Consider the following 241113-nt stretch of genomic DNA (forward strand, 5'->3'; position numbering starts at 1 on the left):
GCTAAGGCAGGAGGATGGAGACCAGCCTCAACAACTTTGAGAGTCTGTCTCAAATAAAGAAAAAGAGCTGGGAATGTAGCTCAGTAGTAAAGCACCCCTGGGTCCAATCCCCAGTGCCAAAAAAAGAAAAAAGTTATTTTCCTTTTTCACCGTGTTGACATTTGCAAAATGATGATGCAGAAGCAATAATGAGTAAAACTGCTGGCAGTTTGCATGAATCAAGTTGGTACCAAAGGGGTAGTTGTTGAGTTGTTTTGTTTATGTTGTTGAGGATAAAATACAGGGCCTCAGACATGCTAGACAAGTGCTCCACCACTGAGCTATACCCCCCGCCCAGTTGTATTTTTTAGTACATGTTCAGGAAAAATAATCCACTTACACTTAAGAAAACACCCTTGATGAAGCAAGAAAAATTAGTAATGTTGCTGAAAGCTATGTCCTTGTCCCGATGCCAATTCAATAATAAGGACAGGGTTTTGAGAAAAAGGAAAAAGAAGGTTTACTGCCTTGCTAGCAAAGGAGAAACACAGGGGACTCCTGTCCCAAAGGCTCTGATTCTGTCCATCCACAGGAACAGGGGACTTTTAAAGAGATGATTCAGAGAAAATGAGATTAGAGAGGAGAGTTCAGGAAGAAAAAGATCAGGAAAAGTAGATCAGGGAGGATAAGGTTAGGGAAAGAAGATCAGGGAAAAGGTTAGGAGAAGAAGATCAGAGAGGAAAGGGTCAGGGAGAAGAAGGTTGGGAAAAAGAAAAAAAAAATGTAAGTTTCAAAGCCACAAGGGATATAGTCAAAGTGAACCCCTCTTACAGTAACTGTATTATATCATGCTCATTATAAACAAATCATTCAATATTCTTACAATTAAGTGGGAAGTATTTCTGCTATATTGCAAAATATAATGGTTGTCTCAAGGAAAAGCATTTTTGAAATTGTTTGAATTGTTAGCTAAATGAATCACTTTTTCCATTGAATGCATTTGGGGGAGATGGGAGGGATGGTACTGGGAATTGAAACAGGGGACACTTTACCACTGATATAGATCTTCAGCCCTTCTTATTTTTTATTTTGAGATAGTGTATCACTAAGTTGCTGAGAGCCTCACTAAATTGCCTCGAACTGGTGATCCTTCTCAGTCTCTCTCGAGTAGCTGGAATTACAGGCACATGCCACCGAATCCGGCCATTGAATGCATTTTTGATGAAGCAAAAAATTGACAACATTTGCTTATTCAGACTTGGAATTTAGCAGACATTTTTTCAAAAATGAACACTAAGCTTGTCGTTCCAAAGAAAAAAACTGATATAGTTTGTTGCCAATGATAAAATGTGAGCTTTCAAGCTAAAATTAGAAATTTGGAAAATGTGCATCTGCCACTCTGAGCTTGACGGTTCCCAATACTGGTAAAATTGATGATGATATTAACAAATGTGATTTTTTTATTGATCGTGTATAAGAAATGTGTCAACATTCAGAATATCTGTATTACTCCGTCACGAATATTTTCTAGTGACTCATGCATGAGTTTACAAAATCATACATAGGTAAAAGATCCATTCAAAGTGCAAGATAGATCAAGGGACTTAAATATCACGGACTAACAAAAAGTTTATTGGAAATGGTTTCAAATTTCATATTACAAATAATTGTTAAGAAACTACCACTTGTTCGATTTTGATATCAAAAATAATAACCACAATTATCTGAAAAAGTCTACTAAAAAAGTTTCTTCCTTTTCTAATTACAGATCTGTGTAAAGTTAGATTTTCTTCCACTAAAACAACTTATCACAATATATTGAATGCAGAAATAGGAGTATCCAAATGTCTTCCATTAAACCAGACATTAAAGAGATTTGCAAAAATGTTCAAATAATGTCTCTCTTCTCGCTGATTTTTTTTTTCCCAAATACTGAGGATTGAACCTAGGGGCACTCTACTACATCTGTAGCCCTTTATATTTTTTATTTTGAGACAGGGTCTCACTAAGTTGCTAAGGGTCTTGCAAAGTTGCTAGGATTGGCCTTGAATTTATGATCCTCCTTCCTCAGTCTCCAAGTTGCTGGGATTACAAGTGTATGCTACTGCACCTGGCTTCTTATTAAATTTTTTGTATTTTTTTCCCTAATAAAAAGTTGTTATTTAGGGGACAGAGTTATGGGTCAGCAGTAGAGCACTTGCCTAGCATGATTGAGGCCCTGGGTTTGATCCCTAGCAACACACACACACACACACACACACACACAAATAATTATACGTCTTGCATTAATATGCCATGGATTTGATGTCATTTTAAATGATTTTTTAAATAAATATTGCAAAAATTTTTAATTTTTAATTCTAGTATTGATGATAATAGCAATAGATTTAATGTACATAGAAGTTCTTAAGGGTCCTCAGTTAGTTTATAGAAGTATAAAAGACTCCTAAAACCAACAAGGATAGAACTGCTGCCCAAGAGTTCTTTTTTAATCTGTTTAATTACCTACTTAACAACTTAGTGCCTAGTTAACAAATATCTTTTAAATATTTATTTAGTTGTAGATGAACACAGAGTATCTTTATTTATTTTCATGTGGTGCTGAGGATTGAACCCAGTGCCTCACACATGTGAGGCAAGCACTTTACCACTGAGCTACAGCCTCAGCCCCTTAACAAATAGTTACATTAAATTCTCTCCGTTAAAAATAACTTTTGTCCCCTTATTAGCCACTGACAGATACTAAAATGTAGTTTAAATAACCATGTGGAAGGGGTAGGGGATAAATAATCCAAGTAATTTTTAAACACAACATTTCAAATATATACAGTCTAGAGGGGGGAAAACTGCAACAACAACAAAAAAAAAGAAGAAGAACTTTTTTAATACATCTATTTTTTTATAATAGTATAGATGTATAAATTCTGTAACTATTGGGTAAATGAGTAAATACACTCATGTTAGGAGCCGGTTTCTTACTGTGAAGAGGGGAGACATGATAATTATGGATATCTTGGATTAGAACAGGATGAATTAATATAAACTAATAGTTTCTAAAGTCAAAATTACTATCATTGCTGTCAAGACATAGGACACTTTCATCACCCCAAAAAGTCCTTTTGTATCCTTTTTCAGTTAATCCTCCTCCTTCCAAGGCAACCTCTAATGTCCTTCCTTCCTTCCTTCCTTCCTTCCTTCCTTTCTTTCTTTCTTGTGTTAGGGATCAAACCCAGGGCCTTGTGCATTTAAGCCAAGCACTCTACCAACTGAGCTACATGCCCAGCCCTTTCTCTATTTTAATTACTTTCTCTGTGTCATTGGTTTTCAGTGATCTAACTACCCTGATTTTTCTTTGCAAATATCCTGTAGAGATCATTAAATTTCTTGAATCTGTGATTGAGATTGAAAAGGATTTCTGCCTTTAAATATTTTTTTGCCTCTTACCTGATTTTAGTACTTTCAATACAAGTATGTCAGACCTCGTGATGTCCCATGCACCACTGAAAATTTGGTCACTTTTGTTTATTGTTTTTCTTTGTGGGCTTCACTGAATAATTTCTATTGGTCTTTCTTTGCAGTGTGTAATTTGTTATTTCAGAGTATTTTTCGGTTCTAAAAGTTCTATTTCTTCATTATGTTTATTCTTGAGCATATTATCACAGCTGTTGTTACTTACCTGCTAAAGGTGTTCTCTCTCTCATTTCTTAACTTTTCTCTTGAAAAGTTAAGAAATGATGTTTATCAAGAACTTTGCCACATAGCTCCATCCCTAGTCTTTTTAAAATTTTTCTATTTTGAGACAAGTTGTAGCTAAGTTGCTGAGTCTGGCCTCAAACTTACAATCCTCCTGCCTCAGCCTCCCAAATTACTGATATTATAGGTATGTACCAGTGTGTCTAGCTCTATCAAGAAACTTTTTAAATGAATATTGGTCATTATAAATATTACACTGTTGAGGGTCTGATCTCTTTTGTTTTCCTTTAGAGTGTTGAATTTTTGTTTTGTTTTGTGGTACCAGGGATTGAACCCAGGTACTTAACCACTGAGCCACATCCCCAGCCCTTTTTGTATTTTATTGAGAGAGAGGGTCTCACTCAGTTGCTTAGGGCCTTGCTAAGTTGCCCAGGCTGGCTTTGAACTTGAGAGCCTCATGCCTCAGCCTCCCAATCCACAGGAATTTTACAAGCATGTGCCACCATGCCTGGCTGAATTTTTTTTTTTTTTTTTTTTAGTAGGGTTTCTGGTGATTTATCTTGATCCTTTTGAAGCAAGCTTTGTTAGGGCAGGTCTAGAGTGACCTACATTCTAGGGCTACTTCAGCATCACTTCTAAGGCCTGACTTTTCTGGAGTCTCTACTGAATGTTCCAGATGTTCAGTGAGGTATCTTTATAGTAGCTGATTAGAACTAAAAAAAAAAAAAAAAAAAAAAAAACTTCCAACTATTTATAAACTTTTGGCAGTATCCAGTTTATAGCTCCCCAATACTTATTCTTTCTCCCATGACTGTTTTTGTATTTTCACAGAAACTTACCCTGGGATCCTGCACATGTATAGCCTAACATGTAGCCAAATCCTCCTGTAAGGGTGTCTAGAGGTCTTTGTGTGTGTGAATCCTCCTCCTAATACTCTGCCTGACAAATTCCAGCCACCTCAGCCTCCCCCAGCCTCTGTCTCCTCAACTCAGCAAGTCTGCTGTGTTCTGCTTGATTTTCCGTCCCTGGGCTGTGTTCTGGAATGTGCTTCTCGGCAGAAAGCTAGGGCAATCTAGGGATCACCTCATTTGTTTCCTTCTCTCAGTGAACATCTGTAATGTGCAAAAACAGTTGTTTCATAGACTTTGTCTGGTTTTCTAGATGTTTGCCATGGGAGGGCTTGCCCATAATCTGCCTGCTTGCTTGTTTAGATCATTACCATTACGTGTACTCTTTCTCTCTTCCTGGGCAGTTCCACCTATCCCTTTTTCTCTGTGTACCTAAATTAAAATAAATGCTTAAAACCAAAGATCCTGGATTTCAACCACCACTAGATCCTGCTCCCTCTTAGCCTCATAAAACTTACCCTCTGAGGATTTCAGAGTCCTACTCTCAAATCCCAATGCTAAAGGACATATCACTGCCCCTCTCACCGCCACACACATCCGAAAAATTCAAGGGCACTCTTGCATTTTTTTAATCAAAAGCCCCATTTTTCATAAATGGGCAAAGTAGAAATTGGAGTAAGATAAAAGTAGAAAATACACTAAAATGTTAAGAGTGATTATCTCTGAGAAATGAACTTTTGAGTGTTTTTTTTTTTCCTTTCTGCTTTTCTGGAGTTTCTAAATTTTAGAATAATGTGCATGTGAGGCTCTTTATAAAAAAAAGAAAAAAGAAAGAATAATGCCATATGTTTGTGTACCCCTCCCGCTGGATGGCATCTCATTGTGCCTTGGTACAAATATACAGGCCAGGGGTGTAACTGATGGTTGACGATATGGAGCTCTCCTGGGTGATGGCCAAACTCTGCTCCTGCTCTTCAGAACAGTCCTATTCAATTCTGACACCCTCCCTTCTCCAAACAAAAGATTATTTGAAGAGTTTCCTTGTTCTTTAAGCAACTGACATGGGCCCAGAAAAACATGTCTTTCTCAGAAGCTTTTCCAGAAGGTTCTGAAAAAGTCAAGCCTCCCAGAGGAGTGTGAGTCAAAGAGCCAGGAGAAGAAGGAGAGACTGCAAGTTGCCACATAGGCCTGGGGGCAGGGGCGAATGCACAAGCCAGGGACAGCCTTTCTGCTAATGGAAGCTCAGAGCTACTGGCCCCTCCACTCCTGCTTCCCCTTTAAAAACAAAACGCCAATGCTCCTTGGAATCCAGACCAGGAACTCTGGAGACATTAGCATATTCTGGCACACAGCCGGATGGATAATAGATAACAGGTTATCCAGGAAATAATTAGAAACCCGCGCCCACACGGATCAGTTGCAGACATTGACCCCTGTCACTCAGGATGTGGCCCTGAAAGTAAAGAACTCTTTCTTCTTTCACTTTCAGGGGTTGGGAAAACGTCAGGCCTCTCTCCCTTCTTTCAGACGGTGACAAGTTAACAAGTGCTGAGTTTTCCAATAGGCAGTGAAGCCTTCCTAAGCACCGCGGTTCTCAGGGAGTCGGAGGGCTTCTCTTCCGTGCGTCCCTGGGGCTGGGTGGGGCAGGGAGTGAGCTCTGGGTAGCAGGCCAGTGACAACTTTCTTTTTCACTGTTTTCTGCTTCTCCTCCCCCACCCCCCACCCCTTCCCTGCCCTATTCCTTTCAGATTCCGCGCCTGGCTGGGGAGCCACCTAAGGAGCCTAGCTGTCTCCTGTAGACTCAGGAATAGCTTTTGTTTATATTTAAAGAATTCAATGTGTCTTCACTGGTACAGATGATATCTTTTGTGTTACGTCATTGTTGATAATGGCTTCCAAAATGATTTTCTCTTCCAGCCCTCTTTCTCCCTCTCTGGTAAGATGTGAGGAATTTGAATGTAAATGTAAACAGGAATGCAGTGACATATCCAGGTCTTCCTGCTTCCTCTTGAATAGATGAAGAATCTTCTTAAGTCAGTCAAATCCATTTTCCCTTTTTATGTCTTTGGATGGGGCTCCTATTTTTTCTCCCATGAAATCAACAGTCATTGACCTCCTGTAGTTTGAGTACTAACACTGTTGTGCTGTGCTAACCCTTTATGTGCATTGTCTTTAACTTTTTCCACAGTCCTGTCTTATTGTCCCCATTTAAGGTGACAAAACTGAGGCCTTGAAGAGATTAATAATGTGCTAATTTTTTTTTTTTTTTGTGTGTGTGTGTGTGCTGAGAATTGAACCCATCAGACACTTTGTCACTGAGCTTCATCCCCCTTTTTATTTTTCATTTTGACACAGGGTCTAACTAATTTGCTAAGGCTGGCCTTGAACTTGTGATCCTCCTGCCTCAGCCTCCCAGGTCGTTGGGATGATGGGCATGTGCCATGGCACCTAGCTTTATTTCGTTTTTTCAAAGGTAGACATAGCAGAGCTGGAATTCAAATCCCTATCAGATTCCAAAGTTCCATCATTATACTACACCTACATCATGTTAACACTTTCTAGGAAGCGACAGGTGAGGGCCTATGCCCTAGAAGACAGGCTAAAGGGATGGCACTCTGTAGAGGAGGAAGTCGGGAGCCTGCAGTGGATGGCATTGCATCCAAAATCATCCATCATGTTTAAAGGCTGCCAAGGACTCCACAAGCTTCACCTCATTTGAACCTCGTCAAAACCCTCATGACTCACCACATTATTTTCCACCTCTACCCTGGGTTACACAGAAGGTTTAAACTGTGGGTCAGAAAAGAAGTGATTTGTCTGAGGTCATTTGGTTGGTAAATAGTGGTGGTAGGTAGTTTTGATTTTAGGTTTATAATTCTCAAATTTACATACTTCTACCCCCCCCTCCCCAGTCTCTCAACAATCCCTGTTGTAGGCCTCTCAAAATAATGCAATGAACCATGCCCAGCTTCCTGGCTTGTTTGGAAGTCAATAGTTTGAAAAGTATCCTGCAGGAGATGGGTAATAGAACTAAATTTCCATGGTCAAATCCCAGCTCCAGAACCTACAATTTATGTGACCTTGGGCAACACTCAGTACCTCAATTTCCTTTCCTCGTGTACAAAATAAGGGATCACCATGTCTAAGATCTCCATGAATGAGGTATTGGGGAAAGTGCTTAGGAGCATGTCTGGGATGACAATAGCTGTCAATGAATGTGAGTTTATTGTGAGATACAATTTCTACTATCATATGGTAGCTAGATTACAGAGAAGTGTTCATTTCAGTTACTTTAATTTATATTTTTCTGCCAAAGACAGGCTCTCCTGACTTCTCTGATTCTCCCTTTGCCCGGGGCCAAGATATGAGGTCAAGTAGTTGCCTTGGTCAGGGATCCCAGAAAGCTCTCAGGAGGAATGGGGAAGTCAGGCAGGCAAGGAATGAGCTAGATGCACCTTACAGGAGGCCACTGTTTTGGACGAAGCCCTGCACTAGGTCCCAGCAGACCAGACAAAGACTCAAAATGGAGTCTCTCATACTCAATTGCCACATCACCAAATCAAACCTCCGTGGTTGTCTGGCTTTCCTGGAAGTCAGGAGAGATAGCAGCCAATTTTTCCAAAAAGGCCAGCTTTATTTTGTTTTGTTTTTACCGGGGATTGAACCCAGGGGCACTTAACCACACAGCCACATCCCCAGTCTTTTTTTATATTTTATTTAGAGACAGAGTCTCACTAAATTGCTGAGACTGGCTTTGAACTTCTGATCCTCCTGCCTCAGCCTCTGGAGCTACTGGGATTACTGGGTGGTTAGGGGCCACCTTTAATTGTCATAATAATGAAGTTCCCCCTGCTTTATTCTTTTCCAAAAGAAGTAACCTGAAGCGAGCCAGGCACAGTGGCACACACTTGTAATCCCAGGGGCTTGCAAGACTGAGACAGGAGGATCATGAATTCAAAACCAGCCTCAGCAAAAGCGAGGCACTAAGCAATTCAGTGAGACCCTATCTTTAAATAAAATACAAAATAGGACTGGAATGTGGCTCAGTGGTCAAGTGCCCCTGAATTCAATCCCCATACCAAAAAAAAAAGGAGTGACCTGAAGCCCAGAGTGGTGATGCTCAGTGCCTGTAATCCCAGCAACTCAGGAGGCTAAAGCAAGAAGATGGCAAGTTCAAGGCCAGCCTGGGCAACTTAATGAGACCTTCAGAAACTTATGATCCTGTCTCAAAATTTAATTTGAAAAAAAAAAAAAAAGAACTTGGGATGTAGTTTAGAGATAAGTAACAGTGGGCTCAATTCTCAGTACAAAAAAAAAAAAAAAAAAGATATCTGAAGCTACCTGTTAATCCATCAGTTCTTTTTCTATTGAAATGTGTGTCTCCCACCTTACAAGAAAAATAACTCTGAAATAAACAGTCCACTCTTTGTTCTTTGTTTCTGTTTTCTTCAGCCCTTTTCTGACTATAAAATTAATTAGCCTCTTTTACTCACTCATTGGCACACTTATTTTATCGGATAAGGTGTTGGCTGACTCTAGAATTGCAAATAAAGTCAATTAGGATCTGTCAACTAAATTTGTTGTAATTCTGTCTTTTGACAGAGGCAAGTCAATAAAGGTGTCAGTGAATAGGTTAGCATCAGAGAAAGGTGCTCAATCCCTCTGAGATCCTCAGAAAAATTATTTGGAATACACCTGGGAAAGGTCCCTGGGAACCTTTGCACCCATCCCCCATTGGTAATGGTTGCCCCTGGGAAATTCACTACCTTTCCTCCTCAAGGGCAGGCATTCAAAAGACTCCAAAGGCCAGAGCTCACCCTCATGCAAAGAAGCAAGAAGAAGCAAGAAGAAGCACAGGGTGTGGTGGCACATGCCTGAAATTCCAACAGCTAAGGAGGCTTAGGCAGAAGGTTTGCAAGTTCAAAGCCAGCCTCAGCCACTTAGTGAGGCTCTGTTTCAAAATAAAAAATAAAAGAGCTGGGGATACGGCTCAGTGGTTAAGCAATATCCATATTTTATTAAAATAAAAATAAAAGTGCTGGGGATATGGCTCAGTGGTTAAGCAATATCCATATTTTATTAAAATAAAAATAAAAATGCTGGGGATATGGCTAAGTGTTAAATCCCTGGGAAGAAGAAGAAGAAAGAAGAAGAAGAAAGCTGTTGGAGCAATGGGAACAGCATGCAGGTGACCTTGGGATAGGCCATCTATGTAGGGTGGAACCTTGGCTATCAGTAATGATCAATGCCCAATGTAGTTAATATACACTCTTCTCAAAAAGACTTTCCACCAAATAGCTCTGTTGTTTATGTCTGGATCTATTTTGTTTTGATTTGTTGTTTTGTAGTGGGAATTGAACCTAGGGTCTCTTTGCCCACTAAGCTACATCTAAGCCTTTTTATTTTTTATTTTGAGACAGGGTCTTGCTAAATTGCTGAAATTGGACTTGAACTTGGCGATTATCCTGCCTCAGCCTCTCCCCCCAGTGGCTGGGATTACAAGCATGTGCCTACATTCTCAGCTGGATCTAGTTTTAAAGAACAAAATTTTCTCTGTAAATACCTGCTTAGTGCTGTCTTTAGAAATTCTAGATAACAAGGCTGGGGACATAGCTCAGTGGAATATGTATATGTTTAGTGTGTACAAGGCTGTGGTTTCAAATCCAAGCATCAAAAAAACAACAACAAAAAAAAAACTAGATCATCAATACCCCTTTAAAGTACTGATAGTCATGATAGATCCATATGTGTCTGTGCTTTGTGCCTTCTAGTTTACAAAATTATGAAATTCACTTCTGTATATTATCCTGTTTAATGCTCATGGTAAACCAGTGAGGTGGATGAAAGTCTTCTGAAGCAACCCAGAGCTTTCAGTTGTTCTGGAAGGGATTAGAAACAGTTTGGTGATTTTAGCTGAGAGTTGAGGAAAGTTTTGCACCATCTCTCTTCTATCTGAACAGTCAATATAGGACCTAAAATGTCCTATTTGGCTATAGTACTAATGTTTGGAAGCTTTCCAAATAATGTTACTTTTAGAATAATAAAGTAGTGCAGTTACTTGACAAATTTTTTTCTCAATGTACACATATAACATGGTGTTAAAATAGAAATTCTGCTAAGGCCTGAAGACAACAAATAACACATTCAAAAATGAGGTACCAAACCACCAAGCAGAATTGAGAAGGAAGGACGAGCAGGGCGTAATGGCACATGCCTATAATCCCAGCTACTCAGGGGGATGATGCAGGAGAATCCTAAATTCCAGACCAGACAGGACAATTTAGCAAGTTGCTGTCTCAGAACAAAATATATTTTTAAAAAGGGCTGAGGATGTAACTTAATGTTAGACTTCTTTCCCAGCATGCCCAGGTCCCTATGTTCTACCCCAGTACTGAGGGTGGGAGGTGGGAGGAGGGATTTAGTGCTGGGGATAAGGATCAACAGTAGAGCAGTTGGTTAGCATGGGCCTGGGTTTTAATTCCTATGCACACACACTCACGCACACACATGCAAGGTTTATTTAGTTCATGATTTTGGAAACTAAAAGTCCAAATAGCATAGCACTGACTCTAGAGAGGGGTCCCTTAGCTACATCACATCCTGGTGGACAGCATCATGGTGGGAACATGCATGCAAGAGGGAAAGATTAGAGGGAAATGGGAAGTTAAAATGTGGGGAAAGGCCAGTCTTGTAACCTATCATTAAGCTCCACCTTTTAAAGGTCCCCCCTCCTCTCAACTTTGCCACACTGAGGACCAAGCTCCAACACGTGAACCTTTAGGGGACACACTCAAACCATAGCAGAGACTAAATAATTTGTTACTTAATTCATTTTACCAGGTGACTTAAAGCGACTGGAAGATTATTGGTATTACTGACTGTTATGGTTTGGATATGCGCTGTTCTCCCAAAAGCTCCTGTTAATGCAGAAATATTCCAAAGTAAAATGATTAGGTTGTGAGAGCTGTAACCTAATCAGTCCCTCCTAGTTCGAATGGACTGATTGGGTGGTAACTATAGGCAGGTGGGGTGTGGCTGGAGGAGGTGGGTCGCTGGGGGCTGTTCTGGCAGAGTACATTTTTCCTGTGCCCCACAACATCCCCTGCTTCCTTGACACCATGAGGGTAGCAGCTCTCCCACCCTACTGGGCCCTTTCCCCTTGATGTGCTGCCTCATCGTGGGCCCAGAGCAATGGAGTCAGCCATCGATGGACTGAGATCTCAGAAACTGTGAGCCCCAAATAAACTTTTTCTCCTCTAAGTTGTTCTTGTTGGGTACTTTGGACATAGCAATGAAATGCTAAAACACTGTGACAGGAAGTCATGTGGCTTGCTCTATATTTCATCTGGGGCAAGGGAAGAGCTCATTTCCTCAAACAGATAAGAAAAGGATAAGAAACCAAAATATATTTTACTTTCTCTTTTTTTGCAGTTCCAGGGATCCAATACAGCATCTCATGTATGCTAGGTAAGTGCTCTACCACTGAGCCAAATTTTGCTTTTTTTTTTCCCCCCACAGTTCTGGGGCAGATTTTGCTTTTTGATTATACCCTGTGAGTCACATTTCTTCAGTATGATGAACATCCACATTTCCAAAACTGAGATTTACTAATGCCCAAGAAAAGAATGGTTTGAGTCAGAGTCCCAAAAGATTTCACTAGCAAGGTAAGACCAACTAAATATCTGGGGCTTGATCAAGAAGTCTCCATTGCTCCCCACCAGATTAGGAGACCATCTTGACCTGAAATTGAAAATGATAATTAATGCATGCCTATAATTCCAGCAATTTGGGAAGCATGAGGATTTCATATTTGAGGCCAGCCTTGGCAACTTACTGAGACCCTGTCTCAATATAAAATTTTTAAAAAGGGCTGGGGGTAAGGCTCAGTGGTAGAGGGCCCCTGAATTTAATCCCAGCAACACACACACACACACACACACACAAAGATTAGATTAAATTCACTGCTACTCTCATTGCTATAAGACTCTGAAAGCAGATGGATGCTACTGCCTTACCTCTGGGAATTCCAAACTTGGCTAGAAATCCACTAGATATGCCCCCAGAGAGTGCCCTATGATAAACCTATCAAGAGTGTGGATCCCTTTGCATGTAGAGATTGTGAATGTTGCAGTAAACAAACGTTTTGGGAGACCTTCTTAACTCATTGTCTCACTCCAAACCTACCCCTCTGTACTTGGCTTCATGATGCTGGAGCTGGGGCTCTGCCAGCCACGCTTCCGCTTTGCCAGTTGGCTCCATGCTTCTGATAGAAGTCACTAGAAGGAGCAGCATGGGTGGAGGAGAAAGAAAGGACTTGTCCCATCCTGTCTGCTTCCCAGGGGGTTTCTGTTTCTCTCAGTGTCACTCTAGTCTCATTTCTTCACCTTGGCAGTGGCAGTTCCTTCTTGTGGCAGCTGTTGAGTGTCATTTTTAGTTTCCCCAACACTTTCAGAACAAACCTCATCATGCCCCATTTCCAGGAGACATCAGGTCCTCCCAGGTCCCTCTCTGGCTCAGAGACACCAGCCCCACCAAGCCAAGACTCCTTCTGAGAGTTTTAGATTCAGGTTTCTAAGTTTTAATAATTCCCACCCATCCCCATCACCAGCTTTTGGGGTGGTAACTGCTTCCTGCAGTTGCCACTACTATGATACCTTAGTGTCTCTTTTGTGCCTTATCTAGTTAACAACATCATTTTTAGTTAATACTTCTATTATCCTCTGTGTTCAAATAACTGTAATGTTTTCTACCTCCTGACTGGTCCCTGATCAAAACACTTCCTTTGAAAAATGGAGAACCAGAGTATCTCAGGGCACTGTTTGGAGGTAAAAATCAGTAAGGCTGCTGGTAAAAATGCTTTTCCTTTCTTTTTATTTTTCCTCCATTGCTGGCCACGCTAGGCAAGTGCTCTAACACTGAACTACACCCCAGCCCATAAGGTAGCCATTCTTAAGACACAAATCCCTCTAAGAAAGAGAGGGAACTAAGCTTTTCTCGCTGGGAAGTGTGACCATTTATCTATCAGCACATCACCCAACCCTTGTACACAATGTGACATAGTTATAAGGGTGAGTGGAACCCAAAGCCCAAGTAATCATTATCATGGCAGAAAGCTGACTAGGTTGAGTCTTCATCTTAGAGAAAATCTACTTGGCTCTCAGAGGCAACAGCCCAGGGAAAGTTGAACAAAAGGTCTGTTGCCAAGGAGCCGTCCTAGATTTTCAGACTCCCTAAATTTGAGATAAATATCCTGACTTAGACCTGCCAACCATTCTGGACTTGTGGTTCTCTTGCATCTGAAGTCTCAAAAATGTATGGTTTTCAGCAAGCACATTTCACCAGTGAGGACCCAGCCAACAAGACCGAGGCATTCTGAGGCAGAATCCTGCTTTCTGGGCTTTCCTCCCTAAGAGGGCCCAGGGCCCAACCTTCTCTCTGTCCTTACATGCTGCCTAGAGTGTAGTCTTCCTGGAGAGAGAAGCGGGTCGCCATCTCCTGGCCACTACTATTATTGCATGGCCGTTTTCCAGAAAGCAATTCCGGTGTTCCAGTCCTAAGCACAAGAACTTTTCCTTTACTGTGAGTTAGTAATCTGATGGGTTGTATGGAAGATGGTGCCCTAGACCATTAGATGGATGGACACAGGGTTGGGGAAAACATTACTTTTGGGCCTCAGTCTTTGCAATGTCTAAGGTGAGGCTGTTATCTAAATGCTGGGAGAGTCTATGATATGTTTTCCTTTCTTCAACTACCCTGTTGAGCATTCCACATTAAAAGGAAGTACACCCACCTGTAATTCCAGTGAACAGGGAACTGAGGCAGGAAGATTGCAAGTTTGAGGCCAGCCTCAGCAACTTAGCAAGACTCTCAGCAATTTAGTGAGCCCTGTCTCAAAATAAAATATAAAAAGGACTGGGGATTTGGTCTGGTGTTGTAGCCCAGTGGTAGAGAGCTCACCTAGCATGCACAAGCATTGGGTTTGATCCTCAGTACGACATAAATGTAAAATAAAGATACTGTGTCCACCTAAAACTAAAAAATAAATGTTTTTTTTTAAAAAAAAGGACTGGGTATGTGCCCCTGGTTCAATCCCCAGTGTCTCCCTTCCCTCAAAAAAAGGCTGTGCTAGAGAATGAAAGAGAATTCTTTTCCCACATACTTACACAGTTAAATAGCCACCACATACCCCTAGAGAGCTGTCTTGTGTATATTGGTTTCTTGGTTGAATATTGATCTTGTAAGTTATTTAGACATTGCTCAAAATCTATGTTAGTGGCAGCCAAGCCAGGGAGCCTGCCTGGATCCTGGCTGACTAAATTCGGTTGCCTACCCACATAAGAAATAAACAAGCAGTGTTAAAAGGAAAAATGAATTTAACTGCAGATTGGCCGGAACTGGGGAGAAGCAGCTAATCTCTCCCCCAGTCCTATAGAAGTGGTTACAATTATAGGAACAAAAGCCAGGAAATATACATATGTAGATTTAGCTAGGCTATGCTAATCAGAGATACTGTCCTAATTTCAGCTTCCTTGTGCTTGCTTAGGCCAGGGGGTAGCTTCTCAGGATGAGGAAATTCTGGATGCAGAAAAGCAGTTACTAAGAAGTTGGGAAGCAAAAACACTTTGGGACTTTTTAATTTCAAAGGGGGCTCTGTTACATATAGAATGATGGTTTTCTCTGTTAGTACAAGAAGGCTTTGCTGTTTCATTCATTCATTCTACAAAGTGACTCAAGAACTTGATTGAACAGAATTCTAAGCCAAAAGAACAGGAAGTTCAAGACTGGGGGGGGGGGAAGAGCTTGACCCATTTATGCACCTGAGAGGAGGTGAGGCTGCTGGAGGGTAGTAATCAAGGAAGGTGAAGCATGATATGAGGTTGCAGAACTTGGTCACTGAATGGTTTTTTTCAAGAGCTAATAAATTTTATGGGCAAATCTGTAGATAATGCAAGGCTAGAGAGCACAGATAACACTGTTCAAAGGCAAAGGCAGAATTTTAAAACTCCCATCGATAGCATATAACCAATCTCAGTGTCATATTTTGCATTTTACGCTCAAAAAAATCAATTGCAAGAGAATGGTAAGATCAAGTACACCACTAGTTTTGGTTTTTGTTTGTTTGTTTTTTCCATACCAGGGATTGAACGAACTCAAAGGCACTTAACCACTGAGCTACATCCCCAGTTGTTTTTGGTATTTTATTTAGAGACAGCATCTCACTGAGTTGCTTAGCACCTCCCTTTTGCTGAAACCGGCTTCGATCCTCCTGCCTCAGCCTCTGGAGCTGCTGGGATTACAGGCATAAACCACCATGCCTGGCTACCATTAGTTTTTATGAAAAGTATTTTGGGGTTTTGCAGAGTGCAGAGCCTAAGAAAGTAAAAAAGCAAACTAATAAATTAGGTGTGGTAATTGTGGTTTGGGGTACATGCTATGCAAGCCCTCTGCTGGGAAACATGATCATAAGAACAGAAGAAGGGAGTCAGAGAGGTTAGAGGAAGGAAAAGTAAAAAAAAAAAAAATACAGAATTTTGTTGTTGAGGTGGCCAGGTACACAGCTTACTGTGTACATGCCATCTTACAGTACGAACTGCCTCAGTGCCAACTACAAGGCAAAAAAATGGAGCAGTATTGCTCTACTGCACCATAGAGCCCTGGTCAATCCCCATGATGTCTGTGTCCCCCACATGTGAGTGCCAAGCAGGCTACCATGATGGTCCCACCCACATTGTCACTCAGCCCAAAGGCAGAAAGTAAGGGGCAGGAACCTAGACAGGTTATGGTCAACTGCACCTGTGGGAATTGGTTGGGGCCTCACAGAAATGGACCTAGCTGGAATAAAAGACAGGCAAGTCACATACCTCTGATGTGATTCATGAGAAGTATAGGTATGATGAAGAAAGGCAATTTCTCTTCTTTTAACATTTTACCTCCAAGTCTTTTTAGACTTTTCTTACAGATGCAAGTTTTGTAAGTAATTTTCATTGGCAATGCTTTTATAAAATTTGGGCCCTAGAAGTAAAAAGGATCCCCAAATTCTGACTGTGAAGCCATAATAACCCCCTGTTTAAAAATTCTCTGATCTACAAAGGAGTCTTGATTACATATTATCCAGGACTTCTAAATCATCCTCATTTATATAAATTATTTACTCCCCCGATAAACCCAGAGCTATCATGGTAGGAAGGAAGTGAAGGATTGGAGAAGCCATTTATCCCAGGCCAAGCAAGGTCCTTAAATTTAAAATTTCGAGTCATCTCCAAATGAGGTTATGCAAAGAAGCTTCAGAGTCACACTAACAACAGTGAAAGATGATAACCTTTATATAACTAGAGCTTGTGTCCCTACAACCAGATCAGACTGCCTGTGATATGTTAAGGATAAATATTTTCCCAAAAGTCTTCTTGTGACTAGCTCAGTGCCTTTGGTGACATGTACCATTTTTTTTTTAGAGAGAGAGAGAGACAGAATTTTAATATTTATTTATTGTCGTTTTCGGCAGATACAACATCTTTGTTTGTATGTGGTGTTGAGGATCGAACCCGGGCCGCACGCATGCCAGGCGAGCGCGCTACCGCTTGAGCCATATCCCCTGCCCGACATGTACCAATTTATGCAATATAAAGTTTCAAACAATATCATGACTTTTTTATTCTATTTTAACATTTCTCTCCCTCTTTCTCCCTCTCCCTCTCCCCCTCTTTCCTTCACTCTCTCCCTCTCTTTCTCTCTCTCTAATATACCAGAAGCCTTAAAAACAATGACAGTAGCTCATGCATTTCTTGACCTCTCTGACACCCTGGCTAATCCCTGCCAACTTGCACAAAGTACCGCTTCTGGATATTCCATTTCTCCCCATTCTGAGAGTTTATTAGCCCTGCCACTTGTGTTTGCACAGGGAATGCAAAGGAGAACTAGCTAGAGAGTGAGTGGGGAAAGTTTGCTTCTTGTCCCAGCTCTGAAGATGTTTGTAAATGTCATCCAAGGCACTCTGGTGTTGCATTGGAGCTTGGTTTATTTTTCATCTCACAAGGAGTTAGGAATTCCTTTGTGAAATTGTTGCTGTGTGGAATCATTGCTTCTAGATCTGCCTCTGCTGAATCCCTGAAGGATTGCCTTCTCTCAGAGTTTCTTCAATCTATTTATTCTCTAGGCAGCAGAGCCTTCAAGTTCAAAGCTCAGAGTTGCATTCTGCTCTGTTATATTCCTGTCAGCTTTCCATTGTGCCTTTGGGGAGCCCCATTGTAAGTAGAGGCCCTGTAAAAGTCAGGGGTGCTTTATCTCTTCCCTGCAGGCGCTACACTGGCTAGCTACCACTGTGGCATACCATAGCTCACCTCCTTGGAGCGTACCAGGGTTTCCTCTCCCCTGCCCTTGGATTCTAGATAAGGGCCAACATATAGCATGCATTAAAGAAATATCAACCAGAACAGAAAGGCCCATACAGAGAGCAATCTCTGTGACATCGGGGCCAAAATGTCTCCCTTTGAAGAAGCAGGAACGTAGGGCCAGATTTCAGTTTTATTATTCCTAACATGATGGGTTGTCCTTGGTCTGTATGTGGCAGTCCCTGCATGATGTTTCAGATTATTTATTCTGGCTGGAGGCATTTCCAGTTTGTGGCCATCTCCTTTTATGGTCCAGGAGCCTCTCCCTAATCACCCTGCAATATATCTCCATGTTCATCTCCCTTCTTAAGTATGGGTTAGAGAATAAAACAGGGGCAGTAGGAGGAACAGAAATGGTTCCAATAATCTGTTTGCCAGACAGGTAACTGTTGAAAACCAAGAATATAAAACGTGATTTAGGGGGAGCTCCCAGCCCTGAAGGAAAGCCACAAGAAAATCAAGAAGGTGGTGTCATTGTTCCTCCTCCCAGCACAGATCCCAATCTGTCTCAGCTATCAGGTTTGACTGGGACTCAGATCTCTCAGATGGAAACTTTCTGAGACCCATTTGGCACTGGGGTGGCCACTTCTCTGGGAACAGCCTGAAGAGGCCAGAAACTGATCCAAGCCTGGGCCCAGAGCAGGTCCAGCTATTCCCCTTCATTGTCACAGAAACTCAGTCTGCCGGTGACACTCCTCCTTACCAGTGGGGCATGGGCATCCCGGGAAGATTGCAGAGGTAGGAGCCCACAGGACACCTGGGTTCCAGGAACTGAGCAATAGGCACAGTCTTGACAGAGAAAGAGTAGGTAGAATGGGAGCAAAGAACGCTCAAACCTCAGCAGGGCGCCGGGTCTGCAGATTCAGCAAAACTGGATTCATCTAGTGGTTGTAGAGCACATTGCTGTGCTCCCTTCCCACTTGTGAGAAATGCACGTGTGGTTGGGGAGACAGAGCTTGGCCCTGACAGAGGCTCCATGGGACAGGAGTCAGTCCTCTGACTTGGTCCCCACAAGAGGCAAGGGTGGCAGGTTCAGGGAAGGAAAGAGCCCAATGGTGGGATGTGGAGGGCAGGCTGTGCCCTGTTGAGCTGCTCCATGTTGTAGGGAACAGCAGCTTTCATGCAGTGCCCAGCCCCAAGCTACTCCATGTTGAGTACAAGTGCTAAGGTAGAATGACTCAGTAAGTTGTCTGGGAAAACAGAAAACCACCAGGTGCTGGGCATACAGAACGTATCAAAAAGAACAACTCCTAGCAGGACAGCACACCATCAAGCAAATGATCAATAAATGAATCATTGTCATAAAGATGGCCCTCTGTGAACTTATTGATTTAAATCAGAAGGACGTGAATGCATGGGTGTGTCAACCCCTATCAGGGAAACCAGGCCCGTGAGCTTATCCAACACCAGACCACAGAACAATGGAACCTTCACCTGAAACTCATAATGGGAGAGGCACCTAAGGGGTGGCAGGGCAGCACGTGGTAGGCAGCTCATACCCACCTGTCCTCTTATCAGACCATCCTATAAATGTGCCAGGATGTCACTTGAGGTCAGTAGGCAACAGACTGCAGACTCTGTCCATGGGACTTCAGCTCAGCTCATTTCCTTCTTGGCCCACTTCAAAACTGCCTGCCAGGAGGATCTCAGCCAGGACAAGTGCTGTACCCAACAGCTCTGTGCCTTGAACAGGTTCCTCTGACTGGCTGGATTCATCATCTAATTGGACCATCTGCAGGGACTCTTTTACATCTGCTCTCTGCCAGAGCTCAGCTTCTTAAAACCCTGTGACCACTGTTAACCCTTTCTTAGCCTTTTCGTAACATATAATGGTAAATTATGGTATGTGACTTGTATTGATATTAGTAATTAAGATCAGAATGAAATAAAATAATTTGTGATTGCCTCAACTCTGACACCAAGTGAACCATGAGTGTTTGGATGAATTAAAACTGATGAAAGTGATGTAGCTTGTGAACTTATTGTTATTCAATAAATTGTGACATTGTGGAAAGACACAAATGTGTCCCGTCTATGTTAATGGTATAGTTTGCTCATGACACAGGAGCCTGAATGGGCTCCAGAAGGAAGGAGGGAGGGCTGAGGGTGCGCTCTGGGACTGAGAAGACAAAGGAAGAATGTGGACCTCCATGAAGCACATTCAAATTTTGGAAATAATTCCCTGTGAGATCTCCTTCAGGATAGAGAATTTCTTCTTGCCCTTCATCCGTTCCCCCAAGCAAGGGGAATGAGGAATCAGAGTATCTCTAAATTTGGTGGTAATCTGAAAACTGTTCCTACCACCACTCATAGTGATCACTTCCTCAGTGTTTTCTGTGTGTCAAGTACTGTGCCAAGGGCTTTCCAAACATTAGTTTCATTTAATCTTTACCGCTACTTTTCCATATAGGTACTATTATTAGGTACTACTACTATTAACACTTTTATTAGGAGTATTAATATTACTGTAGGATTGATAATACTATTATTACTAAGAACTATTATCAAGTACTATCATTATCTCTGTTTTATGGATGAGGAGATTAAGACTTGCAGATGTAATATTACTTGCCCATATAGATAATAATTGGAGAGCTTAGACTTAAACCCAATCATTGATTCCAGAGCTCTCACATTTTACCAGTCTGTATCTTACCTGACTGTTCTTGAGTGTTTCTGCTTCCAATTACACAGTAGATGCTACATTTCTAGGAGATGGATTTATTCATCTGACGCCCCTCTGTTCTTTCTTGAATTTGGGAAGCCTAGTTCAAGTTTCAGCTTTTCTCTGAGACCCTCCCCATCCCTTCCAGCTGTCATAGAGCACCCTTTGTAAGGAATTCTACAGCACTTATAAAGTGTGCCCCTGACTTGACTCTTTTTTGAGGTGGGGGGGGTTATCTGGGGATTGAACCCAAAACCTTGTGCATGCTAGGTGAGCACTCTACCATTGAGCTACATCCCAGCCCCTGGCTTGGCATTTCATCCCCAAGGACTGAGGTCATTATCTTGTTCAAATGGGAACATCTTGTCTCTCCTGCCAGTCCACAGTAACCCTGGATAAGGACAGGCCTTCTGGAGGCAAGAGAGAGGCTTGGTGAATGGGGTTGAATGACTCCTCCTCCAGGCCCTTCCTGTTGGCACAAAGGCAGGCTGCAGCGTGTCCTCTGAAGGCCCTGCTCCACACTTCAAGGCCAGCGTGCTGGCTGCTGTTATCTTGGCTGCCTGCCCCTCGGCAGCCACCCCTCCTTCCTCACCCTGTGTTGATATTCTCTTTCTCTTTGCATTTTCTTAACCTGGCAAAGACAAATCTGGCAGCTCCCCACAACTTTCCTGGGGACAGTCTGGCTCTCTGCTGTCCAGAGAGGACACTGCAGCCTATTCTCAGAGAATTCCTGGCCCACTCCCAGATCCCTCACCTGGGCAGGGAAGCGGCTTCCCTAGTGCACTGCCCTTGAATGTCATTGTACAATGCAAAGGGACAGACTAGCCTCAGCATGGGACAGCATCTACTGTCCCGACCCCCTCAGTGATTTCTCCATAAACTGCCATCTCTGTGGAGGAATCAATCCACTCAGTAATCATTCTCTTGGGGGGTCTGGAGACTGATTGATGAGTCTGGTTGTTTTATTATTAGTCAGTGTAAGTTAAGTAAGTCAAATCAATAAACTTTATAGGTCTCCCCAGATTGCTCCAGAGGTGAGACCCAGTAGCTTTCACCTCCATAGCTTTAGACCCCTGCCTAAATAAAAAGCAACAGTCACTTGGAGAAACAGTTTGATTTCTTTTTGAGAGATCCTCTTAGTGCCCTTAAGCCTGTTGTGACTTAAATCAATAACCTTAACAGTTTCTAAGAAGAAATCAGTTGCCTTTGGAGTGTCTCCATGCCACCACCTGTTCCCCCAGGCACATGACAATCTTAGATGCCCTGAATGAACCAAGTACACTGGTAAGGACCAAAACCTCTGCCTATCCCATCCCTGGGCATCTGGTACTGCACCCAGCCCTGGTAACCTGGCAATCCAGACCTTTCTCACACTCTTAGTGCTTGCTTCATGAGTGTGTGTGTTCTCTCTCTCTCTCTCTCTCTCAAACTTTCCCTGTGCTGGGGATTGAACCCATGTCTCATGCATGCTAGACAAGTGCTCCACCACTGAGCCATACCCCCAGCACCCCCAGTGCCCTTAAATCTGTCCCAGATTTCCCCTTACCCAAGATTCCCCATTACTCCATTCCTGCTCTGCATCCCTGACCTCCAGGGATGGCCACAGTAGGGCCCAGCCTCCCCCTGTCTGGCTGATTTAGGGGTCATTCTCACAATGTAGCTCAGCCCCTATCTTCACTTCCCCATTCTGTGAATGGTAAACACAATGGAGCCTGCAGTAAAATGATCTGGCTCAGGGCCAGGGGCCAGCAGAAGAGCAAATCATCTCTATTCCTTTGCCCCATATGAAGTCATTGTGCCAGCGAAAACCCCCAAGTCACTCATCTGGGAAGGTGGACAGAAAGATCCCCACAATATTTTTATTCTCAAGTGGGACCAAGACTCAACATTCCTTGTACATGTAATCTAACTCGTGAATATGGAGTTTCTGTAGTTGGTCCAAAATTTCTTCTGTACTACCATGATGGACTCTCAAACCAGGCACAATCATGTGCAAGCATCAAGTGGTCAGGGTCAGGGTGTCTCAAAACTGTTCCTGCAAGAGCTGAGCAGGGTGGCTCACACCTGTAATCCCAAGGCCTGAGGCAGAAGGTTTACAAGTTCAAGATCAGCCTCAGCAATTTAGTGAGGTCCTAAGTGACTTTGTGAGATCCTGTCGCAAAATAAAAACTGAAAAGGGCTGGGGATGTGGCTCAGTGGTTAAGCATCCCTGGACTCAACCCCCAATACCAAAAATAAAAAAATAAAAGCAAACAGCAATAACAACATAAAAAAAAAAAAAAACTGTTCCTACGATGGATAAAATTTTAAATAAAATGTTGCAGAGAAACCCATTGCAACACTAGAGAGCCATCAGGGGTTCCTCCCCTTGATTTTCACCAGCCTAAGGCTGTTGGGCCTGAGAAGTAAAGGCAAGCCCCAGAGGAGGGCACACCAGGGCCATGGGTCACAGATGGTTCTCAACAGCCCCCCTCTACTATGGGACACTTTGCAGCAGTTATCATGCAATGAAACAAATAATAATCATGGTCAGAAAAGGAAGCATATAACTATGTCAGTAAAAATAAAGATTAAAATACAAAAAAGAAAAAAGTAATGGATTGATGTTATAATTACATCAGTATTTTCAAAACCTGGAACAAACATACCTATATATTGATATCACAGCAATGAACAATATTAGTTTCCATTTTTTATTTTTAATGAATACAAATGGGTGAATGTCTGTCAAAATTGATCTTTACAAACTCATGTTCAGTAGACAGTTTGTGGATCTGTCTTTACTCACAGTTATTATTAGAAAATTTTCTTTTGGATGAATCTACAGATGTACAAATAGATAGGAAGCTTTAAACATAAGGATAGGTTTGTTGGAGAGTTATAAAAATCCTACCTTATAATTAATTTCAGAAGTTCAAGACTGTCCGAGTATGTATTTCTTTAGGATTGATTGTAACTGCTTTCAAGTATCTCCATGGTCAAAATTTTTCCCAATAAAACACCTTCACCAGCAAATTTACCATAAATTTGTATTGTAGTGGTGAACTTTTGAAGTTTTGCTTCTGTCAAAATCCGAGAAAATGACTGAGTGGCAGGAAATATTGGCATTATTGAATCTGTTGATTTAGAACAAGCATCCCATTCTTGAGGAATACAATCAAACCATTGAAACACTGCCCTTCTGGGTTCTGGCAGTGATCACAGGGAACAAGAGAATTGAAAGGAACTAGGATTCTGTTTCTTTGCTTTACAATCATGTGCAAGCATTGTTTACTTGGAATCTATTGTTTAGCCATGGGAATATGTGTTTCCACAAGATTTGGAACCAAGGGCTTCCAAACAATTAGCTACCAACTCTGGGGACAAATACTTGTGGATGAAATCTCTTGAGTTGGGGGTTAGTTCTCCAAATGAACCTCCATGTAGAAAACCGTGTTAATCAACAGGTAAGTTATTTAACTGTGTCCATGAAGCTTACATGTATGTATATCATTAAGATTGACAACAGTCGTAACAATGATGTAGAACTTGGACCAACAAAAGATTTTTCTCAAGGAGGAACATTTTTATCAGAATTGCAAGCACATGGTGTTAATAAAAAGCAGACTAAATTGTGCTTTGTCTTATTATTATTTTAAAATTTGCTACAAACAATGCACCCCTTATTGCCTGCACCTGGGATGGATGAATCCCAGTATTGGACCCACTGCTGGGACCCCAGTGCCTCAGATAAGGAGTGGAAGCAACTGCTGTTGGTGGCCACTCATAGGCTAACCTAGGGCTTCAAGATCTTTCGAGGAGGTTCATAACAATTCATAAAAAGACCTGCATTCAGATTGCGTCTATAATATTTTTAAAAAGAAAAAAGCCAGGTGCAATAGTGCATTCCTTTTATCCCAGCAGCTAAGGAAGCTGAGGCAGGAGGATCACAAGTTCAAAGTCAGCCTCAGCAACTTAGTGAGGTCCTAAGTAACTCAATGAGACCCTGTCAGGGGATATGGCTCAGTGGTTAAGCACCCCTGGGTTCAATCTCTGGTACAAAAAAAAAAAAAAAAAAACTTTAAAAGCTTTCACTGTCTTCTAGCACAGCCGTGCTTTGCAGTACCTCATCTCCACCACTGCCTATTCTATCAGCCTGTCTAATATCCCCCTGGTCCATGTAGGCATCTGAGTTTGGCCCTTGCTTCACAACTTTGCTTGGAGCTGTCCTTAGGGGAACCTATGTGTTTTCCATTTACTTCACTTTTTGGGCTTTCTCTCTTCTCTGCCTTCATTGGCCACTAGCCTCTTCCTGGCCCTCAGTCAGCCTACTTCAGCAGCCCTCTTCTCTCTTGTTTAAGCTGGTAGTTTTTCTCCCCTTACATCTCATTATTTCACTGCTGCCACTAAGTGCCCATTCTCGAGCATGAGTCAGGCAACTGTGTGGGCACTGTGGTCTTCAGCTTTTTTTTGTGGCACAAAGAGGGGCCAGGGGAGGGTGGAGAGCATGCACTCCCCTCCCCAGGGCCCATCATGGGGCGCCTTCCCCAGTTGGCAAATGGGGAGCCAGAGGGGAGGAATCCATTTCCAAGCCCTGAACCCACATGCTAAGTCATGTCCACAGCAGACTTAATGTAGTATCATGCAAATTATGTACCCGGCCAAAATGCCCCACATCATCTTGGATGGTTAACGTCAGTAGGTGGTATGCTGGGGCAACCGCTAAACGCTCAAGAATTTTACCAGCAGATTGGTAGAAATATTTACACCAAATCAATTGGCAAATGTTATAAACCAGGGCATTTTGTGGGGAGAAGAGTCAGTTATTCAGTGTACTACTGCCATGGGCCAACCTAACATTTCCTTCTGACCAGAGCAATGACTAGGAACTCTCAACATTACTTGATCTATTTTCCTCTTGTATGCTCTAAGAGAAACCATATGGCACAGTTAAAAAGGGGGAGTATGTCTAAAGCCACACATTCTGGGTTCAAGTCTACATTCTACTTGTGGGACCCCATGCATATTGCTTAATCTCTCAGTGCCTCATTGCTGCTTTTTCTAAGGCAGAGAGAGAGCCACAGACTTTTCAGAGGATTTTCATGGAGTTAAGTGAGTTAAAACAGGGTAAGCTACCCAGAGCAGCACCTGTGCATAAAAAAGTGATCCACAGCTGCTTGCCTAACGTACATGAGGCCCTGGGTTCCTTCCCTAGCATTGCAATTAAAAAAAAAAAGTGTTCCACAAACTATTACTATCCTAAAACTGAAATATCATTGAATTCTCTTATTCCAGCTGGGTGGTTAGAAGATGCAAACATCAGTTGGGTGTGGTGGCACTCACCTGTAGTCCCAGCTACTCCACAGGTCTCAGCAACTTGGTGAGCCCCTATCTCAAACTAAAAAAAAAATAAAATAAAAGGTAGGGGTGTTGCTCAGTGGTACGGTGCTTGCCTAGCATGTATGAGGCCCTGAGTTCAATCCCCAGAACTCCTCCCGCACAAAAAAAAAAGCAAATATGTACTAACCAATCAATTTAAACCCTGCAGTTCTTGCAGGATTTGGTGATATAAATATTATTAGTTACCACACTTCTGGGTATTTATCAGTTCAATTCTTGTCCTCTTTTTTCCCCAAATAGCAGCTACATATGGTAAAAGGACTAGTAATATTATTGTTCCAAAAAGTGAGTATTCATTTTGCATCTCATTCCCAGGATTAGAGATAGTTTCTTCATATTTAGTCTTTCTAAATTCTGCTTCTTTAAAAAACTGTATCTCAGATTTTCAGAGGCATTGTATTTTTCACATTTTAATGGCCCAAGGACAGGTGTTTCAGCTGATGTGTGTGTTCCATGTGGCTGTATTTCTTTTTCATGTCCCCTTAAAAGCAGGTATTAAATTGATGGTGCATCTTACAATCAATGGTGATTTAAAATCCAGAAACACTGTAATAATAGTCAATGGCAAAATAGAATTAGGACTCAAGGTACCAGGCTCCATGTCCAGGATCCTGTTCCCAAGATCACCATGTTCTGGGGGAGGCGTTGTCACCCCTCTCTTCCTTTAGTCTCGGCTTTAGTAGGAACTTGGCCTAGGATTGGACATTTTTTTTTTTGTTGTTTTTTGTGCTGTTGGGGATTGAACCCAGTATCTCTGTGTGTTAGGTAAGTGCTCCACTACTGAGCTAAAACAATCCCCCTTTTTAAACTTTATTTTGAGACAGTATCTCACTAAGACTTGGCCTCAAACTCAAAATCCTCCTACCTCAGCCTTCCCAGTTGCAGGAACTACAGGCGCGTGCCTGAAAGCAAAGTTGAAAATAGGAACCAGTCTCCAAAATGAGAGGCAAACCCAAGTATGCGGTTCAAAAAACCCACATGTGTGGACACACACTCGTACCCAACTAGTTCTGGCAGTCTGTTCTGAGTCATCCGTCACCTTCCTGGTTCCACATCACTGGTCTACCCTTGACACTTTCTCTACCTTCTCAGTTTCTCCCACTTAACTTCTGGCTCAAGCCGTTTGTTGGAGGTCAAGGAGAAATCTATAAAGGCCTGGAAATATCTGTGCCAGGAAGGAGCCCAGAAAAGCAGCTCTGGCTCTGGCCACTCCCCTGGGTGGCTTCTCCCCAGCTCCCTCCCAGCACAGAGGAGAGGAGCCACTCCTCCTGGCTGTCATTCAGGATGTGTAGAACACTCCAGTGTGGGAGACCTTGCCCCTTAGGCACCACATATGTGGGAACTCTCCTGAGTGATGCTGAGGCAAAGCTGCATGGAGTCCCAAGAGAAGAGCCACCCAAGCAGAAGCCACAGCAGAGCCACCCCCACCCACAGCAGTAGCCCATCTGTCACCCACACCCCAGCTTCTGTTGTTCTTGCTTTGTTCTTACCCTGTATGCATTGCCCCAGATTACCAACAACACAGCACCAGCGGTGCACATAGGGTCCAGGGTCTGCCCAGCCCTGGCATGGCTATATTTGGCAGCCATGGGTCAGAAGAAGAGGAGAGTCATCCCAGGCAAAGGAGACAGGTAGCCAGGCATAGTAGTGCACACCTGTAATCCCAATGACTCTGGAGGTTGAAGCAGGAGGATTGCAAGTTCAAGGCCAGCCTGGGCAATTTAACAGGACCTTCAGCAACTTATCGAGGCCCTGTCTCAAAATAAAAGATAAAAGGGCTGGGGATGTGGCTCAGTGGTAAAGCATCCTTGGGTTCAGTCCCCAGAACCAAAAAAACAACCAACCAACCAACCAAGGAGCTGGGCAGGGCATTGCAGCAGAAAGGCTAACAGACCCCCACTGCAGCCGCATTGCCCTTCCCAGCTCTGATGGCACAACAGCCACGATACTGCACCACTCAGCTCTCCCGCTCCTGAGCTTGACTGGAAGACCCAACTGCTACTGCTCTGGATCCACCTTCACCCATCCACCCTGAAGCCTCTCCCTCAGCCTTCTCCTAGCCCATGCACCAAGCTTAGGAGGTACTGTGGTTTGATTAGAGTGCATAGCCCCACCCCTGGCTCAGGCTGAATTGTAAGGTATGATGGAGGTGGAGAATGTGGTGTTTAAAGATGGGGCATTTGGGAACTAATTAGGATTAAAGTCACTAGAGGCCAGTCCCCATGATTGAATCCTGGTGGCTTTATAAGAAAAGGGAGACAGGCCAGAAGAGACACACATACATATCCATCCCTGACTTTTGCTCTGTGATGCCCTGTGCTGCTGTCTGAGGATTCTGCCAGTGGGGAGGCCATCACCCAGTGCAGCCCCTGGTACCTGCAGAGCTGTCAACCACAATAAATCCCTGTTCTTTCTCAAGTAGACTGCCTCAGGTATCTCATTACTATAATGAAAATTAACTAACACAGGGGGTGAGCAGGACTAATGTGGACCACTCCCGCAAGACCCAGGACTCCTCCAAAGGGTAATCTAGGCTAAACAGCTCCACACCCACCTGGCTGAGCCTTTTTCAGAGCTATGCTGCCACCTGTGGTATTCCTACTCCTGCAGCAAAGAATTTAACCTTGCCCCAGGAGAGGTCTGGCCTTTAGCCCTGGCTTGTGGGAGATGATCTTTGTTTGCCTGGAGGCCTTGGACTGGCCAGATATAACCAAGGCGACTGGAGGTGAGTGCTGACCACACCAGAAAAACCAACAATGTGATTTAGGGTGGGGCGTCAGGTCACAAGGTACCAACAGGGCTCGCTTCCCTGTTTGGCAGTATTCCATGAACGCTGTCACACACCAGTGCCAGGAAAGCAGCACATGGGACTCCATGGGGAAGGGACCATGGAAGCTCCTGTTTAGATACTTCCCTGGACCCCACCCTATGCGGTCCTTCCCTTGACTGATTTTTTTGTTGCTATTTGTTACACCACAACTTCCAATGAACAAAAAAAAATTAGTATCGTTGACAGCATCTTAGGATAAATGGTCTTTGAACAGGAGCCTCCTTTGTGGTAGTGCAAAGTCTACCAGACATCCAGACAATTCACTACTGCGAAAAATGAAGACTGAAATTGAACGGGGAGGAGAGGAAGGACCTGTGGTTTTTCTTTTTGATTAATTGCCTTCAACACTGTCCTTCAAGGGCTGAGGGAGTTTCACATTGTCTCTAGTCATCATTAAGCACCATCACACTGCTGTAGGAATTCTGCCATGTTGCTAGCACTGATACAGCTTTCAAGTCTACCCCTCCATTAGAAGCATTAACTCCATATTAATTCTTGTTGCAAATATTACAAAGGACAGTACTTCTGATATTTAGATACACATTCTACTTTAAGACCATGTATTCTTTTTTTAAAATATTTTTTTAAAGAGAGAGAGAGATAATTTTTTTTTTAATATTCATTTTTTAGTTTTCAGCAGACACAACATCTTTGTTTGTATGTGGTGCTGAGGATCGAACCTGGGCCGCACGCATGCCAGGTGAGCACGCTACCACTTGAGCCACATCCCCAGCCCTAAGACCATGTATTCAGTTTTCGTAAATTATTAATCATCCCCATCCATCCTGTGCCTGTTTTCCTCTTCTGGACCCCAGCTAACTGGGCTGTCTCTTACTCCTTTCTGACCTTCTTAGAGTTCTTCTAACAGAAACTGAGAGGAACTTTTGCCCCCAAGCCCACGGGGCTGCCACCTCCTTGCTGGTTTTAATCTGTAACCTTTCCCTGTAATAAACTATAATCATGAGTAGAAAAACTCTCAGTGAGTTCAATGAGTTCCTTCTAGCAAATTATTGAAAACTGCAGGTCATCTTGGGGACTTCTGAATGTGCAAGGGTGTCAGAAGGGAAGGCAACCTTGTGGGACTCCTCCCTCAAAACTTGCCAGGTGCCCTGAGTCAACGCTGCCCCACCTCTCTTTCTGGGGTCCAGCCTGCATTGCCACCTGCACCTACCCAACCTTCCTGGGCTCTCACCCTTTTTCCATCACAGACATTTCCTCAGTAAATCTCTTTTCAGTCCAGTCTCCACTTGGCATCTGCTCCTGGGTGGGCCTGAATGAGTCTGTGAACCTCCAGCTCTGGGAGAACAGATTTCTGACTCCAGCTCAGACCTCCTAAGTGAAACTCTCAGGGGCAGGGCCTCCAGGCTTCATCCCGGGCTTTCAAGAAAAGAGGGAAGTTGGAGCACCCTTTCTGCACCTGCGGGGTTTTTGTTTTTTAAGTGCCTTTAGCCCAAAGTGGCACGTTTTGAGGTAGCATATCCTGCCACCCTACAATCCCATTCTTCTCACATTTTATTAACCTCCACAACCAGGGTCCTGGAATCAAAAGACAGTAGCAGGTGATTGGCCCAGAGTAGAGGAGTTGAAATGGACCAATTACAAGGGAGAATTTCTCCCCCTACCTGGCTACCCATAATAACATGGATTGTCATCTGCAAGTGAGAATACAGCATGAGCAGGTCCAACAAGTGACCAGAGGGCATTAGAAAGAGACTTTTGCCAAGCTGGTGACCCACTAGGGTAGCTGGCTCCCTTTCCCCAAACCACACTAGAGAAACTATATCCCTATATATATAAACAGGGATTCCAGGAACCAACAATAGCAAGAAGGCTTGTGAAACCCTGGGGAGATGGCTCACACCAGGACCTGCCCTGGGCACTTTCAAGAACACAATAGAAAAGAACATCCAGAGTCCCAGGGAACTTGGGCTCCTGCTGGGGGCACTATCAGTTCCCCAGAAGAAAAACAGCAAACCACACAAGCCACATCTGTACCAGAAGCAGAAGGATCAAACACACCAAGAATGTAAAATAAGCCTCATAAGTAAAATTAAGGTCTCCTAGGTTTTACTGTCTCCTATTGGGTTATTTTTCTTTTTTAATATTTATTTTGTAGTTTTAGGTGGATACAATATCTTTTTTTTTTATAACCCCTCCTTTTTTTTCTGTAGTTGTAGATGGACAGAATGCCTTACTATTTTATTTGTTCATTTTTATGTGGTGCTGAGGATCGAACCAACTCAACTGCCTCACACATACTAGGCAAGTACTCTGCCACTGAGCTACAGCCCCAGACCCACACAATATCTTTATTATATTTTTATATGGTGCTAAGGATCAAACCCAGCGCCTCATGCATGCTAGGCAAGCACTCTACCACTGAGCCACAACCATAGCCTCCTATTGGGTTATTTAAAGAAATGTACTTTTAGCTGTTCCCATCTCTCTTTGTTCTTTTGTGGCAGGAAGGCCTTTTGAGATTGAGTACATTTTGGCACATATAAAGTTTACCTTTGTTGGTCGGGAAGGCCCCTTCCCTCTCATCTCCTGTTTGTCAAAGGGTTGTGAATCTGTCACACTCAGGTGTCAGCTGCTGGTAATCATTCTTTAAGCTGATTTTCTTACATCCTCAGTAATTTTACATTTAAGGCTAAATGCTATATTCTGAAAATGGACCACCAGACTTTCTATTTCTCACAGTATACATTAAATACATCTTATTATATGTCAATCATACCTCACTAAAGTGACTTAAAAAAAAAAAAAAAAAGATAGCCAGATGCAATGGCGTGCACCCATAGCCCCAGCTACTCCCAGAATCAATATGAAACAAGAAATTTATCAGAACAGAAAATATTAGGCATGAACTGAAGGAAAAACAGAAGAGGAATTTTTTGGATGTGATAACTGAGTCTGTGACATTGACAGTGATCATGATTGAGGATTTTGCCAGAGTAGCTGAGGTGGGAGGATCACTTGAGCCCAGGAGTTCAAGCCCATCCTAGAAGACATTTAAAGACCCTCTCTCAAAAAATAAATAAATAAATAAAATAGAATAAAAAGATTAAGATGTTCTTATTCACCTTTGGGCTCTTGGCTAGAAGCACAGGTCCCTGATTAAGTTGGTATAATATATCACTTGAAATAAGTGATTTCAAAAAACAAAATTATAACAAATTAAGTTTCAAGATTTTTGTTGTTGTTTTATTTGGTGATGCTCAGGATCCAGCCCAGGGCCATGTGCATGCTAGGCAAGCACTCTACCACTGAGCTATAGCCAGGCACCCCTAGTCTAGAGACATTAATTGGCTTTCATTTGCAAATTTTAAATCAGACAAAATAGAATCTGTGTTCCAGATGAGCTGAGCAGAGAAGTTTAGTTTTATGGGCAGGAAAGGGCTGAGGAAAGTAGAACCGGAGGACAAAAAGCAGATTTGTTTGTTCAGGTTACTTTCCTTATAGGGTTAAAACAAAGGAGACTTCCTTATCACCCTGGCTCAGGTAGAATGGGCCTCTTTCAATGGGTCCCAGCTAATCTCATTTTGTTTTTCTGTTTGTTACACTGGCCCCTTTCAGAGTCTATTCTGGTTTGGTCTCATCTGCTGGGAACTAGTATAGGGGACTAGTTTAGAACAATAAACTCCTATACATTTTTGTTGAACAGTGGAACAAATTCTTTTCTAAATTCCCTTCACCATGGACTAAATTTTGAAGAATTAAAAAACAGCGTTCCTTCCCATTGTTTTCTACACTGGTCTATGAATATACAAAAGTACTTAATATCATGCTTACTGACAGCACTATGTGCATTTGCTGTCATAATAGAGCATATTTTGTCTCACCAAAAAAAAAAGAAGTTCCAGTGGATTCAGGGGCGCTTTACCACTGAGCTACATCTAGTCTTTTTTTATTTTTTATTTTTTAAATTTTGAGATGGGGTCTTGCTAAGCTGATGAGGGTCTCATCAAGTTGCTGAGTTGATCTCAAACTTTTGCTTCTCCGGCCTCAGTTCTCAGCAGCTGAGAACAAAACTCTTAAGTGTAAATAAAGGACACAGGTCCAGGCTGGGACAGAGAGGAGACTGAATACAGAGCAACAGGAGAAAAGTAGAGAGGCAGATCCTGAGGCCACCCTCGCCATCCCTTTCCAGTCCCCTCCCACATGAGCTTGGCCATAAAGGGGGTTAATGAAGAGACCAGGGGGATCTGTGTCTGGTACCATTGCCCATCAGGCCCAATGTCACTAGAGGATCCCCCTCCTTTCCTGCTGCCAAGTTCAGAAAATGATACCCCAAAGCAAGGCGCTTTGACATGCTGGGGTGGAAAAACAGTCTCAGAATCAAGGTCTCCCTGACCTTCTGTTTCACCCAAAGGAGGGCTCCGAGGTTTCCTAATCTGACTGAGGAAACTTCTAAAAGCCTGTGATTGTTCTTAACACCACCCACCCCCACCCCAGGAATCTCACCGCACAGCCAGGAAAGATTAACCAGCAGGGAAGAGAGGAGACTGAAAGTCGTCAGCACACCCAGACAGGCCTTTCAGCGGTTCTGAGGGCAGCTCAGAGAGATTACCTGGGAGGCTTCACCTGCATAATACAGTGCTTTGTTTGCAGCGAAATTTCCACCCCTCTCCTCTCTGACATGTCCCGTAGGAAGAAGGGTGTCTGAACCTCACCCTGTTATCAGGCAATCGCTCTCCTGTGATTTCCCATGCATGTTAATCAACGTATACCCTTTTTTCTTCTGTAGCCCATCTATTGTTGGTTCATTTCAGCAAACCTTTGAAGGAGGCAGGGAAGCTTTCCCTGTACCCCAACACCTCCCAGCCCCTTGACCCAAAGACTTCAAAGGAAATCTCTACCTGCCCTCCAGGTGGGACAGGCTATACAATTTGTAGGTTCCAGGGAAAAACAAAAATAAGTCCCTTATTCCAAATTGATTAAGAATTTCAAGATGGCAGCAGCAGAGCATGAGACCAAGCCCAGGGCCCTGTGTGACTTGCTCAGGTGAAAAGTCCAAGAAGCCTGCTCAGACCCCAGGATGAAAACCTATTACTTGGTCAGCTTGGACGGTAGATTGGGTGATTTATTTCTTGCAATTCTGGGGACTAGGAAGCCCAAAATCAAAGCACCAGCAGATTCAGTGTCTGGTGAATCTGGGCCTGCTTTCTGGTTCATAGATGGCATCTTTTTACTGTGTCCTCATACAGTAAAGGACACGGTGGCTCTGTGGCCCCTAGTATCAAGGCACTAATCCCTTTCATGAATGTCCTGCCCTCATGACATAATGGCCTCCCAACAGCCCCAACTCCTCATAGCGTCACATTGGAGATTACTTTTCAACGTATGAGTTTTTTGGATGGATACAACTAAAAAAACAACAACAAAAAACCCTTAGAGTCCACTGTTAAATACTCACTGACTAGCTGTATGGTGTAGGCCAAGAACCTAATCCTCTCTGATCTCTTGTTTCCTCACCTAAAATCATAGCTCTTGTGTAACTCAATTAAAATTTCTAGCTCTGTAGAGTGGGAGGCTGAGAAAGAGGTTCAGGACACTTAGCAAAGAATTTTCCCAAGGGCTGGCCTTTTACAGCTTCTGAAATCTTTCCAGATAAGTATGGGGTGCTGGAAGGCAGCACGGGTCATACCATGACTGAGAGTGTGACCTCTGGAGTTAGTATGTTTTTTTTTTTTTTTCCTGGTACTGGGGAATGAATCCAGAGTGCTTAATCACTGAGCCACATCTCCAGCCCTTTTTTATATTTTATTTGGAGACAGAGTCTCACTGAGTTATTTACAGCCTCACCAAATTGCTGAGGCTGGCTTTGAACTCAAGATCCTCCTGCCTCAGCCTTCTGAGCTGCTGGAATTACAGGCGTGGGTGTACCACCATGCCCAGCTGCTTGGGTTTAAATGCCAGCATACTCATAACTAAAAGCTCGGTCCTTATCCCCAAAGCCAATTAATGCCAATTTAATAATGAGGATATGATTTTGAGAAAAAAGGAAAAAGAAGTCTTATTGGTTTGCTAGCAAAGGAGAAACACAGGGGGCTCCTGCCCCTGAGGCTGTGATTCTGCCCATCACGGAAAACAGTGCTTTTGAAGAAGCTATTCAAAGGCCACATTTCAGGTGTGCCCTGAAGGTATGTTGAAATTCACTTCTTAGATCCTCTGGCAGATATCTCTTTCAGTGCACGTGTTCAAGGACAATTAACTAGGGGAAGAAAAGATAACACTCTCTCCTAATCTTGTTAGGGATGGGGAGAAGGAAGAAGAGAGAATAGCACACGTTCCTTTAAAAATAAGCCTCAGAGGGCTGAGGCTAGAGCTCAGAGGTAGAGTGCTTGCCTAGCACAGGTAAGGCACTAAGTTCGATCTTCAGCACCACATAAAAAATAAATTAATAAAATAAAGGTATTGTGTCCATCACAACTAAAAATTAAAAAAAAAAAAAAGCCTCAGAGCAAGGAGGACTATATATCAGAAGGTAAAGTGGACCACTGTTACATACTCACTGATTAGCTGTGTGGTATAGGCCAAGAACCTAACCCTCTCTGATCTCTGGTTTCCTCACCTAAAATCAAGGTATTTATGTTGTCACCCAGGGTAAGATATTTTTTTTAAATTTTTTTAATATTTATCTTTTAGTTATCGGCGGACACAACATCTCTGTTTTGTATGTGGTGCTAAGGATCGAACCTGGGCCGCACGCATGATGCCAGGCGAGCGCGCTACCGCTTGAGCCACATCCCCAGCCCACCCAGGGCAATATAAATACAGCTTGGTTTACCCTTATCTGACCCTAACAGTGCTTATCTTTAAAAACAGGAGGCCTGGAGGTAAGAAGCTTCTTTTCCTGATAATTGGCTGAAACTGGAAGGATCCAAAGTGGCCACCTAAATGACCTCTAATAGACCCCATCCCCATGCATGAAATGACATACCAGCCCAGCACCATGACAGGTGACAGTTACCATGATGATGGCTGAAAAGAATCATAAAAGGACCGTAAAATAGTGGTGCCAGGATTCCTGGGAAATATCCTATCCTCTCCCCTCCCCACACCCCTGAAGAGGGGAGAAGTTGATTTGTGAGTAAGACCCTTGCTTCTCCGTTCTCTGACCACTGAAGAAACTTGTGCTGTTGGTGCTCAGCCTGTTTCACTTTTGGCTTCTTGACACCAGACAGAAAAAAAAGATCCATTTTGGAGTCTATTTCTCTCTCTTAAGAGAAGGCCCAAAATTTGTTGGTAACAATGTCAACTTTAGGGCTGGGGATTTGGCTCAATTGGTAGAGTGCTTGTCTTGCATGTACAAGGCCCTGGGTTCAATCCCCAGCACCAAAAATAAATAAATAAATAAAAATAAATGTCAACTTCATTAGGACTGGGGTGGTGATTACATAAAATAATACATTGCAAAATACTCAATATAGTGCCAGGTACAAACATGAATAGCACTCAAAGATAGTTATTCTCCCTCTCTCTCTTTTTCTCTCTCTCTCTTTTCTTGGTATTGGGGATTGAGAACCCAAGGGAACTTCAACCACTGAGCTACATCCCTAACCCTGTTTGAGACAGAACCTCACTAAATAGCAGAGGCTGGCCTCAAGCTTACAAATCTCTTGCCTCATTCTCCCCAGTAGCTGGGATTACAGGCGTGCATCAACATACCCAGCTTAAAATAAGGTTCTTTGGGGCTAGGGATGTAGCTCATTGATAGAGTACATGTTTAGCATGCATGAAGCCCTAGGTTAGATTCCCAGCACCATATACACACAAAGAAATTTTTTAGGTTTTTGCTTGTTATCAAAGTAATAAGTATTCATTGTGTAAAGTTTAGAAATTATAGAAATGTATAAGGAAGAAAACAAATTTCATCTGTAATCTTAGATCCAAATATAACCAATCTATTTTTTACAACTTTCTTTACAGGTCAATATGTATTTATTTTCTTTCATATGTATTTATATTTACAACAGGATAATTTTATATACCAAACATTTTTAAACTGATTTACTGCTGCCATGACCTTTTCTCTGTCACTGGTTTTCTAAAACATGACTTTTAACTAAAACCACATATTACTTTAGTAACACATACAGCTTTAAAATCATGTACTATATAAAATAACATTCTAGGGTAGAAGTACTACCTTTTCCCATTCTTACTTATGAAATACTTAACTTTTCCCAAGTCTAATACGAGTATATGTTTTCCTCAGGTCCATGTTTGGGTCATCTCAGTTTTCCAGAGGACAGTATCTTCCCTTGTCTTTAAATTATGTCAATTACAGCACTTTTGCAGAATCAATTTGCTATTACTGGGGATTTTATTCTAAATCACAAGTAGGGCAGTAAGTTCTACCTAAAACAATTCGGTTCTTCTTTTAAATACAGTGGTAAATCATAGAAGGTAGATTTTTCCATGTGCCATGTAATCTCTAAATAACCATTTACAATTTAATTTTTTAACAATTCTATGTTTCACCAGGTGTGGTGGTGCACCTTTGTAATACCAGCCGCTCAGGAGGCTGAGGCAGGAGGATGGTGACTCAGCCTCAGAAATTTAGCAAGGCTCTAAGCAACTCAGGAAGACCCTGTCTCTAAATAAAATATTTAAAATGGCTTGGAGATGTGGCTCAGTGGTTAAGTGCCTCTGAGTTCAATCCCCACTACCAAAATGAAATTAAAAAAAAAAAAGTTACATTTCTAGTAAGCATTACATAGTTATGGTACAAGATTCCAAAGGAAAGATGATTTTTTCATTGATCTATAATTTTCTTTCTTAAAATAGAATACACTCAATCTAACCCTACTAATGGATATTTAGGCTGTTTCTATTTTATCTTGTGGTTTACTTTTGAAATGTCTTGGAGAGGAACTGGAAGAGAGAAAGGAAAAAAAAAATCAAGATCCACTTCAAGTGGTATCAAGATCCACACAAGTGCTATTTTTGACAGTTCTTAGCAACATCTCTCTGAGCTCCCTCGATGGTCACCAAGTTCTCTCTCTGATTTAAGAATAGCCTCCCCTTATGAACTGAGGCGGCTCTTTGACTCTTGTTTTAAGCCTTAGGCCCAGGGGAATGACTTGAGGTGGGGGTGGAGTGCTGAGAGCCAATCTTACTTACACCAGTCCCTGCTTGCCCTCTACTGAGCTCTAAATGCCCAAGAGCTACCAGTTGCAGGAACACAACCCAAAGGGCACACTTTCAAACAGGCAAGGAGTTTGGCCAGCAGATGTCTGCACAAGTCTATACTTTCCAGAGTTTCTGCAGGCCGGTACCCACTCCTCTGCCAGTTCCTCATATCCTACAAGGCAAGGTCTCTAGTGGCTCACCAGCTGAAGTTAGGACAGAAAAAAGAAATTAGATCCAGTATAACCAAGGACATCAGGATTAGAATAACCCAATAGACAACTGTGTCTTTGCCCATGACAATGAGGAACACTGACACCTGCTACTTGGAAACCTAAAGGGAATAAGAAAGGCAACAGAACACTTCTCTCCTCAAACTTCTGCCCAACCTCTTAATACTTCAAGTATCTATCCAGTTGGTTTTCCTGAAGTCATCTGAACTTTTCTTTTCCTTTTTATTTTTTTTTACTGTGCAGGGGACTTAACCAGGTGAAATATACACCCCCAAGCCAGGCATAAACTTTTCATGATCATTAATAATTCATAAACTTTTGAATAAAGTTTCAGTCAAGAAGCTATTGAAGAAGTTTCTGCCCAGAGGTGTGCTGGTAATAGTTAACAATAGGCTCTCAAGCATGTTGGGCCAGAGGACTGATGGGTAGCACTGGCCAATTTCCATGGTGTAAATACTCCCACCAGATCCAGCTTCGGGCTATCAATATTATGCCACTGAATGCAGAGTCGTGAAGGTATGTGCAGTAGCAGACCTAGGCATAGTATTCCTACCATGCAGATTCAACAGATATAAATAACTGCAAGAGAATAGGAAAATGTAATTTAATAATTAGGATGTGATGAACTTTAAGTTCTTATTACCTTTGTTTTAAATATAATTTACTTAATTGTAAGTTTACTTACTTTAATTTTTCATCATGGGTATTTAGCGACTAGCTTACAGAATTCCTGACAATGTAACAATCAGCTTCCATGAGCCACTACAGCAGTCTGCCTTTCACCGTCACCCACATGTCTTGGTCTCCACTGTAGAGCCAGCAGAGGAATCTTGAGGAGGGTAAAAAGAATAGTACGGAATTTAAATGACAAGGGGACTGTTCCTTCATTTCCTCATATTTCTGATGAGCCAACCCTAGACCTTGCTTTAAAAATTTATTTTAAGTATAAAATATGGCAGATGTGCAAATAAAAACAGGTATAGATGATGATATAATAAATAAAACTACTAATTAACTTGAAATTTTCTAGTTATCCTCCTACTCCCATCTCCCTCCCTCTACTTCAGAGGTGACCCTTGTCCTGAATTTGAAGTTTACCCTTCCCATACATATCTACTCTTTTACTATATATTACATGGGAGGGGGGCACTTTGATACAGTTGACCCTCTGTATCCATGGATTCTGAACTTATGGATTAAAAAAACTTAGATACCACATTCCCCTACCCCTTATCAATACTAGAGATTGAATCAACAATCACTTGACCACTAAGTTACATCCCCAGTCCTTTTTATTTTTATTTTTTAATTTTGAGACAAGGTCTCACTAAGTTTCTAAGGCTGGCCTTAAACTTGAACTTGCTATCCTCCTGTCTCAGCTTCTTGAGTCACTGGGATTACAGTGACTTGGCTTGAAAATATTGTTTTAATTATATCTGTATTAAATATATATGGATTTAATTATTCCTTAAACAATATAGAGTATCAACTATTTAAGAAACATTTACATTTTATCACATATAATAAATAATCCAGAAATGCTTTAAAGTATACAGGAAGATAGGTATAGATCAAATACAAATACTACAGCACTTTATATGAAGGACTTGAGCATCCTAAAATTTTAGGATTTGGCTACCCTCAGGGGATCCTGGAACCAATCCCTATGGATATTGAGCTATGATTGTATATGTGCATATAGTGTTGAGAGGAAAACAGAGAACTGAGTCCAACTTGCTTAGGATATGTGTGTGTGTGTGTGTGTGTGTGTGTGTAATTTTTTAAAGAAATTGTTCTGATTCTAAAGAAAGCATCTTATCCAAAGTAGGTTTGGGGATAAAGCTGGTCCATTTATGTATACTTAGACTAAAGATAGTTTTCTGTCTTTCTTTTTTCTTAAATTTATTTATTTTTATTTTTATTTTTTTTTAGTTGTAGTTGGACACATACCTTTACTTTACTTATTTATATATTTTTTATGTGGTGCTGAGGATCGAACCCAGGGCCTCGCACATGCTAGGCAAGGGCTCTACCACTGATCTACAACCCCAGCCGCCCCCCACCACCAAGGATAGTTTAGTGTGTGTCTGTTTGCTTGTTTCTTGACTGAAATAATTGCTAATAAGCAAATTGGAGGATATATATATATATATATATATATATATATATATATATATATACACACACACACACACACACACATATATATATTATATATATAATATATATATATATATTAGTTGTAGATGGACACAATGCCTTTATTTTGTTTATTTTTATGTGTTGCTGGGATCGAACCCAATGCCTCACACAAGCTCGGCAAGCTCTCTACCACCGAGCCACAACCCTCACCTTTTTTCTTCTTTTTCTTTTTCTTTCTTTCTTTTTTTTAAAAGACTTCCATACCTGTCTTCTGTTTCCTTTTGAATACCACTAGTTGCAGACCATGTCTGCTAAAGATTCCAACTTCTGATTTTTCATGTCATTTTTTTATTAAAAAAAAATGCCACTAAGAAGACATCTTATTCATTGAATTCTTTACCAACAACAATTTCTGTCCAAGAGGTAAAAGTTTATGTAGTATTTCTATTTTACCTCTTTTAAAAATGACAAATATTGACAAACATCAAGGCTGGAAGATATTATTTATAAAGGTTGTTGTAAGCTAAAAATCACAAGACGGAGATTTGTGATTCTTTATTGAACTTGATTATAAAAGTTTTTATTGAGCCCTGTCAAACTCATGAGCTGGGGAGAGACTGCAGATTTATAACTTGGTCCTAAATGGGCAACAGCAGATATAAAATCTTAGAATTTAATATCAGCTTTGAAAATGTTAAATTGAGAGTTCGAGCCGTTTTCACTTTATGAACTGGCACATTGTAGAATGAAAGGGCTATATTGATTTCTGACAGAAGAGACTGTCTCTAAAATGGATTTGAGCCTCTTCATATCCCATTTCATTCTAAAGGCACATTTTAAGCGAGGTCCTCTTCATTTCCATTTAGTGTGTGTGGCTTAATTGGAGAAGAAAGCAAACAGCTTTACAGAGAAGGGCCTCTCCCTGAGAGCCTGTTGGGGTCACTGCAGGGGTGGCAAGCAGAACTAAAGAAGTCTGCCAGATGACAAGAAGTTCAATGGTGAGTTCCCCTACCCCGCCAAGTGTGCCAGTTCAAAGCCCACTCAAAGCTCTTTCCTTAGGCTCTTTTTGCAATGGATTGCCAGCAGGAGGGTATCCTTGGTGCCACCCCTTAATTTTCTTACCAACTGTCCATGTCTGGAGAGGACTCCTCACTTGCCTTTCTGGGGCTCTCAGCTCAGAGGTGGTATGGTAGGAGAGCCTCAGCCACCACCCCAGGCCTGGTGAGCCGCAAAGGACCCAGCCCTGCAGAAAACCCCTTAGGTGTTTATACCACATGTCATGGAACAGATTACCAGGGGGCTTTTGTGCTCAGGACTCCTGTTGTCTGTGTAGAGACCCTAAATTGTTTCATAAAAAAGCCATCCCCACCCAAAGGCATGCAGTAGCACATGCCTGTAATCCCAGCAACTCAGGAGGATCACAAGTTCAAAGCCAGCCACAGCAATTTAGGCCCTAAGCAACTTAGCCAAGACCCTGCCTAAAAACAAAAAATAAAGGACTGGGGATGTAGCTCAGTGGTTAAGAGCCCCTGAGTTCAATCCCTTGTACAAAAAAAAAAAAAAAAAATGTTGGGCCTCTGTCCCATACATATCTTCCATGTTAGTTTCTAAGGCCTACTGTCTCAAGTAGTGACTGAAAACAAAACACATTTATTCTCCTACAGTTCTGGAGGCCAGAAGCCCAAAACAGGTCTTATGGAGCTGAAATCAAAAGCTACATTCCACCTGGTATGTCCTTGTCTTTTCTATCTTCTAGAGGCCTCTGGTATTTCTGGACTCTTGGCCCCTTTGCTTCCACCTTCAAAGTACAATAATCCAACCTCAGCAGCAGCAGCTGCTGCTGCTTCTTCTACTACTACTACTACTACTACTACTACTACTACTACTATACTGGGGATTGAGCCCAGGGGTATTCTACATCCCCAGTCTTTTTCATTTTATATTTTGAGATAGGGTCTCACTACATTGCTGAGGCTAGCCTCAAACTTGCCATCTTCCTGCCTTAGCCTCCCAAGTGGCTGGGATTACATGTGTGCCCCACTATGCCTGGCCCAACCCCAACTACTGTCATCACATCTCCTTTCTCTCCTTCTGGCTCCCCAGCCTCACTCTACCTTTTTAAAAATATTTTTTCAGTGCTGAGGTTGGAATCCAGGGCATCACGCATGTGAAGCAAGTGCTCTGCCACTGAGTTACACCCAGCCCCTGCCTCACTATAAGAACCTGTGTGAATACTTTGGGCCTAACCAGACAATCCAGGATAACCTCCATAGCTCAGGATCTTCAATAATCACATCTGCAAAGTCCCTTTTCCTACGATAGGCAACATAGTCTCAGGTCCTGGGTATTAGTATGTGGACATATTGGGGAGCATAGGTCCCACATCTCCCCACTATTAAACTGAAATCTCACCTTTGAGTCTTGTATTTCCCATATTTAAGGGTTCTTTTTAAGGAACACTATATACTGTTGGTAGGATTGTAAATTACTACAACCATGGTAGAAAACAGTGTGGAGGTTCCTCAAAAGACTTAGAATAGAACCACCATATGACCCAGCTATCCCACTCCTCGGTATTTATTCTCAAGAATTAAAGTCAGCATACTATATAACAATACCTGCATACCTATATTTATAGCAGCATGATTCACAATAGCCAAGTTATGGAACCAGCCTAAGTGTCCATCAACAGATGAATGGATAGAGAAAATGTGGGGGCTTGGATTGTGGCTCAGCGGTAGAGCGTTTGCCTAGCACCTGTGAGGCCCTGGGTTCAATCCTCAGCACCACATAAAAATAAATAAATAAAGATATTGTGTCCAACTAAAAAATAAATAAATTTAAAAAAAAAGAAAATGTGGTACATGCACAATGGAATTTTATTCATCCATAAAGAAGAACAAAATTATATCATTTGTAGGAAAATGGATGGAACTTGAGAGTACCATGTTAAGCAAAATAAGTCAGACTCAGAAAGTCAAGGGTCATATGTTTTCTCTCAATTGTAGAAGCTAGAAATTTAAAAAGCGGGGAAGGATAGAGGAATTCCATGAAATTAGAAAGGAGACCAGCAGCATAGAGGAAGGGGACCAGAGAAGGAGAAAGGAGGAAGAGAGGGAACAGGGAGGTACTAGGGAATAAATTTGACCAAATTATGTTATATGCATGCACAGATATGTCACAATGAATCCCATTATTATGTACAATTATAATACTCCAATTAAAAAAATTTTAAGAGTTCTTCAAATACAAGGAGCTGGGGTGGTATAGCACAGTGGTAGATCACTTCCTTAGCACGAGTGAGGCTCTGAATTCAACCCCCAGCACTGTCAAATTTAAAAAAAAAAAAATCACTCTCGATAAAGCTGGTGGCATGAGATTATCTGAGAGTGCCCTGGCCTAATCATGAGTTCCCCTTGCCAGCAACTCTTCTTTCAGTAAGGAGCCTGAATTAAGTTAATTAGCAGAGGCCCTAGGCAGAGTCCCACAAACCCTGACTTACAAACCATGAGAAAGTGGGGAAAATATGATTGATAAAACGTCATTAGCAGATTCAACACACCTAGAAAAAGAAGGTGAAATTCTTGCAATCCCGTGTGCCAAATACCTGTTTGCCCCTCCGGACACACTCTCCACCTTCTCCACCCTGGGATGGGAGAGGCCACCTCTACTGACTGCACCAAAAGGGCCCTCTAGCTTCCAGCTGTGTGCAGCCAACTGGAGGCAGGGTTAGGGGACAGTTGCAGAGAGAAGCCAGGGCACTTCTTCCTTGGGTTCCCACCCTGCTAGACTGCTGTGGAAGTACTGTGTCCCTTTACAGAGGCCACAGATACTGTGGAAGTGCATTATCTTACAGCATGGCTATGGCTTTCCCCAAGTTCTAGTAATTGCTTCCTCCTTTTGCCCTTGACATGGTAATGATTCCCACAATTGCTAGACTAGGGGTGTGTTTTGTCAGTTTTTCATCCCTATGACCAAAACACCCAACAAGAACAACTTAGAAGAGGAAAAGTTTATTTGAAACTCAAGGTTTCAGGGGTCTCTGTCCATAGATAGTCAACTGCATTGCTCTGGGGCCCAAGGTGAGGCAGCACATCATGGAGGAAAACTGTTCTGCTTAGGGTAAGATCTGGAAGCAGGGAAGGGGTGGGGGGAAGAGGTTGCAGCGAAGATGCTCCCTTCCAGGACATGCTCCCAGTGACCTGCCTCCTCCAGCTCTGCCCACCTGCCTACAGTTACTACCCAGTCCATTCAAACTGAGATGGACTGATCAGGTTATAACTCTCATAATCCAATCATTTCATCTCCAAACATTCCTGCATCCATAGGATCTTTTGAAATACTCCTCATATCTAAACCCTAATGGTGCTTCAGCATCCCTGGCTGATTTTGGAATATGTTTGAAAAGAATCACTTCCTTAAACTCTTTGCAATCTCTACCCTCTTCTGAGTGTGCCATTTATTTCCTACCTGGATCTGGTCTGATACCTGACACATCCCAGCTCAACCCAGAAGAGGGCATGCCTCGTTCAACAAGGACAGGTAGCTAGTCATTGTGGTAAGTAGTCCTTTACTGTGGAGGTGACAGCCCCAGACCATAGAATTCAATGCCATTCAATTTTTTTTCCCTAAAATATTAGGGATTGAACCCAGGGATGAGCTACCACTGAGCTATATCCTGGCCTTATTTTATTTCTTTCATTTTATTATTTTTTTAAATTTTATTTTATTGTTTATTTATTGGTACTAGGGATTGAACCCAGGAGTGCTCTACCATTGAGCTACATCCTCAGCCCTTTTTACTTTTTCTTTTGAGACAGGGTCTCACTATCTTGCCCAGGCTGGCCTTGAACTTGTGATCCTCCTGCCTCAACCTCACTGGGATTACAGGTGTGCACCAGCATGCCCAGAAAACTCTGTTGTTCTGTACCTAACTCCTCCTGCACGGTTTCCAGGAGTCCTTAACAACCAGCAAATACTTTGACTCCCAGCATGTCTTCTCATCCAGTCAGGCTAAAGTTAGCCTAGCAGGTCCACGTCTTACTGTGCAGGAGTAAATTGGCTTTTTTGTTTGCATTTCTCTCTTTGAGTCATTGTCCCCACATCCAGTCATACTGGGGCATGAAAAGATAGGGTGTCTAGACTAGCAAGGCTGGGTATTAGACCAGGGATAAGACACTGAATCATAGTGAATGTCCCAAGGTAAATGCCACCACACACAGCTGCGTGGTGGCCAGTGCCTCTGTCCTCTCTTACAATATCTGTCTCAGCACACTTTTGTTTTTAGACTTCTCTGGCCTTTAATATCCTCCACTGGGCTAACATTTTATGATCCTCCCATAGGCCGTTATCAGCTAACACCTTGCAGGGATTATGACAACTGGCTTAGAGCAGGAACACTTAGAAATGGGACTCAGCTCAATGCCCAGAGAAAGAGGAGGAGGGAGAAGTGAGTGAATTTGAGGAAGGAGGAGACAGACAATAGAGGGGGAGTCAGTTTGACCTGCCTCACATTTTTCGCAGCTGTCCCTGGAGCTCTCAATCCCTACTGTTCCCTCTGGGTTCTAGCCAGTCTTGGCTCTGCCATACCTACCTGTGTGATCCTTGACTTCTCCATATATTTATCTCTCCCACTGAAAAAGGAATTCTAAAAATCAGAGTTTATTCTGGATATATGTATCATGTATTTAAAAATAACATATCAGTGGCATTTAGCTGAGAAGTAGAGATTTGGTTTGAAATAGGCTTCTTAGACTTCAGGTTTAGAACACAAGAGTTGAAATGAACTCACTGAAAATCAGCTCCATTACTTCCTGTGCAACCCTGGGTAAGTTATTTAACCGTTCTGAGCCTCAATTTCCTTACCTATAATACAAGAATAATGCCATCTACCTTACATAATTGTGAGGATTTTGGAAGACAATGCATATGTGAAGGAGGGCCAGCCACTGATCTATCTAATCAACTCCATTTTGTCCCTCTCTGACTTCACTTTGCCTAACAAGAAGTCTGATTGACACATCTGTGTGACAAGGGACTAAAAGTACCCCTAAGCAACAGGGAGCCTCCCAGAGCACAACACCTACGATGAGCTGGCCTCCAAAAGCACAAGTGATTGCCCCAGAGCAAAACCAAGACTTTCCCACTAAGCAGGAGCAGCCATTTCCAGACAGGAACTGAATTGCCCCCTCAAGTGATGATGACCTTCCCCGAGATAATGATCAACCAATCAGGGAATAACCACATTTATTTCCTACCTGGATCTGGTCTGATACCTGACACACCCAGAAGACAGCATGCTTCGTTCAACTAGGACAGATAGCTAGTCACTGTGGCAAGTAGTCCTTCACTGTGGAGGTGACAGCCCCAGACTCCACCAGCCACGCAAGCCCCCAACCTGCGCCTTTGTTCTCCTTTCTATAAAATCTCAACATTTCCATCTGCCCCTAAAGACAGATCTCTAATGACCATACCCCTGTATCTGTTCTTCCCAGTGGCCATGCTAAAGATCCTTTGGGCCTCTCTCTTTGATTGGCATATTGATACAGGTGACCAAGTCTGGTTGGTTGGGACACCCAAAGCCAGTGCCTTCATCCCAGGACTCCAATCACATGTATCCCACATCACCCAGTCTCTGCTAGTAGTTACATTTGAAGAAGACAGCTCTAAAACCAAATAGAACCTGAAGTTCTCTAATCATAATAGCATCACTCAAGAAACAAAAGGGGAATCCAATTTGTAATCTACAACATTTTTTTGTGGGGTGGGGTACTGGGGATTGAACTCAGGGGCACTCGACCACTGAGCCACATCCCCAACCCTATTTTGTATTTTATTTAGAGGCAGGGTCTCACTGAGTTGCTTAGCGCTCCACTTTTGCTGAGGCTCTGGAGCCACGGGATTACAGGGATGTGCCACCACACCCGGCTAACGTTTATTAAGATGTTTTCTTCATCTACCTAATTGCCCTACCCCCATGCAACTGCTCCACAATCTCAACTCTAGAAATTCCACCAAACTCCCCAACTCACCAGATTAAGCAAAAGCAAAACAAAATGAAACAAACAACAAAAACGATGATCAGTTAAATTTGAATTTCAGAAACACAATGAATCATTTTCTTTAAAATAAGTATGCCCCATGTAATGTTGGGGACGCATGTATGCTTCAAAAATACATATTTATACTAAAATATCATTTGTAGTCCAGAAAATTATTTATTGCTTATCTGAAATTAAAAGATAACCTGTGTCCTGAACTCCATCTGACAACCCTACCCAACACCCAGATCACAAATCTTTTTCTGCTTTCACTTTTCTCCTTCCCATATTTTTTGTGTAGGTTGACTCAGCTCACCAAAGAAGTTGCCTATAATCAGCTGTATCCACAATAGAGAGGAGCCCTGGAACTACCCCAGGGAGAAAAATCCTTCCCCTTCTCCTGGCCTCTCCAGTCCTCCTTCTCTATATCCGTCCCTCAGATTCTACATTTTTACTTGTTTAAAAAGCATAGGGCCAAAAGGAAGAAATTAATTCAAACAAAGACCACATGGTATATAATAGTAAGCATAGAATAGTTGCTTCTTTCTCCTACCCTATTATTCTTTTTTTTTTTTTTTTTTTGTACCAGGGATTGAACCCAGGGGCACTTAACCACTGAGCCACATCCTCAGTCCTTTTATTTTTTGAGACAGGATCTTGCTAAGTTGCTTAGGGCCTTGCTAAATCGCTAGGCTGGCTTTGAACTGGCAATCCTCCTGCCTCAGTCTCCCTACTCACTGGGATTACAGAGATGTGCCACCCTGCCCAACTATTAATATTGTTATTATTTATTATTATATAGACAACATTTTCTACCCTCCCAAGCCCAATCCAAAGACTAATTCTTTTTTAAAAACTCCAGGGAACTTAAAAGGGGCTAGCCTATCCTATTACTCCCATAAGAGGTACTGTATTGGGGTCTAGATCCAGACAAGCCCTTGGTCCCCTCCACTCTAGGAACTATCCCAGCTCCACTGCTTAGAAGCCACAGGTCATCACAGGATGGTTCTCTTTCTGTGGTCCTCCCTATTCAGGAAGGTCAAGATTTCCAAAGGCCCCAAGTGAACCACAGGCCTCTTCTGGGAGAGTGGCCCGAATTCTCTTTAGAAGATGCTGCAACCCCACTGCTGTTGAATGCACAAGCAGACTTCCCTCCTGGGGCCACCTGAGGGAGTTAAATTCCCATTACAAAAAACAAAGCCTGCTGAACTGAGAGAGATGTTGATCCTGAGTACCAGCAAGAGCCTCCTCATTCCCAAAGGGGTGCTGGGTCCATTAGAGCTTTTCACAGCTGACTGCTTACCTGGTCTTCATTTTCCACTTCATTCGGTGCACTAAACAGTGTCCTGGAGGGAAGGACCCAGCAGAACAAACCGATAAAATTAAACATTTCCCCCTTAGTCCTCGTTGAAGCAGACCCTCCAGGCTGCCTCAAAGGAGAGATACAGCTTCATGTATTTTCCTTTTTTTTTTTTTTTTTTTTTTTTTTTTTTTTTTTTAGTTCTAAGAATGGGAATCCAATCTGGGACATATTAGACCTAGGGCTTTTTTTTTTTTTTTAAAGGCACCTCATTCCGCTTACAACTACCAAGGGGCTTTTCCACTGTTCTCTCTCCCTTATAATCTTTGCTACTTTCCAAAAAAACATAGATAAGAAAAAGAAACGAGGCTAAAAAAAAAAGAAGAAGAAGTCTTAGTAGCATAGGACGCTTCCTAATTTCAATTCATTTGAAGGAATATTGGCTGTGAGGGACAGCTCATCTAGGGCATACAAAATAGGGGGACGTCAGCCCTGCCCCCCTGAGGCCACAGGATGTGTGAGACTGAAACCTAAGCAGCACCTCAGGGTATTCTGGGTACCCCACAAGAACCCAGAACCCGGCAGGGAGAAGAATCAGGGGCAGCATTGGGGTGCATGGGGTTTGGGTTGTTTGGGGGTTTTCTTTATTGTTTGTGTGTGTGTGTGTGCGCGCGTGTGTACATGTGATGTATATATGTGTGTTTTTACTTTCTCTCCTTTTCTCTTTCCCCCTCTCCCTTGACCTACTGGAGTGGCCAAGCCTGACCTGCCTAATCCTCTGAACCCCTCAGCAGTCCTTCAACCCTGACCTCTAGTAAAAAGACCATTTTATCTGGCTTTTTCTTTTGATCTTTCTGTCTGTAAGAGGTGTAGCATGTAACACATGCTCTATATATTTATAAATACATACATATGTGTGCTCTTTAATTGGGCTCTGGAAATAGCCAGGATCAAAACACTTAGACACCCCCTTCACGAAGCCTACAAAAGCAGTTATTGAACATAGAGGTTAAAATGCTTGTCCTTCAGAGATGAACAGCGCTGGGTTGTCTTATCACCCATGAAACCAAAGGCCAATTAAATTGCTTGTGACTCAGTTTGCTGATGTATAAGATGGGAACCCTGGACTGAGAGTGTAGCTCAGAGGTAGAACACTTGCTTAGCATGCATGAGGCCTTGGGTTTGGTCCCCAGCACTATGAAATAAACCAAAAAATTGAGGACACTAATCCTCATCTTCTAGGCTTGTTATAAAGTAGAAATGAAATGCACATAAGTGTTTAATGTGAGTCAACATCTACTAGGGTGAGTGATAGCATTTTAGAATCACACATTTTGGCACCTAATGGTAATACTGATAGCTTGCTGTGCTATGCTATTTTCAAATTGTTTCTGTTTCATTCCGCTAAATCATCATAAAACTCTTGAGGACACAATAGAACTGGGCATATCCCAAGGATTCAACACACAGCTATTAGGTTTAGGTTGCAGAAGAAGGTGGAATTTTTCTGCAAAGCCACTGAGGTTTCCATTTTAGGCAAAAGAAGACAGGCTTGAGAATTTCCATGGCTGAAATGCCGAATGAACGTATTTCTCAGTGAATAGGGCAGAGGGAAAGATTAAGTGAATTCCAATTGGGTTGTGACAGCCTCCTGTGACAGATAGCCTGCAGAGCACAGGAGAACACAGCTGAATAAACCGGAGCATAGAGAGAAATGAATGCAGCCGGGGCACGCTCAGCGGGATGAAAGATAGTAGGTCAGTGTGAAGCTGGAAAGGAAACCTCATTACTGTCCAGATAGAGGCAGGGTGGCTCCTTCAGGTGGAGTGGCACTCAAAGAATTCCAGAATGTGGTTGCTTGGGCACCAAAGGGAACAGCAACCAAATGGTAATCACAACACAGTGGATGGGAAAGGTAGTAGGTGATTAATACGTATGTAATTGAGCCAAAAGATGCTTCCTCTCCTTCCCCTTAAGATGCCACTGTGTCCACTGGAGATGTCCATCTATGCGATGCTGAAACACTAGAAAATGTTTATTTTATGGGAGATCCCTACAGGTGCCTGGCAGATAAAAGACAATCAATATTTGCCAGTGGTGATTGGAGTTCTGAGATACGAAAGCCATAATGCAGTGTTGTAAGGAGAGGTTCTAGACCTTGGTTTTACCAGTGAGGAAAGCTAAAAAAAAAGAAAAAAGAAAAAGAAAGAGAAAGGATTTTGCCAAGGTACTAAAGGTGGTGAAGAAGCAGGAAGTGACAGCTCAGCTCATCATCCAGTTTGCAAACCTGCAAAGGGTAGGATCTCTGTTACTAGCAGCCAGAAGCCAGTTATAAACAGACCCTCCAGCTACTGGGAATGACTTCAACATGGTGCTTTGCTTTTCCCAAGTTCTCTTTCAACCTGAGTAATGTGGTTGCCTTAGCCTTCTTTCCTCCCCTCTGATTCTAACTGCACGTTTTTTAAAGCTGGAGAAACATTAATGGTGACTGACATACAAGAGAAGCCACCTTGGAAAGGAACTCTCATTTTATGATTGTCATGATCGATACTATTATTGGTCATCAACTACTAGAGAGGCACAGGCAGTGATGCACTGGCTGCTAGGCTGGACCCCCACGCTGGACACTTGGAGCAGGCTGGCTTCTCTGTTCCTGTCAGACACCACTGTTTCCGGAAAGCCACCAGTAGCCAGGGACAGAAAGAAAATAAACGAGTTGGTGTTGGCCTGGAGCTGAGTCATAAAGACTCAGGGGAGTCTGAAGGAAGGTGACTGGGGCCAGGTTTCATGAGCAAACAGCTCACAGGGACTGGAGAAAAATCGTGCTGGGCCTTCCTGCTGACAGAGCCCACAGGACAGGTGGGTGATCTTCAGAGCCCCAGGATGAGCCTCAGATGGGCATTCTATTGCTGATTTTTAAAAACTGCCATCATTGCCGATCTTCTGTTTTATGTCTTTTAATTGTTTTAAAATTGTGTGCTCTGTGCCCTTAGGTGACTTTAACACCAAGGGCAGCACTTTAAAAAATAAATAGATAACGAGTTACATTGGCTTCCCCACAGTCCACAGATGGAGCAAGCCAGGAGGAGTGTGGGAGCCACAGGAAAGCCTTCTGATCGGGGGCAGAGGCCCTCACTCCTGCCAGACCCTACTTCCCCTGTTCCCCATAAAATACCACTCTGGGCTTCCGAGCACTATCGAGAGCCAGAAAACTGGAAGCCAGGTGGTTGCATGAATCATTTGGAACCATTTGTAGATTTTGCAGCTTCCACAGCCAGCCAGCCAGAGCCAGCTTGAAAAGATAGAGCACATGATGGGATCGTGTCCTTTGTGGAGTTTTAGAGAATATGTGTCCCTTAATCAGGAAGGGAGAGGTACAATTAAAATGACAAACCTAGAACATCTTTCCAGCCCCAGCTGAAAGGCCAGAAGGCCGACCAGGATTTGCTGACAAGTGCCAGGGTGTTTATCAGTAAGTGGTTAGGTCACAAGCTCTTCCAAAAAAAAAAAAAAAAAAATCCAAGAGGAAGGGATACCTTCAATATCTTTTTATGATGCCAGTGTTACCCTAATACCAAAGCCAGACAAGGCATCCACAAAAAAAGAAAAATTACAGTCAACATCCTTGATGAACATAGAATCAAAAATATATAACAAATCAAATTCAATAACACACTAAAAGAATCATTCACCATGATCAAGTGGGATTTATCTCTGGGATACAAGGATGCTTCAACTTATATAAATCATAAAATGTGAGACACTGTATAAACAAAATGAAGAACAAAAACTGCACGATCCTCTCAATAGATGTAGAAAAAGAATTTGACAAAGTTTAACTTCCTTTCGTGAGAAAAACTCTCAATAAATTAACTATGGAAGAAATGTGCTTTAGCACAATAAAGGTCATATACAATGACCCCACAGCTAATATTTTACTCAGCAGCGAAAAACTGAAAGCCTTTGCTTTAAGATCCAGAGCAAGACAAGGATGCTCATCTTACCACTTCTATTCAACATAGCACTGGAAGTCCTAGTCAGAGCATTTAGGCAAATGAAAGGAATAAAAGACATTCAAAAGGAAAAGAAGCGAAATTTCTGCTGTTTGCTACTGATAAGATCTTATCCAGAAAAGACCCTAAAGACTCCACCAAAAAAGAAAAGTTAAAATAAATGAATACAGTAAAGCTGCAGGATACAGAATCAACATATTAAAATCATATTAAAATCAACATATTAAAATCAATTTCACCGGGTGCAGTGGTGCACACCTATAATCCCAGCGGCTTGGGAGGCTGAGGCAGGAGGATTTCGAGATCAAAGCCAGCCTCAGCAACGGCAAGGAGGTAAGCAACTCAGTGAGACCCTGTCTCTAAATAAAATACAAAATAGGGCTGGGGATGTGGCTCAGTGGTCGAGTGCCTCTAAGTTTAATCTCTGGTACAAAAACAACAACAATAACAACAAAAATTCAGTAGCATTTCTATGTACTAAGAATGAAGTAGCCAAAAAAGAAATAAAGAATATAGTAACTACAGCCTGCTGATTAAAAGGGGGTTCTTTGGGGTATGTTCTCCAAATCCCCACTTTGCCTTCTCTCTGCCCACCCACCTCTAATGTATCACCTGAAGCTTCTCTGTGTGGCAGAAAGAGCCTGGATTTGTGCCCCAGCTCTGCTGCTCCCTAGCCCTGTGCCTCTGCCTATATCACCAATTTCTGTGAGCCCCGATTTCCTCTTCTGTAAGATGGAAATAATAATAGAGACTTTGCCTGCTTCATAAGATTGTGGTGAGGCTCAAATCTGACCATTATGGTTTGGATCTAGAATGTCTGTGAAAGACTCATGTGTTAAAGGCTTAGTTCCCAATACAGCAATGTTCAAAAGCAGGGCTTGGAGAAGTGATTGGATCACTAGAATTCTGACCTCATCAGTAGATATATCCATTGATGAATTAATAATTTGATGGCATTATTGGAAGGTGATAGAAATTTTAGGAGGTGGAGAAAGGTTACTGGAGGCATATCTTTGAAAGGTATCCCTCCCTCCCTGTCTCTCTCTCTCTCTTCCTCCTCCTCCTCCTCCTCCTCTCCCCCCTCCTCCTTCTCCTCCTCCTCCTCTTCCTCCTCCACCTCCTCCTTCTTCTTCTCTTGCTCTCTCTCTCTCTTTGTTTCCCTCTTCCACCACACCCTTCTGCCATGATGTTCTGCCTCACCTCAGGCCCAAAGCAAGGTAGCTGGTTGACCATGATCTGAAACCAAGAGCCAAAAAACTTTTTTCTTCCTTTAAGTTATTTTTCTCAGATATTTTGTTCCAGTTACAGAAAGCTAATACAATGACTATGTGTGATTTTATTTCAAAAGCCATAAAGTGAGGGCTAGAGATGAAGCTCAGTGGTAGAGCACTTGATCCCTAGCACCACAAGAAAAAAAAATAGCAAAAGGAAAAAGTTTCTCTACCTAATCTCACAGGCAGTATTCAAGTTCTACCTTCTTCTACCTTTTTCTGTAAGAGAAATCCAATTCAAACTGACTAAAGAAAGAAGAAAAAGATTTTATTAGCTTGTGCAACTGAGAAATCCAAGAGTAAATTCTGGAGTAGCTGGATCCACAACATTAAAAAATCTGCTTCTGTCCTTCTCCTAACTCTGCTGCCCTCCTTGTTGACTTTACTTTCAGGCGGGCTTTCCCTGTGAGGGGCACAGATGGCCAGAAGCAGCTCTCAGCTTGCACCCTTCCAGCTTAGCAACTCAAATAGAAATACTCCGTCCCTGGCTGGCTCAGTAGTTCCAGCCAATGTCGTAGAAATGTGTGCTTTGACTTTGGTCATGTGCCTCTTTGTGACCCTTTTCTCTAAGACCAGGAGAATGGAATATGCCAACTGGGCAGTCCTGGGTCAGATATCAGATATCTGGAGCTCCCAGCCACATGAACAGAATAGGGGGAGATGTTTCCCCAAAAGGAAAGCAAGGTGCTATTTCCCGTAGAAAAGAAGATACTGAATGACAGATGTCTACCATACACAGATTCTACTATTGTAATTTTTAGTGGGATGTAGGAAAAAAAGTAAGAGGTAGACAAGAAGTCCCAGAGAGCTACCAGACATGTACTTGCTGCTCTCCGGTTGCATTAGCACTTCTGTCCCTGAACACTCTGCCAGGTAATACAGCTCAGGGTGATCAAGGTCCTGGACCATATTAGGAAGGGAGCCCAGCTTTTGCTGAGAAACATGACTGTAAATTATGAAGGGAAGAGAATCCTCTTCCCTGGCTCATTAAAGTAAGAGAATGTTTAATAAATACCATTTCATGATGAAGTTCTGACAAGGCCACTACTCACTTAATAACCACCATTCTGGCTCTGATTTCTATTTCACTTGAGAATCTACATGAGCCTGGACTTCAACTACTATTGACAGAGGCCATGTTGGCAGGGGGCCTGAACCAGCAATTCTGTGCACAGAAGAGCAAATACTGAGCAGGGAACCCAAGAAACTCAGGTATTTTGGTCTAAGTCACATCATTTCAGCCTAATTCTACTTCCCGCAGGGAAATGACAGTCTTCCTCCATCCCATCACTCTTTCCAGCTCCTAAGTGACACTCCTCTATTTTATCCTATGACAAAAGTTACATACACAGTTATTACAGGAAACTCCAATGAGAACATACAGATTACCCTTATCCTACTCTGTTGCATCTATGTGCATTATATAGAGATTTTTAAAATTTATTTATTTTAGTTGTAGATGAACACAATATCTTTATTTATTTATTTTTATGTGGTTCTGAGGATCAAACCCAGTGCCTCACAGGTGTGAGGCAAGTGCTCCACCACTAAGCCACAGATCCAGTCCTGTATATTTTTTAAGGATCATCCTGTTTCATAATACACATTGGGGATCTCCCTCACTGCCCAAAGAGACCCTTTTAAAGCATTGATTTTAATACTTTCTGGGTTGTTTATTTTTCCATGAATGGATCATAAATTAATTACACAGTCCCCTCTTGTTGGACAGCAAAATTGTTTACAAATGTTACTATTATGGTATTCCATGGGGTCTTTTAAAACAAAAATGAACAAATGTGACTAGGGTAGGGAGGTACAATGACCAAGCAGGACAGGACAAATGGGGCAGTGTACAGAAAAAAAAGTATGAGAAAAAAGAGCTGCTTTCAGAAAAACATTTCTGTCTGACATCATGTAAACCACACCTGGAGTCCAGGAGTTTTTCTGGGCTCTGCTCCCAGCTCTGTAGAGTTTCTGCTATTTGAAGGACATAAAGAAGCTTTATCCATCCGGGACCTGTGGTGCTGGCCCTTTAGCTTTTCATTGTGTGTTTTGGTTATCTATTTATTACTGGACGACAAATAACACTAAATCTTGCTGGCTTAAGGCAACTATCTTTTTTGCTTATAACTCCATGGGCCAACCATTTGAACAGGGTTCTCTTTGTTGGTTTTTCTGTTTCGATGTGCTGTTGACTGGGGTCATTCCCTTGGCTTCATTCACCTGGTGGCTACACAGGAAGGTGTCTGGCACCTCAACACTTCTGTACACGTCTTCTCTCCCTCCATGTGGTTAGCTTGGGCTTCTTTACCACATGGGACACGCAGAGCAGCCAGACATGGCAGCTACTTCCAAGTAGGACAATCTCGGAAGCTGCTATCTTAAGGCCCAGCCTTAGAAGTCACAAAATATTACTTCCAATGTATTCTGTTGGCCAAAGCCAGTCTCAGTGTCAATGTGAATTTAAAGAGAAAATAGACTCTACCTTTTGCTAGGAGGAGAGGCAAAGGATTTGAAGCTATCTTTGACGTACTCTCGTATATATGATGAGGACAAAAGGATTATAAAATTCTTCTGCAATAAAGACACATGGAACATGATAGTGTTGCAAAATACCAAGTCCCAAGTATGAACTCGGACAACCCAAAGAGAGGTTGAAGCCCAAGCATGATCCATAACTTACCCTCAGTTCTGAGCAATGTACTAAGAGTGACATTGCCCAGGTGGTAAGTGGAAAACAGAATTCCTACAGAACTCACAGTCCAGGAAACAGTGGTGATACCCATTCTGATCCATAGCCACCCCAGGCAGTGCTGGAGAAGCCACTGGTACCTAGACATCCAGCCAATCTCCTCCCCTTACAGTGGAACTTCACCAGGGTCCAGTGAAGCACTGGTTTCTCCTTGTGCAAATTTCCCACTCCCTTCTTTCCCAAGTGTATGGGATGTAAGTTAGGAAATCCTTTGTGAGAACATTTCTGCTAAAATAACAAACATCTGCTTCCTGAGACTGGCCAATGAAAAGAAAGCGTAGGTTGCCCTCGAAAGTGGTCCATTTTTCAGGTAAGAGTTCATATTATGTTTCCACAGAGAGACCTTGAAAAAAAACCAAAGCTCTCTCTAGGCCATGCTGGTCAACCCCATCCCTGACTGCAGTGGTACAGGGAGATTATGCTCATCCCCCATCCCTGAAGAGAGCTGCAGCGATATCTGGGCACTGACCAGGGCCTAAAGTTAATATCTACTCATTCGTTGCCTGAATCCCACTTGATCACTGAATAACGCTAGTATGCGGTACACAGTGTCTCTGAAGCAAACCATTTGGGAGGTAGTAGGTGGGCAAATGGGCCACCTGATAGGCAGGGATTTGAACTATCTATAATCTATACGCAAACTAGGCCCAGCTGTGAGGTCCCCCTCTTCTGCAGGGATATATAGATTGTGGCTTCTTTTAAAAGGGCTCAGACTTCATGTCTTTATTTTTGTTAATCTAATCAGATAAAGGCAACCAGATCTTAAATATTTAATTTTTTTTTTCACAGCTCAGCCTGAAGCCCTGTGCCTATTTGATTTATACAACTCATGTCTGGCTGGTATTGGTGGATTGAGACAAATATTTTTTCAGAACTGAAAATGCCTCCATTTTTTTTTTTTTTTTCTCTCTCTCTCTCTAAGCCTCCTTCTGCCGCAGTCTGGCTGGGCACAAATCATGAGCCACTGAAGCAGGAACAAACTTTATTTCCAAACTCCCACGAACGCCACGCACACGGCCTTCTCCTGGGACACGCCACACCAACTGGAAATCCCTCCTCCGGAAATCCCTCCTCCCTCGACTTCCCCAACCAATGGGAACTCTCCAGGGATCCCCGAGAACTCCAAAGTAGCAGGTGAGGCGGACAGCAGGGGTCTAATATACAACTAAATACACAGCTTAACATAACCATTATCATCTCAATGGCTTGCTGGAGTCACCTCTCAACCACTCCATTCTGGCAAAAATGCCATGCGTCATTCCGACTCAGGCTATGGCTCTCAGCATCCTTCCAAGAACAAGCCAGAATTCTAGAAGCTAGGAATGGACAGAGCCTCACCTCCAAGGAGAAGGGATTAAGGCTTGTCTGTATCTTAGTCCTCTTGTTATTTTCCTAGACCAAATGGGAAGGAATCAAGATATTATTTCACTCAATCAGGATCATTTGTACAGAACCACATTCTGCTTCACCACCACTCACAATATTGAGAGTGAATTAGGGTAACCACTGTCAGAGAAAGGAACAGCGCATAACACATGGCAAACCTTCCTTTGGAATCTTTGCACGTCATGACTATTTAAGTATTGGGGTAAGTGCTTTGGGACTTGTATTAGAGGTCCTTGGACCTAGATATAATGTTCTGGACAAGCTGGACCAAATGTGGACAAAGGGGGACTGAGCTTCATGTGCTCCCCGCCACCCCACTGCACCCTGACACCTTCAGAACTTGGAGTTAGCAGGTTCCATATACTGAACTTCACTCTGTGGCTTCAGAGAAAGAAAGTTCCCTCTGTTGTGGAGAGATTTCTGTCCTGGGGAGAAATGGCTCCTTTACCATGTACCAGGGTGTTTGAAAAAAAAAAAAAAATACACACACACACACACCAAAAAAAAAAAAACAGGAAAATTCAAAGAATTCCTGAACATTCCTCACCTCATTTGCTTGTCATTTTCTTTTTTTCTAAGTACTTTTTTTCTGAATCATCTGAGAGTAAGATACAGATAAACATATATTTTCTGAAACACATGAACATTCTTTCAGAACCCCATATATTACCCACATCAAAAAATTAATATTTCCAGGTGTGGTGGCACACGCCTATAATCACAGTGGCTCAGGAGGCTGAGATAGGAGGATCACAAGTTCAAAGCCAGTCTTAGCAACGGTGAGCACTAAGCAACTCAGTGAGACCCTGTCTCTAAATAAAATACAAAATAGGGCTGGGGATGTGGCTCAGTAGTTGAGTGCCCTGGGTTCAATCCCCAGTTACAAAAAAAAAATTAATATTATTATCTAAACAACACATCTTTTTCTAATTTCACTAATTTTCCTAAGAATATTCTTTATAGCCAAAGAGAAGAAAAAATGGATCCCAACTCCAATCTAAGATTATATGTTGTCCTGTCTCTTTAGGGTTTTTCAATTAGAAGAATTCTTCAGACTTTGTTTGTCTTTCATGAGACTGATATTTTTGAAGAATAAAAGCCATTTAAGCCAGGCAAAGTGGTGCAGGCCTGTAATCCCAGTAGCTCAGGAGACTGAGGCAGGAGCATCACAAGTTGAGACCAACCTCAGCCACTTAGCGATACCCCGTCACAAAAAATAAGAAGAGCTGGGGGTGCAGCTCAGTGGCAAAGCACACCTGAGTTCAGTCCCCAGCATAAACAAACAAACAAACAAACAAAAAATACCTCCACTGTCAATTTACTATTTTTGTCTTTTAAATCACTATTTTGTTGGAGATACTTTGAGATTGTATAAATATATAATTTCTTATTAAATTTTGACTATTACTGATTACCTTATACATTATTACTATAAAAGTCACCAATGGTGATTTTCTAATTCCTTTATTTTTCCTATATTCAGTAGTTGAAACTTTACTGTAAGAGCTTTTTCTTTTCCTCCACTTATTTCTTTGTTTATATCACTATGGACTTTTCTTATTTTATTCAATGGGTTACTAAACTACTACTATCATTTTATATATATATATATATATATATATATATATATATATATATATATATATTTTTTTTTTTTTTTTTTTTTTTTTTTTTTTTAAAGTTTAGATGTTCCAGATTTCTCCAGAGGGAACTCCTTCCAGATGTCTCCTTTGTCCTTTTAACATAACTGGATGGACTATTTTGGAGGGAGGATGCTCCAGAATTCTGTCCAGAATATTTCCCCAAATAATAAGTTTTTAAAATAGCATTCAAAAATTTCACTTGTTAACATTATGCCAAAACATACATTATTTGCCAGTGAATTTTATAAGGTTCTGATGGAAAAACAAAATGTTCACCAACATACATTTTTATCATACTCTTATCAGACTCACCTGGTATGTCAAAGCATGACCAGGACCTCTTGTCCTTGTCCTGCTGAGTGGCCAGTCCATTTCACAGTGGACCCACTGAGGAAGGACAGAGAAGAGTTGGAGATGTGAAGGAAGATGGGAGGGAGGTGGAAAGGAAAAGGAAGGGGAAAGACAGAAGGAAAGAACTCCTGCCCCCATCTTCATTCACTCAGATGGGTCTGGCACCTACAGCCTCCTACATCCCCAGCCCCACTGCCCTCTCCAGGAAGTCAGCATCCTGCTGCAGAACACAGGATACATTTTCAGAGGTTAGAAATGATCACCTTCATCTTAGTCATAAAAGGGACTGGGACCTGTGTGTGTGGAAGGAACTTAAGTTCTATTTCCACAGAAAAACCACTGGAAGGGACAGAGAAAACACAGCACTTGGGACAGCCCTGTCACCTGCCACCGCAACTCACACCACAGGCTGAAGGCGCTTCAGGCCAAATTGAGTGCTGGGGAAAGCCTGTGATAAATCAGCTCTGCCTTTACTAGCCGAGGGTTGCTATGGCAATGGGAATACACTGTAGGTTTTAAGAGATGTAATTTTCTGTGATTCACTGTATATTTTTAGCCATTTTTCTTCCTGTATTATCTCCCTCTGGCAATTGCCTATTAATGCTGGTCTGCACTAGGATTGGACTAAATGGTCCATTCTCCAAAGTGACGAAAACCCTGGAGATCAGTAAATTCAGGAGGGGTATGGCCCATGGACTTAAGGGTAAGCTGGTAGAACAACCAGATTGGTTCTAGACATGAGTTAATTAGCATGGGCCATGCCACACCTAAGGAAGAGAGGAAAGAGAATAAAAGGCCTCAGAAGTGTAGTTCTGGATTGCTTGAAAGGGGAAACTGAGTCCTGCCACTTGATTCAATCAGTATGCTCAAATGGTATCAAGGGCAGCCCACACAAATCAAAATCCAACATCCCAGGCAACTAACAGCAGATTTCTGAACAAGGAACTATACAAGCATACAAAGCTTTTAAAAAACTTGGCTCAACTTGCTATTATTTTTCTCTCTCTTTCTTTTCTTCTGGCTCTAATTTTACTCTATGTGTGTGTGTTTGTGGTGCTGGAGATTAAATACAGGCCCTTGCACATGCTAAACATAGGTACCACTGAGCTACATACACTACCAGCCCCATAAATCTAGTCATTTATTGCACCATCACATTTTAGGGAGGGACCAGAGGAGACGAAAACAGAATCATTCCACTTAGTTACTTGGTAGTATGGTCAGGTGTCAAATTGCTTAATGATGGGGATATACTCTGAGGAATGCATCGGTAGGTATTTTCATCACTGTGCAACATCATAGAGTTTATTATATCCAAATCAAGTTGGTGTACCAATACACAGCTAGGCTGTATCATATAGCCTATTGCTCCTGGATTACAAACCTGCACAGCATGTCACCATACTGAACACTGTAGGCGACACAATTCATATTTGTGTATCTGAACATAAAAAAGATACAATAAAAATGATAGGATTTTTCAGGCTAGGGTTGTGGCACAGTGGTAGAGTGTTTGCCTAGCATGTGTGAGGCACTAAGGTTCAATTCTCAGCACCACAAACAAACAAATAAATCAAATAGAGGTTCATCAACAACTAAAAAAAAAATTAATGATAGGATTTTTCAACTTCATTATAATCTTGTGAGACCACCATAGTATATAAAATTCATCTTTGACCAAAACATCATTATGCACAAATGATCGGGAGTTGTATCTGTCTTTCTGTTTCAGGCAACAGAAAACTCAAATTAAGCAGAGAAAGAACTGGCCACCTCTAATAACCTAAAAGCCCAGGGGCTGGGGGCAGTCTCAGGCCCAGCTGAATTCAGAGCCAGAGGACATCATCAACATCTGGGCTCTCTGTCACAGCATTAAGTCCCACTGATATTTTGGCTTTGGGGCTATAATAGCAGAAAACTCAGCTGATAGAAGCCTCAACAAAGTGTAATTTACTTTTCTCACATATGAAGTACAGATATGGGTTTTCTTCTTATAGAACAAGTAGTCCAGAATAGGCATAGATGACATTTCTGTGTTGCAACTCAGTAATGTTACTGAGAACCCAGCCTCTTCTTTTTTGCCCTGCTGCACTGTTAAAGCCAGATTTAAAGATAGGTAGTTAGTGTAGCTAGGTAAATCGGGTCTGATATTGAGTCTAATAGAGAAAAATGGAGTCAAGTCTAATAAAGAAAATGGAGTCCGATCTGGGTCTGAGAAATCAGAAACTGCACCTGGAAGATTGAAATGCTAATGTCCCCAAGGCCTGGGCCCATCCTAAGGAACTGTTAATGAAGCAACTCCCAGCAGACAGGGAAGTGCTAATCAATTCACCCTACGCTAGAAGGGCCTAGGGTGATCACTCCTCCCCTCCACCTACATCAGCCCACCTGTTTCCCACCTTTTGGCCTTCCCACCTGCATCCCCTATCACACAAGGATAAAGGGAAATAAGCAAGATAAAGGACAGGAATGTAGAAGGACAAAGGAAACCTTAGATATAAAAGGGAAGGGACTTCCTCCTTCCTGGGTGTGTGTGTGTGTGTGTGTGTGTGTGTCTGTCTGTCTGTCTGTTTCCTGCTATCCTTTAATAAAGCCTCTTACTTTCTACTCCACACTTGCCTCAGTGCACTTCTCTGGTGTTGTACTTCAGCAATGGAGAAGCAAGGACTCAGGTAACCAGTGGTATCACTGTCTTCAGGGTTACTGAAGGATTCACCTGCTCCAGTTGTTTAAGGCAGAAAAGAGAGAATAGCTGCCTCTGATTCTCATGTCTAGAAAACCAAATCCTTCCCCAAAGCCCCTAGCTGATGTCTGCTTGCAACTGAATGGATACATCAGTGCCATATAGCTACTCTATCCACTGCAGAGGCTAGAAAGTGTGTTTTTAGAGTTTTCTAGTGCCTAAAATAGAAGCAGTGTTTTTTGTTTTGATTAGTCCTCATATAATAGTCAAAGAACAAGTCACGTTCAAGACTGTGGGATGGTTCTGCCTCTTCATCACAAGGTCTGATCAGTAGCTGCACTGTCATTGTGCAACCAAGTGGGTAGAAAGTAGAAGAAAATGATAAGCTTCCTTTTAAGAATGTGATACAGAGGGGCTGGGAATATAATTCAGTTGGTAGAGTGCTTGACTCCCATGCACAAGCCCTGGGTTCAATCCCCAGTACTACAAAAAAAAAAAGAATGTGATACAGAAGTTACACTCACCATTTTTCCTGCTCAAATCCCATTGGCCAGAATGGAGTCACATGATCACAACTAACTGCAAGGGATGCTGGGAAATGTAGTACTTGGGTACTCATGTACTAGCTAAAATTTGAGAAGCTCTGTTACTAACATGAAGAAGGGGAAAAGTATATCTGAACAATTAGCTATCTCAGTGGAGGAGAAAGGGTTTGAATGAATGTTGGATTAGCCAGCCAACTACTTCTGCTTCTGCCTTCTCCTCAGAGTCTTACCTTTGCAGAGGTCAGACATCATCAGCCTCACATTCTCCCGGGTCTGAGTGCATTAAGTGAAAAAGCCCAACCTCTCTGCAGTCACCTGGCCAAAATTAACCAAGGGAAGCCATACAATTCTCCGGTAGTTCCTAAGTTACCTGCTCCACCAAATCACCAAGACCTTCTTGGGCTTCAGTTTGCTCCTGTGTAAGATAGACATAATAACTGAAACTACTTCACAGCATTGGTAGGAGAGTGCTGCTGGTGGCCATTGTCCATAGTGCATCCTCACTTGACCTTTAACAATATCATTTATTGAGAAGACCTCAATAAATCAAAGTGAATGCTGTTGCATAGCAGTCTATATTTCATCTCATAATACATTTGAAATTTAAATTATTTATTTAGCACTGGCTAAGTACCTGGCACTGGACTAAGCATTTTATATACTTTCTATTATAACTCTTAGAATAATTCTGTGGGAAAGATACTTTCACTGTCTTAATAAATAAGGAAATTTAGCTCCTTGCCTAAGGTCCCAGCCAGGGCAGTGATGGCCATGAAGCCGAGATAAAGTTTGAATCCCCAACTCTGCTTCCTCTTGTGTACAAATAAATAAAATCCACATATATGGGATCATGACGATCTTCCTGCTGACCATGGCATCATGAGAGCACTGCTCAGCTCCCCCTTGGAGATAAAAGCTGCTGCAGTAATAGCAGGCTGATAGCTGCTCTGCCAGCAGTGGCACCTTTTAGATACTTGGAGCCTTTGCACTGAGCTCTTCCCTTCCCCTGGGCACAGCAGGGGCCCCAGAACCAGGCCTGTGCTGCCCAGTGGTGACTCATCTGCTCTGAGGCTCCCCATCAGCCTGGCCAAGATGTTTCTGGAGCTGTGCTGCAGTCCAAGTTTCTTCCAACCCAGTCCTCTTTCCTCACTCTCCCCTTTGGCAAGTGTCAGGCCTGCACTGTTGCCTGAAGGCTCTCCCCACCTTCTCCCGCTCCCTCACTTTTATCCTTCAGAGACATTCTCAACATTATAGGTCTTGTATGCCTAGTTTCATCTTGGCTTCTGTTTCTCCAAGGACCCAAAATGACACACTTCTTGTAGCTGCCTTGACTCATTGCATGGACTACACCATTGGCTCATAAGTTTCCAAGATTCTCAAGTATTAAAGAATAAGTGAGAATGAAAATACTAATTTAAAGTAGGACACAATGGTGCACATCTGTAACCCCAGCTATTCAAGACACAGAGGCAAGAGGATCATAAGTTCAAGAACCCACCTGGGCAACTTAAAGAGACCCTTAGCTTAGTGGTAGAGCACCTCTGAGTTCAATCACCAGTATAAGCCACCACCATGCCAAAATACATATATAGAAATACTTATATATAAACTCAAATTAGGGGGGTGGGGAAGGAATATCTAATGTAGGCCTATAAGGAGGTTCCTAGCTTGGCTTTTAGAAACTAAAGACTCCTCTAAGCAAGTTTCTAAAGAGAGGGGAAAATAGTCATTGCTGATCTTAAAAGGGTGGACACCCTTTTAAGTTTTTTAAGGGTGTGTTGGAAGAAGAGGGTGGGAAGGGTCTGCTGCTTCTTGCCTGTGGTCACTCTGCAGGGTTGCAGATAGATTCCAGTCATTGTAATTCTCTATCCAGAAGCCTCCAAAGCTCCTTAGAAAAGGAATTGATTATTTACAGAAAGAGCAAAGACTGCTACTTAACTCAGCCAAAGGAAGAAAATGATCAATTGTACAAAATTCACTAGCTTTGATGAGGATCTACAGACCTAAGTGAGATCACTTTTATGTGCCACGAACACCCTGTCCCCTCCTACCCCACTTCAAGGCCTATACAGGGACTGTTAACAGTAGCCACAGAATGGAGGCGCCCTACCAACATTAGTCATTTGGACCCCGTAGTCTTTATCATAAAACTTAAAATTAGTTAACAAGATTTATTGACTGGGATATTTCACATAAAAATCTGGAGTTCTTGCTTTTCTTAAAAAAAAAAATCAGAAAATCTGAAATGCTAGATCTGCATGCCAAGTTCTTGTTTTACACAGTCAATCTCTATTACTCCCATCCTAGGATACCCACTGGCACTGAAGTCATTTTAGTTCACAACACCAGTCTTAAACTACCCAGGACAGTGAACCTACTTGATTTCAAACACTCAGATTGAGATCATGAGGCCTGGATAGCACTTGGCTGAAGTTAACTGTGAGCTCTTTAAGAGAAATTAGTTACTAAGTGAATTAATAGTATAAATCAGATTTCAAGAGGGTTTTTTCTTTTTCTTTTTCTTTTAAAGGAGTCTTCAAGCACTCCAGCAGGAATGAGGATATCAGCACAGCTGGAAGCTTTGTCGACTTTGTCAGGAGAGGTGGTGGCCAGAGTCAGAGGCCCTGGGTTAGACATGGTAGGACTTCTGTCCTGGCTTTGCCCTTACTAGTGACATGACCTTGAGCATTTCCTTCACTCCCAGCTTAGGTACCTGGTGTAGTAACAACAATAAGTAAGAGCCAATGTCTGCTGAGTGCTATTCTACGCAAAGCAGTGTGTTATGTACTCTGTGTATATTTTCTTTTCATTTCACACCAAGCCCTGGGGGCAGGTACTAGTATTATCCCCAAAGCAGGAGATAGGTTTTGTAGTTTGTTCAAAGTCAGAGAGTCAGTCAGAGATAGAGCCAGTATTTGGAGGACAGACCCTCTAACTGCAGAACCCACCCCTCTGTTTGCTGCCCTCTGATGCTTTCACCTGCATTGGGTTGTTGCAAGATTTAAACAAAGACAGGCAGGACAAGTGTAAACAGCAATATAGTAAAGCGATGTTTATTATTATCACTTGAGCACTGCAATTCTTTTTCAAAATTAATGCTTTACTTAAAAGGCACCAATTCAGTTCAACCACTTCCTAATTCATTCAAATTAATGATTTCCCCCCCTCTTTTAGGGATTATTAAGGAGCGGAACTGACACATCATTAGTCCTGTAGTGCCCTCTGCTGACAACAATTAGGAAAATTGTAAAGTCTTAATCGCGGGTGATATCAATCCCCCAGGTCAACCTTGAACAACTATTTTTGGTGTTATGAACTTGTGCTGGGAATTGTACCAGCAATTATCAGGTCTAGGAAGATGAGGAGAGTGCAAGAAACTCGGTTCTAGCCAACCCTGTTCTGCATGATTTAGGTACAGGAGAAGGAAAACAGAAAGCCAAAGACAGAATGACCTACATTTCATCTCAGAATTAGCATTCCAAAGTAAAAATATTTATTCAGCACTTGCCGGGTGATTCTCACGGTGACATTAAAGAGAGAAGGCTAGGACTGGGACTGTATCTCAGTGGTAGAACACTTGCCCAGTATGTGTGAGGCACTGGGTTTGATCCTCAGCACCACATAAAAATAAACACATAAAATAAAGGCATTCTGTCCATCTACAACCCCCCCCACCCCCGCCAAAAAAAAAAAAGGCCAAAGCCAGACATCATGGCCATCCTCCTCTTCACAAGGCCACAGTGAGCCCAAAGTTACCAGGTAAATGCTACTCCTTGCCCGGGGTAGCAGGGGCAAGTCCTACGTTGTATTGTTTGCAATGTTTGTGGTATAAATACTCACATAATGACCAATTACAAGCAACCAACATGATGATTCTCAAGTTTCTTGAAAATTTAACAATTGGTCTCTTGCAAGCTATAGGAACTGGCTCCAACATACTACTTCTTTGAATTCTAGAAAAAAAAATGTACCTTTGCATCTTCCTTCCCACTGGTCTGGACTCCAGAATTATCTCAGCCGTTACACATCTGATGAGCAGGGACAGATCAGCCTCACTCCAGCAAGGCTGACCCCAAGTGAGAAATGGGGAAGGCCAGTTGGAGCAGCCCCAAGCATCCTCAGGGGCTCTGGCCAAAGGTTCACATCTCCTTCCTCCTACTGCCTCTTCTCACTCTTTTTTTGTGTCTAATCAACTGAAGAATGAGCAACTGTCAGAACTATCATTCATGGCATCTGTAAAAGAATCCCTCCTTCTGCCATCCATTTCCCTGCCCCATCTCCAGTTCCCTCCCCAAATTCTCATAGATTTGGTCCACAGTCCTACCTCAGTCTAGAGCCCCATCCCAGCAGGATGGAAGGACCTAAGATTTTCTGATGTGAGAAGCTGGCCAACCCTGGACCATGTGCCTCTCATTGTGTCCAACTCACAAGGAAGAGCGCCCTGCCTGGGCCCAGCAAGAAAGAAGGAATGGGGGTGTGGGGGGATGCATGGCGGTGTCTCCAACTACAGAGGTGAGCCAGACTGAGCAAATCCAGCTGCCTGGAGCCAGACAGGACCAATCACCTGCACAGGTGCTTTCGACTTACGCCCCCCTCCCCTGCCCCGCCCCAGATCAGCCACCAATAAAACCAGAAGTTTGATGAACCCTGTTAGCAGCAGCTGCAAACCTCTGCCTCCCCAGGGGCTGGCAGCTCCTCTAGCTTGTTCTCTCCCAACCTGCCCTGATTTCCTTCTGCAGCTTCAATCCACTCATCCCAAGGTCCCACTGTCCCCAACTGAATAGGAAATCTGTAGCAAGAAGACTGAGTTCCACTTGTGACTCAGGTACTCAGAGTCCTATGTCCTCAGAAGGTTTCTAAACCTCCTGAAGGTTCTTCTCTAAAGCCCTCATGGAAATAAACATCAGAATGCACTGTTGTGTGGATTAAATTAGAATGTAGTGGAAAAGACTTTATAAATCCGAATGTTTCTGAGACAAGTCTTTACAATGTTTTGTTTTTTTGTCCCCTCTCCTTATGAAAGAAATATGTGTTCTTTGTGGAAATTCTGAAAAATACATTTGAGTATACAAAAATTAAAATCACCCAGAGCTAACCATCCATATATGTGTTCCCCCCCCCCCCAGATTTTCCCCCATGTTTACACAAATAACACCTTTTTTGAAACGATGGTATTTATGTATCAAGGGCAGTGGTCCTACCCTTCAGCAGGGAACCACAGGCCCTCCAGACAAACTGCCAAAAAAAAAAAAAAAAGAGAGAGAGAGAGAGAGAGACACTCACACACATACACACAGTATATCTCCAATCAAAAACAGTGGAAATTAAGTTCTACAACAACCTTCCAGACACCCCAATAAGGAGACCTTGGAGATAGTTCCTGTTTTTCCTGATAGAAGCTTCCAAACTTTTGGTTCTGCAAGCCACTTTAGAAAAGCAACCTGGGGGGCCAGGGGGCTGTGGCTGTGGCTGTGGCTCAGAGGTAGAGCACTTGCCTGGCATGCCTGAGGCACTGGGTTCAATCCTCACACCACACAGAGTTAAAATAAAGGTATTGTGTCCACTAAAAAAGAAAAAAAAAAAAAAAAGCAAGCTACCCTTATGGATCACCTTGTCTGCCAATCCTAATTTGTAAAATATTTTTAAAATTAAAATTGGAATACTCTTCGTTTAGTAAAGCCCATATCATTGCAGTGGTATTGTTAAAAGGCACATTCTTAGGCTCTGATCTGCTATAGGAAATACTTCTGAAAACCTCACATTTTTTGGTGGCTGATCGACAAAGCACCATGTAGAACACAAATGCCAATTTGTTCAGCTGAGTTCTTCTGGTATCTGACAAAATGTCATCTTTCCATCAATGTTAACAAGATCATGCCTTGCATCTGCCCTAAAACAGGTGGTTTTTTTGACTGTCAGAAACTTCCTCAGCCTCTTCTTCTTTATAATGATAACAGCTGGCCCCTCCTGCCTGAGTCCATCTCAACCTTGACTTCCCCAATATCCCAGTCCAACCTGGGGGAAGAGTAGAACTCCAGGGTCCCAAGCAGATGCTCACATATGACTTAAAGTACATCGTCAGGGAATGTATCCTGTAAAGTCCCAAATGTCCCCAGAGTGGCTGCCTGCCCTAGAAGAGCTTGTGGTGAAACATTACCAGCCCAGATGTTTCAGGCTGGATAGTGGCAGAAACTAGGGCAGGTGCTCTTCCCTTAAATGCCTACAGCAAGCCCAGCAGCTTCTTACACTGCTGCTTAACCCTGCTCCTCTCCAGACACACACAAGAGCAAGGAGCAAAGAGCATCCACTCCATCAGGATTCTCTGCTGAAAAAGAAGTTTCTGTGACTCCTGCCTCCAGAGATAATGCCTAGCCATATCCAGAGGACAAGTCCTTCAGCGTCTTTCTCTGGGCATGAGAGGTGGTCTGGTGTTCATGGTAAACACCTGGGCTTTGGAGTCAAGGGACTTGGGCTTGAATTTTGGCTCCATCATTTCCCAGGAAGTTTGGCCTCGGGCAAGCGCCTCTCCCTGGCTGAACCTGAAGAAGGGGCAGCGACTATACCAAGAGGTCATAGGTAAAAGCATGCTGTGTGGGTGCCTGGGGCATAGTAGGCACTCAGGCAATCCCAGAGAGGCACCAGAGTTCCTGACCACGTCACTTTGCTCTTTGCTCTTTAGCAGAGCTGCAGCAATAGGATGAGTCAGTTCAGAAGGGCGTCCTGACTGCCCTCCCATTCCTGTGGCCAACTGCCTTCTATTGGTCCAGGTTTTTCCAGAGAACCAGAGCCAACAGGAGATATAGAGAGATATGCAAGAGAAGATTTATTATGGGAATTGACTCACACAATTATGGAGGCCAAGTAGTCCCATGACCTGGTGTCTTCAAGCTAGAGAACCAGAAAAGCCTGTGGTGTAATTCACTCCAAGATCAAAGGCCTGAGAAGTGGGAGCTCCAATGTCTAAGTTGACAAAAAGACAATTGGACCAGTTCGAGAGAGAGAATCCTCCTTTCCTCTGCCTTACTGTTCTGTTTCACCCCTCAGAAGATTGAATGATCTTAACTCAGTGTATACCGATGTCAATGCTACTCTCTTCTGGAAACACCCTCAGACACACACCCAGAAATTCTGTTTTACCAGCTATCTGGGCATCCCTTAACCCAGTTAAGTTGACACATAAAGTTAACCATCATGTGCCTCTTTCCACTGAACTTTCATACTCTTGCTATAGCCCCTCCAAAGGCAGAAACCATCAGCAGGACTTGTCTTGACTTTCAGGCTAAGCTGCACTTCTGAGCAGCCAACCCCAAGGCCTTCATCCACCTCTCAACCAACCCCCCACCCCTATCTGATCATCTGCCCAGGTAAGAGGGTTGGACTATCTCAGCTCATGGTGGAGCAACCACCTTCTTGTGGTCTCCTCTCACCTCCCAGCATTCAGGAATCCAGGCCAGGGCTCGAGAACCTACTTCAGATCAGGAAAAGACCCCTCCTACTCCCCACGACTCACACACAGCCCTCGCTTCCAGGGACAGAAGTCAGGGTAGAGGCAGGAACTCCAAACCCTTAGACCATCAGAGAATTTAATTAAGTTATTCAAATGTCATCACCAGAAACCCAGGATGCCCAGCTCATCTCTCATCCTGATCCTCTTCTCCATAAGTCTCAGTTATCACCTATGAGTGAGGTGATACCAGTGAGTCACACCTACCCCATCATGCCCCATCCAGTCCCCTATTTCTTCCCCACTTCAATAGAATGTCTCATGCCATATTTCTCTCTAATTTATTTTGCTCACTTTCTGGCTCTCTCATTAAAATATAAATTCCACAAAATTAGGAATCTTTGTTTTGCTCACTGTAGTTTCCAAATCCTAGAACACAGGAGCAGGGTGCGGGGGATGAGGGGTGGGGGGTTAAATTCTCTTGTCCTGCCAGCTTCTTAGGACCCTTCCAAACCCTTAGAAAACCAGACCTCCATCCCTGAGGGCACTGTGGGATCAGTAGGGTCACTGTGGAAGCAGCATCCCTCATGGGTTCACCTCTCTCGGGGGGGCCATGGCAGCTACTGCAAAGCACTTCTCAAAATGGTGGTCTGACAGATGGGAGCCTCTTGGTCTGTCATCTTCTTCCTGTTATAGAGGACCCTTCGACCTGCAGACAGGCTTGCCCAGTGGGAAACTTGCAGAATCCAGAGACACAGTCTTCCGACTGGGAAAATGAAAGGAACCTAAAGCCTAAAAGCTCCTATTATATACAGAGGCTGATCGTAGAGGCCACGGCCAATGCCTTCAGCTCCTGAAGGAGAGCTGTGAAGACCAGGAAAATGAAACCCAGCCCTCCTTTCCCTCTGGCACCCATTAGCTGCTGCTAATTGCATCTGCCTGGAAGACTTCTGAGACTGTCATCTTAGATGTGACCACAGCTCCTGCCAGGCCTGCCTAGGGGCTAGGAGTGGACCTCAGGGGCCTCTTCTGCCCCAGTGCCCAGAATCTCCAGGCCAAGAGCTGCAAACCCAGAAGGCAGCTGGAACACACAGTGAATGCAGCAGGAGTGAGGGGAGGCAGGGGCCATGCACCAAACCCTTAGAAAAACCAGACCTCTCTCCAGAGAGAAAGGGCGTGGAAGCACCTGGGGGTCATACCACTGTGGGTGAGGAGCAGGACCCACACTCTGTGGGACCTACCTCCCCAGCTTGTCAGAGGGAGGATTGATTTGCACAGAGCCTGCACAGGTTTGGGGAGAAGGTGTGCAAATGGGATTTAAGCAAGATACAGGCAGGGAGGAAGGAAAGAGAATGGAATATTTCCCAGCACAGCTGCCCACCCTGATAATAGGTTTATCATGAAGCACTTCACAGGAGAAAAACCACCTTTGCAGGTGGCCTTATGGTTGAGAGGCAGGGATCTGCAGTTAGTCACACCTGGACTCAAACCCAAGTTCTACCACTTCCCCTCAGAATCACCTTGGATTAATGTCTGAACCTCACTAACCCTCCGTTTCTTTACCTACAGAATGGTGACAGTCGCTTGACCTCTTAGACTGGTTATAAGGATTAAGTAGTGTTTATAAAGCACTTAGCACAGAGCCTGGCACACGGTAAATGCTAAATTCCCCGGGTTGTATATGTAGTCTCTCCAGTGGTGACAGCGTCAACATTCCCACCGTCAGCTACTTTTTCTGCAATTCCATTTATATTAGATTTGAATCCTGCAAAGTTGTTTGCATGGTGGGATAAAAGTCAATGCTCCGTTTCAACCTCAAGCAGATTTCTGTGTCTGGTGCAACTGAAATGGAAAAATGTTGAAGTGACTCCATTTTTATTTTTTTTGGTACTGGGGATTGAACTCAGGGCCACTCAACCACTGAGCCACATCCCCAGCCCTGTTTTGTATTTCATTTAGAGACAGGGTCTCTAAATAAAATGCTTTACTGTCTGAGCATGATCCCAACAACAGAGGTGCAGAAACTAAGCACCAATAGACTTTAAAATAAGTGACATGGTTGGTCATGGATTTATGACGTGCACCTGTTATTTAGGTAGCAGTTTGTTGACTAAAGAGCTAGCAACAAAGTTTACGCTTTATGTAATGACTTGTAACTGATATACCCTGATCACTGGAATTTGAATCCTGTCATTAAGGACTGGTGTTCTTTACTAAACCATGGTAACTAAAGTTTGTATGTATTGGAACTGTGCAAAACAAGCACTGCCTGCTGTGATCGTAGATGTGTGACTAGTGCTCTATGCCAGGTTCTGTTCTAAGCACTTAAACTCAGGTAATCCTGCCCATCCCATGAGGAAGGTAGCATGATGAATCTCCATTCTACAGATGAGGAGCCTGAGACACAAAGAGATAACACACTCAAGGTTGCGCAGTTGGTATGGAGCTTGTTCTTTCAATGAACAAACTTTCTGTGATAGAGATGAGGATACTGAGGCTTAGGAAGTGGTTTTCCTTTGGGGATTATAGTTACATAAATGCCAGTGCACTTGCTATTCTGTCACAGCTGACTCTCCCCCCAACCTACCTGGCAGCGGGTAGGGGGATCATTCCAACACAAGGGGCCAGCACCACTTCCCCAGCTCATGGAAAAGGGATTCAGCCTCAAACGCCACCTTTGTTTCTTGATCTTATCTGTTTATTTCAGAATAGGTTATACATGCACACTAGCCAAAATTCAAAAGCTACAAAGACAGCACCTTCTCCCTCCCAGCTGTCTTCAAACCTCGCAGTCTCCGTCCACTAGGTAACCAGGGATACCAGTTTCTTCTCCCTCCACTCCTAAGAATGCCCTTGGCACCTGCTCCCTTCTCAGATATCTATTCAAAGTCAAGTTTGATCAGCGCCATGCCCACAGTCCTGGGGTGGGGGTAGTTGGGGGGGAAGGGTCCCAGATGTTGCCCAGACTAGACAAGAACTCTTGAACTCCTGCCTCAGCCTCCTGTATCTGGGATGTCTGGGATTATAGGTCTAGAATTTTCTTAAAGGAAAAACATCAAAGAGTCAAAATCCTTTAAAAGTTACCTTGGGGTTAATTTTTAACTGGAACACCGGAAGTAAAAGCACTGCGGAATCAGTGGAGGGAGGGGCAAAGAACAGCTGTGACCTCCTGATTGGCTGGACGAGCTGATGTTTCTGGACAGGTGTTCAGGGAGGGCCTGGCCTCCCAGAATCGGGATGGGAGGTGGAGCAGGAGGTGCCCTCGGTAGCTCAGCCTGCACCCCGACCCTCAGACCTGTACTATATCTATTTGGAAAAGGACTTAAAAGGCAAGGAAAAGAAAATCTCCATCTACTATTCTAGCCTTTCCAGAACAATATTTATTTCAAATATTCTCTCCTGCTGTCCCCTTAAGCTGTACAAATGTTTCCGAAATCCCAACATTGCAGAACCTAAACCACATCTTCACAAAATTGCCTCTTTCCTTTAAACCTCTTATCTTTTGCAGCACCCTTTTTCTGGACATCTATCTCAACTTTGGGGTGCAGGCAATGCAATTATCATAGAATACGTGAACAGAAGGAATTTGCCATTTAAAGGAAGAGGGAGGAGGAGCAAACTTCGAAAGATATACAAATACAATGATAGCTCATCTTTACTGATGGTCCGATTGTGAATGTGGCTGTGTGACCTGGACAAGCAAGTTAACCTCTCTGTGCTTCAGTTTCTCTATCCAGTAAAATGAAGAGAATGCTACTTGGTTCTGAGGGATTTTCTGGGGATTAAGCTTGTTGATACAGGAACTTGGAACAGTGCCTGAGACAGAGGAAGCACTTTATACGGATTTGCCCTCGTCCCTGAGCCCTGGGCTGAGCTCTCATCTACTCACACAGATGAGTTCATTTAACCCTCACAGAAGCCCTCAGAGGTGGGGCTCCTGGGTATCTCCCCTAGGTGCCTGAAGAAACTGAGACCCACAGGCTGAGTGACTTCTCTAAGTCACCCACCTTGGAGTCAGAGGAGCCAGCCTTCAATCCTATTCACCACCAGCCTACACACTGCAAACCCATCTGGGCACACAGTGAGGGAGATGTTTGAAGATGGAGAGGGTCCTTCCTTGTAACTCAAACCTCACCTGGTATTGCCCCAAACCACCTCCCAATATCAGCTCCTGTTTATTCCATACCCACCAGACTTCATTTAAACCCCGTGGGGCCCAAATCAGCCTTCTACCTTTTTATGGAGGAGCGCCTTCAATGGACAGAACAGCCAGGTGGGGGTCACGACACACAGAACTCATTCTGCCCTCCAGCACCATTTCCAGAAAAAAAATAGCAAAGTTTATCCCCACACTGGCATCTAGAAGGGAGAGGGGGATGTGGATGGAAGACAAGCTGTGAGAATGTAAGTCATTTGAAGCCTTTGGAAATTGTTTGTGTCACTGTTATTTGGGCCACGTTTCCATTACTCAGTATGCCTAATTCATTGGTATCAAACTCAGGTGAGTTATTAAAACATGCATATGAAGATCTCAAACAAGCACTTGATGACTATTGATGAGAATATTCATCAGAAAATAAAGTGAACAGTGAAACATAAAGACAATCAGGCTGGAGTCACCCAAATGAATTCAATTAACTGAAATCAATGGAATGCTGCTAGAGCTGACTGCTGGAACCTGGGTGACTTCAGGCAAGTCATGGAAGATCTCTGAGCCTCAGTTCTTCATTTGAAAGGAGAGGGTTTTCTGAGTGCATTGGTGCCCTCCTGTAATCCCAGCAACTCGGGAGGCTGAGGCAGGAGAATCGCAAGTTGAGACCAGCCTCAGCAACTTAGTGATACCCTGTCACAAAACAATAAGAAGGGATGGGGGTGCATAAGAAGGGATGGGGTGCAGCTCGGTGGTAAAGCACCCCCTGAGTTCAGTCCCCAGCTTAAAAAATAAAAGAAAGAAAGAAAGAAAAAAGGAAGGAAGGAAGGAAGGAAGGAAGGAAGGAAGGAAGGAAGGAAGGAAGGAAAGGAGAAGTGGAATGACCAGAGATGGTGGAATGAGGATTAGAAACTGGGAGGAAGGTAAAGGAATTTTGTATATTGGGATTATCAAAGACAGGAAATACATGGTTTGGGGGAACCTCAAGCCATCGGATATTTTTGGAGCATAGTGTAAGTGAAAAGAAACAATAAAAACAAAAATCTGGAGCAAATGAGGAAGCAATGCAATTGATAAGTCAAGATACCAATGGAGGCCAGGGATGAGTACTTCTCATGTGGGCTTGACAAGGACCAGAGCCACACCCCCTCTGAAGAAGGTAGTGAGGAAGAGAAGAGTTCTGAGTGGGAGGGAGTCTTCTGGCATATTCTTTAACACAGGGGTCAGCCAGCTTTTTCTTTCTTTTTTGGCAGTACTAGGAACTAAACTCAGCACCACACAACATGCTGGGCAAGCACTCTATCACTGAGCTACATTCCCAACCCTTCTTATTTTATTTTTGAGATAGGAATCTCACTAAATTGCTGAGACTGGTCTCAAATCTGTGATCCTCCTGCCTCAGCCTCCCAGGCAGCTGAGATTACAGTCATACACCACCACACCCCACTAGCAAACTTTTTCTCTAAAGAGCCAGATAATAAATAATTTTGGCTTTGTGGGCTGCATGGTCTACTACCACTTCTTGACTCTGTGTGTATAGCAACAGTCCACAAATGATGTCCAATGAAACTGCGTATGGACATTGAAGTTCAAGTTAGACATAATTTTCATGGGTCCCAAGATATTCTTCTTTTGATTTTTCCTCTAACCTTGTTTTCAAAAATACAAAAATCCTTCTCAGCCCACAGGCTGTACAAAGCAGGTGGTGGCCTAGATTTGTCCTGCAAGTCATAGTTTTCCAAACCTTAGATATTTGCTAAGTTTCTACTATGTTCTGGGCACTAAGCCAGGTTTTAGGGATACAAAGCCACCACCCGCAGGACTCACAGAGTGGCATAAGAGCAGGACATTTAAAACAAGTGATGACAGTGATATGTAAGCCAAACTCCAGTGACCCACAAATGAAGGAGTGAAATGAACGACGTGTATAGGATGAGTTTGGAAGGTGGCCACCAAGAGGGCTGCATATGTCACGTACAGCACAAATCCAGAAGGTGTCCTGGGCGGGGACTCCGGTGTACAACATGCCCCCTGGAGGGGAGGGGTGGCCCTGGCCCAGAAGAGAACTCTGAGCTCATCCTGAGTTTGTGCAGATAATAAATATGGGGGAGGGGGAGAAGAAGTGGAGGTGAGTCTTGAGAGCTCTCTAGGAACTTTGTCCTACTTAGACAAGCAGGACAGGGCATCCCAGGAGAAGCAATAGCATGAACAAATGTAGTGTCTGGATATGTGGGAGGGGAAAAAGCTAGAGCCCAGGGGTGAGCTGTGGAAACTGAGGACAGGGAAAGGAAGTAGGGACAAGAGGATGAAGGGCCTTGTGGACTGTGCTAAGTAATTTTCGTGTGAATCCAGATCTGCACAGTCCAATAAAGTAGCTCTTAGCCACCTGTTGACATTTAAATTAAGTAAAATATAAAATCAATTCCATAGTCACCTTCCAAATGCCCAGGAGTCACATGGCCACTGGCTGCCATAGTAGACATTTCCATCATGACAGAGTAAAACATGTTGTTTCAGAAACATCACACACACACGTGGGACAGATGCATCGGAGCATAGGGGGCTCCTTCAACAGTCCAAATGAGAAGGCAGGTTCAGAGGGATGAGGAGAGAGGGGCCGATTCAAGAGATCCTCAGATGACAGGATCATGTGGCGGGATGCATGGAGCTGGAAGGAGGGGTGGAGTCCAAATTTCCAGACGGAGTCAGAGAAGGTTCCTGTAACCTTTATGAAGTAGAAGGCAAGGTCAGTACAGAGGCTTGGATAGGAGACTTAGATGGGCCATTTATCCTGTCTGGGGTTGTTACCTTTCTGGAAAAAGAAGAGGGTGAACTGAAAAACTTCTTTAAAATGTTCACTTTTTCTATTTTTTTTTTTAATGGTGCTAGGGATCATAAGCACTCTACCACTAGACTATGTCTCAACCCCAGTCCTAAATATATTTATTGCTTTATTTCAAATCACCTTTATTTAAGTATCATTTTGTTTAAGTGCCATTTTGTTTTATTTTATTTTTATTTTTAGGTGGACACACAATCTTTATTTTACATTTATGTGGTGCTAAGGATCGAACCCAGTGCCTCATGTATGCTAGGGGAGCGCTCTACCACTGAGCCACAACCCCAACCCCCATTTTGTTTTAAATCACACAGTAACTCTTAATAACAAAGCACAGCCAAATTATTCCTTATAAGTTACTATCTGTCCTGAAATGACTCTTTATCATGATAGCTACCAAGTTTCAAGATGAAAACAATCTTAAGGATCTCTCTAAGCATTATGTTTAATGACTGACTGCTATTTGTGAAGGCATTAATGATAAAATGAGGCACAAGAGACATGATCTCAGCCCTCAGCCTTTGATTTAAAACATGAAAATAAAAGGAACAATGCTTAGATACCGATGCCCCTCCATTGACTCTATTTTGTGTTTAGTTTGGGCAAGCAATTCATCTTAGATTACTATTACTAATAAAATTCCTAAGCAGCTTCAGACTTCTGGATTTGGACATTTGAGGGTAAGAAGAGTTTTATCACTTGGCAAAAGCCAGCCTGAGGCCAGGAACGGTGGCACACACCTATGATCTCAGCGGCTGGGGGCGGGGGAAAGGGGACTGGGGAAGGAGGATCACAAGTTCAAAGCCAGCCTCAGCAACTTAGCGAGGCCCTAAGCAACTCAGTAAGACCCTGTCTCTAAATAAAATATATAAAGGGCTGGGGATGTGGCTTAGCGGTAAGCACCCCTGAGTTCAATCGTGAGTACCAAAAAAAAAAATGCTCACTTAGATGTAATTAAAGAGGTTGGACATTGCGGTCAGACAGACCTGGGCTGGACTTCTGATTTCTGGGTATGTGATCTTATACAGATGTGACTTCTCTGAGCTTCAATTTTCTCATTTGGAAAATAGGTGATAATTCACCTTGTAGGATCAATGTGGCAGCTAAGTGAGATTGAGAATGAGTTGGTAGAATACCTGATACTTGGAAGTGTTTAATAGTAGTAGTTTCATCATTCATTTATTTCTTAGTTACTCAATACCTTTAATCTGGGTAGGCGAGCCAAACACGGCTTCTGCCTATCTTTCCCGGTGTTCTCCATCATTCTAATCTGATCAAAGCCATGTTGGTTGAGCAAAAGCAGTTCTACGCCCCCAGACTTGGAACTTTTTTTTTTTTTCCTGTAAAAGATACATTATATGTTTTCTGTTTGGTGAGAGGGTCTCTTGGTATGTGCCACCCTCTTTCCAAGTCCCATGGGGCTAGACCTAAATTATCCATGACCATGCCTCTGTGCTGATTCCTGTCACCAGTGATTAATAGTGACAAATTAAAGAAGCACAAGCCACAATTAGACTTAATTCTGGTAGAGAGAAATGCATACAGTAAAAATAGACTGCTGGAGCTGGAGTAGTGGTTCAGTGGTAGAGCGCTTGCCTAGCATACATGAGGCACTGGGTTCGATTCTCAGCACCACATACACATAAATAAAGGTCCATCAACAACTAAAAAATATTCTTTAAAAATAGACTACTAAATATCTCTAGATTATTTTTACATTTTTTAAACATTTTCTCATAAAGCATTAAGTCAGACTGTGGGAAACCTAAGTATTGGCCATCTGACTACCTCCAGGTCCTCCAGCTGGCACTGGTCACTCGCATGGCTGGAAACCCAAAATGTCCATATGCTCCCAATGGGAGTGTATTCTCCTGGCCACCTCTCATCCAATTTCTTGTTTGTGTTGAGCTCTGAATAGCCTAGCCTTGACTCCTGGTAACTGTTTTGTTCCTTCAGCTGGCATCTACCCAGACAAGGAAATCAGTTCCTTTTGCTTTGAATTTCCCAAGGCAACTGCTGGCCCAACACAATTTTTCTTTTTTTCTTTCTTTTTTTTTTTAATGCAGGAAGTTTTATCTGTGGTGTAGAAATAAAGGTGTGGGGATGATTTCTTCCTATTTAAAAAAGTAAAAGTGATAGACATCATCAGGGCTGGATTCATGGGTATGCAATACAGTCCACAGAGCCCTGTATTAGTCAGCTTTTCATCACTATGATGAAATACTTGAGGCAGGCTACCTTTATAAAGAAAAGAGGTTTATTTAGTTTAAAGTTCTGGAAGTTAAAAGCCCACAACTGGTGATGGTCTTCTTGCTGGCAGAGTCCCAAGGTGGCACAGGGCAACATATAGCAAGAGACAGATAGCACATGTGTATATGTGTGTGCATTTCTGATCTCTCTTCCTCTTTATAAAGCCACCAGGATTCAGTCATTAACTTTATCTAATTCTAATCTAATCACATTCCAGAGGCCTCACCTCTAAACACTACAGTCAGATTAAGTTTCTACCCTCTTAATACCTTACATGAGGATTAAATGTCAACACATGAAGCGTTGAGGGACGCTCAAACCATATCCAAACTATAGCAGGACCTGTGTTCAGAAGGGTCTGACACTTGGGTTTTCATACTCTGTGAAATTCTTAATAATTTTCCTTTTAAATTTGCAGGTTGTGAGTGAAGTCTGACACGGTAATGCGACATGCATCAGGGACCTGGAGCCTGGACTCCTTTAACCAATCCCCTGCCTAAGTTCTCAGCTGTCCCTAAAATCCTACCACCGCCTCCCTCCTCTGAGTGGTATTCCCTTTCCCTGACTCTTGTTGATCCAGCATGGGGTGGAGTGGCCGGCATATGGGAAAGGGAAGATGCCTGTTCGAATTCTCCATCCTTGGCTAGGAGGGCTGACGGGAGGGAAAACCTGTAGCTGGTGAGTGGCACATGCATACTCAAGTCGCAGAGCCGTCCTCTGTACTCTCCACCCCACTCCCTTTCTGCAAGGATCTGCATTCCTGGATCTCCCTATGCCCAAGGGTGCATGATATTAAATAGCAAATTAAAAGCAGTATAAAAAAATCAAGAGAGAGACACCAGTTGAAAGAGAAGAGCTTTGTATTTTAGTACCTCTAATGGCATATTTTACTGCACTTGGGATTTTTTGTTTGTTTGGTTTGGTTTGGTCTTTGTTTTTATGAATACAGGGGATTGAACTCAGGGGCTATCAACCACTGAGCCCCATCCCCAGCCCTACTTTGTATTTTATTTAGAGTTGCTTAGTGCCTCGCTGTTGCTGAGGCTGGCTTTTAACTCTCCATCCTCCTGCCTCGGCCTCCTGAGCTGCTGGAATTACAGGTTTGTCCCACCAGGACAGGCTTTTGTTTGTTTTGGGGGAGCAGGGTATTTGTTTTGTTTGGTAATGCTGGGGATCAGACTCAGGCCCTCACGCTCGAACACTGTGTCACAGCCACACCCAAGCCCTAGACTGCATTTTGAAATTTTTCATTTTCGCTCTCCACACATTGTAGAACTCTTCTCGGTCATTGTCCTGCTGTTCTCTGCCACAGGGAGTTCTCACTGGCCAACTTCCCTACCAGGTTTCCTTGATTCTTCTTGAGCTCCAAAGCCCCTTCATATCCTGTCTTTTCCTGTCCTGTTCACCTCTCAGTGCCCCCTGGTCCAGCCCCAGAATCCTCACAGTACTGTGCAGAATCGTCGATGCTTTCCATCTCCCACATCCGTGACTGTTTTACTCAGCTTTTTCATTGCTACGACCAAAAGCTCTGGCAAGAACTTCAAGGAGGAAAATTTTATTTTGCCTCGTATTTCAGAGGGTCAGTGCATGGTCGGCTGACTCCATAGCTTGAGGCCCAGGATGAGGCAGAACATCGGGCAGAGGTGAAGTGGAGGAAAGCAGCTCAGGACAGGGCAAACAGGAATCAGAAAGAGCTCCGCTCACCAGGGACAAAATATAAACCCAAAGGCATGTGGCCCAGTGACCCATCTCCTCAGCACACCTCACCTGCCCAGTTACACTGATTAGGTTATACTTGTTGTAATCTAATCATTTCACCTCTGACAATTCTTGTATTATCTTACCCATGAGTTTTTAGGGGATTCCTCATATCTAAACCATAACAGTGACTAAATGATCTAGTAAAGTGCTTTGTGAAATAAAAAACCAGCTTTCACCCAGAAAAGTCTACTGCCAGTTTCTTTTAGTAGCAGAATTTTTTTTTTCTCCCCATTGTGTATATATAAATCAGCAATTGCTTTTCAGCAGTACTTACCAACAAGTCATATTCTCTGGAAAATGAGTGCCACAAAAGAACCCATTAAAAAAAGAAAAGAGTTCCACAGCCAATAAGTTTGGGAAACATTCTCTTTCCCTCATCCCCATTCTTTTTAGATTTCCAAGACACATTAACTTATTAAAGAAACTGGTTTGATTTCTTTTTCCTTTTTTTTTTTTTTTTTTTTTGGTATCAGGGATTGAATTCAGGGGCACTTGATCAATAAGCCCTATTTTGTATTTAATTTAGAGATGGGGTCTCACTGAGTTGTTTAGTGCCTCAATTTTTTTTTTTTTTTTTTTTTTTTGGCTGAGGCTGGCTTTGAACTCATGATCCTCCTGGCTCAGCCTCTGGAGCCACAGGGATTACAGACATGTGCCACTGTGCCCAGCTCTTGATTTCTTTTTTTTTTTTTTTAATTTTTTAATATTTTTATTTTTTAGTTCTCAGCGGATACAACATCTTTGTTTGTATGTGGTGCTGAGGATCGAACCCGGGCCACACGCATGCCAGGCGAGCACGCTACCGCCTGAGCCACATCCCCAGCCCCTCTTGATTTCTTTTAAAATAGTATTTCCCAATTTATTTGTCATCAAAACCCCTTTCAAGGAACAACTACAAACAGTCCATGTTTGTGAGCATGTCTTAGAACAGGAGTTGGCAAACTTTTTCTGCAAAGAGATAATAAATATTTTTTAAGTTTTGAGGGCCAGATGTTTCTGTGAAACTACTCACCTCTGTTCTTGTAGCTCAAAAGAAAGAATAAGCATGTTGGGCAAGGTGGCACACACCTGTGATCCTAGCAACTGGGGAGACCAAGGCAGGAGGATGGCAGGTTCAAGTCCAGTCTCAGCACCTTAGCAAGACACTGTCTCAAAATAAAAAATAAAATAGCTCAGCAGTAGAGCACCCATAAAATAATAGACACCACATAAATGAATGAGTGTGGCTGTGTTCCTATAGAAGTTTGTTTTTGAGCACCAATTTTGAATTTTGGATAATTTTCATTTATTATGAAATAGTCTTTTTTTGATTTTTTTTCAACCATTTAAAAATGTCATTCTTAACATAAGGGTCAAATAAAAACAGATGGACCAGCAGGCAGCAATTTGCCGATTCTTAACTTAGAGGGAGACAAAGAAAAAAGTTACTCATAAACACAAATTGGATCATTAACTCTTGTTAAAAAATATTCAGTGTTTCTAGTTGGTCACTATATTTTACAACTTCTGGATGATTTAAAAATGAAAAGCATTTTACCATTTGTGGTCTGGATGATTTCATCTAATAGTTAGGCTCATGGTGGTAAATATTTTAATTATCTTGCATCTGCTACATATCTCAGCACATAACTCCTGGTCCAAGCAGGTTGCCTGTCTACAGCACCTGCCTTCTGCCGTTTAGTTTCCCTCTCCATCCTCCACACCCAGTCACCCTGACTGTTACTTGTCAAAAATGGAATTTTGTGTCTATTTTGTTTGGGTGGTGCTGGGGGTAGAACCCAGGGCCTCTCACATGGTAGGCCAGTGCTCTACCACTGGGCTACTCCCCGTCCCCAAGAATAGTCTAGATGTAGCTATAGTAATGTTCCTTGAAGTCTTCCTATTTGCAGGGAGCTTTTTTGTTTGTTTTGTTTTTCTTTGTAGTACTGTATTTTTTTTTTGGGGTGGGGGGAGAGTTTTACTGGGATTTCTTTGTGATTCTGGGGACTGAACTCAGGGCCTCTGGCATACAAGCACTCCCACTGGGCTACACCCCATCCTCCATTTGCATGTTTTCAGATAAATATCCTCCCCTAGAGCCCAACACCAGAACCAAGGAACTAAACCACAAAGCCACACCTATATGCTTTACAGGGTAACTTATTCTGATTCATAATTACACCCCCACCCAAGATCTTGACTTCATGCCACATTCCATGCTATTCTGTTCTTAGAAATACATGGATGCATCTATTTGGAGGCCAAAATGACTTAAAATTAATTTTCTGAGAAGTTCATCATTAAGATCCCCTAGCTAAGTGCAGTAATCCCAGTGACTTCAGAGGCTAAGGCAGGAGGAGGATCACAAGTTGGAGGCCAGCCTGGGAAACTTAGGAAACCCAGTCTCAAAATAAAATATAGAAAGGGCTAAGGATGTAGCCCAGCAGTAAAGCATCACTGGGTTCAATCCCCAGAGCCACAAAAAAAAAAAAAAAAAAAAAATATATATATATATATATATATATATATATATATATATATATATATATATATATATATTTCCCTAAAATAGCTAGGGATAGCCTTGGAGTTGAAAAACCCAGTATAGAATCATGTTGCATGACATACACTTGAAGGTCCTGAACGATGTTGATGTCTTGCCTCTTTAAACTCCTGAATGCTGGCTGCGTGATGGGCAGTAGTGGGAAGCTGTGCTTGCTTTAGTGGCCATGTGTAGTATTCTATCTATTCTAGAAACAGAAATTGAGTGGAATTTGTGTTTGATAAATTTCAAACAAACATGTTTGGTAAATTTCGTCACCTCTCAGAAGACAAGGAAGAAAGCCTTCTCTTCCAACTGAGGGAAGTGCACAAATGTATTTTAAGAAATCAACATGAGCCGAGTTCTGTGATGCACAACTGTAATCCCAGTGGCTGGGGAGGCTGAGGCAGGAGGATCGCAAGTTCAAAGCCAGCTTCAGAAACTTACTGAGGCCCTAAGCAACTTGGTGAGACTTTGTCTCTAAATTAAACAATAAAAAGTGCTGGGATGTGGCTCAGTGGTTAAGCACCCATGTGTTCTTAAAAGAGAAAAAAAAAAATCAACGTGAAAACATGAATGAGAGGTGTCTCCCCAACCAGCTTGTGAAGGAAACAGGAAACCAGCCACACTCAGTTAATAAACGTTTTGGTGTATTTTTTTTAATTAATTTATTTCTTACATACATGACAATAGTGGAATGCATTACATTCATAATTATCCATTCACAGCACAATTTTTTGTAACTCTGTATATAGAGTGTGTTCACGCCAAATTATGCCATTATATATGAGCTCTCTTATTTTGGGGAGGGGATGGGGGCTGTTTGGGATTGAACCCATGGGCACTTTATCAGTGAGCTTCACTCTCAGTCGTTTTTAATTTATTTTATCTTTTGAGACAGGGTCTCACTAAGTTGTTGAGGTTGGTCTTAAACTTGCTATCCTCCTGCCTCACTCTGGCATCTGCCACTGCAGCCAGCCATTAATAAACTCTTAAAGGTAGGTTTGTTGGGGGACTGAGAATCAGAAAGGTGACAGTGGGTGGGTGAGTGGTGACACTCATCCTTAGGCAGTTCCACACATGTGTTTTGGCTGATCTGTGGGAAGATAGATGAGGGAACCTATCAAAGAAACACTCCAGGAGAGAAGCCACAGCTACTGCCTGTGCCCACCAAATTCAAGACTCAGGCCTCCCTCTAAGAAAGGGGACGTTAACTACAGTACCTGATTCCCCGGTGACTTTCGGCATGACTCTATTGATTACACCTGCAACACAGCCAGAGGCTGGGGGACAGGGAGATCTGGTGATGATCGGAATAAGTAGACTGTCTTCTAGGCCATGCTATTGACTTTCTGTGTGAGCTTGAATATCCTCCTTTAGTTCTGCTTGTGCTGTCATCGTCACCAGATGGCCAGCATCACCAGATGTGTTATCAGCACACCAAGGCCTCATAGTCCAGTGGTTGAGAACATGGGCTATGAAGTAATAATATATTCAAATCCTATCTCTTTCACCTAAAAACTGGGTGGCCTTCTTGTTACTTAGCATTTATCTCTGTGTTCAGTTTCACCATCTGTAAACACTTGACAAATATTATCATGAAGATTAAGGAATGCCTCAACCCCTGCTCCTGGGGTTGGAGGAGTAGAGGAGTGGAGGAGTGGAGGAGCCAGGTCTAGACCAGTGGAGTGAGATTGTGGGAACTTGGGGATCACAGCAGAGAGCGTCGTCTGAAACAGGGGCCACCGATGACAGGAGGAGGCTGGGCAAAGCAGGTGGCAGCGGCAGCTGGAGCTTTGGAGGAGCTTGTGCTGTTCCGGGCACTGTCCTTTGCTTGTAGTATTGCATGACTAGAACAACCCTATGCAGGCTCTTATTCTTATTGGCTCCATTTTGTAGGTGATTGTGTCTTTAAAAGATCAGGTAAAGCCAGGTGCAGTGGCCCACGCCTATAATCCCAGTGCCTTGGGAGGCTGAGGCAGGAGGATCTCGAGTTCAAAGCCAGCCTCAGCAAAAATGAGGTACTAAGCAATTCAGTGAGACCCTGTCTCTAAATAAAATACAAAATAGGGCTGGGGATGTTGAGGTTGGGATGTGGCTCAGTGGTCGAGTGCCCCTGAGTTTAATTTCCAATACCAAAAAAAAAAAAAAAAAGATCAGGTAAACTGTTGAAGGCCCCAGGGCTAGTGAGGGGCAAAGCCAATGCTCCAACTCAGATTTTGGCTCTTACACAAACTGAAGATAGAAACACTAGGATATGGAGAGTTATTGTTTAATGGTCCAGAGTTTCTGTTTAGAGTGATAAAAAAAAAGTTTCAGAAATAGTAGCAATAGTTACACAACATTGTGAATGTACTTAATACCGCTGAATCATACATTTAAAAAAATTTTAAATGGAATGAGTTTGATCAAATTATGCTATCTGTATATATAAATATGGCATAACAAATCCAACTATTTTGTATAATTATAATGTACAAATAAAAATAAAATAAACCAAGCAGTATAGCACATGCTTGTAATCCCATGCCTTGGGAGGCTGAGACAGAAGAATTGCAAGTTGAAGGCCAGCCTCAGCAACTTTAGTAAGGCCCTGTCTCAAAAAAAAAAAAAAAGGACGGGGGATGTAGCTCAGTGGTTAAGTGCCCTGGGTTAAATCCCCAATACCAGAAAATAAAACAAAATAAAATCAAAAATATAATTAAAATGGTAAATTGTATGTTATGTTTATGTTATATGTATATTTTACACACACACACATAAACACACATGCATGTGTGCATGTGTGCAAAATACCAGGAGAGAGGATGAAAATCTCATCAATTCCACGATGTTAAAGACAGATGTGAAAACCAGATACAGTAGCACATACCTGTAACCCAGGGAATCAGGAGGGTGAGGCAGGAGGATCACAAACTCCAAGCCAGCCTTAGCAACTTACTAAGGCGCTAAGCAATTTAGGGAGACCCTGTCCCAAGCTGGGGATTTGGCTCAGTGGTTGTGTCCCTGGGTTCATTTCTTGGTACCAAAAAATAAAAATAAGTTTTTTGTTTTTTTTTTTAAAGCAGGGTTTGGGGGCTGGGGTTGTGGCTCAGTGGTAGAGCACTCGCCTAGCACGTTTGAGGCTCTGGGTTTGATCCTGGGCACCACATAAAAATAAAATAAAGATATTGTGTCCATCTACAACTAAAAAAATAAAATATTTTTTAAAAAGCAGGGTTTGGAGGGAACTGGAGATGTAACTCCATGGTAGAACAGCCCTGGATTTAATCCCCAACAGCACACACACACACACACACATACACACACACACACACAAAGACAGATATGAGTCAGGGACAAAACTAGGCATTATTGACTGAAAAAAAACAAAACAAAACTATAATATAGTTTTGTCTTTTCCTTGCGAAGAAGACAGTCTGTAAAACTTGAAGCAATAATAAACTTGAGTTTATTTCTTGAAGAAAGCATTTTGCAACCTTGATTGCCCAGGCTCAAACATGATACCATTCCTAGGGAAAATTTAAAGAGCTGAAGAACCACCACAGAAGTTAGAACTGCCTTCTAAATTAAGAAAACCTTAATCAATACAGTAAGGACTGTTTTTGTTGGGCAATATTTCTTTCTTGTATAATTAAGACTTAGAATATAAAATGTTTTCCCCAAATAATGGATAAAGCTAAATAAATGTGTGAAAGAGCCCAGCAAATAGAACAGGCGACACTTCTGTAAATCCCACAAGAGAGATTTACAATAAGCAGGTTATTTCTAGTCATAAAACAGTCTATAAAACAAAGAAGCAGAATGAATGCTGGTCCTTTTTATCAAGGAGGCTGTGGAATATCCAAGGAAAATCAGAAAGTCTTATGCAAGCCAGCAGGGCCCTCTTGTTTTCTTTGCAGAATAGCAGGAATACCCTAAACAGGTATGTGAAGGGATGGTTGGGAGGAGGGCAGAGACATATCAGGATGTTCTGATTGTGCTCCCCTATCTAGGGAGCAAAGCTATCTGAAAATGAACATTAGCCTGGCGGCCCAGACATGATTAACAGGATTCCCCCATCTCCATTCCATACATGGCATTTGGCTGGGAATGCCCACTTTACCACTGGGGAGTGGCTTCTGTCCAATGCATTGATTATTAGCAGTTGTTAGAAGCCTGGGAGCTGATAAGAAATCTGACCAGCTGATGAGAAGGTGGTTTGCTGAACTGCTTGTGGACATGTGCATGTGGCATTGACCTCTGAACTGCTACCTCCCTACTGGCTTCCTCCCTGTGGAAGGAGGATCAGAGGTGAGGGCAAGAACTCAGAGAAGACTGAGTCTCCACAGAGGAAGAAGGTTATGGAAGAGGAATTATTTATTCCTAGCAGTATTCTCTTATACCTCTGGGTAAGCGGTACCCTTGCCCCAGACCCATGTATTAAAAGTCTGCTATCTGGACCAGGCACAGTGAATGATACATACTTACCATCCCAGCTGTACAGGAAGCTGAGGCAGGAGGATCACAAGTTTGAGGCCCACCCCTGCAACTAAGCAAGACCCTGTCTCAAAATAAAGATGAAATGATCTGGGCACATAGCTTAGTGGTAGAGCCCTTCTCCAGCCTGCACAAGGTCTCAGGTTCCATTCCCAGCATTGGAGAGAGAGAGAGAGAGAAGAAGGAGAAGGAGAAGGAGAAGGAGAAGGAGAAGGAGAAGGAGAAGGAGAAGGAGAAGGAGAAGGAGAAGGAGAAGGAGAAGGAGAAGGAGAAGGAGAAGGAGAAGGAGAAGGAGAAGGAGAAGGAGAAGGAGAAGGAGAAGGAGAAGAAAACCACCACTCATTTTGATTTGAAAAACTCCAGGGATGAAATCACGGAAGCTCAACCATTAATCTCCAAGTTAACTGAAGGGTGCAAGTTCAGTACTTCCTACAAGAGTTCAAAAGTAATGAGAATCCCAGTTTTCCCTGGGGCTGGTCGCTGTGGATCCAGACATGCGAAGGAGGCCAGGCCTCTGTCTGCAGCTGGGATGCAGCCTGCCTTTTGTTTCAGCTCTAAGGAAGACACATGTGCAGAACACCTGTTGACTGGAAGCTCAGAGCATTTTCCTTTTTCTCTCCCTGGGGAACCTGTCTTCTGCCCTGGAGGAAATGGGAGGTAAATTGCTCAGAATAACAAGCCCAGTGAGGCTGTCTAAATGGGCACCAGCCCGTGTTACTTGTAGAAGGGTGAGGGAATAAAATGTCCAGCAAACCTGAAGATGGAGACAGGTTTGACAGTGGTCTACTGCCTGAATGTGCGGGCAGGGTGCCAGGTGGGGCTCCTTTCACAGTCCAGGCGTGTCTCAAAACACTTAAGGAAAGCACCTAGGTCAGGCTATTGACATTTATGGTGGAGAGGGAGGAGGCAGAGAAAGCAGTGAGTCAGGCCCAGCTGTCCGGCCAGGTTTGGTCTGGGACCTCAGAATGGCAGGAAAGCTTAAGTCTGCAGGAGGCTGGCTCCTGATTGCTCCCAGTTCAGGGCTGGGAAGGAGGTCCCCTGTGCAGAGCAGCTGATACTCTGGGAAAGGGCCAAAGAAGACAAGCATCTCTCTTTAAATCAAAAAGCATGTATGATTTCTAAACAGAGCTGATGTGACAGGAACTTTGTAGAAACTGTTCTCTTCTTTATGCAACTCTCATCCTAACTTCTGGGAGGGGCATTCAGACCTTGGAGTCCCCCGCTTCATCACAATACACAAGCACCTTAATTTGGTGTTTAAAGATGCAAGCCCTGGGGCTGGGGATGTGGCTCAAGCGGTAGCTCGCTCGCCTGGCATGCGTGCGGCTCGGGTTCAATCCTCAGCACCACATACAAAGATGTTGTCCGCCGAAAACAAAAAAAATAAATAAATATTAAAATTCTCTCTCTCTCACTCTTTAAAAAAAAACAAAACAAAACCTTCTGCCTGGGTTCAAATCCCTACTCTACAACTTAGTAACTGTGAAGCTTTAAGTATATCACTCAACCTATCTGTGTCCCAGCTTTATGGAACTGACAGTACCCATATCAGAGGGCTGTTAGAGAAGCATGAGTTCCTACTTGTACAAAACCAAGCACAAAGAAAACGCTACAAAAGAGTCTGTAAAATAAATATATAATTACAAGTCTAAGCTAGGGGTGTAGCTCAGTGGTAAAGCATGAGCTCAGCATGCGCAAAGCCCTGGGTTCAATTGCCAGCACCAAGCAAACAAACAAAACAAGTCTATTCATCTTATATGCCCTGGTCCAGACCCTTACCTTAGAACAGTCTACAAAAGAATCACCCTCAAACTGAATTATCCCTGAAAACTGTATTAAGTTGTTGTTGTTGTTGTTATTATTTTGTACCAGGGATTAAAACTAGGGGTGCTCAACAACCACAAGCCACATCCCCAGCCCTTTTTATTTCTTATTTTGAGAGAGGGTCTCGTTAAGTTGCTTAGCGCCTTGCTAAATTGCTGAGGCTGGCCTTGAACTTGTGATCCTTCTATATCACCCTTCCAAGCTGCTGGGATTATAGGTGTGCACCATCTAATTATTTTAACCAAAGGAATTTAAGTTACTTATACTTTGAGATGGATTTTACAAATATCCCCATGTTGAATTGGAGATAGATGTCATTAAAAAATAATTTATTGAAATGAAATTTGCACAATTATTTGTTAAGTCTCTTAAAGAGAATAGCTCCAAAATAGAATAGCTCAAGAGAGTACCTCAAGCCCTCACCTGTATACAAAGTTACTCTTGAGTCTACCCCACATGTGCCCTGAATGCAAGATTTTACCTCCTCACTTGGTAAATAAGCATGACCTTCCTCATATTGTAAATGCAATAATTCATACTTCGAGAATGGTATGTTTATTATGTGGTTATTATGTTGTGAAACAGTAACAGGAAGATTTTTACAAGACCCTCATGTGTAGGACTTTATTTGAGTGAATCATCACAGAATGTTTCTGAAGTGGGTGAAGCCAAGATCCTAAGTGGGAAGGGCCTAGAGATGTCATCTGTATTGCCCAACAGCTCAGCTGTGGACTAGGCGGGGCCTTTATACTAACTGCACTAGGAGAGAATGAGAGGATTCCAGAGGTTCCAGAGGTTGAGTTTAATAGGCTGGAGTTTGTCCTACATGGAACAAGATGTATTTGTTGGACGAGCTTCCCTGGACTAGAAAACCGAACTGCACAGAGACTACATGGCTAAGAGGCAGGATAAGAAGCCAGACTAGACACCTGCAAAGTGTTAGCATGAGATCATTTTAGGAGCAGGGAAACTGAGGGCTATCTACAAATCTTGAATATTTTCACAGAATTTTTCTTTTCTTAACTTTTTCTCTTTTGAGTTACTAGGGATTGAACCCAGGGGCAGTCAGGGTCTTGCTAAATTGACCAAACTGTCCCAGAATTTGTAATCCTCCTGCCTCAACCTCCTGAGTTGCTGGGATTAAAGATATGCACCACCAAGTCTGCCACATAATCTCCTAAAATTAAAAAAACAAAACAAAACACTTAGCTAGAAGTGGCTTAATTGTGTTCATGTTGTATTATCAGACATTTATTTTCTTTTGTATTCCTTTAGTTTTTTCATAAAATATCTATTTAGGTCAACTCTTTTGGTTCTATTAAGGGAGTTTTGCTTGTGTTTTCCTTGGAGTGAATAAGGGTACATTTTACCCCTGAACAGCAAAGGAAGTAGAAATAAAAAATGGAAGAAGTTTGGCTTGGGGTGTACCTTAGTGGTAGAAAGACAAAAACTCAGGAAGAAACTGCCCATCCTGCTAGGTTGAGTATTCCAGCCATCCTTCCACCTGGCTAAAATGTCTAAACCGAGGACCCACTCCCCACCCCGCCACTCTTGGAACACAGCCGTCTCCCTGCCTCCCATGACCCTCCCTTTATCAGAAGTCATCTCATAGCCAAGACCTCCCTACAGTGCCCCATTCTCAGGCTCCTCAAGTCTTCTAGTATCCGTCTTTTTTTCTCATTTCCTCCAATGTTATTTTTTTCTTTTTTTTTTTAAAGCTGCACCTTGCCTCTTTATTTACGTTTCTTCTGTGTTGTTTTGTTAGGTATTCCATTTCACGTATAAATAATTTTTACATTATCCCTGCAGTGATTAGGATGTCTCTTCCAAAACTCATTATGAAATTTAATTGCCACTGTGAACATATTAAAATCTGGGACCTAAGAGTGGCTAGGTCATAAGAGTTCCACCCCTAACAGTCCCTTTTCTGTTGCTATCACTGATTACCATTGACCGAGTAATTGATCAAGGATGGAAATGTATTTCTGATAATTCTGAAGACTGGGAAATTCATGGGACCAGTATCTCCCTAGCCTCTGGTGATGGCCCTTCAGACACAGTGGAGGGCGTCACCCGGCAAGACAGAGTAAGGGCACCGGAGAGCTCACTTATATAAGAAAGCCACTCCCTCAATAACCCATTGATTCATTAATTCATGAACAGATTGATCCACTCATGAGGCAGGATGCTCATGACCCAATCTCTCCCAAAATTCACACCTTCAAATATGTTAACATATAGCTTTGGGCCTGTCTAAATTCACTTAAACTGGGCATGGTGGTGCATTCCTATAATCACAGGAACTTGGAAGGCTAAGAATCTCAAGTTGGGATCCTCCTGGGCAATTTAGCAAGACCCTCAGCAACTTAGCAAGACCCTGTGTCTAAATAAAAAAGAAAAAGGGCTTGATGGTAAAGCACCCCTGGGTTCAATCCCCAGTACAAAAAAAAAAAAAAAAAAAAAGAAAGAAAGAAAGAAAAGAAAGTGACTTTAGCTTCCCATCTAAATACTTCCCTGTACTTTTGAAAACTAGAAAATACTGCAGAGAGGAAAGATGGGGGACTATAACAGAAACAAGCATAGCTAATTTCCTTGGTGGGGCGGGGGAGCCTTCTAGAGAAGAATAATTTTCTGCCTGTTGAGGTTGGCTACCAAAATCAGTTATTGCTCCCAGCCACGGATCTTCAGTTACTCTTCACTTCCTAGTTCCCTAAGAGCACCTGGGCACCAAAGAATAATGGAGAAGCACCTGTAGAAGACTTAGCTGTACAGGGAGAAGGGAAACGGAACTACCAGAAGGCAAGTACCAAGAGGCCATGAGTAGCTGCCACGAAGCTCTGCTTCAGCTGGGGGGGTCTGGATCCAAGTCTGGACCTCAGGGCCTGGCTCTCCCACCTGAACAAGAACACAAACGGCACACCACCCAGACACACTGCTGCCACAGGAGACCTGCCTGTCTCCTTCAGATGGAGCCAGGGAACTATAAATAAGTAAGAGAAAATAGTGAGAAAGTCCTGGAATGGCAGCTGGATTATGCCAAGGCCTTGAATCAAGCCGGAGAAGCCTTTTTTCATCTGCAAAAATTAGAGAGACTAGAGATGCCAATGTCCACTAGGGGAACCTCCAGCTGACACTGATGGCACTCAGCAGCTGCACAGGGAAGAGAAGTAGCTCTTATCTGGCATGTTTGGTTAATAAAGAAGAAAGGTAATCCTGAACTTGAACTTGGGTGGACCACTAAGGACTCATCAAGGGGAAACCTGAGCCTCAGCAAAAGAAATTAACATTGGACTTCTTTTTTTGTACCAGGGATTGAACCCAGAGGCACTTAACCACTGAGCCACCACCCCAGCCTTTTTTTGTATTTAGAGTTGGGGTCTCACTGAGTGGCTTAGAGTCTTGCTAAATTGCTAAGGCTGGCTTTGAATTTGTGATCCTCCTGCCTCAGCCTCCTGAGCTGCTGGAATTATAGGTGTGCACCACTGCACTCAGTTGGACTTCTAATCCTGGTTAATTTCTGTTTTGTTTCCTATTCTACATAAACTCTTTGCTACTTATACCACCCATGTCGTTTTTTTGTCTATTCAGCTGTATAATTGTATAGCTCTCAATACATGTTATTGCTAAGGGTATTTACCTTGAAAAATACAATCAGAAAACTTTCATAAGCTCTGGGTGGACCACTAAGGAATTAATCATATCTCTGGCATAGATTTTAATGGTAGATGTTGTTAGATGTGTTCATACTCAGAAAAGAAGGCTAGAAGAGGATGAAATGGTAAGGATAGGGAGAAAGAAATTTCTCCTTTTGTTTTCTCAGATAAACTGGGAAATAAGTTTTAAGTGAAACTAGATAATCATAAATTTGGCCCAAATGTATTAAAATGAAATATTAAAAATTACACATACACACACAAACATGTGTATATATGTGTGTGTGTGTGTGTGTGTGTGTGTATCCATCGTGTGTGTGATACTTTGGGAATTAAGTTTCCAACACATGAATTTCGAGACAAACATTCAAACCATTGAAAATCTCATGAATGGATTAATGTCATTATTGTGACAGTGACTTCATTATAGAAGTTCTCTCTCTCCCCCCCCCTTCTTTTTCTACCCTTTGTTCCCTTGCTCCCAACCTCCTCACTCTCCCTCTCCCCCTCCCTTGCCAAACGATGCCCTCTGCCATGTTATGATGTAACAAGTAGGCCCTCACTGGAGGCAGCTCTTTGATCTTGGACTTCCCAACCTCCAGAACTGTGAGATCTAAATTTCTTTTATTTATGAATTACCCAGTCTGTGGGGAGGGAGCTATACCTCATCAAATATTTGTTGCAACAGAAAATGAACTAAGACAGTCTTATCAAATTTGAAGTTTTTTGAAGGTGAATAGCTTTTATCTCCTTAATAAGTCTCTGCCACAGCATTTGTTATTAAAAATTTTTCTTCAAAAGTAATATTGCCCTGTTCTTTTTAAAAATGCTTGGCTGTTAAAAAAATTCAAACAGGACAGAATTAAAGAAAAGTCATAATCTCACCCAAAGAGAGAAAAGATAACAGCTTTAAATACATCCTTCTCCACACCTTGGTCTGTACATGTATTGACATGTACAGACAAAAACTGACAAAAAATGAGATCTTCATATTCTGTTTCACAACTCTCTCCTTTTATTTTTATGTTGCTATGGAGGCCTACTCCATTCCTCTGAATAGCAATATAATATCCTAAGGCACAGATGTTTCCTAATATCATTAGTCTATTAATAGATATTGAGACTATTCCAAATGGGCTTTTAGGTTGTAAGAAGGTTGTCAAGGATGACTCTAGTTTCAAGCTTGAGTTTCTGAGTAGATAGTGGTAAGACCAGCTTAGGTAGAAAATATCAAAGAAGTAGCAAGAGTTGGGTAGATAAATAATTGTTTCTTTTCCATGAGTACTTTCTCTCTTTATTTACTTATTTTTGTAGTTGTAGATGGACAGCATGCCTTTATTTTGTTTTTTTTCATTTTTTTTAATGTAGTGCTAAGATCTAACCCAGTACCTCACATGTGTTAGGCAAGCACTCCGCCACTGAGCTACAGCCCCAGCCCCAGTACTTTCTCTTTACAATCATATAATAATAATTAAAAAGGGAACCAACATAGATACATTACTATTGTCTAATATGACTTCTACTCAGGCTTCACTAATTGTCCCAATAATATCTTTTATAGCAAAAAGATTCAATCCAGGATCATGTATCCGATTTAATTGTAATGGCTGTTCAATTTGCTTTAATCTGGAAAATTCTCCAGTTCTTCCTGATCTTTTAATTTTTGAAGATTACACGTGAGTTGTTTTCTAGAAAGTTCCTAATTTTATGTTTGATGTTTCCTCCTGAATAGATTTAGGTGTCAGAAATATCACAAAAGTAATGCTGTGTGTTTTACATTAAGCGGTCGGTCTTTGATTGTTTTTTCTTTTGAGTGGGAGAATACTGGGGATCAAACCTGGGACCTCACATGTTAGGCAAGTGTTCTACCACTAAGCTACAATCCCAGCCCTTGGGTGTTGATTTGTTCATTGCTTATTATGTTAATCTTGGTCACTTGATTGAATTGTGTCTTCCAGGTTTCTCTACTGTACTGGTATTTCTTTTTTCCCTTTGTGATTACAAATATTTGTTGCAAGATACTTTGAAGTTACATAAATGTCCATTCCTCATTCAACTTTCACCCACTGCTTGATGGTTCTTGGCTGAATTACTACTGTTGTTGCCAAAGTGATTTTTTGATTCCATTTTCATTCTACATTAATTATTTGACATTCCATGATCAGAAAAAGCTTTCTTCCCACCTCACTTAGTGTTCTTTTATTTCAGTATAGATTCTATTCCCATTTTATTGAGTGGATCAGAATTTCTGTTATTGTTAAACTTGATGCTCAAATTATCTTAGATTCAGCAAGCAGGAGCCCCTTCATGCTGACATCTGTGTCCTTTTGACATGCTTCTAGCATTCTTGAAACAACAACAACAACAAAAAGACATTTATTTCCATTACATTCTGTCCTTTCTTGGCAAAGTCTTATAATCAGCCATTTCTCCAAAAAGCCTTTGTTTCTTTTAGTAGAGAATCGTATTTAGAAGCCAAAACCTGGGTATAAGCTGTGCTCATTGCTATTGAGTTGTTGCTCCTCCTGTCCTCTCGGAGGATAGAGCTGGAAAATCTATTATTTATTTCTGCATCTGTTTTTACGTACAAGGCCATAAATTCATGCAGTTATCTTTAATTCTAATCCACTACCACAATTAATTCTAGCTATCTTCCCCTCCATATGGAATTTCTCTTTGATAGGCAGACACCCAACTTCATACATGATAATTCCTACGTACTTACTTATTTTAATCAATGCACTTCCTCAATTTATTTATTTACTCCATGGAGAGCTCTGTGTGTAACCAATCTCTTTTCAATCTGTTTCAGCTGTCATAGCTCTGCACAGGCACCCTCCTCACTGGTATAGATTCCCTCCTCACCCTACACAGACCCTGACAACACTGTTGGGCCACCACCACCCCCATTCACAGATGCTCTCTCACCCCTCTTGGGCCACTGTACTCTGTGACAGGCCACTGGAACTTGCACTCCTACTGATGGATACTTTTTGACCCAAGCTAATGGCTTTAGACGAAATTATTCAGAAAGAAGGGAACAAGGAGAAGAAGAAAAAGTTTCCTTGGTTATCTTTAAATTTAAAAATTAATACAAATATAATGATAAAGAACATCTGAGGAACTCTCTCAGAAGGAAACCAAAGAGACATGACAACTAAACACAATGTGGAATCCTAGGCCAGAAAAAGGACATTATAGAGAAAATCATGAAATTTAAGTAAGGTCTCTAGGTTAAATTATTAAGACTGTTTTAATGTTATTTTCCTAGTTTTAATTACTGCACTATGATTATGAAGGATGTTAACACTAGGGGATTTGGGTGAAAGATATACAGGAACTCCCTGGATGATTTTTTGCAACTTCTCTGTATAAAATTATTACTAGGAATTGAATCCAGGGGAGCGATACCACAGAACTACATCCCCAGCCCTTTTTAGTTTTGAGACAGAGTCTTGTTAAGTTGCTGAGGCTGGCTTTAAACTTGCAATTCTCCTGACTCAGCTTTCTGAGTCACCAGGATTCCAGGAGTGCTCACTATGCCCAGCTCTTCCAGATGTTCTTCTATGTGCACATTTATATTTGTGAAAACTTGTAAGTATGATACTATGGTAGGTACCATTTTGTAGTCTACTTCATTTATGTCACTTTTCATGGTAAACATCATTCCTTTCTTTATCAGCAAATCTCACTGTAAGGATGTAGTGGGCTTTCCCTAAATGTTGTGACCATTTCCACTTGCCATGAGTCAACTGGCCAGAGGGTCGGCCTGACCTATGAGAACAGACATTCCAGAAGCTATCAGTATCCAAGGGACACTGTGTTCTTTGGACCTGTTACCAAACCAGCCAGGTCAGTTTCTCCTCCTATTTCATAGCAAATTTCCTCCCATTCTCTTGAATTGCTGCAGCATTTGGCCTATAAATTTCACCAAAAGTGTTTGGCATGGGAGCGAATTGTGGCCTAGAAGAAAGTATTTCTAAAAACACAGGGTCATTGTTCATATATTATAATTCCTATTTACTTACTTCTTTTAATCAATGCACTTAAAGCTTAAACAGTTCTGATCCTTGAGAGACTTGTTCAAAGTAACATAAGCCACTGGCAGTGACGAAAGAGAAGAGGGTAATATGGCCATGGTATCTTCGGCCAGCAGACAGTCTGTACCAGGCACTGCCATCCCTACCAAGCCCAGACTGGAATGCCAGGAGCACGAGGCTCAGCACTGGCAATTGGAAGTGACAGCTGGACTTTGGAAAGTTATATGACAGCTTTGGTGGCACTTACCCAACTCACCCCTAGAAAGAGCACCTGAGTGCTCTAAACACCCAAGTGTCTACTTCACAGACACTGCCCTTCATTAGCCCTTGAATTCCCTTCAGGGTCAACTGCATGGCAACTTCAGACCGTGCAAACCACATAAGGGTCTCAGTCCACCTAAGGAATTCTCAAGCCAGGGTTCTCCAACTCACTATTCTACAAACTGGAGTGAGCAAGGCACTTACATAACTTGGAGCTAACGGCAGCTATGCTGTGGTTGATCAAAAGGAGTGGTTTGAGGTCATGTGATGAAGTCATTTCTAAGGGCCCTTCACATTCTAAAGTCCTTCATTATGTTCCTAATCTAAGGCAGCAGTGCTGTGGTGAAGAGCACGTATTTTGGCATCAGAAAGACTTGGGCTCAGCTCCCGCTTCTGTCACCTACTGGCTAAATAATATTGAGCATAACAGTTACTTAGCCTTACCTAACTTCAGTTTCTTCCTCTTCATTGGGCTGTTGGGAGTTTTCTGTGGCATGATACAGGGCCTAGCATAACACCTTGGACCCAGCAAATACCCAGTACCATGGTTATTAGTAGTACTACTATTAAAAAATTTTTGGCAGGTGATACAGGTCAGTGGTAGAGCATGTGTTTAGCATGCATAAGGCCCTGGGTCAATTCCCAGCATGGAGGAATAAAATAAATTTATCATTCTCAAATAGGTAAAACTATTAAGCTAGATCAGTAATGGTTTTCAGGGGGCTGGAGTGGCAGGAGGGGTTGATTATCAAGGGGCACAAGAGAATTTTAGCAGATGATAGAATTGTTCTGTATTTTGATTGTGGTATTAGGTTGCATGACTACATTTTTCAATATTTTTACTTAATGTAAATTATACCTCAATTAAAAGAAAACAAAGGGGGCTGGGAATATAGCTCAGTGGTAAAGTGCTTGTCTAGCAAGTATGAGGCCTGGGTTGGATCCCCAGTACCACAAAAAAAAAAAAAAAGAAAAGAAAATCAAGACCAGGAGCAAGAGTGCATGCCTATCAACTCATGAGCTGAGGCAGGAGGATCACAATTTCAAGACCAGCCTCAGCAACTTAGTAAGACCCTGTCTGTAAATAAAAAATAAAAAGGGCTGAGGATGTGGCTTAGTGCTTGAGTGCCTCTGAGTTCAATCCCTGGTACACACACACACACACACAAAAGTGTGTGGGGGGGAGCTGGATATGTAGCTTAGTGCTAAAGCACCACTGGGTTCAAATACTAGTAACAAACAAAACAACAAAAGAAAACCAAACCAGAATATTGCTGTACATATGATCACATTTCATTCCCATGTCTCCATTATCCAGGGAAAATTCTCTCCTTTGCAGGGTGGGAGGGTAATTTGTGGAGGGCAGCAGAACTGCAGTGGAATGAAGACCTTTGGACCCTTACCTGGAACTACATCCATGTGTCACTTATAGACAAAAGCACATGGTGAAAACGCACCCTTTGTCAATTTTGCCTTTGTGTGAACATCATGGAGGGCACTTCCACAAACCTAGATGGCCATAAGCCCTCTGGTAGCCTCTTGATGGGATCCAGAGAATGGTAAACTCGAAATGTAACATGGCATGCTGTTTTATGGTAATTTCTTTTATATAACTACAAGGAGTATCCTCTAAAATAATAATAGAAAGTATAGTACAGTAAATTCATAAACCAGTAACAGTCATTTATTATCATTATCAAAGGTGTACATTATGTGCTGTACTTTTTAAAAATATATATATGTATTTTTTAGTTGTAGGTGGACATGATATCTTTATTTTATTTTCATGTAATGCTGAGGAACGAACCCAGTGCCTCACGCATGCTAGGTGATCAATCTACCCCTGAGCCACAACCCCAGCCCCTGTGCTGTACTTTTACACTACTGGCAGCACAATAGTTTATTTACACCAGCATCACCACACATGTGAGCAATTGTGCTACTACACTGTGACAGCTGTGGTGTCGTTAGGTGATAGGAATTTTTCAGTTTCATTATACTCTTATGGGACCATTATTGTACATGTGGCTCGTCATTGATGGGAACGTCATTACGTACAGGTGGCTGTGTTTCTATCCTACTTGGGTGGGATGTTCCAAGACATTAGCCCCTGAAGTCACTTTTCTCTCCCATCTCTTCTTTCCCATAAATGTTTAATGTTTAAGTCATTGGTTTAAATGACACCAAGAAAAAGGATAAAGTCGTTTGTTAACTAAAGATTTGGTGATGGATATTTGAATTCCACAAAACTTCAGAGGGCCCTCTTCCTTCCAGGATGCCATTTTTTTTTTTGGTCACAGATTGGAGACAGAATATTTCTTAGGAGAAAGCAAATGCCCCAGGGCATATTCCTCCAAAATAAGAGGAACTTGGGAGACTGGGGGTGTAGCTTGGTGGTAGAGTGTGCGGCCCTGGGTTCAATCTTTAGCACCAAAAGAAAATAAACTAAAGGTTTATAAACAAAAATATTCTTGCTATAGTAAGCAAGAAGCTGGGCAATTTATCACAATTCTTAGCAATGACTTCTAAATCATCTCTTGGAACACATTTTGCCTTTTGGAAAGTGACAGAACAGGGATCCCAATTAATTTATTATTTTAAATAAAAGTTACTGTCCATTCAACCTTAAATATCTCTGTTAAAGATCTGTCTTTTGGAGCTGGGGTAGTGGCTCAGTGGTAGAGCACTTGCCTAGCATGTGTGAGGCACTGGGTTCAATTCTCAGCACCACATACACATAAATAAAATAAAGGTCCATCAACAACTAAAAAATATTTTTTAAAAAAGAAGATCTCTGGGCTGGGGATGTGGCTCAACTGGTAGCGCGCTCGCCTGGCATGTGTGCGGCCCGGGTTCGATCCTCAGCACCACATACGAACAAAGATGTTGTGTCCGCTGAAAACTAAAAAATAAATATTAAAATTTAAAAAAAAAAAGATCTGTCTTTTGTGTTGTTTGTGTGTGTGTGTTTGTTCTTTAACTATATGATGGGACATACTATAATATGTGCAATATTATTCCATTATAGTAAATGTCTTCTATATCACATAACGTCTATCACTGACAGTATATCACTGACAGTAGCCAAACCAATCAATGGACAATTTCAAACAACAAACTTTGCATGCATATCATGAAACTAACCCCAGTGTTAATGAACAAAACATCCTCTACTGGTTCTTGCTTACCAAAGCTATGAACAAGTGTCTTTGGTTTTCTGACAAAGGAGTTAAATTAATCAAGGACTTGAAGTAAGGTATAGGCTAAACAGATTGGCCCTTGACATTAACCTCCTCCTCTTCACCATGATCTCTAGGTCCTCAGGATTGTTGGAACACATTTTGAAAATAATTCAAAGCTGAGCATTATAAGCAGGGGCTGCCCCGCCAAGCATTCTATATGGAGTGGAACCCAAACAAATAGCTTCTTCATTTTCTATCAACCCCCAGATAGTAAGTCAGATAGGAAGACTTTTCAGTCCCCTGACAAAGGTGTAACAATGCTCTTGACTTAGTCCCAGGTACTTCAAGGAGTGCATTAACATTTATCCATATAGCCTATAAAATAGGACAGAATTGGGGGCTGGGGTTGTGGCTCAGCGGTTTAGTGCTCACCTAGCATGTGGGAGGCCCTGGGTTCGATCCTCAGCACCACATAAAAATAAATAAAATAAAGGTATTGTGTCCAACTACAAATAAAAAATAATTATTAAAAAATAGGATAGATTCATGGGGAAGTAAAGGCAAAGCTACCCGAAAAAAAAATAGGATGGAATTGAAATAAATAGTTGCAAGGTTCAGTTTCATAGTATTTGTTGTCTTAGTCCATTCAGCTTACTGGAACAAGGATCTCATATATTGGATGACTTATAACAAGAGACATTTATTTCTCATAGCTCTGAGAAAGTCCATGATCAAGAGTCTGGTGAGGGCCCAGTCCTCACAGATGCTGCCATGTGTTGCATCCTCACATGTTAGAAGGGGCCACAGAGCATCCTGGGCCCTACTTCATAAAGGCACTAATCCCTTCCTGAGAGAAGAGCCTCTTCCCCTCCCCAAAGGCCCACATGCATTCAACACATGTATTCTCGAAGAACACAATCATTCAGACAGCACACTGTGTGCCCACCATGTGCCCAGCTACCGTGCTAAGAGTCAGGGATATGACTAGCAACAAAATAAACAAGGTCCCTGACTTCATAAAGCTCGTGGTCTAGTGGGCAGTAGCCAGTACAAACAAACACTGAATGAAAATAGTGACAATGCTATTCACAGGACAATGATGTTTAAAGTGCTCTCAGCAGGTCACTCCCAGACTCAGGAGACAAGCATCCAGCCAGGGGAACTTCAGGCACAAAGACCCTCACTGGAAGGAGGAGATGGGGGCTAGGGCAGCCTGGGAGTTGTGATGAGAGCAGGTCTGGGTGAGAGCTGAGTCAGAGAAGTGGGCCGAGACCAGATTGCACAGGGCCTCACCAGTTTGGTAAGGAGGTGGGAGTCAGGTCATTGAAGGCTAAGTGTAGAGGGATGTGATCTTTATGAACAATCACTCTGGTTGTTTGAGTGTAGAACAGTTTAGAATGGGGACAAGTCTGCAAGGGGAAAATTATCTTTTTATTAGTTTAAAACCTTTTTATTAAATGCCTTCTGTGTGTCAGACTCTTGACTAAGGTGAGATGGTAGAAAAGGAAGAGAGAGTTAAAAACCTGAGTGACCTCTGTTCTGGAGGTAGAGCCAATAGGACTTGCTGATGGTGAGAAAGAGGGGGTCCCAGCTGAGAGGGAGAAGGAGAATTTAACACCCAGGTTTCTGGCTTTGGCAATTGGGTGAATGGTGGCACCATTTGTGGGGAGAGGGAATACTGGGGGAAGACAAGGGGAGGTGGAGGGGTGAGAGGTCTGGAGGTGAGAGTTTGCCCCCTTCTTCTTCATCACTACTATTCTTCTTCTTCAACTCTTTGTCCTTCTTCCTTCTCCTCTTCTTGTTCTTCTTGTTCTCCTCCTCCTCCTCCTTTCATTTTTGTTTTTTTGCAGTGCTGCAGGTTGAACCTAGAGCCTCATGCATGCTAGACAAGTGCTCTACATTTGAACCACATTCCCAGGCCTTTTAAAGTTTTATTTTGAAACAGAGTCTTGCTAATTTGCTCAGGTTGGCCTTGAACTTGCAATCTGACTGCCTCACCCTCCTGATTAGCTGGGATTACAAGCATGAATTTCCAAACCCAGTTCCTCAAGAGTTGTTTTAAAGAGATGAGCTTTAGATGCCAAAGTGACACCTAAGAGGAGATATCAAATGTGGTAGATGAATGAAGGACTTCAAGGTGGGGGGGTCTGAACTAGAAGGTTTTGACCTATAGATGACCATAAACATAAACAGCTAGGGAGAGAATCAGACTCCAAGGGTCTTCAGCAATCAGTCAAGTGAAGTCAGCAAATCAGGCAGTGAGATGGAGGAATTCCATTCAGTGCCAAGCCTTGAGTACTTGAGTAAAGCCACATGAGACACAGAGAGGCCTGGCCTCAGGCAGCTTACAGTCAATGTAGTAGGGGAGACAGACATGCAAACAGAAGTCAGAAAACAGACCAGGAGCACAGAGAACAAGTGCTATGGGAACAATCGATGGACATTTAATCCAGCCTTGCAGAATCCAGGAGGACTTCCTAGAGGAGGTAAAAGGTGAACATCAAACAATGAGTAGAAACTGGAGATGAGTAGAAATAGTTTGGGAGAGAAAGCCATCAGGGAGAAGGAGCCTAGTGTGGGAATCTCTAGAGGCGAAGGAAAACATGGTCCTTTGGGAGAAAGGCAAGAAATTCTGCACAGCTGGTATGCAGAGAACGAGTGAGCAGGAGATGAAAGCTGAGGCTGGAAAAGGAGCCAGATCACCCAGGGCCAAACTACGGAAGCTAGGTCTATCCTGAGGAAATCGGGATTGAAATGTTCAGTCAAGAAAGCAAAGATAGCCAACATGTTGGCCTATGTCTATAATCCCAGCGATTGGAGAGGCTGAGGCAGAAGGATCACAAGTTTGAGGCCAGCCTCAGCAACTTAGCAAGGCCCTAAGCAACTTAAGAAAATCCTGTTTCAAAATTTATTTATTTTTATTTTTTTAAAGAGAGAGAGAGAGAATTTTTAATATTTATTTTTTTAGTTTTCGGCGGACACAACATCTTTGTTTGTATGTGGTGCTGAGGATCGAACCCGGGCCGCACGCATGCCAGGCGAGCGTGCTACCGCTTGAGCCACATCCCCAGCCCAGTAGCTTCATTTTCAATAAGATTAAATTGGAGAAGGCTTGACCTGTGTGTCCCCCCTGACACTTGTCCAATTACCCTAACACCCCTGCCCACCCCCCCACCCACCAGTCAAAGCAAAGCTGGGTTCAGACTCCCTACAAAAGAGGAGAACAGAAAAAGTCATCCCTTGCGCTCAGAGAGACAAACTGGGTTTCTCCTCCAAAGTCACCAAGCTGACCAAGGAGTTCAGAAATCCAGCTCCCAAATATACCACCTTGATGTGCTGGTGATTTCAACCTGAGGGCACTTAGGGAACAGCCAATTCAGGGAGTGGCTTCTCTGAACTCCCTGTATCTGCCTAAAGACAGATCCTCTAAACGGAGCTCAGTTGCCATCAATCCCTTCCCCCAACTTCGGTCAACCAAAAAGGATTAAACTCCTATCATAGGAAAAGGGACTGGAGGTTGACACCACTCCAGACAGACTCTGTCACAGGCTGACACCTGTTCTTCTGAGAGCCCCTTCCTCTTTCCCAGAAATTGTTTACTCTCCCCTAAATTGTCCATGTCCCCCTTTCCTTATGAAGAAGATTCATAAGCTAGATCTCACTGGGCACTGGGGTGCTTACTTTTCTATCTTGTGACACCCCTGGGTGACACCCTGTATACCTTTTCTCCTCTTGGCCTGCCTACTGTCAGTGTATTTTGTAGACTTAGTTGTCCAACCCTCAGAGAGTAGAGGGAAAGTTCTCCTGTCCTTATACTCTAAGGGTAAATAAAGGAAAGGGCAGATATTTTTGCCTGATTTATCATCCCCATATTTTTCCTTCCCTGCAGAGTGAACTGGACATTTCCTGTCTTCTCCGGAAGCATGAGAAATGGAGGAAAGAGATCTGTCTTTTGGTTTTCCAGATCCAAATACTCTGGATCCCTTGGCCTATGCTCTTGTCCCAGGTCTCTCTCTGCACAGCCCCTCCTTCCCAGTTCTGGTCACCACTCTGTCTCCTCTCCCCTATGGGGTTGGAGGTAGGAACAGAGTCCCAACGGAACTGGGCAATCCCTCCTAGTTTCTTTATACTCTGCCCATACTCTGGTCAACAACCTCTTCATTTTAAAAATTCATTTTAATTAACACATTATTTTGAAGGATTTCGGATTGAACCTTGGCTTTATGTATGCTAGGAAAGTGCTCTACCCCTGAGCAACATCCTCAGCCCCCAATCAATCTCTTTATGAAAAACTCTTCAAATTATCTAATTTGAGTGTGCCAGCTGGTTCCTTTGGAGACCCCAGTGGTTACCCACTCCCCAAGTGAGAGAGCTGGCACAGCTGACAAAGGAAGAGGACTTGCCCGTCTTCCTAAGGGTTATGGCTTGACAATTTTGCTGCATAGGGAAGATAACAGACTTATTGAGATAGTGGTTGTCTTTTAATAGCCTCTATTTTGGCAAGAATGATGCTGCACACTTAAATAAAAAAGTCATTAGAAAGTCCTTCCCAAAGAAATACCACTAACATTTTTGCTGAATATTTTTCTACATATTTCTCTACACACACATACTAATACAGATATGCTCAATTTTACATGAATGGCTCACATTCCAATGCTGTGTCAAAACCTGCTTTTCCTGCTGGGCACAGTGATGCTGGCCTGTAATCCAAGAGACTTGGGGGACTGAGGCAGGAGGATCACAAATTTGAGGCCAACTTCAGCAATTTAGCAAGGCCCTAACCAACTTAGTGAGATTTAAAATAATACATAAAAAGGGCTTGGGATATAGCACAGTTGTAATGCCCTCTAGGCTAAATCCCCAGTACCAAAACCCAAAAAATCTACTTTTCTTTATTCATCCATAAGCCTTGAACTTTGAGTTGACAGTGGAATAATCCACATAAGTGGGTCCAGAAATAAGCTGCATGTAACAATATAGTTAGAGACATTTAGTCTTGGATCACCATCAGAGAGATGGTGGGCAAAGACTCAGGAGGTAAAGGATCCTACCAGGCAAAGGGTAGAAGAGTTAAGAGCCAACCACAGAACCCCAGGAACTTAAACAGTAACAAGTCAATGGGAACCCGAGTAGGTACAGAGAAGGGGCAACCAAAGAAGTAGGGGTGAGGTGTCACAAACCTGGTCATTTTTTTGCTATTACTCTGCATTAGCTGCTAAGATCACAGTCCTTCAAAACTTGTTAGGATTTGCTTTGTGGCTCACAACTAGGTCAGTTCTTAGAAATGTTCCTTGAATGCTTGAAAATAAAACATATTATAATTGTTGGAAGTGTTTTTTTCTATTCAGTCAGACTTACTTATCCAGGCTGACAAGTCTTCATGAGATAAGAATTGGGAGAGACTAAAAGAGAGACTGACTCTCCAAAGAGAGTACGGAAGAGCCAATTGGAAAGCAGGAAACACCCATGAACCTTTGATATGCAAAACAAGCATGTGTGAACAACTCTGCCCAGTCCTCAGCCCTCACCCTTGGCCTGTGCCCTTGACCTTGCAAAAAGTAACAGGAGAGCAATGCAGGAGTGGCTCAATAGGGTAACTGCCCTGGGTCCACCTCTAATGTAGCCCCTAACTATTGTCCCTCTATAAATATTAACACCCACACCCAAGAGTTGCTATCTCTCCCTCTGGAGATGGTCAGCATTATGTTTATTCCTTGTTTTACCACAAGAGCTTCTTACTCTCAAGATGGCCAGCATTCTCTCTTGAATGTGAATTATTATTTTACTCTAAGAGTCTTTCCCTTGAGATGGCCCACATTCTCCCTTGAATGTGTAACTATTTTCCTAAATAAATCTGTCTCTGACTGGTAAGTGTTGAATCTTTGTGTATACCAAAGAATCCACTTGTCCTGAGCCCAGGTCCCCCTCTTCTGGAACTCCTGGTTACATTCATATTTTATCAATTACTAGAAAGAATGTTAACATCTCCAGTCTTTCCACCCAGGAAGCCTTTACTCCCTCACTTCAGCATACCAGACTTCCTTTCCACAATGGAAGGTTCATGGTGAGTAAAATCTGGCCTGGTCTCTGCAGACACAGCACTTGCCCTTGTGGAGCTAACAGCCTGATGAACACCTCCTCTCCCCACCTTTGACCTGGCACTTTTCCCCAACCTGTGAGCTCTTAAAGCGTTTGTTGCCTATACATACTATTTGACACATTGTCTGTCTTCACTGCATTGTGTTTACATCTTGTCAAGTTTTAGATTCTGCATGAGCAAAGATTATTTTTCTTGTGTAACAACTTTATTGAAATATAATAATTATTGATGTACCATAAAATCTATTCTTTTAATTCAGTGAAAGACTATCCCATTTATTTTTTATTTTGCAGTTGAACATGGACACAATACTTATTTATTTATTTTATGTGGTGCTGAGGACCGAAACCAATGCCTCATGTGTGCAAGGCAAGAAGCACTCTACCACTGAGCTACAACCCCAGCCCCAAGACTATCTTATTTATTTTGGCATCCTCTATAGTTTGTACTTTTCAGTCTTGGGTGCACAGTGAAATCACCTGAAATGGTTTATAAACTAATGCTGATTGGTTCTCACTCCCAGACTGATTGATTAATTGATCTGGGTTGTGGCCTGGGCAAGGGAACACAACCCCATCCCCATCCTCAGTGGGTATTGAACCCAGTGCCTCCCATATGCTAGGCAAATGGTCTACTATTGAACCATGTTCCCAGTCCCCCTTCAAAAATTGTTTAGGGCTGGGGATACAGCTCAGTTGGTAGAGTGCTTGCCTTGCATGCCCAAGGCCCTGGGTTCAATCCCTAGCACAAACACAAAATAAACAAACAAACAAAGACAAAAACTTTTGCCTAAAGTTTGAAGGCAGGCTGCCCTCATATTTGAGAGATTCTCCTGCCTCAGCCTCCTGAGTAATTGGAACTACAGGGTATGCCACCATGCTGGGCAGTGTGGGAATTTTTTAAGCCTCCAGGTAAATTTAACTAGGGATTTGTGCTTTGCACATAGCAGCTATCCAACCAGTGTTTGTTGTAATCATTAGTTAGTCCTGACTTACCCAAAATATGTCATCCCTGTCTCCCTTCTAGCCCAACACCTCTCTCATTACACAATGGTCTTCTTATGACCATCTCCCCAACACTAGCAGAAAAAACATTTATTTTAGAAAAGATAAATTCATTTGCAAAGACTGCAGACATCAGTAGAGTTGGATCACTAAGCAATAAACAAAACATATTTAAAGGAAAAAAGGAAAGTCTACCACATTTACATTTGTCTCCTTGGCAAGAACTATCTACAGACACAGGGATATATGTCACAAAGGCTTATATGCTAAAACCTCAAATTTCCAATTCAAAAGTGAGAGATAAAATGGTTTTCATTCAGGGAGCAGTAATTCATGGGAAAAAAAACTAATTTCATTCATTTTGGAGACCAGATGCAAGAGTAGTTGGTTAGTTTACCTTTGTTATTTTTTTCCTCCCATTACTGGTGATTGAACCCAGAAGCGCTCTAACACTGAACTTCATCCCAAGCGCCCCCGCCACCTTATTTATTTATTTTTTGAAACAAAGTCTCACCAAGTTGCCCAGGCTGGCCTTGAACTTTGTGATCCCCCTGCCTCAGCCTCTTGAGTCGCTTGGATTGCAGGCATGTGCCCATATTGCTGGGCAGTTTATCTGACTTTGGAAAGTGTCTTTGTTATTGTTTTCCCTTCCTGTGGGACTTGATGCACACTCCCAAAAATGGCGGCAGGGCAGTCTCACTTTTTAGTCCACAGCTGTGAGTTTCATGAAAATAGGGGCAATTTCCAGTCTTATATATGATGCCATTCCTATGCTGCCCCATGTTAGTTGCTCAGTAAATACTGGTGGGATGGATGGAATTGCACCTCATGCCATAGTAAATAAATGATTTTAACTGGATAGGGAGCTGCGCAAGTTTCTCGTTTTGATCTTTTTTGCAACCCTTAATTACGGTTCTCTGAACTGGGGCACTCCCTAAACGGCACGGGCTACAGCAAACTCCGAAAGGGCTTTTATTTCCACGTACACGAGGTCCTGGTAATCTAAGAGCCTCACGTGAGTAACCGAGTAGCTAGGATGGTCACTCGCGGACATATGAAAGCAGACCCACCGCGAGGTCGGTCCTCTACCACGTCCTGCAGCGCCACTTAACACCTCCTATTGACACTCCACAACCAGATGCCGATGGTCCGCGTGGGCATCCCGAGCCGCGCCCCCTAGTCAGCAGCAGCACGGTTCTCTCCCAGGCGGGTTACGCCCCAGGGCGCAAAGCTGAGCGACCCAAGCATCAAAAAGTCAAAGTAAGACCAGTCGCGCCAAGGAGAGACAGCGTTATTTAGGGAGCCGGCTTCTCCCCAAGAGCCTCCACCCAGTCCCCTGGGCCCAGCGCCCAGAACACAGACGGCGGCCGGCTCCAGGAGCCCAGCTCCCTCCACGTGTCCTGTCTTCCCGGCAGCCTCTCTGCTGCCTCGGGAGGAAAACCTCCTGACAACTCGCGGTCTGCGGACTACGTCTCCCAGCAGGCACCGCGCCACTTCCCTCCGCCCCCTCCTGGACGCGCAGGCGCTCTGGGCTTCGTCAACAAGCCGGGCAGGCGGTGACTGGGTGCGGTCCCTTATGGGACTTGTAGTTTTTCTGGCGCTCACCGGGCCGCCAGTCAGAGGGACGAGGACTACAAGTCTCGGCTGCCCAGGCGCGGCGAGCTCGGTCACGTGGCGGGGGGCAGATCGGGCGTGCGTGCCGCCGTTGATCCGGTGCTGCAGTGAGGAGGTGGTTCTCGCCCGTGTTGTGTGTGTGTGTGTGTGTGTGAGTGAGAGAGCGAGTGAGTGAGTGAGTGAGAGTGTGTGTGGGGGCATTCGGCTTGTTGTTGTCGGTGACTTCCCCCTCCCCTCCGCCCCTCCCCCTCCCCGTCGCCGCTGCAGTGGCCGCTCCCTGGGCCGTAGGAAATGAGCGATAACGATGACATCGAGGTGGAGAGCGACGTGAGTCCCGGGGCTTCTTCCTTCCCGTGCGGGTTGTCAGGCGGGGACAGCGGCCGGGGCTCCCAGCGGGGCGACGGCGGGAGGGGGCCGGGCTGCCGCCGCCTTCTTCCCCTTCCCCGGGGGCTGGGATCGCCTGCGTCGCGCTCCCGGCTCGCTCCCCTCCGGGCTCCTGGCCGGAGCGGCCTCCTGGGACTGGAGGTGGGGAGCAGACACGCGGTCTCCGGGACCCCCACCTCCTTCTGTGGAGAAGGGTTTTGCGGCCTCCCCCACTACCCCACCCCGCTCAGGATCCGGGGACAGGGATGCGGTGTGCCCGGGATCCCATTGTCCGGATCCTGGAGAAGGGGACGGCATTCAGGACCTGCCCCTTGGGTCTGCGACCCCCTCCTACCGTGACCTGCGGATTCTGGGGGTGAGGGCGGACGGTGAGGGGGTGGGGCAGTGCTCAGATGCCGGAGCTGGGTCCGAGGGAGGAGACAGTCTTCCGACCCCTCTGGCCCTGGTCGGATCCCGGAAGGAGGGGCTGCGCTCGGGACCCTCCTAACCTGCTACCGGATCCCGCTGGGGGGTTGGGGTGAGGGGGAAGAGAGGGAGGGAGGGGTGTCGGGCTGACTCCCCACCCGCCGCTTCCTCCGCCGCCGGCATTTTCTTTCTTATTATTGAATGCGAAGTGTAAAAATAACTTCTATATTTTCTATTTTTTTTTCTCTCTTATTCCAGGAAGAGCAACCGAGGTTTCAATCTGCGGTACGTCTCCTACTCTCCATTTCATTTTCATTTCCGTGCAATTTTAGTCCTTTTTGGGGTCAGAGAGAGAAAGGGGTTGTTTTATTACTTTTCATGTTGTAGTAAACTCTCCTGTTAGCTGCTAAGGTGAGGTGGGGCCTTCTGGGGTTGGGGAGAGGGGTTTGCAAATTCCATGATTCTAGATTCTCAGGTGGTAAATTCTAGTGAGTTGGGTGAGAGGAGCTGTGTGCAAGGAAATGAATTGTTCTGTAGTTTTCAGGTGAGAGATCCAGCTACCACTATATAAGCAAGAAATGAAAAAATAAAGCATTCTGAAGAGAATGGTAGCATTGTTTCACGGCAAAGTGTCCAGAAGATTCATTTAAGAACAAGTAGGTTTTTAAACTCTGTTTGCATAGTTGTGTGAAGCTGAAGCCACATGCAGTAATCTCCTTTAACCAAAAGTCATGTGACTGCTCTAGACCCAAGGAATTTAGCACAGCATGGTATTCTTATGCAAAAATTGTAAATGTAGAGGAGCCTAAGGTCAAATGCTGAAAGTTCCTGTACAGACAGCTTCTTGTGTTCTGACTTTATATTTGAGTTGAAGGAGAAATATAAAGAAAAACAAATGTTGAAATGGGGCATTGCAGAGACACCTTTGCAGAAGTGTGATGGATGTAACCATAGAGTGCTAAAATAATTTCTTAGGGTTTTGATATTAATGTTCTCAGTCGATGGGTTTTGTGGATTTATATAGATACTTATCTCATGTCTTTGGAGTCTGAGACAGTAATGTGGGTATAGATAGGAGGAAAAACAGACCCAGTAAAAGGAGAAACAAGTATATCACAGTGTCTAATACTTGGGACCAGTAAGAGTTGGGGGGAGGTCAAGAATTCATCTGCCTGTGGGGACCAGGTAATGAGATTGTCAAGAATTAGATAGGAGGAGTGAGGACTGGGGTACTGGAAAGCATATGTCACTTCTAAAAAGGCAGCCACTACTCAAATCCAGTGGGTTGGTAAGTGGGAGTGAGGACTCAGTGTTGCCAAGATCTTTCTATTCTATTTTTAAAAGAAAAACTAGAAATCCAGATTTTGTTATTTTTCTGATTTTTATTCCTTTTTTTTTTTGCACCATGCTGTGGATTGAACCCAGAGCCCTGTTCAAGCTAGACAAATGCTGTACTGGAATTATATTCTCAGTCCCCATTTTTCTTATGTTTAAAATGGTGTACGAAACAGCAGTTTCTCCAAACTGTTAAGAGTTTGCAGGATGCCACTTTCATAATATCTGATGGAAAAATTTAATAATCTCAGGGTAAAGGCAAGTTCTCTTAGTTGTACCTACTCTTCATTAGAGCGACCAAAAGGATTATGTAGGTTGTCAAAGAAGATAGGCATGAAGACAAATTTCATTTGTTCAGAGCTGATATTTCCATAAAAATCTGGTGAAGCAGTTGTTGTGAGGATAATAGTTAACTAAAAATAATTTGTTTTATTTTTTGTTGAAATATTGTCACATCCTTAAATTTATAAATATATTTGAGTATATTTTAACATTGAATTGCCTTTTTTTTTTTTTCCAGTTACTATTATTTTATCCTTAATAATGTGTACTTGGAGTTTTGTGTTTGGGACTCACTCATTTAAAAAAAAATTTTTTTTTTTTCATGTCCTCAGTTGTAATATCTGCCCCAGGGTTTGATCAGGGTTGGAGGGTAGGATTGGTAAGGCTTCCTTTGCAGAATCATTCATTGAATTGGGATTATATTGGCTTTCAAATGAGAAAAAAGTTTTCTTTGTGAAATTTTGGCTCACAGTTCTTGAAAGCTTTCTGCTTTTCAAAATATTCTTCCACATGAGTATTGATGTAAATTCATTTACTGAATAATTAAAAAGTTTCCACTCTCCTAGAATTCTAATCTCCTTGTTTTGTATAGATGTTTTTAGTTTGCTGGATGGGGCAAGGATTTTTTTTCCTTTGACTTTGAGAGATAGACAAGGGAAGTAGGTTTGACCCTTTGCTTTGTTTTGTTTTTTGGTGATAGGAATTGAGCCCAGTGGCTCAAGACCCTTTGTTTTTAATTTGACACACCTGCTTGTTGACTTAAGTATTGTCTGGCACAAGGTAATCAAAATAAGATGGGAAAAAAAGCAGATGAGTTTTAGACAGTTTCACAGTATATCAAACTGTTGTGAATGGGTAGATTAAAAAAGGATTCCATTTTCCCCCTCTGATTAGATCTGTTTACTGTTTTGAAATTTAGTATAGATCATAAACATATGTTTTTTTAATTTTGGAGAAAACTTAAGTTTTGCCTTGGGAAAAAAAAGTTCAGAAAAAGATGTAGACTATGAACAATCACTGAGGACAATAGTTGATCTTTTTAAAAGTTACTTGGAAAATGTTTTATTGGCCTGATAGAAAAAGAGACATTCATATTTTAAAATGTCACTACAATTTGTAGGCCTTACTATAGGAAATATGCAGGATACTCAGCACGAACAGAATTAGGAAGTGAGGCTAACTGTAACAGAAAGTGAAACTGATTTGACGAATGTTTTTGTTGCCTTAGTATAAACGCAAAATAGCTTCTCCAGTTACCAGTAAGCTTTTGTTAAAGGAAGTAACCCAGGACAATATTACTAAATTCAGTACATCACAGAATCCCATTGATGTTATGTTATTTTTATTATTTTTTTGAAAGGAAACTTTTACACTTAAAGATAAATTTTTGGAACAGGTATATTTTATACAAGAGGTTCCCTTTGCTTTATTTGGGAAATTTCTGTGGGAAAAGGTGGAAGCATATAAGAAATGTAGCATTAGTCTGTTGATCAGGAAACCAAGGCCTTTTCCAATGTATTGTAACTGAACGTGTTGCGTTTACAGTGTATCTGTTTGGGGTTTAAAAACAGATCTATGCAATTCTACTTCTGGACCTTTCTGGTGTGAAGTATTTTTAATAGCTTAGTGCTCTTTGTTTCTTGAGGAATTGTAGTATATTCAGAAGGGAATGAGTTTGGTCATTCCTCTGAGATCTCAGGAAGGTATTGTCTTCTCATAAGAAAGATGTTCTTATGTTTGAGTCTTTTTTCTTCTTCCTTGAGATGCCAATAGTGGTATAAGAGTTGACCAGTGAATCCAATTTGGTTTTCAATTAAAATTGTCTCACCAATTGTCTCCTTTTAAGTGGCTCTAATATAATGTTATCTTTGGATAATAGTGTTCCCCAGTTCTTTGAGGCACATTTGTTTTCACCAAACCTTGAAAACAAATATATTCATTAGACGACCGAAATATATAACTAGGTAGTAAACTTCAAGCAGGAGAGGTGTTGGGAAATTGCAATTAATGTCTTCATGTTAAGGACCTTAGTGAGTTCATATCATCCCAGTTGCCCATTATTTCATGTTGCAATTTTCATGTTGATTCAAATATATATTTTAAGTTGCTTTGAAATTCAGTTTTATTTATTCTGTTTCTTATCAGAAATAAAGAATAGATTTTTTTCCAGATGAGAATTTGGGACCTTTTCCTTTTTCAGTGTCCTAATTATTAAATAAGAATAGCTTGATTATAGTCATAAGCAGTGCTATCTTCCCTCTAAAATGAACTGAGATTCATATATATGTGTATATGTATGCATATAAACACACATGTACGTATACATACTGGGCCTGAACCCAAGGGTTTTACCAGTCTTTTTAATTTTTATTTTAAGTTGTTGAGGCTCTCACTAAGTTGCTGAGGCTGGCCTTGAACTTATGATCCCCCTGCCTCAGTCTTCCAAGAGTCACTGGGATTACAGGTGTGCACCACAACTCTGGCTATATTCTTAAATTCCTTAAATGCAGTTAATGCTTACTGGGCAACACAGGTTCCCTATATTGCTGAGAATTTTCTATATTGGAATCTATATTTTCCATATTGGAATCCTTGTAAAAAGGACTAGGAGTAAGGTAACTTGCAAGAAATGGCATTATTCTTAGAACCTTGTTCATGCTTGAATAATGAAGCATTTATGTCCTCATGCTGGTTGCTTAGAATTGCGGACTGATGTCATGCCTCTAAAGAGGATGCATTTTCTGTGCAATAAGTTGAAAATTATTATTTCAATTTATTGAGAAAATTATTTCAATTTTGAAAGATTTCCCTCAATTCTGAACAGAACTCCTTGGCTTTGATAAACCTCCTGCCAGTTTTAACAATTCATTGGCCAATAAAATAATGTCTTTATTTAACACTTAAAATACATCTACTTGTTAGTATCAGGGATGGACACATTGTAGGTGAAGATTTTTATTCTGGCTACCAGTACAGAAGTTTAGTTTAGTGGAAATAAAAACTGAGAGGCTAAGTAAAATTTTGGCAGAGATGCCAAAGCTGGAAGCAATTTGGTGCTGTAGTTCCTGTTGAGCATCTGCGGGCCACTCTTTGGTATTGCTTAGCCCCTTAGTATTTGTTAGGCTGTCCTGAAGGAAAGGCTTTCTGGCAGAAACTAGCAGTCCATTGTGCTTGAAGAGCCAGCAGCATCCAGCCATTGCTCCTGGAGAATGTATTGGGGTGATATTTGGGGGCCTGCTGAATAACCCAAGAAGTCTTCTGTTACCTAACTCAAGTTGTACCTAATTAATTGGCAAGGGTACTTTCAGTACCACAGTTTTCAATATCATGACGTCTTTCTTAGGACAGCAGGCGAGAAAGCTTGCTCATCTGAGCTGAGTCTAACTTGTTCAAGACGCAATTGTTTGGTCTTTAAAAAGAAAAGAAAAATGCTTTTGAGTTTGTGGGAGGATCTCTGATGCCATACACTGAGAGTGTTCACCCATTTTCCTTCTCAACTCTGAAATCTTGTTCCTTTGGGAAGGGATTGCCAGTGAGGAAAGGTGGTTAACAAGCCAGTGATAAACTCTAGGTTTGGGCCCTCTGGATGTGGGGGTGGAATGGGGTAATCAGGCTGGATGGATTTGTGGTTTGGAAATATTTCCCGAAGAGAATTTTCAACCTCATGTTAGGTTTTTAGTTTTACATGTGCTCTTTTAAGCCACTGGTGATATAATTCAGAGTTGCCTGGAATTAGGCATGTTAGTTTTGCATGTTTTTTAACTTGCTCGTGCAAATGAGGCTTGAAGAAGAGAAAAAAATATATACTTGCCATTGTGTCAAGAGCTTTAAAATTGATTCTGGTTAGGCCTAGCTGCTCAGGGATGGACATGGCAGCAGGGATTGGTCTAAGGTTCCACTCATCTGCTAGTTAAATTGGGCTTGGAACCACCACAGAAATTCCATCCCCTACTTTGAGAACAACAGTCCCCAGCCCTGCTCTCTACCAGGCAGTGGACTGCTGCCTTTTCCTTGTTGAGCCAACTTCTCAAACTTGGCTGGCGCCCCAGATGAGAAGCCAAGATTTCTGCTGATGGTCCACAGCCAAGTTCACTTACAGTCCTCTAACCAAAAGACTTGTCCATTTGAGTCCTTTCAGGGCTCAGTGAATGGGAGGAGAGTAGTGCATTGTGGGGATGATTTCAATGTTAGGTTTTACCTCTCTCCATGCCTCTAGTGCAGGCTCAGTAAAACCAAGTCCAACTTGATTCTAGCTGTTTGTGATTTACAGTGCTCTCCCAGAAAGAAAACAGATGATTAGAATTTTATTTGTATCAACAGGAGGGATTGTGGGTAATTCTGCTGTCACTGCTTCTGTGCACAGCTCTTAAGCTGGGAGGAGGGCCAGGACTCAGGGTGATTTAGTAGACTGAGTATCTTGGGCTGCTGCTGGAGACCAAAGCTGGGCGATTAATTTGCATGTAAATAGACCATCTTGGAGAGTACACAGCAAACACTGAAGAGGCAGATACTTGGCAAATGTCAGCCCTTCTAAGCACCTCAGGTATAGGCCCAGCCCAGTTTACCTTTGTATAGATGACTAGAGGGAACAAAAAGTTGGACAAAGACTGAGTACTTAAATATGTTTAATTCCTTCAAGGTATTTCATACTGCTGTTAGAAAATATCTATAATTTTCTTGCTTTAATGTTGTGTCATGATGCAGAGTACCTATCTCTGGACTGGGGATGTGGTTCAGTGGTAGAGCACTTGCCTAGCATGTGTAAGGCCTTGGATTCGATACCCAGCACCAAAATTAAAAAAAAAAAAATTACCAGAGCACCTCTGATTGAAGTCCTCTAGCCCCAGGTCATCTGGTGTTCTGAGTTTGATAATCCTCTTAGATTCCCCATGCTATTCTATACATCTCTGTGGTCCAGGAGGTACTCTCACTTTATAGTGAATTCTGACTTAAGATGGGACAGTTTTAGAAGTGCTTCTAGCTTCTGTCCTCGAAGAGTGGCATGCTCTGAAGGACCATGACCATGAAGGGAGCCACATGTCCATTCAGTAGAGCTATTGGTGAGGTGTATGCTTAAGAGACCAGGAAGTAATTAATATGACCACAACTGTTCCTGGCCTCTCCTCTGGTTCGACTCAAATCTTTAGGATTAGATAATATGAGAATTGCAAATTCTTTCATCCTTGCAGCTCTAGTCTTTATAGTAGATTTTTGTCTATACATCTTGTCTAGTACAAAAATTCATTGGAGGCATTATTATTGTGCTAAGCCAAGTTATTTACTCTTGGTTTTTTGTTTTTTTTTTTTTTAATTCCTCGTCCTCTCTGAGTGGATTAAAGCCACCTCATTTTCCCATATGTAGACTTGCTGTGTAGGCTAGTTCCTTGCAACCTGGCATATTCAAGGTAAATCTCAGAGCATATTCTCCATAATTATCAGAGTGTAAGTGTGGTACAGTTCTTGCTTTGGATTAAGTTAAGCACTTGTGTTCCATTTGGAGGGGATGTCCTTTTAACAGTGACCTCACGGTGCTCAAGCTGAAGCTCCCTCCTAGTGCTCACCAGCACTATCTTTACTGGAATCCTTTGCTGTTCCTGATTCATTGGCTGTCTTCGCTGTCATCTTTGTGATTTTAAGGAGGAGCAGGACAGGTTAAAGACTTTGGTTTGAGTATTTCGAAAATGCCTAATTAGCCTGACCTGCCACAGTGCCTGAAGGAATTTATTCAGAGCTTGTGGGTGTCAGAAGGCCTGTCTTGTGAGAACTACATTTCTGGCTCAGCCTGTGTGAATGGAAGCCCTTGGAGGGATAGCACCTTGGATGTGCTTTAGGAAACGGGATTCCAAATGTGGTTGGCATCTCTATCAGCTCTGTTATTATGACCTTAGATTTTATGCAACTGGGTTTTTCTGGAGGTTTTAGTTTCTCTTGTATGATTTGATGAGAGGGTTAAACTAGTGCCTTTTAGCAACTGGAGATCCGGGCAGATCCTTCAGTGGTGGGTTTCACATGGAGAGGAGCACTGCACCAGTGACTCCACTTCTCCCTGGGGCACCCCCTCCGCCGGAATCTCTTACAATGGGGGGTAATCACATCTTTTGAAGGGACCCACTGGAGATTTCCCTAGTCTCCTCCCAGCCACCAACTGGTAGCTGTTGTGTCACATAAGTAAGTTGGGACACTGGTGTTGCAGGAGAGTCACACTTTGTCCCCATGAATAACTTTGATTTTACTTATGCATGAGCTGGATGCATCGAACTACTTTGGATGTTCCTGTCACAAGCCTTGCTCACCCCTTTCTCCCCCTTTAGCAGAGCCTAATTCTGGAGACTCCTAACTGCCCACTTGGACCAATCTTCCCAGTCCACTCACCAGAGACAGCGCTGACAGCATATACTTCCAGGCTGTACCCCACTCACCTTGTACCAAGCCAAAGGAGTGGTGTCCTAATGTTCTTTCTCCCATTCTTCTAGGCTGACAAACGGGCTCATCATAATGCACTGGAACGAAAACGCAGGGACCACATCAAAGACAGCTTTCACAGTTTGCGGGACTCAGTCCCGTCACTCCAAGGAGAGAAGGTGAGTTTATTGAGAAAGCCAGCTGGCCACCCCTAGCTTATAACTTGTGGAAGTTAGTAGGACACTCCTGTCTGTAAAGAAATACAGTAAGAGATATTCAGATGGCATGGTTTCTTTTCTTTTTTGACTCTTTGGCATATCCTCACACACCTTACTTACTTTAGTTTATCCTTAACAAACAAACAAACAAACAAACAAAAAATATATATATATATATATCTCAGATAGAATGGAGCTGTTGTAGGAGTGGTTTTTCAAACTCAGTATTACATGTAATAAATTAATTCAGGAAATTATTATAACTATACATTCTAGCAAAGAGCTTAACCTATAGTTAGTTTGGGAACACACTAAAGTTCCAAGGTATTGAGTCCCCAGATCTCTGTGAGAATTTCTTTTGTAAGTTTCTACATCAATATCTAGTGTAAGAGAACATTTACAGGCATGTCTGTGAATCCATCTGGGCATGGGTGACTTAGCAGCCCAGATAGCTTTTGTTTCCAAAGTGTGTAAAGAATGATTTAAGCTTTGGAACAAAAAACTTGAGTAAGATGTTCATAAGAAATAGAAGGAAAAAAATAGCCATTCTCTTTCCCCCAGCCCCACTGATGGCCTCCAGAAACTAGCATTTTTCCTAAAGGGTAGGAACCAGCTGTTTCTGCATTCAAAAAACAGAAGCTTTGAGCAAAAGTCTTAGGGTTTAGGTCACTCCTTGGAATTTGGAGGAAACGTCTGTTTGCATAGTTAATTCCATTCTTAATGCTAGTGTAGCTGCCTGGTTTCTGCAGCCTTTCAGTGGAATAAGTGGCAAATTGGGAAGAAGACCTATGGTTGTGCCTGCAGGGGGTAGGGGGTGTCTGTGATACAGTGTTTAAAGAAACAGCTATTTTGGGCTGGAGATGGAGCTCAGTTGTAGGGCACCTGCTTAGCAAGTGTAAGGTCCTGGGTTTGATCCCTAGCACCACAAAAGAAAAAGAAACATCTTTTGTTATGAACAGTCTTTGCTCTTGGGTGTACTTTGAGTAGCTCTCCTGATTAGCTCTGTGTTGGGGGTCCTGGGTTTGTTTGGTTAACTAATATTAAATTGGCAACCATTGAATCATTTTATACTATGGTAACATGTGTTTTATACTTTATCTAAGGTGTGGCTTTCATGCAGCTGAAGCGTGGGGTGGGTCTGACCTTTATGAAAAACACAAAGCAGGCCATGTGAATACCTAGTATTGCAAAACCAGAATTTGCCATGGGTTAAACCTACTTAGTATGGGCTTGATTTGATGGCCCCAAACAAAGGTACTTAACCTGGAGTAACAACATTCCTGGGTATAGCACTAAGTACCACAGGAAGTTTTTATGACTAGAGAGACTCACCCTTTTAGTCGAAGTACACACGTGCAAAAGCTTATCTCTTGTGCATGTCTCAGCTGTTGACAGTGCTTATTCTTTACCGTGTTACCAATTAATGTAGTTTCTGTGACCTACATGGACAAGAGCTGCCTTCTACATCTTGCTTGAAGTAGTGGTGTGAAATCAGTGCTTCCCAAGGGGTGGGCTGTGGACCACTCACATCAAAATCACTACCGAGTCAGCTTCCTGGAGGTAGACCTGGAAACCTGCTTTTATAACAAGCAGCCTAGTGATTCTCAGGCATTTTTAAGTTTGAAAAACACTTTGAAAGAAGCCAGAACTATACCTCTTCCTTATCTAACCCTATTTTACATTGCTAAAACATTCTTTCTTAAGTCCTTATAATCTCATTATCCTAAATCCTGTTTCCTTTCTTCAAGAAAGTTGAAGGTTTAGCCAGGCACAATGCTGCACACCTGTAATCCCAGCAATTTGGGAGGCTGAGGCAAGAGGATTGCACATTTGATGTCAAGCCTGGGTGACTTAGTGAGATCCTGTCTCAAAAAGGGCTGGGGATGTAGCTCAGTGGTAGAGCACCCCTGGCTTCAATCCCCACTACTGGGAGCAGGGTGGCAGTTGATATTTGACTTAGGTAGCCTTAAAAACAGACTAGTTTGTCGTTTGTTGTGCTCTTTGACTTATTTCTCACTCCATTCATCATATATTTATTGAGAATCAACTATATTCCAGCCAGTGTTCTAGATGCTGGGAATACAGCAGTGAACAAAACAGAAGTAAGCCTTATTCTGATAAGGAAATGATAGAAAATGAACGAATAATAATTATTGACAGATCAGAGCTATGAAGGAAAATTAAACCAGGAAGGAATTGTTGTGATTTTAATTTAGGCAAACAAGGAATGTCTCACTGGCAAGGTGGCATTTGAGTGAAGATTTGAAGGAAGTGAAGGAAAAAACTACATCCATCTAGTGATGAACCTTCCAGGCAGAGAGAGGGGGCCAGCCAGTGAAGTAGCAGCCCTGAGGCAGGAACCAGGGAACGTTCCTTGGCCAACTGAGGAAACTTAGAGGCCAGGAAGGCTAAAGGATTGAGTGAAAGGATGGTCGCAGGAGATCTTGTTAGCTCACACTTTTTATAAGTAAGAGAGGAGCAGTCTAGAGGAACCAGATTTGTTAATCAGCAGAGCCCCAATTTGAGAATTTACTAGATGCCATTCTAATTTCAGAATCCTCTTGTCTTGTGTGCTCTTCACTTTGGCTGAACCCAGCCCATTCCGGTATGATGAGCATGACCTTCATTGTTCTCTTAGTCTGTCAGCAGTTTCACAGGTGCAGTGAGTCTAACGGAACTGGTCTCTCAGACTTGACTTCTCACTAAATGTTGTAATTTTTTTAAAAAAAAAAAATGTGGTATTTGAACCAAAGGAAATTGACTAACTTTTTATTGGGATTGCAGCAATTAAGGTTGTGACATTAATGTAAATAGTTATGAAATGATTATTTTACTCTGTGAGTTTTGGGGTGCTTAGCTCAGTTGTTTTTGTTTTTGTTTTTTTGTACTCAGGGTTAAAGTTAGGTGCTCTACCACTGAGCTACATTCCCAGCCCTTTGTATTTTGAGACAGGGTCCCAGTTGTTTTTGTTTGTTTATTTGTCCAGGCTGGCCTTGAGCTTGCCATCCTGCCTCAGCCTCCCAAATTGCTGGATGACAGGGGTGTGCCACCATGCCCTCCTTAGCTCAGATTCTTGAAGTTTGGAAAGCTTTGATTTGGGCTTTTCATGTTCTGGTCTCTCTTGATTTGAGCATCTCCAAATGACTTTTTAGTTACCATTTGGATTGTCATCTATCATATACATTCTAAGCCTTTTTTTTGTTGTTGTTAATAGAGAAGTTTGGATTGCATTGGATTCTAACCAAAAGTAGAGGATACAAAAAGGAGGCAGATATAGTGGCAGAAAACTGTAATTCCAGCAACTCAGGAGGCTGAGGCAGGAAGATCAAAAGTTTTGAGACTTGGGGCTGAAGATGTGGCTCAAGTGGTAGCTCACTCGCCTGGCATGTGTGAGGCACTGGGTTTGATCCTCAGTACCACATAAAAAAAATAAAGATGTTATGTCCACCTAAAACTAAAAAATATTTTTTAAAAAAGTATTTTAAAAAAAAGTTTTGAGACTAGCTTCAGTAACTTAGCAAATCTCTGCCTCAAAATTTTATAAAAGCACCAAGGATGTAACTTAAGGGTAAAGTGTCGCTGGGTTTTGTGTCCAGTACCACACATGCACACAAAAGAAGAAAAATTTAAAAGAAAGAATGAACTTCAAATGTGAGACCCAAACTGCATTTATCCTTTGCTAAAATATCCTATGTTTCTGTTATAAAATGAAGATTATGAAGAACATTCACCTTTTGCTTAAGTAAAAAATCAGTGAGGGGCTGGGGTTGTGACTCAGAGGAAGAGCTCTCGCCTAGCATGTGTGAGGCACTGGGTTTGATCCTCAGCACCTCATAAAAATAAAGGTATTGTGTCGACCTACAACTAAAAAAATCAGTGAGACTGGGGATATAGCTCAGTTGGTAGAGCACTCACCTAGGCTTTCTCCCCACGATTGTGGAAAAAAAATATTAACTATCATCTGTATTACAATGTAAGATTAAATCCACAAACAGTTCTGTGAGGTATTATATCATCACCCAACAATCCCTACTCCTGCTTCTCCTGCCAGTGTTGCTATCAGAGGTGAGGAAACAGCTCAAGATCCCCATCCCAATCTGTAGTTGGACAAGGACTAGAATTTGGAACTGTCTAATTTCATCTTTCTGCCACACTGTAGGGTTACAATTTAAGGATATATTTTTAAAGATCTTGTTTAAATCTTGTCATTATTTTGGGACTTCTCTCCAGCAAGAGACATTAATCTTGGCAGTGTGTCATGCCATGGCTGTTACAGAAATATTACTCTGAGGTGACATTTGTAGATAACACTGAAATGCAGGCTTGAGAGTCATTGCAAGTTTGAATTATTTCAAAGTCCACATTATTGCACTCAGCACCACCACCCCCACCATAGATCATTACAGTTGGCAATTTATTTGGGTTTTGCCATCAATTCCAGGGTTAACAAGTGGACCCTTGAGCTCTTGTTTTGAGTCATTGGGTCTCTTAAATTTTTTCAGTTGGACATGGAGCTCACCAGGAAAGATGGGATGGAATTAGCCAGTCAGGCTGTGAGGGTTGATCTTAGACTGTGGCACCATCTTTAGAGAGATGGTACTTTTCTTGAATGGAAATTATTCTTTGTTTTAGGGTCCTTAGTTGGGTATTAGGGAATGTTATGTAGTGGTTTACTGACACTGAGCTCACCATGTTTGTGCAGAGGCAAGATCTTGGTGGACAGCCTGTCAGGTTGCCTTTACATGGGAGTATAATTCTGTTCTCTGCACCATGAGTTAGCTCCAGAACCTGAGCCAAAACGATTCAGTCATGACTCCATTGCTATTTGTAGCTCTATAGCAGTTTATAGTAGTTTCTCATTTATAAGTCTCTTACTAAATGCCTGTGTGTTGCTGTCTCAGGCAGTTGTGCTTGCATTTCTCCCTCCTGGTGAGAGCTATGAAGAAAAGAGATAACATAACCTCAAATGAAAATAAAAACATTTTTCTAGTCAGCATTCAGTTTGGAATTTCTGGAGTTTGGTGAAACTGAGGCACCACCCATTAGCTCCCATCACAGGTTGTGGCACATAGTAGGTTCTCAGTCTATAGTTATAGAGAGAGCCGGAGCAGCTTGCTCAGTCCTTTAAAGAAAATAACAACAACCAACACTGTGTGCTCAGCTGTGTGACTGAGATCTTGTGAGTGCTATAGGGGCTCAAAGGCCTAATAGAGGGTGTCTACTTTTGAGGGTCTTGCTCCCTTGCTGAGAAAGAGAATTTTACCTAACAATTACCGATGATAAACATCAACTAGGAAGTTTAAAAGACTGAGTGATTCTGTTTCCTTCCTTTTAAAATCTGATTTTCTTCACAGGTAGATGTTAAAACCAAATAGTCCTTATGACAAGAATGTGATGATTCTTTTTTGGGAGGAAGGCAGGGGTGCTGAGATTGAACCCAAGACTTTGTGCATGCTAGGAAAGCACTCTACCACTTAGCTACAGATCTAGCCCTTTTTATTTTTCTTATATGAGAATGGGATCTTGCTAAATGCCCAGGTGGCCTTGAACTTTGTGATCCTCCTGCCGTAGTCTACTGATTAGCTGGGATTACAGACAGATTCCTCCATGCCTGGTTTAAATTCTTGAGGCCAAAGACTTTCTCCCACTTAACCCAGTGTGGGATTATTTGTTTTGTTTGCTGTCTTATAGTCCTGGTGATTGAACCTAGGGCCTCTCATGTACCAAGCAAGCTTTTCACCTCTGAGCTATCTCCAGTTTTGTGGGGGTTTTTTGTTTTTTGTTTTTTGTTTTGTATTTTTAGATAGGGTCTTGCCAAGTTGCTGAGGCTGGTCTTAAGCTTGAGATCCTGCCTCAGCCTCCCAAGTAGCTGGGATTATAAGCATGTGCTACCATGTCCAGCCTGGTGTAATTTATGTAGATTTGTGTGATTATTTGATGACTGTCTACCCACATTGCATCATAGGAAGTACATTAAGGCAGGGAATATATCTCCTTTTGGTCATTTTCTTAGCTTAATGACTGTCATAGAACAGGGAGCACAATGAGTTCTATTAAACTGGGGGGAGGAAGCTCCCTATCTATTCTGGCCACACGATTTTGGGAGATGGCTCCTTCCAGTGGATGCCTTTAAGGCAGGCAGTTCATTCAGCAACACTTGTGTGTATATCATATCTAGGCTGCTAGAATGGATGTCTTTTAAATAACATGTAAACCATAATCCTACCCGTTTCACGTATTATTCATGAAGATTGTTATCTGACCAGACTCCAAGTTAGCATCTCCTTAAATTTTCTACTGCATAAATTGTGCCCATAGTTGCTCATAGCTTCATAAAGCTCCAGGTTCAACCATTGTAACTGTATTCATTTAATCCTTTTTTTTCTTTTTTTGTGGTGCTGGGGATTGAACCTGGGGCCTTGTGCATATGAGGCAAGCACTCTACTAACTGAGCTATATCCCAGCTCATTCATTTAATTCTTTTTTTTTTTTTTTAAGAGAATTTTTTTTTTTTTTTAATATTTATTTTTTAGTTTTCGGACACAACATCTTTGTATGTGGTGCTGAGGATCGAACTCGGCCCGCACGCATGCCAGGCAAGCGCGCTACTGCTTGAGCCACACCCCCAGCCCTTCATTTAATTCTTTAAAAATTGAATTTGTGTCTTGCTGCAGATCTCCAAGAGCCTTTCATTGCCTGTTCAAGAGAGGACAGCATTATGTTCTCTGAGGCACCAACTTGCCTGCCTGCTTTTCCTCCTTCCTTCCATTATTCTCCAGTTATTGTGGACAGTGTCCACCTCCTCTGTTTGCCCAGGAATGTCATTCTCTGCTTCTCTGAGGTCTTTCCTCCAAGTCCAACTCCATCTAGCCTTGTGGCCCACATGATGTCTGGGTCTCATGTTGAAGAGACTTACTCAGAGGCCTCCCTGTCCAGGCACTTTATCCTGCCAGCCTCTCCCTCCCTGCCCTTAGAACTATGGCCCTTTAACTCCAGTGGCCCTTTATGGGCGTCTTGTGTCTTCTTATTTCTGTGGTTATCTTATCACCTAACTAAATGTGATGCTCTGGAGAGCAGAAACCTCTTTAATCACTCCAGGAATCTCTGCAGAGCAAAGTGCACAGAGGTCTGACTCCCCTGAGGAGGACTAGAGAGCAAGGAGATACTACCTGCCATTTTTTGCATTTGATATTTGGAAGGATGGGGATTGATTACTAGGCCTTCTTTTTAGCATTTCTTTTCCTTTTTTCCCCGTGATGAAATTGAAAACCTTCTGAAAAATGGGAAGAAGGAAAAAAACTTTCTTCATCTACCACAAGTGCAACCTTTCCTTTGACCTAAGGTCCTATGACAATATGACAATCACTGCTTGGTAGAATTTTTTTTCTTTCTTTTTTTTTTAATGGTGCTGGGGATCAAACCCAGGGCTTTGTGCATGCGAGACGAGCACTCTATCAACTGAGCTATATCCCCAGCCCCAGCTAGAAATTTACTGAGTAACAAATACTTTTTAAGTAATTTAAATGCAGTTAAACTTTCTAAAAGACATGCTAGAAAAGTGTAAATGAAACTTATTTTAGTATATTTTATTTGACCCTAATATTTAAAAATAAGTACAACTTTAACACGTACAATCATTAGAGATAATTTCAACTATTTTATTGCACTAAGTTTTTTGTTTTGTTTTTGCTGTACTGTCAGTTGAATCCAGAATCTGATGCATGTTAGGCAAGTGCTCTACCACTGAGCTACATTCCTAACCCCTTATAAATTTTGAGACAGGGTCAGGTCTTGCTAAAGTTGCCTAGACGGGCCTCAAGCCTCGAACTTGTGATGTTCCTGCCTCAGCCTCCCAAGGAACTGGGGTGACAAGTGTATACCACCACCACACCTGTCTTAAAAAATCTTGTGTGCATTATGTATTTCTGGCACATCTCAATTTAGAATAGTCACATTTCAAATATTTCTTAGCCAGGTAGCTAGTATGTATCTTTGGGTAGTGCAATTTTAAGATACATTCTTTCCAACTTCAATATAAAATTGGGCACTGCCTTAAAGTGGATATCAAAGAAACATGCTTCCCCCCCCCCCCCAAAAAAAAAAAAAAGACTAATTAATATTAAGTCCATGAAATTATTAATGGCATCTAAGAAGCATGGAAATACACTATTAATTCCTGTACTCCTTTCTGGTCTCTTTATATGCACACTTTTAAAAAAAATTTTTTTTTCCTTTAGTTGTCAATGGACCTCTATTTATTTATATGCAGTGCTGAGAATCAAACCCAGAGCCTTACACATACTAGGCAAGCACTCTACCACTGAGCCACCACCCCAGCCCTGGTATGCCTACTTTCCATGGATTAAATTGTTAGAAAACTTTTGCTTTTAAATAATAGCATGCTTTTTCCCCCAGATGATGCAGCATTCATATTTAGTCATTAGGCATGTGCCTAATGTTGGTTAATTTGGGGTTGTGTCCAGTTTTAAAATTTTATAAATACTGTGGTGATGAGAACATTCTGGTGAATGGCCATTTTCACAGACTAGAGTCCCAGCATGGGTATGAGCATCTGGTTTTTGCTGTGTGTTGGCAAGATGGTTTCAGGAGGTTTGTTTTCATGTCTTCGTTTCTTCTTTCATTTCTTATTTTTTCAAACAAATTCTAAAGACAGTAGTATTCTGAGACTCCCAATTTCACCATCATTGGAATTTTTTTAAGAGGATGACTAATATAGTAGTAATATGTAATAATATAGTAATATAGTAGTAATATAGTATTTTGTTTATTACCTGTGAGAGTGAATGCTCTTTATTTACTTTCTGTTTCCTTTTTGGGAAATTATGCTTCACAGCCAAAGTTTGATGGAAAAGTGCCACACCTTGGTTTCAAGCCATCAAAAGCATGAGAAAAAAAGAATGTTTTGTGTTAACTTTTAAACAAATATCTGACTCCTGGCTTTAATTAAGCCCCATGCAGGGCATGATAGCACTGCCTTTTCCTGATGATCAACAAATAGTCCTGCAGCTGGTCCAGCAGAGGTCCTAGAAGCAGGGTGCCTTCAAGAGACCTCACAACCAGATTGGAGTTCAAAGCCAGCCTCAGCAACTCAGTGAGACTGTCTCTAAATAACATGCAAAAACAACAACAACAACGATGTCATAGCCGTTCAGCCTTCCTTGTTGGCATTGGCCATTTTTTAATTAACTAGTTTATTGGACACCCAAATATTATGCAGGTTTGTTAATTTTTATTTTCAAAAGATCAAAAAAAAAGATTTTTATCTCAAAAGGTGGCTTATTCAAATGGAAATATATACCAGCTATCCCTAGCCCTTAATGCATGTAAAAGCTTGTATAGTTTTCACAGTAAATGGCTTTATTTTCCTTAAAATACCTAGTTCAAAATAAAGCAAGTAAATTGGTGCATCAGACCAACTTACAGTAGTTCTTTTTATTCCTTCTTGCTTCTTGGAGAATAAATAGCTGACATCCACCCACTGTAAGTATGGTTGTTGACAATTTGTTTGCTTTATTTTTGAACTAGTATTTTAAGGAAACTACACGACATACAGTGAAACTATTACAATTCTTATTACATGCATATAGGGCACAATTTTTTTATATCTTTGTATATAAAGTATGTTCACGCCAATTTATGCCATGTGATCTGTTTTTGATATGAATGGGGAAAGGACCATTGTTTCTCAGGTCAGCGCTGGGACCTCGGGAGGGCAGTCGTGTTCCTAATGTTAATGATCTAGTACTACTGCTCTCTGCCTACCTGCTTTCTAGAACAACTTGGCTTTTCCCACAATCCAAGTTACTGTAATAAGATTCACAGTACCAGAAATGTGTGAAACGACTGAGAACCACTGCTTTAAAAAGGACCTTGGACCTTGGACCTGATCCTAAGCATCAGTGACAATGGCTTCTAGAATCAGGGTCTTATAAGGTTCTAATTAGAGCCATGGTTGTGGCTCAGTGGTACAGCACTTGTCTGGCATGCATAACACACTGGGTTTGATCTCTGGTACCACATAAAAATAAATAAAATAAAAGGATTGTGTACATCTACAACTAAAAAAAAATTTTCTTTAAAAAAAGAAAAGGTTCTAATCTTTTGGGGTCCCATCCTTTTGTGAAATATGTAAGTTGATTCTTGCCATGATTTGAGGAGTGCATGGTATCTGTTGGAAGCAGAATTCTGTGAAAGTGGTACCTCTGGAGGGTAGGCTGACCTTCCTCTTTGTGTACATGCTGCCTAGCAGACAACTGTAGCGTGAACAGTAGAAGGGACAGAGATCTGCAGGGCCTTGCTGCCACACCCAGGGTCTTCTCCTTCATCCATTTTGTTTTTACCTTCTGGGCTGCCAAGAGACAAGGAAGCCAGCAGCACTGCGGGGAGCTGACACGTCCTCCTACTGGGCCAGGTTCACTTAGTCCTCTCAGGCTATCTTGCATCTTGGGCTTTTCCTGTTTGTTTCTTTTCTTTGGGAGCCTATTTGGTTCTTACTATCTTAAAAAGGAAAAAAGAAAAACAGTCTTCCTTTAGTGTTGCTATTTTTATAAGCTGCTATTTTTCACTTCTTTTTTTTTTTTTCAGCCAAATCTTAAAGATAAGCTTCACTTTCAGCTCACTCCTGCACCTGGGTGGACAGTTTACAGTTGGGCTTCAACTCTCACTCCTGCTAGGAAACCACCTTCACTAGGGTTTTCATTGACATCCCTGTAAGCAAATGAGTGACTCGTTTGAGGTCCTTTTCCTCCTCATTCTCCTGTGACAACACTGTTCCTGCAATTCTGTTGATCTTTTTTAAAGTGGATTTACATCTGCCTCTGTTTTCAAAATGTGGGTGTCTGGAGGCCTGGGTTCAAATTCTGATTCTACTTCCTATTAGTTACACATATGAAACATTGGTTAAGTTACCAACTCTGTGCCTCAGTTTCCCTTTTTATAAAGTGGTAGAAATAATATACAAAGGTTGTGTGAGGATGCCTGGCACTTAATAAGTGCTTGGTAAGAGTTATCTGCTGCCATTATTATTGTCTTCATCATTACTTCTGTTGCTGTATGCAGGCGTAGATTTGGAACAAGATCTGACAGAGTTGCCTGGCATCCTTTGTGTGGCTTCCAGTAAGAGAGAGGCCTGACTCACATTGCTGTATAGGAGGCCCAGCTACCTATTGTCTAAATGGTAGACGTGGCTGTGTCTAAACTATTCAGGAGAGCCATTTCTGCTCAGAAAGGTAGAACCAGAAATTAGTTCCCTCTCATTGCAAAAACTAGAAGGGAAAAAAGATCATGCTGTCCTCACTCACTACCCAAAGGCATCGTGTTGACTTGCCAGGTCCTGTCTGGTCAGCATACTCACGTGAATGTTGTCAGTTGACTAAAGTGACTGAGAGGCTTCTCAGGAAACAGAAACTAAAAACTCAGGGCTGTTCCATAGTCCATGCCATAAATCCCAGAGTTTCTTGGTGACTTCATGTTTACTATGTACCTATTATAAACTCATAAAGGCAAGGAAGAGCCTGCTCACATCTTGGTGCTATGGCTTGTCACATGATTTTGTGTGATTTGGAAAAGTGTGAGCGGAGGGGATTTTAGGTGAATCTAGCATTTTTTAACTTCAGCCCCCCGGATTAGATGCAAAATGGGGGACATTTTGTATTTTGTGATTTTTATGAGACTAACATGCTGCCTGCTGCACTAAGAAGGTGCTGGCTGTTTTGTGCTTCTAAATTTTTTTGTTGGATCTCAGTTCTTTCTGAGTATCCTAGGAAAGATAAAATAAGATTAATTCTGAATTATTCTTTTAGGGGTTAAGGGCACCCTGAATGAGACCCAGAGCAAGCACTTCTGTTTAAGAAGGAGGTGGAAGAAGGGCTGAGTTTAAACCCAGATACTTCCATGACACTGTGTTTTGACCACTTAGGAATTTTAATCTTCTTCACAAAACTGTCCTGAGGTGGAAACTGCCATCATCATGGATATTTTTCCTTATTCTGGCTTATTAAGCTGGGCTCACCATTCACTTTTTACTTCTTGGTACTAATTTCCTGGTTTCATGTATAAATATCTGAGGGTGCAACTGGGAATACAGACTGCTACTCAGTAGACGTCATCACTTATATTTGCCAGTGCGCTCTCATTTTAAAAATCATGTTTTTTTCCCCCTGGTCCCAGATGCACATGGGTGTTAAGAGATAATGTTGTCTTCTGGGAACTGTTAGTTGAGAAAATAGCTTTGAAATAGGCAAATTTAACCAGGCATGATGGTGCAATCCTGTCCCAACTACTTGGAAGGTTGAGGCAAGAGAATCACAAATTTGAGTCTAGCTATAGCAATTTAGCAAGACCCTATCTTAAAATAAAAAGAAGAAAAAGAAAAGGGCCAGAAATGTGGCTCAGTGATAGAGTGCCTGGGTTTGTTCAATTCGTCATGCTGGGAAAAAAAAATTTTAATTTTTCATTTTAAGTGTCTTGCTAAGTTGCTTAGGGTCTCAGCCTCCCAAGCCACTAGGATTACAGGCATGAATCACATCCCCTTCCCCCCAAGAAATTTTTGTTTTTAAGAGAGATTGGGGTATAGATATGCATAGCAATATCATTAGTGATGGAGAGGGAAGAATTTGCAGGGCCAGGTGGGATCTTGTAGGAATTCTGTTTGGATCAGGAATAGCCATAGAGAAGAATGTTTCTACAGGTACAGAGCTCAGTAGTGACAGTGTAGAGCTTGTCTCTGCCTCTTGAATCCCCAAACTGCCATCACTCATACCCTCTTACTCAAGTTTTAGTTCCATCTTTAGTATCCAAGAGGCAGAGTATTTTAATTAGTGCCTCCTAATTATTGCCCTTTTCCCCCTCTATTTTTTCACTTAATAACTAGGCCCTAGTATGGCCCCTTTGCAGATACAGTATCTGAAGTGTCTGTTGTTATGTCCTCTCATTCATTCTACATAAGCTAACCATTCAGCTAAGGAGACAGATCTGGCTTCTCCCTTACCCCCTGCCCTTGACTGTGCTACTCTCCCTGCTTAGCACCACCTTTTCCCACAAATCCAATGTTGGCCTAACAAAGTGTAAAGTGTTCACTATTTCACCTGGGAATGTGTGTGTGAGAGAGAAATGTAGCACCGAGACAAGACCCTGGCACACAGTAGGGAATCACCCCCGCCAGAAGCCACCTTTCCCATGGCCTTTGTAATCTGTACTAGTCAGGTTACACTTGTCAGCACTGCATGTGATTTGTCTGTGTGTAGATAATACCTCCTCAGCTAGATAGTAAGTAAGCTTCTGGGCAAAGAAGCCATGACTAATACATTTTGTTTCCCCATAGTGTCTGCCTAGTACCTTGCACATAATTCATATCAGATAAAAATGATTGATTGAATCCAAATGATTTCCTCTTGAGGAAATTGCCTTAAGGACACTATAAGAGGAAAGCCTAGAAATTCTGGTACTTTCAAGGACTGGCAAATAAACTGAGGCTTTGCATACCACTCTTGATACCCACTTCATTGTGACGTGTATAATTTGAGATTGTTAGGATTCAAAACAAGTAAATTTAGTTTGTTAGCCTGAGAGTGGAGGTTTTCTTTTCTTTTCCCCACGGCTGTATTCTGGTTGTTTGGGACCACTGGTTTGTAATACAGACTTGTGGAGAATTGCCTTCCTGTAATAAGAAGCTTTCCTGCTGCTCAGAAACCTCTATGGCATGAATGATATATCTCAGCTACTAGTTCACCCTGCCTTGGGCTTCTCTTGGCTTTGTTCCATTCTACCAGTTTGACTGTTGGTTGCCTGGTCATAAGTAACTCTGGCTGTGTTTGCAGTTAAGAGAAAATCCCCCAGACACAGTGACCTGACATCTATTTTATTGGTTATTAGCATGTTCCTCTGATAGGGCAGTGCCATCCGTGGCTCTTATAGAGATGTGGTTGCTTTCTGAAGTGGCTCAATCTCGTGCCCTTCCTGTGTTGACATCAGGCACTAACAGTTTTCATGCAAGTCTCTTCAGCCAGGAAGGCTCAGTGACCCAACAGTGGTGTTCACTTAGAACTAGTTAACAATGGTTTGAGGATTTGACTGAGGGTCTAAGACCTTGATGCAAACCACTGTAGCTACTCTTACCCCTAGCCAGCTCCAGCCAAGATCTTGCTCTTTTCATTCTGGACCACTGACCAGACCTTAGCAGAGTATGAGTGATTCAAGCTCTCATTTATGTAGGATTTTGATGTTTTCAGACAAAGCTAAGCTGAAGACTTTAATGCAACCGTAAGAACCAGAGGGGATGGGAGGAGTGAGGGTTCAGGAGTCAGACACCCCCAGCTCTGAGCTCAGACTCCATTGCTGTCTAACTGGTGGTTTGGAATAAGCCAGTGTACTCCTCTGAGCCTTGGGTTCCTGGCAGAGCTCCTTCTGAGACTGTGCTTGTGAGGTAAGCTCTGAAGCACTGGAAACTTTGGCACAAAGAAGGCCTTAAGTATCCATCACTCTTTCCTCGGCCTTTTCCCACCTTGCTCTCCTGTTTTCAGTTCCCCATGCTGGGCCGTGGAAGGTCATGGGTCCCTCACTACCCAGACTCGGTCTTTATTTTGTCCCCTGTGCTTTTTCTCATATTGCAACAGGCATCCCGGGCCCAAATCCTAGACAAAGCCACAGAGTATATCCAGTATATGCGAAGGAAAAACCACACGCACCAGCAAGATATCGATGACCTCAAGCGGCAGAATGCTCTTCTGGAGCAGCAAGGTGAGCGGCTGAGCTTGTGGGGCATCTGGCCCTGCTGTGCTCCAGCCAGGTCGGGGCTTTCACACCTGGGCCTGCAGAGTCAGCCAGTCCCAGAGCGTGCCTCAGAAGCAGTCTCGGCTTTGTAGTTGAGTGTTAGAGGAAGGACCTGAGCCGGCAGTGAGGAGACAGTGGAGCTAGGGAGTTGGACATTGGAGGCTGTATCTTTTCTGCCCTGATCTCTCCCTTTCTCGGGACTCAGGTGCTCTGTCTGCAATAGGGACCACACCTGGCATTAGGTGTCTGATAAGAGCTTTGAGGTCCTTGGAATGGAATGTGCTTTGTAAGTACCAGAGACTCCAGGTGTTCAGGGACAGTGAGCCTTCCCCATTGTCAATGGTAGTCCAATCAGGGCAGCCTACGGGCCAGGCCCCTGCTATTCTCAAATGCTCACACCCGCCTTTTCCTACAACCACAGGGGAAAGCCAGAGCTGATCAAGTTCTTTGTTCCTGGGGAATTCACTTCTCTTCCTCCCTCATGGAAGATGCAAGTAAAAGGAAATGCAAGTAACCACCTGGGTTAGAACACCGCAAATAAAATAAATAAATAAAACGAATGGGTTTTATTCAAGCTGAGCTGAACCAAGGGATGGGCAGCGGGTGGCATCAGTGGGTTGGTTAAGGGGCCGAGCAACCTGCATGTAGGGGCTATCTGTCAAAAGGCCCAGGTATTTTGTGTGTATCGGTGACTTGCTTCCAAGTGTCCAGCTTGTCATTCCAAGTGGATCTTGTACATGAGAGCTAAACCAAAACTTTTCTTTGGCCAATACATCTTACATCATCTTTTCCTGCTATTGTGTGGCCTTCACACCCTTGTGGAGCCTGGCATTGCTGGGCTGGCTTCTTCTTTGTCATTGCACCGCTGAATCCCACGGGGAGCTCATGCTGTGGTCTCTAGGCTGGGCTTCCATGGCAGGACGGTGACATCACAAGCCTTCTCTTCAGGGTTGGGTCGGGTGGCAGAGTAACTGGCCATATCTGCCAGGAACCCAGGTCCAGCTGGGAAAAGAGGGAAGGGAAATGAAGTGTGTGTGTGGAACAGCCACTCGAAGGGAGTTCTTCTGTCTGAGCCACCCTGAGCCTGGGCTGGCCAGCACACAAGCCCTTAGGAAGAACAGGCTGGACCCTGAGTCTGAGACTTGGTTGCTCCTTGAGTCTGCAGAAGTTGGTAATGTGCTCCCTCGGTTGCCTTTTAGTCCGTGCACTGGAGAAGGCGAGGTCGAGTGCCCAACTGCAGACCAACTACCCCTCCTCAGACAACAGCCTCTACACCAACGCCAAGGGCAGCACCATCTCTGCCTTCGATGGGGGCTCTGACTCCAGCTCAGAGTCAGAGCCTGAAGAGCCCCAAAGCAGGAAGAAACTCCGGATGGAGGCCAGCTAAGCCACACAGGGCAGGCCAGCAATAAAAACTGTCTGTCTCCTCCGTCGTCTCATCCTCCTCTCAGTTCATCATTAGAACCCTCAGAACCATTTAAAAGACTCTTTCTTTTTCTTTTTTTTTTTTTTTTTTAATTTTTATTTTTACGTAGAAGCTCTTGGACAACAGCTCTCGTTCTCCTTCCCTATTTCTACTTTTTTTTTTTTTTTTTTTTTAAATGTATTCCCTTCAGGGATTCCCTGTCCCCACCAGACGTTTTTAAACCAAAACACCCCAACTTGGCAGCTTTTTCTGTGGAGGAGAGACGGCCGGCCGGACCTCTGAGCACATGGTGTCCTGCCCACCCCACCAGCTCCTCCAGCCCTGCGGGGCACGTGCCTGGAGGACGCCTGCCCTACCGGGCCTCTCCTCCCGGTCCCCCTCGCCTTTGTTTGATAGACTTTGTGAATCTGTGAACTGCTCTACTTTGAGAAGATGACCAGTTTGGAGTAATCAGAATTACCCCCTCTCCTTCATAAGGATTTTTTTTCCTAAAAAGTTATTTATCACTCGTTGAAAGACCAGACCTTGAAGAAGTTTGTGGTATAAAAGGAAAGTGGGGACAGATTTGCAGAGTTCTTGGCACGTTTCACTCCCGCTTCTCTCAGCCAGCTGTTTAAGCCTACAGTGCCAGCCTTACGGAGGGCCGAGTGACACTTGTGGTATGTATGGGAGATGGCAGCAGTGAAGCGGCAGCCACCAGAGAGTGGTAGGGGGTGGTTATTTGGGGGTGGGACAGGGAGGGATCATTGGGTGGGGTAGAGGTTTTGTATTGAGGGCCAGTGATGATGTTTTGATATTTATTTCCTGCTACTGAAATTTGAATCTGAGTGAATTGTCCCTATTTCTGATGATGTCGGTTATTGCAAAGCGACAGATTCATAAAGTAATGATCAACTCTTCCTTTCTTTTCGTGTGTATTTCTAAGAAATAGAGCCAACTGATTTTGTAATATAAATTCCAAGAGCAATTTACCTGGTACTAAACCCGCACCCTAGTGCGGCCCCTTTCCCCACCCTCACCCCACTTCCTCCTGTTCCGGAACCTCTCTCCATTGTGTGATCCAGCCCTGGTTCTGGCTGTGGTCAACAGATCCCAGTGAAGGGTTTTGTGTGTTTAGGCCTCATTTCTTTGTCTTTTTCCCACTCTGTTCCTGGCATTTGCTGATCTCTGGTGTATACTCTGTAGTCTCAGTCTGTGTTTGATTCCATTCCATGGAAATAAAAAGTATGTTGTACATACTGCCGATGAATTGTCTTGCAAGTTAAGGCTTCCCCCTTTACTATAAGACTATAAATAAAAACTTATTTTATCCTTTTTGGTGGTGTTGTCTTCTTGCTGCTGCAAAGGCCAAAACGGTTGCAGGAAGAATGTACTAGAAGATGTTGGGCCTGTGTGGAAGACTGAACAAGGAGCCGAGGTCTCTCACTGGGACTTGCAGAACTAGGAGTGCCATAGTTAGAGCTGGTCCCCCTTTGTGTGGAGGGTTCATTGAGCCTGTGAGAGTGAATAAATGGGCGTTGGTAATTCTTCATCGGAAAGAGATTTAGGGTTCCCACAGAGGCAGTTATCTGTGGCAACTTTTCTAGACCCATTTCTGACTGGTCTTTTTGTTAATGACCTTGGGAGATTTGGTGGCCTGGAGCTGTGGTTTGGGTTCTCTTTGATAGTGCCCAGAGGTCGCTGGTTTTCATCAGAACCGTTTAGTTTCTAGAGAGTTCCAGTTATGAAGAGGAGGCAGCAGGGCTGTCAAGAAGTGGAAGTTAAGGAGACTGTAATAGCATCAAGGTACCTCAGGCTGTGGACCCCATGTCAGCCTGGATTAGTTTAGACTTGGAAGGAAATGGATTTGTGGCTAGAATACAGCTTTGGTTTTTCTGTCTGGCTGACAGGAAACTGCTATTTCTAGATTGAGGGAGAAAGTGAAGTTCAGTAAAAAGGTCTTGGATTTATAATGGTAGAATGCCGAAGCTTCAATCCATTGGATCTTAGATCCATAGTATTTCTTTTTGGACAGTGGGAGTTGATGGATGGGTCATGTTTCTACAGGAGGCTGAATTAAAACTCGCCGCCCTACCCTGATTATATTAAGCAGAGATGCTGGGTCAAATCTATCAAAGACACTCCTTTCCAAGACACAGCAGAGACTGGAATGAGAAAAAATGGGACCGAGAAGTCAGGTGATTTTACAGGCCCTTCGTACCAGCACACTTGCTTCCTCCTTGCATGCCTGCTTGCTCAATATATCTGGCTTATTCATGGGTTGGTTAGGATGGGCATTAGAATGGCTGATGAAGCTGTGCTGGTCAGGAGGTGGCAGGCATGGGAAGCCAGGAACCCAGGAGGCAGGGAGCAAACCAGAAGGGGGTTGAGCTGGCAGAGGAATGGAGTGTCTCTAGAGCCAATTCCTGGTTCCAGGATGTGGTGGGACAAGAGGTTGAGTTTAGGCTTCCCTAGAATTCCATAAACCAGTTGGAAGAAAAGGGGCACAGTTGCTAGCTGGTTTTCCTGGGAAGATCTGAGCCACCTGATTGACATGCTGAAAGGACTCTGGCAAGTGATGAAGGGAGGGCGGTACCTCTGGGAGCCATTGCCTGGGCTGTGAGAGAGCTCAGGCTGGAGACTGCTCAGCTGAAGGGGACACATCAAAGTCACAGCCAAGTCCCTTCTGGCGTGTTTGTTCAGGAAGTGTATATAAGTATGCCCCCAGGACACTGAAGTCTGACCCTGGCTTGCTCCCTTATGGTGATGTTTATCTCTGCAGTTTGTTTTGTGATCACTCTCTGGACAGTCTCCTGCACAGAGCCAGATTACCTGTTGATTATCTTGGTCACTGCAACAGGTAGCTTCACTGGAAAAGCCACCACTTTCTCTTTTTCAGTGGTGAGCTTGGTATGTTCCTACCTTTGCAGTTGCCCCAAGTGCAAGGATATTTACAATGACCCAGTTTTTAAAGTTGCTGATACACTAATCCCATTGTAGAAAGCTACAAACAACTTTAGTGAAGAATTAAGTTAGGCTCACAGCCATCATCTTAGCTGGGGCAGATTTTTTAAACGAGGCTGAATAGATAATAGAAGATACAGCCCCTGAACTAGGACTAAAGAAAACAAAATGCCATTTCTACTTATTTATTTATTTTGGTCTGGGGATTGAACCCAGAGGTCCTTTGTTGCTGAGCTACATCCCCGACCTTTTTATTTTTTGAGTCAGGGTATGGCTGAATTACTAGGACCTGGCTAAGTTGCCCATGCTGACCTTGAACTTGCAGTCTTCCCACAAATTGGGATTACAGGTGTGTGCCTCACGTCGGATTCCATGTGTGTGTTTTATGCCTGCCTGGGTTCAAAATCCTCTCTTTCCCTCAGTAGCCTTGTCACTTCTCTCAGCCTCATCTATAAAATGAGGGTGCTGATAGTACTAGCTTCATTAGGTGGATTAAGTGAGATAATGCTGATAAACATGGTTAACCTTAGGACTAAGTGAACACTGAAGTGCCAGCTGTCATTATCTACACAAAACACCTGCCCAAGGCCCGCTGCAAGATGGAGAACTCCAGCTCCTAGATGCCTGCCCCAGAGTGAGGGTTGACTTCTTGGGTCTCCCAGGTGCTTCCGGCTCCTATCCTTTCCTTAACAAGGATAGCAAGGTGACCCAGGCCCAAACTGAGAGACCTCAAAACTGAGGAGGCCCCAGTGGGTGTGTGTCGGATTCTCTCCCCCCACCAGGCAATGCATCTCTGACCTTTGGACATATTAGAGGCTTGGAGAGATTGCTCAGAAACCCCAGAGTGGTGTTGCTCAAAGTGCGTGTTTTGTTAAAAAGACTCATGGGCTCCAGCCCCTCTGACCTGAAGCATTTTGGCCCAACAGCTGAAGTCAGTCTAAGTTCTCCTTAAGTGGTCCTCATATTACTCAGGTTTGACTCCTAAAGTATAACAACAAGAAACTAAAGAAGCCCTTGGGACAGGTGAGATACAGGTGAGCGGAACTGCCAACATAGGTCTGAGGAAGGCTGTGCATGGTGGAAGATGGGGGAAGTAACTCCTGTCTGTACCACCCTGCTTCAGTGAGGTTCTAATGCTCTGCAGGGGCCAGCTTTAAATCCCCAGGCAGCACACTTGTTACCATACCAGGCTCCAGCTGGCCTCTAGTCCCAGGAAAACCAGAGCAAGGCTACCTCTCAGGCTTCTTGGACTCAGTTCTCAATAGCTTCTGGGAATGTAAAACTAGAGCCTTCTCTTTGCTCAAAACAGATTCCTAAGGTTGAGGAGGAGTCTCAGGGAAAAAGCTTGCCAGCCTGTACCCTGGTACATTGTGAGTGTCAAAAGAATTTCCTTTGGTGTCTGAGATTTCCCAAGGCAAAGGCTAATAAATAACATCCCTAGATTTCCCTAGGGTAGGGATAAAGAAAAAGTATTTTTTAGCTAACCCCCAAAGGTAGAAAATCAAATGGATAAGCCAGGTCCAACTGCAGGTTCGACTGGAGTGAACATTATAGACAGTGAATTGTGCTTAGGTTCTGGAGGCCCTCCTGGCCACCATCTCAATATGGGGCACACCGGTGAGGAAAGGGCCTGAGGAACTTCAGAGTTAGTGCAGGAGTGGCTGTGCCCAGAGGCCGTGAGCCTGTCTGTCTGGATTGGCCTGTTGATTACCTCTGGGGTGACATTGCCCTGGTTTCCTGAGCCATAACTTGAGGACAGTTGTAGCACCAAGTGCGCTTGAGAGACTTAAAGGCATAAGTATGAAAAGCCCTTAACTCTGCCTGGGACTTAGTAAGTACTCAGTGTTGGCAATTCTTAGTCCTGTTTGCCATCATGAATCCTGGGCTGTGCAGGTTTTATTGAAATACAGAGTGAATAAATGCCATCCTGCTCTGAAGTGATAAGGTCTCAGTATGTTAAAATCTTTAAAAGAAAGGGGAGATATATGTTGGGTGCCAAAGGGCAATGACAAATGTGCTGTGCTTGCTTTCTGAAGGAACTTCAGCAAAACCACAAATCTGTTACCTTTTGAAACAAATGGACTTGGGAAATGATATATATCCTGGCTGGCTGGGTCAGAGCCATTAACCATTAACACTGTGCCTTCCTGCCGTCCGTCCTTAGGCTGGCTTCAGTTTTGCTTTGTGGTGCCTAGTAGTGTGGGTGCTACACCTGGCGGAGGCTGAGTTATGTAAATCACTTCAGTTCACCAGGTAGCCAAGGGTGGGGACAGTGTTAAGTCCCTGGACTCAAATCTACCTCCCTGAGAAGGTTTAGGGGATATTTATGGTAAGAAGAAGAAAATAAAAAAGGTGGTCTGAGGTGTGGGGCAAGGTAATTGAAGTAAGGAAATGTGAAGTAATTCGTGTCTGCACGTACCTAAGCAAACTTGATGACGCTGCATAGAGACATGTTCAGAAAATGGCGGTGTTAGCAGGACTTTAGGGTGGAGTTTCTGGCCCTCTGACCACAAAAGTTGGCCTGTAGGATAATTTTGCAGGTTCAGGTGAGAGGCTTGGTGGCTTCAACCAGTTTCAGCCAGATCAGGCTTTCTCCTAATCCCTGAAAAAGAGCAGCTTAAAACAATTGTTACCAAGGTGACCACACCTCAGAAGTGTTGTCAAGAGTAAAGCTGGCTGTGGGTTCCCCTCTGGTCTCCTCTGGGTGAATTTCAAAAGAAAGGATGCACTCTTTTTTGGTTAAGATGGCTCAAGCCTCTTACAGAGAGGAGAAACAAATGTTAATTTCCTTATAGGGACTTGTAATGGGGTGAGATGGGGACAGACAAGTCTGCTGACTGGATTCAGGGGCATGTCTTCCCACTGCATCCACATACCCAGCATGACGGGTGTGTCTAGCAGAACACCAAACAGGTGGCCCTGGACAGTCCACAACCAGCCTAGCAGGTCCCCTTCTGTGCCCTGTACTAGGTAGGTGCCAGCTGCCCCAGCAGGCCTGCTGTGACTGCCAGGCCCCAATCAGGATTGTTTTCCTCTGATATTCATCACAGGGGTGGGGCCCTTGTCCACCTACAGCCTTCTCTGGGCAAAAATATCTAGCACAATCTCTACTATTATTTTTTTCCAGTGAATTAAAGGCCAGAGAAAGAAAAAAGAAAATCAAGAAAGCTGTGCCAGAATCTTCCATTTCATGCTGAAAGTAGTGAGGGATTAAGCCTCCTTCAAAGCCAGTGGTGCAGGCCTGTGGGGAAAGGATAGCCTTCGCCCACATGCTGGCTCCTCCGAACCTAGGAACATGGAATGAGCCACGCAAAGTCTGGTTCAATAAATAGCCAAGTGATTGCAGCGCCTCCGTCCACACCCCTGGTCACTCCTCCCTAGCTCATGACACACTCTAGAGTCATTGTCTCTACCTACTGGTGTTATCGACAGCTTGGGGACCATGGGGGCAGAACTAGGGCTAAAGGACAGTAGCAAGCACTCTTGGGCCAAAAGGCCACAGCAAGGCTGGCCAGTTGAGAAAGGAATGTCACCTCCATAGTGAACACCTGCCACAAGGCTAAAGGGAGACTTTTGGGGAAGAGGGTCTCTGGTTCCAACAACTTGACTATGTTTCCCATCCAAGAAATGAGTCCAGGGCCTCGTGTGGAAGCAGAGCAGTGGTGAGCAGGCCTGTCCAGCTGGCAGCTCCCATAAGGGCCGGGGCTAGTCTGCACTTGCTGTGGCCCCCTAGCCCAGGGCCTGGCCTATAGCAGTACTCCACAAATACGCTGATGTGGACTGTGTCCCAAAGGGCATGTTCATTTTTGTGCCCTTGGTGGGTCAGTTCTGCGGTTGTCTCTGGGTGAGTTCAACCCAGAGATGACCCCAACCACCAAGGAGATTTAGGCAATTTATAAGCCTGGACCCTGCCTTCAAATGCACTTTTCCAGATTCTGGGCTCTAGAGGAGTTTAGAAGGGGACCTCTGAGGTTGGGCACTGTGGCAGGGCCAGGGAAGGGCTAGCTCAGCACTTCTTGGGCTCTTGGACTCTCTCCTTCCTCTTCCTCATGAGAGCCCAGCTTTGGGTGGGAGGCAGGATGCAGCCATCCAGAGTCTGCTGGCAGCTGTTAGTGAAGGGAAGATGGCTCACATCCCATTCCACCATATTCATGGGCCCCCTTAGGATCGGGCATATGACAGCTTCTTCTCTAGAGATGGAAGGGAGCACAGTGCTCTGGGCATCACCCTCATGGGGTAATGCTTGTAGGACCCTCGCCTCCACCTTGTGTGATAGGCAGCATGCTCTGGGAGCAGTGCCCCTGCAGCCTTCCCACTCCAGAGAGCTGATCTTTGCGCTCTACTCTGGGTCTTGTAGTCTCCAGCCCACCCTTTGTCACACCAGCCCAGATCATCACAGATACAGAGGTAGCAACAAAGTATCACACTCAAGATCACCAACATTCAGGACAGTGCACTTATTATTATGGAAATAATTTTTAATGTGATCAAAGGTTGAGGGTCTAGCATACTGAACCCAAACGTATGTATTATTGAGTGCCAATTATCCAAGGCAGTATTTCTTGAGAGAAAAAGTAAAAATGAATTTATAATTATTATTAAAAGTTAAGAAAGTGTGTGTCAAAGGCATTCAGGAGCAAATTGAAAGGGCTCCCAATGGCCAAAGCAGGAATAATTGAGCGGCAAAGTTAATGATTGGGATAAAAGTAAAACTACTCAATTTGTGGTTGGTTGAATTCACAGGTGCAAAATCTATAGATACAGAGGGCCAACTGAATAACTGAAGAGAGGGGCTGGGGTTGTGGCTCGGGTAGAGCGCTCCCCTCTCATGTGTGACGTTTATTCCTTAGCACCACATAAAAATAAATAAGTGAAATAAAGGTATTGTGTCCAACTACAACTGAAAAATAAATGTTTTTTTAAAAAAAGAGAATAAACAAATCTCCCGTAGAGAATTCCAAATAATTTATCGACTCTGCCGTCAGGGTGCAGCGCCTAACTCCCCGCTCCTTAAATGTAAGCTATACATAGTAACTTCCTTCCAGAAGTACTCTATGGAAAGGAGTGGAGTAAACTTTGGAGACACCTGACAGATGTTCAAGGTCAGCAGCATTGATGATAAGCCGTGTTGATCTCATATATTCTTGACTTGATGTGGTGAGAACGGCACCTTCCCTCTTCTCTACCTCTAAAACACCAAACCCCATCATGAGAAAACATCACAAATCCCAGGGTAGGGACATTCTGCAAAGTTCCTGATCCATACTCTTCAAAACTGTCAAGGCCATCAAACACAAGGAAGTCACAGCCAAGAAGAGCTTAAGGAAACATGATCACATTTACAACATATCCTAAATGGGATCCTGGGACAGGATAATGACCTTAGGTAAAAACTAAGGGGATTTAAATGAAGTGTGGAATTCAATTAATGTGTCTATGCTGGCTCATTTGTTGTGCAAATGCCCAGGTAAAATGAAGATGTTTACCAAGGAGAAACTGGTGGATGGGTATATGGGAACTTCTTATGCTATTTTTATGTCAGTCTAAAACTAAACTAAAAAGTTATTTGGGGGCTTGGGGGTGTAGCTCAGTGGTAGAGCTCTTGCCTAGCATGTGAGTAATCTGGCTTTGATCCCCAGCCCTGTGCAAAGGAAAAAAAAATAGTTTATTTTTTTATGATTGCACTTTTTTTGTATATATGGTGCTGGGGATTGAACCTAGGGCCTCATGTATGCCAGGTAAGCACTCTACCACTGAGCTATAACCCAGGAGTACTCTACCATTGAGCTCTACCTATAGGCCTTTTTTATATTTCATTTTGAGACAGGGTCTTGCTAAGTTCAAGACTGGCCTTGAACTTGTAATCCTCCTGCCTCAGCTTCCTGAACCTCTGGGATTATAGGCATATGCCATTATACCCAGCTCCATTTTTAAAAATGCATCATTCTTATTATTTTGTAAGAGCTGTGATTCTTCAGGGGGAAGACAAGAGCAAGGGAAAGTTTCTATTAAGCTGGGCTAGTGACTGTCCTTGCCCTGCCAGGCCATGTTCTTGGGTGTGCCAGAGAAGCAGGAGGGAGGAACATCAGGCCACCTGGCCCCACTTTTTCTGAACCTCCTGCTCTGCTGGTGAAAAGCTGCAGCAAAGCTGGTTATTGCAGGGCAGTGAAGAGGATGTCTAGGAGACAGTTCGACATGCCGGGGCCAGGTTGGAGAAGGCTGGCTGTCAAGGGGTCAGCCCCCAGGAGAGACTGACACATCATAATCTGCATTGGGGTGCCATGCACTTGGTACAGAGAATGTCACTGTATGCCACCGACTAGACAGTACGGAACCTGTTAGAAGGGATGAAATCAGTCTACCCCTGCTCTTTGCCATCACCATTCCCATCCTGGTGAAAAATGGAGGCCAGCGCTCAGAGCCTGAGTTACCCAGCCCTGGAGGGAACCAAGCATGTTGACTCCTGCCCGGGTGCCCAACAACCCTCTTTACCCCTTTAGAGGCTGGGTGGTGCAGAGCATGACTTTGGGGAAGCAGATCTGGGCCCAGGTACAGACGCCACTTGATGGCATGGGGACCCCGGTGATTCACGTAGTTCTCCGACCTGTTTCTCCAGTTGTAAAATGTGGGTCAAACACCTGCCTCACCCACCTTCTGAGCATGAGTCAAGGATCAAATGAGTGGCAGCAGGCCAAGTGGCATTCTTAGGTGTTATTTTTGGGGAGGTGTGTTCAGGGTGCTCCACGTTTTTTCAGGTAACAGGTAATGACCTTCATGGCCTTGGGGCTAATGTGAGGTGAAGATTGTATATATGAGGTGCTTTCAGTTGCAAGTACAGGTGTGCCTCAACTTATGGTAGGGTTACATCCCCATAAACCCATCGTAAGTTGAAAAATATTAAGTGGAAGATACATTTACTACACCTGAACTTTCACATATTGCTTTTGTGCATATTGTGAAGTTGGAAAATTGTAAGTTGAGAACCAACTGTAATAGTAAATCCAACTCAAATTGTCTCACGGAACTGAACATCCAGAGGCAGGTGGGGTTGCGGGATCAGTCTCATGGACATCTGTATGGCTTCTTTTAGGTAGGAAAATGGTTATAGGAATCTCAGGCCACACATTCTAACATCCCTTCTGGAAGAGGACAGCTTTTCCCCTGTCATCAGATGTCTAGGACCTCTCTTTCTTTGGACTATTTTAGGTCACGACCTTGGCTGTGAACCAGTCACTGAGGCTAGGACAAACCTTACTGGCTGGCTCACCCCCGAGTTACTACCAAACCTGAACAAATTACTGAAGCAAAGGAACAGATGAAAATGATTGGCTTAGGGGAGGATGCCAACAATGTCAGGTTTCTGTCACAGTAATAATCCACTGTGGTAGAGAGCGATGGCGATTTGCTTCTCCAGCATCCATTTCCCCTTCAGTTACATCCCTGTTTGCATCTGAGGCTTCATTGCTTTCCCTTTCTTCAGACTGTGTGCTTCTAATGATGCCGCATTCCCCCTGGTGTAGGCCCATTAGTGCATTATATTCTGGTCACTGGATTGCTTCTCAGAAAGGCCCTTGGTTTGCTCTAAGCCAGGGAAACTCAGTTGTCCCCACTGGGAAGGAAGGCTGGGGATGGTCTGCTGAACTGGATGCCAGGAGAGTGTAAGGTCTAGAGCCATTGCTGCTGCTCTCTAAAACACCACAAGGAGAGAGCCCAAGGCTGGAGCTTATGTGGAGACCTCCAGGGAAGGGCGGAAACTTCCTAAGTCTCCCCGACTGCCAGCCTCACTCAAGGACCTTCAATTTCGGAGTCAACACATTTCCTCTGCTGTAAACCGGTTGGGCCTGGTTTTCTGTCAGTTCCAATGGTGACTTAAATCACATTATTCTCCTTCCTCATCCAAGGCAAGAAATGCCACTGAGCAGTGTTTATGGGTGACCAGAATGTTTGGCCCAAGCTTTACCTACCAAGTACATTTGTCATTTGGCTCTAATTTTACACAGAAAGAATCCCAGCCATGCTGAGTGACTGTGACTGAGATTTAGTCTTACAGCCCTTGAGCTCAACCTAGCCACCACCTGTTTTCATAAATGCAGTCTGACTGGAACATAGTCACACTTGTATGGCTTTGTTCAGTGGCACAATGGCAGAGTAGAGAAGATCTAACAGACTATCACCAGAGGGGGTCTGAGGCGGTCCCAGAGAAGGGGACCTCAACTCAGGACAATGAGGTCATTGACAAACATCATAAAAAAGACTCTTAAGATGTGTCAAAAGAACAAATAAAAGATTTATTCAGGGAAGCAAGGAACATAGACTTGAAGGGAGAGAGTGTGGACTACCTCAAGACTGAGATGCATTTGGGGGGGTCTCGGGTTCTTTTAAAGGAAACTTGATGCACACCTATAATCCCAGCAACTCAGGAGGCTGAGGCAAAAGATTCCCAAGTTCAAGAACAGCCTGAGCAACTTAGCAAGACCCTGTCTCAGAGTAAAATTAGAAAGGGCTGGGGATGTGGCTCAGTGGTAGAGCACCCCTGGGTTTGATCCCCAGTATCACAATAAAGGAAAGAGAATCTAGTTTAAGAAGAAAAGGTATGAGAAACTTCAGCACAAGGCCTTCAGGCTCAAATTACAGTCTCCTTTTTCTTCCCTTTTCCCTTTACTACTTGTCTTGCTTTCATCTCAAGACCACGTGGCCCACAAAGGCTAAAATTGCAGTATCACCTGGCTCTTTACCAAAAATAGTTTGTCACCCCAGGGGGAGATGGTAGAAGAATAAATTATTGGCAAAGTACTCCCCCTGCCCCGTCACAAATCCCTGGGTCCCCACATGGCAGCTGCACAGGCAGACAGCCTCCATCACAGGCCTGTGTGTCCCACTAACAGTAGGTCTTGCTGTCAGCTTTGGGGAAGCAAATAGTCACACAACCAAACCTACCCCAGAATGGGCTAAATGAGAGACGGCCTTATGGGATGCGGTGAATGTGGTGCCTGTTTTTTCCTAGGCCTGTAGACATAAGCGTGTCCATTTCCCACCTGGAGCCTTTACCCCTTACCTTATATATATATATATATATATATATATGTTTATATATATGTTTATTTTTTAGTTTTAGGTGGACACAATATCTTTATTTTATTTTTATGTGGTGCTGAGAATTGAACCCAGTGCCTCACGCATGCTTAGGCGAGCGCGCTACTACTTGAGCCACATCCCCAGCCCCTACCCCTTACTCTTTACTGGATGCTGAAGTTTCTAGTGAGCTCCTGCTACCTATCCCACAACCTAAGGAGGCGGGGCCAACATAAACATGGTAGGAGTAAAAGACAAGTCTTCAGTTTTCATAATGGAATATCACATCATTATCTATGTCTGACATCCAAGATCAATGGATTCCAGCTCTAGCCTCATTCATTGCAGTGATGCAGATTGGACCCAGGACCTTATGCACACTATGCAAGGGCTCTACCACAGTTTCACTCCAGCCACCTCCATTTTTCATTCCTGGCTATCAAGCTAATGCCATAAGTGTAATACATATGGTTAATATCAGTGAAATAGCCTAAGAAGCATGTAATCACCCTCTGAAGATTTTCAAAACTTCATGGTTTTTGCTAAGTTAAATCACCATGGAACAGCCCAGCAAGATCTGGGGCTAGCCCTTCCTGGAAGGCCTGTTGTGGCACTGTTCATTAACTGTGTGTTATGGTCTCTGCTTTTGTATGTCTTCCTGAGAAGGGGCTTCATAGGATCACTGCAAAATTGTCCACAAAACTGCTATGGAAAGGATGATCCTTGGGTTCTAGGTGTGTCCTAATTAAGAGTCTACATGATAAATATTTATGTTTTAGTCAGCTTTTTCTCTGTTGTGACTAAAAGACCAGAACAATTGTAGAGGAGGAAAGTTTATTTGAGGACTCACAGTTTCAGAGGTCTCAGTCCATAGACAGCTGGGCTTGAGGAAGAGTGTGTGGAGGGAAGCAGCTCAGGTAATGACCAGGAAACAGACACCACTTGCTAGATACAAAATATATACCCCAAAGGCTCGCTGCCAATGACCCACCTCCAGCCACACCCTACCCACCTCCAGCCAGCACTCAGTTAATCCCATCATAGGAACGATTCGCTGATTGGATTAAGGTTTCGGTGGCCAGGTCATTTCTCCTCTAACCCCTCCTGCACTGTCGCATACATGAGCTTTTGGGAGACACCTCACATCCAGACCACAACAGCCTCATAGGATCTATCACTGGGAAAAACATGGTCTCTCCCAGCAGATGGTGTGTTTGCTTTTGTCGATGGCAACTCTAGTGATCTTCCCCAGTCTTATTTGCCTTAACCCCAAGGAGCTCTGGTTAAATAAAGCTCAGTTCCAAGAGTCATTTTATCCCTAATCCTCTGGGTTCCTGGACCAGTGTGACACCTTCTCCTACAGTTTCTGGTCACTAACTCCCTCATGGCATGGCAATTTGGTAACTTGCCATGGGCTTTATGGCACCCCTGGTGGTGGAGGAGTTCAGAAGCCAACATGGCTATTCTGTGCTTCTAAGGACTCAAAGACAAGAATAGGCTCCATCTTAAGAAACCTAAGAGCAGCCGACTAAGGACTGCTAGGAAGGAAGGTAGGATTTTGAAGTGAAAGCTACCCCTAAAGAAACTTGCTTCTTGGTTAATTCCATGATTGGGGTTGGCACTTTTCTGGCTCAAGGCATCTATAGTCCTTTCTGGAAGCAGCTTTGGGAGCCTTGCATGGCTACCAGGTTGGTGCTGGGGCTCACATTAGCCCGAAGATATTAAAAAGAAAGGAGACCCAGACCCCTGACCAGTGACTTGAAACTGGGCCTAAATCTGTGCAGTTTTCCTGGGATTCCTGGGATCTGGGATGAACTAGAAAAGTCATGAGATAAAAAATCCAACTTTCAGTAGACGAGACTCACCCTGGTGATGGAGAAAGGTGGGGAGGCCCTGAGATCCCATGGGTGAAGGCAGGGCAGCTAAGTCTCCTTGTGAAAAGAAGAGCAGAGAATGAAGGATAGAACAAGGGAGAGCTGCAATCTGTCTTTCAGGTTGATTTTGTGTTGTCCCCCTTCACGGAGCTCTTGGCTAGAATCTAACCAGTGGCTTGCAACTCAGAAACGTCATGAAGAAAGGACAGTTTAGGAAAGTTGCTACCATCATTTTAACTCAGGGGAGTTCATGCTGGCTTTCTGTTTCCAAGAGGATCTGGCAGGATTCTCAGCTCCTAGGGTATTCTAGGTGGGAATGAGGGGGAAGTTGGGGCCTTTGGATACAGAGACCTGTGGTATTTTTGTATTTATTGATGGAGAAAATATATATGCATGAGGGGTAGCCCACCTTGAATGCTGTTAGTGTCCTCTACTAGAGATCCACAGGATACTCCTGAGGATTTATCTCTAGGACCTGCCCAGAAGGCTGAGTAAAGAAGCCCTTCAGAAAAGGGACTCTCATGGAAATGTCAGTGTAGACTCCAAGAGTACTTGGCCCTCTCTTCTCTCCCTGGCTGGACTTTACCTACCCTCTGGGCCAGATCCTGGTATAAAGCATGCTCAGACTGAAGCAGCCCCTTCTGTTTCTTAACAAAACCAATCATTACTATAGTTAATCTCACAATACCCTGAGGGTTCTGAGGTACAGAGTGACATGCTTGTTTTAGTAATGCCTAAGGATGCATTTTAATATGTTGTTTTGGAGGCCAAACCTTTGTTAGCAGGGCTAAAGTAACACAGGGAGCAGGAATTACACCCCAGAATGCAGACCTGGGTTGTGCAAGGGGCAGGCCACAGAGTATCGGCTTTCTTAGACTTGCTTGGGAGAGAATTTTCTCCAGATGAGGGAAAGGCAGGTGACCACAGGATTCCAACCTGTCCTTGTGCCAACCCCTTTCTCTGGCCAGGACATTCACCCACCTAGGGAAAGCCAGCATAACTCCCCTGAGTTAAAAATGATGGTAGCAACTTTCCTAAACTGTCCTTTCTACCAATGCAGAATGCCCCCTCTGGGGCTCCGTAGCACAGTCCCTGCTCATAGTCACATTAGGACAGACACAGGCAGAGACCAAAGTAAACTGAACTGCCCAGAGAGCTTATAAAGCAGTCGTACTCCTTGTTGGAGCCCCTGCTTCCTCCACCAGAGGTGGCGGCGTGTGAGAGCAGAACTCGGCTCCTACTCATTTTTAACTGCCGACACAAATGGTCTGGGATCTTGCTCAGGAAGAATGTGGCACTCACATGAGCAACCTTCATTACTTCCTATCGGACATTCTGAAGAAATTTTCTTGGCACAGATCACAAGTAAGAGACATCATAGAAAATGTTATTTTTATTATTTCAAGAGGATAATATGTAGCCCGATACACCAAAGCAATAGGGAAGGGAATTAGAGGCAGCAAATGGCAGTTTTTGAGAAGAGCCTCATGTTGCATCTCCACGCTCCTGTCTGCCTGCCGCCCACAGTGCCCAGTGAAGGCTGAGGCTGGGACAGTGGTGCGGAGCTTGCTGTGACCATAGCAGTGGACGGATGACCAGACTTAGCGCCCCACTGACCGTAAAGGGCTTGATGCAGAAGGCACCAGAGCACTGTGGGCCAACACCCAGAGAGCCCTACCCTGCCACTTGCCATTCACACAGCTCCTGCCTAGCAGCGGCCAGCTGTCTAGCACTTAGTTTTATCTCTGTGAGCCTCTAGTGGGCAGGACGGGAATGAATCCTGAGTCATAAATTAAGGTGAAAGACTTAGTAGTGTTAATACTCTGGGTGAGAATAGACAACACTGTCTTGGAAGAGGGTGGGCTGGGAGTCTGGTGGGAGAAACATGGAAACATAGAGCGGCCCCAAGCTGTGGGCACTGCCCTGGGGACCGTAGGGGGTTTTCACCGTACATGATGGGGAAGGGGCAGGGGCTGGGTACTGGGGCCTGCTTCCTCTGAGGCAGAACTGAACTAGAGGTTCATTTTCTACTCATAATTGGTTTTCCGGGTCTAAGACACCACACCTGGGGCCGAAGCAAGTCTTGCCTGTGCACCAAGCGCAGCCTTGGAGAGATGTGTGGCGGCTCAGTTGGCCAGGGTTGAGGGGGACGGACTCTCAATTTAAGGAGACCCTTCTTCCCCCTGCTCCTGGTTCTTGTCCCTTGCAAATAACCAGGTGGGAAATGAGAGGCAGAAGCACCTCCTGTTGCAGCCCCGCCATTGTCTTTTCCCATGAACTCATTTTGGTGGGACCCAAAGCCCCACCTTGGTATGGAGCAGACTGATTCCATCATGGAAGGGTGCCCCATCTGGTGATTTGATGGTGGAGTGCAGGTGGGAGGCGCAGCAGTGGCTGTGGATGTGGGGACACCCATAGACACCATTCATTTTGATGTGGCCCTCCAGGCTGGTGGGCTGGTGGGGAGGGGCTGCATCTTCCCAGCACGCACTGTTCCCCAACCTCACTGCAACGGCTGACAGATTTTTGGTTTGACAGGTGTGAAGAGAATTTTAAAAACCATGCCACTAGGTACCTCCAAACCTAGCCATTGTGTACTTCAAACCAGGAGCGGTTGGTTTTGTTTTGACAAGAAAAGACAAAGAGAACCACAGCTCCATGGTGCTCACTGCTGTGTAGCAGGGAATCGGCCATGTATCGAATGTATCAACCTCGTCTGACCAGGGAGGTGGGTGAGCACAGAGCGTCCGGGACCCAGATCCTCTAATCAGTTGCAGGCTCTGCTGTTGCCTCACCCTCAGGTTCCTCAAAGCCTGGAACTGGCTTCTGCAGAAAGTACGTGGTGGCCTGAATCACCTTGTCTGGTCCAATGTTGTAGACGGGGTGAGTGGGCTGCTGCAAAGAGAACAGATGCCAACTCGTCACTCTGGCGATCCTTGGAAACATGCCCATCCTTTGCCCCCTGAAATGGACTACTAAGAATTTAAGGAATCATCAGAGACCACAGAAAGATCTCTCTCTAGGCCCAAAGGTTCAAAAACAGGGTATTTACTACTAAAAACTCGTTATAGAACATGAAGACATAGGAAAATGTTAAGCAGCCTATTTTTTTTTTTTTTTTTTTTCTTTTTTGCAGCACTGGGGACTGAACCAGGGCTTTCATGCTAGGTAAGCACTCTACCACTAAGCTACATTCCCAGGCCTTTTAATTTTTTGAGACAGGGTCTAACTAGGTTGCTGAGACTGATTTCAAACTTATGATCCTCCTGCCTTGGCCTCCTGAGAAGCTGGGATTATAGATGTGTGCCACTGTGCCCAGCATATACAGCCATTGAACTACATCCTTTCAGATATTTAATGATATAGACAAATACTTACACAGGTTGAACATCTCTTATATGAATGTATGGTACCAGAGTGTTTCATATTTTAGAGTTTTTAGATTTTGGAATAATCACATAGACTTTAGCAGTTCAGCATTGCTAACCAAAGAGCCCAAAATACAAGTTTTTCTGTTGTTGTGGGGTTGGGGTGGAAACAGGACCCAAGGCCTTGCACATGCTAAGCACAGGATCTACCACTGAGCTACATCTTCAGCCCCATGCTGACATGACACTCAAAAAGTTTCAGATTTTGGGGCAGTTTGCATTTTTTTTTTTTTTTTTTTTTAGTTGCAGATGAACACAATACCTTTATTTATTTATTTTTATGTGGTGCTGAGGATCGAACCCAGTGCCTCACACGTGCTAGGCAAGCGCTCTACCACTGAGCCACAGCTCCATCCCCACATTTTACATTTTGAATGTTCAGATTAGGGGTGCTTAATTTTAAAGATGTTTAAGTGAGAAAAACAGTAGGTACACACTATCTAAAACTTCCTTTTTAAAATTTGTTTACAGATACATATGAATAAAGACAAAAATTGAAAATACACCAAAACGGTTTTTGCAGTACTAGGGCAAATTGAATCCAAGGTCTTTCACATACTAGGCAAGCACTCAACCACTAAGCTATATCCCCAGCCTTTTTGTTTTGAGACAGGGACTAAGCTGCCCAGGCTGGCCTCAAACTCGCCATCTTCCTACTTCAGCCTCCCGAGCCGCTGGGATTATAGGCATGTGCCACCACTAGCTGATTGTTTTTAATTGTTTTATTTATACTTATATGTATATTCCAATTATTAAAACAATGAACATTTATAATCACTTGATTACATTTACATTTATAATCAAGGAAAAGGACCACAAATGTATTATGTAGTAAGGGGGTCAGATCATATTTAAATTGATTTACATTGTTCCACTCTATCAACAGAAATCCAAAGGAACTTCAATTTTGAGACAGAATTCTGGGCCAATATTCAGGAATGTCCCACACTGGAAGAATAAAGAAGGGGACATAAGGGCAGCAAAAATTTAAAACTTTTTAAGTTGTACATGGACCCAATACCTTTATTTATTTTTATGTTGTGCTGAGGATTGAACCCAGTACCTCACACGTGCTAGGCAAGTATCCGACTACTGAGCTACAACCCCAGCCCTAAAACTTTTAAATATAATACTATGAGCAATTTCACACCAAAACATAAAAATTCAGATAAACTGATCAATTTTTAAAAATTTTTTTTTTGATATGCCTAGGACCTTGCTAAATTTCGGAGGCTGTCCTTGAACTTGTGATTCTCCTGTCTCAGTCTCCCACTCTGCTGGGATTACAGGTGTGCACCATTGTACCTGGCTGAATAATTTTTTTGAAGACAGTATCTCACTAAATCGACCAAGTTGACTTCAAACTCAGGATCTTCCTACCTCATCTTCCCAAGAGGCTAGTATTACAGGCATGTGCCATCACAACAAAAGAAAGTTAATTAAAAAAAATTTTTTTTTCAGTGCTGGGGTAGAAACCAAGGCTTTGCTTGCACATGCTAGGCAAGCAACTGTACCATCACATTATGTCCCAGCCTGGGACTGAATTTTTTTTTTTTTTTTAACCAAGAATTGAACTCAGGGGTGCTTAACCACTGAGCCACATCCCTAGCCCTTTTTTGCATTTTATTTAGAGACAAGGTCTTGCTGAGTTGCTTAGGGCCTTGCTAAATTGCTGAGGCTGGTGTTGAACTCACAATCCTCCTGCCTCAGCCTCCTGAGTTGCTGGGATTCCAGGTGTGCACCACCTAGACCAGCAGGGCTGATTTGTTTTGAGGGAAGCAGACAAACTTGAATTGAACAAATACATGGCAAACTGTGGTCAGTGCCACAAGGGAACGAAGGGGGCGCTACAGCAGCACATCTTGGGTAATGTCATTCTTTGAATCAGAGTTGGCATCTAAGCTGAGACCTCTGAGAGAGGCAGCCATACACTGGGGGTCATGCCCTGCTGATACTACAGGTCAATTTAGATTCACAGGCTGCATTGGTACCAAGTAACTGTGCCTTCCTAGAGAGGGCACTGATGGTAGGTGGTGATCTGGATCCTCAACTCTGGAATAAAGGCACAAAAGCTGTCACAGATCAGACTACCACTGGAACTCGGGTGTACCTAGAGGTGCAATTCCTCCAAGGTCACAACCTCACTGGTGGACTACAATGTAAGGAGGGAGGGGACTGCAAGCTCTCAAGCCTGTCCTCACAGGGAACAAACCCAATTCTGCAGGAGTTGCTCTGAAGTCCCCTGTCCTGGGAACTCTGTGGAGAAGGGTGTTAAGCATCCCATTCTGACTTACCAGCACATTTTCAGGCACACCCAGGACCACATCATGCAACATGGCTCCGCTACCAAAGTGCTGGGCAATGGATAAGCCACTCAAGCAGTAGCAGGTGTGGTAGAAGTCACGGGACCTGCAAGGACAGGCAGCACTGAGTGGTCACTCCTCTGTGGAAGACAACCACGTGAGTCTAGAGGCCCAGGACTCCATCACACATCCCACATGTTGTGCACATGGCTGAAGAAGTGTGGCTTTTCCTCGGTGGTAAATTTAAAAGCCTTATCCTCCAGCCCTACCAACCATAAGACTGTAATTTTATATTATTTTTTTGCTTTGCTTTGCTTTCCTTTTTTTTTTTTTTTTTGGTGATGCTAGGGATTGAACCTAGGGCCTCAGGCAGGCTAGGCAAGTGTTCAATCACTGAGCTGTACACCAAGCCAAGGGGGCTGTAACTTTAGGGTTGTCCTTTCTAACTGCCTCTAGAAAGGGTTCTTCAGGAGTAGTGCTAGAGGTAAGTTAATATATTTCTCTAGAAAAATGTCTAGAAATTAGTTAAATTATTCCAGATAAATTGCTGGGCCTGGATTTTTCCAGGATGCCAATAGTAGCAGGGTATGTGTTTGTGTGTCTGTGTGTGCACGCACATGCATACCCACATTTAGCTAGAATATAATGGAACAAATCTTAGATTTGAATTTAATCTACTCTGTAAGATTGTCTCTATAATGCTCAAGGGTTTTAAAATTCTGGGTCCCCCCCACCGCCCGACCCCTGTGCTGAGGATTGAACGCAGGGCTTTCTGCTTATTAGGCAAGTGCTCTGCCACTAAGCTATGCCCTACCCCTACCTGTATCCTTTGTATTTAAGCCAATTTGGTTCAACCAAAAAAAAAAAAAGGGAGGGGGGAAAGGAAAGCTACTCACCCAGCATTCACCTCTCTGGGGGAGGAGGGAGACACATGTGAGGGAAACAAGAAGGGCAGTGGGAAGAACCGGATCAATAGCATTTATGCTCCCAACTGGGGTGCTTTTACCACTCAGTGCTAGCACTAAGCAGTCAGATGGAGAGGGACACCCTGGCTCTCAAAGGCCTGAGGTGTACAATCCCCTCCCACCTTGTCCTCCTTCCCTCCCTCCCAGAGAGAAGGCACTCACTTGCCAGGTTTATCCAGAAGCCCCCCAGCAGGACACTGGCAGCACATGAGAATGTACTCCTGCAGGGCCTGCTGATGGAACATCCAGTGGCTCATGCTGAGGGCAGGATCACCTGTGGAAGGGCAAAGGGTCAGTGAGGGCCTGGCAGGGTTGGCCAAGTATCAGTGAATACTTGTAATTTTTTTTTTCGATGTAAGCAGCAAAGAGGCGTTTATTGAAAACTAGCTCGGTCTTCCGCGCGCACACAGCAACTGGTGATGCTGAGAGGCCCCGAGCCCAGGGTTTGTAGCAGTTTTATACACTCTTTGGGGAAGGCAGGGACTTCACTTACATCATAACATCTCTTAGCAAATCATCACACACCTCGGGAAAATCAAATAACAACTCTAAAACATGATTAGCGTATCAGGTGGCAGGAAAGAATCTGGAAAGGATTACTGGTTAGTTCAGGGGGTTGACGCACTTAAGAATGACTGGTTTAAATCGTGAGGGTGTTGCAAGGGGGGTACATGCCAAGCTGCAGGGCTTCTAGTTTAGATATTGGTCACCACACGTAGGTGGGGGCCATCTGGAATTTCAGATATTTCGATATCTTGGTCTATCTTAGGCGATCACCATCTGCGGCTTTTCTGAGAACTGTTTCCACAGAGCTTTTCTGTGGTATTTTCCTGACTTTAGGACTGCAGTAGGTCAGAGGTTAAGTTTCAGAGCAAAATGAGGTCCCAAGTAGAATGAGGTTGCTTAGGTCTTTCATTCTTCCATTTCTTTTTGAGAACCTTGGAAGCCAATCATGGGTTACTCTGAGTGAGTTCATAGGATTCAGTTTTATTATCTCTGTCTAGGGGCTGATATTGGGCCTGTAACACCATTAACTGGACTGTAATGATTCGTTCCTTTACAAAGGCTGCAAACTTATTTATAATACAGGGTCCTACTATGAGGGCTGAATACCTGTAATTTTTTTAAAAAAAATATTTATTATGAAGTTTTAAGTGGACACAATATTTAATTTTACATTTATGTGGTGCTGAGGATCGAACCCAGTGCCTCATGCATGCTAGGCAAGCACTCTACCACTGAACCCCAGCCCCAGCCCTATTTGTAATTTTTTACCCAGTGGGAACAGTCAGGGTTTCCCTCCTCTTCCACCCATTCTTAGTACGCAGGTTATCTTCATGTCATGCGTCAAAGAACAGCTGTTTGAAGAGCATTTCACTTGCCTTGAAGTATTCGCCGTAAACTCAGAGGAGGATCCTAAGCCACATCTCCAGCAGGCAGTGCACCAGTTGCTCAGCTTACCTTTCCAGGATGACCTATTACTGCCCCCAAACTGTCCATCACGGTTTTCTCTGGGCTCCTGAAGACATCTACTCTAACTTATCTCTGAAACTTGTTAACCAGATTCTAAGTAGCTAGGGGAACTCTCCACAGGGTTAACAAATTCTGTTTCTTCTACTTTTCTAAGCCTGACCTTAATCTATCTTAAGGGGAAATTCTCCAACTTTTCTTCCCTTTTCTGAGACATAATCTTGCTATACTGCCGGCTGCCCTAGAATTCCTGGGTTCAAGTGATCCTCCCTCCTCAGCATAGCATGACACAGGTGCATGACACTGCACTAACTTCTCTCTTGGCTCAAAAACTTTTCCTAAGAAGAATTAGTAATAATTGCCCTCATGCATCATAGGACACCCCAAGGGCAAACTGGCCATTCTAGGATTACTAGTAAATAATTAGGCTTCTTCACTCAAGTTCAGCTAGTAAGTCAGAGAATTCATTGGGCCAGGGAGTTATCAAGTGGGGAGGAGGGATGACTTTCCATTGCACAGATTGATTTTTTTTAAAAATACAGATATAAAATGTACAGAAAGTCTTTTTCTGTTTTCTTTCTACATTTTTATCAGTGCATTATAGTTGTACACATGAGGGGACTGCTGTTACAAATTGTTACATGTATATAATATAACAATATAATCTGAACACTATCAGTCCCCAAGATATCTCCCTCTCTTTCTCCTTCATTGTCTTTGGTAGGTTTTATATTTCAATACCTGGGCTACAAAGATGTATCAATAATCTGTAAAATGCAACTGAAAATTAATCTTCCTTTCTTCTTGTTTCCATATATTCTTCTCTAGTTCTAATTATTTTAACTTTGTATCTTATGTTTTTCACTTCACACTAAAGACATAAACTTCTATTCTGCTATGTAATCTTCATAACCATCATTATGAATAGCCATGCAGTATCTCATTAAGCGAATGTATAAGGTAACTGAGTCATTAAAGAAAAGAGAGCCAAAAAATCCCATGGACATGTGCATATAAAGTTCTATTTATAAAGTTCACAGTAAATATGGTATACAGTGCCTATGTAAGCAAAATATTTAATTACAAAATAATTCAAACAGAAAATAACAATTCAATTTTTGATTTCTTCTCTCTCTCTCTTTGTGTGTGTGGTACAGGGGATCAAACCCAGGACCTTGCACATGCCAGGCAAGCATTGCCAGTGAGCTACACCCCTGGCCCAATTTTTTTGTTTTCTTAAAAGAGACACATATTTGTAGTCTCAGCTACTCAGAAGGCTGGGGCAGGAGGATTGCTTAAGCCCAGGAGTTCAGGGCCAGTGAGGACAACATAACCAGACCCTCTCTCTTAAAAAAAAAAAAAAAAAGGGAGACAGAGGGGGAAGGCCTGGGAAGCAACTGCTGTTTCTCAGGTTGAGCACGTGATGAGGGGCAGTGGTTGCCTGACATTGGAGTTGTGACAAAAGCTATTCTCCTTTAACACCTGACACAAGCATTAGGCCCAGTGAGACGCTCACATTGTGAAAGGCACACAGGGTGTCCCATGGAGGGCTCACCCTGACCTGTGCTCACTGGTGCGCTCATTACTTCAATTCCCTTCCTCTTTTTCCCCAGTCATGAGCACAGCTGAGTCTTCACATACATATATGGTGGGACTTCCTGTCTTCCTTTACTCACTTCCAAGGTTGCTTCCCAGTTCTTTGTAAGTATAAGAAATGCCACACTACATATCTTTGTGAATATTCTCAATGTGTAGGATTATTTTCTTCAAATACATTGCCCTGAGCAGAACTTTAAAGGGGATAAACATTTTTAAAGCTCTTAATAAATCCCAATAAATTGTTTTAAGAACTTATATAGCTGCCAGAAAAATCTAAAATTTTACAGCACTACCTCCAGCACTGCTCACTTTAAAAAAAAAAAAAAAGTTCTGGGCTAGGATTATGGCTCAGTGGTGGACCACTTGCCTTGCACGTGCGAGACCCTGGGTTCTATCCTCAGCACCACATAAAAACGAATGGGTAAAATGAAGGTACTGTGTCCAGCTACAACTAAAAAGTAAATATTTTTAAAAAAAAAAAGTTCTTAGCAATTAAAATGGTAAAAAGGAATAGTATCTGATCATTTATTTGATTAGCATGCCTTGATTACTAATCAGTGTGTAATTTTCCCATAACTTTACTAGTTTCATTTCCTTTTGAGAGGGTCTATTTGTCCTTTGTCTTCTAAAATACAATATTCCATCTTATTAATCTAGCTTTTTATCAAACTTACCCTTTGTCTGTAACATATACTGTTCCTCTTTCTCCCTTTTTGCTCTTTTGTTTTGGTTATGCAAGTTTAAAACACATAGTACATTGTTATACTGTTATTTTTTCTTTGTGATTTCTTCTATAAAGAAGCAAATTTAATGGGTATGGGGTTTTTTGGGGGGGGATGTGGAAAGTGTTCTAAAACTGCGATAATTCTACAAACATTAATAACCATTGAATTATAACCTGCCAATGGGTAAACCATATGGGATGTTTATTTCCATAAAAAACTGTTACTTTTTTGTGGGGGAGATTTTGTACTGGGGATTGAACTCAGGGGCTCTCAACCACTGGGCCACGTCCCCAGCCCTATTTTGTATTTTATTTAAAGACAGGCTCTCACTGAGTTGCTTAGGGCCTCACTAAGTTGTTGAGGCTGACTTTGAACTTTCAATCCTCCTGCCTCAGCCTCTCAAACCACTGGGATTGCAGGCATGAGCCACACACCCGGCAAAGCTTTACTTTAAAAAGCATACTCATTTTAAATATTATACTAACTTCATTAAACATTCTGTACAAAATATATCCTTATTTCATATCCTGCAACAAATTAAAGACTATTATTATAAGGCAAGTGATAATTTATGGCTAAAATTGGAATCTAAAAAGAAAATGCTATGTTTATTATTTGTTTCAGTGATTTCTACATTATTAAGTTTTAAAGCTTAAAGTCCATAGCTCCACAAGGAGCTTCCAGAGATACTGAATCTCACATAATTATGGCAAGAAGAAGGGAGATAATGATTACAAGGTGATAACTCTGCAAGGAATCAGCCTTTTACATCCTTTATATCTCGTCCTTAAATTATAGATTTCCACTATAATATCATTTTGCATTTCAGCTTCCTTTTATCTATGAAATTGAGTCTTTCCAAACCAAGACTGACAGATGCAGTCACATGTAGCTCAGTTTTGCAGGTGGACAAGAAATATCCTAGGGTACATCCCAAAGAACATACCAAGTTAGCAACCATCAATCCAGTAGAAGCTTGCAGGCTGCTGATTTCTTACTGTTCCACAAAAACAGCTCTGCATTGGTCATCATTGGATATTTTTAAGCTAATAATAATTCTTCTCAAATATTATCTTTGACAGATGGAAAGAAGTGATCAGTGTGGGATATTGATGGTCACTTTCTTTTTCTTTTTTCTTTCTTTTTTTTTTTTTAGAAAGAGAGAGAGAGAATTTTTTTTTAATATTTATTTTTTTTTAGTTCTTGGCGGACATAACATCTTTGTTTGTATGTGGTGCTGAGGATCAAACCCAGGCCGCACGCATGCCAGGTGAGCGCGCTACCGCTTGAGCCACATCCCCAGCCCTGATGTCACTTTCTGGGTTAGGGAATGGCATAGACTTGTGCTGCACTTTAAGCCTTTTTTTTTTTTAGGTAGCAATATAATCATAGTATGTATAATCATAGCTACTTTTTTGTTTGTTTTTGCAGTGCTGGGGATTGCCTAGCTTCATGCATGCTATGCTAGGTAACTACAAGGCCCTGAGTTCAATCCACAGCACTGCCTAAAAAGAAAAAAAGTATTTGTGGCTGGGGTTGTAGCTCAGTGGAAGCAAGCATACAATAAGTTTGGTCACCAGCACAAAAAATACAAGTAGCAATGCATATGGAGGAAAAAAAAACAGCAAAAATTTATAAAAGTATAGTATAGAAGCATACAGAATTTACAAAGTAATCTACCTCCCACTGTTAGAATTTTGTATATGCTCCCAGGAAGAGCTGAGGGTGCACCAGCCAGGTTCTTTATACTTTATGTTGCATCCTGCTGAGCTCTCCATCTCAGCCCAATGTATGGACCACTACATGCAGCTGCTATTTGGAGCAATCACAACTGTTAACCTTTTTATGGGCATTTCCAATTTGCTAGCAAAACTCCACTTTGATATATATCCTTGCTAACACCTCTGCAGGTGAATTCCTGACAGACCACTTGCTGGGATCAAAGGGATAAAATGCCCCTGAAATTTAAACAAATGTCTCCAAACTTCCTCCAAAAATTAATGCAATTATTTACATCCCCACTCAAGAGCACAAATATGCCTGTCTCCCCACACTGTCCCCAACATAGGTCATCAAATTTTTAAATCTCTGCCAATATGATCTGCATTTCTTTAACTGTAAATGATCTAAACAGCTTTTGGTTGAATTCATGGCCATCTGCAATGTTACAAGCCAACTGGTCTGGAATCACACAACCACCGATGATGAACCATTGTAGGTGGCAGTCAAGTTATTTTAAAAAAGTAACTTAACCTCATGTACTTTATTTTCACATCTGCAAAATGGGAATGTCAAAAGTATCTATTTCATAGGGCTGTTCTGAGGATCAAATGAGAACACATAGTGAAACAGTAAGGCTCTGGCATATGATAAGTGCTTCAGAAATCTCAGCTGCTACTAATACAGCAGCTGTAATAGAAAAAGGGGTAATAACAGTGCCTCCTTTCCTAGGGCCTATGTGTTCTGATCCTTTAACTGATTTTCAATTGGGTTGCTCATTGATTTGTATGACATTTTTCAAATTAACACTTGATCATTTGTCACAATTATTTTTCTCATCCTACTACTTATTTGTTTTGGGGTTTTTGTTTGTTTGGTACCAGGAGTGAACCCAGGGGCACTTAACCACTGAGCAACACCTCTAACCCTTTTTAATATTTTACTTAAAGACAGGGTCTTGTTGAGTTGCTTAGTTCCTCTATAAGTTACTGAGGCTGACTTTGAACTCTGCAATCCTCCTGGTTCAACCTCCCAAGCTGCTGGGATTATAGGCGTGTGTCACCATGCCCAGACTCCTACCTGTTTTGTTTATAGAATTTCCCTTCTTTTCTAGAATAATGTTTGTTGTTTTCATCTGTTTTTTGTTATTGTTATTATTGCTGCAGTACCGAGGAATGAACCCAGGGCCTCATGCTATCTCCCTACCCTATTTTTTAAAAATCTGTATTTGAGGCAGGGTCTTGCTAAGTTGCCCAAGCTGTCCTTGAACTTGCCATACTCCTGCCTCAGCCTCCTGAGGAGCTGGGATTACAGGTGTGTGCTAACCACACCTAGCAGTTTTTGTTGTTTTGCTATGCACAAGAAATACCTATCAACTATAGAAAAAATAGGAAATGTAACCAAAAAATAAAGAAAATAACCATCATTGTAATTTCACATCCCAGAGTCTATTAATTTTTTATCAGTTTCTGAGGAAGAGAAGAATCATAGGCCCACCTTGAGCCTTCTCCCAGGCTATGGAACAACCTGGAAGCATTAAGATTCCCAGACAGCCTTTTCCACAAGCAAATCTTTAATGTGACTAAATCCTCCAGAACTTGAGCTTCAATGAACATAGTGCCAGCCAGAGCCCCAAGGAGGCTTCTGCAGGGAGTGCCTGTTACAGCTCTGTAGATTTCCCTGGCATTACAGATTTATGACATCTTATCACTGCCAAGGATAGGTCTGTAAAAGACTGATAACTTCCCCAGGTGCTTGGACTCACCAGTTCCAAATAAAGAGATAACCAACACCCCAAGTTATTTCTATTTTGGAAACCTGGACTCGGAGAGAATTCCTGACATCCCTTCTGGTGATCAAGCCAGAGATTGTGCAAGCTCTACAGTCAAGAGGAATTATTTGCCTTAATACCCTGAGATTTAAAGCCAATGGCCCCAGGCTGGGAAGACAGGACTGGGACTCTGTTGAGTTAAATTAAGTCTCAAAAGTGACCACAACTCCAATGAAATAAGAAACTAAAGAATGGAGTTCAAAAAAGACAAAAAGGAAAAAAAAGCACAGGAAGGGTAAAAGAAAAGAATCTCATCTTTTACACTTGAGCAATTAATTACCCAACTGAGTCCAAAGAAAAGCTTCCCTCTGGGTGCAGGGATCTCCCTGCAGGAACAGATTAGCACCCAGCGAGGTGACCATGACTTCCCCTCTCCCTCTGGCATACTCAAGAGACAGACACCCTGTTCTCTCAGAAAGTAAATGAGCCAGAGAAGACTGGAGGCAGCAGACTGCTTGAAGTTTCAAGAGAAAAGGACGGAATGTTCCTAGAGTTTCTGCTTTCGATCTACATTGGTTTCACATCATTTCCATTTGAGACCCTACAGAAAGGAATGCAGATTTCGCCACTCCAATGGTGCGTGTGGAACAAGCTCACATTTAGGATGGCTCAATGGATTCTAAATAAAACATTTCCCAAGGCGACAACTGTGCAGTTAGCCACACATGGCAGGTCTTTCCCCCACGGGTTCTGGATCTTACCCCTTCATCCAGCTGTCCTTCCTGTCACTGCTGTGGCCACATGCACAGTGTGAGTCTGTATGCTTTGACAGGACCAAATGCAGCTGTGTTGGAAGCTGCAGTTTCACACTCAGCTGAGGTGGCAGTCACCCTGGGGCAGGAGTGGGCTGTTTCCTGCTGATAACAGCATAGCACTGGCCCCTCACAGCAGCTCAATGTGAGCCCATCCTGCCTCTGCCAGATGAATGATATCAAACCACTGGAATTAAATCCTATTCAGCACCCCCATGCCCCAGGGCAGGAGGTTCCCCACCAAGCACCCAAAATCCAGGAAAGTTCATTCCAACCCTCCAAATAAGCGCTCTGGCTTCCTGACTTGGTTAGTGCAAAGGAAAATATCCAGCCCCACCTATCAGCACCTGGGCTCACCTTGCGCATGCAGGGCGCGGTGGAGTAGGGGTAGGAGCCCGGCCTGCCAGAAGGAGTAGCAGCCATCCACCAGCTTGTTGCAGCGGCCCTGAAATCCACCTTCAAATCGCATCTGCCGGCTTGTTACCCATTGCTGAGAATGAGATGGATGAGAGGGGCAGCGATAAGTCAAAAGAGACACAAAATCCACCAAGACAGGATCTCCAGGGACCAATATGTGAGAAGAAGGGCTTCCCAGCATGTGGTTTCTTGATTCTCAAGTTTGAGGGCTCTGGCTTTCTTCCCTTCCTTCTTCTCACTGCCACCACCATTTAAACCTTTCCAGGCAAACAGCACTGACCTAGTGCCAATAGACAACCATCTTCTCTGGATTCCAAAATGGCACTGATGCTGGGAGAATAAAGGGGCCACATTGGTTTCCAAGGAGATAGGAAATCTAAGGCAAGACCAGGAGGCCTGCTCTCATCACTTCTCTGCTTAGGGAAGTTCATTCAAAGTGGGCAAATGGAATTCTGTGTTACATTTCATTAGAGGATCTCAAACTGTCCCTGCCTTTTCTTGGACCTAAGGACATTCACCCAAGTCTTTTAGCAAGTTACCATCCAGACTAGAAGCAAAAGACATCTGTCTTCATTATCAAATGATGACTGCCCAGTCTAACTTCCCATGTTCCAACCTGGTTGGCTGATGTTAAGAAAATCTTAGTACTCCAATGCTGCAGATTGACACTGGATGTCACTTAGTGGTAACACATGATACGGCTATTCTCTCTTATCTCCAAGTTTTCTAAACACACTTGACCACTAAGATCAGGACAGCAATGGGTGTGGCTCATAGAGAATGAGAAAATCAACTGGCCGAGCAGACAGGACATTTCCTTTCCTCCCTAGCACTCAAAGTAGGTCCAGCCACCAGCTATGGGCCACAGGGTGCCTTAGTGAACTGGAAGGTCCAGAGTGGGGTTCATCCCTTTTACCTGAAGTCTTCCTAGATTTGAGTTCCTGAAAGCAGATAGGAGGGGCTCTGGAGAAGGCATAGAGCTCTTCCTCAGTACTTAGAGTTTAGATTATATCCTTGTTCATAGTAACACTTGCCTACAGAGAGCTACAATCCCAAATTTTTAAAGACAAAAAGCTACGCTGCAGGTTCAGGTAGGGACATCCCCAGGCCATCTTAAATGAACCAATGCTTTAGAGACAATGCCATTTAATGAGAGTAGGCTAAGTGCTACTCAAGAAGAGAGAAAGCAGGCAGCACCATGCAAGGAGTCCATTCTCCATTTTTTTGTGGTACCGGGGATTGAACTCAGGGGCACTCAACCACTGAGCCACATCCCCATCCCTATTGTGTATTTCATCTAGAGACAGGCTCTTACTGAGTTGCTTAGTGCCTTGTTTTTGCTGAGGCTGGCTTTGAACTCGCCATCTTCCTGCCTCAAACTCCCTAGCTGCTGGGATTACAGGCATGCGCCACCATGCCCGGCCCATTCTCCATTTTTACATACCCCACAGCTTAATTGTTTACAAACCAGACTGATTTTTTTCCAGCCCACAGGTTGACTGTATTCCACTTGGCTACATGGATTCATAAAACCTTTCAGGTACCAGTCCTAGTTCTTCCAAAGCAAATAGAGGAAAGGAAGTAAGATGGATACCAACATTTATGGGGCACCTACTATGTGCCAACTGTTTACATTTGTTCTCTCCTTTAATCTTCAAAGAATAAGGATTATTATTTCTCCCTTTCAGAAGGGGAGGAAAAAAAAAAAAGAAGCTAAATAGATTAGACAATTTGTCCAAGGTCACTTACCCAGGAAATAGTAGAGGCAGGGTTTAAATCTAGAATATTGTCATTTCAACTTGGTCATTCACTAATCATATTCCTTACTCTGCCTGGGATATGAAACTTTTATGTTTCATCCCTTATTGGTGATCAGATTTTAAAACATGTCATAAATTCCAAGTCCTGTGCACGATGTTGGCTTTTTTAGAAAATCTTCAAGATGTCTAGAACTTTTTGTTCTTTTCTTCAAATACCTTTATTTTATTTATTTATTTTTATGTGGTGCTGAGGATCAAACCCAGGGCCTCACTCATGCTAGGCGAGTGCTCTACCACTGAGCCACAACCCCAGCCCCGTCTAGAACTTTCTAAAGAAGAGTATGCTGTGGGAGATGGGAATTCCTGAGAATGGGGGCAAAACATTGTTGATTATTTCACTACAGAATTTAACACTGATTGTATAGAAAGGTCATGATAGGTCCCACAAAGGGAGATGTCAGTTGCAGCTGGTCTGCTTTAAGGTCATGTTCAGGGGAGTGCATGCACCCAAAAAGACAAGAGGGAAAAAAAGCTCCTTGGCAGTTGTGAGTGCATGGGTATGTTAGTGCACTAGGTTTCCACTGAACACTTCACACAACCTAGAGACTCCCTGAAACTGACTGTTTTCCAGTCTTTCTGCATACTAGTCAGGAGCTTGGAGTCCAGATGTATGTTCTTGGGCCTTATGCTCAAGGAAATTGTCCAGCTGTGCCTAAAGAACTCATTTAAATGCAGGTATTAAATGTTTACATAGGTAATAAAAGCTTAGCTTCAAAATGTTTCAAAGCTCTTTTTGTCTTTTTTTCTCTAAGGACATTTTTTTCCTAAGGCACATGGTAATCTCTAATAAGAGGCAAAAGCTATACTTCTCTTGCAAGTTTGAGGAAGGTACTCTGGCTTATTCCACATGTCTGCAGTGCTCAGACAACCCAGAGTTGGCCTAGCACCATATGTAGGAAACTGAAAGCAGAGAGAAAGGTGGAAAAAAGGGAGCCCAGACTAAGCGCAGTTACTCCCTGTCAGCTGTCTCAGATGTGCTGAGAGAGAGCTCCACTGAAAGCTTCACCGCAGGACCTGAAGTTGTGAGCTCAAGGCTAGAACCCTTAGCCCCTCCCATAGCCAAGACTTCCCGGACGTCTAGGAGCAGTCACTTTGCCAGGACCTGAAGCCTGAGAAGAAGATGGCTTAACACTTACTAATAAGCTCTTCAAGTTCAAGGTGCGTTCTTTCTTGAGGATTACCAGCGCAGCCAGGCCACAGAAAGTATAGCCACCGTGGGCTTCCATCCCCGGCACCCCGCCAATGCCACCTTCCCAGTTCTGACACCTAAGGAGAGGTTGGAAAAGCGGACTGAGTGGTTAGTGGGTGGATATAAGTGTCCCCCTACCCTCCACATTCCAGATGGCAGAGAATGACACTGCTCAAACCAAGACATAAGCCATAAGCTGCCACCACAATGAATGGAAAGATGCTGACTTACTAATTTTTGGAGATGCCTTTTCCAAAAACAATACCACCAACAACAAAACAACAAAGAAACCCCCCAAAACACCTGATAATTTAGAAATAGGCTGTTGTATAAGAAAAATAGTATCTCGGATTATTTCTCTTTGGGAAAAAAGGTATAAAATCCTATATGTAGCATGATAACCATAAAGTTATGAAATTGAAAAATAAATGCTGATTCTGGTTATCTCAGTACAAAGGTGATAATTTTTAAAAACTTTTTCTATTTTCAAAAAATTTCTATAATTAACATACATATCTTCAAAATTAAATTTTATTTATAAAAATTATAACTTCCTATATATTTATATTATTCATTTGTTATTACAATTATTATTTGGCATTAGACTATATATTATGGGTATATTTTCTAGACATAAAAACATACATAATCTTTGGCCCAGCCATACAGGGCCATTTCCAGGATTTAATCCAACAAAATAAGTAAGAAAGTATCCAAAGACCGGACTGAAAGGTCAGTCATATTCTCATTTATAAAAAGCAATATGATGGGCACAACTTAAAAGTCCAAAAGTCATGGACTAGTTATATAAATTATGATGTATCTATACAACAGAAATTCAATAGTCATTTAAAATGACACTACAGAATATTTTTAAATGTTCCATTTATTATATGAAAGATATTGTAAAATGACAATGAAGAATAGAATTTCATTTTTAGAATTCTGGAAGAATATACACCCAAAAAAGTAGTTATCTCTTGGTGGTGGATAACAAGTAATTCAAAGTCTCTTTTTTTTTTTTGGTCTAGGGATGTGGCTCAGGGGTAGGGCACTTCATGCAAAAAGCCCTGGGTTTGATCCCAGCACACATACACATACACCAAAAAAAACTTCTTTTTGCTCACCTATAATAAACATGTTTTATCTGTGAAGTGAAAACATTTTATTTTAAGTACATTTTCATATGACACTTTAGAACTTTATTTTCAAGAATCTCTAGGTAGGGCTGGGGCTGTAGTTTAGTGGTAGACTGCTTGCCTTGCATATGTAAGGCACTGGGTTCAATCCTCAGCACCACATGAAAATAAATAAAGATACTGTGTGTTCATCTACAACTAAATAAATATTTATTTAAAAAAAAAAAAAGAATCTCTAGGTATTTACCAAGAGTCACCCTCCCTATCGATATCACCTCACAGACTGCTGTAGCATGGCTGCATAAGAAAGTGGGCCTTAATCCAAGAGCTGACAGAACTTCCAGGCAGGAGAAAAAGGAAGCAGTAATGCTTTCCTGTCTTCCAGGTTCCTCTTGGAACCCACAGGCTTTCTATAGAGAGGACCCAGGCGGAGGGAGTCAGATTAGAGTCTAAAAACTAACTCCATGCCCTGGATGGATCCCTCGGCTTCCTCTGTCCCCCGTCCTCTATTGCCATCCCAACATCCACCCCATAAGTTTTCTTTCCATTACAGCTGGCTACTTGGAGTAGAAAAAGAGCTCAAGGTTGAAAGAATATGCAAGGGATCTCAAAATTTTTCTTTTTACTTAACTAGGCTTTAACTGAAAAGGTAATACTTATTTAAAAAGCTCAAACTTTTTTAAAAGTATGAGAGAATAAATAATGAAAAGGTCTCCTGCCCAGTCTGGCCTCCTACTCCCTGAACCTGAGCCTCTATTTCTCCACAGAGAGACAGACAGATGGACACATACACACACACTACAAATACATGCTCCACTCTTCCTCCCTTTGTGTTTATACAGGTGGGATTATAGAATATGTGCTGTTCTGCACCTTGCTTTTCTCCTTGGTACAAGTCTATGGCGTGTCTTCAAGCTAAACATAATGGGTTGAATATAAGAGCTCAGTAAAATCAAAGTAAAGGAATTTAAACAGGGACAAAACACAAGGGTAAAGAGAATAGGAGAGGATATGAACGCAGGCAGGCAATAACAAAAATCTTGAAAGCTAGAACAGGAATAAGAGTAACTAACTTAGCCAAATAGAGGAACCTTCCCTAGTCAGAGTGAGGATAGGGGTGGTGATGGGGAAGATAGAGGTAATTTTGATCACCTCTAAGAGTAAGATGTGTTTGAGCCAAGTTGATTGGTTGCAAATTTATATTAAGAATCACTTAGATCAGGCTGGGGTTGTGGCTCAGCGGTAAAGCGCTCGCCTAGCATGTGCGAGGCCCTGGATTCGATCCTCATCACCACATAAAAATAAATAAATAAAGATACTGTATCCAACTAAAAACTAAATATTAAAAAAAAAGAATTTTAAAAAAAGAATCACTTAGATCTTGAGGTTCCTTCAAACCTAGAAGATGAGAGGTTTTAGAGTTTGTTCCAGGGGACCTGAATTCTAGGATTTCCAACAGAGATGAGAGCTGGAGGGAGGCACCATACTTATAGGGGATTAGGCGAGGGCCTAGCTCTGAGCCCCACCACTCACCTCCTTTCCCTCCAAGTAATCCACAAAGTTGATGGCCACTTTCATGTCACAAGTAGGAATCTGGAAGGTCCCTCTCTAGGGAAACTGATAAGCTTAAGGAAAAAATCCTATAGATATGTTTATATGAGAATTCCCTCAACAAATGGCTGGGGAATTAGTCTATGCTTATACATGTAGTCCCCCAGTAGTTTGTGGATACTGGATTCTTAAATACAGAGAGCTGTTGAGTACCAAACATCTATTTAGTCTCTGATATGAAAAAGAGAGAAGCCAGATGCAGTGGCACAGGCCTGTAATTCTGACAACTTGAGAAGCTGAGGCAGGAGGATCTAGAGTTCAAGGCCAGCCTCAGCAACTTAGCAAGACCCTGTCTCAAAATAAAAAGGGCTAGGGCACTAGCTCAGCAGTAGAGCACCCCAGGGTTCAATTCCCAGTACTGGGGAAAAAAAAAAAAAGTATGATATGAAGAATACTGCAAATGATTAAAAAAAAATCCCTAAACAGAACAGGAGAACTGAGCTTTGGAAAATTAAAAAATAAGATTACAGAAATAAATAGTAAACAGAATAATGAGAGAGGAATACTAAGGGAATCTTTCAGAAAGTTCCAGAAAACAGATTAAGGAATGAAAAACAGGCAAAAAAAAAAAAAACTTTTTTTAAAATTAGGTCAATCCTATTGATTAGATGTTATAAAAAGGAACAAACAGAGAAAATGGAGAACAAATTATCAAAGAAATACTATAATGAAGCTTCTTGTACTGAAGTATGAATGCTTCCTAATCCACAAGGCCTGTTGAGTGCCCAGTACAATGAGTGAAAACAGATTCCCATCAAGTTTCATCACCATGAAGTCTCTAAAGAGCTAGAATAAAGACTCCCCCAAAGTCTCTAGGAGGGCAGGTGGGATGGGGAAAGAGAAAAAGAGAAGAAAAATAAAAGCCCACAGCGGGCATCACAATGGCTCTGGCAGTAGCATGGCCCAGAGGTGACCACCAAGGTTAAATCTACTTGATTATTTTGTATTCCAGCTTTATATAAAATTCAATATCCCACCATCTGGCATATAAAGAAACTATAACATGAAGAAGTTAACTAACCTGTCTAAGGCAGACAGTCAGTAATAACTGACAAAACTAGGATTCAGCCCAGTCAGTCAGATTTCCACATCCAAGAAGAGCCTGACAATCCACCCTCCTGAAGACAGCAGGACACGCCCTGCACAAAACACAAAGCACAGCTTTCCAAGGGCCCAGCTGACTGAACAGGTGTGCAGAGTTTGGTGGGGATTTGAAACTTGGAGCAGACAATAGCAGAGCCAAGCCCTCACTCCCACCACAATCTTTATCCTCTGGTTTGCCCTGAGGATGGCTGTAACAGTCCAGAGGTAGCAGCAGCAGCTCAGGCCACAGCTCAGGGATGCAGCTAAAACTCTTATAGAAAGCCTACCATCTTGCTGGGTGTGGTGGCACATGCCTATAATCCCAGCAGCTTGGGAGCATGAGGCAGGAGGATCGAGAGTTCAAAGCCAGCCTCAGCAATGGCAAGGTGCTAAGCAACTCAGTGAGACCCTGTCTCTAAATAAAATACAAAATAGGGCTGGGGATGCAGCTCAGTGGTCAAGTGCCCCTGAGCTTAATCCCTAGTACCAAAAAAAAAAAAAGAAAAGAAAAGAAAAAAAAGCCAACCATCTTTCTGGCAGGAAGAGACAGGCTGCCAGAAAGTAAGGAAAGTTCTAGAAAGAGGAATGGAAAGCCCAGATTTCACCTTTTAACTTAGTTCAAGTTTCTATCCAACCCCTGAATCATACTGCATTGGACAGACTGAAAGCAGCTTTGGACAGATCTGAGCCATTAACCACCACAGGATCCTGGTTTGCAGTTTTGAGTCTGACCAATTTGACTGTCTGCTAGAACAAAAACACCAATATCCTTCAGAGTGATTAACAATCAAACAGAATCCACCTACAATATAATTACCATGTTCAGGATATAATCCCAAATCTATTTAACCTAGGAAGAGTTGGGAAAATGTAATGAGCTAACTTCAAGATATCCACATGTTGAAATGACCAGACAAGGATTTTAACACAGATATAATTATATATTTGCCACATTAAAGAAAAAAATACATGCATAATGAAAGAAAAATGGGTAATCTCCATTGATAAACAGAAAATATAAAACCCCAGAAGTGCCTATTCTCATTCTCTGAACTACAGCCAGTTTACTATAGAGTACTACAAAATCCTCAAGAAATGTTGGTTATTAAAGTTATCTGTCTTATTAATGACAGATAATTAATTAATGACAACATTGGAAGCCAGAAGATAATGGAGCAATGCTTACAAATTCAGAAGGAATACAGTTTATACCAATGCCAACTTAGATCTCTCTAACCAAATAAACTTTATCAAGGAGGTCTGAGAGTAAAATAAAGACATATGCAAGTTCTAAAAATATATCTTCCAAGTACCCATGTTTGGCATATGTGCTTCATTCAAATTAATTAAGTAAACCAAAAAACAAAAAAAAGCCTCTGAAAGATAAGGGCTTCAACAAAGCAGAGATGTGAAGAGGATTTCATGCTGAAAGGAAGCTTCTGGATGCTCACTGTGCAGCAAGCTGAGAGCAATCTGTCCAGCCTGAAGCAGGAAGGCAGAGGGCTGCAGGAGGGATGACCCAGAACACACACACACAAACACATACATGTACACACACACAAAATAGGTTACCTGAGGTGTATGATTGTATGGAGAATAACTTTATAGCTCTGACAGAAATTTGGAGATGAATTCATGATATACACATTCATGAGATATATATTAACTTCAGGAAAATGGAAGTTATACAAAAAAAATATGATCATAGTATATCATCTGATTTTACTGTAAGTTATATTTACATTATAATAACTACTATTTTGATAAACATTTAATTAAGAAAATAAGCTTAGCTATCATTCCATAATAGTACATATGTATCCATCATGCTTTTTTAAAAAATTATGAGGTACCTGAAGAATACAGAAAAGTACAGAGAATGCACAGGTATGTAATACTTAACTTAGATCTAGCCATGGACACTTTAGGCATTTATTATTTATTTATTTATTTTAAAGAAATGAACCACGGCCAATATCATTGATACTGATGTAGATGTCCCTCTTTTCCTTTGCTAGCCTGGCAGGCACCATCCCCACCATCCTGAATCTGGTGTTTTTCTTTCCCATGTGTTGGGTTTTGTTTTTTTTTAACTTGTTGATGGATCTTTATTTTGTTTGTTCATTCATTCATTCATTCATTCATTCATTAGCAGTGCTTAGAATCAAACCCAGTGCCTCAGGCAAGCGCTCTACCACTGAGCTACTGCTCCAGCCTCCATGCACGTTTTTGTTTTTTTTAATATTTATTTTTTAGAAGTAGTTGGACACAATAACTTTGTTTTATTTATTTATTTTTATGCGGTGCTGAGGATCAAACCCAGGGCCTTGCACATGCTAGGTGAACGCTTTACCACTGAGCCACAACCCCGCCCTCCATGCATGTTTTTATATTATTACTACAAATGACTCTTCCCATAAATAATAGAGATTAGTTTTGCATGTTTTCAAATTTTAAGAACATATGCTGATCTGTAGGAGTTTTGTGATTTTTGTGCAGTGCTGGGGATGAAACCCAGGGCCTTGCACTTGCTAAGCAAGTGCTGTACCACTGAGCTACATCCCTACCCTTGTAGCTTTTCTTTAACATCCATTTTTTAAAAACTCAACACTGTTTTTGAGATTTATCCACACTGACACGTTACTCTGGTTCACTCATTTTGGTTACTATGTTATATTCCAATGTGGCTAATCCGTAACTTATTCAACTTGTGCTTAAGAACATCAAACCTGGTTCTAGCCTTTTGTTCTTATAAAACAAGACCTTGTCTCTACTCTGTTTCACTCATGTGCCTGAGAGTTTCGGTGGAAGTGGAACTACTGGGTCATACGCAGGGGCATTTTGAGATATTGCTCTCCAAACTGCTTAAATCAATTTAGATTCCCACCAATACTACTTAGAAAAGGTTTTCCCTTTAGCCAATCTAAATTATAATACATTAGTGAATGTCTGGAAAAAAGAAACAGTGTTAAGTATTTTTGAAATGCACAATCATACAAACCAATACCTCTCTTGTAATTTTATATTCCCTTCCAGGCCTTTTTTATATTCTTCATTTTTCTGAAGTACAGTCTTGACCTGCCTTCTAAGAGGCCAGGAAATATCCTGGCTGCTCTCACCTTGCTATCCATTCAGCAGTGCCCTCAAAGAGGTCTGGAGTGATGATGTTGGTCAGAGAGGCCACTGAGGCGGCACAGTACGCACTTCTGGAAAGACAGAAGCAGAGGGGAACATGTTATGTGTTAAGGAAGAGCCTAAATAAGACTTAAGTGAACTTCTTGGGTGGACTGCTTGCTTCGCCTAGTAAGCTGTAATCACCTCCTGTCCTCATTCCTGGCCCACGGTCAGTCTTCCTGGGTCTCCAAGTGAGAGGTGTGACATTCTATTTGGATAGAGTTGCTCACGGCATGGCTTCAGTGAAAGAACATGACATTCTATTCTCCCTACCTCCACATGGCCAAATCTACATCAGAGGAAATAACAGCCATATCAATTCATGTCCAAAGTGGACTTAGCATTTCTTTCAGAGACCTACAATGGTTCCACCCTGTGGTATCTTTCAGGTGCTTCTGATTTGCTGCTCATTCATTCAGATGTCAGCACCATTTCAGATCTGGGATTCCTATCTGGATGTGGCACGGGTGCATGAAAGGTTAACTACACATTTTCTGTAACAGACACTCCAGAGCATGCCATCGACCTCTTAATGGCTGCTTAGACCAAACAAGAGAGACAGGAATAGGTGAGCCCCTTCAGACACATTATTTAAACTTCTAGGGGGAAGAAAAAAGGTTTGATTTCCAGCATCTCACCAGTACACACAGATACACACCCTTTGACAAGAAAGAAGGAATATGACTATTATTATTATTATTATTTTGGTGCTGGGGGTGGAGCCCAGGGCTTCATGCATGCTAGGCACATGCTCTACCACTAAGCTACACCCCAGTCCATGCATACATATTTTTTAACATTATCCTACTTGATCTGGTATAATTCTTGCCATTCTATCCTTTTGCCCTAATTCTTCTCGGGACACATTCTATTTCAGCTTGTCCCTCTTTCATGGAACAAGGCCAAGGATTGCTTTTTCTTCCCCTCCATGGTCTTTTCAAATATCCAACATGTAAAGACAAAAACTATGTGTTCTAATTCTGCTCACAAGTCTTTTTAGGGCCCCTCAGGAACACAGAAGAGAAGAAAAAGAAGGGCTTCATTTCTGTCTCATTCAGTACAGACATGACATGAAGTCAATCATACTGCAGTATTCTGAGAAAATCATTGCAGAAGCTGCAAGCATTACTGTACTACCAGTGTCATTCCCAACCTGGATCCTACTGGCTACAGCTACAGCAAAAGCTCAGCTAGAAGAGCAGACATCAGGAGCCTTCAAGAGTCATGGTGCTAATATCGAATGTTGTCATTTACCATAAGCTAACTCTGATCTAATTTCCTTCAGGCCTTGAGCTTAAAGAAGCTTGAAGTATTTACTCTTGAATCCTAATGCAACCTCAGAGCAGCCTCAGATGGAGTTTGACTCTCTTCAATGGATGAGCCAAGAAGTGCTGTCAAAGCCACTAGTCCTAGATCTCACATTGAGATGGGGAGGGGACAAGGTACAACTTTTCCAGGTAGTTTCTTCCTCTCTCCTGGTTCAACCATCACAGCTGTCAAATGTATTTGTTCCTTTCTACCGTTATTGGTGTCACCCAAATCCCAGTCATTAGCTTCTACCTGGATTGGTCTCCTGTCCAGTCTGTTTCCTTCCAGCCCTGAAAGGATCATACTTTTACTAAAACACTATAATCTATTCACTGCAACTAGAGAACTTCTAACAAAACACAAATCAGATCACATCACTCCCAACCTAAATCCTGTCAGAATAAACTGCAGACTCTGTGAGGAGCGTCCAGGCCTCCTCAGTCTGTTCCAGCCAGTCCCTCCAGCTCCGTGGGTCCTCACACTTCAGCAACACTTACCTTCTCTTCCCTTGAGCACATCCATGTTCTGTCACTGAAACCTGCAAATGCTGGGTCCCTGTCTTCTGTCTACCTCATGGAATGTTCCAGATTATATAATCTAAGGAGGTCAAGAATATATAGCATCTTCTTTCTTAACCACAATATGATATTTTACAGTATCCAGGAGCTGAAACACTTAAAAAAGCTCACCTCAGAAACTTAGGATTAGGACCGGAAAGATCAAGAGACCACCTGTCTAATCTAGCATGGGAGCAAGCTGGTCCCTGGAAGCCAAACTGTCCCCAGCCACAGCTACTTCTCTCCAGGTCAAATTCACTCAACAAACACTCCTGACTGCTGGCTGATGCTTTCAGGCAAAGATCCATTAATATCACACCAAGTAAGAAACTGGAAGTGGGTCCTAGAAACCAGGCAAGGCAAGGAAACCCAATGAGGTCTATGAGGCTTTATCCACCATGCATATCTTTCGTCCGCTGTGCAAGCGAAAAGCAGGGCCTCAGATGATGGAGTGTGTCCAAAAGAGAGAGGAAGAGGAGGAACATGGCTCTGATGCCCTTCAGTGGAACAAATCTATTTTATTGGAGAAGTTGCCCAGCATTTGTCTAGCAGATATAAAAACACAGAAAGACTGGTGCTGGAACAAATAAGTTGGAGAATAATCATGTCTGAAAAAGATAGGTGATTAAAACACACAGCTTTTGCTATGGTGTGTTTGCTGTTGCCTAATCTCAATAAGTTTTTTTTTTGTTTTTGTTTTTTTTGTAGTTGTAGATGGACAGAATGCCTTTATTTTATTTGTTAAAATTTTTTTACGTGGTGCTGAGGATCGAACCCAGTGCTTCAAGCATGCTAGGCAAGTGCTCTGCCACTGAGCTACAGCCCCAGCCCTCAATATGTTTTTTTTTTTTTTAATATTTATTTTTTTTTAGTTTTTCGGCGGACACAACATCTTTGTTTTTGTATGTGGTGCTGAGGATCGAACCCGGGCCGCACGCATGCCAGGCGAGCGCACTACCGCTTGAGCCACATCCCCAGCCCCTCAATATGTTTTTGAAAGCTAAGTTTCAGGGCTGTGCATATTTAGATGTAATATCTATAGGACAGGGATGAAAAAACAGTGACCGTGAGGGCAGCAAAAATCTTTAAATCTTTTCCTTCAGAATTAACACAGTACTCTTTTACCTCAACAGTTACATTGACTTCACTGGCACATACAGATAACTCGTCTCATTTTTTGGTTTGAACAAACCAAAAAATCTTTTAATCAAAAGAAAAATCTTTTACTAAACAAATCTATTTTATTGCAGTGTGGTTACCTACTTTTATCTGCAATGTGTTTTATGCTCAACAATGGTCTTTTTTTTTTTTTTTTTAATCCCTATGCTTTCAAACAAATGGTTAAGTCAGATACTTAAGTCAGAATTGTATGTGGGTATCTTACTAAGGTATTAAATCCAGGGGTTTAATCTCAGTGAGGCCAACAGCCTTGATAAATTGCTGAGGCTGGCTTTAAACTCACGATCCTCTTGTCTCAGCCTCCCAAACTGCTAGGATTACAGGCATGTACCACCATGCCTGGCTCAAGTAAGAATATTTATTAACATGTGTAGAAGCAAATCCAAGCAATAATAAGCAATAAGATGGCTTTGATATAGAAACCTCACACACACAAAATTGCATTTCTCAGACTAAATAAGAAGAAAATGGTATAAAATCTCAATAAGCTATTATGAGCCACTCACTTTAAGAAATGACTCAGGGGCTGGGGAAGTGGCTCAAGTGGTAGCACGCTCGCCTGGCATGCGTGTGGCCCGGGTTCGATCCTCAGCACCACATACCAACAAAGATGTTGTGTCCGCCAAAAAACTAAAAGTAAATATTAAAATTCTAAAAAAAAATAAAATAAAATACAAAAAAAAAAAAAAAAAAAAGAAATGACTCATTCACCAAATTTTCTATACGCCTCATAAGTAATCTGCCAAGTAAGGAAACACTTGCTAGGTATAGCAGACATACTTTTTGAGTAAAATAGTAAGTATGCGCCAACAGGTACCAGTCAGTTGATATGACATCTCTGCACTGCACTCTATGGGCTTGTAAGACTCTCTACACCTCCTGAAGTAACTCACACACCATAGGAGGATCTCAGATATTCAGCATTCTCAGCATCTGATCAAATTCAATCAAAGTGTTCACTGAGTCCTTACCAGGCTTATCTTTTTCTGTTTTTGGTACTGAGGATTGAACTCAGGGTCTTGTGCATGCTAGGCAAATGCTCTACCACTGAGCTACATGTCCAGTCTCTTACTGAGCTTTCTTCCAAGAGAAGTGAATGATTATATTATACTGTACAGTTTTACATTATGGTGCATCATTTTATATCAAGCAAATGTATTTTCAATTTTTAAAACAAAAGCATTGGTTTTGTTTCTAGCTTATGTTTTGACATTTACATAAAAGAAACAAGAGAGAACGACACCTGAGGACATCTGTATCATTTGCAATGATTGTGACACTGTGTCACTCAAATGTCATTCTGTGCATCACTTGGTGGCATGAAGCAGCAGCTTTGCCAGGCTGTTCCTTGAACATAGCATCTCTAATGACAGATAAGCTCTACAAGCTCTTGATACAGCTGCCCACTCACCTCACGTCCACCTCACCTCCAACGTGCATGAGAAAGGAGCCATCAGGTTGTTTCAGTGAGTACAAATACTGAAGAAGCTTCTCTCTGAGAAATGGCAGGGAAAGAGGCAGAAGAGGCAATCAATGGTCAGTGCGGTGTAGCAGGTGGGGAGCCCTTCTGGGTCTCCACCACTACTAGCTGTTGTACCTGTTAATGACGTCATAGGCCTCCTCGGTGCCAATGATGCACAGGGCATTGACGGCTGCATACGTGGGTGCAAGGTGTGGGTACTGACCAGGACCCCCTCCAAAGCCACCTTCTGGGCTTTGACATAGCTCCAGGAACTGACACACACTAGGTACATGGACAAAGGGAAAAACAAAGTCAGAGAGCATTAATTTCAAAATGCCAAATTCCCACCAAAACCTGTGCCTTTTCAATCATTCCTCCTCCCTTAAAATGAAAAAACCCTACCACCCACCTGCTGAGTATAACTTGTGAAAGGGCTTAATTTTCTATCCAGCTATCATCTGTTTTGTATTCCCTCTTGAGTTTTGTATTTAAGCATCGGCCTAGTCATGAGGCAAAGAAAATAGGGCTAAGAAGAAACAACCTTTCATAGGCTTGAGGGTAAGAGTCTCATGTGTTCCCTGACCACACCTTTCCCAGCAATTTGCCACCCTGCATCTATGGTTCCAGCCTCCTCCTGCCTTTGGGACCTCACAGCCTTGGAATTTTGCCTAAAACATGGAGCTCAAATGCTCCTCTCCATGCTGGCTGTCCTGGTTCAGACCCATGTCCTAGGCCAACCATGAACACCTGGAAAGACCTTTCCACTCCCACTGCCACCTCCGCCCTGGTGGGCTCCTGCCTTCTGTTCCCACCAGCAGGAAAAAAACAAGATCCTGGTGGAGTCTGTCTTCCTGGGGTGGGAGGTCCACATGCTCGCCAGCCATGGCAAACTCAAAAGGAGCACGGTTGAGTCAATCACAAGAAAGCATCACAGTCTGCAGGCTCTGGGAGAAATTGTCACACTAATCCAAAGAGGCCCCTGGCCCCCTCACTGAGGGAAGCCATTTATGGAAGGTTTACCTCTGATTATGAAACCAGGCTCCCTGAAGTTTCATTCTTGCTTTAGGTGAAATCAAGAGAGCCCCTATGTGTCCAAGGTCCTCTGAGGGTCACCGGGAAGGAGTGCTCTAGAAAGGCCCTGATCATCCAGCTGCTTCCTGACTCAGCAGGCCTGCCTATCATGAAAAACCTCCATGGATGAGAACAAACAGCAAACCTGTCTCACACACACACAGCCTTCTCTTCTGGTCTCTTCATTCATGATTTCTTATCCACTAATGCAAGAGAGACCACATAGGCTGATCTCCACGAAAACAGTGTATTACTGCATTCAAACATACATCATGGGGCTGGGGATATAGCTCAGCTGGTAGAGTGCTCACCTCTCAAGCACAAGGCCCTGGTTCGATCCCCAGCACCACAAAAACAAAAACAAAACAAACATACATCATGTTTAATTACTTTTGATTTTCAACCTTCCACTATCCCAACAAGAGCAGTAACAGAAAGTGCTGCTGACTTAAAAGATACCAATTCACTTCTATTTATACCTAAAATTTTATTGTAGGAAACACAAGGGCTGAAACTGAAGGAAGAGAAAGAAGGAAGACACTGTACATTATTTATAATAGAAATTAATTTTCATATCCAGGTGTGTATCACAGATGCTGGTAATCCCAGCATCTCGAGAGGCTGAGGCAAGTGGATTGCAAATTAGAGGCCAGCCTATACAATTTAGCAAGACCCTGTCTCAAAAATAAAATAAAACAAAATAAAAAGGTCTGGGGATACAGTTTAGAAGAAGAGCATGGATTCAATTTCTGTGCCACACACACACACAAAAGTTTTCATTAGTTAATTGCTTGTAACATATTTTCCAAATCATCTTTAATTTTTATGCCATTTTCCAGAAACAAATAGCTAATGAGCTCAAGTCCTAACAAAGGCTGGCTGCAATAGCCTACCAAAAGCTTTCTATACCACAAAAGTAAAAGGTTTTTAGCTAATATAAAATTTAGGCTAAACCAGGCATGGAGGTGCAAAAATGTATCCTAGCAACTCAGGAAGCATTTAGAGGCAGGAGCATTGCAAGTCTGAGACCAACTTTTCAACTTAGCAAAATGCTGTCTCAAAAACAAAGGATGGGAATATAGCTCAGTGGTAGAGTGGACATGAATTTAATCCCCTGTATAGGGGGAGCGGGGTTAGGCTGAGGCTGGGAATGTAGCTCTGCAGTAGAATGCCAGGCATGTGTGAGGCCCTGGGTTTAATCCCCAGCACCACAAACAACATCCCAAAGTAACAAGCAAAACTTACCAACACATTTTTAAAAATAAGAAAGAAAATGATTCACTAACTTGTCCATTTCCTTCCCCAGCTCCTAAGATAAAATCATGCCAAATACAACACTCCTGACCTGGTAGCCTAAAGTCTGGAATGAGCTAGGATCTGAATGTACTGGACACCTTGATATCCTCCCTCCATGCCAATGGCCCTCAGCTGACACTCTGCATCTGACTATCTGGGGTTGTGCTACAGAACTGAAGGTGGGGCTTCTCTCGAGTCTCACTTCCGTATTACAGAACATTCTGATCTCAAGACTTTCCAATTTGCACCTTAAGAACTGGCAAACTGACCATGAAGATACCAGCTGTCGTTAGCAGACTTCTTAGCAATTTTGAAAACTAAGATGTTAATGATACTTCAATCTATCAAAAGGGAAAGAAAAGTTTATCTTAGGGAACAAATATTCAACAATCAATAAAATATTTCAGGCAGGAAACACTGCACAAATACCAGGCATGGCACAGTTTGTGAAAAACAAGTATTTGCAAAAGCATTTATTTAGATACACTACAGATAATGTGTATCTTAGATGGAGATCTATTTTCTTTAATGTCAGCAAGACTTTTCATTCTAGCTTACGTGATAACTACCAACAGAGTAGGCAACTATCTTCTAAATGAGGGATTTTTTTTTTTTTTTTTAGTTGTAGATGGACACAATACCTTTATTTTATTTGTTTATTTTTATGTGGTTCCGAGGATTTAACCCAGTGCTTCATGCGTGCTAGGCAAGCACTCTACCATCAAGCCACAACCCAGGCCCTAGATGAGGGATTTTCAAACCCAAAATAAATATAAAAGAATCATTGAGAGCTAATAAAGAATATAAACGCCCAAGCCAAGCACAGTGGCTCATACCTGTAATCCCAGCAACTCAGGAAGCTGAGGCAAGAGGATCACAAGTTTGAGGCCAGCTTGGGGAACTTAGTGAAACCCTGTCTCAAAGTTAAAAAAAAAAAAAAAAAGTGCTGGAAATGTAACTCAACGGTAGAGAGACCCTAGGTTCAATCCTTAATACAAGGAGGCAGGGATATAATAATAATTGTTGTTGTTGTTGTTATTACAGAGGTTTAGACTTGCTGAGGCAGAGAAGGGCCTGGCCCTCTGCCTTGTTTCCATATTCCTAGGTGATTCAAATTACCCACCAGATTTTAAGCACCACAAGTTTTTGCTGTGCAATTAGAGTCAGTTGGGGAATATTTTTAAAATATCCAGCTCCCAGGCCACACCTAATAACAATTAAAGCAGAATCATGGAAGATGGATCCAGGTGGCCATATATATATATATATATATATATTTTTTTTTTTTTTTTTTTTTTTAAACTCCCTATGTAACTCCAATGTTCACCCCAAGTACTAGTGCTTCTCCAACTTGAGTGTGCACAGAAATTACCTGGGGATCTGGTTACACTGTAGCACTAGTTCAAAACTATCTGAGCTTCTGTATTTCTAACAAGCTCCGAGGTGATGGCAATGCTTCTGGTGTGGGAACTACATTTTGGATGGCACTGAGATAGATCTGCACTGTCTTGCAGGTAGCTCCTAGTCCCTTGCAGGTAGCTCCTAGTCACTTGAAGCTATTTAATTTATTTTTATTTTTATTTTTTGAGAATCCAGCTGTCTTTTATTAGATCAGTCATTTAAAAGATTTGCAAAATGCAAAACAATGCCATTCTTCTAATTTTTCTTTTTTTAGAAAATAGTTATTTCCATAAATTATTTTTCTTTTTTTTTTTTAAAGGAAAGATTTTCTCTACTTTTTCTTAAAGAGAGAGAGAGAGAGAGAGAGAGAGAGAGAGAATTTTTTAATATTTATTTTTTAGTTTTCGGCAGACACAACATCTTTGTTTGTATGTGGTGCTCAGGATCGAACCTGGGCCGCACGCATGCCAGGCGAGCGCGCTACCACTTGAGCCACACCCCCAGCCCCTCCATAAATTATTTTTATTGGTTCTTTTTAGTTACACATAACAGTAGAATCTATTTTGACATAATTATACAACATGGAATGTATCTTATTCTAATTCAGACCCCAGTACCTTTTATTCTACTTCCCATTCCCTGAGGCTATTTAAATTTTTACTTGAATTAATTAAAATTAGCTCACACAAGTCACATTTCAAGTGCTCAATAGCCACATTTGACTAATGGTTGCCACAGTGGAGCACACAAGAAATTTACAGGACATTCTCATGGAAAAGTCTCTGGGACACCACTGCTCTATCCTTCACCATTAAAAGAAGATATAAAACCTACAAGAGGATCAAGTTCAAAGCAAGAGGATCTGCCTGATAAGGAGTTTATGGGACTTCAGGTAATGGTTAAGGTCTAATAGAAAGTGGTTGACTCTGGACAAGTCTGTCACCTATAGGGACGAAGGATTAAAAAAGTATGTACAATAAATAAGCAAATGATACAAAATGAGCAGGGAAACAAATCAGAAGCCAATAAGAATAAAAACAAATGAAACACATACAAGTAGCAAGTGATATAATCAGGAAAGGCAGGATGAAGGGTGTGCAAAGCATATAAATGCAAGGATCACAGCAAGAAGCAGACCAGAGATCAGGGTCCCATGAGCTGTAAACAATAATGACAAGCAATGCTTCTTGGGGCTGGAGGTGAGGCTCAGTGGAGGTGAGGCCCTGGGTTCCGTCTCCAGTGCTCCCCCCAGATAACCTATAAGCTGAAGAGTTCTAAAATATTTAAAGTCTTAGCTCTTATCAAAGTTAAAAACCTAACTTTAACAGTACAATCAATGGTCTTCCTGTGATCTTGATTTTGTTTTATTACAGAAGCTTTTAATAACAAAGCACAGGATTCTCATTAAAGGATGCTTTCTTCAGTGCTAAATCATTAAGCAAAGCAAATGTCTGATCTCAAAATATCAATTTATTTTTGCAAACATACATATAAACATGCATATAAATATACATATTACCTCTTAAGAGAGGCATGTTAAATTCTCACCTATGAATAGATTATCCTTGAAACATCTGAAACCAGCAGTAATAAAAGCCTGGCCTTGCTGGCTTTGGTCAGCAGTCACAGCAGCTGACAAAAGTGATTTTGTCCACTAGAGGGAACTCAGCTTGTCATATTATTCCCTAAACAAACAAAAGTACAAGAGAAAATAGGAAAGCGAGAGAAAGCTTTGTGTGTGTGTGTAGGGAGTGTGTGTCCAGTGCCAGCTGGGGCAGGGAAGAGGGCAGGCAACTAATAAACTCCAGAGCCCAACTCTCCATTTCTGGGTCATCTTAATATCTGAATGAGGGGAAACAGACACTGTTTCAAAGCATTCTTTTTCCTGTGCAAAATAAATAAAAATAAATAAACAGACAATGTCTTGGGGCTGGGGTTGTAGCTCAGTGGTAGAGCACTTGCCTAGCACATGTGAAGCACTGGGTTCGATCCTCAGCATCACATACAAATAAATACATAAAAGAAAGGTATCATGTCCATCTACAACTTAAAAAAAAAAAAAAGACAATGTCTTATTGTAGGTAGTCTTAAAAACATTTTATAGAAGTCATTAAGATTAATCTGAGGGGCTGGGGATGTGGCTCAAGCGGTAGTGCGCTCGCCTGGCATTCGTGTGGCCCGGGTTCGATCCTCAGCACCACATACAAACAAAGATGTTGTGTCCGCCAAATAAATAAATAATTAAATATTTTTTTTAAAAAAGATTAATCTGAATCTTACTAAAAATAGTTTATTTCTTTGTATGTTGGAGTTAGAATTAATTGCCTGCTAAGAACAAAACAAAATGCAATACAATTACTGGAAAGCCTATCATTCTTTAAAAGTTCAATAGCTCTAGGCTCAGAAGAACCACAGTAGAGCTTTTAAGGCAGCTGTGAAGCAGGAACTCTAGGCCACTAACTACTGAGTGTTCTTGAAATCAGGATAAATCAGCTCGTTATTTTTAAAACATTCTTTTAATGACAAAACAAAGTTTCACTGTAGAAATTTTACAAAATGAAAATAAGCTTAGAAAAGAACATTTAAAAACCATCCTTGGGCTGGGGATGTGGCTCAAGAGGTAGCGCGCTCACTTGGCATGCGTGCGGCCCGGGTTCGATCCTCAGCACCACATACAAACAAAGATGTTGTGTCCGCCGAAAACTAAAAAATAAATATTAAAAATTCTCTCTCTCTCTCTTTCTCTTTAAAAAAAAAAAAAAAAAACCATCCTTAACCTTGCTATTCAGAATTAACTATTGTCACATGTGCATGCATCCTTCTGGTTTTTCTATGCATATAATCAATCATCTATGTTTTTAATCTATAAAAGTTGAATGTCTTTATCTGTTTTCACATCGCATCTCTTTATAAACATTTTATATGCAAATAAACTTTACATATATAAAATTCTGAATGGCTGTTTAATATTTCACTGTATGTATTGTACTATAATTTACTTAAGCTATGCCTCCTCCACCCATGTGTACATTCAGAGAATCCTCCCATTTCTGCAGAGGACTGAGATTGAACTCAGGGCCCCCACACATGCCAGGTGAGCCTTCACCATTGAAATAAGTCCCAGACCCTTCCATTTATTTTTTCTCCTCTCATGTGCAACTTTCCCATTCTCCTAGTGTACATCCTGACTGTGTAGGTGTGGGGAAAAAGCTTTCCAAACAACCTCCAACCCCCAACTGGTATTTCAAAAACACATGGGCCTTTGACAATTAAATTCCTGTTACTGCAGAAACTGCATCCAACTCTACTTCCAGTGCTGAAAGCAAGTAGGCTTGCTGCAGCATCCTGATGATAATAACAGTACACATTTTCCCTCAGCCTCAGAAAGCACTGTACGTATCACAAGGGTTAATGGCCTAATGCTTTATTATCTTCCCCATCCACATTCATCACAAGACACCCTGCCCAGGAAAGCAAGAATGAGAGGTTATTGTTAAGAGAGAATGAATAAGACAATGTGAGTTCTGTTCTTCTGACCTGACAATGTGACCGAGGCAGGGGTACTGTGACCAGGGAGGGCTCTGGTGAGCCTCCATGAGCCCTGGCACAGATGCCACCTTGGGCACAGAAAAACAAACCTGGTGCAGGAGACTCCAATCCCAGGTTCCTCGCCCCTGAGAGCTCTGGAAGGAGCAGAGGAACACAAACCAAGAACACATGCCTGCTCTCAGCGGACCTCCAAGGTCCACTCCTGACCGCCCTTTCCTGCCCAAGTATCCCTAAGACTGGAGTAAAGATCAGGGTTTTTCTTCTTTAAGATATAAATTGTCGGGCTGGGGTTGTAGCTCAGTGGTAGAGTGCTCGCCTCACATGTGGAGGGCACTGGGTTCGATCCTCAGCACCACATTAAAAAATAAAATAAAGGCATTGTGTCCATCTACAACTAAAAAAAAATTTTTTTTAAAAAAAGATATAAATTGTCATAAGCTTCTGAGAATGAGGTGCCATTCCATGAATGCCATCTGCGCAAGCAGCTTGGAGAGAATCTCAGTTGCTTAGATCTCTAGTCATCAATCAGAGGTTTGAGAAAACGGAGTTATGGCATGAGTATCCCAAGCAGTAACCATCCAGTCCCATCAAGAGCTAACCTGCCCCTCCAGGCACAGGGAAGAGGCACTTCCATGGAGGTGTTATGGAAGGCGAGGGGATTCTGCTCACAGAACTGGCACATGCTTCCAACAGCAGCTAGGCAAACAACAACAACTTTCTGATGAAATAATTTCTCCCAGAGCTGACGATGAAGACTTTTTCTCAAAGACTAGAGCCAAGAGTCAAAAGAAAAGGGCACAGAAGAAACCAGAATCCTTCTCTTGGGAGTTCAAAGTCTTGTTCTACCCACCAGCTTCTGAAGTGGAGGAGTTTCAGGAAGTTGCTGGAGGTCAAAAGAAGGGCAAGGGTTTCTTTGTAGCTTTTTTTTCATTCACAACAAATAAAACAGAAACAGAATCAAAACAAAAAAGAACCCCCAAATTCAAGATGCAATTCCAGAGAACACTCCAGGTTCCCCAGAGCCATACTCACTCTGTAGCCACTATCTGGGGGATGGGTTCATCTAGGAGTTCCAAGCTGTGCAGGATCCAGTAGCAGAGCCATGGGCGGCTGGCATCCAGACACTGAGAGGGACAGAGAAAAAAACACACCCCTATTCAGAATGATTCCAAGACACTGCGGACAAGGCTACATCTGTCTTACTCCCCATAGCCTGGTGACCTCGAGGAGGGCCTTGCTTGAACAACAATCAGTGAATGAAGATGCTCTGCTTTGTGGCCTTAGCCAGGAACTGAAATGACCATCTGTGAGAAGAGGACAATGGAATAAAAAAACTGGACTTAAACCCAGTGGGTCCCTCCCTTGCAGGCATTAAGGATGATGGGCATTCACGCTGACACATCCTTGCCATAAATAAAAAAAATCAAATGTATGGCTGGGGTTGTGGCCCAGTGGTAGAGCACTTGCCCAGCACACATGAGGCCCTGGGTTTGACCCTCAGCACTGCATAAAAATAAATAAACAAAATAAAGGCATCATGTCCATCTACAGCTAACAATAAATAAAATAAAAAATAATCAGGGGCTGGGGTTGTGGCTTATGGTAGAGCACTTGCCTAGCATGTGTGAGGCACTGAGTTTGATTCTCATCACCACATATAAATAAATAAAGGTCCATCAACAACTAATAAAATATTTTAAAAATAATAATAATCAAATGTAGAACCCCCCTAAAAAAGTAGATCTGCTGGGTGTAAAGTGAGGCAAGGAGACTGGAGCCCTCCTGTTCATATTCAACTGTTGCCTGTCACTCAGCCCCACTCCCAGCCATAGACTGAGTCTCCTCTATGAACCCAAGGCCTCTGCGAATATGCTCTAAGAGCCACTCAAAGTTTGGGCCTATAGTGTACTGGTCCTCTGGTCAATTCAGGAACTAGATCAGCTTACAGAGTAAAGGTTAGGGGTGACTAGGTAACTAACTGACTTTTAGTAGTTGCCCAGGGGATCAGGAGAAAGCATGTGAACTGCTTAGCTGTACTGAATGGTGGACAAAAGCCACATCCTGTCTAGGGTGATCTACTAGCTCTGAGAGCAGATAAGATGTTAGGAGATCTGGTTCTACCCTTTGGAAATGGGGTCTCAGCTCTATGACAGTGCCCAGGTTCCTGTCAGAACCATGTGATACTGAGTAAATCTCCAACAGGTCAAACCAGATGGCCTTTTGCATTCAAATAGTAAAAAAGGAGGGAAACTTGGTAAAGAATTTGGTATAAAGAGTCTGCAGACAATGTGTTTACCTCGTAGGCATCAGTCAGTTGCCGAAGGCCTCTTTTCAGATAATGGAAGTGCTTCTCTCTCTGCAAAATAAGCCTGGAAAGACAAAGAGCACATAAGCCTAGCTAGGAGACCAAGATTCTACCACACACACGCACATGCAGCTTCAGGACACGCCCCACAGTCATTCAAAAGGTGCCCAGCACTGCTGCAGCTTCAAAGGGTGACTATCCCGGAAACAGAGGCCTGCATCTCAGTGTCTCTGAAGTCCCTGAATACCAGGCTGGCAGATGTTCTTGAGCAAGATCATCTGAAAGAAGTGACCCTGGGCTAACTGAAAAGCTGCAGTGAGCCCCCACAGCCAGGTAGTGACGATCCACCCAGAAGGCTCCTCAGGATCTAACTAAAAACAGGTTAACTTGTGATCCTCCATGTTTAATTCCGCCCCCCCCCCACCCCCGGTAGTGGGGATTGAACCCAGGGGTGCTCTACCACTGATGTACATCCCCAACCCTTTTTATTTTGGACAGGGCCTCACTAAATTGCTGAGACTGGCCTCAGACTTGTGATCCTCCTGCCTCAGTCTCCCAAGTCGCTGAAATTACAGGTTTTCTCCACTGGGCTCAGCTCTATTCAGTCATTTCAACCTGAGTCTTGCTGCTTCCCTGACTTGCTCAGCTGCTGTCATTTCTTCTGGAATCACTTCTCCAAGATGTATACTTTGTACCCGGCCTGCTCCTCAGTTATCCATCCATTATTCCCTCCCCGAAATTCCACCTCCCACATGCTGACCCACAGCCCTGGCCAGAGGAGGTGTTTGTATTCTGTAGTCAGTCACGTCCTTGGCACTGACGTCAGCATTACTGGCTTTGAGAAGGAATGTGCCGCCCATGGCCACCTGCACAGGCAAAGACAGAGGCAGCACTTCTAGTTTGGTGTTGCAAAAGGGGCCTATGTGATTATGGAAGGAAGAAAAAGGAAAAGAATGTTGAGACAGTCACTGTGCTTGCTGACTGCAGAAACAAAAGGAAGGAGAGCCACAGCCCCTCTTCTAGGTAGGCAACTCGACTGTTTCTACAACTCCCACCGTTCATGCTCAGAATAAGGCCATGAATGTAGTCTCTACCCCTGAAAGTCTCCCGATTCAGTGATGGAAATGATGTAAGTACAGAAATTACTAAAAAACAAGGTGGGGAGGGCTGGAGATGTGGCTCAAGCGGTAGCGTGCTCGCCTGGCATGCGTGCGGGCCTGGGTTCGATCCTCAGCACCACATACAAACAAAGATGTTGTGTCCGCCGAAAACTAAAAAATAAATAATAAAATTCTCTCTCTCTAAAAAAAAAAAAAAACCCAAGGGGGGAAATGATAGGTTTCACAAAGGAAAAACAAAAAAATACTACTTTGGTTCAAAGGGGAGGAAGGCATGTCACTAAGAAAAGAGTGATCAGCAAAGTCTATGCAGAAGAGGCAGAATTTGAAGTAGACAGCCCTGGTGGAGGGAGAAATTTTCACTGAAGTTGAAGTAGTCACGAGCAGGTAATTCGACTGTGCTGCACCGTGCCAGGTGCAAAGGGCACAAAAGGAGGGACAGGTGGGGAGATCGGGCCTAAATGTGGGAGGAAATGGGAGAACAAGCACCAGACCCTTTTTATAGGGCTCTGGGAAGAAATTCCTCTTAGCTGAGGAATTTCCACTCAACTTAGTAGGCAAAAAGGAAGCCCAGAAGAGCTTTTAAAAAGCCATAACTGTGCTTTAGAGAAAGTATCCAAGGGCATTGGACACTGTGTTTGCAAGCTAAGCCAAGTGGAAGGTCAGAAGCTGGGCAGAGCTGACCCAGAAAGTGCTCAGGGCCTAGGCCAGCCTGGGGACTTCTGGACACATGGAGTGTACTCAGATGAGGGCTGCTGGATGCACACATGCTATGGACATGGTCTGTACCCTCCGAAATTCAGGTTGACATATGATTCTTAATGGTGTTGCAGGGGGCAGACTCTATAAGCAGCGATTGTCATTAAAAGGGATTAGAGCCTTTTGCAGGGGAAAGGGTCTGTTCTCAAGAGCTGCTATAAATGAGGCTGATAGTCATGTTTTGTTTCTTCCCCACGTGCCCTGCTTGCCTTTGGGCTTTCCACCCTGAGATGAAGCAGTACGAGGTCCTTCTCAGAAGCCAACTAGTTGCAGCTGCTTCATGTTCTTGTGTTTCCTGGCCTCCAGAACCATTTGCCAAAATAAGCCTCATTTCCTTATAAATTTCCCAGTCTCAGGCATTCTGTTATAGCAACAGAAAAATGGACTAAGGCAACATGTGAGACTCAGAAGAGGGATCATGATTACATAAACAGAATGAGAATGCTTATCTGCAAGCTGTGACAGGTGAAGTCATAGAAGGTGGGAGAAGAGAAAGAAACAGACAACAGTATGGCCGGTGGCCTTTAAGGGCATTCAGGGGAGTGGTGACAGCAAACTGCAAAGGAAGAGGCCAGACTGTTTCTCTTTTGGAAAGTCCAGTGGCCAGGCCTCAGTGAGCACCCACTCACTTCAGGCAGAGGCAGAGTATCTGGTGCTGGGGTCCAGGCTGACTGCTCTGTAAAGCTATGGTCCAGGTGCGCTCAGGCGAGTGAATGACACATCCAGAGAACAGGGATCAGGGGAGTATGGTGGGCTGTGACAGCTCACAGGAAGGGAGGGAGGGTCAGAGAGACTTTCCCAAAGGGAAGAGTATTGAGGCTAAGGCTGGAAGGCCATGAGTTAAAGAGGACACCACGTGTGTCTGTTAGTTTAGATCCAAAGCTGGAGCAAAAGTACAAGGCGGAGAGCAGACAAATCAGACTGGAGAGGAACAGAGGTGTCAAATCATGTGGACTTATAAGTGCATTAAGGAATCTGGTCTCAAACCTAAGAACAGATGGCAGTCACTGTGCTTCATCATGGGTGACCTTGAAAACAAGCCAAGGAAAGACAACTGTCAAAAATACCACAGGATTCACTATGTGAAATGTCCAGAATGAGAAACCCCTAGACAGAAAGTATACCAAGGGGTTGCCCAGGGATGAGGGAGATGGAGGAGCTGGCAGTGATACAGGATTTCTTGGGGGGTTGAGGGGGGCAGTAATGAAAATGATCTAAAATTAACTGTGGTTGATGGTTGTACATTCTGATTATATTACAAAGCCACTGAATTCTACATTTGAAACAGATGTAATTCATATGTGATATATGAATTACATCTCATTAAAGTTGTTACTAAAAAACAAAGGCAGTTAATGTCTTTTTAAAGGGAGTTACTGAAGTATTTGGGGCAGTAGGAGATGTGAGTCTGGCAATATGGAAGGATTTTACATCCTTGCAGAGAAGGCGTTTCAGAGTATGGATGCAGGCAAACCTAGGGCTTTAAAGTGGGGAAGAGGAGACTCAAGAAACTCATGTGAGATAGCCTCTATTTTCTCAGGATCATGGGAGAGTTGTGGAGTGGCCGCAGTGATGAACGTGTTAGGGAATCTACATAAGACAAATAAAAGAGTGCAAGACAGTTATGGAAAGGCATAATGGAAACTAAGTAGTATAAAATTTGGTGAAGAAGGTCAGCAGACACTGCCAGTGATTTTTTTTTCCTTGATAATCTTGCTGGGACTATTTAGCAAAAGGAGCTAGTGGCATGCTACAGGAAGGACTAGCAAGATTGGAAGAGCATGAAAGCTGATGAGGGAGACACGGAAAGAGGTAAGTGAACTGCTGAAACAGTTCACCGTCTGAGCTGGCTCAGGGTGAGCAGGTAAGAAACCAAGGCCAGGACAGGTCTGATGGACAAGAGGAACCAGGAAGGCCTGAGAGACATTAGCAAGGAGAGGCTAAGAAACCCAAGGCAGGTGAGGGCAAGCACAGAATTCAGAGCTGGAACTCCTGGCTCATTCTCAGCATATTCATAGCAGGGTTTTCTATATGTCAGTTCCTTCCTTTCTGAAAAATAGTCAAAAAAATTCAAATATTCCAGGGCTGGAGTTGTGGCTCAGTGGTAGAGTGCTCGCCTAGCACATGTGAGGCCCTGGGTTCGATCCTCAGCACCACATAAAAATAAATAAATAAAATAAAGGTATAGTGTCCAACTATAACTAAAAAATAAATATTAAAAAAAAAGAATTCAAATATTCCAAATACCTTGAGATGCAGAGACCCAAGAAAGAGACAGTAGAACACTCTATACCATAAGAGAACATCAATGACCTCGTCTAGAAATGTCAGGCAAGAGAACACTGACTTTCTTATAACAAAAAAGTCTGAGATCCTAAGCATAATGCTGGGGAGAGGGATGGGGTGACGGGTTGTATTTTACTGGAATTATACTGTAACTTCATAAGTGAAGAGAGACCACGTCTGTCTTCAGCACCTACAGCAGGCCTCAGCACCCGTGTGTCATTTGAACAGGAGAAATAAAGGAATACAGTAAGGTCAGTTTCTCACTAGACACAAAAGACTGTTCTCCCTGCATCTATGTCCCTTCAATTAAAAAAAAAAAAAAAAAAAAAACAGACCTCAAAGGAGAAGTTGGAATTCAAGCACACAAGGAGAAGGGTGGTCAGACGGAGAACACAATGTCTACTCTGGCTCAGGGCTCTGCTCTATCGCTTCTCTCAGTGTTCACATGCACCTTGAGGCAGAGGACCTCTCAGCCCAAGGTTGCCTTCCCTACTGGACTACATGGGGGTTTTTTGGCCTTTTTGTTTTGTTTTGTTTGGTGTGTGTGTGTTGCTGTGGATCAAACCCAGGGCCTCATGCATGCCAGACAGACACTCCACCACTGAGTCACATCTCCAGCCCTGGACTGGGTGTTTTTAGGTAGCTGAATTAAACAATTAAATGAATGCATATATTTAAAAAGAGCAGCCAGGCACGGTGGCACATGCCTGTAATTCCACTGATTCAGGAGGCTGAGGCAGGTGAATTGAAAGTTCGAGGCTAGCCCAGCAACTCAGGGAGATCCTGTCTCAATATAAAAAATAAAAAGGGCTGTTGATATAGCTCAGTGGTAGAGCCCTTGACTAGCATGAGCAAGATCATGGGTTCAACCCCCAGCATTGTCAAAAACAAGGAAAAAAATTTAAAAAACTATCAAAACAAGAAAAAAAGAAGTTAAAAGCCAGGCGCACACCTGTAGTACCAGCTACTCAGGAGACTAAGGCAGGAGGATCACTTGAGCCCAGGAGTTCAAGACCAGCATGAGCAGCACAGCAAGATCTCATCTCAAAAGGAAAACAAACAGGGCTGGAGTTGTGGCTCAGTGATAGCGTGCTCATCTAGCATGCACGAGGTACTGGGTTCGATCCTCAGCACCACATAAATGTAAAATAAAGATATTGTGGGGCTGGCGCTGTGGTTCAGTGGTAGAGCACTTGCTAGTATGTGTGGGGCATTGGGTTCAATTCTCAGCACAACATAAAAAATAAATAAAGGCATTGTGTCAATCTAAAACTAATAAAAAAATTTTTAAAAAAGATATCGTGTCCACCTAAAACTAAAAAATAAATGCTAAAAAAAAAAGGAAAACAAACAAAAAGCAAAAACATACCCAAAAAAAAAGATATTACATGGACTCTAGCTGAAGGAATCCTCCATCATCTTTTATTTTGCCCTGGGTTGGTCCCTAGGGACAAGATGTGAGCCTGCGTAAAGATGAGCCTTCATCGAAGGTTTTCTGTGGTAAGGTTTTCTGTAGTAAGGTTCACCCTCACCTTGAACCTTACCCCAGAAAACCAGGCCCCAGGAGTCCTGCTGGGGAGGGACTGCTGAGCTCCTCCAGCTGATTTCATCCAAAGACAAACTCCAGCTACAACCAGTGGAAGAAAAATGCCTTTTAGTAACCACTTCCACAATGGAAATTCTCTTCCATTTAATCATAAACGTAACACACACACACACACACACACACACACATCAATATGTTCAGGTTTATGATTCTTTTAAATTGAAGGGACATATATCCATCCTGTTTCTTTTGGTCACTCAGAAACTATACTCATAAGCTGAATTATGTTCCCCCAAAATTCATGTGGAAGCCCTAAATCCCATGTGTTTGGAAACAGCACCATTTTAGAGATATTTAAGATTAAATGAGGTCATACAGGTGGGGTCCTAATCCAATAAGATGGGTGTCCTTATAAGAAGAGAAAAAGACACCATGGAGGTGAGGTACAGAGAAAAGGCCATCTGCAAGCCCCAAGACAGACCCCAGGAGAAACCCATCCTGCTGGCATCTAGATGTTGGACTCCTCACCTCCAGAACTCTAAGAAGATAAGTTTCTGGGTTTCACAATACACAGTGTTGGGGGCTGGGGATGTGGCTCAAGCGGTAGCGCGCTCGCCTGGCATGCGTGCGGCCTGGGTTCAATCCTCAGCACCACATACAAACAAAGATGTTGTGTCCGCCAAGAACTAAAAAATAAAAATATTTAAAAAAAAGAATACACAGTGTTGGTGTTCAGTTGTGGCAGCCCAAGCAACTAATACCCTTATCACTCCTTTATTCTCAGTTCACTCAATCCAAAATTGGAAGTTAAGGAAAAGCTGAATAATGCAGGCCCAAAGCCAATGAAAGCCAATGAGATGGAGCAGAACAAACCAGGCTCTGCACGCATTTGCGCATGGAGGATGCAGGGAGGATTCAGAGTACATCCTTGGGGAAGAGTGCAGGATGAGGACACTGGGGAGGAACCATCAAAAAGGTAAATATATTGAGGTGGTGGAACGAACTCATAAGACACATCCTGGGAGGTGATGTAAACTATATTTCTTACTAGGGGGAGCCCACTGGGCTTCAAGACACTGTCTCTTTTGAGCTCTGTTCTCTGCAGTCTCAGAATGGTTACAGATGCTGTTACCTGTGTGAAACAACCCTATTCAACCTACAGGTCTCAGCTTAAATATCACTTTCTGAGGGGGGCTGTCCCTGACTTTCAACTTAAGTTAGATCCTGGCTGTAACTCTCGGAGCATGCTGCTGGTAATATGTATTTGTGTTCATCTGCTAATGTCCACCTCCGCCATCAGACTGAGCACCCAGCAGAGGCAGGATCAGGGCCGGCCTTGCTCATGCCTGCTTCCTAAGCCCAGCAGAGTATCTGTCCTTTGGAGACCCTCCAGATGCTATTGCAGAATGAATGAAAAAAAAAAAAAAAAGAAAGAAAGAAAGACTTCAAGTGAACCCAGCAGAACAGAATTAGAATAAAAACATTTCCTAAACCTGGATCACTCCTGGGCATTGTGTGGTTAGCTGTGACAGAAGAGAGGACAAGGGATTCAGTTCATTTTTAGAGCCTGGGAACTTTGTAAACCCACTAAAAGCAGAGGCCTCTGGTTAAAAAGTAATCATTGAGCACATAATAAACAACTCCAGGGAAGGTGAGCTTATTTATAAGGTCCTTGCAAGAAACAAGGACTACATCTACTAACTGCCTGGGATTTGGGAAGTTCTAAAATAGCACATGCAGGAGTAGGACAAGACGTGAAGGTCAGGCAGGCACCTGTGTGAGAAGGGCTTGGAGAGCTTTCACTCAGAGCCACTGGCTTCAAAGCCACTGCAACACTTAACTTTCAAGGCCCTGTCTGCACAGGGACATTGTTGGTTTTTCTCACTTCTGAGGAGCACCAGGCCACTTGTGTCCAAGAAAAAGTAATTTTTAAAATTATATGTGTGTGTGTGTGTGTGTCCCCAGTTTATGTATTTCAGAAAGTTAATTAAATAAATTGAAAGTTAATTAAATAAATGGAAAAAGGTAAGTTCACTAGTGTACAGAAGGAAAATACAGAGAAAACAAAAGAGAGCATGATGCTGACAAACAAAATTATTAGAAATATGATCAAAAGGTCCTTGGGACTGGGATACGGCTCAGTGGTACAGCACTCGGCTAGCAGATACAGGGTCACTGGTTCTATCCCCAGCACCACAAAATAAATAAATAAAATCCTTGAGACTGATTATGTTACTCCAGGATAGAATGCACATCTCCCAACCACAGAGAGAGGAAAACCATTTTGGGACTGATTGTGGAATGCACCAACATTCCACTCCAGCCTTGAATTTCAGCCAAATCTGCTATTCAGCTTGCTTCCGGAAGACTGGATAGGCAAATGCCTGCTTCAACACCATTGTGTGCATCCTGTACCTGCATGTGACCAGTCCTGGCAATGTGCGTGATTCTGTCACATCTGATCAGCATTATGACCTCAGAAACAAACAAGCCACATCATCTGGATTTACTGTAAAATGTGAACATGCAGTTTACCTAACAGTGAAGGTTTATTCCCGCATTATACTGTCAGGCTTTTAAATCTTGATGACTAACATGTCAAATATTAAAACTGAGCTCTACTAGTGAACTACACCTCCAGCCCTAGATTTATTCTTACATTTTTTTTTTTTTTAAAGAGAGAGAGAGACAATTTTAATATTTATTTTTTTTTTTTAGTTTTCGGCGGACACAACATCTTTGTTTGCATGTGGTGCTGAGGATCGAACCCTGGCCGCACGCATGCCAGGCAAGCGCACTACCGCTTGAGCCACATCCCCAGCCCTATTCTTACATCTTTTTAATGTAAAAAGTGCGGTGCTGGGGATTGAGCCCTAGACCTCAAGCACTCCACACAAGCACTCTACAACCAAGCTGCATTATATCTTTTCATTTTTTTTGAAATTAGTTTAATTTTTTTGTTTTAATTAGTTATATATGTATTCTTACATCTTAAAGGTTCACTCAATGATGGTGATATCTGGATTCAGCCTTATGTTGATATGCTGATATTTAGCCAATATATGTATCTCGAATGTTAATTAGCATGCTAATTAGCATCCTATAAAACACTCATATTCATAGGCAACTATGATATATTGAGAAATTGTCATATTTCCGAAACAAATTCAGAGCTCTAATATCTTCTACTTCCACAAGAATTCAAGCCCCAAAAGGAACATTTTTGTTTTCTAGCTATACTTGACCCAAAATCTATGAATCAGGGGATTTTTCTCCTTTACTGTCCTCCATCACTCCCAAAATAACATCACTCCCAAAATAACATCTCCTTCCTCCCAGATCACTGCTGTTCAACCTCCCTGATTCCTTAGTAAGATGACAGAGTCCAAGGCCCTCTTCTGTGGGTGAGCAGAAAAAGGAATGTCAGATAGTCAAAGGTCCCTCGTGGAAAACACAGAGGCCCAGACAGGAGACAATGACTCAGAGCCCAATCAGGTGAGTCATCTGGGGGCACAACTGCTGACCACAAAGGCCCTAGAGCAAAATTGTGCCCCTCACCATCACCAAGTCCCACCACTGCTGAGGAGGCTAAGCCAGCACAGGGTTGTGCACAGGGGCAGATGAGTACTGAGGAGCCAGCATATCCCACAGCTTACTCTCTCAAGCTGCTAAAATAAATGGTGTCATATGCTAACCTCCAGCTGTGGTTAATGACAAGAGGAATAATTCATTTTACTGAGCTTTGGGTTAATGCAGAGATCTGGGGAAAGACTCTGTCTGGGGAAAGACTCCTCTAGTTAGCTAATGTTTTCCTCTGCCTTCCCCAGGGAAGGAAGATAAAGTGAACCTTCCCACCTGTTTTTCCCAATAAGCACCTGTCTTTTCCAGCTGTTTACTGTAGTGGCTAATAAGGAAAAAAAATTAAAGAAATAGTGGCAAAAAAGACACAATGGTAACAAGGCTGGAGTCATGATTAATGTTCCAGTAAGAAGTACCCAGAGATGCAGTCAGTTAGAAGGTGTCAAGAAGTCAGGAGACATGATAATGGAGGTGAGGCTGAACTTCAGACCCTGCAGCTCCGCCACCACAGTGAACCAGCCAGCACCTCGCCCCAGTGTCTGGAGAATGTCAAAGTGTTCTATCACTAAGAGAAAATGATGACCACACACAGTTTCAGACTTGTGATCACTTCTGCTGGATGGAAATATAATCCAGGAAACAATTTGTGGCTGAAAGAGAAATAGTAATAAAGGGATGAAATAACTTCATGTAATTCTAGTGTGAGACATTACAAAATACTGGGAAAAAAGAGAAAATAAAGGTTCAAATTTTTAAAATTCTTCTAATTCCCTTTTGGAATTTCTGACTCCACAAGGCATAGAAGACTTCAACTGCTAAGCTCCAAGAAAAACAAAAAGCATTGTATTTCTAGTTTGAACTTCATCCTTGGCATCTGCTGCACTGGGGCCAGAAGCTCAAAGTTCTCAAAATAATAAGAAGTTAGAGTAGAGCTGGGGATATAGCTCAGTGTAGAGCATTTGCCTGGCATGTGTAAGGCCCTGGGTTCAATCCCCAGCACTTCAAAATAGTACGATAATAATAATTTACATCAGGAGCTGGGGTTGTGGCTCAGTGGTAGAGTGCTCACCTGACGTGCATGAGACACTGGATTCAATTCTCAGCACCACATAAAAATAAAATAAAGATATTGTGTCCACCTAAGACTAAAAAATAAATATTTAAGAAATAATAATAATTTACACCAGAGGAATCTATTCTGTGCCACCCACAAACTCTGTATCTGCTTCAAAGTACAATAGGAAAAGGAGAAACTTGACAGTCCTCATCTAAGCAAAGCTACAGGCCACAACTATCAAAAACCTGAACTCCACTGCCCATCTTCAGAACTCAGAGGTCAGGCTTTGGGGGCATCCCTACCTAACACCTGGTGGCTCAGTCCAAGTGCAGCATCTCCTTAGCATCCTAGAAAGAGGCAGGAGTTGGGTCACAAGCACACCCAGATAGCCATGAGGTCAAGAAATACTAGCCTAGCAGCAGATGAGGAGAAACACAAAGGGCTCCCACACGGTGGTGCTCTCCCAGACCCTCAAATTCCTACCCACAGCTTACCTTGGTACAAGGTGGTTGAACTTGTATGAACTGAAGACCTCTTGGATCTTTTCTTCTACTTTGGCCTGGAAAGGATGTAGGACATGAGAGAGAGAGGAAAAAAAAAAAAATACAGATGAGACTGTTACTGGAGTCCTCAGCCAAAGCCCTGACCCAGGGGTCTTAACAGACTAGCCCTGGTCACCCAATGCCTAGAGTTTAATTGACAGAGAGAGAAAGATATTGGTGAAGCAAGTAAGGAATTTATTCTCAGTTTGGCCAGAGTATTCTAGAAAACTCTCTTCCCCATTCAGACAACAGCTCTATGATTATATAGGGAAAGGGCAAAAGCAGGGAGCCAAGAGGTGTGCCTATGACTGCAGCTCTGGCCAGGCTGTGGGGTGCCAGGAGCTGAGAAGCACAATGTACACACGCTGCAGTTCTGGTTCTGCAGGTCCAACTTGCACCAGAGCTTGGGGGGCAGTTTCTGCTCCCAGCATGAGATGAAGCTGGGGAGGAAAAAGCAACTGAAAGAGAGCAGGTTAGACTGGGTCTTTCCTGAAATCTCCCAATTGTAAAGACACCTCTATTACAAGACAACTATGAACTTGAGCTGTCCGCAAATGGCCGCAAATCCTATCAGCTGGAGTTGTTCATTGGTGGTTTGTTTTTGTTTTTGCCCCCCGTTGGGGTTTTGGATGGCACAGTGTTTGTAACTGGATTCAGAGGTTCTTCAGGATTGACAGGCTTAGGACAAGCAGAAAGAGAGACAGCCAATCCCCTGTGACATGCTGGCACCACATCAATTCCTCCAGTAATCTAATCCATTTTAGCCAAACTAATGGCAGTTTTGGTGTTGGGTTCCTGGCACCATTCACTCAGGAGCAGATGAAGAGAGGCACCTACCTTTTGCTTCTGCAGGAGACTAGAATATGCTACCCCAAAATATGCCTCAATGACACAAGGACTGTTTCAAACTGATTATTTTGAGGAATTGCAGATATAGAAGAACCTCTGAAAACAGTGTAGAGAATACCAATTTATATGGGAAATAAATGTCCACAAAAGAGGCCACCATTTGTAAAGGTGAGGTTTCTCCTGGGGTGCCAGAAGAGAAAAAATAATAAAATACAAGAAACTAATCAATGCAGAAGGCAGCCTACTTAAATCTGCATGACAAATCTTCCTCTTGCTTAGTTTTCCTAGCTCCCCTACACTCTTCTTTTTTTTAGTGGAAAAAGCTCTATAAACGTGGAGACCCCTTCTCTGAGTTACTCATTTATCCATGGTTTTCTACCATATATACATGACATATACGTTAATAAACCTGTTTGTTTTCCTTTTGTTAATCCTCCCTCTGTTATAGGGAGTTCCAGCCAAGAACTCAGAAGGGTAGAGGACACGACTGTTTTCTTCCCCTACACTTCAAAAGTATGTTCTTGGTGTGCATGTGTATGTGGTACTGGGGATGGAACCCAGGGCCTTACACTCAGCTACATCCCCAGCCCTCCCTGAGAAACTTAAAAATAAGTGTCATTTATTTCTGAAACATCCAGTTGAGTCAGAGCTTCCAGTCCCTTTGACAAGTGCACAAAAACTATTTGTGATGATGAGGGAAGCCGTGATGTGAATCTTCTAGAATGGCAGCCAATTTAAAATGCACTTATGTTTGGTTTTATGATATGCTTTTGGTATTTACACTTGAAGATGAATTTGAGGGATGATCTGGTTATGAATTCATAATCTCAAGAAACAGACTAAAGCCACCCTGAGAACCTGACTGGGCAGGAATAGAAAGTTGTCCAAGATTATAAAGAATCTTTTTCCATTTCAGACACTCTCAGGGGACTAATATATAGCACCAGACTAAATGGAACACAGACGGTATTTGCAGGAAACTGAATGGGACAGGAAAATATACCAGAAGCATATGTCTGTAAGAACCTTATATGAAGATCTGCCTAGGATATACTGTCAAATCCAAGTGAGTTGATGAATTCTGAATGAAACAAAACCAACTGGGAGAAAATCTCACTTCCTTCACCCACACAAACCTATTCAAATCTGTATGACTTAATACTATTCAAGGGCTAATGGGCAAACCTATCTTCTCCTTAGCATTCTGACAAATCCCTTGGGAAAAACCTTCCAGACCAGAATTCCTTAAAGAGAAGTCCCTCTTCAGCTTCCACTTGGGCAACATGAGCAGCCATGCACTAGACAAGGAAAATGGGGGCTTATTTCTAAACTAATATACCTGACAAAAAATGTGGAAATGTGTCCTACTGCAATCTGGAAAATGCTAAAAATACTCCCAATGTAGTGTCATTTCTCTTTAGACTTCTTAATCACACTTCTTCAGAATGAACGACTTGCATTCCAATGCAGTAACTGACTCATGCTGAAAATTCAAGTTATGAATTTTAATAAACACCTGTGTATGAACAGGTCAAGCTGTATATAAAAATGAACAAATATTGTCTCTTAGCACTGATGTACTTTTGACAGCTTTATTGAGATATAATTAATATACCATTCAGTTCATTCATTTAAACTATTTGACTCAATGACTTTTAGAAATTTTAGAACTGAGATGATGCTCAAAGAGTTTTGGATTTTGGAACATTTCAGATTTGGGATGCTCAACCTGGAAAATCTATGCAAATATTTCAAAACCTGAAAAACTCTAAACTCTGAAATACTTCTAGTCCTAAGCATTTCAGGTAGTGGATATTCAACTGTATTATTTTGCAAGTAATATTCTGTTTTATGGATATAGCAGCACATTTCACTTATTAATTTATTAGTTGATGGGCATTTGGGCTCTTTCTGTTACTGGAGTCCTAGGCCAGAGGCCTGACTCTGGGAGTTCAAACAAATCAAGTCCTGCCACTCACCCCACAAAACAGATGTAAATAATTGTGAAAAGCAGGAAAGGAACTTTATAATCAATAGGTCATACTGGGAAGAAGAGTCAAATCAAACATCTCGGCTTTGTCATTGAGGGTTCTGACATGAGCTTCAGGGTTACACACAGGAAGTAATTGGGGCAGGGGCAAGAGGTATGCATAATTAAGTAGTCTTGGTCAAACTAGGGTCTGGTTATTATCTCAGTTCCGGTCCTGGGAAGTGGCTCCAGAGAAGTCTTATTGCTTGAGGGGGCAATCCTGTTCCCATACTGAGATGATTGTTCCCACTTGGGGGACAGCCTCAGTTCCTATCATGGGGTAATTGTTCTCACTTGGGGGTATGAGCTCATCAAGCAGTGATCTGCCTGAGAGGTCCTGCTGTTCCTGGAATCCAAGATAACTGCAAATTTAGATCAATGACTAGAGACTTCAGAGCACTGAACCAGGGGGTCTGGAACAGGATATTGTAAAAGCTGGAGTTGTCTCAACAAGTCTTGAAAATACCTTAACTACTCTTATCTTGGTATCCTCATCTTGAAGGAGAATAAGGTAGATAAGGTAAATTTAGGGCAAATAAACCTTGTATTACCATTTTTTTGTTTTGTTTTGTTTTTTTGACAGATAACTCCATAAGTGATTAACTTATCTACACACAGAGGAGAGCAGGAATCTGGCCCAAAGCTTAAGGTAATAAAGGAGAAAGATACAATATAAAGGCAGATGTATAGTGGGGGAGCATGGGAAGAATGGAGGAAATTTGGATTGGGCAAAAGGGAGGAAGGGGAGAGGAGAGGGCATGGGGGGTAGAAAAGATGGTGGTATGAGATGGTCATCATTACCCTAGGTACATGTACTACTGCATAAATGGTGCAAATCTACATCTTATACATCTAGAGAAATGAAAAGTCCATTTGTGTACAATGAATTGAAAGGCATTCTGTTATTATAGAACTAATTAGAACAAATAAAAAAATAAGATAAGTAAAGGCAGAGATGTCAATTTTTCCCGCATTTAACTGAATAAAATCCATTGAGCCCAACTGAAGAGTCAAGAGTCAGTGCTTGTTAGCAAAAGCAGCCCTAATTCCCTGTTACATTTCCATATTTTAGCTAATATGAAATATGCGTTATGAACTGTTGTGGCTCAGAACATGACATCCCAAAGTATGGCAATTTGGCAAGCAGAGTACTTTAAACTTTAGAACATTAGAAAGGCCTCAGAAGCAAGTTCTGCCCCACCTTCTATTGCCTTCCTATTTTGTCCTCCCTCCTTCCCCTCAAACAAGTCACAGAAACCAGAATTCCCAAAGATTGTCATAAAAATTAAAATTCCTTTCCCTCAAAGCAAGCCATAAAAAGGTCATACTCTCTCCCTTTTCTTATCCTTGAAGACCCTCATTTTGGAGAGATCCTAGCCCATACCTAGGAGGAAAGAATATTACAGACAGGACAAGAAGAATGTGGACGGGCTTTGCAGTCTGTTACCATCAGATTATATCCAATCACATTTCTATATGGCTGCCCATTTTTTAACAATCCTAAGCATTCAGATACAGTTTTCCTGGGTCTTTGGGTCTTCATTTCTGAAGGCTCCTATATCACACAAAACTTAGATTAAACAAATTTGTCATGCCTTTCTCTTGCTAACCTGTCTTCTGGGCCAGGAACGTCAGCTGTGGGCCTTCTGATGAGAAAGTAAAGGAATTTTATGGTTGCTACCCCTACAGAACTTTCTGGTACAAGTTTTTGGGGGACATATTTTTCATTTTTCTTGGGCATATATCTAGGAGCAGAATTGCTGGATCTTGTGGTAATTCTACATTTAACTCCTGAGGAACTGGTGGGAATATAAGAAGGAAAAATATACCTTTTTATATTCCCACCAGCAGTATATAAAGCTTCCAGTTTCTTTGCAGCCTAACCCATAGTTGTTATTATCTGTGTTTTGATTTTGGTTTTGATTTGCAGTGTCCTGATGGCTAATTATGTTAAGGATCTTTACAAGGGCTTATTGAACATTTGTATATATATGCTTTAGAGAAATGTCTATTTAGATACTTTGCTCATTTTAAAAAATGGGTGCCTTGTTACTGAATTATAATAGTTCTTTATATATTCTAGATACAGATCTCCTATTAGATATATAATTAGAAAAAATTTTATGCCCATTTTTTGGATTGTTTTTAGGAACTAATATATATGATATACAATATTATGTTATACATGTGATATATATAAAATGTTGTTGCAATGCCCCTGGGGCCTCACATATGCTAGGCTAGCATCTATCACTAAGCCACATCCCAAAACCTTGAAACTGGTATATTTTTTGATAGAAAAAGATCACCTCAGAGCACATAGTATGTTTTGAGAACACAACCTTAAAAATAATATTTAGCAGAGCTGGGGGTAGCTTAGTGGCAGAGCATATGCTTAGCAGGCATGAGGCCTTGGGTTTTTAAAAAGGTACTTATCAGAGGATAAGAAAAATCAAAGCAATTCCCAAAATATGGAAATCCTTTTTGCCTCTCCTCCCCCTCATATAGCCTGCAGGTATTATATAAAATCTGAGTAAATTTGTTAGTAGTAAGATCAGGCATTTTTTGAATGTTCTAATTCTCATAACAGAAGGAAAAGGGAAAAGATAATTGTGTATAAAAAGAAACAGAGTTAATGGGAAAGACCTGAGACTTCTATACTTAGAAAGTCCTGCTTGAAGGATGGACCCCAGGCTGATGTCAGGGAACCTACATTTTGAGAGGGTTCCTGCCATTCCTAGAACTGATAAGAAGGGGTTAGAGTGCCTAAACCTATAAACATCACATTTATGCTAAAGAGAACTTTCCTTCTGGGAGTCTGAATGATGACTAGGCAAAGGGTGCCTATGTGACCAGCCCCCAATAAAAAGTGTAGATACTAAATCTCTAATTATTAGTTTCTGAAGTAGACAACATTTTGCAAGTATTATCGCAATCAATGCTAGAGGACTGAGAATACAGCTCGGAGGCAGAGCACATGCCTAGTATGTATAAGGCCCTGGGTTCAATCCCCAGTACTACAAAACAAACAAACTTAGAAAATTTACACTGTCAGTTCTGGAGGAATTAAGAGCATCCTGTGTGACTTCCAAAAGGTGCCAGAATATGTTATCCCAAAATATTCCTCTTTGGCACCCAGATTATTTTGAGCTAATGGCCATTGAGAACCAGCAGATGTAGGAAAAGCCTGACAAACAGGGCACACGTTTCCTTTTGTAAAAGAAATTTACACTTATTTTATAGAAAATATCTCCTTTTTTCTTAGCAGGAACAGGTAGACTCTTAACTCATCATTGGAGGAGCACTAACACAAATCTGTTTGCCAAACCTTACAAAATAACTCATTTCCATATTTTTTCTGGCTCTTTTTATAACTTTCCTCTCCCACAGAGAAGCCCAAACCACTTTTCCTTTGTTTATTGAAAGTATTTTCTATTTAGAGGCAGGTTCTCACTGAGTTGCTTAGGGCCTTGCTAAGTTGCTGAGACTGGCTTTGAACTTGCAATCTTCCTGTCTCAGCCTCCCAAGCCACTGGGGTTACAGACAGGTGTGCACAACTGTGTCTAGAATGTACCCCATGATGTTCTGCCTTACCTAAGGCCCAAAACAATAGAGCCAAATGACCAAAATTGGCTCTGAACTGTGAGCCAAAATTCATCTTTCCTTCTTTAAGTTGTTTCCTTTGGGTATTTTGTCACATAAATAAAAAGCTTGTCAGGGGCTAGAAGGAAATTCTCCTTCAAAGAATAGCCTGACAGCCCCCTGGGAGACATCCTGCCTGGGAGACATCCTGCAGCTACCTATCTCCCTGGAACATCCTGCGGTTATCAGGATCATCAGACATCCTGGAGCTGGCAGTTTTACCAACCACATCCAGCAACTGCTGATTAGAGAGCTTCCCCATCCCCAGCATATAAATACCCCTGTGTGGACAATAAAAGTTTGCAGCTTGATCAGAATTCCTGTCTTGCTGTCATCCTTCGTGTCTCTTGTCCCTTCATTCCTCCCCATCTAGGTTCGCTGCCCACGTTGATGTGTCCTGCCGGTCGGGATATTTGGCGCCCAACGTTGTGTGCTCGAGCCTTTGACTGAGAAGGAATGCCGTCCTCCGGGAAGACTTGGCCAAGCGGAGCTTGAGATCGCCTGGGCAGACACGACCGAGAGACAGATCCAGGAGGAGAGTGGGGATGACTCACGGTGAGTGACCCACCATGGGACAAGCAGTTTCGTCACATGATTTGTTTTTGTCAGGCCTCAAGGAGCCCTCAAGACACGGGGGGCGGGGGGCGCGTGTTAAGAAAAAGGACTTAAAATTATTCTTTTCATACATAGGAGAATTGTGTCCATGGTTTCCCCTTGAAGGGACCACTGATGGTAAAAGATGGCTTAGAGTAGGAGACTATTTAAAAGATTATTATGAATCCTTTGGCCCAGAAAAGGTGCCTGGTCCCACCTTTTCTTACTGGAACTTAATTAATGAAATTCTTAAAAGTTCACCCTTTGACAATGGTACCTTAAAACTTGTCAGGATTGGGGAAGAGGCTATGCAAAAGACCTCCCGTCCCTCTCGTCCCCCCTCGGCATGCCCTTCAGTTAGTATAGACATAGACCCTTCTCAGTCTCCCCAGGACCCTGGAAACCTTCCTGGTCCCCCTCAAAATCCCACCCTAATGAATAAGGCTCCAAGGGTTACCAACCGCCTTTATCCAGTTTTAAATCCCGGAGACACATTGACCCCTGGGGAGGAGGCTACCTTGGAGAAGGAAGCAGCTCGCTACCATTCGGAAGACCCGCCACCTCTCAGGACCCTGCCACAGCCTATAGGACTTACACATCCACCTCCCTCCTATATCCCTCCTGCCTTTTGTGCTCCGGCCCTTCAGGGGCCAACTGCCCCCTCAGATATTTTTTCCCCACTTCCCCTGCCTAACCTGGCTCCCTTGCGAGAGTCTCTCCAACATAGACGGGAATAGATCCAACTTTTAAAAGAATTAAGATCCCTTGACTCTGAGTTTCGCTCATTAGCCTTAGGCACGGAGTCAACTCGAGCTGGCCCAAGGCAGTCTAATACAAAGGCTAAGCCGTGCCTTTGGCCTGTTCTTGCCTTCCCAGTCACCAGCAGTCAGACACATAAGCCTGCCCAGGCTGAGGACAAAGACTCAGAGGAGGATCAAGAGGAGGAAGCGGGGAAATGGCAAGAGGAAGATCAGGACTCAGAGGATGAAGAGTTCACCCCTAGGCAGGAAGGAACCCAGAGTGTCTACAAAAAATTAAGCCTGCGTTTTCTTGAAAAACTTAAAAAGGCTTGTGCTCACTATGGCCCCACTGCACCTTACACATTGGCTTTATTAGAAAGCCACAGCGCACAATGGCTTACTCCTAATGATTGGAAATTTTTAGCCTGAGCTACCCTCAGTGCCAGAGACTTCCTGTTATGGAATGCAGATTTCAAAGAGCACTGTCAGGAAACTGCTCAAAAAAATTTAACTAAGGCCTCCTCTAAATCCTGGACTTATGTTAAGCTAGTTGGCAATGCGCCTTTTGACACTAACCCTAAACAGGCGCGTTTCCCTGCTGGACTTTTGGCGCAGATTCAGACGGCTGGCTTACATGCTTGGAGATGCCTCCCTCAAAAGGGCTCGGCTACCACTTCCCTAGCAAAAATTCGACAAGGGCCTGACAAGCCTTATAGCGACTTTGTTGCCCAGCTTAACCTAGCCGCGGAACACCTACTTGGACCAAGCAAAAGCGAAAGCACCTTTGTAAAATATCTTGCCTTTGAAAACACCAACCCGGCATGTCAGGATGTTCTTCGACCACATAAGGATAAAGAGGAACTTTCTGACTTTATTAGACTCTGTGCCGGGGGGTGGGTGCAGCCCATGCCATGGGTCTCGCCATAGGTGCCGCCTTTACCAAGGCCTTTCGCAATCCTGGCTCATGTACTTGCTTTACTTGTAAACAACCTGGCCATTTTGCACGCGAGTGTCCGACAGGCAAACAAAGCCTAGGGATAGCGTCTCCTCAAACGGGGGCTAAACCGCCCCCAGCCACCCTTTGCCCTAGATGTGGTAAAGGTCGTCACTGGGCCAATGAGTGTAGGTCTAAGACAAATGCCCTTGGACAGCCTATTTCTTCCCACTTCTCGGGAAACTCCAGGGACTGGCCCCAACCTCCCCCAGGACAAACCCAGGGGCAATAAGGTTTGTTCCCTCCCAAACTCCCAATCTACCTCAAAATCCTTCTCCACGATTGCCTCCCTCCAACGAGCCACCCCAGGCAACGCAGGATTGGACCTCTGTGCAGGATTGGACCTCTGTGCCGCCACCGATACAATATTAGACTCCATGCAAGGGCCCCAGATAATACCCACTGGAATTATGGGTCCCCCTCCATCTCATACGTGTGCCCTTATTCTTGGAAGAGCCTCTACTACCTTACAAGGTGTTCAGGTCTTCCCTGGCATTACTTTCTCATCTTGTTTCAGCCTTTTCCGTAATGGGTAAACCAATACATATTAAAACAGATAATGGTCCTGCATATACCACTGCCAAGTTTAAACAGTTTTGTGCTACCTTACAAATTTGTCATACTACTGGAATTCCATACAACCCTCAGGGCCAAGGCATTGTTGATGTGTCCTACCTTAAAGACTTGGCTAACCCGCCTTAAGGCTTCTGCCCTTGTATTTACCACTCCCAGGGATCGCCTTAACCATGCATTATTTGCCCTTAATTTTCTTACCCTAGACAGTGAAGGCCATTTGGCCACAGACAGACACTGGCATCCCTTGTCCAATTCTGTTCGCCCACCTGTTATGTGGCGCGATCCCCTTACAAATAAATGGAAAGGCCCAGATCCTGTCCTCATCTGGGGACGAGGCTCAGCTTGTGTTTTGGACCAAGAGCAAGCAGCCCCAAGATGGTTACCAGAACGCCTGGTTAAACAGGTTAATGACTTACCTCAACCCAGGGACGGAGGCCCTCCCCCTGAGGACAAATTTTCCTCTTTTTCAGATGCAGCCAACAATCTGTGTGAGGACCCTGCATTATAAACAGGCTGGTATAATTTATTAAAGAACAGATTAATATTTTGGCCTCTAAGCCCATACAGGTCCACTATCACCATCTGGAGATGGAAGACCGCGCTGCCAACATTTAAAAGGATGTTCTACCCTTCTCACAGGCTTATTTCTTAAGTTTACATCCCCACAGATCTCTCTTTCTTATATAAAAGTATAAGTAACAGCTCTGACCAACCATCTTCTGCCCTTGCCATAAGGGTTCACTCCTCCATGGGCCCCTCTGCTTGGGGGAGGACGCACCCATGGAGTGAGGACAGCACCCATGGAGTGAGGACGTTAGGCCATAATAACGGAGGGTGCAGGAAGGACTGCAGGAGGATGGATCCACGGATCCCAAAACCCAAGACCTCTGAGTGACACGCTCTGGTGCATGGCGGTTGGCATGCTTCCCCCTCAAAGCCATCTCCTCCAAAAACATGCCAAGGCCACCACGAAATCTCCTAGTGAAGACGCTCGCTCAGATCAGGAGATATTCTAAGGCCTCCTAGAGGAACACAGCCTCTATCACCCCCTAAAAACATGGCCGGTAAGGTATGGTCAAATATTTTATATAAGAAAGGGGGAAATGTCAGGGGCTAGAAGGAAATTCTCCTTCAAAGAATAGCCTGACAGCCCCCTGGGAGACATCCTGCAGCTACCTATCTCCCTGGAACATCCTGCGGTTATCAGGATCAGACATCCTGGAGCTGGCAGTTTTACCTCCCACATCCAGCAACTGCTGATTAGAGAGCTTCCCCATCCCCAGCATATAAATACCCCTGTGTGAACAATAAAAGTTTGCATGCTTGATCAGAATTCCTGTCTTGCTGTCATCCTTCGTGTCTCTTGTCCCTTCATTCCTCCCCATCTAGGTTCGCTGCCCATGTTGTTGATGTGTCCTGCAGGTCGGGACAAAGCTGACTAATACACCTAAGTTCTACCCACCCCTTTGGTTGCTGTGTGTATCTGTGTAACGTACATGTTAATAAACTTCTGATTGTTTTTATCTCATTAATTTTTCACTACTTTAATTTATAGAGCCCTAGCCAGATGGCCTAAGATGGTAGAGGATAAGGACTTTTTCCTGCCCCTTCACTCCACTGGGAGAGGACCCATGGAAGTTTGTGCCTGTTTCCTTTAGACTTCACCTAAGAGTCTCTTCCCTTTGTTGATTTTACTTTGTATCCTGTTGCTATAATACATCATAATGATAAGTAAAACTACATACTGAGTTCTCTAAGTTCTTGCAGTAAATCAGTGAACCTAGAAATGGCACTGGGGACCTCCAACACACTAGCAGAATGAGAAATTTAGCCTTTGGGACAGAATTAAGGGAAGAATTCATAACTGAATAACATCTATACACAAGATATATAATTCAATTCCTTTTAAATTTTTATTAAAATCCTCACTTTAAAATAGGGGCTGGGCTTGGTGGTGAACACCTGTAATCCCAGCAGCTCAGGAGGCTGAGACAGGTACATCATGAGGTCAAAGCCAGCCTCAGCAAAAGTGAGGCACTAAGCAACTCAGTGTGACCCTGTCTCTACATAAAAATACAAAATAGGGCTGGGGATATGGATCATGTCAACTGCCCCTGAATTCAATCCCCAGTAACACCTTCCCGAAAATATAGTGGAACTTGGCTGGAAATGCACATCAGTGGTAGACAGTTTATCTGGAATGCATGAGGCCTTCAGTTCAACCTCAGCACTGCAAAGGAAAAAAAAAAAAGGAAGAAAAGAAGAAAGGAAAAAACATCAGGAAACTGAGGCTACCTATTTTTTAAAAAGTTACCTGAGTCATGAAGAACTGTGAACATGTCACAACTCTCAAATCTTACTTCAGAAAAAAAAAGTAATAATCAACTTCAATACAGGGATGCTAAAATAATGCCCACTTTACCGGGCCTCTCCTTTTATCTTGAAGCTTCATGCTCCCTTTCCATCCCATAAGAATTGAGAGAATAGTCAGTTTAATCTCTTCCTTCTGCATAAAAACGCCCATAGGCAAGGCAGTTACCAGCCTCTACAATGCAAAGGTTGTTTAACAGCCCCATAGCAACACATAATTTTCTTTTACATAAACAGCAAAAGGCCTACAGGCTCATTTCCCTCGGGCACAGGGCACACAGTCCATAACCATGTTAATGAAAGTGATATGGCTCTCCTGAGAGAAGCCTAAAGCATCCGATATGCTTCAGAAACTCTGCTACATGAAAACATTCCAAGAAGGGCCAACAGGATCAGTCACTGAAGACTTAGTCACAGAGATTAGCTCTCTGATATTCAAAAATAGCCTGAAATAAAGGAACTTTGATTGGATCTGGTTCAAAACAATATAAGCTATTTAAAAATCTTGGGACAATTAGGAAAATTTCTAAATGAACTGAATATTAGGTGATATTATAAAATTATTTTTATTTTCTGAGGTATAATGTTAATATCCATATATAGAAGAATGATGTGTTTAGAGAATGCTTTCACTTTCAAATATTCAGGGGAAAAATACATATATATATATATATATATATATATATATATATATATATACACACACACATATACACACACATTTATATATGTATACATGTATGTATACACACATATAAACATAAACACCTGTATCAAAGGAAAAATTGTGTCTTGGCTAAGACATCCACGGGTTACCAACACCTTTGTCCTTGACAAGACTATTTCACAACTCTATAGATGGAGAAGTTAACTTGTAGAAAACTTAGTAATGCAAATAGCTTCCATGTATAGACACACAAATTTCAGCAGGTGAAATACACTTAATCATTGCCTTATAGATACTGCCTAGTTTTGCTCCATTTGCATTTTATCATTCCTTATCTGATTCTAAGTGGATGGTATTTTATAACAGTGTTATAACTGTTAATGACTGTTTTTGGTAAAAAGCACTGACTCTTCATTTGAGCCTGTAGATGTTCAAAAGGTAACTTAAAGCAGGACAAAAAGTTTGGCATCTCTGCCTTCATTTTGTATCCCTTTTATCATGTTAAACTTTGGGTCAGATTTTTGCTCAACTCTCAAGTAGTCATGTTCATCATTCAAGTGACCATCCCTCTTCAAGACTGAAGACACCAAGATAAGTAAGGTCATCAGCTGCCAGCTTTTACCACAGCCTGGTCTAAACCCACCAGAGTGGTACCTAGAGGACTGCAGGAATTGCCCTAAACCTTCTAGAAACAGCAGAGCATTTCAGGCAGATCACCCCATGGTGAGACTATCCTCCACAATGAGAGTTAATTACAGGAACTGAGGCTGCCCCCCTAAGCAGGAGCCATCATCTCAGGATGGGAACAGGATTGCCCCCTCAAGCAATAAGACTTCTTAGAGCCACCTTCAAAGACCAGAACTGAGATAATTATCAACCAGATCACAGTTTGACCAAGACTACTTACTTATGCATACCTCTTGCCCTGTCCCAATTCTTCCTCTGTTTAACCCTGAAGCTCATGTTAGTACCCGCCAAGACAGGGCAGCTGGTCCCCTTGTCTTTTCAGTATAGCTACACAGTTCCTTTCCCACCTTTCACCATTACTTTTTTATTTGATTTCTTTGGGATGAGTAGCCATATCTGATTCATTGGAATTCTCAGAGCCAGCACCTTCATTTGAAAACTCTAGTATTACTCTGAATTCTCCAAATAGTTATAATACCTTACTGATTCCTTTATTAATTAATGGGTTAAATAAAAATCTTTAACATAGTTCATTTTACATCTGTATGAGTCATAATTTTATCCTCTTTAAAATGCAATTTTTAAGTTTGTATGGGGGGTTAGGTGGAGAATAAACAGGTGATGTCAATTCTTTTGTAAATTTGAAATATAAAAAAAGTTGGAGGAAGTTACTAAGAATTAAAACAAGGGCTGGGATTGTGGCTCAGCGGTAGACCGCTCGCCTAGCACAGGCGGGACCCGGATTCAATTCTCAGTACCACATAAAAATAAAGGCATTGTGTTGTGTCCATCTACACCTAAAAAATAAATATTAAAAAAAAAAAGAATTAAAACAAAACACTTAGTACCCAGATGCCACCATGACTGCCTTATCTAGGTATAAGAAAGATTTTTGAGAAGTATAACAAATCTGAATACACACATACACAATGCATTTATATGTATCATGAACAAATAAATGCTTAAGTCTACTATAAAGTGTTTCAGGTAATTAAAGAATAAATACAATGAAATTAGGTGCAGTGGGGCATGCCCGTCATCCCAGTCACTCAGGAGACCAAGGTAGAAGGATCACAAGTTCAAGGCCAGCCTCAGTAACTTAGTGAGACCCTATCTCAAAATAAGAAAAAGAGGATGGGGATGTAGCTCAGTGGTAGAGCATCCCTGGATTCAATCTCAAGTACAAAAAAAATCAAATGAATTACCACTCTATATCCATTGGTAGAATAACAGACAACAACATTGAATGCTGGTCAGGATACAGGGCAATCCAAGCTCTCATACACTGCTGGTGAAGTGTAAAATGTACAACCATGATGGTAAAGGATAGTGGTTTCTTATGAAAGTAAAAATACGCCTACCCTGTGATCCAGCAATTCTGCCTGTAGGTTTTTACCCAAGAAAAATGAAAACACATGAAGATTTCTATAAATGTGTTCATAACAGCATTATTCATAACAGCCACATTTTAGAAACAGCTCTTGTCTAGTAATAGAATAGTTTTTGTTTGCTTGTTTGTTTGCAACACTGGAGTCTGAACCCAGAGGTGCTCTACCACGGAGCTACATCCCCAACCCTCTTCCTAAAATTTTTAAATTTTGAGACAGTCTCACTAAATATCCCAAGCTATCCTCAAATTGCAACCGTCTTGCCTCAGCCTTCCAAATTGCTAGGATTGCAGGCATGGGCCACCATGCCCAACAAGAATAGATTTTTTGGGGGTGGGGGAGGGTACTGGGGATTGAACCCAGAGGCGCTTTACCACTGAGCCACATCCTCTACTTTATTTTGAGACAGCATCTCACTAAGTTGCTTAGGGCCTAACTAAGTTGCTGAGGCTGGTCTTGAACTTGTGATTTTCATATCTATGCCTCCCAAGTTGCTGTGATTAGAGGCATGTGTCACCATTCCTGGCAAAGATAGATTTTAAAACAAACAAAAAACCCTGTAATACATTTATAAAAATACCATTCAGGGCTGGGGTTGTGGCTCAGTGGAAGAGCACTTGCCTAGCATGTATGAGGCACTGGGTTCGATTCTCAGCACCACACACAAATATATGAATTAAATAAAAGTCCACTGATGATTAAAAAAACAAAAATACCATTCAGCCTTTTAAAAGGGACAATTACTGAAGCACAGAACAATGTGAATGAACCTTATAAACATGCTGTATGAAAGATGCCTTACACAAAAGAACACATACTGTATGACCTCATTTACTTAAACTTCTAGAAAAGGCAAAACAAACCTATTAAAAAAAATCAGACACTAGATGCCCAGAAGAGGATAGGAGTCGGCCAATTGAGAAGAAGCATGAAGAAATGTTCTGGAGTGATGGTGATGTTCCCTATCTTCATAAAGGTTTATATGTATACTTAGGATATTCAGATCTTATTGTTTCTGAACTTTATCTTGAAAGAAAAAGAACTGTAGACAAATATCAAATTTTAATTAAGGACATGCATATTGAAATATTTAGGGAACAATACATTGATATCTACAATTCATTAAGAAAATATGGATCCCAGTAGATTGGGAGGCTGAGGCAGAAAGATTGCGAGTTCAAAGCCAGCCTCAGCAAAAGCGTGGCACTAAGCAACTCAGTGAGACGATGTCTGTAAATAAAATATAAAATAGGGCTGGGGATGTAGCTCAGTGGTCAAGTGCCCCTGAGTTCAATTCCCAGTACCAAAAAAAAAAATAAAAAAATAAAAATAAAAAAGAAAGGATGGCTAGAGGTTGGAGGTGCAGCTCAGTGCAGGACATGTGTTTACTGTCCTTTAGGACCTCAGCACCAAAGAAAAATATAGGATATGGAAATGAACAAATGAATAATGCGTGATTTTTAAAAAAAATACAGCAGAATGTTAACAAAAGAATCTAGATGATGAGTAAACTGCTTATTCATTGTAAAATTCTTCCAACTGCTATATTGGAAATTTCACAATAAACTACTAGAAAAAGTACAAAGAAATATTTTCAACACTTTCTCATCTTTCCTTTATGTTCTAGGTGTCTGGAATATATCCCTAACAAAAGAGAAAAAGATTCCTGCCTCTGAGGAGCTTGCTTTGTGCTCACCCACACTAGTTAAACAAAAGCACATTGAAGAGCAGAGAGAGAGAGGACCTCCCCACCGGAAAACTAGTAACCCAGAGGCTGGGGAAAAGCTCAGTGGTAGAGCACTTGCCTAGCAGGAGCAAGGCTCAGTTTCCATCCCTAGCACCACAAAACAAACAACAAAAAAATAACATAGCCCAGGAGCAGATTCACTGAGAACTAGCTATACTTATTAGAAATGTAAGTTCTCAGGCATTCTCAGGTAGGCGCAGAATAAAATATCAAAACCTATAGGTATGGGGTCCACTCAACTATTTTTCGTTTGTTTGTTTGGGGTGCTGAGAATTGAACCAAATAGTGCTTTACCACTGAGTTATACCTCAGTCTTTTTTTACTTTTTATTTTGAGACAGGGTCTCACTAAGTTGTTTAGGGCCTTGCTAAGTTTCTGAGGCTGGCTTCAAATTTGTGATCTTCCTGTTACTGAGATTACAGGCGTGAGCCACAGGGGCTCAGCCACTCAACTGTTTTTAACGAGCCTTCCAGAGAATTCTGATGATGCTAATGTTTGATAGATCAAAGGTTTTTAGCAGTAGTAAAAGTCACTAAATTTTAATTCAGAAGTTGATGCATGGGATTTTACTTCAAATGGTTCCTTTTTCATTCATAATTACTTCTTCTTATTTTTTTAAAATACTCACCAAACATTTCTTCTCAACTAGCAAAGAATAAACAAAGATAAATAACTTTTTTTTTTCCTTTTTTCTTAAAGGGCCCCCCACCCCCACCCCTGGTGGTTCTGAAGATCAAACCAAAGGTTTCCTGCATACCAGGCAAGCACTGCTTCCACTCAATGAATAGTTTTGATGTTTAAGAAATAAAACATTTATTTGAACAAATAACCTAATGTTTGGGAGATGCAGGGGATCAGAATATGGCATCCCAAAATAAGACTGTAGGAGAACAGAATACATCAGTCCAAAATAATCCTCTTTAGTATAGGATTATTTTGAGCTGATTATTTTAAGAAAGAGCAGACACAAGCTCTGAAAACAGAACAGAAGTTACCCTTTTGTAAGGGAAATTTACATCTTTAAAAGAGATCTCTATTTCTCTGCCCCACCCTATAAGAAAAGAAGAACTCTGGACTCATCAATGGGAATATTGCATAGTCATGTATAAAAATTTTTGTATTTCAATGGAAAATCATGCATTGTCTTTGAATTCTGAGTTGTGTGTAGGTTACTGATAGATATGCACACTGTCTTGTCCTACCATTTTCACTCGTTTTTCCTCTCCTCGATGGAAAAGCCTGTTTTGCTCCTATTCGAAACTCAATTTCTTTACTCTATACAAATTTGCTTTCTGACTGTTTGAACTGGCCATAGTATCTGCCTGGTTCCTTCATACATGAGTAAAATAAAAATTTTAACACATGTTCATTCCTATCTGTATGAGTCATAATTTCACCTTTTCTGAAAATTATCTTTAACAGTAGATATGCATACTATTGAGATTTAAAAAAAATGTTAAATGAAAAAAAAAACAAGATGGGAGAGTATGATAATTTACATAAACTTTTTTTTTTTTTTAAATAATACACTTGTTTATGCATTCCCCAAAGGATGGAAAGTGAAGAAGTGGAAGAATTAACACATCCAACTCATGATAGAACTAGATGCTGTGGGCAGGAAGGCAAACTGAACTGTGGATATGGTTAAAGGAAACTCTGGCTGTTTTCTGTTTTGTTTCCTTTAAACAAACACCCAGAAGGAGGAAAAAAAGAAAAGTTAACAACAGTTAATTCTAGGTTACACAAAAATGGCTGTTAATTACATCATTATTTATTTTTGTTCATTAAAAATTTCTTAGAAGGGGGCTGGGGTTGTGGCTCAGAGGCAGAGCACTTGCCTGGCATGCATGAGGCACTGGATTCAATTCTCAGCACCACATAAAATAAAATAAAGTTATTGTGTCCACTATAACCAAAAAAATGAATATTTTTTAAAAAATTTCTTAGAGGAGGGGCTGGGGATATAGCTCAGTTGGTAGAGCACTAAGCATACACAAGGCCCCCAGCACCCAAAAAAAAAAAAAAATCTTAGAGAACAAAAGGATTTCCAAGTACTTAGTTCAGTGATGCTTCCTGACTTATACCACACAGACAAGCAGGTCCCCACACACAAAAAAGCTGTGCCCTGGGGCTGGGATTGTGGCTCAGCCTTTGGGCACTAGCCCAGCTAGCTAGCACAGGCACACTCAGCACCACATAAAAATAAAGGCATTGTGTTGTGTCCATTTACATAAAAATAAATAAACATTTAAAAAAAAAAAAAAGCTATGCCCCCAAAGTGCAGCGTGATAAGTCCACTGTTTAGATATCATTTGTTTTTCCATCAAAACAATGGAAAATTGTAAAATTCTTCCAACTGCTATATTGGAAATTTCACAATAAACTACTAGAGAAAGTACAAAGAAATATTTTCAACACTTTCTCATCTTTCCTTTATGTTCTAGGTGTCTGGAATATATCCCTAACAAAAGAGAAAAAGATTCCTGCCTGACCTGATAGGTTCTCAGGTCAACCTATACAAACCAATTTAATGAATAACACCACAAATGTTAATACTAATAGTACATCTCTCACCTCCTCCAGCTATGAAGTAACTGATCACTTAGTATATAGCAAAAATGGGATACAAGAATTCAGAATTAAAGTTTATTAATTTGGAAGAAGTTTATACTGCTTGACAGGGCATGGGGTAGGTCATCCTGTGTACAGAGTGTTATTAGGTTTACTTAACTCTGTGTGTGTGTGTGTGTGTGTGTGTGTGTGTGTGTGTAAATACTATAATCGCATATGTTTAAAGTACATAATGTAAGCTCAAATACATATTTATATATGTACACACATATATACAATATATTTGAATGTGTGTACTAGTTTTGAAGTTTGAATTAGACAGGCAGTCAGTATAGATAGGTAAATTGAGTCAGGTGGGATCAAGGAGGCCAATTTTGAGTGAGTTGGGAAAGTAGGAGACAGTCCCTTGAGAGATTGAAATGTTAATTCCTTCAGCGCCCTTCCTCCACCCTTATCAAGAAACTGCCCTGCTCCAACCTGTTGCTAAGGTAACTGGTCCCAGGAATTAGCCCTCCCTACTGGGAGCCATAAAGTTGTTAATTAAAGTGTCCTAGGCTGCTCCATCCTGCCCTTTCCCCTTCAGCCCACCTGTTTCCCACCTTTTGGCTCTCCCACCGAGCATTCCTGGGCCTAGTCAGGTACACAGGAAGGAGAAAGATTAGGGAAGAGGTCGGGAAAGCAAAGGAAGCCTACGAGATATAAAAAGGGCAGAACACCTCTCTTGGGGGGATACCAGGATACTAGCTATGGCCCCCTTCTCCCTCCTGGGAGAAGTCTATGTTACCCCTTTTTAAATAAATCCTGCTTTATATGCTTGCCTCTGCGTGCTTCTCTAATGTTCAAACTTCAACTTGTGAGGAAGCAGAACTCGGTTGTGGTATCAGTTTGTGCATTTTAATAATGGCAGACTGTGTTAGATTCTAGAGGCCAGAGATTAAGTGTCTGCACTGATGTCCCTCGGATTTACATGTCATGGCAAAAAATAAATGAAAATGTAACCATCTGACTACATTCTTGACAACTTTGCTTAAAAGATGTCTCATTTTTTTCCCCTGGAAATCCAATCAATAGGAGCATAGAATAATTTCTATTCACCAACAAGTGGTAAAAACCAATAAATGCATTTGGTACTTCCTCTCTCATAGTTTCTGTCTAGAGACAACAGGATGCACCAACTCTCCTGTTGTGGACCATCACTTCCCTTCCCCATACATCTCTACCTCTCTCCCAGGGGAGGACCAATCCAGAAAGCAGATCTGCTGCCTGAAATCCAGACTTTTGCTTAAACTGTGATAAAAGAATCATTAATATGATAAATACAAAGCAAGATTCTTCCTAAAAAATTTTATCCCTCAGAAAAAACAATTCACTTTATAATCAAATACTTACAAAAGTATTTCTTGCTGTAGGGAGCTCTTTCATTGTCCTTATTTTGAATAAAAAACACCACTTGAGGATGAAGCAGTAGCCTAAAACAACCTCAGACAAGGTCTAGTTTGGGCAGCCTTGGTTAATGGTATTAGTGAAAGAAGACAAATTATATACCAAATTTGCAATTATTCCAGTAAATTCGCACTTCCATGTGTAAGTTACCAATTTGAACTAGCCTTTCATTATCTTTTTTTTTAATTTTTTTTTTTTTTTTAGTTGTAGTTGGACACAATATCCTTATTTATTTTTATGTGGTGCTGAGGATAGAACCCAGTGCCTCACACATTCGAGGCAGGCGCTCTACCTATGAGATACTCAGCCTCATTATCTTTCTTTGTTTTTTAACTACTGGGAATTGAATCCAGTGGCACTCTACCATTTTGCTCCCCAGCCCTTTTTTTTAATTTTGAGGCGGGGTCTCAGTAAGTCACTGAGACCCCACCTCAAATTTGTGATCTCCTGCCTCAGCCTTCCCAGCTTTCCCAGGATTTACAGGTGTGTGCCACCAAGCCCAGTTGTCAAAGAACATTTAAAAAAGTAACAAAATGATTAAGTTGTGATGCTCATAATATGCACCAACTGGTCACATTGTGAAAAACAATTCTAATGTTATACAAGTGGATACTTGTAACTTGGAATAAAATATTCAATGATAATTATCCTACTCATATTCAAAAAGGACATATCTCAAGGAACTGAATATGTGCTCTAGAAAACCATATTGGCTTACTCAAAAAAGTGGTTCCAGTGATGATTAAAATACTGAGGTCAAAGACGCATGTGAAAACTGGGCATAGTGGTGAAAGTCTGTAATCCCAGCTATACAGGAAGCCCAGGCAAGAGGATCACAAGTTTGAAATGAGCCTGGATAACCTAGCAAGAACCTTTCTCAAAAAATAAAAAGGAATGGGGTTGTAGCTCAGTGGTAGGGTTCAATCCCCAGTATTGAAAAATGAAAAGAAATAAAAAGTGGTAGGTGGGCTAGAGATGTTTAAAAAAAAAAAAAAAGATATAAAAAGTTTGAAGACATTTTATGAATAATAGAAGAGAAACCAATATTTCTAAACTAGTGTTACTTAATAAAGTATATGATTTTATCTATTTATTTATTTACAGTGCTGTGGATCAAGCCCAAGGGCCTCTAACACGGTGGGCAAGTGCTCTATCACTGACCTACATCCCTAGCAAGTACATGATTTTTAAATGGTATAGGTACATTTATTTGGTTATTTAGTGTTACAATGCTAGGGATGAAACTTAGGGTCTCTCACATGCTAAGTAAATGTTCTACAACTGAGCTACATCCCTAGCCCCAAAGTACGTAAATTTAAACATAATTCTATCAGTAGGCTTTTGATTTGTTCACTAACATGCCTTAAAGTCCAAGTATCTTCAACTTGACCAAAAAAACTTTTGGGGACTTTTTCATAGGGAAATCTGATATCTAAGACTGCCTTATAGTTGGACAATATGGTATGTACTGAATTTTAATAAAAATAAAGTTGAAGTGCTGGGGTTATAGTTCAGTGGTAGAGCATTTGCCTAGCATGTCTGAAGCAGTGGGTTTGATCCTCAGTACCACATAAAAATAAACAAAATAAAGGAATTGTGTTCATCTACAACTAAAAAAATTTTTTTAAATAAAATAAAATTAAATTGATTCACATAGCTAGCCTAATGAGCACTTCACCAAGCCAAGCTCTAGTTTCTTCTATCAGAGGCATAAAAAAACTGGGAAGTTTAATCATATTGAGTAAATTGTTCCATCTCCATTTACTAATCTTGCAGAGACTATACCATGAGGCAAGTATACAGCAGGAATCCAGGATTCTCTCCTGGAACTTTCTGATCCTTGGCCACGACAGCCTACTGCCCACCACTTGAAACCAACCTGCTCTCAACACCCCTCCAGCGTGCCTCATTTCCTACCATATCTGACCTGCACTCTCCATTCTGGGTAGGCCATCATCCTTGTTGTGCCCCGTCAAGCCTGAGTCTTCCCCGCTACGGGGTCATTCTAATGGAATGGTTCCCCCAACTCCACCCTGTAGTGCCCAACCACAGTTCCACATTCTCCACAAAGTCATCCGGATCTTCTCAGGCCACAGAGCGCTCTTCCATTTCCCAGGCAATGCAGTAATAACCAGCACTCTGTAATTGATTCAGGCATCCTTTTTTTCCTGAGAGAAAAAAATTTTGAGAATAGGAACCAAGACTAATAACTCTTTTATTGTCCCCTCAGAGTTGATTGTCACTTGACTGAATGCTGTCTAATGACATTGTGTCATTTCAAGTGGAGGAAAGTTTGGCCCCTGTTCAAGGGCAAACTAAAAGAAAAACAGGAGTAGTGTCTATTGTAAACAACCATCTTGGCAAGACTGCTATCACAGAGACTACCAGCATTAACCTACTGGCCTGAATCAGTGTTTGCAATGGAGTGACTCCAGATGCACAATACAGAAGGTAAGCTCTAACAACACAACGCATCTTGTTTCTGTTTCTGGAGTCATGAAAGGCCCTCCCTGCATCATATCCACCACAAAACACTTGTCAAGGGAGAGACGGTCAAAAACTACCATTCCTCATTACCTCCATGACCGTCACCGTGAGCTAAGCTGTCATCACCTCACCCAGGATATTGCAATAGCCTCCTAACTGGTTTCCCCGCATCCACCCTCACCTCTCCACTATCTGCTCTGATCATGGATCATTGAGTCCTGGCAGGAAACAGATGGCACAAAGTAGGTGAATCCAGGAGAGTTTACATAGGAACTATTTAAAAAGGTGTGGGCAGATGTAGAGAACCCACAAAGGCGAATACAGCATCTGGAGCAGGGGAACTCCAGGGCACTTGAACCCTTCTAGACCTGAAGGTGTGAAGGAAAGGAGTGGAAAGGGAGACAGGGAGCTCTACAGAAAAGATATCTGAGAGATGTGACCTTCAGTCTAGAGAAACTCTAGCCCACACAACCCTGCAGGAGAGAAGAAATACACTGTATTCTTCTCCCTCTTTCTCACCTCCTAGCAATATTTCCATGTCCCAAAACAACCAGCAGCACTAGGCAAGGGAATCTGATGTACCCCAGGAGCTGCGTGGAAAAGCACCGAGTGAATCTAGGAGATAAATAAACACTATCTAGACAAGTGGTTTCCCAGTTTTAAAATACTTATAAACAGCCAATCAGGTTCTGTGCGATCCCATCTCCTCTCTTGCTCTCTCCTGCCTCGGGACTTTTGCACTTGCTGCTCTCTCCTCAGAAGGTTCTTTTGCCAGATCCATGCATAATTTATTCCCTCATGTACTTCAGATCTCAGTTCAAATGTAACATCAGTTTTATCTTTCACCATTCCAAGAACACCTCTTGTTTTCCTCCTTATTGATCTCCACAGCATGTCTAATTATTTATTATTATTTTTTAAATAAACTAATTAATTAATTTTGTGGTGGTAAACTTGGGGATTAGCCCAGGGCCTCGTGCATGCCAGGGAAGCACTCTACCACTAAATTACACCTCCAGACCTATATTTTTTCTTTAATTGACACCTCCCTGATCTGGAACAAGTTTCCTAAAAACATCAAATCAATCTCCTCTGTTCACTGACTTATGTCAAGTGCCTAGAACAGAGCCTAACACATAAAAGTCCATCAAATATTTGTTAAAAGAATGAATAGAGGGGCTGGAATTGTGGCTCAGTGGTAGAGCACTTGCCTGGCATGTGTGAAGCCCTGGGTTCGATCCTCAGCACCACATATGAATAAATAAATAGAATAAAAAAACCATTTACAACTAAAAAAATATTTTTTAAAAAATGAATGGAACAGAGGACCCCCAGCAAAGGGTTCTTCCAAATAAATAAAAGTCTCCTGATAATCAGAAAGGAAATGACAAGCATTTGTTTTTTTTGTTTTTTTTTTTTTTTAAACATTTATTTTTTTTTTAGTTGTAGTTGAACACAATTTATTTATTTTTATGTGGTCTGAGGATCGAACCCAGGCCCTTGCATGTGCTAGGCAAGTGCCCTACCACTGAGCCACAACCCCAGCCCAGCATTTGTTTTTTTTACAATGGCACAAAACTGAGCAGTCAGTAAATCCCTGTGAATATATGGAGGCTTCGGTCAAAACCAAAAGAATAAGAGCATCCTCTGTAAACAACGGTAGGATACCCTAACAAGGTTGCTGTTTCTGATGAATGTATCATCATTAACTTACCAATCTGGTACTTCTCTAACCTCAGTATTCTCATCTGCAATTAATGATACAATGTACAGAGAACATTTATTACAGTGCTGGGACCAAATAAATGGTTGCTATCATGATTATTAAAACACTGAGAAAGCCACAGAATGAGATACCACATTTCTTTCTACTAACTGCAACTAATCATCTAAAACCTAAAATGTGAGCTAATTATGACATGGAAAAGAAATATAAGATGCTATACTACCTATCATATCTTTAGGCCCATGTCTGAAAGATGCTCTATAATAACATATCAGGACCTAGCATCCTTTCTCAGCCCTGGCCTTGGCCTAGTCTTTTGAAGATGAAGGACCTTATATCCATTTTTGCATTGCTCACTGTGTCTACTGTTTTCCTGCTTATTTTTGTTGGTGTTTTCCACGTAGGACTAAGCAGGTAGGAACTTCAGCAATTTACCAGGGGGGAATGGGGTGTAGCAGTATATAAAACAGAGAAAGAGCAGATCAGAAAAACTCCTTATCACGTCCCTGTTTTTAATTTGCTTCTCAACCCATAGAAGTCTCTACATTGGCCTCTTAATTAACAGACCAACTTCTGATTTCCTTTTCTCCCCTAGCTTATCTTCTAGGTCAATTCAGTTAACTACATAAAGAATAACATCAGGGATGAGAAGGCAAAAAAGAAAAAGAAAAGATAATCTCATAGTCTAAAGTCAAATCAAAAGAAAACAGAATTGTCCTGAATCAACTCAACAATTCATCACTTAGGAACACTGCAAAGATCCTGTAGGTTTTTCCCTGATGGGAGATGTCTTTGTGCTCCTTTGCAAAAGACTTTTGTAGGATACACTGGTGAACTAACTAACCTGAGGAGCTACGTTTAAAAGGTAAGGGTTTCCTTTACTACTCATTAAATTCATAAAGCATGAAATATTCCCTCCGCTATTAAACATATAACCATGCATTCAAGCCCTTGTTTTGTTATAAATGTATAGTTATATATAAAGTCCTAATTACTGCTACTAATTTTGCCTACATAGAGGCACCCAGATTCAGGTATGAAAAACAAAGCAGTTCCGTTCAAGATTAATAAGTGTGGGGACTGATCTTACTAAGATATCTTATTTTAGTAAGCAGCAGGATGTTTATTTGTTAGTGCTAAAAAGAATCATCCTGACCACTCCTCCTAGTAACAGATGGTTAAACAGCTCTACAACAAATTTGGGAACAATTCCAGTTTGGGAATGAGAAAAAATTCAAAAAAGCCTCCTTTTCAACATTATAAGTTTCGATTCTATCTCTAGGCCTTAGTGAATGAAAAATAGTTCAAAATTCGTATTTTATTTTAGCACCTTCCAAACTGTTGTTTTCCTGCCTGTCTTCCCAACCAGGTTCCTGGTCAAAAACTATTTTATTTCTCTGTATTTCCAGCGTTTAATATTGTGTCCAACATGTACATAACTGGTGCCCAAATAGGCACCAAAATGCCCATCACGAGGCAGGCCTCAACCTGGCACGGCCATCAGAAACTAACAGATTATGGGATGGCCTGAACGCAGTCTGGCCGTTCGGTCCTCTCGGCGTCCCGAAATTGCAAGCAGGTGGAGGAAAGTGCACTGTCCCTGAACCTCCCGACGTCCCCACAGAATGAAGTGGACTGACTGATCCGCCCGAGCTGTTGAGGGCTCCAGGCATAGAACAGGTTCTCTCCGCTCTCTGAGGAAGAGAAGACCCGGGTCCATCTTCTCTCCCAACCTCAACTCTGACAACGACCCCTACCCAATACGGCCCCACAAACGCTGCACTCGGAAGCCCCAGCCTGGGCGCCCAGAGCATGCCACAGAGAGCGCCGCGGTGCACTGTGGGAGGCGTAGTTCCGCGCTGAGTTCCGCACCCCGGCAGCCCGGCGGATGGGACTGCCGCTCCCAGAAGGCCCCGCGCGGGCGCCTCGCCCAGTCCTGCCACCTCACCTGTTCTATGGACGTGACTGTTTCCACCGAGTCGTCCTGCAACCGCTCCCGCGCGTGCTCGGGCCTCAGACTGTACAGCGGTTCTGACCAGACAGGGGAGGAAGATGGAGGGCAATAGTAGGTGAAGGAACTCGGAGAAGCCATGATCAGGAGAGCAGCGGGCGGTGTATAGGACTCCGCTTCGTCCAGCAACAACGCGCATTGAAACTCGAGCGGGCTAAGGCGCTACGGAGTGTGGGTAGAGTCAAAAAGATTTTGAACGCGAATCTCTCCTCCCACCTACACATCTTCAGGGAGTGAGTTACTAAGATGCTGCCGCCCCCCATTGGGCAGATAGGTTGCTGCAGGAACTCAGCTTCCTGGAGCGAAGGCTGTATACATCTGAATTACAGATGGTGTAAGATGCCTTGGTTCGTTATGCAAATTTTTAAAAAACTTCAGCATTCTGCTTATTCTGTAATTCACTAGTGTACAGTTTGGGGTGCCCAAGAATCCAATGGATGTAACTTTAAAACCTTTTCTGACAGCTCTCTTGATTGCCTCAGTCACGCTATTACTAGTAGAATAATTGTGCACCTTTGGGTCTTTGACAGTTTCCCAAGAGAAGCCAATAGCTTCTTAGCAAATGAGCAGAATTTCCTATCCTCAGTACCCAGTGATGGAAGGAAGGGGCATGGTAATTTTCTCCTCCCCCCTTGGGAGTAACAGTGCAATTGTAAGAACTAAAATGTGATAGAACAAGCATAAATGAAACAATCAAAGAAATACTCATTCAGTCAACAAATGTTTATGGAGTATCCACTACATGTAAAGGATTGTTCAAGGAGCTGAGAAATACAAAAGTGAACAAAATGAACAAGGTCCCTGCCCTTGGGAACCTTACATTTTAAAGAAATAGAACTAAATGAGTGAACGCAAATATATGACCTATAAAAATGGTATGAAGAAAAATAAAAGAATCTATAAGAGAGACTAAGGGTGTAGGAGCCCAATTAATTAGATTGGGGGCTGGGACTATAGCTCAGTGGCAGAGTGCTTGCCTAGCATGCATGAGGCACTGGATTCTATGCTCAGCACCACATAAGAATAAAAACAAAATAAAGGCATACTATTCATCTACAACTACAAAAAAAATTTAAAATAAATAAATAAGATTGGGTAGTCAGGCCAAGCCTCTGTGAGTACAGCATTTAAGCTGAGACCTGAAGAGATGATGAGGAGCCATTCAAAAGAACAAAATGAGAAAAGCCTGAAGAAGGAAGCATAAGTTTGAGGGTTCATCCCAGAAATATACCTGTATAGTATCCTTGTATTAATTCTGATAGTTAATCTGAAAATACCAAAACAAAAGTTCTTATTGAGTGGGCTTAATCATCATATATGCTCCCATTAAAAGCAATGATAAAGTAGTGATCTTAGGAAATCAATGTTGCCTTTGAACAGCAAAAGAATCTTTTTCAGGGCCTATATGAAAAGGATTACAACATCCCAGCTATTCTACAGGATCACAAGTTAAAGACCAGCCTGGCCAACTTAGTGAGACCCTGTCCCAAAATAAGAAATAACAAGGGCTGCAGGTATAAATTAGTGGTCTGCTGCTCCTCAGTTCAAGTCCCAGTTCTGCAAAAGCAAAAAACAAATATGCCAAAATATAACACCTAAGAGATCAAATTATTTGGAATAGGGGTTGTGGGAGAAGATTAGAAAGTTTCAAGGGCTGGAAGTGTTGCTCAGTGGTAGAATATGTGCTTAGTTTGTGCAAGGCCCTAGGTTTACTCCTCATGCTATGTATGTGTATGTATATATATTTATGTATTTGTGTATACATATGCACATATATAAATGTATGTATATATATTCAGAAACAGATGGTCCAGATAGACAAAAATTATTTCCTGCTCAGAGCACTTTACTGTCTTCCCACTTGACTCCAAGTCATATGTCTAGAATCCAGAGAATATAGGCCAATATAATATTTCACAACTGGTTGTCTCTGGTGATAAGTAAAAGTACTCGGAAGGATTCCAAAGATGAGGCTGGATGGCATAAAGACTTCATATGGGCAAACACTATCACAAACCCATCACAAGCCCATATCATCTGGTGGTATTTTTGCTGAGTTGAGACCTATGGCACCAAAAAGTTACCATGTCTGAGAATAAGTGGGACTGTGGGTTAGGATCACAGATCTGGCTGTGCAGTGTGAAATGGTCTTATTATCCTTCCCTTTGTATTGGCATCTTATTTTATCTTCCTTGGTTCTGCTTTGAAAAACAATTCCAGTAAGTTCTTCTTTGTAAAGATTTGCTTTGTTTAAGAGCTAGAAACTTGCCAGGGGGAATGGCAAGTGCCTCTAATCCCAGCTATTCAGGAGGCTGAGGCAGGAGAATGAGAAGTTCAAGGCCAGCCTGGGCAGTTTAGTGAGAATCTGTCTCAAAATAAAATTTAAAGGGGCTGGGGATATAGCTCAGCTGGTAGAGTGCTTGCCTAACATGCACAAAGCTCTGGGTTCAATCCCCAGTCCCACAAAAAAGAAAAAAGAAATAATAATAAAAGGTATCTATTTTTTAAAAATAAATAAAATTTAAAAAGAGCCAGGGATATAGCTCAGTGATGGAGTGCTTGCCTGGCATACAAGAGGCCTTACACTCAATTCTCAGTATTGGGGGCGGGGGTAAGGAGACCAAAAACTTAACATTTCGATCCTATAGATTGTACTATTGAAAGAATAGTTGGAATGATTTTTTTTTAACAAATTATTGCATCTGTTTCAGGTGCACCTAAAGCAATTTCCAATTATATTTTATAAATAGAATCCATTTCTGAAATGCAATTTCCTCTGTAGTGGAATCCAAAAGATGTCAACAGGAGCCTGGTAAGAGTCTCCTGCAGGATCGTGTTTATTCATTCAATAAATGCCTATTGAGTATTGGTCGTATGCTGAGCACTGAGCTAAGTGCTTAAGGAAACAGTGGCAAATAAACAAGACACAGTCTCTGACCTTATGAGTCTCGTGATTTTACCAAAACAGACATTAAACAATAATTGCAGAATTGCTTGTTTCATTACAGTTGGGGAAAATGGCAGGAGGCCGAAAGGAGCACATGTGTTGAAAGATTGCATAGCAGGAGAGATCCAAGGCAGTCCAGAAGAGCTGGAGAGACTCTGATGAGGAAATTAGTTAACTGGCCCAGGATGAGGGAACAATCCAGGCAGAGGAAACCCACTAACAATAAAAAATCAAGTGAAACCAATAAAGAAAAATATAAGGAGTTTGTACTCTGTGTAAGAATCAAGATCATTCAGCCTTGGATCAGCAAAGGACTGCCAGTTGTCCTTTCTCTGGATTTAATAAAATCACTTATCCAAGAATCACAATATACATCAGTCTTGGGGGTGCTGCAGACAGTGATGTACTTAAGAGGGGAAATTCTTAGAATGATAATTAATACCAACTCCAGATTGAACTGCAGATGGTTTGAGTTTATTTTACTCAAATGCCTGACATTATTTTTCTAAATTTAACTGTGAATTGTAGGTATTTCCTTAAGAGTAATATAATGTGGACATTGCTATTTTGTACTTCCAAGATCAAGAAAACAAGAAAAAAAAAATAATGGTCCAAATGAACCAGTAGGGGTCGCTTCTGACACTAGTGCAGGAACAGAGAATAGGCTTCAAAACTGCTCTGCCTACATTACAGAATCCTGTGTCAAAATGAATTGTTTCTTTTAATATCTTGTGAAATTGTGTAATAATACATACCAGAACACTTGGAGAATGCAAAGAACTCATCTATTATCCTGCTAGGTAATTAATTTCCTCCCCGACATTTGCTTTCCTGTCGCCATTGTGGCCCTTCAACTCTGAGGTCCCTGTCCCTCTTCTTCCTCTGGATGGAATGACTGACCCAGCTCCTACCTGGGGCAGCCCCTCCTGCTTTCCTCACATCCCAGTCAAAAGCATAGCACAGCCAATCTCCCTTGCCTCTCTGAAAACCAAATTTTCTCTCTGATGGTGCCCATCCTCCCCAAACATGCTATTTCTCCATTCTTGGGAAGGTTTTTTTTTTTTTTTTTTTTGGTTCAAGGAGATGGGATCTTTGCCCAGAAAACTCCTGGGCTCAAGCCATCCTCCTACCTCAGCCTTAGGAGTAGCTAGAACTATAGGCAAGTGACACCAAGCCCTGTGGAGGCTGGGGAGCAGAATGGGGGCATCCCCCCGCCCTTCAGCCTCCCCCTATTCACTGAGATAAATCCTTATCCCTTTTTTATTTTTCATTTTGAGACAGGGGCTCACTAAATTGCCGAGGCTGGTCTTTAGTTTGTGATCCTCCTGCCTCAGTTTCCCAAGTCACTGGGATTACAGGTGTGTGCCACCTTGCCTGGATTGGACAGGTATTTGTAACACTTGATTCCACTACTTCTTTAGGTATCTCCACATTACTACTTTACTTTCAGAGCAAAAGTTCTTGAGAGAGTTTCCCCTGCTGTTGTTCCCAATTCCTTACCTCCAACTCTCTCTTGAACCCATTCTAATCTGGCTTCTTAATCAGTTCTTGTCAAGTCTCCACTAAATTCCATATTGCTAAATCCAAGCGTCAGTTCTCGGTCACCCATCTCAAGCCTTCCTGCTTGATTTCCCAGAAGCATTTGCACAATCGCTCACTCCTTTCTCAAAATACTTTCTGCTTGTTGCGTTGTACTGGGTTTCCTCTCATGTCTAGACTTTGGAGTGTCCTAGGATTCAGTCCTTGAACTTTTCTGGCTACCCTCACTGACCTGTGAGCTCAGGCAGTCTTAGTGTGTTAAATACCAACAGTAGGTTGAAAACTCCCTATTTATATCTTCTGTCTGGATCTCTATCCTGAACTCCAGCCTTCGTTTCATATGCCTCTTTGCATTTCCACTTAGATTATCTTATAGGCATCTCAAACTTAACATTATCTACAATAGAGCTACTGGCTTCCTTTCCAAACCTGTGCACTCAAGTCTGCCCCACTTGAGTTGCTGTAACTCCATCCTTCTAGTTACTCTTAAATGCCTTGGAGCCATTACTAATACCCCTTCTCTTACAACCCAAAAAATGCTATTCAAAATGTATCTGGCATCTGAGCACTGCCTACCAATTCCACTGCCAATGTCCTGGCCCAAGCTACCATCATCTGTTATTTGGATCCTTACACTAATCTCTATTTCCCCCCTGTTTTCACTCTTCTCCCCCAAGCCTTAATACCAGCTTTTTGGGGAGAAGTACTGGCAAATTGAACCAAGGGGCACTTCATCACTTAAGTTCCATTTCCAGCCCTTTTTATTTTTATTTTGAAACAGACTCTCACTAAATTGCTGAGGCTGGCCTCAAAATTGTGATCTTCTTGCCTCAGCATCCTGAGGCGTTGGGATTACATGTGTGAGCCACCCAGGTGTGATGCCTGGCTCGTAATGCAAACTTGATATACATTCAGTGATTGTGTCCCCCTGCAACACACAAATTCATGTTGAAACCTAATCCCCATTGTGAAAGTATAAGAAGGAGAGCACTGGGTTGGGGCTGTAGCTCAGTGACAAAGTGCTTGCCTAGTGTGCTTGAGGCACTGGGTTCAATCCTCAGCACCACATAAAAATTAACAAATAAAATAAAGGCATTTGGTCCAACTGCAAATTTTTTAAAATAAAAATAAACAAATAAAATAAAGGCATCCTGTCTATCTACAACTACAAAAAACATCCTTTTAAATAAATTAAAAAGAAAAGAAGGAGAGCCTTTGGTAAATGATTAGGTTATGGGGGGCGTGGCTCATGAATGGGATTAGTGCCCTTATAAAAAGAGATCCCCAGAGAACCCCTCATCCTCTTCCTTCATGTGGGGACACAGAGAGAAGATACCCTCTATGAACCAGGAAGTAGACCTACATGAAATAAATGAGATACTGAATCTGCAGGCACCTTGATCTTAGATTTCCCAGTCTCCAGAATGACAAGAAATACATGTCTCTTGCTTATAAGCTACCTAGTATATGGTATTCTGTTCTAGTAGCTGGAAAGGACTGAGACAAAACTGAACCTTGTTAAATGTAAGAAAAGTCACCCTTTCCCTCAAAACCTTCTTATCTCACTGAGTCAAAGTCAAAGTTAAAATAACAAGGTGCCCCACCACTTCCCTGGCCTCTTCTTTTTTTTTTTTTTTTTTTTTTTGATAAGGAGAGAGAGAGAGAGAGAATTTTTTAATATTTACTTCTTAGTTTTCGGCGGACACAACATCTTTGTATGTGGTGCTGAGGATCGAACCCCGGGCCGCACGCATGCCAGGTGAGCGCGCTACTGCTTGAGCCACATCCCCAGCCCCCTGGCCTCTTCTTTTTATGTTCTCCTGCTTGATTACTTTGCCTCCTCCCTAACCCCCCAACACACACATATCCCCCCCACAAACCGGGGTCTCTGTGGCTCTGTAGGGACCTTAGCATGCTCCAGCCTCACAGCATTCATGCCTGCTACTCCCTATCCTTTCAATGCTCTGCCCCCAAGATGTGCACACAGGTGCCCCTCACTTCTTATGGTTTTTTTTTTTTTTTAAAGAGAGAGAGAGAGAGAGAATTTTTTAATATTTATTTTTCAGTTTTTCAGCGGACACAACATCTTTGTTTGTATGTGGTGCTGAGGATCGAACCCGGGCCGCACGCATGCCAGGCCAGCGCGCTACCACTTGAGCCACATCCCCAGCCCTTCTTATGGTTTTTTATCCAAGTTTTTTAGTTTAAGTCAAGCTTCCTTGAAGTCTTTGCTGACTTTCCCATGTAAAACTGAAGTGCTCTCCTTCCTCCAGTAATACTTGATCCCACTCTCCTGCTTTACTTTTCTCCATCATACTTACGATCAGATCACAGACTTTATGTCTTATTTATTTTATTTGTTTGTTTTATGTTTTTGTGGTGGAGCTGAGGACTGAAGCCAGAAGCCAGGTCCTCATGTATACTAGGCGAGCACTGTGCACTGAGCCACATCCTCAGCTCCTATTTTATGTATTTATTTCTTTACCTTCTGTCTTCCCCCCACTTCCTCAAGGCAGGGGAAGTGGTTCATTCATACTCCACACTGAATAAGTGAAATGGTTTGTATGATTTCCAGTCACTGTAATGGGGGGGGGGGAGTGTGTGTGTGTGTGTGTGTGTGTGTGTGTGTTTCAGTACCCAGGATTAACAGAGGCACCTTACCACTGAGCCAAATCCTCAGCCCTTTTCTTATTTTATTTTAAGATAGGATTTCACTATCTTAAAAGACTGGCCTTGAACTTCCAATCCTCCTGCCTTAGCCTCCCAAGTTGCTAGAATTATAGGCATGTGTTACTCTGCCCAGCTATTGTTTTTTTTTTTTTTTTCTTATTTTTTTTTTTTTATTATTTTTTTTTTAATTTTTTATTGTGGGTTGTTCAAAACATTACAAATTTCTTGACATATCATATTCCACACTTTGATTCAAGTGGGTTATGAACTCCCACCTTTACCCCATACCCAGATTGCAGAATCACATCAGTTACACATCCATTGATTTACAAATTGCCATACTAGTGTCTGTTGTATTCTGCTGCCTTTCCCGTCCTCCACCCTCCCCCCTCCCCACCTCTCCCCTCCCCTCCCCTCCTCTCTCTCTACCTCCTCCACTGTATAACCCTGAGGGTCTCCTTCCATTACCATGCAATTTCCCTTCTCTCTCCCTTTCCCTCCCACCTCTCATCCCTGTTAAATGTTAATCTTCTTCTCCTGCTCTTCGTCCCTACTCTGTTCTTAGTTACTCTCCTTATATCAAAGAAGACATTTGGCATTTATTTTTTAGGGATTGGCTAGCTTCACTTAGCATAATCTGCTCTAATGCCATCCATTTCCCTGTAAATTCTATGATTTTGTCATTTTTTAATGCAGAGTAATACTCCATTGTGTATAAATGCCACATTTTTTTTATCCATTCGTCTATTGAAGGTCTGCCCAGCTATTGTAATGAATATTTGAATGCTTGTTTGTGGAACATACTGTGGAAGATAATGACAGTGAGCATTACATTAACTTTAGCCTTCAGGAGCTTACTATCTAATAAACACAGCAACTAATTATATAGTTGCTTATTATTATATAGCTTACTATAAATAAATATGTTAAATATAAAATGAAATATATATATATACAAACAAAAATTGAACATAATACATGTATAAAAAGCAGTGTGAGAATAGATGGAGAAGAAAGTAATTCTAATATATTTAATTAAGATGACCTTTTAATATATAACATTTGTATTTAGCACTATTTTCTTTTATTTCCTTTTTTTATTAGTACCAGGGATTGAGTCCAGGGACACTTCACCACTGAGCCACATCCCCAGCCCTTTGCTAACTTGCTGAGGCTGGCTTTGAACTTAATATCCTCCTGCCCCAGCCTCCCAAACTGCTAGGATTACAGGCTTGCACCACTCCTACTGGTCTAGCAATGTTTTCAAATAGTTATCCAGTAATTTTTTATTTAAAAAAAATTTTTTTGCAGTGCTGGGTATTGAACCCAGGGCCTTGTTCATACTAGGCAAGTGCTTTGCCACTAAGATACACTTCCAGCCCAGTAATAATTTCTAAATGATTACATTAGAATTTAGAAATCACGAAAGTCTATTTTATTCTTATTTTTGGTAGCACACTTAAAGAAAATTTAAAAAATTGTAATCACCAAAAACAAAAAGAAGAGCTTTCTAAATATAATGATTATATGGGACAGAGAACAACTGTGAACTTCTCAGAAATCAATAAATTACCAATTCTACACACCTGAGTTATTTTAGTGTGTCATATAATAATAAGAAATAAATCACAGTATGTTATTAATCATTATATGTACTCTGTTATTGAAAACCTGCTCAAAAGTATTTGCTCTCAGTACTGTTTGGGGTTTATCATGGTGAAAACTTATTTCATCAGCAGATACAAAACTGAAGCCAACTAAAATAACATTGTTGACAATGAATAACCTGAGAAGGGACTGGGGGTGGAACTAGGTTGTAGAGCACTTGCCTAGCCTGCTGGAGGCCCGAAGTAAAATTCCCCAGCCCTGCAAAACAAACTAACTAAATTAAACTCAACCCTGAAAAGTGATTTTTAAAGCTGTTGAGAGGCAATGCCAGAAGCATACACTCCAGAATACACTGGTGACTCTAAAGCCTGGTTCTGCTTTGGTATCACTAGTGAAGACTAAAAATATAGATTTCCCCTAGGCACCACCCCAACCTACTGAATCAGAGTGTCTGGACTGTGGCCCAGGCACATGCTCCCCACTATCCCCCAGTACTGATGATTGAACCCAGGGCCTTGCTTATTCCAGGGAAGTGCTCTACCACCAAGCTACATCTCCAGTACCCCCCCCCCCCCCCCACACACACATCCTTTTTAAATCTTTGAGACAGGGTCTTGCTAAGTTTCCCAGGATGACCTTGAATTTGAGATCCTTCTGTCTAGGCCTCTGGGTAGCTGTACCATCACACCAGTTACCACAAGTGACACTAATGCACACCTAAGGTTGGGGGCCACTGTGAACCATGAACCTCCTTTATATGGAGCAGAAATGCTCATTGTCCACCATGGTCTGCTCCTCTTCCATTGAAAGAGTTGCAGTCGAAAAATAACTGCCCGGCAGTCCCTTTGCACTTAGGCCAATGGAAGTTGGAAGATTGGAAGAAGTTTGCTTCACCACCCCTAGGCAGGATCCTTGAAAACCTTCTATTTGATCCTGATCCTCTATTTTCTCTCTTGACTTCTGCCAGCTGGATACCAGTGCCTAGGGCAGCCCTCCATATTCGGAAGAACTTCCTGCCTCATATTCGAAAAGCTAAAAATCTCAATTAACAAAGAGGTTTTCTCAGTGTTTTACTCTACTGGCCAAATATTGTCCCTTTGTAGGTTCCAAATTATTTTCTGGACAAATGCTGTGACCTCTTTCAAATGTATCTCAGTACCACTCCTTTCAAGCAGCCTTTCTGTAGTCTGTTAATCTAAGACTACAGGGTCAACTCTCCCTTCTTCTGTTGAAGAGTCCTTCTCCACTTTAATGCAAAGTTTGTGATCTTGACATGCACAGGACATGGAATGGAGTATTTCCTTGTCCTTGGTAATGGGCATTCTCCTTGACCCTTTCCTGACAGGTAACTCTTAGAATGAACCAACATCTTGCTTTTTTTTTTTTTTAACTTGCTTATTTTGGTACTATTGGAAGCCAGGGGAGCTTAACCCCTGAGCTATATTCCAGCCCAATTTATATTTTATTTAGAGACATCATCTTGGTAAGATGCTTTAGAGCCTTGCTAAATTGCTGAACCTGACTTTGACTTGCCATCCTCCTGCCTCAGCCTCCCAAGCTGCTGGGATTACAGGAATGCACCACCATACCTGGCAACATCTTGCTTTTAAATTGAGTGCCCCAGTGGGAGTCCACGTTGAAAATACCAGAGTTTCTACCATCTTGGGTGCCTAATGAGTTTGTGAAACAGAGCCACCTGCTCACCCCTCCCATCTTGCTGCCCACTAGATGTAATATGAGAAGGAAATAAATCTCTATGTCTGCACCCCTAAGAATTAGGGGTTTATATGTTACAGCAACTAGAATTACTTTAATACATATAGTGACTTACTCCCATATAGATTCCCAACTGCAGATTGTATCTTGCCCTCCAAAACCTAACTTTTTTTTTTTTTTTGGTGCTGGGGATTGAGCCCAGGGCCTTGTGCATGCAAGACAAGCACCCTACCAACTGAGCTATATCCCCAGCCCCAAACCTAACTTTGACAGTAAAAGTTCAAGATGATATGTATTGCATGGTTGGTGGCTGCTAGTCATGTTTCTCAACTCTAGTCTTGATAAACAGAAAGATCTCGCTTCTGAGATTTTCCCATTACAAAATCTTCCATATCTAGACCACCTTCCGGGAAGTTGCAAGAAAGATTCCATATCTTTTGTTTCCTGCTGTGAGAGAATGAAATTATCCCTAGAAACTATCTGTGCACAGGAAATCATATCTGATGAGGCTCCTGGTTTGGTCCTTGTGATGGACTGAGTTGTGTCCCCCCAAAATTCGAGTGGAAGTCCTAACCCCTATTACCTCATACTACCTCAGACTTTGATTAAAAAAAAAATGCTGCAGCATGGTAAAAAAATAAAAATAAAAATCTTATCCTGAGCCTTAGAGATTTCCTGACAGAAAGAAGAGTGCTTTGTTTGCAGACGTCACACCAGGAACTGAATCAGCCAGAGGGAAACATCCTGAATCTAATACTATCATGCAAGGTTTGAGAATACCAGAGTGACCAGTTTTGCCTCTACCTGGACATTCCAAGACACACAGAAAATTTACACCCACCCTCATTTATGTCAGTTACCAATTGCTGGCCTTGGTAAGAATCCAAGTCCACTTTTCTTTGGCAAAGCACTGGTTCCATCTGGCTGAGCCTGTTTCCAGATTTGCAAATCTATTCTGCAATGGATTTTGCTTTATTTTAATCTCATTTATGATTTCTTGGTTTACAATTTCTAGAGATAGAGCCTTTGCAGAGGCAATTAGGTAAAACGAGGTCATACAGGTGGACTCTAATCCAATATGGCTGGTGTCCTAAAAGAAGGTGTGACCAGGACAGATGTGCACAAAGAGAAGACCATGATGTAAACACAAAGATGGCCATCTGTAAGGAAAGACTTCAGAAGAAACCAACCCTGCCTATATCTTGATCTCAGACTTCTAACCTCTAGGATTTTGAGAAATAAATTTCTGTTATTTAAGTTACTCAGTCTGTGTTACTTTATTATGGTGACCATAGCAAACTAATATAGTGCTGCAGGTGGTGGCCAGGACATTGAGGACAACCTGAAATGGTACTGTGGGGCATTTTGTATTAACATGAATTACCATCAGAAGTTTTTTCCTTTTGGGGCTGGGATTTTGGCTCAGTGGTAGAGTGCTCGCCTAGCACGGGTGGGACCCGGGTTCCATCCTCAGCACCACATAAAAATAAAGGCATTGTGTTGTGTCCATCTACACCTAAAAATATAATAAATATTTTTTTAAAAAGAAGTTTTTTCCTTTGGTTCCCGGTCCTAAGATGAATGCAACTCTGACAACTTGTCTTCTTCATTTGTCATTTCATAGTCTCTATTCCCTATTCTCTGTTTATCAGAGAAAAGAAAAAGGATATGAAAGGAAGACAGTACTGAAATTATAGGGACAGCGGTTTCTGTCCTGTTTCTTCTAATTCCAGGAGAAGATGGGAATCCTTCTGTAAGAAGAGCATATTACTTTGAGTCACCTAGGGTTGGACACATGGGAGTCTGGATGAGGCATGGAGTTTTGCTAATGAAGAGCCCCTTGGGCCAGCTGTGTTGTCTCAGGAGTGGGTGGGCTGTCAGAGCATCTCCAGTTATTCAGCTGTTGCTATGGCAGATACCACAGTGGTGCCCTTGAGAGCATGCTCAGTGTGTCTGGGGTGAGGGTGGGATTGAGCAGGAGGACTTGTCTTCTTGGTAAAAAGAATTGGTATAATTGAGAGGTTGATTCTTGGAGGCTTATTGGGGGAGACACATCCAGCTCTCTCAGCTCTACTGTAATTTGCCTTAGTCCAATAACTGAGGAGGATGCCAAAATGTCCCAGTGAGTGACTGGGGAAAGAGAACGGAATTAGGTATTCCATTTACAATTTCATTGTCTCTGTTGGTCTATGTGGTTCTTTTGATAATATTGTCGAAATCTTAGCTCCTCCACCTCACAGAACAGACACACAGACACACACACATACACACACACAGATTGAAGGAGATCATTTCTTTAATGGCTCTGAAAGTGGCTAAGCCAGGATGAGAACAGATAATTGAAGTTTGGACTTCTAGACCCTGACCCCCTTTCTTTGAGTCAGGGTCTCACTGTGTTGCCCAGGCTGATCTTGAACTTATGGGCTCAAGTAATTCTCCTTCTCCTGCCTCTTAGCCTTTCAAGTAGTTGGCACTATAGGTGTGTGTCACCACACACCACACCTGGTTCCTCCTCCCCCCCCCCTTTTTTTTTTTTTTGGTATTAGGGATTGGATCCAAGAGTGCTTTACCACTGAACTATATCTCCAGCTCTTTTTATTTTGTATTTTGAGACAGGGTCTTACTAAGTTACTTAAGGCCTTGCTATTGCTGATGCTAGCCTTGAATTTGTGATCCTCCAGCCCCAGGCTTCTAAGTCCCTGGGATTACAGGCATGGGGCTCGGTTCCCAGCTCCCCCACTCCCGCCCCCACCCCATTTTTTAAATCGATGTAAGCTACTGAATTTTAAATCAGCCCAGTATGAGGAAGTATCCTTAATTTTTTTTTTTTATGAATGTGAACATTTTCCCCTCTAGATTCATTTGGGAAACTTCACTCCTTTTCCTGTCTTGCTAGGGAAAGCCATTTCTTTCAAAATGAAATTCCCTTTTGGACTAAGGAATCCACCTCAGCTTGCCTCTTCTTTCCTGCTTCCTCTGACAGAAGCAAGTAGAAAGCCACTAAAGGTCTCAAATAAAGGAGACCTGTGGAGAGTGTTTACCATTACAGTGCAGATTAGTGGGAAGGCAGCAGTAGTATCCAGAGGGGTTTGGCTGAGTTGAACTTGAGCTCTGTACTCAGTGCACTGTGGGAGGAAGAGTCACAGCAGGTTGGAATTCAGCTCAGCAGAAAACACCCCTGGCTATATTCATCTGTAGGATATTCTTACAGCCCAGGTAAGCAGAGCAAGACTATCACAGGGTGCTTTCTGTACCTCAGTATTTTATTGAGTACAGTGTTAAGTTCTGTGTTGAAGTCCTTTCCACACATTATCTTATTTAATCTTTCCAACAGTCCTTTAAGGTTGTTATCTAAATATCCTTAATTGAAACAAGGAAACTGAGGGTCAGATGGGGTTCAGTAATGTGCTCAAGGTTGCACAGCTGGTGAGCAGTGATCTGGGACTGGAATCCAAATGTTCCTAACTCCAGAGCCTCAGAATGCAATGAAAACCAATGTAAATCCAATGTAGAGACACACACTTGCAAATCTTCATGCAACCCACAGTTTCTTTAGCTTTTAGTGTAAGTAGCTATCAGGTTTGGAATTTTTCCCTCTTTAAGTTTAAATCTAGGCACCTTGCCTGAAATATAGCTCTTCAAGTCAAGTAAATGGTCTTACCACTTACCTTGATCTACCATTGAAAAATACATTCTCCATCTAATATTCCGCCTGAAAACACACACACACACACACACACACACACACACACACATTTTTCATTACTTTTTAGAGATATAATGGGCTAGATTTGCTCTTCCCTGATACTAGTTCTTAGGGACGGGCAATTTTCTCAGCTCCAGAGAGCATTCATTTACCTGTCTCGATGCTAACACATTTCAGTGGTAGTAAATTGGGTCTCCAGGGAGGCCCATTCATTTTTTTGGTGCTAATGGTGTATACCATATCAGAAATATGTAGCAGTCTGAAATAATGTGTTGGCATCCTGAGAACCTACTCTAAGCAACTTAGATCCCAAATTAAGACTTTTGCCCTAAACTCCTCCAAAGGGTTTTGCATTTGGAAATGTTTTGTGCTCATCTATCTTTTCACTGTGGTGAACGAGGTCAGCAGGCTTTTCCCCGTTTAAAGACTAAAAATGGGGATGGTGGGGCTTGACACAATCACGTAGTGTTGTTCTGGGGAAGCCAGATGGCAGAGAAGGACAATCATCAACGCTCTTCAATTTTCAAAGGCGATTTCCGGGACGGGCATGACCTGATCAAGGCCTTTGAACCTGGGGTGAGGCTAGGTGGGTGCCGGCCGGGGAGGCCCCTCTTGCAGGGGCCAGCGGAGTTAC

At 42.4% G+C, this 241113-nt stretch overlaps 2 protein-coding genes, 2 long non-coding RNA genes and 1 pseudogene across 12 annotated transcripts; 4 read left to right on the top strand and 1 right to left on the bottom strand.

Annotated features, from left to right (window-relative positions):
* The first annotated feature begins 93510 nt into the window (after nucleotides 1-93510).
* Nucleotides 93511-93739, top strand: LOC114087928 (tetratricopeptide repeat protein 9C pseudogene; annotated as a pseudogene).
* A 16734-nt stretch (nucleotides 93740-110473) lies between these two features.
* Max (MYC associated factor X) lies at nucleotides 110474-136957 on the top strand. Of its 8 annotated transcripts, none has more exons than XR_003581922.2 (7): nucleotides 110474-110728; nucleotides 111449-111475; nucleotides 119281-119388; nucleotides 134061-134184; nucleotides 134423-134503; nucleotides 134639-134739; nucleotides 135417-135505. XR_003581922.2 is itself a non-coding variant. In XM_027929444.3 (6 exons), exons 1-6 carry the CDS (start codon nucleotides 110693-110695, stop codon nucleotides 134653-134655), a joined length of 393 nt encoding a protein of 130 aa, XP_027785245.2. In that variant the 5' UTR covers nucleotides 110474-110692; the 3' UTR covers nucleotides 134656-134773. The 8 variants fall into 8 exon arrangements, 6 of the variants coding, with proteins under 6 accessions (XP_027785245.2, XP_071464058.1, XP_027785243.1 ...); XR_003581923.2 differs by having other exon boundaries at nucleotides 134639-134723; nucleotides 135417-135503; XM_027929444.3 differs by lacking the exon at nucleotides 135417-135505 and having other exon boundaries at nucleotides 134639-134773.
* A 13953-nt stretch (nucleotides 136958-150910) lies between these two features.
* On the bottom strand, nucleotides 150911-226472 carry Fntb (farnesyltransferase, CAAX box, subunit beta). Its single transcript, XM_027929438.2, has 12 exons — nucleotides 226231-226472; nucleotides 199725-199789; nucleotides 188877-188949; nucleotides 187613-187704; nucleotides 179399-179545; nucleotides 179213-179296; nucleotides 174703-174789; nucleotides 167698-167827; nucleotides 164682-164814; nucleotides 156391-156502; nucleotides 155255-155369; nucleotides 150911-152427 (listed from the first exon to the last, which is right to left on the bottom strand). The coding sequence occupies exons 1-12, from the start codon at nucleotides 226372-226374 to the stop codon at nucleotides 152296-152298; spliced, it is 1314 nt and encodes a 437-aa protein (XP_027785239.2). The 5' UTR covers nucleotides 226375-226472; the 3' UTR covers nucleotides 150911-152295.
* On the top strand, nucleotides 154972-176485 carry LOC114087939 (uncharacterized). Of its 2 annotated transcripts, none has more exons than XR_003581925.3 (2): nucleotides 154972-155420; nucleotides 176043-176485. It is a non-coding gene; the product is annotated as an uncharacterized lncRNA (long non-coding RNA). The 2 variants fall into 2 exon arrangements; XR_011706625.1 differs by lacking the exon at nucleotides 154972-155420 and adding an exon at nucleotides 168359-168482.
* Nucleotides 195412-210666, top strand: LOC139704701 (uncharacterized). Its single transcript, XR_011706626.1, has 5 exons — nucleotides 195412-195570; nucleotides 201538-201687; nucleotides 203234-203299; nucleotides 206666-206847; nucleotides 209667-210666. It is a non-coding gene; the product is annotated as an uncharacterized lncRNA (long non-coding RNA).
* Nucleotides 226473-241113: the final 14641 nt, after the last annotated feature.

The sequence above is a fragment of the Marmota flaviventris genome, chromosome 2 (assembly GCF_047511675.1).
Source record: "Marmota flaviventris isolate mMarFla1 chromosome 2, mMarFla1.hap1, whole genome shotgun sequence".
Taxonomy (NCBI): Eukaryota; Metazoa; Chordata; class Mammalia; order Rodentia; family Sciuridae; genus Marmota; species Marmota flaviventris.

Coding starts and splice junctions, on each gene's coding strand:
- Max (XM_027929442.2), top strand. CDS start 110,693: ATGAGCGATAACGATGACATCGAGGTGGAGAGCGAC. Junction 119,389..134,060: donor CGTCACTCCAAGGAGAGAAG/GTGAGTTTATTG, acceptor ATATTGCAACAG/GCATCCCGGGCCCAAATCCT. Junction 134,185..135,416: donor TGCTCTTCTGGAGCAGCAAG/GTGAGCGGCTGA, acceptor GTTGCCTTTTAG/TCCGTGCACTGGAGAAGGCG.
- Fntb (XM_027929438.2), bottom strand. CDS start 226,374: ATGGCTTCTCCGAGTTCCTTCACCTACTATTGCCCTCCATCTTCCTCC. Junction 187,705..188,876: donor AACTGACTGATGCCTACGAG/GTAAACACATTG, acceptor TGTCCCTCTCAG/TGTCTGGATGCCAGCCGCCC. Junction 179,546..187,612: donor CCCCAGATAGTGGCTACAGA/GTGAGTATGGCT, acceptor CCATGTACCTAG/TGTGTGTCAGTTCCTGGAGC.